The following is a 288,358-nucleotide window of genomic DNA, read 5'->3' on the forward strand; positions in this document are numbered from 1 at the left end:
TCAAGTGTTCCGTTCAGCACAAGCTCTGCTTGGTTGGCAAAGTGCTTCTTTTCTCCTTGTCCATATTTCTGTAAGTGAAGAGAGAGGCACATGGAAAGAGAAACACACCTCTCCTGCTTCCTCAGTGACTGTTTTCTGTACCTATGGCAGTTGCTGTGATACTATCTGGGGTCTCCCCAGCATGCCACAGTCCTGTGTTTGAACCTCAAATCCTTGGAAATCTCACCCCCAGTACGGCAGGAGTTTGCTTGATCAGTCCTGAAATGTTTTGGAAGCAGAGGTCATGATGGCTATTGGCAGTGGTTGATATATATGAAAGAGAATAAAGATGAAACCCATCAAGTTTAATTTTATCCTAGACTTTACATGGAATTCCACTACTGAATTCCAGAGGTTAGAAGGCCAGGGCTAGCTCCCATGCCTGCTGGCCTTTGTGGAAAGAATGTTAATTAGAATAGCAATGTGAAAATAACTGCTGTGTTATTTGCCTAGCTTTAGGTAGAATATAATTGATGATAATAAACAATATTTGAGTACCTTCTCTGTATTAGGTTTTACAAATATTATTTTCTTAAATCTTTACAACAAATCTATGAGGTAGGTAGGTAATCTTTTACCCATTTTTATGTATAAAGAAACTGAGGGCTGGATGAGGTGGCTCATGCCTGTAATCCCAGCCCTTTTGGCAGGTGAGAATTCTACCACTGAACCACCAATTCAATCTCAGCAATTTGGGAGGCCGAGGTGGGTGGATCGCTGGAGGTCAAGAGTTCGAGACCAGCCTGGCCAACATGGTGAAACCCCCATCTCTACTAAAAATACAAAAATTAGCTGGGCCTGGTGGCAGACACCTGTAATCCCAGCTACTTGGGAGGCTGAGGTGAGAGAATCACTTGAACCCAGGAGGTGGAGGTTGCAGTGAGCTGAGATTGCACCACCATTGCACTCCAGCCTGGGTGACAGAATGAGACTCCATCAAAAAACAAACAAAAACAAAACAAAACAAAAAAACAACAACAGAAAAAATCAAACTGAGGCTCAGGGTTTTTGGAATATTTCCCCAAAGACATTGAGCAAGGACTTGGACTCAGAAGCCCAGGAATGCTCTTTCAATTTGATGCACTGTATATATTATATGCATCGAAGTGTTTTCTGTCTTTTAGGAAGGACTGTATCCTGTGGAATGGAATATATGTGGGCAGAAGTAGGAAACAGCCAAGAGCTCAACATTATACTATTTAGATAGTCAGCCCTAGAATCCTAAGAGGAAACTAGAGTAAATAATGCTTTGCAAAAAGCCATTAAAAGTCTCTGAAAGAAAAATTCTTACGGTATTCACAGGTGAGAGTGACTTGGGAGATAGATATTTAAAAGTTACAAGGATGAGAGATTCAGAATTTGTTAAGTGGACTAGAACAAAGAAGTGGGATGCACCTTCAATATCAGTAGCCAAGAGAAGGCTGGCAAGCATCCATTACAATAAAGTTTGGGTGTTTCACGAAAAACATGGCCTAAAAGCCAAAATGGGAAAAGAGAAGACTCCAACCAACATTGCCATCATTGGACACTTAGGTTCAGGCAAGTCCACCACTACTGGCCATCTGACCTACGGATGTGGTGGCATTGGCAAAAGAATAATCAAAAGATTTGAGGAGGAGGCTTCAAATATGGCTGGGTCTTGGATAAACTAAAAGCTGAGCCTGAGCATGATGCCATCATTGATATCTCCCTGTGGAAATTTGAAACCAGCAAGTGCTATGTGACTATCATTGATGCCCCAGTACCCAGAGACTTTATCAAAAACGTGGTTACAGGCGCATCTCAGGCGGGCTGTGCTGTCCTGATTGTTGCTGCTGGCATTGGTGAATTTGAAATCGGCATCTCTAAGAATGGGCAGATCCAGGAGCACGCCCTCCTGGCTTACACACTGGGTGTGAAACAGCAAATCCTTGGTGTTAGCAAAATAGATTCCACTGAGTCATTCTACAGTCAGAAGAGATACAAGGAAATAGTTAAGGAAATCAGTACTTTCCTTAAGAAAACTGGCTACAGCCTTGACACAGTAGCACTTGTGTCCATTTCTGGTTGGAATGGTGACAGCATGCTGAAGTCAAGTGCTCACAGGTCTTGGTTCAAGGGATGGAAAGTCACCCGTAAAGATGGCAATGCCAGTGGGACCACACTGCCTGAAGCTCTGGACTGCATCCTACCACCAACTTGTCCAACTGACAGGCCCTTGCATCTGCCACTCCAGGATGTCTACAGAATTGGTGGTACTGATACTATCTTTGTGGGCCGAGTGAAGCCTGGGTTTCTCAAACCCGGCACCATGGTCACCTTTGCTCCAGTCAACGTTACAACTAAAGATGTGTTGAAATGTACCATGAAGCTTTGAGTGAAGCTCTTCCTGGGGACAGTGTAAGCTTCAATGTCAAAAATGTGCCTGTCAAAGTTGTTCATTGTGGCAACACTGCTGGTAACAGCAAAAATGACCCACCAATGGAAGAAGCTGGCTTCACTGCCCAGGTAACTGTCCTGAACCATCCAGGCCAAATCAGTGTTGGTTATGCCCCTGTAATGGATTAACACACAACTCACATTGCTTGCAAGTTTGTTGAACTGAAGGAAAAGATAGATCACCATTTTGGTAAGAAGCTGGAAGATGACCCTAAATTCTTGAAGTCTGGTGATGCTGCCATTTTTGGTATAGTTCCTGGCAAGCCTATGTGTGTTGAGAGCTTCTCTCACAGTACTCCTCTGGGTTGTTTTGTTGTTTGTGATATAAGATAGACAGTTGCTATGGATGTCATCAAAGCAGGGGACTAGAAGCCTACTGCAGCTGGCAAGGTCACTAAGACTGCCCAGAAAGCTTGGAAGGTTAAATGAATATTACCCCTAACACCTGCCATGCTAGTCTTCACCTTTTATGCCTGAGGTTGCATTTTTTTTGAACTTTTGCATTCAGACCTTGGCAATGACCTTGAGCAGTAGGATATAAATAACTCCCACATGCTTAGCGTTCCAATAATGGAACACTAGGCATAAATGGGTTTTAATCAGTGGTGGAAGAACAGTCTCAGAGTTGTTTATTTCAATGGCCATTTAAGGTTAATAGTTAAAGGCTGGTTAATGATAACACTGCATCATAAAAAAATCACAAAGAAAGAAGAATGTTTTGTGGATTTGTGTGTGTGTATGTGTGTGGCAGTTTTAAGTTACTAGTTTTTAGGCCGGGCGAGGTGGCTCAAGCCTGTAATCCCAGCACTTTGGGAGGCCGAGATGGGCGGATCACAAGGTCAGGAGATCGAGACCATCCTGGCTAACCCGGTGAAACCCTGTCTCTACTAAAAAATACAAAAAACTAGTCGGGCGAGGTGGCGGCACCTGTAGTCCCAGCTACTCGGGAGGCTGAGGCAGGAGAATGGCATAAACCCGGGAGGTGGAGCTTGCAGTGAGCTGAGATCCCGCCACTGCACTCCAGTTTGGGCGACAGAGCGAGACTCCGTCTCAAAAACAAACAAACAAACAAAAAAGTTATTAGTTTTTAAAATCTGTATGTTTTAATGGAAACAACTTGACCAAAAATCTATCACAGAATTTTGGGACCCATTAAAACAAAGCTTAATGAGGAAAAATAAAGTTTGAAAGATAAAGGAATACGAAGAACATTTCAAGAGCCTAAATTGCTTCTGTGGATCAATCCTGGGGTCACACAGTTGAGGATTGAATTTCTGATGGTGATACAAGGATGAGTAATGGCAAGATGGTTGGTTTTCTTAAAATATTAGGAATTCTCACCAGATATATTCCAACTTCTCTCAGTAACTTATCATGGATTCAACTATCCATCAATTTTTCCAAGTTATTCCTTTTAAAAAAATAATAAGTTTAAAAATATTAGAGGCAATATTCATGGTATTGAGAAAAAGTCAAACAATGTAGATGGATATAGGTGAAAAGTAAAAAGTCTCCTTTTTCATTCCCCCTTGTTCCTGGGCCCACCTCTCAGATGTAACCATCTTTAGTAGTTTTCTGTGTTCATGCCAGCATTGTTTCATGAGTATGTTAGCACATTATGTATGATTTTTTCCTTTTATCAGTTTCAGACCAATGAGTTGTTCTGTTAACATTCTCTAACCATGACAGATGTGGGATTTTTTCATATTATAATGAAATTACTTTTCTAAACAGATTCTGTGTATTTCAATGTATCACAGTTTTTATTATTTTTGATGCTTAAATTGAATTTGCTTCTGAGTGCTATTTGTAAAGCTTCAATAATCTTTTATAGCTTTTTTACTTTCTAGTACAGCAAGGCTTTCTAGGCTTTCATGTACATTCTCTGCCCTCTGCCTGAAATAAACTATTTTTTGAAGAGCCCTGTTCCTTTCTTAGGAAATAGAATTTAGAAATTGCTATTAAGGCATTAGAAGTGGTGATTGATTATTATTTTTTTTTTAGATTTTTTTAATGGAAGGAATTAAAAACATATTTTTTAAAAAGAAAAATAAGTAACTACTATATTTCCAACTGAAATGTAATGTTACAGTTTTACCCTTTTGAATATAATATTTTACGATTTATTTTCACTTTTGTTAAAAGTCAGTGTAGTTAGGTTACATCCTACACTGACATAATTATTACATGATTAATCCGGCTGTGTGTGTGTTGTGCACGTGTGAATTTTACACACATAACAGTATCACAGTTATCTAAAGAATATTATTACTATCAATATGATAGTGGAAAAATTTAAGAATTTCTTTGCAGTTGATTATTCTTTACAATATATCACACTAGGCATATAGGCTCAAATTATTGTGCTTTAAAGTCATTTGAAATAATTATTCTTTGCATGGTACACAGTTTCTTTTGTTTCAGTTTTGCTTTTGATTTTAAGGGGCTTTCATTTTTATTTAATTTTGTTTTAAACTTATGATAAATAATTACAGGCTTCAAAGTCAGATCTTCAAAACAAAGTATATTCAGTATATTTTGTCCCTGTCTGCTCACCCTGTTCTTTCTCTTGTATATTCTTATAAGCTTTTGGTTTATGTTTCCATTTAAAATTTATGAACAGGCCGGGTGCAGTGGCTCAGGCCTGTAATCCCAGCACTTTGGGAGGCTGAGGTGGGCAGATCACATGAGGTTGGGAGTTTAAAGTATGTATGACTAGTCACTGTAAAGAAATTACTAATCAGGAGTTGTGAATTTGAAATAAACTTTTCTAAACTATCCATAATGAAAATATAAATTTTGATCTACCAGGTCAAGTGAAAGAACTACTTTTTTTCTCTTTAGGAAGAACTTTTTCTCATTGTCATTGTCAAATCATTGTCATGTTAAAAAAACAAAGCATATGTAACCAAAAATATATAGGAAAAAATATTACAGATATGTGTCAGTCTAAATACTAAATACTATGCATTTTCTGGACTTTGTGATGTTTGAGAACTTTGTCAGCTTCTTAAAATTTGTAACTTTTTAACTTCTTTTTTCATTTTAAATAAGTATTTTCACTTGTAACTTTATAGTCATAATTTTGTGTTCTTTTTTTTTTTTTTAAAATACAGTCCCAAACTCCATTGGTTTCAGGCCACATATGGCTGTGCTATGTCTTTACTTGTTGGAGTGATAGATCCTGTGGCTTTCAATAATGGACCAGGCAATTATAGGCTGAGTTCTAGTGGGAAGTGCACTCTTCTCTTAGGAGGCTCTGCAAGTCATGGCAATGGGTTAGTATATGTAATTCTCTGCAGGAATACCCGTTTCCTGTAGAGGAGTTCACACCAGCGCATCTAGTAGTAAATACGTGAGCAAAATAATACAACCTACATAGCTGCTGTCTTGTTTGCTCCTACATAGAAATTCCCTTGCCCTTTCCCAAAATATATTTCTCCAAAGTCCCATTCCATCTTGATGTTGGTTCAAAATAGTGTTTTGTGATCATATTTTATCAGTTCCAGATGTGATTCTCGAGTGGGAAATGAATGAACAAAAGCACTAAATGGTAAACCAACAAAACTACCCCAAACTAGTACTATCACAAAAAATGATTAATATTTTTAAAATTAAAATAATTTAATTTAAATTTTTTTAATTTTAATTTTTGTAGATTCCCAAGGTATATGTGCAGTTTTGTGCCAGGTCTATTTCGCGGACCCTGGCCAACTGACAGATGAAAGGAGTACTCAGACACAGGTATGCAGTGTAAGAGCAGCTAGGGGACTGGTGGGCTCTCGTGGCCAAACTGCAGCAGCCCTGAGAAGCTGGAGCTTGCCTTTATTCAGTGTAAGCACAATGTCGAAAGCCTGGAGCAAACAAAATCTGTGGGTAATTAACATTTATTGTTCCCCTTTCAGGGAACCTCATGAAGCCTGGGTGATAAAAGGTTAGCTCCTGGTCAACATAAGTAAAAAAACCTGTTTAAGATAAATTCCCCTACACTCCCTTGTACCTACTCCATGCTGTCCGCCTTAGGACTAGAGAACAGCTGTCTTCATCCATTCTCCCCCAAAGCTGTGCAGAGCCTTCTGACCTTTCAGAAGATCTACTCCTTTCCCTATAGTTTCTCCTACCACTCTGACCAATCTCCTATAGTTTTGTTTGATGATATACTGCATAGTGATGAAGTCTGGGCTTTTAGTGCACCCTTCCCTGAAGAGTGAACATTGTATGCAGTAAGTAATTTTTCAACTGTCACTCCCCTCCCACCCTGCCCTCTTGTGGAGTTCCCAGTGTCTATTAGTTCTCTGTGTATGTCCATGTGTACCCACTGTTTAGCTTCCACTTATAAGTGAAAACATGCAGTATTTGATTTTCTGTTTCTGAGTCATGTCACTTAGGATAATGGCCTCCAGCTCTATCCATGTTGCTACAAAATACATGATTTCATTCTTTTTTTAATGGCTGTAATCTGTGATATATGTGCCACATTTTTTTTTTATCCAATCCGCTGTTGATAGGCACTTAGCTTGATTCCACAACTTTGCTATTGTGAATAGTGCTGCAATAAACATACAAGGCGGGTGTCTTTTTGCTAGAATAATTTATATTCCTTTGGGTAGATATCCAGTAGTGTGATTGCTTGGTCAAATGGTAGCTCTAGTTTTAGTTCTTTGAGAAACTTCCATACTGCTTTCCACAGAGGTTGTAAACGTAAATTACATTCCCACCAACAGTGTGTAAGTGTTCCATTTTCTCTGCATTCTTGCCAACATCTGTTGTTTTCTGACTCAAAAAGATGATTTGCCTGTTTACCTCCACCTCTCCCGAGCATATTTTGATGGAAGAGTGACAAGGTAACATCAATAAATACTCCTATTTGGAAAGAGAACAAAATGGGTGGCACATAGTAGTCATCAGTCCTTACCAATTTTTAAATATTGCTGAAGAAACATGTTGAGGATGCTTACCATGGGGTAGGAAACGTCCCTTATGTCTTCTCTCTTTTTCCCTTTGATCAATGTTTCCAGACATTTATCAATTTTACTGAACTTTCAAATAAGCAGCTTTTGAATTTATTATTTTTTTCTACGTTCTTTCCGTTTCTATTGCATTGACTTCTGTTATCTTTATTATTTCCCTACCTTGCATACTTTGGATTTAATTTGCTTTTCTAGTTTCCTGTGGTTACCATTTGGATCATGTTTTAGACCATGTATCTTTTCTAATATAAGTATCTTAGACCATAAGTTTTCCTCTAAGAACTGTTTTAGCTGCATCTTTCAAATTTTGGTGTATTTTAATTTTCATTTGGTTCTAAATAGGTAATGTAATTTCCCTTGTGATTTCTTCTTTCACTCTTGGGTTATTTAGAAGTACGTTGCTTAAGTTCCAAATATTTGGAAATTTTCCAGATATCTTGTTATTGAATTTGGTTCCATTCTATTGGAGCCAGAGAAACTTCTCTGTATGATTTTAATCTTGCAATTTATTTGAGACTTGTTTTATGGCCGAATTAGAGTCTCTTATGATGACTGCCTCATATGAATTTGAAACAAAAGTCTACATTGCTATTTTAGGGTTGTGTTTCTATAAATGGAAACCAGATTAAGTTTTGTCATAGTATTCTATATCTCTGTGTGTGTGTGTGTGTATGTGTTTGTGTGTGTGTGTGTGCTTGTTTGTGTGTGTGTGCCTATGTATGTGTGTGGTTTTTGTTTTTTTTTTTCTTCTTGTTTTATCAATCTCAGAGAGCAGAGCATTGTCCAGTATAATCATTTGTCTCTATCTCTTTTCAATTCTATAAAGCGTTTTTCCATATATTTAAAAACTCTGTTATTTGGTGAATATGCATTTAGGATTCTTATGTTTTCTTTCCATCATCATGACATGTCCTTCTTTAAATCTATATATTGTTTGTTCTAGAGTCTGTTTTGTCTGATATTAATATGGCCATACCAGCTTTTATTGAGTACTTGCGTGGTATATCTTTTCATATGTTTACCTTTAAACTATCTATATCTGTGTATTTAAGGTGAATTTCTTATATATAGTAACAAATTGGATCTTGATTTTCTTAGACTTTTTATCAATGTGGTCTGGCTTAAATCTAATATCTTGCTGTTTGTATTCTATTTGTCCCATTGTTCTCTGTTCCCTTTTACCTCTTTTCTGGTTGTGGGAGCTCAGAAAACAATAGCCCCCAAAAAGCCCAAAGAAGCAGCTTCAGAAGTGAAAGTTTTTCTCTGACCTTCCTTTAATCTCCTGTCTCTGGGCTCTCATTCTCCTTCAAGGCTAACATCAGAGTAACTAGAATCCCTCTTCCCCAAGGCATGTCATAGAAACCAAACCCCTGTTTCCAAAGACAACTGTACAACCTAAAAATATTATCCTGTAACTTTCTCCCTGCCTTTCTATGTAAAAACTGGTCATAAGGGAATTATCTGACCTACCTTGTTTGAGTGTAGGTCATAAGAGCCCCCATTCCAAAGAGGGTCCTACCACATGCCCAGAAGGAAGGAATACTGCACAGAGAGGCCAAGAAGAATCTGAACAGACAGGCCTTGCTGGGTTTCCCTACTCAGTTTGTCAGCATTAAGACATACCCTTATAAGCCGGGCATGGTGACTCACGCCTGTAATCCCAACACTTGGGGAAGCCGAGGTGGACGGATCACCTGAGGTCGGGAGTTTGAGACCAGCCTGACCAATATGGAGAAACCCTGTCTCTACAAAAAAATACAAAAATTAGCTGGGCGTGGTGGTGCATGTCTATAATCCCAGCTACTCGGGAGGCTGAGGCAGGAGTATCGCTTGAACCCAGGAGGCAGAGGTTGTGGTGAGCCAAGATTGTGCCATTGCATTCTAGCCTGGGCAACAAGAGTGAAACTCCATCTCAAAAAAAAAAAAAAAAAAAAGAAAAACCAAAAACCAAAAAAAGACACCATTTTTGTCCACTCTTATTTCTACATGGCTGTCCATGCTTTGTTGAACATAAGCATAAAAATGGACATTTATTTCCCCTGTATCTTTCAGTCTTCATTTTGAAAGCTACCATGTCATGTAAAACTATAATAAAAAAATTTGTATGCCTTTTCTCCTATTAATCTGCCTTTTGTCAGGAATTTTCAGTGAACCTCTAGAGGATCATGGGGAAGTTTCCCCTTACCCCTACGCTGTCTTTGATGGATTGTTTATTTTTTGTGATTCTATTTTATTTCCACTGTTGGCTTTTTTGGCATACCTTCTTGTTTTAGTTTTTAGTAATTGCCCTAGGCTTTACAATACATGTCTTTGACTTACTACAGTCTACCCTCAAACAATATTATGCCACTTCATTCTATTTTTTCCCTTTTGTCCTTCGTGCTATTGTTATTATATATTTTACTTCGACATATATTATAAGCCCCACAATGTACTATCACTACATTTGCTTTAAACACCTATCTTTTTTTTTTTTTTGACACAGAGTCTTGCTCTGTTGCCCAGGCTGGAGTGCAGTGGTGCGATCTCGGCTCACTGTAAGCTCCGCTTCCTGGGTTCATGCCATTCTCTTGCCTCAGCCTCCCGAGTAGCAGGTACACACCACCACGCCTGGCTAATTTTTCTATTTGTTTTTTAGTAGAGACAGGGTTTCACTATGTTGGTCAGGCTGGTCTCGAACTCCTGACCTCGTGATCTGCCCACCTTGGTCTCCCAAAGTGCTGGGATTACAGGTGTGAGCCACTGCTCCCGGCCTAAACACCTATCTTTTAAAGAGTTTAAAAATGAAAGGAAAAAGGGCTTTTAAAAATATTACCTGGGTTTTTTTTTGTTTGTTTGCCATTCTAGTTACACCATCTATATATTTTTTGATTGTTTTGTTTCTCATGTTTGTTTTGGAAAGACTCAAAAGGGTAGGCATGCTGCCATCTTGCCCTTTCTCCCTAGGTAATTTTTTTTTTGTTTTTTTTTTTTTTTTGAGACGGAGTCTCGCTCTGTCGCCCAGGCTGGAGTGCAGTGGCCAGATCTCAGCTCACTGCAAGCTCCGCCTCCTGGGTTTATGCCATTCTCCTGCCTCAGCCTCCCGAGTAGCTGAGACTACAGGCGCCCGCCACCTCACCCAGCTAGTTTTTTGTATTTTTTAGTGGAGATGGGGTTTCACCGTGTTAGCTAGGATGGTCTCGATCTCCTGACCTCGTGATCTGCCCGTCTCGGCCTCCCAAAGTGCTGGGATTACAGGCTTGAGCCACCGCGCCCGGCCTGTCATTTTTAATCTTATTTATATGTGCAGGCTATGCAACCTCTTAGGGGCGATAAGTTATATGACATATTTACTGTTTAAAGTAATATTTCCTCCCTAATTCTAATATTTAAAAAAATGTCTGTGTGATCTGAGATAAATGAGTGCTCTAAAGTTAAATACCAATTTTTAAAATGAGAATTTGAAGGACAGCCTTCATTGCCAAAGCTATTATAGAAATACCACAAATATCACTTAATATTCAGGCTTTATGATACAGACACGTTTGGAAGTGTGGACTAACTGCATAGGCTTTTATTTACTATAATATACCAATTCCTCACTTATCCAGTGGTAATTACTCTGACAACCTCATCTGTTTGGAACACTACAGAAAATAATAAAGTAAAACAAATTGCTTCCAAACAGTTGAACTAGATGCATCAAGGTTATTAAAAATAAATTTCATGCATTTTACTAAAAGGAGAACCTCTGACTCAGAACCCGCTTGCTTCCATTAAAAACATAATTTCAACCAGCTTGGCTAATTAGATTCTTTGCCTTCAGCAGAAGGAAGAAAGACAGAAGTTTGAGTGGTGGTGGGAGAAATGTAAAAGAAACACACATATTATGTAGAGTAAGAGATCATAATCAACATTTGTATATTCTTTTATGTTGCAATCTTCTTTAGGGCAGTTAACGGTGTCCTATTTATCTTTGTGTTCTCTGCACAATCCCTGACACACTATATTCAATAAACACTGCCCAAACAAACAAATAAGCAGATGAAAGTAAGATGCTGGGAAGACATAGAACCACATGTTGAAAGAGGAATTCGAAAAAGATAGCAGTTAGAGGCTGCCCTGTGCAGAGGCAGAGTTCTTTATACTTCACTCCACTGTGCAGTGAGAACATTTCTATTTAGGGAAAATAGGAGCCAGCGTGCAGCAATAGCTCATGTTGATATCAGTGACATGTCATTCAGGAAAGGTTACATTTTAAAACCCAAGTGAGTACTTATTGCCTTAAAAAATGATTTCCATTAATACTCCCCCAATCCCCTCTCTATCCCTCTCTCCTAATCTCTATTTCTATCTCTGGCTCTCTATTGAAAGTTTCACCTTTTCACATTCAGAAAATTCATTTATGCAACAAATAGCTCATCACCTCATGATGTGGCTAAAATGATACGTTTCTGTACTCAAAGTAGATCCGTTAGAAATTCTTTGTTCAATCAATTTATAGAGAAAGAAAAGTTTATACATACCCATGCCTTAAATCTGAAAAATGCTATTCACCTTTAGTAAATGTGTAAACTCTGTATCGCTAGACATATCTGCTCATATGCTGATAATTTGTTTATTCAGTTTGCTCTTGAAATGTTATTCCCATTAAGACTTTTAGACATAGAAGTGCTAATAATGGTAATAATAGCAGCTGGCAGACCCTGAGTGGGGACGTCTGTATTTGCATGTCTGTACACTAGGAACTCTGCAAAGACCTTTCACAGATTGACTTATTATTTAATTGTTACCAGCTTTATGCGGTAGGAACTGTTGTCACCCAATCTTACACGTGGGGAACTCAGGCTTGGAGAGGTGTACTTACCAACCCAGCAAATGGCAGAGCTGACATTTGAGTCTCAGTGATCTGACTTTAAAACCTGTGCTCTTACTGTTTGTGCTATACGCTTCCTCTGTCTACCTGTCATCTCTGGGAACAAAGTGGTCAACAATAGCACAATATCTATTTTTATCACACAGTAAAATATTGCTCTACTTTGCTGTCATATGGTCATGATGATGACAGGGATCAATTAAATAAAGTAACCCTTAGCTGGAGGGGAGAATAGGAAAATACATATATCTCTAGGCATTGCTTATTAATTTAATAATGGCTTTATTTCTGTCTTCCACCTCCCTTGAATTTGATTGATATGTATAACTAAATCAGATAAGTCATGCAACATTACCTTCCACCTTATCCCACTCCAGTTTGCTGGCTGTACTGAATTACTTGGATAATTTCATTATTTGCCTACTTTACTCCTCTTTGGAGCTTCCTGGCTGTAGATTTCTTTTTCTTTTCTCAACCTAGTTGAGTTTTGCTTATATCAAAATATATTTCCGTAGATCTAGATCATATTCTGGCAACACAATTTTGAAACTTTTTTTTTTTTGAAATGGAGTCTCGCTCTGTCACCCAGGCTGGAGTGCAGTGGCATGATCTTGGCTCGCAGCAACCTCTGCCTCCCAGGTTCAAGCAATTCTCCTGTCTCTGCCTCCTGAGTAGCTGAGACTACAGGCGCGTGCCACCACATCTGGCTAATTTTTGTATTTTTAGTAGAGATGGGGTTTCATCATATAGGCCAGACTGGTCTCGAACTCCTGACCTCGTAATCCACCCGACTTGGCCTCCCAAAGTGCTGGGATTACAGGCGTGAGCCACCGTGCCCAGCCTGAAACTCTTTTAATTCACAGAACCCAAAGAATAAAAACCAGCCATGCTGATTGGAATGGCTTTGTGTAAATGCCATCAACTGAGAGGAAGATACCCAGTTTAACTATCTTGATGTCAAATATGGAAGACAATACGACACTGATTTCTTTCCCTAAAAGAAGCAAACCAATATGTACACTTGCTAGAGGGCGAGGGACCCAGGGATGCTTTGTATATGACTTTAATACAAAATATGTTTGTCTTTTAAAATCTTCCATGAGTGAGGTGGGAGTCAGGGATTTGAGGAAAAGCAAAAGATGGCTGCACTGGGGAATAATGAAAAAGGAGGGGAGGGCGAGTGAGAGGAGCTGATAAGATGAAATGTGTTTAGGCTGTCTATCAGATGTCAGAAGCCATGCCCTGCTGTTCTGAAATTGCCTTTTCACGTTGCATTTCTTGAAGGTGAGCTCAGAGTGCAACATTTAGTGTTCTTTTGGGAAAGATAAAAATGAGTAAATACAGTCGTAAGAGAATGCCTATGATTTGTTCACAGTTTATCAAGATTATTGACATGGACTTTTTAGACAAAAATGAGAGCAACTGTTTATTTTTTGATTGTATTGGTTCTCTCTGTTCTTTTCCTTCTATTGCTTCTTGCTAGCCTGGTCCTCTCTACTCCAGGCTACACATTTTGAGTATCATTAAGGATGTTGCTATCTGCTCTCCAACTCTTGCCCTGAGCTGAATAGTTACATCGGAGACATTATTTTCTTGCCTTCTTTCTTTTGCTGAAGTAATCTCAGTCATTCCTTGAGCTTATTAATTTCCCCCCTCATGTTTGATAAGGACATTTTACAGAGCAATCATGACTCAGAGTGAGGGATGGAATATAAAGTTAGAACTCCATTTTTTGAGCCGTTAATCAGAGAGTGAGCAATCCAAAGTTGTTCCCTGACTGAAATCTTCACATCTGATTGCTTTTCCTACTCAGCCCTACTGTCTGATGCTTTTGGGTGCCTCAAACTGCTCGGTAATGGTGGCACCTGGGTTGCTGTAATGGTCATGGTCCTGTTTTGATGGTTTGTTTTATGTTTTTTTCTCAGACTTAAATAGCCTGCATACAGGTGCTGTCTGAGGAAGCTAAATGCTGCCGTATCATGTCTAGAAACATTTGAGATCTAAATGCCTGTGAACTCAGCTCTTAACTCTCTCACCTCCTTATGCTACCCTGTGGTCTTAGTGCTGCCAAAAAGGGCCCTTAAAATCTGAGACCTCCTTTGCTTATTGATCTGCAGAGACAGTGACCTTGATAGAAAACTACGGGCCTCTTGCAAGCAGTGTAGGAACTCAGAAGAAATTGCAGGTGCTGTGCTCTCATTTTATTGTGCGATCAGGCTGGCAGGCAGATCTATTCATTCCCCCGCCCGTGACTTGACATCAAATTCTCCACCAGGAGGATCTCAACTCCCAGTGGAAAGCGGGGATAAGTGATGAACGAATCTTTTACTGCTTGTAAGAATGTGCCTGATACAGGATTTTTCCCTTATGTCCTAAATCCTTCTGCATTTTTCAGTCCACTTCTCTCAGCAAAACCAGGTAAAGGGAAAGATGATTAAGTCTCAGAAGAGGCATGAAATGGCCTGAAGCTAAAAAGAGGAAAAGTTTAGGGTGGACATTTTGAAAGATGAAGAGTAAGAGAGATTAGACAGTGGAATAGAAGTCCCACCACTGCAGAAAGCCCAGGAAAGGTTAGATAAGATATTAACATTAATGAGGTAGAGCAAAACCCTGGAGAGTAAAGGAGGCTTGACTAAAAGGAGGAGGGCTGGAGAGAGTCATAACAGCCAGCTCACAATAGACTCTTTCCTCCCTGTATCCTGTTATGATTTTCACAGGACAATTTTTCAGGGTATCTAGGTTGCAATCCCAGGCAACTAGGATACTTGTTTGTCTCATAAAGATAATTATTTATTCAACAAATATGTTTTTAGCTCCTACTACATGCCAGGCACTGAGGCTCCAAGAATATAACTACGTAAAGACAGAAATGATAGAGAGATCCAAAAATCAGGACTGTGGCCTCATGGCCCACTCTGGAAAAGAGATAAGAAAGATTGTCTCATGAATGACCCCGGAATTCATAGTGCTTGGAAGAGTTTTTTTCTCCCCAGTGGAAGGCACAGCACACAATCACAACTGTTGTGGAATTAGGATCCCCACCCCCTTTTGCCCAAGGTTGCCAGGTGCTGGCAGCTGGCACTCTCAGACAACTCTCTGCAGACCTGGTACTCCTCTCAGACTGCCTGGGATCTATGTCCTGTGTTCTCCTCCTGATAAGGTGGTTCTCAGGCCTGCACTATGGAAAGGTAAAATAGCAGAAGGGCAGTGTCCCTTTCCAAATAGACACCTTTTGAGTCCACAAACACCCTCCTCTGCATGCGTTCTAAGGGATGATGAGATCATAGACCTCTTCTCGATGAGCCTCAGCTTGCAAGTTTCCCCAGCGAAGTCTACCCCTTAACTCTTGCTATACAATTTAGCATTTACCTTCTCCCTCCTTTGCCTGAGCTCCACAACCACTTAGTTGAATTTGGCCAGCAGATGTGTTTATCAACGTGTGGTTAGCTAGCACATGTTTAGAAGAAAGTGAGTTGAATGCCTTTACGTGGGGGTAAGTACTGCTGTGGTCTCAGACCCTCACAGACTCACTCGTTTGTGTGACTGCCTGGCCCCTAGTTGCACTTGAATGTGCCTTACCTGTGAATGCAGGTGTGATGTGCTACAGAGGCGATGCATGGGGAACCATGTGAGCATGTGAGAGGGGCACCCACCTGTGGGATTTCAGAGGAAATGGCATTAAAACTATGACATGAAGGACAAGAGGGAGTTAACTAGGGGAAGAGTTGGAGATGGGAGTGGAGCTAGTGACAAAAGTGTTTTGTGTAGAAGGGGCCAGGTGGGAAATCCTGAAAAGAGGTGACTTGGTGTCTGCTAAGAGTTCAGCATGTCTGAAGTGATGAGCCCAAAGGACCTACAACAGTTTGAAGAGTTTTTGTTGGGTTGGTGACAAATTGCTGCAAAGTCTTTTTACACTCTCTTTCCTGCTTTCCCCTGTGACCAACATTTGGGGGATTTCAGACAGAGTGAGAGGAAGGATCTGTGAATAGCCTGGGAATAGGATAAAATTCATGGAGACAAAACCTTTACTTCTTCAATTTTCTTTTTTTTAAATCAAATCAAATCTCCTTTCCATGACAGAGATCCATGTAATAACTGCTAAATAACTTGAAACAAATCTGTGAACTGCTGTTATTTCCTTTTTATTTTCTTTATATATTTTTCTCTTTTATTTTACCCCTCCTTGTCGCCTTTTTTTTTTTTTTCTTAAGAAGGACTTAGATATAACAATTAACTAAATAGTTCATTGCACTTAATTTTGCCTTCAGTGGTTTGGGAATCTGAGGAAATGCCTAAGTCCCTAGGGAAACCGTAATACAGATCATTGGAAAATAAGACCTGTATTAAAACAAACAAACAAACAGAAAACAAGAATGAAAAACAAAAGGCTTAACATCTCCTATTGAAAACAAGAGATTTCCCACCCCTTCCTTTTGTAAGAACATTTACCTTAAAAAAACTGGTAAATGTAAATACTTTCGCTATCTTTTTGAAATACATCTTTTTAGAAAAAGTCTTTTGTCAGCTTCGGGACCTGGGAATGTTTTTCTCAAGGATCTGGGAGCCATCTCTTTGAAATGTAACATCAAGAGAGATAGTGCCTTTATCTCCCTGTTTCTCTGGGGTTATTGGAGCCTAACTTCATGGTTACTTGCTCCAGATGGTAAAACTACTTCCTGTCATAAAGACCTCCTTATCCACAACTTTTGATTGAAATCAATTAACTAACAGAGTCCCGCACTCCGATTACCACGAAGTTCACCCCAATTACCAAGCACAGTTAGGATGCACTATGTGTGGGAGCAGCGGTGCCGTGCAGTCCTCTTCCTTGAGGACTAGTTATTGTTCATCTTGAAAACATGTATGTAATGAGTCGCGTTGGATTTCTTTCTGTCTTTGCAATTTCTTCGTGGATTGCCTGTGACGCGCATCACATTCTGGTTTAATGCCTATTCCATGATAAAACTGTTTTCTTTCTCTGCTACCTTGGTGGAGATAATTTCTGGGTTGGGACAAGATTTTGTTTACTGCATTTCCCCCAACAGACCTTACAGAGAGTAACATTTTGTTTGTCCTCTCCCAGAGTCTTTTAGGAGAACCCTGTGCTATGAGAAATGGAAACTGTCACCCTCTGCTTCTCAGTTGCTAAGCCTGGTATGAGTTCTATTTGGCAGATGGAATGCCAGCCCTTTCAAATTTTCCCAGGTGGACCAAGCACTGTTTGCTTTCAGAAGTTCTCAGTGAGGCTTTCATTTTAAATTCATAAAAGTTATCATCCAGCTCCCAACAATTGTTTAATAAAAAGCAATTAGCCAGCCAAAAATATAATGGCTTTTATGTCAAAATATGCTGGAGACAGCTGCTAAGCGGGCCACTGGCAGCCTCCGGGCCATATGCTGTGAGTCCCAGGCATATGTACAGCCAGGCACAACAGCACAGAGCATATTGGGAGTAATAAACCCAGCCCCCCACTCTCTTCCCTCTCCTCCAACTCAATCTCTCCACTCCAGAGAAACTGACAGCAGGAAATTCTCTGGAGTAAATTGCCTAAGTCAAGATTCACGAAACTCATTTATTAGGCAAGGATCTAAAATGGCAATAGATGCCGAAAGCCCTAGTTCCCTAGCCTGGTTTGGATAAAATCCATGCAAACCTTATTGCATTGCAGAAAAATGATTAAGAAAAAGCCTCCACAAAACAACGAACTCAACAGCGCTCATCAAGAAAACTGAACTCAGATTATAGACTTAAAAAAAATCTGATTGCTTCTTCTAACTTAATATTTGCATGGAAAAAGTTCCTGGAGTTTTCTATTTCTTGCAAAGATAGTTTTATTCTCTCCAGCATTCTTGAACACAGTCGTTCATTGCCCTGCTTTGCTCCTAAGGAGATACTCCGGTGACTGATACCTTGGTGATGGCCCCGTATGTCTTCTGTTGTCCTTAGAAGCACAAATCCAGATACGTGCTTATTTTAATCATAGGAGGTAGAGAAAAAGGAAACTCTCCTGATTTCTTTTTCTTTTTTTTTTTTGCCAGAAAGATCTATTTTCATCAAAAGCATGTTTATTTTGAGAACAAAACACAGGCAAATCACCTTTTGTTTATAGACAGCTCTTCCATCCCAAAGGATCCTAGGGTTTGTAAACATTCTGAGGCTGTTTTTAGAGCATGCACGTTGCCAGTGTCCTTAAGGACAGGTCCTGGAGGCTGCTCTATAATCATGCTTTCTGGCCATTTTGGAGTGCCAGCAAAGCTATATTCTTTAGCTAAGAAAATATGTCATGCTTTTGAGGATAATATATCTTTTCCTCTAAACAACCTTTAAGAGCATAGTGTGGGCAATAGCATTCCGGAATAGCCCATGGAAAGGGGGCAGCTCATACCTAGGAATCCCCGGACTCCAAATTTCAATTCATTCCTCAGTCCCCTCTTTCCCTAAGAAAGTTTTCAGCAAAGTTGCGATGATGGCGTGTGTTGGGGTCCCCTAAGAACTCTTCCAGTTTCCATAATTTGCTAGGAGGACTCATAGGACTCAGCATGGGGATCATGTCAGTCATGGAGATCAATTATAGTGAAAACATACACAGCAGAGTCAGCAAAGAGAAAAGGCACAGGGAATGAAGTCTGAAGGAAAGCAGGTGCAAGCCTCTCCCAGGGAAGTCACACAACCTGTGCTTAATCCCCCCAGCAGAGACTTGTGACAACACATGTGAAGTAATAGTCTAATGGTGAAGCTTATTAGAAACTCAGTGCTCAAGATTTTTTATGGAAGGTTGGTCACGTAGGCACCCTCTGCCTAGTGTGAAAGGAAAATATCTTGGGCCCCTTCAACCTGGGAACTACTCAGGACAAAATCTGCCTCCTATTCTATTCAAAGTCATCCATTTGCTCACAGAGATAGACGCATATTCTGATTGCTTCCTTTGGAAACACTTACCAGTAACTCAAAATAATGCAACCTTCTTTTTTTCTTTTCTTTTCTTTTGAGACTGAGTTTCGCTCTTTCGCCCAGGCTGGAGTGAAGTGGTATAATCTCAGCTCACTGCAACCTCTGCCTCTCAGGTACAAGTGATTCTCCTGCCTCAACCTCCTGAATAGCTGAGATTATAGGCGCCTGCCATCACGCCTGGCTAATTTTTGTATTTTTAGTAGAGATGGGGTTTCACCATGTTGGCCAGGCTGGTCTCAAACTCCTGACCTCAGGTGATCCGGCCGCCTCGTCCTCTCAAAGTACTGGGATTACAGGCATCAACCACTGCACCTGGCCAAGAATGCAACCATTTGTCTCTCACCTACCTGTGACCTGGAAGCCCCCCAGGGGGTGGGGTGGGGTGGGGCGGGGAGGGGTAGTGGTAGGGGTTGCTTTGAGTTTTCATTGCCTTTCTGGACAGAACTAATGTACTTCTTACATACATTGATTGACGTCTCATGTCTTCCTAAAATGTATAAAACCAATCTGTGCTCAATCACCTTGGGTACAAGTCCTTCCTGAAGCTGTGTCACCGGTGTGTCCTCAACCTTGGCAAAATAAGCTTTCGAAATTAACTGAGACCTGTCTCAGATTTTCTGGATTCACACTAGCATGTACTGGAATGCCAGCCTCCAGAAGAAACACAGGTATTCGGTACAAACCATATTGTATGAACGAATAGTTTAGGCACATTGAACCATTCTTACCAGTTCTGGGAATAGTGGTAACCCTCCCCAAATGCAAGTTCGCAGAGGTTAGTCAAGAGCCAACCTTGCAAAAAATATTTTCTTATGACAGCAGTAGCTACACATACAGTTGGCTACGTTAACTCTTCTGCACAAGTAGCATTATAGACTGATCGTTCTAACTATTTTACATCCCCTCTTCATCTTCCTGCAGAGAAGTATGAGGCACTTTATTGGTGCTCCTAGGAAGGTGGTGGAAATGGAGTAGACAGGTTGATGAAAAGTAAAAGGCATAGCCTGGGCCTTTGATGTAGGTCTAATATAGTGAGGACTCTAAGGGAGGCGTTATGGTGAAGCTTACAAAACAGTACTTTTAGAATTAGGCCGACCTGGGTTTAAATCCTGCTCCATATTTCTATAGGACTTTAAAAATTTCAAACCTTCCATGTTCATGTTCTTGTGGATAATCTATCAACTGTTTAATGCTCTGGACAAGCGAGAGTTAGATAAATTTGGTAGGAAGTAAGAGAATCTTCACTTTAGGAGAAATATTATATTGTAGAAATATTATATTGTAGAAATATTATATATATAATATAATATATTATTATATATTATATTGTAGAAATATCATATTGTGGGCATATAAATTAGTAGGTGAGTCAAAAATAAAATGAGCGTTCCTGTATGTGAAATCCAATGGGGTTTGGATTCTCATTCCATCTTTAAATGAATATGTCTACACACTCAGTGTATATATGAGAGAATACGCTAAGAGGACTACAAGATGTCAGTGATGTAGTCTGTGTCCTCAAGATGTGTATAGTCTAGTACAGGATCTGATGGGGTGACAGAGATTATGAATGAGATAGTGAATGGAGCCATAAAATCCCAGACACTTTTACTTGAGAATTACAAAGGATAGAGCAAGGTGAGCGATAGAAAATATTTTTCATGCACACCAGTTTCTTGTAACTCACCATTAATGTGTCACCTATGAATTTAACTCCTATTGTAAGACTTGTTTTTAAAAAAAATTTGGTTGTATTTTCAGATTATGTCATTCCCTGAGTCAACACACTAAGCAAACTAGCAGTCCTGTGGAAATAGAATCTTGATTTACTTGTTCTAATGTGTTAACCCAAATAGTATTGAGTTTGATTTTCCTGCCTCCACCTCTCTAGGCTGGGGGATCTTCCTTGATTATTATCTTCAGGTATGAGGTCACTAATTCCCTCAACTTCCTTCTAAACTTTATTTAAGCTCATAATTTTCATGAAGCTTGAAAACCAGAACAGCAAACATGTTCTCAGTTTGGTCTTTCTGTGGCTTGATATGATGCTTTGTTAATTTCATCGTGGGAGGGAGGAGTCCTCACACTGGACCTTTGTTTTCAGAACTGTCAGACTTATAGCTCAAGCACCTGGCCAGTGGTCCTGGTTTTCAGGTCTCTGCTTCTGTCCATAGTCTCATATTCAATCATACAACATATACATCTAGAGCCTTATGAACTCAATATATAAAAGGCTTTTGATTGATCTGCTCCGTATTTTACAATGATCTCCGGATAGAAGCTGTGAAATAGATTACCCAACAGTTGATGGTATGAGTTCCTCAGCTTCAGTGTCTGGTTCTAAACCCAGCTCAGACAATTAGCAGCTGTGAGACAGTGGACAATTTACTTGATCTCTTTGTTCTCAGTTTCCTCACTTATTATTTTTTATTTTTATTTTTTTGAGACAGAGTCTCGTCCTGTCGCCCAGGCTGGAGTGCAGTGGTGTGATCTTGGCTCGTTGCAATCTCCGCCTCCCGGGTTTGAGCAATTCTCTGCCTCAGCCTCCGGAGTAGCTGGGATTACATTCGCCCGCTACCATGCCTGACTAATTTTCCTATTTTTAGTAGAGACAGGGTTTCACCATCTTGGCCAGGCTGGTCTTAAACTCCTGACTTCCTGATCCACCCCCTCAGTCTTCCAAAGTGCTGAGATTATGAGTGTGAGCCACCACGCCTGGCCAGTTTCCTCACTTATAACATGGGGAATAAAATATTAGTGTCTATCTCAGGAGTAAACACAAATATTCTTGACAAGCTTAAAGCAATGTCTGACGGTATGTTTTATAAATACAGAAATTAGAAAAAGAATCGTGCCTTATTTTAATATCTCTTAGATATGTTTCTTGGATTATAAATAATTGCTTTGTGTTGTGTCTTACAGTAATTGCAGGAGACTAACTAGTATAGACACCTGATTGTCTCACCAATTTACCCTTCTTAGTCCGCAGTCTAGTTTCCCATGGCAGAACTCTGTCTGATTTATGCTAAATTGAAAACAGAAATGAGAGCTTCTGAAAGATTTCATTATTTTATGATTAACATAAGAAAGAATACTAGAGTACTGTTAGTTCCTTTTTTAATGGTGAAAATGTGGTTACAAATCTTTTATTCTGGAAAATTCTACAATGTTTCTTCACCATTTCTGTCACACTAACATGTTGAACTTATTCTTCCCAACTAATGAGGCAATGAAGTGGAGTGGGTACGTATATCAATGTTGCTCTAAGGGAAAAAAGTGCTGGTGTGTGATCCCAGGCAGACCATCACACACACACACACACACACACACACACACACACACACACCCCCTGTGGAGATTTCTTTGAAATGAGAAAAGAAAAATGTATCCAGCACATAGTAGGTACTAAGCAAGCGCTAACTCCTTTGACTTTGCCTGGCTGCCAGAAGTAATTTTCCCTCTCAATATTTAAATTGACCTTTCTTTTCCGTTAGTAAGGAAAACAGAAGGAATTTTTTTAAAGCTCATACCATAAACTGTATGATGTTTAGTTTCTGCAGAGGTGTGAAGAAGTCCTGCTGTTAAAAGTGGAGTAAGACTTTTTTTTCTTGGGTGGAAGCCCAGAAAATGTTAGATAAGCCAAGGTGAAGACTATTCCTGATAAAGGATAGTGTGGATGTGTGTGTGTGTGTGTATGTGTGTGTGTGTATGTGTTTATGGGTGTGAATGTGCATGTCAAGGCTTTTGGAACCATTTTGACAAGGAGAACTAAGGACTAACAGAGAGGAATTAATCCAAAGTGCTAGATTGCAAAATGGTTTGACTCACCCCACAAGACACAACATGTGATTTCCTTGCTTAGCATTCTATACAGGCTGGAGTTAAACATCTTTAAATTACCTCTCTTAGAAATGCACAATCAAATTAAAATAACATTTTGGGAGCTGGGCAGACCATGAGTTTCTCTGGCCAAACTAGAGACCAAGACTTACTACTCGGGTCTTGCAGGATTTTAAGGACCTAGGTTAAGAATAACAACTCTTATCCTCTGAAATTGAGTGCAATCACGAGTGCCCATAAGGGAACAGATTTGTGGTTAGACAGGTTCCCTACGTTAAAAATGCATCTCAATTTTCTATAAGTTACATACACAGCTTTAGAAAGGAATGCAATAAAATAAAAAGCTTCAGCAGCAAATGTTTAATATATAAATTCCCTTGCTCACCATAGATTGTTGAAGGCAGTGAGATGGACAAAAGTAGAGCCCTGAAGATGACTATAGATAAAAGTAGACATTTTGTTTCATTTTCAACACCTTCCAGAAAAAGCCTATTTTAAATAGAAGAACTACATACTAGACTCTTCTAGTAGAGTTGTTTTTTTTTTTTGAGACAGAGTTTTGCTCTTGTTGCCCAGGCTGGAGTACAATGGAGCCATCTCACCTCACTGCAACCTCCCCTTCCTGGGTTCAAGTGATTCTCCTGCCTCAGCCTCCTGAGTAGCTGGGATTACAGACGCCTGTCACCACACCCAGCTAATTTTTGTATTTTGAGTAGAGATGGCGTTTCACCACGTTGGCCAGGCTGGTCTCAAACTCCTGACCTCAGGTGATCCACCCACCTTGGCCTCTCAAAGTGTTGGGATTATAGGCGTGAGCCATCTCACCTGGTGACAGAGTCTTTTTCAGCCCCTTCTAGAAAAAAACCCATTTCAAAAAGAAAAGCCACATAGTAGACTCTTCTAGTAGGGACACAGATGAGTAGGCTTCTCTTTCCTAATGAGAAAAAGTGGGGTTTTGGTTTTGAAAAGTTGCTGTCAACCCTGGGTCAAGCCCGCACACCTCAAAGCTAAAACCAGGCAGAGAGGGTGGCAGTGGTTGCAGCTGTAACATGGCCTCCAGTTGGCTTGTTATACGATCCTCACCTGGGAGGAGGAAAAACACTTTTTTCTCTAATGGCTCAGATTGTCTTCACTACTTACCAGCAGGAGTTTGTGACAACTTTGTTCTCACAGGTTTTAAGGGTTTAAAGAGAAACAAAATATCACACATTTCTAACTGGCAGGAAGAAGCCAAAATCCACCTCATTAGTGAAGGGAAAACAGTGTCCCCTTTGGGCCAGATCAAGAGGTCAATGGGTATATGACTGAAAGACCCTATTTATTAAGCAAATACCCATTACATGGGTCAAGTCCAAGGCCAGCGTGATGGGTAAGCAACTCCCCATATGGTTTAATTTCAGGGACTGAAATACCACTCCCTTGATCCTCTACATACCAAATACGGCTCCTATGTGCCCACTGATGCCTGAAATGTCTTTTATAGGAAAAATATTTTTCACTTAGCAGTCAGTAACAAGCTTCGTAATGAAAGCACCTTAGGTGTGACTTAAGAACACACTGAGGTGTGAGCGACTAGAGCCTGGACTCTCTTGAGAGTAAGTTTAATGACTGAGGGAAGAAACAGCCTCTGGCTTGGATGGAAAGAAAAAAAAAGAAATGGGGAGAAGGGGCAGAAAGAGAAGAATGGGGAGGAGACCAGCCAACTTTGTTCATTTGCTGTTGGTCACTTCCAAAGTGAGATGGAAAGCGCTTATCATAATGTCTGGCTCATAGCAAGCTCTCAATACAAGTTAATCTTTCTTATTTATAGTTTTGACAGGTTCAGGTCATGTCAGTTTGGAGATAAACCTACAGAAAATCTGCTCTGAAGTTATAGTGCTTATGCATAAAATCTAGGGCCTTGAAAATCATTCTCTTTCCATTTTCTCTATCCTCTTCCCATCCTAATATTTTCTCTGCATTATTCTTTAATCCTTTGCATAGAGAGGAATCTAAAGGAATCTTAACAGGCTATGTATCAAGAAGAGGAGGGTTGCAATTAGGGCATACCTAAACCAACTTTTGGTATTCAGACATATACCACATGTATCTGTCACATTTGTATAGCAAATTTTCCCCAGTACCATTGGAAGATCTCTGATTAATATCTTTCTAGTTATTAGAAAGGCCCCGTGCCTATAATAACCCATCCAAAAGGCTCACCTCCAGGCACATCACCTCCATGCACCCTTCCCTGATGACTCCAGCTCACACTGAGTTCTTTATCTGAACTTCTCAAGTAGAACCAATTGCCATTACCTCTCACTGGGCATTCATATATATTCTAGCTTTATTATTAACCTATACATGGTTATTCAGCATTTAATAGATGTGTCTGTTTTTTTTTTTTTTTTTCTCTCTAACTAGGCTACAAACTTCTGGTTAGGACCCATGTGGTGGGCAACCTCTGAGATAATTCCCAGTGATTCCTGCATCCTGGAATTTATAACCTCATCTAACCCCTTTCCTTATAACTGTGTGACGGACCTGATCACTTGATTCTAGTGACCAGAATAAGGTAAAAGTTTAAGGATGCCACTTTTGAGATTAGGCTATAAAAAGACCCATGATTCCTGTCCTGCTGGCTCTCTCTGGCTCACTGTTACTGCTCAATGAGATGGAAGTCAGTTGCCATGTTTTTTGCTGCCCTCTGGCAAGAAACTGAAGAAAGACCCTGATCAACAGCCTACAAGAAATTGAGACCCTCAGTTTAACAGCTTGTGAGGAACTGAATCTTGCCAGTAATCACACAAGTGAGCTTACAAATGGATTATCCATCTGTTGAGTCTTCAGAGGAGAATGCAGCCCTGGCTGACACCTTGAATGCAGCCTTGTAGGAGATCTTGAGGGAGAAGCACTCAGGTAAGCTGTGCCTGGATTCCTAATACACAGAAACTGTAAGGTAGTAAATGACTGTTGTTTCATGCTGTTGAAATTGGGAGTAATTTGTTATTTAGCAATAGATAATATATTCCATTTCTTATACCTATGCACTGGAGCAAACAAATGCCTGGAACACTGGAGAAATCTGCTTTTAGATACCTAGAAAACATTTGTTTCCTTCCCTCTCAGGTGGGTGAGGGTGAGAGGTGGAATCTATAATTTGGTCTGAAAGGTCTTTATCCTTTAACTGGGGTCATGTTGTATGAAGTCAGAGTCCTATTTTTTTTTTTTTTTTTTGAGATGGAGTCTTGCTCTGTCGCCCAGGCTGGAGTGCAGTGGTGCAATCTTGGCTCACTGCAAGCTCTGCCTCCCAGGTTCACGCCATTCTCCTGCTTCAGCCTCCTGAGTAGTTGGGACTACAGGCGCCCACCACCATGCCTGGCTAAGGTTTTTTTTTTGCATTTTTAGTAGAGACGGGGTTTCACCGTGTTAGCCCAGGATGGTCTGGATCTCCTGACCTCATGATCCGCCCACCTCGGCCTCCCAAAGTGCTGGAATTACAGGTGTAAGTAACTGCGCCGGAGTCAGAGGCCTAATTGACAGATGGAGAAATTTAAGAATAACAAAACCAAATGAAGTTGATCATTTAAGGGGCTAAGTGACATTGAAGGTTGAGGTTTAGCACTAACATAAAAAGGTCAAAGAGTGAGCAACAGTGGGAGAGGCTTGGAACATCCCGTTTCTAAAGATGGAGTGAGTAGAGTTTGTAGAAACGTAGAAATATTTGTACAGGATGAGAAACAGTGGTAGATCCATGTAGAGATGAGGTTGCAAACACTAATACTTATAGTCCCAGGAAATGAGTCCAGTGGGTGGGTTGGGGGCTTGGTGAATTGGAGAGGTCAAACTTGGTTTTAGGGAATATAGTTCACAATGTGGTACCTTCCTCAAATCTCCCTCCACAGGGATAACATACCCAGTCTCCAGCTCCTGGAAATATTGGCTGTTAGAGGTTTACAGGTTCATTCTTCACTGAGCATTGCCTCAAGCCACAGGGAAGTACCTCACCCGAGGTTATGTCTCATCCTGGGGGTGGCTTGTGGCCAAAGACTGACAGATGAAGGATACGGAGAACTGGCCCCTGTGTCTCATTGTGGGACAATCCCCAAAGCTCATCTCCACTCCAGGGCTCCCCATATGATTGCCTGAGGCCTAAAAGGCAAGTGCATTTCAGGCCAGCTTCTTCCTCTGCTAAATTCTTTTCCCCCCACCTTCTCACAATGTATCTCTCGGGAGCAACCACCAATCAACCTTTTGCATACAACTCCCATCTCAATCTAAGTCAATTTAAGACAACGGGATAGCAACTGTTCAGCTCCAACAACCGTTGCCATGCACAGTCATGTAGACCCACTGATGTCAGATCTTGTTTTTCGAGAGAAGCTAGAAATGTGAATATGTAAGTGAAATATTCTAATCCTTCTATATTGGAAAATAACTCTAATTTAAGAGAACATCTCTGAAGTGAAACAAAACACATCTGTGGACCAAATTCAGCTAACGAGCCATGAGTTTGAGTCCTCTAACACTTGCATGTGAGGTTGGATTTTATATTATTTCTTTCCTATCTCTGTTAATATTGGTTCATCACTTCCTTAAGAATTGGACTTTCTTTGTGTGGGTGGGAGAGGGGAAAGTGGAGGAGGTTTAATTTTCTTTGATTTCAGTGCCACATGTAAGTAACTAAGTAAACTTAATTCCTTTTCTTCCCTTCAAAATGGGCTGAAAAAGCAGACTTCTAGATTTTCATGAGTATTGGGGATAGAGAGCCTTCTCAACCATCATTTTTTGGCGCTCCTCCTACAGGCATCAGATACTAAGGATGTCCCTGGTTTATACCTGTTATTCTAGTGTAATTAGTAATCACCTTCACTCCCCAGAATAGTCCAGTTTGAATAATAAGTTCTGTCTCCTTCATGAGAAAACTATATATTCTTACCTCTCTAGGTATATTTTCTTCCATGAATAAAATCTTTGGATTTCCAGAATAGTTAAGATATACTGCCTTCTAAAGAATAAAATTCATTAAAAGTAACATTTTTTCTTCTGTAAGTTGAAATCATCTCCAATGTCCCAGTGCAGCAATTTGACCCAATACCACTTTTCAGGGGAATAGTTTTCACACTCACTTCACAGTTTAAACCAATTTGATTTTTACTACTAATTTGCCTTATTTTAACTTGGACACACTGAAGTAGTTCAGGCTGCTTCCAAACACTTACTGCCTCATTAGCTGATAGCTGTAGTCTAATGACTTTCAGACCAAATGAGAGCTTCCAGGGTGTTGGATACCAGTTGAAACACCTCTTTGCAAATGAAAGGAGAGGAAGCCAGAAGTGGAATTAATTCCATCCTTTGTTAGTTTTGGGTTTATTTAAATAAAATTGTAATTATTTTTAGTGGTGCTGATTGATGGGAAATCCCTGGATAAATAGACTGAAGCCATCACATGGTCCGTCACATAGTTGAGTAAATACATTACAAGGGAAGTCACTTCTATTAGAGGGTTCAGTGTAATTTTCAAAGTTCAACCATGGCAATAGACATTAATGTAAACCTGTGTGTGTGTGTAGATATCGCTCTATACACTTGCATATATAGACACACATATTTCCACATACAAGTATATGTATGTATACATATGCATACATAAAAGTATACTCATTAAATATATGACTGCTTTTTAATTCCCTAGTGTGTAGATTAGGCTCCTTGGTTACATTGAGAGCATAAGACTCACTCAGCCTATCTCAAGGAGAAATGTGAGAATAAGGGAGATGGGAATCTTCCAGGCAGAAGATGAACCAAGGTTCCAGGTCACACAAGGTTCTAAAAGGTAATTCAGGATGTAGAAAGTCACTCTTAGTTGCCTATCTAAACTTGATTCCCACTCCATCTTTTATTATTTTTAAAACCTTACCTTTTGTATTCTCCCATGGAAGATAAGCTACTGCCCAACCTCAGAGGATAAATTATATTTTTTCTAGGACTGGCAGCATAATCCAATTCCCTTTGCTAGTGATTGCTTTAGGAATGCATGTGAGAACTCTTTCTAGGCAATGATGCATATAAGAAAATCTGTTGTGGTAATTTGGGAAGGATTTTGCTCCCTGGTAAGATGAAAAATGGTAATGAGGATGGTCGTATTTTTTTTTTGCCATGAAGTGTTGTACAAGGATTTTATGATTGGAGCTAAGCTTTCATCTTGAAAGCATGAGGCTAAAAACCTAGAGATGAAGAATCAATGTGTGATAGATAGAAAAGACTGTCTTTTATAATGCACTGAAACAGTGTCCCCAAAGCTGGACCACCTACCTCCAGATTTCTTGTCATATGAGAAAAAAAATCCATCGTTTAAGCCAATCTTGGTTTGGTAGTCCGCTGCTTACAGCTCAAAGTATCCTTCACTGACAATGCCCAAAAAAGCTGTAGGGGCCAAGTTTTCTTGCTTCCTATTCAGTATCAGGGTTTTGTGGCTATTAATTTCCATATGTTCAGGGTGACTTTAATCAGAATCAAGGGAGCTTTCTGAGCATTACTAGTTCAGAATTCTAGTGGCCCTGATTAGATTTCTTCCTTATTATGCTTCAGAATTGAGCAACGTTACAGCCCTCTCTTGGACATACTGCAGGTTTATCCCCTAAATAGAGGCCCAAGGGATAACATGGAGACTTTTAGCTTTGGTACATTTTGCCTTCACACTTCCCTTAGTTGATCATTCATAAGTTGGAGACATTTGCTGGGCACCTGATATGTCTAGGTTTGAAAAATTCGTAGGAAAATACAGAACTGCTTCGTGCCTTCTTACAGTTTACATTCTAGTAAAAGTATGCAGTTTCTAGATTCATATTCACCTGACTTGTTAATGCAGAATTCCAGGGACCCTCAAAATGCTGAGCAGCAAGAATGCATTATGGAAACCCCCCAAAATGAATGTGTCTGTCTTAGAATGTGATGATGATGGTAGCAGGGAATTCCTTTTCTATTATTTTTCTCCTTTTTGCTATGATACTGCAAGCAGTTGAGAAATGGTCAAATATTTTGGTATGCGGCTGGTGGTAGATCTTTTTTTTTTTTTTTTTTTGAGACGGAGTCTCACTCTGTCGCCAAGGCTGGAGTGCAGTGGCACGATCTCAGCTCACTGCAAGCTCTGCCTCCCAGGTTTACGCCATTCTCCTGCCTCGGCCTCCCGAGTAGCTGGAACCACAGGTGCCCGCCACCATGCTCAGCTAAATTTTTTTTTTTTGTATTTTTAGTAGAGATGTGGTTTCACTGTGTTAGCCAGGATGGTCTCGATCTCTTGACCTCGTGATCCACCTGCCTCGGCCTCCCAAAGCGCTGGATTACAGGCGTGAGCCACAGCGCCCTGACAGCTGGTGGTAAATCTTAACAAAGGTCTCCCAGCTTTTATGTTGATATTAAACCAGTTGCAAGTCCTAGGATACAAGGACTTCCATTTGGGATGAAACAGGGAAGGAGCTGTGCCTTAACTGGCTTCTCCACGTTCACATCTGGGCAAGAACATTAAATTTGAGAGTTCTTGCCAAAAAAACAACTCAAGACCAAAAATTACATTCAGTTTGTTTCAATTTTGCCTGTAGTTTTTATTGGATGGGGACATCATTGCTTCTTGTCCTAAGTCAACCTCACTTCATCATGGAGTGAGTGCATTGGGCTAATGGGTGGCCAGGCTTGGAGTTGTTATTTCTTGCTTGTTTATCTGCCTTTATATATTTGGTGCCATGGGACTATTCGAGTACCCAGGGAAAATATTTACAGAGAGCCTTGGATCAAGCAAGGATGAATCTCTGCTTGGTGGCTCACTGTGGTTCTTTTGGCATTCCACAGAACAACAACAAAAATAATTCTTTACAAGTATATTTATGGATAGTAGCTTGATAGTGTTGTTTTGATACTTCCTTTGCTTTTTCACATAGTCTTCAATTTTCTGTTTGTTGGGATTCTAATAGAGATTTTCTTCAAACACCCCTTTAGCAAAACTTCCTTTTAAATCAAATTTTATTTTCTAGGCAGTTCTCTGGATTCTTTTTTTTTTTTTTTTTTTTTTTGAGCTGGAGTTTTGCTCTTGTTGCCCATGATGCTGGAGTGCAATGGCTTGATCTCAGCTCACTACACCCTCTGCCTCCTGGGTTCAAGTGATTCTCCTGTCTCAGCCTCCTGAGTAGCTGGGATTACAGGTGTGCGCCACCATGCCTGGCTAATTTTTTTGTCTTTTTTTTAGTAGAGATGGGGTTTCACCATGTTGGTCAGGCTGGTCTCGAACTCCTGACCTCAGATGATCCACCTGCCTCAGCCTCCCAAAGTGCTGGGATTGCAGGTGTGAGCCACCATGCCTGGCCAGTTCTCTGCATTCTTAATACCAACCTAGAGTAGTAATTATCCTAACCATTCCTGTTCCCCTTTACATTCGTAAGTTAAGCTTCTCAATCTTTTTCTCCCATCATTTTTTAATCTGCATTTCACAGGTGGTGCCTGCGGTTGGTTCCTAGGGACCATGACTTTGGCCCAGTAATTATTTTAATATTTAAAATCTTAGAAATGATTTTAAGAATCAAGTTCTGTTCTGCATCTTGGCCTACCACAACGGCTTGGAGGTGTGACTAAGTCAAACTGTATTTGATTTTTCAATTTTCTCAGGGAAACATTTGTATTTATTTTTTATAGTACTGTGTTTCAAATAAATTGGCTTCATTAAAAAAATTCATTTCATCAATTATAGACACTGGGGCAGAAGACAGATCAGTCTTGTGATGAACCGTTAGCTATACATGTAGTTATGAAAAACATTTAAGGTAAATTTGAACAGGAAATCAGTTGATAGGCTGCATTGCTATTAGCTATATCTATGAACTAGGTTCACAGTTGGTGGTTGGTGGAAAATATTTTGCTTCATTAATGTCCACTTTTTTTGTTTTTAAAGTATGTACCCTCAGTATAAGACAAAATTGTATCTATACATAAAGGGTGAACATTTTGCTGAGCTTTTCATGGATTTGCTCAATTAGATATGTACATTCCATTGTGTATTAATTAAAAAATCATTCAGAGTTGGCTTTAGTATTCATTTGGTACTTGAACTTAAAGTAACAAGGACTGGCAGCCTACTTGTGGCTTTAAGAAGTAGAAGACAACTGAAACAAAAGTATAGACTTCCTAATTTTAAAATATGCATATTATAAATGCAAATTTATAATTTTTCAAGCAAAATTAAGAATTGACTTTGAGATGGTCTGATTGCAAGGCTACTAGGCGTCTTCTCCAGTCCCTCAAACCTCTCCCTTCTTAATTATTCTCTACTGCTAATAAGATGCTAGGGTTGAATAAAACTGTCCCTTAGGAAGACCTTAGTCATCAGCTAAGTACAGCCTCTCTCTTTCTCTCTCTCTCTCTCTCTCTGTCTGTCGTTCACACTGAAATCATTTTGGGAGTGAGAAATGCAGTATTACATATTTTGATTTCACAGAACTTTAAGCTTTCTTGCTAGCAAGGGAGTTAGATTAAACAGAAATAATATTGTCTGAAACAAACTTGTTAAATAGAATGCATTAACAAGAAGCTGAAAGACTTGCATAGCACAAGATCAGGTGTGCAAGGAATTGTACTTGTTCATTCTTCTATAATATAACAAGATTTTAAGATTCTCATTTAGCTGGGTTCCTCATCAGGTCTAAGTTTAGGAGGATTTATGTGTTGCTGTGGCTGTGTGTGTGGTGGGGGAGAGGGGGGCTTCTAACCTTCATGGTCATATGCCCACACAGGATCTGCTGACATCCATTGTCTGGTTTGGTCCTTAATCCCTGGCCAATACAAGCAGCTGTAGAGATACTCTTTTTTTTTTTTTTTTTTTGAGATGGAGTCTCACTCTGTTGCCCAGGCTGGAGTGCAGTGGCACGATCTTGGCTCACTGCAACCTCCGCCTCCTGGGTTCAAACAATTCTCCTGCCTCAGCTTCCAGAGTAGCTGGGACTACAGGCACGTGCCACCACGCCGAGCTCATTTTTTGTATTTTTAGTAGAGATGGAGTTTCACCATGTGAACCAGGATGGTCTCGATCTCCTGAACTTGTGATCCGCCCACCTCGTCCTCCCAGAGTTCTGGGATTACAGGCGTGAGCCACCACACACGGTCAGAGATACTATTGATTTGGTAGGCAGGGCCCTTTCACCATCATCTGCTGTCTGCTCTGTGTCGTGCTTGGTGCAGGCCATAGTCTTCCTCTTTCACATCTGCCTCTGGGCTTTAGCTGTCTAGCACAATATGAAGGAGATGGGTGTCGACATGGCAGTGTATGAAAAAATATTATCTTTTATAAATCATTCCTTATTTCTAATTTTGTGTTTATTCTGTCTCATTTATTATTAATTAGACAAGCCAAGGCTTTGTCTATTTTATCATCTATCTTCCCCTTTTCTGAGTCTCCTCATATAAAAAAACCTATATAATTTTCTTACTGCACAAATTTAAGGTGTAAAACATGATGTTTTGATATACAGATATAGTGAAATGGTTACTAAAGGTAAGCAAATGAACATATCCATCACCTTCCATAATAATAACTTTCTTTTAATAAGAAAATCTATTCTCTTAATAAGAAAATCTACTCTTTTAATAAGAAAATCCTTTAATAATAAAATCTACTCTCCTAGCAAATTTCAATTTACAACATACTATTAACTACAGTCCTCATGTCGTACATTAGATCTCTAGACTTAGTCATCCTATGTAACTGCAAGTTTGTGCCCTTTGACCTACATCTCCTAATTTTCTCTCCTTCCTCACCTCTGGTGACCACTATTCAATTGTTTCTATGTACTTAACTTTTTTTTTTTTTGATTCCACATATAAGTGAGATCATGCAATATTTTTCTTTCTGTGTTTGGCTTATTTCACTTAATGTATGCTCGCCAGTTTCATTCATGTTGTTGCAAATGGCAAGATCTCCTTATGTCTTAAGGCTAAATTGTGTTCCATGTATAAGTAAATACGTATATATATACACACACACACAAATATATATACACACATATACAAATATATATAAATAAATCTATACATGCAAACATAATTTATCTTCCTTAGTTCTATGCCTTTATTTTAATTTTTTTGCTTTTTTTCTTATAATAACATTTATCCTATTTTCATTTGTTGTTCTTTAAATTAATTTGTTAGTCTCTTTTTTGTTTTTTTGAAATGGAGTCTTGCTCTGTGGCCCAGGCTGAAAGTGCAGTGGCACGATCTCAGCTCACTGCAACCTCTGCCTCCAGGGTTCAAGTGATTCTCCTGCCTCAGCCTCCCAAGTAGCTGGGATTACAGGCACATGCTACCACACCTGGCTAATTTTGTATTTTTAGTAGAGATGAGGTTTTGCCATGTTGGCTGGGCTGGTCTCAAACTCCTGGCCTCAAGTGCTCTGCCCTCCTTGGCCTCCCAAAGTGCTGGGATTACTGGCATGAGCCGCCACTCCTGGCCAATAGTCCCTCTTTTAATAACAAAATTTAGGTTGTTTACATTTAATTTAAGAATTGAAAACTTAGTTTTATTCCTTTCATTTCACTTTGTTGTTTCCTCTTTTTCTCCTTTATTTTTGTATGTTTGATCAAGTTACTAATCATTTCCTTTTTATTCATGTTAATTTAGTTGTTTCTTGGTATTTTTCGCTTCTGCCATTTGCAATCTTTTAATTCCCAACACACATGATTGAATATATCTCTCTCTACCATTATATGAAATAAAGAAATTAACCATATTCCTCAACCAAGGCTATCTACCATTCCCAATTATTAAGTTGAGACATATAGATACAGGATGATCATATGTCTTGATTTACTTTTGAAAATCCCAGTTCATTTCTGTTACCCTGTGATAATTAGTAATTCTACCCTCTTTTAATCTAAAAGTGTTTCGGTTTATATATGAAATTATATGTGTACAGTTAAATGTGCATGATAAATTAAGCATTTTAGATTGTTTTTGTCTTCCCACCCTCCTCCTACATAGACAGGAATACATATGTAGAGGAATGCATACAAGCAAGAATACATACAAGAATGCCTTTAATTTTCTTCTCTTTACAGCATAGTACAGTAGTTAAAAGCAGACTCTAGAGCTATGTACTAGCTGTATAATATTGAGCAAGCTGCTCTCTGCCTCAATTTACTCATCTTATTTTTTTATTTATTTTTTGTTTTTTGAGATGGAGTCTTGCTCTGTCACCCAGGCTGGTGTGCAGTGGCGCCATCTGGGCTCACTGCAAGCTCCACCTCCTGGGTTCACACCATTCTCCTGCCTCCACACCATTCTCCTGCCTCAGCCTCCCAAGTAGCTGGAACTACAGGTGCCTGCCATCACACCTGGCTAATTTTTTGTATTTTTAGTAGAGACCGGGTTTCACCGTGTTAGCCAGGATGGTCTCCATTTCTTGACCTTGTGATCCGCCCTCCCTGGCCTCCCAAAGTGCTGGGATCACAGGCATGAGCCACCGCACCCGGCCAATTTACTCATCTTTAGAAAGGGGATAATAACATTTGCTTCATAGGATTGTTGTGACAATTTAATTAAATAATGCTACACATATTATGTGCTACAAAAAGATTGGCTATAATTCTCTGTTCCCTCCAAAGTCATAGGTAGATGATTACATTTAGTCTCACACCACTGTTAGTTTCAGCTTTGCTCTGTGACTATTCCGGTTCAAGTGTTCATAATATTACAAATTCCTAATGAGTCTATCATTATCTACTCTGGTTTACTGCTGACCACAGTTTTCTCACTTTCTGTTCCCTTATTTGGTTAGAGTTGTTTCCTAAGTAATTTCGTCAGTTGGGTTCTCTGGGTGACATGCTCTCAGAATCTATATGTCTGTAAATATACTTCGGTCTGGCTAAAAGATGATTTTCTTATAATCTTTTTACATCATTAACCAATAAAAGTTATTTTTCTGTTTTCTAGTATCTAAAGTCATGGATAGAAAATTAGTGTTAGTTTCTGTATTAGTTTTCTAGGGCTGCCATAGTAAAGTACCACAGACTGGGTGGCTTATGGAATGAAAGTTTATCTTCTCACAGTCCTGGAGGCTGTAGAAGTCTGAGATCACGGTGTAGGCAGGGTTGGTTTCTCCTGAGTCCTCTCTCCTTGGTTTGCAGATGGCCCTCTTCTACAAGAGGTCTTCACATGCTTTTCCATCTGTGTGTGTCTGTGTCCTTAGTTATTGATATGGTTAGGCTTTGTGTCCCCACCCAAATCTTATCTTGAATTACAATCCGCACAATCTCCACGTGTCAAGGAAGAGAGATCAGGTGAAGGTAACTAGATCATGGGGGTGGTTTCCCAGATGCTGTTCTCGTGATAGTGAGTTCTCACAAGATGTGATGGTTTTATAAGTGTTTGGTAGTTCTTCCTGCATCATTGTCTCTCCTGCTGCCTCATGAAGAAAGTGCTTGCCTTCCCCTTTGCCTTCTGCCATGATTGTAAGTTTGCTGAGGCCTCCCCAGCCGTACGGAACTGTGAGCCAATTAAACCTCTTTCCTTTATAAACTACTCAGTCTTGGGAAGTTTTTTTATAGCACTGTGAGAATGAACCAATGGTTACACTGAACTAGGGCCTACCCTGATGACTCCTTTTAACAAAATCGTCTCTTTAAGGTCCTGTCTCTAAATACAGTGACAGTCTGAGGTATTGGGAGTTAGGAGTTCAACGTATAAATTTTGAGATAACAAAATTCAGCCCTTAACAATTTTATTCTTTTCTTTTTGTAAATATACCTCTCTTCCCCTCTCTCTCTTGCTTGCTCTCTCCTTCGTCTTCTGCACCACTCTGGAACTTGGTCCTTTTAATCTGCAGCCTCAAGTGTTCAGCCAGAAACATTTCCTTAGTTATTTTTGCCTGTTCTCTAACTTTTTCTTTTTCTCTTTCTGAAACACCTATTACTTGTCCATCTGTTAAGACTTTTTTCTTCCTTATTTCCATCTCTAGGTGTATTTCTTCTAAGTTGTGAGGTATTTCTTATAATTAGTCTTCTAGATCACTAATTTAATTTTCAATAACAATAGTAATCACTTTCAATTAACATATTCACTTTGTAAATTTGAAATGTATGTTTTCTAGTTAAGGAATACTTTTATTGCACTAACACTGGTTTACTTTCATTCTATTTGATTACGTTTTTGTTAAAAATTTAATTTTCTCCTCCGGAAATCTTATCTCTCTTGAAAGTACATAATCACAGATTTCTATGTTTTTGTCCACTCTTAGATTGCTGGGTTGGTTCTCCTGGGTGCATTGTTAACTTCCTTTACCTAGGTTTTACTTATTCTTAGTGCTTGGGTAAAACTAATGAGTACTTAGTGCTTGTGTGCTTGGGTAAAACTAATGGGAAGTCCATGAGTAATGGTCACCACTGCAAAGAGAGAAACAAAATCCGTGCTCACTGTTCTTATTTATTTATTTATTTATTATTATTATTATGCTTTAAGTTCTAGGGTACATGTGCATAACGTGCAGGTTTGTTACATATGTATACTTGTGCCATGTTGGTGTGCTGCACCCATCAACTCGTCAGCACCCATCAACTCGTCATTTACATCAGGTATAACTCCCAATGCAATCCCTCCTCCCTCGCCCCTCCCCATGATAGGCCCTGGTGTGTGATGTTCCCCTTCCCGAGTCCAAGTGATCTCGTTGTTCAATTCCCACCTATGAGTGAGAACATGCGGTGTTTGGTTTTCTGTTCTTGTGATAGTTTGCTAAGAATGATGGTTTCCAGCTGCATCCATGTCCCTACAAAGGACACAAACTCATCCTTTTTTATGGCTGCATAGTATTCCATGGTGTATACGTGCCACATTTTCTTAATCCAGTCTGTCACTGATGGACATTTGGGTTGATTCCAAGTCTTTGCTATTGTGAATAGTGCCGCAATAAACATACGTGTGCATGTGTCTTTATAGCAGCATGATTTATAATCCTTTGGGTATATACCCAGTAATGGGATGGCTGGGTCATATGGTACATCTAGTTCTAGATCCTTGAGGAGTCGCCATACTGTTTTCCATAATGGTTGAACTAGTTTACAATCCCACCAACAGTGTAAAAGTGTTCCTATTTCTCCATATCCTCTCCAGCACCTGTTGTTTCCTGACTTTTTAATGATCGCCATTCTAACTGGTGTGAGATGGTATCTCATTGTGGTTTTGATTTGCATTTCTCTGATGGCCAGTGATGCTGAGCATTTTTTCATGTGTCTGTTGGCTGTATGAATGTCTTCTTTTGAGAAATGTCTGTTCATATCCTTTGCCCACTTTTTGATGGGGTTGTTTGTTTTTTTCTTGTAAATTTGTTTGAGTTCTTTGTAGGTTCTGGATATTAGCCCTTTGTCAGATGAGTAGATTGCAAAAATTTTCTCCCATTTGTAGGTTGCCTGTTCACTCTGATGGTAGTTTCTTTTGCTGTGCAGAAGCTCTTTAGTTTAGTGAGATCCCATTTGTCAATTTTGGCTTTTGCTGCCGTTGCTTTTGGTGTTTTAGACATGAAGTCTTTGCCCATGCCTATGTCCTGAATGGTACTACCTAGGTTTTCCTCTAGGGTTTTTATGGTATTAGGTCTAACATTTAAGTCTCTAATCCTCACTGTTCTATCTCATGCTTTTACCTGCATGGTGTCTCACATTTGAAAAGTGGCATATTGGACTTGGAAAGGGCTGACATATTCTGCATTGAGGATTGAAATACAAAAAAAGTGATAAAGATTTGGAAGTAGGTATAGGTACAGAATTACAGATAGTTACCACGTATCAGTCAAGGAAGCTTTGGAGTCACCTGGTAGCCTCTGAATCTAGTAATGGAGTTAGAAAACAGCAGTTTAGCATTGGTTATGATACCTGATCCAGAAAGTAGCACTCTGTTATGACTTTGTGTGGTTAGTTTCTGGTAACTTTTATGTCCCTCAATGGACAATTCACTACTTCTGTTGAGCAACCTCTAATATTCTGTAGCTTTCTTTCTGGCATTGTGACCTCTACTCATGCACATTGGTTTGAGTGGTTGAGACCCTGAGTGATGACAAGTGTTTCAGTTTCCGCAATGTGCTTTTGTTGTGGAGTCGTGCTTAAGGACATAATCTGCAAATCCGTGATATCATATGTGTGGAAATAGCCATGACGAAAACGCCTAGGGAATTTATCAGAAACATTTAGAGGTATCTCGAGAAAGAGGAAAAAGGAAGGCATACCATTTCCCATTGTTTATTTACTGATCAGTACAGGAAGTTTAGAATTGAAATATGACCTAACTCTGTCTTTTAATTGCCATTACAATAGATTTTGAGATCATGGGCTTCCAGAGAGAATCCTTGGCTTTAATTTCATCTTCATTAGCTTAGGGGAAGTTTAACAAACTCTTTAATGTCAATTTCTATGTTGGTAAAGTGAAAATAATAATACAAATGGGATATGCTAAAATAATGCAGAGGACCTTTTGACTGGCACATAAGGGCACTCAATAGTATCAGCTATTATTGTTTTTTTTTTCAATTTTATTGTTTATCTTACTGTTACATTAATAAATTATGCTTAGAATACTTGTCTGCAAACACTGGAAAGTCAAATTCACTTGGCTTAAGCAAAAAAGGAGACATTTATCAGATCATATAATGGAAAAGTTCAGGAATAGATCAGACTTCAGGAATAACTGATTCACATTGATACAATGTGACAAGGATGTTTTTCTTCCTTCTTTATTTTTTGAGCCATAATAACTTCATTCTCAGTCATGTGGCAAGATTGTTCAACCAGTTCCAAGACCCATATCATAAGAAAGATTGAGTATCTTAGTCCCAGCCGGCATAGATACGTGTTCAGAGTCTGACCAACCAGCTTGGGTCAGTTGCCCACCTCTGAGGCAAACTACATCCTCATGCACTGGATTGGATGTGGGGATGGAGCCCACCCCGACTGTGTTGGCTGAAGGTAGGGCAGAGCTGTTGAGAGAAGATGGAATGGGTGCTGGGGGAGATGAGCAACAAAGATCCAATCAGTTAAGAAACTGAAAGAGTAAGGAGAATTCTTCCCCAACTGAACTTACTAGTTAATCTTTTTGTACGTTTGCAAGTAGAGGATGGAGGAATAACTTAATAATGATCTCTGAATGTAAGCAATATTAAAAGCTGGGGATGAGGGCCTGTCATTTTCCATCTCCACTTAGGATAGCACTAACCAATGTGGTGACAGGAGAGCATTGTGAATTAATGAAGAGCTCAGGGAGGGAGTGGGAGACTTTTCACTTAACGGGGCCATTCTAAGCAATGAAATGGAAAAATGCAGGCATCCCCAGAACACGGGCTGAAAGGATTAGAAGAATTTTGACCAGATTTAATTGTGACCAGATTGTGGGAGTGAAAGTTTCAGTTTGAGTCAAGTTCACTGTTTTATTTCATGTCCCATTTTTTATGTTTCCATAGAGCCCTCTCGCTTTTTCTAAATTACGTGGCTGATTGTATTTGAGTTCCTCCTGCTTTTGACAGCTCCATGGCTTCCAATTTTGCTTCTGCTGCTTTGATTATTATTCCTGATTTTGTTGTTGATGAGACATGTGGTTTTCTTCAATTAACTCTGTCACTCTTACAAATGTGTGTGTCTCGCAAGTGTCCTAATTAAAGTCAGGAGGAGGAGGGGGGAAGATTACAGGCAATTACAACAGTGCCATCCTCCTCTCTCAATGTGCTTTTCTCCTCATCATCGGGGCGCATTCTTCTGTGTCTCCATTTTGCAAGCACATTGAGCAGCCTCTCTCTTTAAAATCCCATTAATTTTTTCAGAACGCGATATGCAGCTGTGTCAGTGTGTCATACATTAGCTCTCAGGAAGCCCCATAGATTTCATTTAGTTTTATTAAGTACAGCCTCCTCCCTACCCGTTTCCACCATGCTTTGAATTCATCCTGAGACAGAAGGCTATCATCACCACCACATGTGCTCCTGTAAAGTCTCCCCAAATCTGTGGCCTCATGAGTTCAGTCTCCCATTGTGTGGGCTCACGGTCAGTTTACTCCAATTCGATACTACAAATATTTATTGAGCATTGGAATCTATGTAATGTGCCATGCATTGTGCTAGGAGCCAGAACTACAAAGACGAGTAAGTGCACGGAGGTTAAGATAGTGTGGGATAGTGAAAGAGGATGGATTTCAGAGGCAGACAAGACGTAGATTCAAATGCCTGCTTTGCCACATGTTAGCTTTTTGGCCTTGGTTAAATCACTTAGTTGGTTTTTTCATCTGTAAAATTATGCTAATAATACTTACCTTGCAGGGTTGTTGTGAAGATTGGAGATAATGTATGCAAAGTAGCTAGTTTAGTGCCTGGTATAGCTCAATAAATGGCAGCTATAATTGTTATCATGAATAAGATATAGTGTACTTAAGGAAGTCTACTCAAAAAGAGAGAAGAGTAAATTAACTTTTAGAATATATTGTTATATGTATAATGATGGAAGTATGTAGGTGGTGATGGGGTAGACTCCCTGGGGGCTCTCCATGCTCTCTTCCACCCACTTCTCTGTCTCCTATTACTCTACCCCCAGCATACTCCAGCCTCCTAACCACCACTCCCCCATCTCGTCTCTTTGCGTTTGCTCTGCTTCTTTACCTGAAAGCCCCCTTTTCAGGTCCTTACCTGGCTGGCTTTTTCTCATTATTTAGATTTCAGTTTAAATGTCACCCTCTAGACAACCTTTCTATCACCATTCAATCTAAAGTAGACCCATCCTTTTACCTTTATTATTTAAAACAATTTTTTTTTTTTTTTTTTTTTTTACATCATAGAAATTATCTGCAATGATTGAATTTGTTGGTCTAGATGTTTATTTTCTCGCTCTCCCCACCAGGATGTAAATGCTATGAAGGCAGGGACCAACCTTGTTTTTGTCCATAGCTGTATCTCCAGTGACTAGAACAGTGGCTGTGGCACAGCACATGCTCAGCATGTATTTGGGGTGAATAGGGGTGAGGAGACGTAAGCCAGATATTACAAACAAAAGGGATTGTGTAGTGGTTTGTCTGCATTTTGCTGTGGCTGCCAATATTGACAGCTACCTACTGCCCTACACGTCCTCCATCACAAGCTCCTACGTCTAACGAAAGAGGTCAAAGTGATGATGAAACAGGAGAATTCCCTGACTTCCTTGTGGGACTTGCAACAGGGGTGTGGCTTATTTGCTCAGGCCCTTATGGGAAACGGAGCATGCAGACTGGCAGGTGTAGGAGCCAGGGTGAGTGCTTTTGGACTCCAGCCCCATGGTAGTATCTAAGTACAATTAATGATCCTTTAGCAGTTGCTGTCTGCAGATGGCTAAATGTTAACTAGCTCAGTGGAGAGTCATGGTGACAGCCTTTTATATCCTGCCCTCTTGGTACCTGGGCCCTTGTCTGGTGTCCAGGAAGAATCAGGTCACATGGACTTGAAGGATGGTGAATGTGGGGATTTTACTGAGTGATGGAGCTGGCTTTCAGTAGGATGGATGGGGAGCTGGAAAGGGGATGGAGTGGGAGGATGATTTTCCTCTGGAGTGCAGCTGTACTGTGACTGATCTCCTCTCTGACTGTCCCCAGTCAAACTACTTTTGATATTCAGATACTCCTTCTCTTCTCTCCTTCTATGCCACACTGCTCTGCTGCTCTTCGAATCATGGAGCCTGGGGTTTGGGGTTTTCATGGGTACAGGATCGGGGTGTGGCAGGCCAGAGTGGTTTTGGTAAAAGCAATATTTGGGTGGGAAAACAGGGATAACTATTCTCATTTAGGGCCACGGATCCAGGCTTGAGGGTGGAACCCTTGCCAGGGACCCCACACTCCTGCCTCCTGTCTGTATCAGTGGGAGGTTTGCAAGGTGGTACCTGACTTTGTATCATCTCTCACCCTAGTTTTGGAAAACTGGATTTAAATAAACATCCTTCTTAAGTCATCTGCAAGGTGATTTTTTACATGACTGAGTCATTGATATTGGATTCAAATCACATTGCCTACAAGGGTCTGATCTAGGAATCAAAAGGTGGCCCAAAATAACTTTTCATGGAAATCCATCTTTTATTGGCACTTTTCTTATGGCTTACCAAGGGGAGTATGAAGATGTTTATAGGAGGATGGTAGGTAGGAATTTGGGACTTTGAGGCTGAGTATTTAGCTTTTTAGCTTTATGAGTGCTAGGCATGGACTTCTTAAAGCAAATGCTAACTTTAACAGCTGATATTTCTCCCCCAGCATTTGAGTTGGGCTTATAATGTCAAGGCATCAAGAAGTCCTAGCCACACATTTGAAAATGTGCATGACCTTGATCAAAAGCAGAGAATGCAAAAGATACAGAAGGCCCAGTAGGAATCTATTCTACTGGTCAGAAAAACAATTAAAAGGTAAGAAGCACACATCGAAGCTTCCAATGTACTGAGAACATCAGTCACACCATTTTCCTATGAAGAGGACAAAGTGTTTTAGTTCTACCAAGGTTTACATCTCTTTCATGCTAAAATATCTGCAAGACATCCACTTAGCTTCCAATGAGTGCTCAACTAAGTCTTTATGGTTACTTCATTGGTGCTTCTGGAGCTTCTCCCCACTCACTCACAATTTTAATATGCATTCAAATATATTTATGCTTTTTCTTAATTGTCTCTCTGTCTCAATCCAAAAAAGAGCCTGAAGACTTAATGCAACTTAAGTTTTATCTTTGCATGATTACATTTAAGTCTAAGTATAGGTTTTATTATGACACAGGGGAAATAGATAGATATGGCTAGAACTTAATCTAATTCATTGCAATTCATCTTTAGGCCTTGGCACTGTCAGAAGCTCAAAAAATTTGTTCCAACCTCTTAGTCTTTCAGACACTTGTGAGTTTGGCTACACAAATTATAGCTCAGAAATAGAAATTTGTTCATTCACATGCACAAAAAGCATTTTAGATGAGCCACATACTTTTCAAAAGTGTATTGTTTTGGGTATGATGAACTCAGATGAGATATAGTATTTGCATTATTAGTAGCTTACCATCACACTGTGGATGCTGAGCATTTAAATAGTTGGATTAATTTTCATTGGAGTATGCTATCAGTGGTAGGATCTTTAACAATGTAATTTAGGTACCCTCTGGTTTTAGCACCCTTTATGTTGGATATAAGTTGGGTTGTTCATGGCAATTTTCCAGATCGTGACAATTTCCCCTGTGGCCGTGTCTAAGTCTCTCCTATTCCTTTTGAAAACTGACCCCTATTCCTTTTGAAAACTTGACAGGCATTGACATATGAGTCCCTCACATTCTCTGGCCATAAGTTGGCAGGATCATAGTCTGGTTGGCTTTATGTGGTCAACTGTAGTCCTGCCATGGGATTTTCTTTCTTTTTCTTTTTAAAATTATATCTAGGGTACATGTGCACAATGTGCAGGTTTGTTGCATACGTATACATGTACCATGTTGGTGTGCTGCACCCATTAACTCGTCATTTACATCAGGTATATCTCCTAATGCTATCCCTCCCCACTTCCCCCACCCCACCACAGGCCCCGGTGTGTGACGTTCCCCACCCCGTGTCAATTCCCACCTATGAGTGGGAAGATGCAGTGTTTGGTTTTCAGTCCTTGTGATAGTTTGCTCAGGATGATGGTTTCTAGCTTCATCTGTGTCCCTACAAAGGACATGAACTCATCCTTTTTTATGGCTGCATAGTATTTCATGGTGTATATGTGCCACATTTTCCTAATCCAGTCTATCATTGATGGACATTTGGGTTGGTTCCAAGTCTTTGCTATTGTGAATAGCGCCACAATAAACATATGTGTGCATGTGTCTTTATAGCAGCATGATTTATAATCCTTTGGGTATATGCCCAGTAATGGGATAGCTGGGTCCAAAGGTATTTCTAGTTCTAGATCCTTGAGGAATCACCACACTGTCTTCCACAATGGTTGAACTAGTTTACAGTTCCACCAACAGTGTAAAAGTGTTCCTATTTCTCCACATCCTCTTCAGCACCTGTTGTTTCCTGACTTTTTAATGATTGCCATTCTAACTGATGTGAGGTGGTACCTCATTGTGGTTTTGATTTGCATTTCTCTGATGGCCAGTGATGCTGAGCATTTTTTCATGTGTCTGTTGGCTGCATAAATGTCTTCTTTTGAGAAGTGTCTGTTCATATCCTTTGCCCACTTTTTGATGGGGTTGATTTTTTCTTGTACATTTGTTTAAGTTCTTTGTAGATTCTGCATATTAGCCCTTTGTCAGATGGGTAGATTGCAAAAATTTTCTCCCATTCTGTAGGTTGCCTGTTCACTCTGATGGTAGTTTCTTTTGCTGTGCAGAAGCTCTTTAGTTTAATTAGATCCCATTTGTCAATTTTGGCTTTTGTTGCCGTTGCTTTTGGTGTTTTAGTCATGAGGTCCTTGCCCATGCCTATGTCCTGAATGGTATTGCCTAGGTTTTCTTCTAGAGTTTTTATGGTTTGAGGTCTAATATTTAAGTCTTTAATCCATCTTGAATTAATTTTTGTATAAGGTGTAAGGAAGGGATCCAGTTTCAGCTTTCTACATATGGCTAGCCAGTTTTCCCAGCACCATGTTTATTAAATAGGGAATCCTTTCCCCATTTCTTGTTTTGGTAGGGTTTGTGAAAGGTCAGATGGTTGTCGATGTGTGGTATTATTTTCAAGGGCTCTATTCTGTTCTGTTGGTCTATATCTCTGTTTTGGTACCAGCACCATGCTGTTTTGGTTCCAGTACCATGCTGTTTTCGTTCCTGTAGACTTGTAGTATAGTTTGAAGTCATGTAGTGTGATGACTCCAGCTTTGTTCTTTTCTGCCATGGGATTTTCTTAAACTCACACTGGGAGAGAGAAACACTTTTGTCTTTAGTCAGGTAACTGTTAGAATGTGAGTCCATTGATCCAGGCAGCCACATTTACCACAATGTGGAGGAAATCTGTTTACAGTAAAAGGAAATCAAAGGTAGTATTCAGAGTGAAGCAGAGACAATAGATGTGGCAGCGCTTGAGTGTCTGGTCTGGTCATCCCAGCCACACCTTTGTCTGTGCAGGACATATGAGCCCATAATTTGTATTTGTTTGAGGTAATTTGTGTAGGGACTTCTGACAAGCAATCAAGGAGTCTTTCGCTAACACAAATGCCAATTCACATCAAAGAGTCAGTAGAAACAAGGGTTGTCATATACTGCCTATGAAATCAGCATAGAGCATTGACACTTTGATTAGGATAGAGAAAGTGAAACACAAACCCAGTTAGAGACAGACAAAAGTATGGGCATTTTACAAAAATAACAAGGGCCTGGAAATAGCAGGAAACACTTCCCCACATACGGTAAGTAGAAACCCGGGACTACTTGCTCAGATACATGGGCTAAGTAAGGTTCCTACCGTCCCACTGAGAAGAGTTGCTGAACATTTACACAACCTTCTGCATACTAGAGCTATTATATATCTGTGAAAAAAATTCTTAATACCTAAATGGCTTTTATCTGTAAAGCCTTTTTATTAACTTTCGATGGTTGCCTAATGTCTAAATTCTTGATATTTTGAATTTATAAACCAATTATTTTTAAATAATAAATATTCTTTTAAATATTTATATATAGGTAGATTATGATAAGTAAAAATATATTGACTTAATGAATTTTCCCAAATTGTTAGACATTGACTGCAAACTTAAATTTGTCCCATAAAACCCTTCTGATGATTTAATTGAAAGTACACATCTCCAGAAGTTTTTCAAAATGCTTTAAACATGCTAGGATGCAGAAGATGCACAAAATACGATGATTAATAAATTAACACACTTAAAATAAAATTCATTACCATAATGCAAATAGCATGAATTGAAATGTCATGTTCCATGTCTTTATTCTCATTTTATTTTTATTTCTATTTTCATTCTAATTCTTATTTCCATTCTTATTCTTACCTTAATTTTGGTTTCTTCTCAGAGTTATCTTTCTAGGATGATAGTAACTTTACCACATACAGTATTCTATTTTCATCCTAGGCTTGTGATAATCTTAGCACCCTCAACTGAAAAATAATAGTCTCCCAGACTAGCCAAGATGAAGAGTCTGGGCTGCTGACCAATCGGTTGCGCAGACCAGGATTAGACGTGAGTTGGGAAAAGGTGAATCTGCTGCTTTTGGATCATTGACAGGGATGGAAAATATATTTCCTGTTTAAAATGATGAGTTCAGATTGATTCTTTCAGTGTAACAATTTCTATTTCTGTCCTCCTCTACTTTAAGTATGGATTTTTATTTTTTACTCAGACTCTCTATCATATTGAAAATTTATGTGCAGTTTCATGTACATTCCAATATATTTAGTTCTTGTTCTGTAAGATAGTAAATCCTGTCATTCTCCAAAATCTTCTGCCATCTTCATGAATCCCAAGTTATATTGTGATAGAGGGGTTCTTTCACCATGCTGGGTTGGGCTTTCTTCACTGCTGGAGAGAAACCTGAATTCAGCAGTCTCCTTCAGCTGCTTTATTTCTGTCCAAGTGTGTGGGACAATGTCCTGGCACTTGGGGCTCCATTGACTTTCTGCAGACAGATACTTATATTAAAATGGGCAGGTTTCTGCTTAAGGGCCTGAAATAAAACTATCGCCTCATTTCCTGGATGTAGGTCAATTGGCATTCCCTGTTTTTATAAGAACTTTGGAATACCTCCATAGGAAAGTTACCATGGAAATGAAAAGTGCAAACAGCTAGTTATTAGTTTTTATTGCCCTGTGGAATGTCTAAGTAGAATGTTTTAAGAAGGAAACCAAAGAGGAGTCAGATCCTTTGTCTCTTCATAAATTCTGGGAGTAAAACTGTTGTCCCTTTGAGAGTGACCACAGAGTCTGAGACTCCTTGGAAAGATGTTCTGCAAGGCCAGACGTACAATTCCTGCAACCAGTTGCTGCTACAGCTTCTTACACCAGTAGACCCAGTTTTCTGTCTCAAGAGTTTCAAAATGCCACACTCCCTCCAATTCTGATAATCAGTCCACAGCTTCATCTACATGTTTTCATTTTATGTCTGGAAGTTAATAGGAGCATGATTTGTTACATGCAAAACACATTTGGACTAATGAAAAATGGATAAGACCACCTAGTGGGCGTTCCCTTAATCTAGACCTGGGGCTCATTTCTGCCCCATTTATTCAAGTTTGGGGCAGAATTCTACTTGCCAAGTATAACAAGTGCAATCATTTCTGTTTATTTTTTTTCCAGCCTGTACGTTTTCTGACTTCAGTCCAGGTGAATACAGATTTAAGAAAAGGCAAAACCAGAGTATGTGACTTGAAGGAAGCTTCAGATTCATTCAGCTCTGCCGTTAGGTGGCAGCAGTACAACATGAAAAACATTTAAGGCACTAATGGAGTAAAAATGGTGACGATGATCGTATCATGATGGTGACGATGGTGATGATGGTGAGGCATATATTCTTGGTTTTTATACACTGTCTTTATTCTAATACAATGTATTGCTGTTTCTCATTGATTCTTACAACACATGGAAGATGGAGAAGTTAATCTTTGTATGTATTTCAGGATGAAATTAAGCTCAAAGTTGTTGAGTGACTTCCCTGATCCAGTCCTTGAATTTAGATCTTGGGATCCACCTCCAGCATTTCTATTCACCTGCACTTCTTTCCACAAGGCATTAATCCTTTTGCATGGATTTAAATTTGTCAATTATATTTCACTGTCTAGATAAAAGAACAAAGTTGAGGAAGGCATGAATGTGTAGGGTTAAAAAAAAGATCTGTTATGCCTAAAAAAGTGGAAGAAAAATGTTGTCTTAGGGTAATAACATCTGTGGACTTTTTGAGGCCAGATTGCCTAGTGTAGTGAATACCAGGCATTTGTAGTTTCAGAGTCTGTTTCTTCCATGTCATTTATGACATGTAGGAGTTCCTGTGTGACCTTCAGTCCACCTGAAATAGCATTTGATGGCCTAATGCAGGGGCTGGGGGTTGTAGGAGTGAACAATGCTTATACTGGCCAATGGATTTGCATAATGGAAGGAAAGAAGCAATGCATATAAGAGGGCAATAAGCCACCCTAAGGATAAGAGCCACACTTCTCCCACATTTACTTTGCAGTCTGTGAGTGGGATGAACTCTGAACTACATCCAGGTATCAGGTGCCTGGGTTGAAGGGAATTGGAAATAGAAAAAGTTATCTTTAGTTTCTGTTTTCATTCCTCACTTTTATTTTGGAGTCTTGAGTCCAAACCAGGAACGTTTTCCTCCTCTTGAGTAAAAGTCCAGTCCAAGATCTCTGTCATGAACTCATAAAGGTAACCTCAGGGTAGCTAGAAGCAGAACCTTTTCCAAGTTTATTGAGAGGTGCTATAGCACACACACAAGTGGGAATGAAACAGTTAAACTACAAAGGCTGAGGCACCACAGGTAGGTTAAGGCCTTTGATTGGGCAACACATCATTTAGTAGTCAATGAAAGAACCTCAACTCAAAAGAACTTAAGCAAGAGGGAGACTTTATGGCCTATACCGATTGCTTTCTTTGAACCACATTTCACATTTCTATTAAAAAAAAAAAAAGCTACCCTAAGTGCCTGAGTGGGGTGGCTTCGTCTTGAAGGCTTTTGTCTTTTTCTCTCTCTCGGTGTTAGACACTGATCAAGTAGAGGGTTGATTGCTCCTAGTCTGCCCAGTCTGCACCCCGTGTGTGTATATAGGCAACGTTCATTTACAAGTCTTGCTTTCCTTGTCATTTTTGGTTTTATCTTCTTAAAAAAATGATTCATCTCATCATTACACTTAAAGAAATCTCTGCTTGTCATCCTCCAAATTCTTCTTCAAAGTCATATTGAGAGGTGAAGCCAGCTGGACCTCTGGGTCAGGTGGGGAGTTGGAGAACTTTTTGGTCTTACAAGAGGATTGTAAAATGCACAAATCAGCACTGGGTAGCTAGGATTGTAAAATGCACCAATCAGTACTCTGTGGCTAGCTAGAGGTTTGTAAAATCCGCCAATCAGTGCTCTGTAAAAACGCACCAATCAGCGCTCTGTGGCTAGCTAGAGGTTTGTAAAATGGACCAATCAACACTCTGTAAAATGGACCAATCAGCACTCTGTAAAATGGACCAATCAGCAGGACATGGGCGGAGACAAATAAGGGAATAAAAGCTGGCCACCCCAGCCAGCAGTGTCAACCTGTTAGAGTCCCTTTCCAGGCTGTGGAAGCTTTGTTCTTTTGCTTTTCACAGTAAATCTTGCCGCTGCTCACTCTTTGGGTCTGTGCCATCTTTAAGAGCTGTAACACTCACCACGAAGGTCTGCGGCTCCATTCTTGAAGGTAGCAAGACCACAAACCCACCGGAAGGACTGGACACAATATGTTTGGAAAAATCCAAGTAACTACTCAATAAAAGAAGGAAAGGTCTTTCAGACCTACTGCTTGGTTCCCATTGTGTAGTTTCCTACCAGACAGACCCTGAAGTAGGGATGCTTTTGTGTCACTGATTTATCAATATAGAACTGAAACTGCACATATTTTGGCCCATTGTCCTGGTGGGATACTTTGTCCATGTAAGTCTATATGTCCTGGTGGTGTCATTATAATCCACAAGGGAAGAGTAAGGAGTTTCTCTCTTTTTTTTTTTTTTTTTTTTTTTTGAGATGGAGTCTTGCTCTGTTGCTCAGGCTGGAGTGCAGTGGCATGATCTTGGTTCACTACAACCTCCTGGGTTCAAGTGATTCTCCTGTCCCAGCATCCTGAGTAGCTGGGATTACAGGTGCACACCACCACACCTGGCTAATTCTTGTATTCTTAGTAGAGATGGGGTTTCACCATGTTGGCCAGGCTAGTCTTGAACTCCTGATCTCAGGTGATCCACCCGCCTTGGCCTCCCAAAATGCTGGGATTACAGGCGTGAGCCACTGTGCCTGGCCAAGAGTGTCCCTTCTTAAAAGCTGAGGGGATGGTCCTGATGCTCTGCTACCTTTGGGGCCAGTGATTTGAAGCAGATACCTCTTGTCTGATCTTTGCTCTTTCTCTGGCATTCACCAATGCCTTAAACGTATACTTGTCTATAATGGAAGCACTGTGTTTATGGGGTGTGCATCCTCTGCAATGGAAAATAGATGATGGGAGTTTTGATTGCTGTGATCTCCATTGACTTTGGGATTTCTAAACTTCTAGATGAATGTCCTAAGGTTAGAGATTTAGAATAGAGTAGAATGCAATATGAATTTGCATAATGTTCTTCATAGAAGCTGTGTCACAAAAATGCTTCAGCTGTAAACAGAGAGCAAATGGAGAATACATTATAGAAGGCAGCTTGATTGAAGCATTTATAAAAAGTGGAAGCTGCAGAGAGCAATGGAGAGACCTGAACAAAGGAGAAAGATGTGCTCCCTGAGACTTTTTCTTTTCCCATTGGGAAAATGAATTATTGACAGCTAACAGCCCCTATGTGAGCAGAGAGGGAGAAAGGGAAGTTCTAATGACTGGGTGGGGTTTGGATGGCTGGTAAATACAGTGAAGGGGTGGGACTCTGATCCAGAACTTAAGGACATCCTGGCTTGGGGCTAAGATCTTCTCAACTACTGTGCTATAGAGAGACCCAGGTATTCACGTCAGGCTCTAGGAAGGGATATGGCAGCTTTGAACAAGAACCCCATTTCCTCTGACCACATTTGTGCCAGGCATTGAAATGAGCATTTTACGTGCATGATCTCATTTAATCCTCAGAACAAATGTATGGGGGTAGATTATTTTAGTCTATTTCTACAGGAGAGAAAACTAAAGGTCTGAGAGATTCATTCATTCATTCAACAAAAAATAATAATTATAATAACAATTAACATTTATTGGATACGTGTTATGTGCCAGATACTGTTGGAAATACTTACATGAATTATTTCATTTCAATCTTCATAACAACCCCAATGAAATAGTCACCATTTGTATAAACACTTTACAGATGAAGAAGCTAAGCAGATAATGTTTAAGTAACTCACCTCAGTTCCCATGGTAAGTGTTAGCCAGAGTTCAAATCCAGACCATTTGACTCCAATTCCAAGACCTTACTATGGCATAGCTTGAGTGCCAATCATGCTCCCAGAACTACGCTGGGCACTGGGGACAGAGCATAAACGAGGCAGACAGGATCCCTACCTTCATGAAATGTGATTCTCAGTGCCAGAGAGGTTAAGTGAGTTGTCCGGGGTCAGGCAGATATTCAGGATTTGAACTGAGATGTTTCAAAAAAGCTGCATCTTACAAGACACCTACCTCTCTGCCTCTAGTATTCCGTGCACTTCTGATGGGGATGCTAGGCCCTCAGAGCTCCCAGAAGACTTCCTTACTTTCCTAGTCTTTGCTCTGCCATTTTGCACTGTGTTTTCGTCTTCCTTCTGCTTGTGTCTCTGACTTTTTCTCATTTTCCCTAACCGAATGCAGCAAACAAAGCTCCTGGAGAGCTGTGTAGGACTTCTTAGGGGGAAGAGATGCATTGCAGTTTTTTTTTTCCCTCTGTAGTCTGAGGCACTTTGGAACACACAAACGTCCTGCACTGGGTCCAGCTCTGACATTATGACTTTAGGTGTGTGAAGCAGGTATAACCTCAGTCTGAGTGAAACAGCCCGCTAGGCTCAAGATAGCTCCTCTCAACAGTAACCTCCTAGGAGTTAGCTGCACTCTTCTAAGGACTTTCACGCTGTCACTCAGTTACTTACTCTTCCAATTGCCATTTATTAAGCTCTTACTACATCCCAACCAAACGCTGAACTGTAATCATGAGGAAGCCATTGATGGTGCCCCCAAGGAGCTCACTTTCTAGAGAGGCTGACACCCTTAATTAATGCCATGTTAGAGACAGAGAGACAGAGACAGACAGAGAGAAAGAGAGAGAGAGAGAACGAGAGAGAGAACACACTGTGGGATGGTAAAATATAGCTATTATTTATTGAGAGGTTCAGGCAAACTTGGAAATGCATTGCTCAGACTTTCCTTCAAAAAAGACCCCAAGGTAAGAAGCACAGTTAGCTGACAGTCTCCAGCTCCACCTTTGGGGTCCACGGCATTGCTCACCTTAAAGTCACATTCTCCCCAGTTTGCTCCCAGCCAGCAACTGAGGACCTTGGGGAGTTAGAGGTGGGATGTTTCTGTGCAATACAGGACTCCCCTGTGGGCAGTCTTTGCTATGGAGTTCCCCACTGCTTGCCTAGACCTTCACAGAGCTGCACCATACGGTCTGAGACTCCTGCTACCCAATCCTCCACCTCCGCCCTCACCTTCTGAGTGTGTCAGACCAGCATCACGGCCTCCAGGCTCTCACTCCTTACTCCTGCTCCCTCTCCTCTTTATCTATTGCAGGGGCTTCCTCCCATAAATCTCTTGTGCTTCTAACTCTGTCTTGGTGTCTGCGTCTTGGAGGACTTGAACTGACCCAGGGAATATTGGTCAGAAAAGGCTTGACTATGTTGCAATAACAAGTTAATTTCAAAATCTCAATAGCTTAACATCAAAAGGTTGATGTCTCCCATGCTCCATGTTTGATGACGGTGCGTGGGTAGGCCTTGCTCCTCATAGATACCTGAACTGACAGAGGCCCAGGCCTATACATGACTTCAAGGCTTGCTGGAGAGATATGGAGGAAGAGAGAACCTTTATAGCAGAGTCTGGAAGTGGCTTAAATTACTTCTGCTCACATCCAGAGCTCAGTGACATGGTCCCAATTGTATGAGTCTGTGACGTGCCATCTTTTTTGTGCCCTGGACGAGGCAATATAGCAGGAAACAAGCATAGTATTTGCCTTAAGTGGTAACCATGTGCTAAGCCCTATCTCTTCACTGAGTGCTAAGTTGTCTTATTTTATAAATGGGACACCTGAGGTGGAGAGAAGCCAAGTATTTTTCCCAAGGTCACAAGATTAGCAAGAGATAGAGCCCGGATTTGGTGTCACATATGTCTGACTACAAATCATGCCTTTATCCACTCTACTATGGGTACAAAAGAAATGACTAAGTGCCAGAGGGTTGTTGGTGGCCGACAGGTCTCTAAATCTAGACTATCCACACCCTAATCTGTCCGGAGTACTTTGAAGCTTCTGTGAAATGTCTGAGACACGGGAAACAGGACTAAGATTTATGCCAACTCCATTATACCAAGTGCCTTCCTTTACTGTTACGAGTTCATTTGTGAGTAGGAAGATAGCTTTTGAGTGACTCTTCTCCTCATAGCTCCCTATTCTGGGGGCAAGATGAGGATATCTCTTTGGCTTTCACTTCTTTAAGTAAAACAGCCTAAGTGGCCAAAAAAAAAAATTGTTGAACAAGTTTGGGGATTTTTTTTTTTTGGGTCTTCTTTGATTGTATTTAATAGTTTTGAAGAGTGCTACAAATAATGTAGCTGTTGAAAGAAATGCTTTTTGCCCAATTTCTTTCTGGCCACAGTTTTGAGAAAAGAAAACTATAAATAGCTGACAATAAAAGAAAATCGCTGCTGTGATCTGAGAAGAAAGAAAGGGAAATACAAAAGAACCGCCCTGAGAGGTTTTCAAATAAAAATTATGGTTCCCCTCCCAGGGCCTAAGATTGCTACTTCTTGGAAGACAGAAAGGGTGAGGATGTGCTGGATGTTTCTTCTCTCTTGTTTGTTTTCAAAGATGTTTTGACTTAGGTGCTTTTATTCTACAAACCTCAGAGCTCTTCACATCTATTAAACATTTTAAATGAGCTGAATTTTCTCTAAACACAGGTAATTTACAAATAGAGGTTTATTATTCATAAGGCAGCCATTCAGTTCTTTTATTTTTCTGTCTAAATTTCCATTTCTCTCCTTTCTCTTCCCGTTCTTACTTGCCTTGTAGAACAGACATGTTGGGTGGAGGATAAGTAAAAACTAAGGTGGAAAGAAAAATTGGCACCACTTTGACTGTTAAACACATAATGCCCTCTTGTTTATTTCTCACCAATAAACCATTTTCGATTTCCTGCCAAAATGTTTGTCATTGATTAAACTTTACATTTTTATTACCCAGAATTAACTATGATGTTTATGAAAATGGAAGGTGGAAAGAGACAATTTCTGTGCGAGTTGTTCTATTTTTCTGTAACCACAGAGCTTCACTAAGCAGAATCGTCTCCCTTCCATTTGAAATGCAGTTCTTATCAACTGGAGGTAATTGGGCCACCGTTCAGATGTGCAGCCACTGTTTTGAATATCACATGGAGCTCTTTTGACTGTGTGTTTCCCATTTGATGTAAAAGTTGGTTTCCAGAGGTTGTCTTAAAATAGAAAGTCTGGGAAACTGTGATCTCCAGATTCAATGAAGACAAACTGCTTTTGGTTTTTATGGACCCATTGATATGCATACACACTTATCCTTTTCTTTCGAATTACATCTATCTTCTGTGCTGGGGACCCTCCCTGCCCCTATGGAAATTGAACAGGGACTGATCTTAGACTTGAAAGAATTAATAGGTTTCAGTAGAACTGTTTCATGGTGGCAGGTGGGAGTCAGGAAGGGAGAAAAATTGTGTCTCTGAGATCAAAGTCATCCTGACAATTTGACATGGAGAAAGGAAAAAAAAAAAGGAAGTTGAAAATGAGACAAAGTAAAGTCAGAGAGGAAACTTGCCCAGGGGCATTTCAGACACAGATCTTGTGATATTAACATTTCCTTTATTTTTTAAAAAATGAAATAAATTGCTTCCCAGTGACCCCGAAGGTCATTAGTACCAGATGTGGCTTCATACTGCTGAGAGCAAATGACAGTGAGGAGAAATGATGTAGGTGAGGACTTGGGAGCAGAATCAGATAAGTGCACCGCTTAGTAAGCCTGAGCATTTGCAGCAAGTTCAGAATGATTCAAACTGAGCTGCCCCTGGAATCCAGTTAGCTGCCACCTCTGGGTCCAATTAGAGGGCATACTGTATTAGGAGGCAGAAGACAGGGATGTAACCTTAATTCTCTCCCTAGTTGTATCATTTGTTGTATAACTTTGCATATTTGTGTCTCAGTGTCTTTATCCATAAAGCTAAAGATTTGGACTAGATAATGGATAATCCCTGAGGTTCTAGCTAACTGTAAGATGGAGAGATCTATATGATTTAGACTTATTATTTGTTTTGGTTAAGAGGCTGATCAGAGAACGCAAATACTTTATGCACTTTCTCTGTGCTAGGCATTGGGGTGGGGGTGTTGTGTAAGGAAATAAAGAAATCTAGTTCTTATATGTGAGACAGAACTGTGACTTTTTAAAACCATGGTGTCCCCAGAGTCTAGCACAGTGCCTGACACACAGATGTCACTCCAGAGATATCTGTTGGTTAATGAAGACATATTATTTTGTATCTAATTAGAGAGATAAGACATAAAGATGCCCAACAGTGCAATACTTACAAAATTGGTACCAAATCAGAAGGCACAGTGTAACTGTTAAAGAACTGCTGAGAAGGTGGCTGTCTTTGGGGAGAAAGGGTATGAACATTTTCTACAGAGAAGGGGAGATTTATCCTAAATGGCTAAAAACTGGGCATCAAATTCCTTGTGGATCCTGGAGGTAGAAATCAGTTTCAAAGTTTAGACAGACAGACAGACAGCACAAGTCTTGTTTGGCTGCTTTCTTACCCCAACAGGTATCATAATTCAGGGCTTTGCAGCCTTACTTTGTTATATAGAATGGATCACCGTGAGACTTTGAAGATGTAAGTCTGAGGACTGTTGGCAGAAAGCAGCAAATGTTTTCTATATCAAGATACGGACAGGTTTATTTCTCAGGGCAGATTATGCGAGAGTGATGGACACATTTAGGTCCAGGAGTTTCTCCACTAAGTATCAATGGAGCTTGGGTCACCTTCTCATGCCCCTTTTCTTCTTCTCCTCTCTCCTTTGCTCTGGGCTTGGACATCCCTATAAGCATTGTGCTAGGTGCCAGGGACATAGAAATGAGAAAAAAATATGGTATCTCTCCTGGAGAGACTAGGTCAGTGGAGGAGGGAGACATGAAATCAGAAAAGCGACAATGCTCTGGATGCCATAATAGATGTAAATAAATAACTGCTGAGAAAGCTGGGAGCTTCGGGGAATGAAGGGCCTCCGCAAATTGGGAAAGGTGTCTGAGTGCCAAACTTGTGCTTAGTGTGGTGAACAAATGCAAAGATGCAGTTGCCCTGAGGTGCGTTTGCTGCCTCCCCGCCTGGAATCTGAGGCACACTGCTTTGAGATGCCTCTGCAGTGTGCAAACAAACACTGTGTGTCATTAGCGTGGGGGAAAAAAAGAGTCCATGCATTTTCTTTGTAAAGGGACCTTATTAGTTTTCTATTTTGCTATTGTAACCAATTACCACAGATGTAGTGGCTTAAAACAACACAGATGTATTCTCGTGTAGTTCTGGAGGTCAGAAGTCCCCAAATCAAGGTTATCAGAGGGCTGTACTCTAAGCGGCTCTAGGGAGAATCCGTTTCCTGCCTTTTCTGACTCCTGAAGGCTGCCTGCTTTCCTTGACTCGTGGTTTCCTTCCTCTTTCTTCAAAGCCAGCGGTGTAGCATCTTCCAGTCTCTCTGTGTCTCTGACCCACCTGCCTTTCTCTTATAAGGACCCTTGGGATTACATTGGGTCCACCTGATAATATAGGAGAATTGCCCCATCTCAGGATTCTTAAGGAAATCATATCTGCAAAGTTTCTTTTGCCACATGATAATATATTCATCGGTTTGGGGCATTAGGGCATGGACATCTTTGGGGGGCCATTTTTCAGCTACCACAGTACCCAAGTGTTCTCCTGAGAGCTGTCTTCTGCTTCTTCTCTCCTCTCCCTGATTTCTCAATTACACTATCTGGATCTATCCACAGAAAATGTGGACTGGAAGCATAGCTATATGGGTTCTGGATTCAACTACTAGTGCAACAATGGACAACTGAAACTTTCAGAGCCTCAGCTTCCTTATCTGCAAGGTAAAAATAATAAAGGTGTTTATTCATAGGACTGTGGTGAGGAGCGAATGAGGTCCCATATATAGTATATATTTTTTGGTATGGGAGTCTTGCATGTAGAATGTGTTCAGTTAATGTTGGCTATTACTTTTGTTATAATTATTAGGAAGCAGGGAAAGGATATAGACAGAGAAGAGGAAGGTCTTCCCAAAACCTGAACTGTACTTAAAACTCAGTTTTATCTTGGTTTGGTTTCATAAACGCCAATTCCCACTAACTCCTTCCCTCATCATCCTAGGTATAGAAGGTCAACTTCTTCAGATTGTCATCACCCTATCCCTGAACTCCCAGTCCAGCTTTGGGGACCTACAAAAGAAAGGGTCACTTTAAGCCTTTCAATACTGTGGCAATTTTAATGCTAGATGCTCTTTGGAAGCATCCCTACATTAATCTTCTGATCTTAGCCTGATATTATGTGGAAAACAGTCTTGTTAATTTATTCACTCCAGTGTGTGCCTATCTGATAGCAACCCTTTCTCTTTTTATAAATGTTGGTCATTAAACTAATAAAGTCTCTGAACTGTGAAATTTCAAGAGGAATAACGAAGAGAGACAAACATAATCTGGAAATGCAGAGGAAAACGTATTTGGGCAATATATCTGCCTGGCTATTAGATATATTTTTGCCTAACGGTGCAGCCCCGGTAGTTGGTTGCTCTGAACTATTCTTGCTTTTCAACTTCTTCATTCCTCCAATTTTGTGAACATACATTTTCTCTATTTCAGTTTTGTCAAAGTGGTTCCAAAGCTGAGTGAAAACTGGGAGGAATGGGTTATTTAGCACCTGGGATTGGAGTGATGGTGGGCGTCTCTTTATAAGAATATTGTAGATGCTGAGTTTTTAAGTAAAGGGCCTGCCTGTTCTGCAGTTTGCTTCCTGTTTATTTGCCTCTGCTTTAGCTGGAGATGTTTTAAATTCTGCTCAGCTATTAAATATCCCATATCTTAGGATCATACAAGCAGCTGTAACTTCAAAAATTTTATTTTTTTTTTGAGCTATCTTTCTGCAAATGAAATGTTACAGTAATCTTCAGGCACCAGGTTTGATAAGCCCAATAAGGCCATGGAATTTGCACCAGAAGCTGTAGCAAATGATTAGGAAGCACATGGGGTTTTAAACTCTAAAGAATCTCTCAGAGGAGAGGAGATGGTACATTTACTGATGGTACAAGGTGTTAGTTGGAAAGCCCTAAGAATCTCAAATCCCATTCAACAGTGAAGAGACCTTGCCAGCTCCCAACAGGTATGACTTGCTTTGGAGTCATAGGGGCTCCTTTCTAAGGGTATAATCAGAGTTTGCATCAGAACTTTCAATGATGCACAGTTTTATCTGTAGCATAGAATTTTGATGCCCTCTTTTACATGGATATCCGAGAATGCCTTAAAATATTAACTGATGGTTCTCCTAGCAGTCTAAGATGATAGTAAAAGTTATCATTGGGCCAGGTATGGTGGCTCATGCCTGTAATGCCAGCACTTTTGGAGGCTGAGGTGGGCAGATTGCTTGAGCCCAGGAGTTCCAGACCAGCCTGGGAAACCTGGTGAAACCCCATCTCTACAAAAAATACAAAAGATTAGCCAAGTATAGTGGCGTGTGCCTGTAGCCTCAGCTACGTGGGAGTCTGAGGCAGAAGGATCACCTGGGCCAGGGATATTAAGGCTGCAGTGAGCCTTGATTGTGCCCCTGCCCTCCAGCTCAGGCGACAAAGTGAGACCTTGTCTCAAAAAACAACAACAAAAAACAAAACAAAACGCACACACACAAAACAAAAAAAATTGGTTGAGCATCTATGGCCAAGTGCCTTTAATGCATTTTCTCCACTCCTCCACCAAGCTCTATAAGAGGTGGATTAGGACTCTTACAGCTAAGGAAAGCAGCACTCAAGATAGTTAAATTTCCAAAGTCACATGATACTAAGCTATAGAACTGAGATTTCTGGAAAATTCGGCTGCACAGTTGTTAGTGGTGGAGAACCGCATTAATGCTCTCTACTTTTGGAAGATAAAGGGTGGATTAAATTTCAGAACAAGTAATTTGAAAAACTACTCATTTAGTTAAAAACAAAGTAAAATAAAACCAAACTCCACTTAATTACATTAATAACGATATGATATATCATATGGTACAGTACTTTTAAAACTGTAGTTTGCAACCAGATGGTGAATCATGAAATTTACTTAGTGTATCACAAACACTTTGATTTTAGGGAAAAAGGATAATATAAAATAGAAGAGCAAATACCAGAGAGTAACATATGGCATAGGATGAGTGGCTTCTGAAAACATATGTGTATATGTCTGTGTATATGTTTATCGGGGCAAAAGGGAAAATATACTATTTTACTATGAGTTGTGGTGAAAACAGTATGAAAAACACATAAGGGATTTCCTTAATAACACTGACCCTCATCTATCCATTTTTTAGAAAAGGAAAGATCCCAGTCTTTGTTTTTTGAAGTTACCATGGCCGATGAAACAACCCTCCCTGCGTGTGATGTGGTGCAGTAGTGTGAAACAAGGTCCGCTTTCACAGGCAACCTGCGGGTCAGAGAATTGCTTGAAAAGGACTAAACAGGTCGGGCACGGTGGCTCACGCCTGTAATCCCAGCACTTTGGGAGGCTGAGGCGGGCAGATCATGAGGTCAGGAGATCGAGACCATCCTGGCTAACACGGTGAAACCCCGTCTCTACTGAAAATACAAAAAAATTAGCCGGGCGTGATGGTGGGTGCCTGTAGTCGCAGCTACTTGGGAGGCTGAGGTAGGAGAATGGCATGAACCTGGGAGGTGGAGCTTGCAGTGAGCCGAGTTCGCAGCACTGCACTCCAGCCTGGGCGACAGAGCAAGACTCTGTCTCCAAAAAAAAAAAAAAAAAAAGAAAGAAAGAAAGAAAAGGACTAAACAGCTGTGAGCAGCTGCCTATTGGGTTAATAGATGTAAACGGTTGGCTTCTAGGATGATTCATTAATGAAACATTTTGATTTTCATTGTCTTTGTCTTGGTTATTTAGTTTAATTTTGGTTATGTTGTACTTATATGAGTGATATAGTTTGGATATTTGTCTCCACCCAAATCTTATGTTGAATTGTAATCTTCAGTGTTGGAGGTGGGGCCTGGCAAAAGGTGTTTGGATCACGGGGGCTGATCCCTCATGGCTTGATGTGGTCTTTGCAACAGTGAGTTCTCAGGAGATCTGGTCATTTAAAAGTGTGTGGCACCCCCCACCCCCCAACTGCCACCCCTTGTTCCCGCTTTCACCATGTGACATGCCAGCTCCCTCTTTGCCTTCCATCATGATTGTGAGCTTCCTGAGACCTTATCAGAAGCAGAGCAGGTGGCTGGTGCCATGCTTCCCGCAGAACTGTAAGCCAATTAAACCTCTTTTGTGTATACATTACCCAGTTTCAGGTATTTCTTTATACCAATGCAACAGCGACCTAATACAATAAGCATACTTATGTAAGACTTCATTTATTTGAAGAAGGTATGATACAAATAAATACATCAAAAACACAAATGTCAATGTATCTCTAATTCATTTGATGTTTACTGAGTACCTGTTTTTGCCTGCCACTATGCTAAATGCGAGAAATGGAAAAGAAGGGTGCCCCATGATTGATGTTTTGGATGAGTTTATATGGTTATAGAAGAGGTACATACATAAAGAAATAATAACACAAAAAATGTGGTGCACACTCTGGTGGATGCAAATTCAGAAGGACACCAACAAACTAGCTGTGTGAGCATGTATGGTATGTGTGTTGTGGGTGGAGGTAGGAGAAGGGGCAAATGTTTAGCTATAGAAGCCTTCTGGTAGGAGGTGATGGCTGGAGCTCGTACAGTGCAGACATTCTCAAACTGTAGAATGCATCAAAATATCTGGAGTGCTTGTTAAAACACATACTGCTGGGCCCTACCTAGAGTGTCTGATTCTGTAGATCTGAGATAAGGCCTGAAAATGTGCTTTTCTAACAAGTTTCCAGGGGGTGCTGTACTGTTGGTCTGGGGACCATACTTTGAGGACCACTTTCAAAACCATTTTAGCTGCAGATACTTCCATTTTTCATGTGAAGTCTTATATGGAATATTCAAGTATAAAATAGAGAAAATGGAGATGGCTGGAAGGAACCCTCAGGCTCTCTCTGGCCTATGCTCTTCCATGGTGCTGGCTCCTAAAACCCCTTTATGGAATTCCATGTCTATGAAAATCACACATCTAGAGAACAATCTAGTTCTACAATTTTGCAGTTTTCTCCTTGTCTCCTCTCCCAGTTCCTCTCCCCCAGCCCCACTGAGTTGAATCAAGTTGTTTGCAAAAGAAGCTGTTTGAGTGATTTTAAAAGAGCCCTGTAGATCAGTAGGCAAAAGTTTTGGCAAAGAATATGTGGATTTCAGTTTTGATTTCTGCTTTTTAAAAAATTAATATGTATGTTCTTGGACATTTTCTTCCAAAACTTTGCTTTTTGATCCTTTATTTAGAAAAGTTGTGGCATTTGTTTACAAAATCTATAGATACTAGCACCCCATCATGATCTTCTGAAGACTGCTTTAACTCTGCGTTAGTAAATACCAGCGTGAGAAAAATGCTTTGGGTAAAAACATAGCACAGCTTGAAAACTCTTTCTTTGAGGACTACTTAAAGTTAGTCCACAGGAAGGCACTGTCTATTTGATGCCTAACGTCTTGATGAAAATGGAAATATTGATTAATTATCCAGATATCCAGAATGTTAGAAAAGGTTTAATAATTAATTGAGGTGTTCATTGTCCAACCAGACATTTTGCATCCCAGAGTAAATGTAGTTCATTTTTTAAAGTGGAGAACTGGCTGTAGTATAAACCTTTGAGTCCATATTAACCATCTGTAACTGTAATCACCAAATAACCTTCCACTGTCTTCATTTTCATCATTGGTTGAACTGAAGACTCTACTGCAGAGAAAAAAGATAGATGCTTTCTACATTGGGGAAAACAAACTCCAACTCTTGATAGCTTGCTTTGGGATACTTTCTAGTTTGGCTTTATTAGAATATTTATGTTGTCTTGGTGTAGACATTGTTATATTTATCAAAAATTAAGTGTTTGCAAAAACTTGGAGTTTTAACTAAGTTTCCACAAATACTTGGAAGCTTGGATGCTTAGCTGAAAGTTGTCAAAACTTCTTGTCTGGTTTCGGACTCTGCAAGACTCATCTATTGAGGTACTTGGCACTTTCGCTTGGCATCAAGAAATTCAAAGGTTTGTAGAAATAAAAATTGATTATTAAATAAAACATGATCAGTATTTTATGAAATGTCTAGGTCTAGCCTACTTCCACACAGTTTGAGATGCTTATTATATCCTATTCACTATGACTATCTCCGATGGCAACATTAATTAATTTTGAGTTAAGCCTGGGGCCTGATCATTTTTAATTTTATAGTTTCACCAAGTTATTCTTTATACAAGATACAAAAATGATGGGACCAGGTTACTACCCTTTGGTAATTTGCATCTGTTTTTCATTTTCTAAAATCAACTGGTTACATTGGTGAGGGAGTGGTGGTTAGCATGTTCTAATGTTTATAGAAGCCACTGTTCAATTTGATTTCTCTAGAAGAGGGGGCACTTCTGCCACAGAGACGTCCATGACCGATCCATCAGTGGTCATTGATTTAGAAAAGCACTCACATACTATCTTGGAGTTGACAGAGATGTGTGGAAACTTAACACATCTGGAAGAACATTAATCCTTACAATTAGTCAACATCTGGGAATGTAACCACCCAGGGTTGACAAAACTGGTGATTAAATGTGATGGAAGTTCACCATCCATAGACAAGTACAGAGTAACTGGCTGTGAATTGTGAGAACGTACATGCGTCTTGCATGCTACAATGAGCCATTAGCACCCAGCTTGCCTGAGTTGGAAAGCCATCAGACCACTGAGGTATGTATGGCGATGTTTTCAAAGCTTTTCCAATTTGTTTTTCTTTCAGAGCACTGTATGAAGCCACACTATGGATTCAGACAGAGCTAAACATAAAGTCCAGTCTCTCTATGCGTCCTCACTCCTTATCCTTCATGTTTCAACTTGCCATTTTCATTTCCTGGTGCCATGCTCATTCTCAATCCATTTTCTTTTGTGTTTGAGTGTCAAATACCAACATTGCTGCTACTTCTGGGTCTTTCCTCAGATGCATTTTATCACCTGTAGGGCAATTGCAGATGCCCCATAACATTAGCCAACATTCATATTTTATTCTGTTTTAAAATAGAAAATAATTCACGTTATTAGATAACCATTTAATTACTTTTTAGCAGAACACAGGCTGAAAAATAATGAAAATGATTTAACAGCTTCTCTCTCTTCTGTAATTTTTAAAACCCCATTATTTTACCTTTTTCTTTCTGTTATTTCTCCTTTAAGTTTCTCTCTAGGATTTTTGTAGCTCAAAAGATCAGCAGCAAACCACATAAGAGACATGCTGTTTTGACTTTTATCTTTTCTCATCTTTTCCTTGCTAGAACAAGAAAATCAGTGCCTTGTGGCTAAATGAGAAAGAAGTCCAACTTTCTTATTGAAGTTGAATTTGCTCCAGTAGAAGAAGCCGTTTTGCTGTCCGCAGTTAATGGCTAAAGACAGGAGGTTCACAAAAGTTATTCCCACCACTTTGTGTTCAACAAAATCTTAGAAATGCTACAAATGTTTCAAAATGAAGGAAGTAAAATCATGAGAAACCTAAACTGTATTCTCAGTAAGCACTTTCTAAAGCGGATCCTTATGGAAAGTTTCCACAGAACAAATTCTCAACTACATTGAAATAATAGAATTCATGGTCCTATCTGTTGTACCTTTAAAATCAGGTGTCCCCACCAGCTGGTAGACAAAGAAGAACCTCACTGAGAATGAAAAATTTCATAAAACTTTCAGAAGTTGCTGACCCCTGATTTAATCACAAATATTAAGCATTTAGGGAGAATAGAGAGAAAAGATCTTTGAACTAGTGCGAGGTATTGAGTTAGAACTCCAGGAAAAAGTGGTGAACACTTTGATTAACAGAACCTGGAGCCTCATTCTCTAATTGAGATGTACCTTTTAGAATGGGAGAAAAGCACTGAACCACAAATGTGATGAATGTAGTAGGCCTAATTCTCTAGTTCTTTCTTTTGCTCTCTTCTCTTCCTTTTTGCCTTTCTGCTTTTTCCTTCTTGTTCCAATTTTCTCCTTATTATTTCCCACAACTTTTTAGACTGGTGTTCTTCTCACATTCACATATATATGAATTCTTTGAGAATGAGATTGGAAGAAGACTGCATCAAAAAGCAAAGTTTTTGTGGGCCAATTTAAATAGTTTGTACGACTAGCAGCAATGAAGAAAGACACATATTCATGTCAACACTCTTTCCTAGTGCCACTTCAATGACTGAAGAGTCTGCAATCAATTATGTGATATAACATTTTCCAATTGATGGGCTATCTGTGTATGTTAGTCTATCATAATAGATTAGCTCCTAACAAGATAAAACCATCATGTGGAACTCTTTGCCTGCCAAAAACAGGCTTCTGCCAAACCATCTGATCGATGTTAGAGAATTTTCAGGCATTTATACTCAGAAAAGTGACTGTAGAAAAACAGAAGCTTTACACTCAGCATATTTGCCCTCTCTTTCCTTTGCTTCGAGTCACATCTGCTGATTTCATGGTTTGACACTTTTTCTTTTTTTTTTTTTTAAATTCTTGTTAGCTCAGTTGAGCTTGTTGGATCCCATCCAGCCTCCCAACCTTACACAATAAATCAACAAAGTTCAGATCAGGCTCTCTGTTAAGCAGGAAGAAAGAAATAAGTAGAGAGGAGCATGGAAACACTGTACTGAACTCTGGTAGACTTGCAGAATAATTGTGCTAAACTGACCCCTCGCACTTTGACCCCAGCAAACTTGTGTGGTATTCATAGTCATATTGTGGCAAGGGCAGTATTGACCTGGACTTGGTTCAGACCATACCCCTAACTACTTCTAGGATCGCAAGTGAGTCACAGAACATCTCTGTTCCTCAGGTTTTTACAAAATATAAAAGATGGATTGTGAAGTTTTTGAGGACACATTTCAGCTTTATATTTTGAAAATCTCAGATGACATCCTTTGAAAACCTGTTTTGATTCTAAACTTGGTAGGGTTGCATTTAATTTCTGAGATTCTGTGCTCTGCTTTTCTATTATGTAACAAACCACCCCAAAATTTTGTGGCTTAAAACATTAACAGCACATACTTTGCCTACAAATCTGCAATTTGGGCAGGAACCTGTGAGGACAGTCGTCCCTACTCCAGTCAGCATTAGTTAAGACAGCTTGAAGCCTGGAGGCTGGAATTATCTGAAGGCTTGTTCACTCGTACACTTGGTGGTTCATGCTTGCTGCTAGCTGAAACCTTAGCTGGGTTTTAGCCAGTGTTCCTACTGGCTGGTATATCTAAATGTCACGTTTTTATGTGTTCTGAGCGTCCTTACAACATGGTGGCTGGGTTCCCAGAAGAAGCATCTAGGTAAAGAAAGTTAAGAGAAAGTTGTATTACTTTTTATGAGGTAGTCTTGAAAGTCATGCAGAGTCCTTCCTACCACATAGCATTTGTCCAGGAAGTCACAGAGGTCTGCCCAGATCAGCAGAAAAGGAAACAGACTTCCCTCTTGATGTGGGTTGGCAAGGTGCTGGAAGAGCAAATGAGACTGGAAATATTGCCATGGCCGTTTTTGGAAAACATAATCTGTTACATTCTGCTTATACCGTCATAAGCCATATAATAATGCTTGGGTCAATGACAGACCGCATATCCAATGGTGGACCTGTGTGATTATAATGGAGCTGAAAAATTCCTATCACCTGGTGGTGTTGTAGCCCATCTTAAGGTTGTAGTGCAACACATCAGTCATGTGTTTGTGGTGACACTGCTGTGCACACGCCTACTGTGCTGCCAGTCACACAAAAGTGTACAGTAATGTCCTAGGCCTTCACATTCACTCACCACTAACTCACTGACTCACACAGAGCAACTTTTAGTTTTATAAACTTCCTTCATGGTAAATGCCCTAGACGGGCATTCCATTTTTAATCTTTTTTACCATATTTTTACTGTACTTTTTCTATGTTTAGATAGATTTAGATACACAAATACTTACCATTTTGTTACAATTTCCTACAGCATTCAGTAAAGCAACATGCTATACAGGTTTGTAGCCTAGGAGAAAAAGGCTAGACCTCACAGCCTAGATGTGTAGTAGGCTATCCAATTTAGGATTGTGTAAGTACACACTATGATGTTTGCACAACGATGAAATCACCTAATGACAGTTCTCAGAATTTATCCCCATCAGTCACTAAGTTATGCATGACTGTATTTGAATAAAACTACTATCGCTACTTTCTCATCAAAAATTTAAAAAGAAAAAAAGAGTGATTCTATATTCTAAAGTCCCTGCTTAATGTCTCAATATGCCTTCTCTCATTTAATCCTCATTTGTAAAAATGAGGAGACTGAGGCAGGAGGTGCTCAAGTAACCTACATAAGCCCTCATAGCAGTCAAGTACATAATGGAAGGGTGGCATTGAGAATCAAGCTCACCTAGTTTCAAAGCCTGTGCTGCTTCTGCTACCCCACACTGCCTTACTCACAAAACTCTTGTTCTCATATCTCAACTTTATTTTTTGCTGAAAGAGTGTAGAATTCAGATGAGATTTTAGGTGGGACTTTTGAAGGAGGAGAGTTGCCAAATATTTCAACAATGGAAGCAACTCTGTATCTAAAATTTGATTTTTGCCCAAGAATTGACTATTAATATCCACTTTTTTTTTCCTTTCACTAGAGAAGACAAATCTGGATGGTGGTCTGACTGCTTACTGATGCAGCAGGGATTGCAGAGAGTGGTGAAATGTGTTTCTGATTCACAGCTGATGGTTTATAGGACCATAGTGTGAGTACAAAATTATGCGTGAGTGTTCCACAAGGGCTAATGATGAATAAGTATATAAAGTGTCTTCAGGTTAGATATAGGATGTGGAAGAGTAAGCCAAAGCTGGCCAGTGGCCTGGACTGGAAAGGAGTCTTCTGTGTACATTGGCCAGGGCCATGTAAGGGAATGGAGTAGGAATTGCTTGTCTCTGGATTAGATTCTTCTACTGAACTCATGTGTGTCAGGCACGTGCCCAAGATTGTCAGCAATTTTAAGCAGAGGACTTTTCAAAGGCCCTCTGCCTACACAGGGTAACACTTTTGACAATCGCTTACCTCGTTCATGTGGGAAAAGCAAAAACCAAAATCAACAACAGTAACAAAACAAAAACCGACTTACTTGATCCAAGAATTTTTTCATCTATTTGCCGTTGAATTGACCCCACCAAAAGTGTTATGGTATCGTATGAACATAGTCTTCTGAAATTGACCCTCCCCTGTTTCTTTTTCCTTGCATATTAGCTAAAGATAAATCTATGGTCTTTAGGAAATTTATTATAAGAATTTTTGGGCCAGGCATGGTGGCTGATGTCTGTAATCCCAGCACTTTGGGAGGCCGAGCTGGGCAGATCACAAGGTCGGGAGTTTGAGACCAGCCTGGCCAATATGGGGAAACCCTGTCTCTACTAAAAAACACAAAAACTAGCCAGGTGTGGCTGTACATGCCAGTAGTCCCAGGTACTCAGGAACCGGAGGCAGGAGAATCACTTGAACCCGGGAGGCGGAGGTTGCAGTGAGCCGAGATCGCGTCACTGCACTCTGGCCTGGGTGACAGAGTGAGACTCCGTCTCAAAAAAAAAAAAAAAAAATTGTTTTGTAACAATAGGTTGTCTGTTAAAAACCCTTATGAGTTCAGTTGACAAAATGTTTTGCTTTGCTAAAAACATCAGCACACTCCTCAAACGCAAATGGTCTCCCGAAGACAATTTGTGAGTCTTAATTGTGGAATTTTCTTTTTTTTTACCATGTACTTGCAGCAATCACAATTGCTTCATAGCTCAACATCTGGAAGCACATTTGGCTTCATTGTTAGAAAATAAATTAGCATCCCTGTTCATGAGTAAGAGACTGACCTTACACTGGACAAAGGGGACTGTGTCTCTGGTTGACAGACCAGTCATCCTTGACAACAAGGAAAAAGCTGACATGCATCTCATTTCTGGCATTCATGGCCATCTCTCAGAACACCCTGAGTCTACTCACTATAAAATAGACTTTTGCCCTAGGACATGGAGCAAAAGATGACACTAATTGGAAACTGGCATCCTGGAAAACATTGTCAGAGTCATCTCCTCCAGGAAGATAACCATTATCTTGTGCCAGCACTGAACTGTGGGCTCCAAGGACCTGCCTGTGTCTGCTCACACCTGTTCCAACATGGTTGCCAATAAATGGGGGGTCAGGAGGAAATTAGACACACAGAAAAGCCACTAGAAGCCAGAAGGCCCTTTGAAAATCTTTTGGAATTGTAATAGATTGGACAAGCACGGGATGGTCTATGTACGTGTATTTGGCTATGGTCATGACCACTGAGAATCCCATATCAATAACTAATCTGAACAAACTGAACTGTAAAAGAAAAAAAGATTTTTATGGAGCCAGAAATAGATGCTGTGAAAGAGACAGAAGATTTAAGTAACCAATATGTTTTTAAAAATATTGCAGGCTTTTCTTTTTAAATTAGGTGTGATATACAAATATGGAGATTGAAATATGCATATGTGTTTGCATTAGTATAAATAGATTTATACCCTCTAGTATCTTGTGCCATCTCCTGAATTTGGACAGATTGTAAGTCAAATCATGTCCCAAGAAACGTAAATTATGCACTCATATAAAATGGAAAACATCACAATTAGCATAAAAGAGGATGTTAATTCTAACTGTTAAGCACCAGTAATATAAAGTGATTACACTTTGTGATCACACTTTTCTTATTTTATCTCCCTACCTTACTCTCATAAAGGGTTCCCAAAACTTTTAATTTTATGACTCCATAAGATGCAGAAGTGAGAAACAGATAGAGATGACTGTTGGGTAGACAGCAGAGATGTTGCTTCTTTTTCACTATGGTATGTTAATTCTTTTTCCTACTATTTAATTAGTTCAACAGATGTTTAGTGTCAGAGACTGTGTGCTGAGCACTTGGGATACAAAGTATATAGGCCACTGTTAGCTGTTTATCAGATTATTGTACCAGTCTCTTCGCCAAGGGTCTTGCTTCTGGTCTCACCTCTTCATTGTTACACCTCCTCCTAACTTGTTCTTTGCATTACAGTTTGTTATATTTCAAAAATGCAAATTCTGTTATATTACTTGCATGAATAAAACTCTTTAGCGGTTATCAATTGGTCTCAGGATACAGTGCCAGATCCTTGGCAGAGTACCTGAGATTCTTGTGAAAGGGCTTTGGCTTGCCCTCCATCCTCACCTTGGGCTGCACTCAGCATCCCTCTGATTTGATGTCACAGTTAAACAGAAATACTTGCAATTACCTGAAGGCATCACGTGGTTTCTTATCTCTAGATTTTAAGATTTGAAAAAGGTGTTACCCCAACCTGGGCTGCCTTCTGCCCCTCTTTGAGCAGTTAATGCTTACTCGTCTTTCCTGTCTAAACCGGGATACCATTTCCTTTGGGAAGTCTTCCATTACTTTCTTCCTACATTGCTTCAGCTCACATTGGCTTAATCAAGTACCATCTCTTGGTAAATAAAATGATTTATTTCACAATTCACTAGAACATGTATCATACCTTTATATCTTTCTCAGTTGGTTAAGTCTTAGATTAAAATATAATAAATCTATGTGCCTCTCCTTATTTGTTTTGTCAGTGTTTGTGCACACAGCACCAGTATATTATTATAGCTTTGTGCAGATTGTCATATTTATTTAGCACTTACTATAGGCAAGAACAACTTTTCATCATCATCATCATGTAATCGTTAAAACGATTCTTTGAAGTAGGTATCATCACTGTCATTGCATTTTCAGCTGCATCTAATTAATTGTCCCAGTGTTATAGAAACGGCAGAACTAACATCAGAGCCTACTCTCTCATGATACAGTATTATAAATTTCTTCTTTTCTCTCTCACAATTTAAGTTTAAACTTTTTGAGGTAAGGAATAATGTCTTAATCATAGTTATGTCTCCCATCAAGCAGCACATTTTGAGAACATAGAGAATGACTGAAAATAAAGTTCTTTGCTCTTGTCCTTAAGTTGCTCATAGGACTAGAGGGCAGACACCTAAAATAATGATTTGATATAATGAGATAAATATATTATTATAAATAGTTGCAGGGCCCTATGATATGAAGAGGAGGGATACATAACCCAGACTTCAACTGCCTGGCCTTGTAGAAGAGACAATGCCTGAATTGAATATGAGTGCACTAACTTATGGACACATTTTCACTAAATTTGTATCTAGTAGCAATTCAGGTAAAATAATCCTCTTTATGAAAAAAATTAAGGATAAACTTCAGTTATTCTTTGGTGAAGGTGACAGATGGAGTATGGAGCCATTGGTCATGTGTTTGAAAAAAAATGTTTCATAAGCTGATATAACGGTGTCAAACTATTGTTAAAAAATGGCAACATGTTATTATCAAGGGCTAGATTTTCTCTAGATTTTTTGTTTTGGCACTTTTTCTTTAAATTTTTTGTTTCGGCATTTTTTATTTCACAAATGATTTCACGAGAATCTCAGGTGCTCTGCCAAGGAGCTTGCACTGTATCTATCTGAGACGAATTGATAACCAATAAAGAGTTTCCTTCATTCAAGTAACATAATAGAATTTGCGTTTTTGAAATATAACAAACTGTAATGCGAAGAACGAATTAGGAGGAGGTGTAATGATGAAGCAGTGAGACCAGAAGCCTTGGCTAAGAGACTGGTACAATAATCTGAGAAACAGCTAAACATAAATTATGTACACATATAAAATGGAAAACATCACAATTAGCATAAAACAAATATTAATTCTAACTGTTAAGCACCAGTAAGATAAAGTGATTACACTTTGTGATCACACTTTTCTTATTTTATCTTCCTATCTTACTCTCATACAGGGTTCCCAAAACTTTTAATTTTATGACTCCATAAGATGCAGAAGTGAGAAACAGATATAGATGACTGTTGGGTAGACAGTGGAGATACTGCTTCTTTTTCACCATGATGTTTTAATTGTCTTTCCTACTATCTAATTAGTTCAACAAATGTTTAGTGTTAGGGACTGTGTGCTGAGCACTTGGGATACAAAGGATTTTTATGCTTTTAGGTCTTATATCTAAATCTTTAATCCATCTCAAGTTAATTTTTGTATAAGGTGTAAGGAAAGGGTCCAGTTTCAATTTTCTGCATGTGGTTAGCCAGTTTTCCCAACACCATTTATTAAATAGGGTGTTATTTTCCCATTGCTTGTGTTTGTCACGTTTGTCAAAGATCAGATGGTTGTAGATGTGTGGTGTTATTTCCGAGGCCTCTGTTCTGTTTCGTTGGTCTATATATCAGTTTGGGTACCAGTACCATGCTGTTTTGGTTCCTGTAGCCTTGTAGTATAGTTTGAAGTCAGGTAGCGTGATGCCTCCAGGTTTATTGTTTTTGCTTAGGATTGTCTTGGCTATATGGGCTCTCATTGGTTCCATATGAAATTTAAAGTAGGTTTTTCTAATTCTATGAAGAAAGTCAATGGTAGCTTGATGGGAATAGCATTGAATCTATACATTACTTTGGGCAGTATGGCTATTTTCACGATATTGATTCTTCCTATCCATGAGCATGGAATGTTTTTCCATTTGTTTGTATCCTCTCTTATTTTGTGGAGCAGTAGTTTGGTGACCAACACCTACGTGAAACTGAGAGCTGCTGTCTTTGGTCCTGATGGCAGTTTTTATGGTGATGCTCATGAGGTGTGTGGAGAAAGATGGGAGAATCTGAACATTTTCTAAGATACAGAAAAAAATTCTCCTCTCTCACTCATTTAACTGGTAAGCCTGACTTTTATTCTGCTAAGCCTATGAACATAACTTGGAAGATTTTTCTGGAATTCTTGTGTTTTTAATATGGAAAAAATTCTTAGATGAGTGGTTCAAAATGCTTTCTCCCTTAGTTTTGCATTTTCCACATTGATTTCTCTGCCTCAATAGTCTTTGTATGTATATCATGTTAGGGAGTTCCATATTACATTATTCCTTCGTGTTCTTGTCTCCACAGACATCAGTTCAGCTTCTGTGAATTTAAAAATAAATCAAGTTGTAATTAACCTATTTATGTAAATGAAAAATTCTCTATCACATCTCCTTTCCTCCCCTACAACAAGGTATCTGCTCCTCCTGTTTGTTCTCAATAACAAACAAAATTCCTTGGGCTGATGATATTATTGGTCAGCCAGTGTGGAAGAATACTGTGAGTCATTGTATTTCATGCTACCTGTTTCTATACTTTTTTTTTTTTTAAATTATATGAAGCTTTTGCTCATCTCTTTGTTTCCTTAACATTTCCCTCATTGTAGGTCAGTAAGCTTCACACCAGGCACTATCTTTCTGGCCTGTTTACTCACTCCTCCTTTAACTTTCTTTAGACAAATCACAGGTTTATTTTTGTTTCCCATTCTTTTCCAGTTATCTTAGAAATATTTTTCTCCCTCTCTTTGTTCCACTTGTGAAATAAAGGGGGCTAATCCAGACTATTCTATATAGAGTGTTGCTGGCAATATCTCTATAATAAAGAGAGTGAAAACTGGAAGCTTTGATGTGGAATTAGGGAGAATAAAGAACCGGTGCCTTGAACTTCTAAATCCAGTGAAAATGCACAGTAAATGCATTCAGGGTCTTTGAAAGTCAACGTTTGCTTCCTTATCTTTCTCTAATTAAATCTACTCTCACAGAAGAACAGAATCTTGATTTTTGTTGTATGTTTCTCTTTGCTGTTTCAAGTATATTGTTTGCTACAATTGTTCTAACACAATTGTATGATATTTCAGTTCCCATTGAGGTTAAAAATGCTTTTGTTACCTGGACCCTTACAGATGATGCATAACATTTCATTTTGTCTTTGAGGTCAAAGCAATCAGCATATGACTTTTTGAAAACATTTATTTCCACCAAGGGGCTACTATATACTAATTTCTTATGCTTGATGACTTTTATTAAATATTTTATTGCCAATCATTTATTTTCAAAACTGAATGCCTCCACTTCCTTTGCATCAAACAAATAACCACCTTAATAGGTAGGTTACTGACACTCTAGTTTTTAATGTCTATTCACTTATTCATATGGCAATTCTTTGTGACAGTTATTCATAGAATGCCTAGTACATACCAGGCATCATGCTAAGTCCTGAGACATAGATATTTAAGAAATCCAAATTTCAGGTGCTCACACTCCAGTGGAGGATGTCAGATGAGTAAAAAGAATTATAAGATAGTGGCAATTATAAGATAGTGACTAAATGATAACAGAGATACAAAGTGCCCTAGGAACACAGAAGAGGGTACTAACTTATGCACTGGGGTCCAGACCTGGAAACTTTACTCTCAGAAGGTTTTACTTGTATGGTAGGCAGTGGAAAGAAACTGACAATTGTGATGTAACCTTGAAGAATTAAATTAACCTTATTGGACTAATAGCTGAGCAGTGATTTCTAGGCCTGATTGTCATACATCTGGTGTAGTAGTATGAGCTTTGGAATTAGACACCTGAAAATAAATTCTGGCTCAGCCACTTACTAAGTAGCGTCCCCTCTAAGATTCAGTTTTCTCATCTGCAAAATGGGAATGATGACACCTGCCTCATATAGTATGGCTTGAATGAGATAATGATGTTTCCATCTTTTCTTTAAGCCCCTCCTGATGGAATTTAGAAAAAACAAGAGTAGTGGGAAAATTGAACTCTGATAATCACATTTGGTAAACTCAAACCCCAGGTTAAGCAATTTACATAACTAATTCTTTAGATCATCATCACAACCTTATTAGGTACATATTATTAGTTCTATTATCTCCAATTAACAAGAATGAAAATGAAGTTTATACAAGTTCAAAGATTTGCCCAAAGGGGTGGTTAGTAAAAGATGTTGCAAGAGCTTGAATTTACACCTGCATGGCACTGAAGTCCAGGTTCTTACCCACTCTTTTACTCTTGTTCCCTGTCTTGGTTTATTTTGATTGATGAGTATGGCTGCACTTGTCTCATAGGTTTTGTTGCCAGACAGAAGACTGTGGTAGACAATAGATTATACTTTCCATGGGGACATGCACCGTGTGTGTTTTGCTAAGCGAATTGTCATCGCATTGCACAGAATCTAGTACCAAGAAGGCACGCCTATTTGTAAAGATGCAGGCTATGCTAATGTAACAAAGGGACTCTAAAACACAGATATTTATTTTCCTCTCACATAATAGTTTATGGCTAGTAGGTAGGCTTGACTTTGCCATTTTCAGTAAGTAGGCAAGAGTGAGCAGAAATCCAGGTCAAGGATTTTCTTTAAGGTAAGTGATGCTGAAATTGCCCCCACTCTTTCCACTCAGTTGCCATTAGTGCATACTTAAGTCACATACCTGTAAGATCAACTGGAAAATGTAGGTCCTAGTTGGACAGCTACCTGCTCAGGAAGAAAGTGTGATAGTTCATTTTAGGTGTCAACTTGACTGAATTCAGGAATACCTAGCAACTTGATAAAGCATGATTGTGGGGTGTGTCTGTGGGGTGTTATCAGAGGAGATTAGATATGAGTCTGAAGCATTAGGTGGAGAAGATCTGCCCTCAATGTGGGCGTGAACCATCCAATCTACTGGGAGCTGGGAGAAAACAAAAACAGAAAAAGTGAATATGTTGATTTTGCTTCTGGGGCTGGGAAAACTTCTTCCTCTCCTATTCTAGGACAATAACTCCAGGATCCCCAGCCTTTGGACTCCACTGCTTAACAAGAGGGCCCCTCCAGGATTCTCAGACCTTTGGCCTTGGACTGAGAAATACACCATTGGCTTTCCTGGTTCTGAGGCTTTTGGACTTGGACTGAGCCATGCCATCAGCATCCCAGGGTTTGCAGCTTGCAGATGGCCTGTCGTGGGACTTCTCAGCCTCCGCAATCACATGAGCCAATTCCCCTAATAAATCCCCTCTCATATATTTGTATTTATCTATATATATCCTATTGGTTCTTTCTCATTCTGGAGACCCCTGAGTAATACAGGAGATGAGAATAGATTTGGGGATACTACCAGCAATTCCCATTACAGTGCTCAATGAATATTTATGGAATGAATGAATGAAGACAATCAAAGCATGTAAGTCAACCTGGGCCCCAATGAGATCAAGGCAAAGATGTTAGTTTGATCCACCAGCTTAACTATGCCAGCATGCCAATGTGTCTTTCCAGCTAATTCTTGCCAAAACGCATCTTTAGTCAGAGCTACCTATTGTAAGTATCTCTTCACTATAGTGTTTTCCTTTAATCTATGACTGTCAACTTTTTTCCTGAATGTCAGAATGGGATTGAAGCCACGGAAGAGTTTATGTGAGCTCCATGGATTATGCTGCCCTCTTAAGGAAGACAAAGTGACAGGTTATACAGTACTTATCTATATCACCTGTCAGTGACTCTGCATCTGGGGGCAGAGAGAAGATCAGGAGTTTTAGCTGGTTATTTGTGATTCTCTTTTACAACTACCATGGCATTAGAAGAGTGTGTCTCTGACATTGGCAAAATGTAGTTTTAGTTCTCCTAAAGAAAGTGCTGGAAGTTTATTCCCTATGAACTTCTAGACTCTTTCAGATCAATATTCCGACTGGGAAGTCTATCCTAGCAACTTTCTCTTTTCTGCAATGTAACATTTTCTTTGTCTTATTAGATTTTTTTTTAACAGCCAGTGTAGGAGCCTGTATAGTGTGATGTCCAACTGGTGGCAGATAATTTGTCCCACATAGAGTGTGATCACTCTTCTTTGTTGTCAAAGGATATGGCAGAGTTTTTAAAATTTCACTGAGTCAGTAATCAGAATTACAATAGACTTTGTAAATGTAGAAGAGGCAAAGCCACAGATCTCGGGGGGCTTGTCAGGGAGGCGGTATTCTTCAAAACTTACCAAGGTGGAAACTTTCTCACTTGTAAGGCTGAAAAAATAAAGAATAACTACGGAAACCTTATATCTCTTTAAGCTCTTTCATTCCTAAGAGCTTGAAGTGACTCTCTAGATCCACACCTCATTTATTTTCACAACGTCCCTGTGGAGTCAGAGGCTAGTTTTTCTTCACTGTTCATGCTGTTCAGAGGGAAGCCATGCCCTGAGAACTCAAGTGACTTGCATTCAAGGTCAGAAAGTGAGAAGTTGTAAAGCCAACGCTTGAATTCAGGTGTTCTGACTCTTCACCTAGTAGCTGCTTTAAGATGATCACAATTGGGAAAGAAATTCAGCTGGGAGAGCTAAAAATATATCATAAATACACATGATGTCATGATACATCAAAGTTCAGATCTGAAAATGTTTCTTAGTCTGCAGATTAAAAAATGTTTTTGATAAGTCAACAACATTCAGTGCTGTGAACTGTTCTTACTCCCTCAAGCCATAGGTACAGAGATCATCATTCTGTATTTAGTTTGGAATGATGCCCCAGAATCAGAGTTCCTAAATAGCACTAATGATTTCACAGATTTCAGGAAGAATAGGGGACATTGACCATGACACATAACGATACTCATTAAGTTGCAGAATAGAATACTTGTAATTACCAATTAAAAAGTGGGGTGAACAAAATCTAAATCCATGGACATGTAGGATTGGAGCAGAGTCTCTTCAGCCTTAATGGTAGCTTTGTGTGAATCAGAAACTGTGCTTTTCTTCCAGGTGGACACAACCCTAACCCAGGGTACACAGGTTAGTGAGAAAAGCTCTGGCTGGATTCAGCTTTGTTTATTCATCTCCTCACATGGATGTTCTTTGTGGCCATCTAACATAGAACAACAGCCTTCAAAGTTGCCTAACTCACTTTCCCACATTCAGGTAATATAATATCATGTCTATCTCACAATAGAAGTTAGTTCACTTTTTAAAAACTCTTGGCAAAAATATTTTCACAACTTCATCATATTGCTTCTCATAATACTTTGAAGTCCTTGATGTTAGGATATGTTGAGGAGGAGGAGAAATAGATGCAACCGTAAAATAAAAAATGGTTTGAATATTTTGACTAGCTTTTTACCAGAAAAAAAAAAAAGACTTAGAAGATACTTGAGGTGACCTTGCCCAAGTTGTCTGGAAAATTCCTTCTCTTAAATAAAAAAAAATGGATATAGTTCATCTTTATATGAAGGAAAATATCATGAGTGTCCAATATTGAGAGGAAGCTGACATTTACACATAATTCCTTGGGAAGTCAACCTTAGGGAGGACACAACTTTCAGCATAGAAAGGCCAGAGAGAGGGAAAACCTACATTGTAGTAGGTCCATCTGATACATTCATCCTGTAAGTAGAGGGATATTTTGTCCCTGTTTTCTGAAAATCTAAAATTACCAACTTTCACTTGGGACCTGAGTTAGTGTAATCAATCATAAAACAGATGGGACATAAAGGAGATTAAAAGAAACAAACTACATTAAAAGTAGACTCTTAGCCAATCTCTTTGATCCCACTTACCTCAAATCAAAGCACTATATGATGGACAGTGACTTCCTCTCTGAAAAGACAGCAACAATCAGGTTTATACAGATTATGAACTTGCAGCATATTTAAGAAGCTTCACAAGAGGTGCATTTATAATGTGCTCCCCATTGAAAGTGAAGAACAGCAGAGGGAAGTGCTGGGATATAGATATGTAACCTGGTCAAACTTCAGACAGCCCAGTAAAAGAAGAGGGCCTAAATTTTCCATGAATCAGGATTTTAGATAAATGTAGGCCTGAAGATCAGGAACGACTAGAGCCTACAAAATATAAGTAGTTGTGATAAAACAAAACAAAACAAAAAAACCTAGTTCCTACAAAAGTTGTTCTCTTTTTTACACTCTACTATTTTTGTAAGAATATTATTATAAACATGTGATCACGCAAATGTTTGATGATGGGTATATCATAATTCGCAGCTTAAGAAAAGGAGGTGGACAGAAATTAATTGATTCGTTCAAATGACTTTAGCAAACAAAATGTCCAATTTCTGATTTCCATATATTTATACTAAACTTGACAATTTCTAGAGTTTGCCACATAAATCCATGAAATACCAACAGGTACTATTTGTTAAGTGGATACTATATACTAAGGTTTGTGTCCCTTCCAAATTCATATGTTAAAACCTCATCATGAATGTGTTGGAACTAATAGGTGGAGCCTTTGGAAGCAATTAGGTCATTAAGGTGGAGTGCTGATGAATGGAATTAGTGCCCTTATAAAAGAGATTCCAGAGACCTAACTAGTTCTTTTCACCATGTGAGGACACAGCAAGAAGGCACCATTCATGAACCAGAAATAAGTCTCACCAGACATCTTAATCTGCTAGTACTTTGACCTTGGACTTCCCAGCCTCCACGACTGTGAGATTTTTCTGTTGTTTGTAAGCCACTCAGTTTATGGTATTTTGTCATAGCATACTGAACATTCTAAGATATGTGAATAATTATTATGTGTATCAATTACTATGCTAAATTTTTTACATAGTATGATGGACTGAATTATGTCCCCAGTAAAATATATGTGTTGAAGCCCTAGCCTCCAATGTGACTGTTTTCGGAGATAGGGACTTTAGACAGGTAACTAAGATTAAATGAGGGGCAGGATGCAGTGGCTCATACCTGTAATCCCAGCACTTTGGGAGGCCAAAGAGGGTGGATCATCTGAGGTCAGGAGTTCAAGACCAGCCTGGTCAACATGGTGAAACCTCTACTAAAAATACAAAAATTAGCCGGCTGTGGTGGTGAGTGCCTGTAATCCCAGCTACCAGGGAGGCTGAGGCAGGAGAATTGCTTGAACTCGGGAGACAGAGGTTGCAGGGAGCTGAGATTGCGCCACTGCACTCCACCGTGGGCGACAGAGCAAAACTTTGTCTCCAAAAAAATAAAAGATTGAATGACGTCATAGGGCTAGGGCCCTAATCTGATAAGGCTGGTGTCCTAGTAAGAAAGAAAGAGACTCCAGAGATCTCTCTCTCTCTCTCTCTATACATGAGCACAGAAGAAAAACCACACAAAGACCTTGCAAGACAGAGGTGCTCTATAAGCCAGGACAAGAGGCCCCACTAGAAACCAACCCTGATGACACCTTGGTCTTAGACTTTTGCCTTCCAGAACGGTGCGAGTATATATTTTTGTTGCTTAAGTCACGCAGTCTCTGGTGTTTTGTTATGGCAGTCCCAGTAGACAAATACATATAATTAGCTCAACTTAGCTTCTTAATGGAAATGCGGTATTATTTTAGAAATTCAATATAGTGACTAGAAGTAAAGCTGTAGATCCTAGCTGCCTGACCTCCAGTTCCAGCCCTACCACTTCCTACCCACGTGACCTGGGAAAGTTCTTTTTTTTTTTTTTTTTTGAAACGGAGTCTCGCTGTGTCTCCCAGGCTGGAGTGCAGTGGCGTGATCTCGGCTCACTGCAAGCTCCGCCTCCCGGGTTCACGCCATTCTCCCGCCTCAGCCTCCCAAGTAGCTGAGACTACAGGCACCCGCCACCACGCCAGGCTAGTTTTTTGTATTTTTAGTAGAGACGGGGTTTCACCATGTTAGCCAGGATAGTCTCGATCTCCTGACCTCGTGATCCACCCGCCTCGGCCTCCCAAAGTGCTGGGATTACAGGCTTGAGCCACCGCGCCTGGCCGGGAAAGTTCTTAATCTCTCTATTAATATGATTTTTTTCATCTGCAAAATGAAAGTAATAATAAGTATCTTTCTCATTGGGTATGGAGAGGGTTAAATGCATTAATGTTTAGTATGATAGTGACAGGCATAGAGAAAACACTCAATATGAATAAGCTATTTTTATTAGCCCAATTTTCAGATGGTGAAGCTGAGGCTTAGGGAGATTCAAGATCAAGATCAAGATCAATATTACTCAGCCATTAAGCTATTAATCTTGGAAGTACTATTGTTAGAGCCAGATTCCTTATTTTTAGAAACCAAGGCCTTCATCTTTGTATTGTATGGACCTTCAGGCAAAGCACGCTCAAATGAGATATGCAGTTAAATATTTTTCTAAGTAGACTAACAATCTAAACATTTTGCAATTTGCCTGCTTGCATTACAGAGCCAGGACTCTGGTGGGGCATTTTGAACCACTTTACCTTGCTAAAATCACGAGGGCTTTGAATGTCAGGCAGAGAAGAAATCTATTATTCCTCCTCAACATAATCCCAACTTGCTTTCTCTTGTTTCAGCAGTTCTAGGAAATGTCCAAAATATAGGTAAGCACTCTGGTAAGTGCTTAAACTATACGAGAAAATTTAGCTATAGAAAATGCTACATAAAAAACATTCAGTGGGCACTGATAATTCCAAGGTAACCTTAGTCTACTAAGTTTATTTTACTTCGTTCCATTGGGTAGTGAGACCTAGATGGGTTTGTAAGACATTGAGAGATGTTGGTCTTTTGGCAGCTTATTCATCTCTATGGTAAATACTGCATACTGGGAACAATTAGGAAATTCCTCCCATCTTTGTCTCAGGTAAACCATTATCTCTTCCCTCTTGGTTGGATTTCTGTTGGCTCTGGCCCTGGTTCTCTGATTGCTTATGGTATGATATGTAAGACATGCCTCACCTTCTGGAAAGCTAGAGGCCACATAACTGTCAACTATTTAGTATACTCTTGACCTGAGACCATCATGGCATGTTAAGTGCTCTTTGGTGTAGCCAGAGGGAGAGGAATGTAATTGCTTTGGCTTATGATGGGCCATCTTCTTTTTGCTCTTGATGTTTTGCCAGAGGCACTCAGTTGATCCTCCATGATCTCGTCTCTGTGCCCACTTGGTCCTCCAACTCCTACTTCTCTTCATAGTATATCTTTGTGTTTCCATCTTTTAGCACATAATAATTATTTGCTGTACTTCAAGGTCATTGAAGGTAGGAAGTATATATATTCATATATATGTACACACACACATATATATAGTCTAGATGCTATGGGCTATGCTGGGCATTGGAGATAGTTTCAAGGCACTCAAAATATACATTCTTAATGAATGCATCAGTGAAGAGATTAATGGGTTCTACTCAGTTGCTGTTGAATAAAGAGGACCTAGCAATATACATTTCCATGTTATAGGATATTGGAACATAAAGGATTGAATAGGTATTTATATATGTGCATTTCTTTGAGACATGGCCAGAAGTCAATATCTTCTCAGGCTAAATGGCAATACTTAAGAGCTGGATAACTTTCAAATTTGTAGGTGCTGGAAGATACTAAGTATGTTGGCTTAGTTGAAATTCTTCAGCTTCTTCAATTGTCAGAACTAAATGCTATTCTGAGAAGGAGCTCTGATGTCCCCATGGTAACCAGGGCTCCATTAAAGGCATGGCGTCACAAAGCTGTCCTTGTTTGAAGACACTTGGGAATTTCAGGTATAAACGGAAATACTGTTAAAGGCAAATTATACATACTTATTCTGTGTAATTATGTGCACATGTATAGATATGTCTAATTTAGCCACACCTCTCATTTAGTTTTGTTTATCATTAGGCTTTTTAGTGACTTAAATCTCAGACACGGATATAGCTCCAGGTGCTTAAACAAGAACTCATTTAAATTTTGGAGTAAATATCAATTCCTTTGCTTATTTACTTATTATTACTCTTAACACAATGAAGAGAATTTTGATTCTTAACATAACCTCTGAAATGGACACATATACTGTCTGTATTGCAAAATCACCCAGCACCTTTGCTGGCCATTCATAGCCTGGGCCAGTACTAGCAGCATGCCTGAAGGAGGGTATTTTAGAGTTAAGAGAAAGAATTGTCCAGACAGCTTAGGCAAGGTCACCTCAAGTACCATTGTTTTTTTGAGATGGAGTCTCACTCTGTCACCCAGGCTGCAGTGCAGGGGCACAGTCTTGGCTTATTGCAATCTCTGCCTCCCGGGCTCAAGCGATTCTCATGCCTCAGCCTCCTGAGTAGCTGGGATTACAGGCGTGCACCACCACGCCCAGCTAATTTTTTATATTTTTAGTAGAGATGGGGTTTCGCCATGTTGGCCAGGCTGGCCTCGGACTCCTGACCTCAAGAGGCCCACCTCGGCCTCCCAAAGTGCTGGGATTACAGGCATGCACCTCAAGTATCTTTTAAGTCATTTTTTTTTTTTTGTTCTGATAAAAGCTCGTCAAAATATTTAAAAAAATTGTTTTGTAGTTACATCTAAATATTTTGCAGTGGCAGAAAAAGAACACGATTTTTTTTTAAATGAAGGAAATCATAAGGTCAATGGATTTGGGAAGGATCTTGATTCCCTCATCAATAGCATTATCCCTTTGCCTAGTTATGGACTCCCCTCCTATCAGAGACAATGCCTTTAATGGCTCCATTTTTATGTTATACAATGCAGCCAGGAAAGATGTTAGGCAGACTGGATTAGCTCTGAAAATGCAGAAAAATATGACAAGGTGAAAGGCTAGCCATGAAGCTGGTTAGCTCATAAATAATAAAAACTTGACAGAACTTGTAAGAAGAAAATGGGAACAATTTGCATAGCTGTGTTGCAGGAACAAGTGCATCTAAGTGTTTATGCTGGCTACAGAGATGCTCTGAGCTGGAATATTTGCCAAGGTGACTCTTCTCGCCATGGTGCTTTTTTAAAAGGTTCTTGCTGTACTTCCCCCCCACCAGCCCCACTCTCACCCTCCCACCCGCCCAGCAAATTCTTTGGAATTGTTATGAATGCTGAATGTTTTTGGCTTTGTTTGTGACATTGAGCCACACTAAATTTTTCTGAATGAAAGTCTAATGCTGTTTTTCTAAATAATATCTATGTATTGTCCCTTCATTGACATTCATATAAGGAAAAATGTGTTACATTTTCTATATTTCTAATGACTCCCGAGTAGTGGGCTCCGTGAAGATTTTCCTGAGGGCTAGCCTGAACAAAATACCTGAGGATCAAAAATCACTTTCTCTATATCTCTCAAATCCTGTGCAAGTATAAGTAAATTTCTGTTTCTTCCCAGTGGGAAAAAGTCCAAATAGGAAGCTAAAGCTGGGAGGAAACTTAGAAAACATATTGTTCAATGCCCTCATTTTCTAAAATGAAGAAATGAAGCCAGAAGAAACTAAACCATGATATAGATTTGTGGCAGAACCAGAGCAGGAAAATAGGAATCCCAGCTGCAAATTTATTGCTAGCATGCGGGAATATCTATATTTACATATGTATACCTGTAATATATGCCTATGTATGCATACAATATATGATACATATATCCCCGCATGTTCACGATAAACTAATTACACACACACACTCACACACACACATATATATATATATAAAATGTGAATATAGCTGAAATTCTAATTTAATCTAACCTCCCTCCCAGGAGCTTGTTAGAGATGCAGAATCTCAGGCTGAACCCCATACCTACTACGTCAGACCCTGCATCCTAATAGGATCCCCAGGAAATCCACATGTATTAAATTTCAAAAGCACTGTTCTAACAATTCCTGATTTTTTTATGTTAATCAAGTATAGTTTTGCAGAGTCACTAAATAATCCAAACTTTCATTTTATGTGTTGATTTTGCATCTGTCTTTTCTCTCCTTCACTAAATTTTACAGGCACTTTCAACTACTACAAAATGAAATGATATTGAAATTTATCACTTCCATTCCGTCCTTGCCTTTTAGTAGAAAGGGTTATCTTCCGTTCAGATTTTGCCTCCTCCTATTTAACTAATTGTTAATGGTATTGCATGTTTGTTCTTCTCTCAAAACTGTGCTAAGTACGTTGTACTCATTATCTCATTTAATCCGTGCAACAGTGGTGAGAGGTAATAATGATCATAATCTCCATTTTACATAAAATATGACTGAGGTTGGAAGAGGTAAACTGACAGCTGCAATATGTCAGAGCCTGGACTCGAACCTTGATTTAACTTAGTCCAGAGTATGAACAATAACTACAATATATATTGCTTTTGTAGTCCAAAATTCTAATTTTTTATTTTTCGCAACAGTTATGCCTGTAAAAAATTTAGTTATCTTCCCAACTAAAAATTAGTTGTCAAATTTGGCACAATTCCAAGTGCCTAGTGGCCTCTTGAGCAATATTTGCGGATAAATGTGTGAATAAATGAAAAGACCCAAGTATCTCTGATAAGAAAGCACATGGTCTCTCCATAACACCAGAAGAAAGAAATGTCCATCAAAACAGACATTTCCCATTTGGAGGTTGTGTTCACTTATTATCTCTAATCCTTCCACCCACTTTCTGCTTTTCCTTACCTCTGACCTATATGTTACTGCAATACCCTAAATTTCTACTAAATTTTCAGTTTTTACACTCCTATTGTAGAAAGTAGCCTGCCTGGAGGACTAAACTCAAATCTAGTGACAACCTTCATTGGAAGCCCTGAGCTGCTATTTTAAGGGATTCTTGGAAAGCCCTGTGAAGTCTGAATCCTCTTTCATTTCCTGGGAATTTCAGAGCTAGAGCATCAGGCTTTAAGGCTTTGAGACCTTTGTACTCTAATGTCAGTAAAAAAATCAAGAACCAATCTCGAGAAGGAGGAAAAATATAGGGACGCTGAATGCGTAGGGCCTGAGAGGGATGGGGGATGAGGAGAAACCAGGGCTGAACCATTTCAGAGTCATTCCATGAGGACTGATGATAAGTGCAGGGCTGGCTTTGACAGGGTATAAGGTGGCAGGAGTCAAGGCAGTGCCGCAGAACCCTTGAGTACCCAACTCTAGAGCTGCCAGTTTCCAAGGATATGGTACAGGAAGACAAGGATCACACCTCTTTGAGCATTACTTCTTAACCTAAAAAGCAATGGGCTAGGGTGTTTTCAGTTCCTTTTGTTTGGGAAGTTTTTTTTTTTTTTTTTTTTTTTTTTTTTTTTTTTTTTTTTGAGGTTGCAAGAGTCATTATTGATTTATTTATTTATTTTTTTTTATGAATATTTCTTTTTTTTTTTTTTTATTATACTTTAAGTTGTAGGGTACATGTGCATAACGTGCAGGTTTGTTACATATGTATACTTGTGCCATGTTGGTGTGCTGCACCCATCAACTCATCGTTTACATCAGGTATAACTCCCAATGCAATCCCTCCCCCCTCCCCCCTCCCCATGATAGGCCCCGGTGTGTGATGTTCCCCTTCCTGAGTCCATGTGATCTCATTGTTCAGTTCCCACCTATGAGTGAGAACATGCGGTGTTTGGTTTTCTGTTCTTGTGATAGTTTGCTAAGAATGATGGTTTCCAGCTGCATCCATGTCCCTACAAAGGATGCAAACTCATCCTTTTTGATGGCTGCATAGTATTCCATGGTGTATATGTGCCACATTTTCTTAATCCAATCTGTCACTGATGGACATTTGGGTTGATTCCAAGTCTTTGCTATTGTGAAGAGTGCTGCAATAAACATACGTGTGCATGTGTCTTTATAGCAGCATAATTTATAATCCTTTGGGTATATACCCAGTAATGGGATGGCTGGGTCATATGGTACATCTAGTTCTAGATCCTTGAGGAATCGCCATACTGTTTTCCATAATGGTTGAACTAGTTTACAATCCCACCAACAGTGTAAAAGTGTTCCTATTTCTCCACATCCTCTCCAGCACCTGTTGTCTCCTGACTTTTTAATGATCGCCATTCTAACTGGTGTGAGATGGTATCTCATTGTGGTTTTGATTTGCATTTCTCTGATGGCCAGTGATGATGAGCATTTTTTCATGTGTCTGTTGGCTGTATGAATGTCTTCTTTTGAGAAATGTCTGTTCATATCCTTTGCCCACTTTTTGATGGGGTTGTTTGTTTTTTTCTTGTAAATTTGTTTGAGTTCCTTGTAGGTTCTGGATATTAGCCCTTTGTCAGATGAGTAGATTGCAAAAATTTTCTCCCATTCTGTAGGTTGCCTGTTCACTCTGGTGGTAGTTTCTTTTGCTGTGCAGAAGCTCTTTAATTTAATGAGATCCCATTTGTCAATTTTGGCTTTTGCTGCCGTTGCTTTTGGTGTTTTAGACATGAAGTCTTTGCCCATGCCTATGTCCTGAATGGTACTACCTAGGTTTTCCTCTAGGATTTTTATGGTATTAGGTCTAACATTTAAGTCTCTAATCCATCTTGAATTAATTTTTGTATAAGGAGTAAGGAAAGGATCCAGTTTCAGCTTTCTACTTATGGCTAGCCAATTTTCCCAGCACCATTTATTAAATAGGGAATCCTTTCCCCATTTCTTGTTTCTCTCAGGTTTGTCAAAGATCAGATGGCTGTAGATGTGTGGTATTATTTCTGAGGGCTCTGTTCTGTTCCATTGGTCTATATCTCTGTTTTGGTACCAGTACCATGCTGTTTTGGTTACTGTAGCCTTGTAGTATAGTTTGAAGTCAGGTAGCGTGATGCCTCCAGCTTTGTTCTTTTGACTTAGGATTGTCTTGGAGATGCGGGCTCTTTTTTGGTTCCATATGAACTTTAAAGCAGTTTTTTCCAATTCTGTGAAGAAACTCATTGGTAGCTTGATGGGGATGGCATTGAATCTATAAATTACCTTGGGCAATATGGCCATTTTCACGATATTGATTCTTCCTATCCATGAGCATGGTATGTTCTTCCATTTGTTTGTGTCCTCTTTGATTTCACTGAGCAGTGGTTTGTAGTTCTCCTTGAAGAGGTCCTTTACATCCCTTGTAAGTTGGATTCCTAGGTATTTGATTCTCTTTGAAGCAATTGTGAATGGAAGTTCATTCCTGATTTGGCTCTCTGTTTGTCTGTTACTGGTGTATAAGAATGCTTGTGATTTTTGCACATTAATTTTGTATCCTGAGACTTTGCTGAAGTTGCTTATCAGCTTAAGGAGATTTTGGGCTGAGACAATGGGGTTTTCTAAATATACAATCATGTCATCTGCAAACAGGGACAGTTTGACTTCTTCTTTTCCTAACTGAATACCCTTGATTTCTGTCTCTTGCCTAATTGCCCTAGCCAGAACTTCCAAAACTATGTTGAATAGGAGTGGTGAGAGAGGGCATCCCTGTCTTGTGCCAGTTTTCAAAGGGAATTTTTCCAGTTTTTGCCCATTCAGTATGATATTGGCTGTGGGTTTGTCATAAATAGCTGTTATTATTTTGAGGTACGTTCCATCAATACCGAATTTATTGAGCGTTTTTAGCATGAAGGGCTGTTGAATTTTGTCAAAAGCCTTTTCTGCATCAATTGAGATAATCATGTGGTTCTTGTCTTTGGTTCTGTTTATATGCTGGATTATGTTTATTGATTTGCGAATGTTGAACCAGCCTTGCATCCCAGGGATGAAGCCCACTTGATCATGGTGGATAAGCTTTTTGATGTGTTGCTGAATCCGGTTTGCCAGTATTTTATTGAGGATTTTTGCATCGATGTTCATCAGGGATATTGGTCTAAAATTCTCTTTTTTAGTTGTGTCTCTGCCAGGCTTTGGTATCAGGATGATGTTGGCCTCATAAAATGAGTTAGGGAGGATTCCCTCTTTTTCTATTGATTGGAATAGTTTCAGAAGGAATGGTACCAACTCCTCCTTGTACCTCTGGTAGAATTCAGCTGTGAATCCATCTGGTCCTGGACTTTTTTTGGTTGGTAGGCTATTAATTATTGCCTCAATTTCAGAGCCTGCTATTGGTCTATTCAGGGATTCAACTTCTTCCTGGTTTAGTCTTGGAAGAGTGTAAGTGTCCAGGAAATTATCCATTTCTTCTAGATTTTCCAGTTTATTTGCGTAGAGGTGTTTATAGTATTCTCTGATGGTAGTTTGTATTTCTGTGGGGTCGGTGGTGATATCCCCTTTATCATTTTTAATTGCGTCGATTTGATTCCTCTCTCTTTTCTTCTTTATTAGTCTTGCTAGTGGTCTGTCAATTTTGTTGATCTTTTCAAAAAACCAACTCCTGGATTCATTGATTTTTTGGAGAGTTTTTTGTGTCTCTATCTCCTTCAGTTCTGCTCTGATCTTAGTTATTTCTAGCCTTCTGCTAGCTTTCGAATGTGTTTGCTCTTGCTTCTCTAGTTCTTTTAATTGTGATGTTAGAGTGTCAATTTTAGATCTTTCCTGCTTTCTCTTGTGGGCATTTAGTGCTATAAATTTCCCTCTACACACTGCTTTAAATGTGTCCCAGAGATTCTGGTATGTTGTATCTTTGTTCTCATTGGTTTCAAAGAACATCTTTATTTCTGCCTTCATTTCGTTATGTACCCAGTAGTCATTCAGGAGCAGGTTGTTCAGTTTCCATGTAGTTGAGCGGTTTTGATTGAGTTTCTTAGTCCTGAGTTCTAGTTTGATTGCACTGTGGTCTGAGAGACAGTTTGTTATAATTTCTGTTCTTGTACATTTGCTGAGGAGTGCTTTACTTCCAATTACGTGGTCGATTTTGGAGTAAGTACGATGTGGTGCTGAGAAGAATGTATATTCTGTTGATTTGGGGTGGAGAGTTCTATAGATGTCTATTAGGTCTGCTTGCTGCAGAGATGAGTTCAATTCCTGGATATCCTTGTTAACTTTCTGTCTCGTTGATCTGTCTAATGTTGACAGTGGAGTGTTGAAGTCTCCCATTATTATTGTATGGGAGTCTAAGTCTCTTTGTAAGTCTCTAAGGACTTGCTTTATGAATCTGGGTGCTCCTGTATTGGGTGCATATATATTTAGGATAGTTAGCTCTTCCTGTTGAATTGATCCCTTTACCATTATGTAATGGCCTTCTTTGTCTCTTTTGATCTTTGATGGTTTAAAGTCTGTTTTATCAGAGACTAGTATTGCAACCCCCGCTTTTTTTTGTTCTCCATTTGCTTGGTAAATCTTCCTCCATCCCTTTATTTTGAGCCTATGTATGTCTCTGCGTGTGAGATGGGTCTCCTGAATACAGCAGACTGATGGGTCTTGACTCTTTATCCAGTTTGCCAGTCTGTGTCTTTTAATTGGAGCATTTAGTCCATTTACATTTAAGGTTAAGATTGTTATGTGTGAACTTGATCCTGCCATTATGATATTAACTGGTTATTTTGCTCGTTAGTTGATGCAGTTTCTTCCTAGGCTCGATGGTCTTTACATTTTGGCATGTTTTTGCAATGGCTGGTACCAGTTGTTCCTTTCCATGTTTAGTGCTTCCTTCAGGGTCTCTTGTAAGGCAGGCCTAGTGGTGACAAAATCTCTAAGCATTTGCTTATCTGTAAAGGATTTTATTTCTCCTTCACTTATGAAACTTAGTTTGGCTGGATATGAAATTCTGGGTTTAAAATTCTTTTCTTTAAGAATGTTGAATATTGGCCCCCACTCTCTTCTGGCTTGGAGAGTTTCTGCTGAGAGATCTGCTGTTAGTCTTATGGGCTTCCCTTTGTGGGTAACCCGACCTTTCTCTCTGGCTGCCCTTAAGATTTTTTCCTTCATTTCAACTTTGGTGAATCTGGCAATTATGTGTCTTGGAGTTGCTCTTCTCGAGGAGTATCTTTGTGGCGTTCTCTGTATTTCCTGGATTTGAATGTTGGCCTGCCCTACTAGGTTGGGGAAGTTCTCCTGGATGATATCCTGAAGAGTGTTTTCCAACTTGGTTCCATTTTCCCCCTCACTTTCAGGCACCCCAATCAGACGTAGATTTGGTCTTTTTACATAATCCCATACTTCTTGCAGGCTTTGTTCATTTCTTTTTCTTCTTTTTTCTTTTGGTTTCTCTTCTCGCTTCATTTCATTCATTTGATCCTCAATCGCAGATACTCTTTCTTCCAGTTGATCGAGTCGGTTACTGAAGCTTGTGCATTTGTCACGTATTTCTCGTGTCATGGTTTTCATCTCTTTCATTTCGTTTATGACCTTCTCTGCATTAATTACTCTAGCCATCAATTCTTCCACTTTTTTTTCAAGATTTTTAGTTTCTTTGCGCTGGGTACGTAATTCCTCCTTTAGCTCTGAGAAATTTGATGGACTGAAGCCTTCTTCTCTCATCTCGTCAAAGTCATTCTCCGTCCAGCTTTGATCCGTTGCTGGCGATGAGCTGCGCTCCTTTGCCGGGAGAGATGCACTCTTATTTTTGGAATTTCCAGCTTTTCTGCCCTGCTTTTTCCCCATCTTTGTGGTTTTATCTGCCTCTGGTCTTTGATGATGGTGATGTACTGATGGGGTTTTGGTGTAGGTGTCCTTCCTGTTTGATAGTTTTCCTTCTAACAGTCAGGACCCTCAGCTGTAGGTCTGTTGGAGATTACTTGAGGTCCACTCCAGACCCTGTTTGCCTGGGTATCAGCAGCAGAGGCTGCAGAAGATAGAATATTTCTGAACAGCGAGTGTACCTGTCTGATTCTTGCTTTGGAAGCTTCCTCTCAGGGGTGTACTCCACCCTGTGAGGTGTGGGGTGTCAGACTGCCCCTAGTGGGGGATGTCTCCCAGTTAGGCTACTCAGGGGTCAGGGACCCACTTGAGCAGGAAGTCTGTCCCTTCTCAGATCTCAACCTCCGTGTTGGGAGATCCACTGCTCTCTTCAAAGCTGTCAGACAGAGTCGTTTGCGTCTGCAGAGGTTTCGGCTATGTTTGTTATTGCCCTGTCCCCAGAGGTGGAGTCTACAGAGACAGGCAGGTTTCCTTGAGCTGCTGTGAGCTCCACCCACTTCGAGCTTCTCAGCAGCTTTGTTTACCTACTTAAGCCTCAGCAATGGCGGGCGCCCCTCCCCCAGCCTCGCTGCTGCCTTGCCGGTAGATCACAGACTGCTGTGCTAGCAATGAGGGAGGCTCCGTGGGTGTGGGACCCTCCCGGCCAGGTGTGGGATATGATCTCCTGGTGTGCCTGTTGGCTTAAAGCGCAGTATTGGGGTGGGAGTTACCCGATTTTCCAGGTGTTGTGTGTCTCAGTTCCCCTGGCTAGGAAAAGGGATTCCTTTCCCCCTTGAGCTTCCCAGGTGAGGCAATGCCTCGCCCTGCTTCAGCTCTCGCTGGTCGGGCTGCAGCAGCTGACCAGCACCGATCGTCCGGCACTCCCCAGTGAGATGAACCCAGTACCTCAGTTGAAAATGCAGAAATCACCGGTCTTCTGTGTCGCTCGCGCTGGGGGTTGGAGACTGGAGCTGTTCCTATTCGGCCATCCTTTTTTTTTTTTTTTTTGGGTAAAGGAGCAAGCTGCATTCTGGAGACAACTTCCCTGGGGCCAAGTGAGCCGGGTACAGCTCGATTTGGTCTGTGGTCTCTCCTCTGGCCTGGACTTTTACCCTGATTAGTGGTTCTCTTGATTATGAAGAACAGTCTTAGCACCCTATGATGCCCGTTGCACCAGCTGATTTTCAGACCTTCAAAGGCATTGCAGTTTGTATGTGTCCACCTCCTGGGGAAACAAGAGAACAGGTACCCCTAGCCTAAAGGGATGTTTCAAGATTTGCTAGAGGAATTTTTTTGTTAAACTTCTGAGCTGACAATGCTGATCTGAATGTCAACCATTATTTTACTCTTTTATTTTGTAAATGATTAATATATTAAAAAGTCCTTGCCACATATGCATTGATTGATTCTGTGTGTGTGTGTGTGCGTGTGTGTGTGTGTGTGTGTGTTTGATTTGATTTAGTTTCCAGAGTGGAAAAAACATCTTTGCTTACAAATTTATGGTCCTTCAGCAAGGAATATATGAGAAATTGATTTAGGTATCCTCATTCATTCAACCCAGATATGTAGAGAGCATCAGCCATGTGTAGATATTATTGCAGGAGTTGGAGATAAAGATAAACAAAAAATACAGCCTCTGATTTTAAGGAACTCCCTACTACAGTGGAGAAGAGATAGATATGCAAACAGGTAATTGTAATACAAAGTCAGAAATCATATAAAGGAGATGGCAATAGAGTGTTGTGGGAACACACGGGAGGGTGGAGCAGGCTCTGTTTGGGAAATTAGCCGAAGTTTCATGGAGGACATGCTGTCTGCAGATGGTGAAGCTGCAAAAGTGGAATTGTACATTATTTCTCTAACCTTGAGATGACATATGATTGCATAAGGGTTTAGCAATGAATCTTCCCCCTTCTCTGTGCTCTCTCTATTCAGCAAACAATTACAATTAGCTGAAATGAATCAAAGTAAATTGTGTAGGGTTAAAAGTAAAAGTTGCCCTTTGCCAACATAGGTTGGCTTCTGGAAGCTGCAGAGTTTTTTAGTTTTTGTGATTAAAGTTTTCTCCAGCAGTCCCTTTACTGGAAATAGGTAAGCAAAGCAAGTAGGCTAGCATGCAACATCACAGATCCTAGTATTTCATTCTTCCCTGCTTCTGGCGGACTTGGCAGGATGTCATTTGCCCGGCACACAAGGAAAATAAAATTGCTTGTATGAGGCCTGGTTACAGTGAAGAAAGGGGGAAGAAGGAGGAATTCAATCTTTGGCTTAGAAAAATCTAATTCTCTCAAGGTATATTGAAGTCTGCAAGGCAGTTATCTTTCTGAGCAGCCAGATGCAACCTGAAAATGTTGCTTCTAATAGCCTTGGTGAGATTAAGTGAAGTTTCTGCGACTTTGGTCATCGCACACAGGTCACGAAGGTTTTGTGCCTTTCTCCCCCTCCCCGCAACCCGAGTCAGCTGTACTTGTGGTCTCTTCCAGGCTCCTCTACCCCATGACTTCCACCTCTTCCCCGCTGCCCGCAATCCACTGACACTCTCCATAGCAGGAAGGAGAAATAAGTGGCTTGACAGCTTTGAAGCGTAAGTTTAATAGAAATTGATGGAAGTGGTTCAAGAGGGCCACCATTCTATTATTCTTGCTGCAAGAAAGGTTATCAGGGCTTGATAGAGCCATACTCTCTTTCTGAAGTATTTTGTGACTGAGGAGTCTTGATGTTTACTGGACTTGCAAGGGGATTGGGACAGAAGGGAATTGAAAGGGAAATTGAACTGTAATTGATATAAGGTCAGTCACAAGATGGTGGGAAGGAATAGAGGTATGGGATGGTTTTTGGATGGGGTGGGAAATTACTGCTCCAAAGTTGGCATGAAGACCCTCTGTTGTAAAAAGTGTAATTTGAGAAGTCAATTTGTGGGTCTAGTTTCATGATAGAGGATGTAGTCTTTCAAACTGAAATATATATTGGTAAATATGCAAACAGACTTGGTGGCACTATCTTATGTCTAATATTCTTTGCATGTAACAGTTAATCTCTGAAGAAATTTAGGCTTCTTAGACAAAAGGCACTTTAGCAGCCGCTGCCTGGAATTACATATAACTGTATTTGGATTTTGATTTAAATTTAGTGTTTCTTCTTTTGTTTTACTTCTTTCCTTGCTTTCTTCCTCTCTTCCTCACTTTCTCCCTCTTTCTCTCCTATGTCTATGTTTCTTTCTTATTTACTTCTAACTTCAGTTGCCCCTTCAAACCATACAGAAGGGAATAACGTTTTATAAGTATACCCCCAAAGTCCTTGCCTATGTCACAATTCAGGCTGAGAAGTGACTTTTCTGAAAAAACGAGATACCCACAGACTCACAAGTAGCATAGCTTTTCTTTTTTGATCATTTGCAAAACAGGCACAAACTTATTATTACCTAATGATTCTTGTAATTCTCAATGAAAGAAACCAATTTAAATTGCATAAGAAAGACAAAGGGAGAACTATTGGCTTACAAAAATGGGAAGTTCAAAGATAGCTCTGAGGTTTCTTCTGCTAGAGGGAAGGTCTCCAAGTAAACTATTGGGGCTGTCTCTGCCATTGTCTCTAGACTCTGTTTCTGTTTGTGTTCTTCATGATGATCAGCTGATGGCAGCGTTCAGCTCATATCCCATAGTAAGGAGTCAAAAAGAAGGGTTCTTTTCTGAGTTTTAGGTAGTATTCTCTTGGAAGGAAACTGACATGCTCTGACTGGCTGATGTGCCCACTGTGGCTTAGGGAGTGGAGGACAGTGATAGGTCAGGTCTTTTCTCCACTCGTACAGCCAGTGAACAGGTGGGCACTGTGATGAACAGTCTTGCTGGAATCAAATGGAATAGGAAAGAGACAGTACCCAAAAGGAAAGAGCAGGGCTAAAAAGACAAATGTAACAGATGTCTGCTATTTTACTCTCCTGGTAGTTTCTCTTTTACATGGCTTTCACTCTGGGAAAGGATAACATTCTCTTGGTAGGGATATACTTTGGTTCTTCTCTTTAGACATCCCAAGTCCTATATAGAATCTGACCTCAACTTACCCTTTTGATTTTGTTTTTTTATATTCCTAGAGTCATATCTAGGCTCCAGCCAAACATGATCCGTCATTATTCTCTCAATATTTCCTTCTCCACGGCTTTGTTTGGAGGGCTCTAGGTTGTCAGAACTAGGGTGCTTTCCTAAATTAAATAATAGAATTTTTAAAAACTTCTATTTCTTTATTTCTGAAATTGCACCAAGGGATTGATTTTTTTTCAAGATGCATTAACCCTGACTAGCATTTGAATACTGTCATTTTTTTTTCTGGTTCTTTTGTTGCTCTTCCAGCAAATTAAAGACTAGTGTGTTATATATTGCATTGTCCTAATTTATTTTGTTATATGGCCCTCTAATTAATTTTTTCATATTTCTTTTTAGAAATATTTTTATATCTGTTTTTCTTTCATTCTGAGTATTCTGGACAATAGCAAAAGACATAAAAGGCTTACATTATTATATTGTCAGAGGATATTGAAATAGAGATAGTGTCCATGGATGTCTAAGAACAACATCAGGCCCTAGATAAGAAAATCCCCCAAATCTTCTGTAGCATTTTGGCTAATAGTGCCTGTTTTTCATTTTTGAGTGTGGATTGCCGTTGTGACAGATTCAATAAAAGAGGTAGGAGATTCAATAAATATATTGCAAAATTAGGATCTGGGGTAACTCCTTGGAAAGTTTGCTTTTTTTTTTTTTTTTGAGTTTTTCAAGCAATGTGAAAATGGGAATATCTTCACTTCCTGTATTGTATACTTAGATCTTTAATAACCACAGTAGTATGGGGGCAGGGAAAATATTTTGCAGTTTTAGCTTATTAACTAGTGCCTTCCTTTAGTTTCTAATACCCTCTTTCTCCTATTTTCCATGCTGCAGTCTTCAGTCCTTCAAGATTCAATTTGTGCTTAATGGTCTCATTGAAGCTATCTCTGATAGCTTGGGCTGAAAATGCTGTTTCTGTCTGTCATCTTCTAAAACAGTTCTCAAACTGTGGTCACTGGGTCAGCAGCATCAGTAACACCTGGGTACTTGTTAGAGCTGCAAATTCTTGGGCCTTGCTCCAGACCTACTGATTCAGAAACTCTGGAGGTGGGGCTTGGCAATCTGTGGTTTAACAAGTCCTCCAGGTGATTCTGATGCAAACTCTAAAATCCGAGTACCCCAACTCTAAAACTTAGCATTCTGCCTCATATTTACATGGGGAATGTATTATATCTGCCCTAGTAGATAGCATGCTACTGGGAGGAGCTTTATTTCCTATCGCTTTTTTAGGCCTATATAAAAGGTAAAGGACATTGCAGACTGAAAGTCTGTAGATGAGTGGGCATAATAGGGTGTAGGGCTTACATAAGAAAGAGGTAAGAGATCAGGATCCTAATCCAGTTTCTCAATTTTCCAAATTGCCTTCTTCTTTGACTGAATGGACTGGATAATTGTTAAATTCCTATTAAACTTTATGGCCAAATCCCTATTTTGCTTTATGTGGTGTCTGCCTGAACATAGAATAGACGTGTTCTCACACTGTAGGCACTAGATATACATTCGTTGATGACAATCTGCTCCATTTTTGTATTCTAGCAATTGCAGTACTATTGTTTAGAGCTTTTGTGGAGTCTGCTAGTCAAGTTTAAGTAAAGGGCAAATCCCCTTTAATTTAAATATATAGAACAGTCTATTAAACATTTTCGTTCTTCAGAAGATACTGTTCCGTTCCATCAAAACAAACTTTCATTCATTACAGGTGTTGCCGTAAGGCTGCCGAGCTCTCTGGGTGTCTAACCTTCCCTTCTTGTCATCAGCTATTAAAACTACTAAAACAGAAGAATGCTTAACCACTCCAGCTGTTAAAACATTAGTACATGCTTTGGTGAGTGCAAATTTAAATACTTTGAATGGCCCTTTAGGGGAGCTTCCTTCTCTTTTGTAACTTACAGTTCCATCAAAATTCAGCCATAGTGTTACCTTTTTCAGTCCCTGGATGTACTCATATTTCTCTATTATTCCCAGAAAAGGTTCAGTTAGCCATTGGTCTAAGGAATAATGTTTAAGCTGTTAGTTTCTTATTTAAAATTCATCAGCCCAAACTCCAGTGACTTATTGGCATTGCCTTCTGTCTTTGACTCCAAGCTTTTATTACCCTGAAATTTCAAATGGTGCTTATAGAATGGGTTAGGATAAGATTAGTAAAAAGGGAATCAAAGGGGATTGTTTTTCATCTTACCTGCCTTGTAGAACTATAGTGCAATATCCAGCTCACAACCTATTTCTGATTCTTGAATTCTACATTTATCCCTGTTTCTCTCTTCTTATTTTAAATTCACATTCTGTCTTATACAAATGTTGGTTTCTTATACATTGTGCACTAAATTTTATAGGATTTTTCTCTAAACTCTCTGGTTTGCTAATTCTTCTATATTTTCTCAATTAATTTGGGCTTTACGGAATATATCAAATGTTACCAAATTTTATAATTCAGTTTCTTACCTTTCTATACAGCTCTATATCACTATTTTAACTATAATCCACTTGGTTAACTAAGAACTTGCTACTGAAAACGTGGTCTGTGTAGCGATATCACTGACATCATCCCAGAAATGTTGTTTGAAATGTTGACCCCTGGGCCCATTCAAGACTTAACTGCATCAGAACTTGAATTTTAAAATTTGAGAGAAACAGTTCTAATGGGTGCCTTCCAATTAATGAATCTTAGACAGAATTTTTGACTTTGTTCTCCATCCAATTCTCACTGGGTGTCCTGCCTTCCTGTTCCCCACCTCCCGCTGTCCCAGCCTCATTTCTTTCCTTCACTCCTCTCATACAATCTGTTGAAAAGTCCCACAATATCTACTTGCAATGTAGATTGCAAATGCATCAATTTGTATCATTCTTCATGATAACCACTTTCTATCACTGTATAATGTTCACTATACATGGTCACTCATCCCGAATTAAAGTTATATTTCTACACTTGTCTTTCGTCTTCAGTCCCTCCCTTCCTCTCGTCCCAACTAAAAGGTAAAATCTTTCAGAGCAGGATCTTGTCTGCCTTGTTCACCTCTTTCTCTAGCAAACAGAATGATAAATGGTGTGGAGAAGATGGCCAAAAAACATCAGTTGAATTACTAAATGAATTGTGAGGGTTTTCACTTTCTCAAACAACATTGATCACAAGGTAGATGCTCCATGATAGTAGGAATAGTTGAATTGGGACTCAACACAGCGGCTTCTCTCTGGGTCTTATATTCTGATATGGAGAAATGATTCCACATTGAAAAGGGCATTTCCATTATGAGAAAACAAACAAGTAAATTAATAATCAATACAGAGGATAGAAAGATTTTGGTCATATCCATATTTAGTAATGCACCAACCGTGTGACTCGGGATGTTATTTAAGTTTGGGTTTCAGTTTCCTAATCTATAAAAGGAAGACATTGCACTACATGCAGGCTGTTTACCATGTGTCATCCTGACTGAAGGTGTTCTATGAGAAATGTTTTACCTACCCATCTCCCCCATTTTTCAAAACTTTTCTGACATACGTCCATGAATAGGTCATTTGTACTCATGTGTTCTTGCTAACAAGGGTCATGTTAGCAGCTTTGAAGCAATTATAATTTTTAATTGAAGCTGAATGTATTTAATTATATAATTTTAAGCTGTCCAGTTTTAATTCCACCAAAATTACCTCAAGAAACCGGGACATTATGAAAGATGACTGACAAAGAGAAAAAATAGCATGACTAAAGCTTTCATATGCACGAACTCATTTGTTATATCCTATTTTTGTTACGTGTGCTAGGGGTGAGATTTCTCTGTTTATTAATCTTATCGACAAAATAAGCTTAGTGTAACCCACATACACAAAGATTATTGATCAGATAGCCTACAGTTTAAAAAACAATAAATTTTGAAGCCTTTGGACTGACGATTCTCTAGGATCTCTCTTTTGAAACACATAAGCATGCACATACATAAACATATGTATTGCTTTCAATGGTTTATTGACTATCTTATAGCAAATTAGAGTCTGTTTGTCATTCAATTATGAAAGATGTTGATATAAATAAATTTGTTCATATATTTCAAAAAGTATGTAGGGCTTCCAGCCAAGGTAAAGAAACAGAGACCACATTTACCCTCTTCCCTATAATAATAATAATAATAATAATGATAAACCCAGAAAATGTATGAAATGACTGTTTTTTAGACATTGGGCAACAAAGAACAGTGACCTCTGAGACATGGGATACAAGATGAGCCCTAAAAGTCCCCAAGATTACTGCCTGTTGAAAGCTTCAGACTATAGTTCTGGGAAGGGGAGACCAAGTAAGCACAATAACCTCCCAGAGTTGAGATGAAGCTGGGAGTCTGGGGAGGCTAAGGGAGCTGGAACAATGGAAAGGGGAGAGTTGCAGAGAAAGGAGCTTTGGAGATGCAAAGAAGACCCTATCGAGTCTTCATCTGAATATTGAGCAGTGTGTGTATGAAGAAAGTAGTCAAGACTGGGAAAATAACCATCCAGAACGATTAGCGGGAAGCATGCTGAGAACTGACACAGGACCAGAAATAGTTCCTGCTCCATTAGCCAAAGCAGAAAACTTTGTAATTCATGGTACATTGGACAGAATACTCAGAAGAGTTTTGCTTCAATGGTGGGTTAAAATCAGACCTAGCCCTACATGCTGCAATGTTATTGCATAACAAAGCTTAAACATGGGCCAGAAAGTTGATTCTCTATAACCTAACTTTGTCCCAGAACAAAGTTCAAGAATATGTACAGGAATACCAGAGGCTCCAGGACTCAATGAAATAAAATTCACAATGTCTGGCATTCAATAGAAAATAATTAAGCATGTGAAGGAGTAAGAATATACAATCCATAACCCAAAATGTCACAGAAGACTGAATTAGTGGATAAGAATATTAAAACATGTATTTATTTTATTTCTCAAAATAAATTTTATTGTATATATTTGAGGCTTAAAACATGATGTTATAGGATACATATAGATAGTAAAAACTTATTAAAGTGAAGCTAACTAATATATCTATCATCTCACATAATTACTTTCTTCTTGTGACAAGTGCAGCTAAATTCTACTTAACAGAAATCCCTAATGCAATATAATTTTATTAACTTTATTCCTCATGTTGTACACTTGATCTCTAAACTTGTTCATCCTACATACTTGCCATTTTGTTTCCTTTAACATACAGTATTTAATATTTTCAAGAACTTGGAGATAAGATTGTAGATATTAAGTAGAAATATAGAAGATATAAAAAGATCCAAGTTAGAGTTCTGGTCACGCACACTATAATGTCTGAGATTAAAAAAAAAAAAAAAAAAAAGAAAACTGCCCTGGATGTGACTAACATCAGATTAGACATTGTAGAAGAAAAGATAAGTAAATAAAGATTTAGCAGTAAACACTATCCAAAATGAAATACATAAAAGGCAAAAAAAAAAAAAAGAATGAAAAATTCAAGACAACTTGAAGTGGTTTAATATATGTGTAACTGAAATCCTCAAAAGAGAAGAGAGAAAGAATTGAGACAGATAATTTTTAAATAAATAATTGTGGGGGAATTGCATGTGGAGGAATTGAACAAACAATGGTTACCAAGTCCTAGAACAGGTAGCCACTTGAGGCATTCATCTGGCACTGTTTGGGAGAAATCTCTATTTCAATCTATTCCTGTACATTAGTTACTGAAAAACAACAGACAGTCACAAAAACAAGTTGATGTTTTTGTGTTCTTTGAGCCCGGTCACAAAGGGCCCTAGTGACTGGGCCTCACACCAAACAAATTGTTACAAATGAGCTAGGGTCCCAGACCACACCAAAGCTTCATGAGACCTCTCCTCATCTGTGCACGGACAGGCAGCTGACTCTGGAGCCCAAGCTGTTGCCTCCTGGTCTGGTGATGCTTCCTTCAAAGTCTGATGAGTGTAAATATATATATATATATATATATATATATATATATATATATATATATATATGTTTTTCTTTTCTTCTCCCTTTCGCATAGTGATTTGCTTATTATATCTGTATTGACATATACTTGGGATAAAGGGTGTTTACCCTCATACATTTCCCGCACAGAACAATGATGTCTGTTAATTTTTAGAATTTGAGGAAAACTTTAAATCAACAGATACAGGAAGTTCAAAGCATAAGAAACCCTAAATACATCATAATTAATTATTTAATGATTTTCTAGAGAAGAAAAATCAGACACTGGAGTCCTAGAATATTATTGAACCTCCTATGAGTGATTTGGAGACTCCCGACACAATAAATCTCAAAAATACTATGCTGAGTGACAAAAGCTAGACCACCCCTCCCCACTAAAAGAGTACATACTATATGTTTCCATAAGTATACCATTCTAAAGCATAAAAACTCTAATGACAGAAATAAAATAATTTGTTTCTCAAGATGCAACGTGGTGGAGTGATGGTAAGAACAGAAGGAAAGAAGTAGAGAAAATGACACAAGGTGACTTTTTTGGGGTGATGAGTGTGTTCATTTTCCTAATTGTGGAGATTATTTAATGAGCCTATACATATGTTAAAAATCATAAAATTGTCCAACTTAAATATGTGTGGTTTATTATAGGTCAGTTATACCTGAATGAAACACTGGCTTTAAACGAAAGTATATGGTACTTTCTATGTGTTGGTTAATATGTTAAGTGCTTTATGTGGAATGTGGAATGTGTCATTTTGTCTTTATAAAAACTTGTGAGATAAACACTATTATTATTCTCAGGAGACTGAATGATGTTGTTTGGCTTTGTGTCCCCACTCAAATCTCATCTTGGATTATAATGCCCGGGTGTTGAGGGAGAAACCTGGTGGGAGGTGATTGAATCAAGGGGGCAGTTTCCTCCATGCTGTTCTCATGATAGTGAGTGAGTTCTCACAAGATCTGATGGTTTTATAAGTGTTTGGCAAGTTCCTCCTTCACTTGCTTTTTTTTTTCCTGCTGACTTGTGAAGATGTGCCTACTTTCCCTTTGCCTTCCACTATGATTGTAAGTTTCCTGAGGCTTCCCCAGCCATGTGGAACTGTGAGCCAATTAAACCTATTTCCTTTATAAATTACCCAATCTTGGGTATTTTTTTATGGCAATGTGTAAACAGACTGATAAACTGAGTCTTGGCTAAGCAAAGTTACTAACCAAAGCACACAAAGTCAGAGAAAATGTCTAGATCTCAACTCAAGTCTTGTAGAATTCCAAAACATCTTCCCCATCCACTATTTTACATTCTAGGATTAAATAACTGAGAAATTATTTTTTGTAATTATTTAAAATTTTCTCTTCTATGAAAGATCTTCCATTAGCATTTCAGTTCGGGGATTATAGGACATTATTAGTTTCCATTTGTATCCTCTAGCTTTTTGGCTTTTCCAACATAACTGCCCTGCCATGATGGCCTTGGGCCTTTGGGATGGCAGAGGCCAGTGGGTTCTGTTTCACAATTTGCTTACATTGACTCCTGCCTCCACTTTATTCAAGGTTTCTACTCTCCTCTCCTGTTCCTTCTATCCTTGATTCTGTGCTTCAAGCCCCAATTTTTGGTTCAGATTTTCTATTGAATTATTGCCTCATTATGTCTCATTTTCCCAGAAAACTATCTTTGGCCCTCTCCACCTTATATTTTGACTATTGATTCCACAGGATTCTTGACAGTGGTGGCACACAATGCTCTGGGCAGGAGACTCTGTTTCCACCAACCTAGGCCATGCACAAATCTCATGCCTCAAACGTCTCCAGAGGTCAAAAATCAGATACTAGAGTCAGTGAACCAGGTAAACTTTCAGAGATTAAACAAATTTGTTTTAAAAAAGAATGTCTGCTATTGTGTTTTGATGTCTGTGACATCACTGTTTGGCGCTGTGCTGTACATCCTCTGCTATTGTTACATCTGTCATATCAATCAATCAGAGGCAATTATGAAACTGCCATCTCTATCCTTTTCATTTAGCAAGGCTGTCTAATTCTGCAACTATTAATAATCTTTTTATTCCTCTTAGTGTATCATCCTTCTTTACTCTGCTTCTTTTCTGCAAATTTATTGCTGGTACTGACCTGGCTTGTGAGACAGTTACATGTAGAGGATGTTAAGAAATTAAACAAGGCTGGGCACAGTGGCTCACGCGTGTAATCCCAGCACTTTGGGAGGCTGAGGCGGGCAGATCACAAGGTCAAGAGATTGAGACCATCCGGCCAACATGGTGAAACCCCGTCTCTACTAAAATTACAAAAAGGAGCTGGGTGTGGTGGCGTGTGCCTGTAGTCCCAGCTACTCCGGAGGCTGAGGCAGGAGAATCGCTTGAACCGAGGAGGCAGAGGTTTCAGTGAGCTGAGATTGCGCCATTGCACTCCAGCTTGGCGACAGAGGGAGACTTCGTCTCCAAAAACAAAAACAAAAGCAAAAAAAAAAAAAAAAAAAGAAATTAAACAATATTGATTGTACCAGCTTGAAGTAATAGAGAATTATTTTCATAGTGGTGCCTAGTATGTACATGACACCGTCAATTATGGAAAGTATTTTTAGATGGAGAAAAAAAGATAATTTTCTTAAGGTGTGGATCTGAATATGATCATTGGATTGTGTAAGAAATCATTTCACTGGTACAGGAGAGTTGGGTGATTTCACCAAAAATTTCATGTCATGTCATAAACTTGCAGTCTGGCCAAGAAGCAGAGAGTTCACATTTATCTTTCTCACATCTAGTATACTAAGGAATAATAATGAAAATAAATGTTTGCTTCAGTAGCATTTGGAATTTTGAATTGGCACCTAAAATTCTGCTTCAAAAAATTTCATTTCTGTGGAGTCAGAGATTTTAGCGATGAAAGCCAAATGCTAAGTGTGTGCTTACACCTGGGCTGTAAGTCTCTCTGCCCAGTGATCTGCTTTCTATGTAGGAAGAGAGGGATGCAACTTCATGGCAGCTTATAGGAAAGAGGAAAAATTGAATATCTAGAATTATAACTATCAATCTTGATTCTTTTGCTTATAAGCCATTAGACATTAGATGAGGTCCTTAACCTTTATAATTTTGTTTCTTTATCTATAAAATAGTGGTATTATAATATGAGTGGTCTTCAAAAAGATCATGGGAATGTGTATTATGAATGGATTTCAAAAATTTTTTGCACTCAGATAAACTCATGCTAGCATCTTATAACACGTCTGAACAGAATCTAGTTTGAAACACTAGGCAGAAGTATTTCAGAAGGATAAGGCATCAGTTTGAAAAGAGTCCCTCTAAGTGTAATGTGAATTCTGCTAAATATTTTTATTTATTTATTTTTTAAGATAGGTTCTTGCTCTGTCATCCAGGCTGGAGTGCAACGGCGTAACCATGGCTCACTGCAGCCTCAAACTCCCAGGCTTAAGTAATCCTCCCACCTCGGTCTCCTGAGTAGCTGGGGCTACAGATGCATGCTACCACGCCTGGCTAATTTTTTTGATTTTTTTTTTTTTTAGAGAAGAGGTCTCACTCTTTTGCCCAGGCTGGTCTCAAACTCCTGAGTTCCAGTGACCCTCCTGCCTCGGCCTCCCAAAGTGCTGGAATTACAGGCATGAGCTACCACAGCTGGCCAAATTCTGCTAAAATTGAAACAAGAATGAATATCAAATTTATGGTCAAGCTTGGGTGGAACAGTGGCAAAATCATTGATGCTATATGAAAAGTTTATGTGGACAATGCCCTAAAGGAATCAGAAGTTTACAATGGATGATTTGTAAGATGTCCACAGCGGCATACCATCCGTATCAATTTTTGAGGAAAAAATTTATCTTGTTCATGTCCTAATTGAGGAGGACCAATGACCAATGATTAACAACATTAACAATAGTCAACACCATAGATGTCTCTATTGGTTCAGGTTACACAATCCTGCCTGAAAAATTAAAGTTGGGCAAACTTTTCACTCAGTGGTTGCCAAAACTGTTGTGCCCAGATCAACTGCAGACAAGAGCAGAGCTTTCAATTGACATTTTAAAAAAGTCGGGTTAAGATTCTGATGCCTCTCTTCAAAGAATTGTTATAGGAGATGAAACATGGCTTTACTAGCATAATTCTGAAGACAAAGCACAATCAAAGCAATACCAAGAGGTGGAAGTGGTCCAATTAAAGCAAAAGCAGAGGATCTATGAGGAAAGGTCATGGCAACAGTTTGTTTAGGATGCTCAAAGCACTTTGCTTGCTGAATTTCTGTAGGACCAAAGAATGATAACATCTGCTTGTTATGAGATTGTTTTGAGAAAGTTAGCCAAATCTTTAGCAGAAGAATGCCCGGAAAAACTTCACCAGAGACTTCTTCATTATGACAATAGTCATGTTAATTCTTCTCATCAAACAAGGGCAATTTTGCAAGAGTTTTGATGGGAAGTCATTAGGCATGCACCTTGCAATCCTGATTTGACTGCTTCTGACTTCTTTTCATTTCCTAATCTTACAAAATCTGTGGAAAACATCCACGTTTTTTCAGTTAATAGTGTAAAGGAGACCGCATTGGTCAAATTCCCAGTACCCTCAGTTCTTTAGAGATGGACTAAATGGCTGGTATGATCATTTATGAAAGTGTCTTGAACTTGATGGGGCTTATGTTGAGAAAGTTTATATTTATATCTTTCAATTCAATTTTTCTTGAAGTGTTTGAAGTTCCCTTGTATTATCTGAAAGATTAAATAAGTGAATATATTGCTGGCAGATAATGGACACTTGATGATTGGTAATGAAAATGACAATCATATTGACCTATCCTGGTACTCAAAAAAAAAAACAACCATCGTTTGAATTCCAAAAACACATCTACCATGGAACATATTTTCTTCCCTACTCACAAAGAAAATGGTTAAAAAGTAGATCTTAGGTTTTTATTCTCTTCTGCCTGATTTACATTTTAGTGATTGCCTCATCACTGGTTTTACACTAAATTTAGAGGTGTGACTAAATAATTCTGTTTTGCAGCATAAATTAAAAAATAATATACTTAGAATTGTACTTCTCCTTATTTTTCTCTTACTTCTCCTTATCAACATAAAACATCATTTACTGAACATCACGCACAGTGCATGGCATACCATTCCTTGCTCTTTCTTAATTTTATTGGCTTTTTCTAAAATGTCTTCTATTTGAGAAAGGAAATAAAATCATTGAAATGTATGACATTTATTTTCTTTAAATAAATAGGGATTTATATAACTCTTAAAAAGAGATAGTATAAATATGTATTTTAGTATCATTTTTTCACAAACATTGGTGACAGTAGTTTCCTAAATAGTAACCATATATTCCAAATAATGAGACAAAACTGTTAGATGTTGGAAGAAAGAGGCAACTATTGTTTGTTTTCTAGTTTTTTTGGGTACTCATCAAAATATGCTTTTTTTCTCCTTAGTGTATCATCTTGCTTTTCTCCTAAAAGAGAGAATTCTACCAACTTCCTTAAGAAGTAAAAGCAACAATATAAAAATATTATGGCGTGCTTCAAAGTTTGACTGAAGAGGTAACTAAAGTAGTTTCTAATAAAATACTGCGGTATCAGAAAATGGAGTTTCCTTCTTGTTTGATCAAAAGGATGTTTGGGAGATAATATTTAGCTGAAGATATGGAGAACGCTAAATGGAAGCTTTATCCTTTAACACAAAATGTGTAAACAACCCATAACATATTGCTTAATTGTTCTGATTATGTAGTCAAAACCAAAAATTTCACTTAACCTGGCACTGGGTAATCTATGGTCATGTACAACTTGCTCAAGTAGACTAACCATGGCGGACTTTTCATTTGAGTTTCTTTGGCCTATGTTCTCTAAAATCGTGCACCCAAAGGAGAACTATGTCTCAAGGAGATTTTGGCTCTAAAATTGGCTGCCAGTATAACTGTGGGAAAATTATCTAGGAAGCAGATCAATTCTCCTGATGATCTGTTAACCAAATAACCAGTTCTGATAGTTTCTAACAACAATGTTAGTCAGCTTAGCAAGAATATGAATTATACTAAGTCTAATATGGTAGCTGAGAAAAATGGTCAAGAATTAAAAAAATCATTATAAGTTCAATTAAAAATGCTATTTTCCAGCCAACATTTTGACTCTTATACATGTTAGAATTGTTTCAGTTACTTCTTTTGGATGTGAATTTGGATGCTTTTGAATGTCATTTTATATTTTTTCAAACTTCACGCACTTTTAATATTCCGTTGCCAATATCTCAAATGGCATATCAAGTTTCAGTTTGTATCTGTAACAATTTAAAATTTAAATTTAATTCAAAAGCATGTGAAATAATCACAATTTTAAATTAAATTAAATTTTAATTTTAAATTAAATTGAGCTTCCATTTTAAGTGGAATTAAATCTTTATTTTAATTTAAGTTCGATTTTCAGTTATTTTAATTAAGGAAAGATTGAATTACATTAACTATTTAAATTAAATTAAGAATTTAAAATTAAATCCAAAAGTATCTTAAATAAAAATAAATTGGAGAAAAATCTCATCAGATGGGAAATGCAGAAATTCTATTTGCTAATAAGAAACAATTGGGATAGTCATAAGTTAATTGACATACTGGACATAAAAGGGTTAAAAATTTCAAAGTATGTAAAGAAAGGGGAGCTGTTCAGAATATTTTATTACAGTAGATTATATTAGTACTTCTAATATTCCTTGACTATAAATTAATAAATGCAAAGAATTTTAAAAATTGACTGAAAAATTCCTAAAACGGCTAAAATCTGACAAAACAGAAATAATGTTAAAGTGGATCTAGATATCAATAGAAACTGAGAAATTCCCATAACAAATGTTGACATTTCTGTTTTGCTAGATCGTTTATCATGAGACACCAAAATTCAACCATCCCTTTAAGTTCTTAAAACATTCCTGTTTGATTTTTAGTTTTCTCATCACTTAAAGGTATAAAAAGCATTTTCATCAAACCAGTGAACTTAGTAAATAAAGCAAATTAGATGTTTAGAAAGTTGGGTTTTGTGGAGTTAATTTTCAGGAAAACATGCTGCCAGTTGCTAACATCTCTAGCCATTGGTTTCTGTATCTGTAAAATGAGAATGATGATAATGTTGCCATCTTCTTTCATATTAGACATCTCGCTTAATCCTGACCACCAGCCAGTGAGAAAGGTATAAATGAGGAAATAGATACTCAGAAAAGTGATTTATGAAAAAAGAGGCACAGGTAGCAAATGATGGAGCTGAGCTTCAAACCCAAATGGTATCACTCCAGAGATCAAGTCTTTAGGTGTTGGGCTAAGGTCAAGCCATATTTTTTTTTTTTTTTTTTTTTTTTTTTTTGAGACAGAGTCTTGCTCTGTCGCCCAGGCTGGAGTGCAGTGGTGCAATCTCGGCTCACTGCAAGCTCTGCCTCCCGGGTTCACGCCATTCTCCTGCCTCTGCCTCCCATGTAGCTGTGACTACAGGCGTGTGCCACCACGCCTGGCTAATTTTTTGCCCATTTTTAGTAGAGACGGGGTTTCACCATGTTAGCCAGGATGATTTCGATCTCCCACCCTCGTGATTCGCCTGCCTCAGCCTCCCAAAGTGTTGGGATTACAGGCGTGAGCCACTGCGCCTGGCCTCTAGGTCAGTCCATGAGTTTTGTATTGAATTCCTAATGATACCAATAAGCTAACTCTTTTTTTAGTTGGATATATATATGTATATGTGCATATATGTAAATGTGCATATATATACACATATAAAATAGTACTGTTATATTTTCTGGTCATTTTTTTTTCTCTCGAAACTAAAAATGTCAAATGCAAGCCCTCTCAAGAGGCTAATATGGTACATGAACACAGACATTTCCTCTGGTGTGTTTGTGGACCCTGTGAAGATGAGGGAGAGGGAATGGTGGGATGGACGATGCAAGCAAATCGTTAATTACAAGGGAAAATGAAACTCCTACCAGTGGACAACTACCCAAAAGCATGTATGTCTTGAACAAAGTAAGATTGGCATGGATTATTCTGAAATCAAGAGCACTTCTGGACCATGAGTCCTCATGGCTTCTCATTAGCTTCTGTGGAGTTACATAAACTAGATTTGTCAAAGATGTGTGATGAGCTAGGGCCACTGACATCTCTTTTCTCTCTGTTTGTGGGGAGTTTTCCTTTGCCATCTGCAATTTACTGCTACATATGTGGTGAACTTACCACGTTCTGAAAATTAACAGAGAACACCTGGCTATTTTTTTCTAGCTGAAAATCTGATGTAAAATGTTAGCTTGCCCAGTGAAAAAACTCTTTCATCCATCTATCCCTTAAAAATATAATGTATTAGTAGTATGTTTCAGATACTGATAGGCTTCAGGGCTACAAAGATGAAAATGATGTAGTCTCTGCCTTTTGGGATTAATAGTTAAATAGGAAAATCAGACAAACAGAAAATTATAGTATAATCTGATAAGTACAATGTAAAAGATACAAGGTAATAATAATATCTAACATTTATTGAGTGCTTACTTTGGGTTAGACTGTCCTAGCATTTTGTGGTGCTACGTGGTAGTTACTCTTATTATACTGAATTAAGATGAAAAAACCAAGACATACGGATTTTAAATTACTTGTCAACACAGATAGCAAAGAGATGGATTTACATTTGAATCCAGATAATCTATTACCAAAATCAGGGTCCAAGAGACACTTTACAATATTACCTCTTGTATGGGAGTATAAAGAAAGGCCCTAATAGAAAACACATTATCATTATGTTCAAGTTAAAACGAAGGTTGGAGACTTGAAATAAATTTCTGCCTTTGGGAAAAGAAATACAAAATTAAAGAAGCATGCCTCAATTCAGACAGTAATGTATAGGGCTTATGAGTCAGACTGGTCAAATGAATCTGGTTCAGCCACTTACTACTAGCTGTGCAACCAAGACAAGTTATTTAACCCCTCTAAGCCTTAGTTTGCTCATCTGTAAAGTCAGACAATATATAGTATATAGTATATGATTATATATATATACTACATATACTATATGCAAGATTATGTGAGATCATATTTGCAAAGTACTTAGAGGACTCGAGATTAGAGGGAGTGACCAATAAATATTAATTTTTACTAAATGCAACCAATGAATTTACAAATTATTTCTTTATATCACAGAAACTAGTACTGTATCCATTCTGTCTGATTTTTGAGGGCAAGTAAAGTATGTCAGCGTTGATGTAACTTATAAGGTGGCTAGTGGAGCAAAACGTCAAAGAAAAAATACTGCAACCTAAGAAGGAAAATGATTCTAAGATATATTCTAAGCTAAATATTAATAAGCTAAACTTCACACTTAATGAAACTTTATACGTTTGTGTTGGCAAACATTACTTAAAAGACAGGGGCTCAGCCAATTATTTCCAAAATGTCAGAATAAGTTCGGAGAACCCCAAGAATGATAAACACAAAAGATCTGAATCATACATATCATAGTCAAACTGTTGAAGGCCAAAAACAAAAAGAGAATCTTGAAAGCAGCAAGAGAAAAATGACTCAACATATAGAAGTGAACAATAACATGAAAAATGCCTTATAGCTCATCAGAAACAACAGAGTCCAGAAAGCAATGGCATAACATACTCAAAGTGCTAAAAGAAAAAGATCTGTCAATCATGGTTTGTATAATCAACAAAATCATCCATCAAAAGTGAAGCCAAAATTAAGACATTCTTCCATAAACAAGGACTGAGCCAATTCCTTGCTAGGCACTTTACATACACCATCTGATTTAATCTTGACCACAAGCTTGTAAATTTTCTTTTCTTATTTCTCTTTTACAATGGGGGGAACTGTGAAACCAAAGAGAAGCTGAGTAAATTGCTTGAGGTCATAGAGCTAGTAAATGGAATTTGAAGCCATATCAGTCTGCTGATTCTGCCTTCCCATGAAGTTTCATTCTGTTAGATTCTATGCCTCCAAGCAACTTTTCTTTCAATGAGTCTACCTAATGCGGATAGATGGATCCTCCTAAATATTACATTCTTGATGTTACTTTACTAAGAATCCTTGAATGGCTTTCTCTTATTTGTAGCACGAAGGCCAAATTCTTCACTCTGATTTATAATGACTTTTAAATTTCAGCACTGAAGTGTCATTTAAACATGATTTCTTAATATTTCTCAAGTTGACTGGGTTATCTCATATCTGCCAACCTCTTCTCCATCAGTTGAAATCCTCCCTGTCATGGGTTGTCACTGACTGGGGCTGGCATTGTCAGTGGCAAAAGAATTTACCAAGACAGTAATGAGTTAAAGAAAGCAGGTATATTAGAGAGAAAGTATGTTGCAAGGAAGCAATGGGCAGCACAGCAGAGAGGGGGTTGTTTGAGAAGAGTCAGGGTCTGGAGGGAAGTTTTATAGGGTCATGCTCTAGGGGCTATATGTGGTTAGGGTCATGCTGCTTTGCTAAAAATACATTGGGGTGATTCTTAACTGGCAGGTCTTTCCACCCCAGGCATCCTGTGTCAGGGTGTTTGTGCAAGAAAATGATGGTTAGTCAGCATTTTTGCTAGAGCTGGTTTTCCTCTCCCCCTTTCCTTCTTTCTTCTATCTCGACAGCTAGACTCTATCCTTGTTGCTTATCAGGAGTCCACACTCCCCATTAAAAAAGTGTCTATTTTGTGTGTGTGTGTGTGTGGAGTTGGGGCTCATATCTTTTTATTCTCTGATATTTCCACTCTTCCTTTTTACATATTGTCATTCCTCTATTAGAGCCTATATGTTGTCTTATATTGTGAATTATTGTATCTATCTATCTATCTATCTATCTATCTATCTATCTATCTATCTGTCTCTATCTATCCATCCATCATCTATCTATTTATCTGTCTATGTCTATCTTCTACCTATCTATCATCTGTCTATCTATATATTTATCTATCCATAGAGTGAGAAATAAAAATGAAATTCTGATCTCTCCAACCAACTGAACTGATCCCCTCTTGGCCAAGGGGACCCTAGGGAAACCTTGAAAACGGAGTTCTTAGCCATGAAGTGATAAGAGGGCAGATTCACCTCATTATACACCCTTCTTTGTTAACTGCCGTTAGACTTTTTTCCTTGAGGGTTAGACAGAAACCAGCCCTTTTGAAAGATTCACTCTACTGCTGATTTCAACCAACCCCTGACACTGCTCCTCCATTTTTGCAGTTTTAATACAACAGCTGAATGGCATTCGTTGCTGTTAAGAGACCAGGGACCATGGAGTGATTCTGGCCAGTCTATAGAGGGTGTACAATGAGGACTTTTGTGTCCTCTGCTTTATCTTTTGACCTCAGAGGGCTGAAAACTCCACCCTCAGATCATGCTGATGCCATCACTTTTTGTACATGTGACTCATGAAGGGATGTAAAGCTCCATTGCACATGTGCATCTTTCTCCATTCATAAATATTAATGACTCCTCCTATAGCTTATTAAATATGTATACTTGACCACTCCACTCAGCATAAATTTTGGGTCCCTTTAAGTCTCCCTCAAAGTTCCTGTATTTGGTTGGTAACTGGATGCTACACTTTCCAGCCTGTCAGAAGGGCCACCTGCAGGCTGCAACCATTTAGGAGAAATAAAGCTCTTCTTTCCAAATTTATGAACCTTATTATTCTTCAGTTGACAATAGATATAGACAATAGATATAGATACATATATATGGACACAAAAATTCATTTGTGTGTGTGTATATATATATGAATAAAAGTGGCATATTTAAATATTAAATAATGGGATAAGTGGGACATATATATATACATATATATATATACAAATAGAAAGAGAGAGAGTTTGCTTCTAGTTCATTTATGCTATTACATATATTTAACTGTATTGCATGTATATGAACTGGCATAACTGGATTGGAAACAAGTCATGTTTTATTTTCCTTTACATCTTCAGCAAGACTTAGCAGGGTGCTTTCTATATTATAACAGCGTATTAAATATTTATTGAATGATGCCTTATGGTTCCTGGTTAAAAAGTGAAATGCTAAAATCAAATAGTAAGAAAAAATCACTATATCCTGGTATTTAAATTGGTCCCACTTGGTTGGGAAATTATGTCAGTCTGGAATCTTGTTAAAATGAAATCTGAGAGAAACAGAAACTTCCTCTCTTTTCTTACTCCAGTCTCATGAGGCCAACACAGTACTTCAAAACCAAACACTTATGAATTTCTTCTCAACCATCGTTGCTGCAGCCCCAGGGAAAATCAAGACAGATGTGAGAGGCCATGGAAGCTCACAGATCATAAATTTGGTAAGCTAAGATGGTAACCAACTGATGGGGCAGGTATGGAAGGTTCTTTCAAATTTAGAGTATAAAATACTGTGTAATTCTCATGCTTATCATGAAGAGTGAGCTGATCCAATTAACTGATCCAATGATAGACTCTATCTTAGACAATTTGGAAGAGTACGGGAGACAGTAAGTTTACTATTCATAAAAAAGTAATTGATTTCATAGTGGAAGCCAAGGAATTAAAAAATTGCTGTTTGGGAGAGTTTTGTCTGTGGGTCTGCCTGCTTCTCAAAATGTGATCTATCTTTAAAGACACAACTGGATCATTTCTTAGTACAAATGTCTCTGTTTCTCTTTTTCCTTAAGCCTCTCCTTTGATCTCTTTCTCATCTCTTTTTCTCTGAAAAAAAAAATTCAAATCATTTTGGGAATATCCTTTATCTCAATATATACCAGTTTCATTTATTCCATTAAATATTAATTATGCTACTTTTATTCATCTAAGTCATTCTTTTAACTCTATACTCATTTAATTTACCAGTGGTAAAACACGGTGAGTATTGGTAATAAATATTGGTTCTGTGCCCAGTCCCTGATTGGATTTCTTGTCCTCTCAGGGAAAGAGAGGGAACTGGTTAGAAAAGGGAGGGTGAGATCAGGTGAAGAAATGGCAGGGAATGCAGGCTCTTTTCTTGGTTCCAGATGAATTTTAGGATTGTCTTTTCTAGTTCTATGAAGAATGATGGTGGTATTTTGATTGGAATTGCATTGAATTTACAGATTGCTTTTGGCAGCATGGTCATTTTCACATTGCCGAACTTCAAACTATACTCTAAGTCCATAGTCACCAAAACAGCATGATACTGCAATAAAAATAGGCACATACACCAATGGAACAGAATACAGAACCCAGAAATAAAGTCAAATACTGACAGCCAACTGATCTTTGACAAGACAAACAAAAACATAAAGTGGGGAAAGGACACCCGACTCAACAAATTGTGCTGGGATAATTGCCTAGCCACATGTAGAAGAATGAAACTGGATCCTCATCTCTCACCTTATATGAAAATCTACTCAAGATGGATCAAGAACTTAAATCTAAGACCTGAAACCATAAACATTCTGGAAGATAACATGAGAAAACCCTTCTAGACATTGCCTCAGGCAAAGATTTCATGACCAAGAATCCAAAAGCAAATGCAACAAAACAATGATAGATAGGACTTAATTAAACTAAAGTTTCTACACAGCAAAAGAAACAATCAGCAGAGTGAACAAAAAATCCACAGAGTGGGAGAAAATCTTCACAGTCTATACATCTGACAAAGGACTGATATCCAGAAGCTACAGGGAACTCAAACAAATTAGCAAGACAAAACCAAACAAACCCATCAAAAAATGGTCTAAGGACATGAACTGACAATTCTCAAAAGAAGATATATGAATGGCCAACAAACATATAATGAAATGCTCAACATTACTAATGGTCAGGGAAATGCAAATCAAAACCACAATGCAATACCACCTTACTCTTGTAAGAATGGCCATAATCAAAAAATTAAAAAAAATAGATGTTGGTGGGGGTACAGTAAAAAGGGAACATTTTTACACTGCTGGTGGGAATGTAAACTAGTACAACCACAATGGAAAACTGTGTGGAGATTTCTTAAAGAACTAGAAGTAGAACTACCATTTGATCCAGCAATTCCACTACTGGGTATCCACCCAGAGGAAAAGAAGTCATTATACAAAAAAGATACTTGTACATGCATGTTTATAGCAGCACAATTTCCAATTGCAAAAGTATGGAACCAGCCCAAATAGCCATCAATCAATGAGTGGATAAAGAAATTGTGGTATATATATATACCATGGAATTCTATTCAGCCATAAAAAGGAACAAAATAATGACATTTACAGCAACGGATGGAAATGAATACCATTATTCTAAGTGAAGTGACTCAAAAATGGAGAACCAAACATCATATGTTCTCACTCATAAGTGGGAGCTAAGCTATGAGAATGCAAAGGCGTAAGAATGATATAATGGACTTTGGGGACTTGGGTGAAAGGGTGGGGGGATATGAGGGATAAAAGACTATCCTTTGGGTACAGTGTATACTGCTTGGGTGATGGGTGCATCAAAATCTCACAAATCACCACTAAAGAACTTACTCATGTAACCAAACACCATTTGTTCTGCAAAAACCTATGGAAAAAAAAAAGAAACAGTAGAGAAAGTTTTTCTTGGGAAGTGTAGAGCCAGAGAATGGGTCCTCATATTTCCAAAGTTCTTTATTCCTACCCAGATAAGGAGGGGAAAAGGTGCAAAGATATGTCTATAATTGTATTTCCCATCCTGGAAATCTCAGCCAGCCAGAAGACCTGGAATCAATATTTAAGCCAGAGAAGATGACAATGAAGTGGGACCAAATCACAGCCATGGGACTAGATGAATTTAGATTGCATACCCAACAGCCTTGAGCTGGCAAACTGCATGGCCTTTTCCTTAATCTTGCAATAATGCAATCAGGCATTTTATGGAAATCATAAAACGGAATCACATCCATCATTGGAAGAATTTTTCTAACTCCTTCTAAATTCCAGGTTCTTTACTACGTGCTAGAGATGCCCGTTGGTGTACAAGATAGACATAGGCCATTCCTGCCATGCTTGAAGTTTAGTGGAAAGAGGAAGTGCTACTCTCCTCTTGAATTTTTTTCTGTATATCTCAAATTAAGGAGAACAAACATGTCTATTTATAATCAAAGTTTATATTATTGTTTGCATTACTGTAATCATGTAGGCATAAAAGCTTAATATTTGGTTGGGGTAATCTAACAGTAACAACTGCAACAAAATGCATGTAGAACTCTGGGATTTACAAGGTACTTTGACTTGTACCACCTCTTTTAATCTCACTGAATTTCTTCTCTCACACTTGGAAGATAAGGAATAGCAATGTCTTTCTTGCACGGATGACATAGCTAGACAGGCAGGCAAAGGTTGTGCCTTCAATTGTGAGGATACGCGTTTTATAGATGCTGAACCTGAGCCTCAGAGAAGAAATGTAAATTGTTTGTAGTGGAATATAAAGCTGAAAGAAAAAGTGGGACTTAAAGTATAGTCTTTGGACTCTGAAGTCTATGATTTTTTCATTATATGTCAGCTGTTGCTCAATTGACCCATCAATCAAATGGGAGCCAGGAGTATCCCCTCAGAATTTCTCTAGACTTAATGTTCCAGAAAAGCTGATCATACTTTACTCCTTTTGGCAGCCCATATAATAATAGTGCAACCAAACAGGAAAAGAATAAAGAGGAGAGACAGAGAACATTAAGGTAGTAATAAAATTCATCCACAAGCTGACCACCCAGAAATAATCAATTTTGTGCATATCCTTTTTGTCATTATTTTAGAATCCATTATATTTCCTGGCTGATATTATTTCCTTAAGTCTTAATCATGGGAAACTATTTTTGTCTTTGTTCCACAGAACATTTAGAACAGAAAGTGACCTCTGAGACTATTTAGTCAAACTTCCTTAATATTCACATGAGGAAGTCACAACTAGAAAAATGTATCTATAGACCAAAGCAAAGTACTAATAAGAAAAACAATTAGGAATTTAATGAATTATTTTCTATAAGTAATTGCTTACAAAATGAATGCTCTATGGCTTGACTATAAGATAATAACTAAGATTTTGCCTGAATGTAAATTTAGATGAGATTTTGATGTTTTGGGCCCAAAAGAAACTTTTCGGGGCTTAATATGTGGTAGGCTTACAGGTGCGTGAATAAATGAATAAAGCATGTATGATTTACCTGTATACTTTGAAAATAATAAATACAATTTATTAATCTAAGACCGTTATGTTCATATTTAGTCATATTAGCATCGTCATCATCAAGGAAACTTTATTGAATGCATCTCATGTGTGATTGTTATAGGAATGGAAAAGAGAGGATGTGGTGTCGAAATATTGGGTAGTTGAAGTTAAAAAGATTTGTGTAATGACTGAGGTTTGAGCACTTGTGTGTATGTATATGTGTGTGTGTTCATTGGGCAAGAAGATGGGGGTGGGACTAATTCAGGGGAAGAAAGAGTTTAAAATGTTACCATTTGTGGATATGTTAGTGACATAAACTGATAAAGAAAATAGAAGCATAATGATTAATATTATGCAGTTCTGTTCCTATTGTTTGTTGATAACAATTTGTCCACATGTAGGAGTCCATTTACAGGTGATGGTGAGATAGTAAAAAAATGTTAATTGTTCTACTATGTAACAGCTCACATACTGGACTGGTCACCATTACTTGAATACCATGCACATAGAATCCTAGTATAATAATTGCAAACACTTACTGAAAACTCAGTATCTTCTGTCCTTGATTAGAAGCACTCTGCATATATTAAATTATTTAATGCTCACCACAGCCCTATGTGTTGAGTGCTTTGATTATCAACCCCATTTCACAGATAAGAAAAATGGAACACAGAGAGATTAAAGAAATTTCTCAAGGTCCTTGTGTATCATGTGAAGGATATAGGTTTTGAACTCAGGCAGCCTGGTTCCAGAGTCTGTAATCTTTAACACATTGTTGTATTACCTACCAGAAGCTTTGCAATGGAAGGAAATTTGAGTTCATTACATCTGAGAAACCCAAGGCTCAGAGGCTAGTTACTTGCTCGGGGTCACATAGTTATTTTGTGACAGATCTTAAACTATGACAGTTTGTGCTCTTGTGTGCAAGGCTGAATTAATTGGAGAGAGGGTATGCTGACATTAGCCTGCAGGTACCAAACACTTTTATCATCACTATCATTCATAGTCTTGAAAAGATGGGAAATGGGGTGGTCTACAGAAGTTTTCAAGCTTTCTTTTCTTATATGAAGCACATATGTAATTCTGTGTATGGAAACATCATTTTGGCTTGCTCTGGATAAAATGTCAGTTTCCTTGGAGAAATATGTAGCATCAGTTTATTGGCTACTCAGGCCTCTTGTATAGGGAAAGACAACTTCCTCCAAAACGAATTGGTGGCTCCATGTCAGGGGAATTAACAAAAGATGCAGGAGATTGAACCAATCATCTATTTCCTTCTTCTCCTCCCAGGTAATGCCCTCCAACTCCTGTCACTCCAGAGGGAAATCTGTCCAGAATCTTCCTAGGAAAGAGATTCTTCCCCTTTCTTTTTCATTGCTGACAAAATAGTAAGGAAGATGAGAAGGTCATACCTGGTACCATTTCATTCTCCTAACTAGAAAAGCTCCTCTGGTAAATGTCTGGAGGCTAAATGGAACATGCACATCAAAGAGAATTTGGCTAATCTGAAACATCATATTTCATGAGGAGTTCAACAGGGCGATTTATCACAATTGACCCCATTAGAGAAGGACCAACCATCCTTAGTAGACCCAGGGTTGCAAAATGCCACCACATTTGGCCATAAAATTTATCATGTCAGGAGATCTATAGTCAACACTACGCACTGTGAAATATGGCAGTACTGCTGGGATATTTATCTTGGTTGGACCTGACAGATTAGCCCTGCATTTCCACTTAGTCCGCATTCCTACCCCAGTGCAATCTATTATGGCCCATCATGGCAATCTGCTTGGAAACATGACTTGCAGCATCAATAAGCTGGATGCGTACAGGAAGAGCCCACATAAATGCACATATTTGTGGAATGCTCCTCTTAAAATGCTGAAAAATTATTCAGTGACTTTCTTCTTTTCTGATAATTATTTTAAGAAAAGTAATTATTTTAAGAAAAGTAACACATTAAAAGGGGATTTGGACTCTTGACAGATTAATGCCGTTGGAGACATGTTTAACTTTTGTTTTCTTTTTTTCATTTCACAGAAAAGATGCAAAAGTGACAGACATGGTAAAATTCCTCTTTCACTCCTGAGTCCCTCCTTTGGCAGAATTGAGAAGGAGGCAAAACTGATTATCAATGCTTCTGTCTTACAGCTTTCTACTCATGCTGCTGGGGTGCCCTGCCGTCCTTGTGTTTTTGGCATCTCTGCACTATCACCTTTTCCTAAGCTCTGCTCAATGGACACTTACTCTACTACATTGTAAGGGATGACTATAGCTTCATAATCCCCTATTTGTTTTTATTTTAATAAATACAGTAGATATATAATTATTTAAATAGAAGAATTTTGGAATTCCAGTCCTTCTTACCTTCTTCCTGGTAGTACTAGTGATCAGATAGGAGGTCTATCAATTTATCCCCAGAGCATGGCAGCCTGCATGCAAGGAATATTTCAGGGGAAACTACAGACTTGGGTGTTATGAATTTTGGGTTTGAGTCCTATCTTTATGATTTGTTCTGATTGATCTTGGGCAAGTTCTGAAACCTCTTAGAGTCTCAAATTTGTGAAACATTTGGATAAATAAAAGCAACTCTTTCTTGGGATTGATGTGAAGATTAAATAGAATTTTATATATCTCTGTGTAAATAGACACAGATATATATGTTTTCATAAATTGAAGAGCATACTATAAATACTTCTTTTGTAGAGGCAGCAGAGAAAGCTGGATTTGCAGTCAGAAGTTGTGTGTAAAACTCATTTTTCAATTGACTAGTTGGACTGTAGGATTCACATCCTTTAAATGACTCTCGCAATGACTATAGCACTAAGGAAAGAATACCATCTCCTCCAGCAGAAGATCCTGGTCAAAGATGATCACTCCTTGAGCATGTGTTTTTTTTTTTGTTGTTTGTTTTTTTTTGAGACGGAGTCTTGCTCTGTCGCCCAGGCTGGAGTGCAGTGGCCGGATCTCGGCTCACTGCAAGCTCTGCCTCCCGTGTTCATGCCATTCTCCTGCCTCAGCCTCCCGAGTAGCTGGGACTACAGGCGCCCGCCACCTCGCCCGGCTAGTTTTTTGTATTTTTTTTTAGTAGAGACGGGGTTTCACCGTGTTAGCCAGGATGGTCTCGATCTGACCTCGTGATCTGCCCGTCTCAGCCTCCCAAAGTGCTGGGATTACAGGCTTGAGCCACCGCGCCCGGCTGAGCATGTGGTTTTTATCTCCATCCATGACATTTATTTTATTCTGCCTTTTCTTCGAGATGTATACCTCTGTTTCTTCTTTGAGTGAAATCTTTTGAGTATAGAGATTTAGTTTCATTTATTTCTGTATTTCCCATAAGATGAACTATATGTAATTGAATAGTAGGTATTTAATAAACATTTGCAAACTGAATAATAGCAAGTTGGCTGTTGCGCATTTGAGGAATGTTATATATGTAAAAAAGCCAAAACAGACTATGCAATTCTCTTTGTTTTGATTCATATTTTCGGCCAGGCAGTAACATCTGGATTGAGACCCATTTTTATGAAAATTTATAGCTAAATAAAGCAGTGTTGGAACTGCAGCCTTGTAGGAAAATGGTTACTCTTTGAACATAGTTCAAAATTCTTGAACATAGTTGCATTTAGCACTGGCTCTGAAAGGGTTTTAACTTCTCTGTTCCTTTCCTTTCAGCCCATTTAATGTTAACATTGGCAAACAGAGAAGTTATGATGGGAAAGGAATTTAGTAAGCGTGCACATCAGCTCCTTTATTTCACAGAAGTAGAAACTGAGGCTCACAGCCTTTAAGTGATTGCCCAAACTTGTACTATCATTTTATGGTGATCCAGGAGTAGAACCTGAGTTCTACTTTGGTCCAGCATCTGTTCTCCAGGTCAACATTGCCTTCTTGCCTTCTTGGACAACTTCCCCTTCTTTGTGTCTTCCTTCCTTCCTTCCTTCCTTCCTTCCTTCCTTCCTTCCTTCCTTCCTTCCTTCCTTCCTTCTTGTTATTTATTTATTTTTTTTGAGATGGAGTGTTGCTCTGTCACCAGTCTGGAGTGCAGTGGCGTGATCTCCATTCACTGCAACCTCCACCTCCCGAGTTCAAGACATTCTCCTGCCTCAGCCTCCCGAGTAGCTGGGACTACAGGCACGTGCCACCATGCCCAGCTAAATTTTTTTTGGATTTTTAGTAGAGATGGGGTTTCACTGTGTTGGCCAGGATGGTCTTGATCTCTTGACCTCGTGATCCGCCCGCCTTGGCCTCCTGAAGTGCTGGGATTACAGGTGTGAACCACCACGCCTGGGGTAAACTGTGACACAATCTCTGTGAAGTAATCAAAATAAAGGTACATTTTCCTACACAAAACTTGAAGTGAGTCCTTGTTTCTCAAACTAGTGTTTATATGTACCCTGCAGAACTCCCTGAGGCCACCATTTAAATATCTTACATTTTCCTGGGAGTATGGTTTTTTTCCAAAAGATTTTTTTGGGGCTGAAAACTACTATTTTCATACTATAACAAATAGAAATTTAGAAGAATTACTAGGATAAAGCTAGAGAAATTTTGTAGTTGTAGGATCCTATACCCCTAGACATGCATAGATTCACACCCCATTTTGCTAAAAGCAATATTTTGGTGGAAGAGTCTCAGAAGCACTGGGCTAGGTCATATCTTTGTTACATGGTTTGACCTTGCTAGGCAGAAAACATAAGCCAAAGCTAAAAATAGTCTATCTTTGCTATTTTTAACTCTTCTACAATCTGACCTTTTCCCCAGCCATTCTTCAGAAATGGCTCTGTAGGTGGCTGCTAAGGAGAGAGCCTTACTACTAAATCTAGTCCTTCTTTCTTTCCTTCCTTCCTTCCTTCCTTCCTTCCTTCCTTCCTTCCTTCCTTCCTTCCTTCCTTCCTTCCTTCCTTCCTCCCTTTCTCCTTTCCTCCATCCCTTGCTTCCATTTTTTTTCTATCAATAGAGGGCTTTTATTGCATGTTTAAAATATCACAAATAGGTCTTAGGAATCATCCAGCATCTTCTTGTTTCATAGCTGGATAACTCTGACACTTTATTCATCAGATGGCAGAACTGTTCCTTTCTCAGAGACATAGATACCATCCAACAATTATCTGGTATCCTTGTTTTTGACTACTGTAACTTGCTAAATCAAAGAAGCTGAATTTGGTACAAGTTTACTGTCATTACCTTCAAAAATGAACTCTTCTTTCTGGGCTTGAGATACTGATGGAACAAGCCACACTTGGCCTCATCTGAACCCTGTGGATGCATTTTTCACTTAAGAAATTTCTGATGTGGGAGTTATACCTGATGTAAATGACGAGTTGATGGCTGCTGACGAGTTGATGGGTGCAGCACAGCAACATGGCACAAGTATACATATGTAACAAACCTGCACGTTATGCACATGTACCCTAGAACTTAAAGTATAATAATAATAAATAAATTAAAAAAAAAGAAATTTCTGATGTCAACAAGAGACCCATTCTTCTGAATGACGATGCTGAGAAGGAAGTGAGCATACATAGACTTCATCTTGTAGGATACACAGACTTCATCTTGTAATGGAAGCCTAGTGTAATGTTCTGGATCCTGTTCTGTACATGACTATTAATAGTGTGAACCAGAGCAAATTCTTGTCTATTTCTCCACTGTGTCAACTTGAAGCCTGTGTTTTCTTTCCAAGTAACGCAAGTTCTACATTAATACGAATGAAGTCTCTCTGCAGAGTTCCTCTGGGGCCCTTCGTAACTGTGAGTCCCTTCGGAGTGATATTGACATTTTCTGGAATGTTTAGTCTGATTCCTGAGAATGGTCTTCATTCTCATGTAGAAGCAGCAAGGACAGAATATCTTAACTCTTTTTTGACCTCTCTATGGTATTTGACACTGCCGACTTGCTCTTCTTCTTTGAAGACGTGCTTGCGTCTTTTGGCTCCAAAAGGCTTCATTCTCTTTCTTTGTGTCCAGATGCTGGAAGAAGACTTTTCATGCCTTTTCTTAGAGACAGGGTCTCACTCTGTCACCCAGGCTGGAGAGCAGTGGCTCAATCAGAGCTCACTGCAGCCTCCAACTCCCGGGCTCAAGCAATCCTCCTTACCTCCACCTCCTGAATAACTGGAACTACAGGTACACAATACTACATTTGGTTATTAATTTTTTTTCTTTTTTTGTAGAGATTGGGTCTTGCTATGTTTCCTGGGCTGGTCTTGGACTTCTGGCCTCAAGTGATTCTGTTGCCTCAACCTCCCAAAGTGCTGGGATTACAGGCATGAGCCACTGTACCTGGTCATGCCTTGTTTTTTAAGGTGCTTTTTCTTTCCTCTTTCCTTGAGCTCCATATTCACATACACAACTGAGTTCTGCACGATTTCCCTTAGAACTTGCAAAGACATTTTAAACTCAATAATTGAACAAACACATTCTTTTACCCCCTTTCACCACCATACCCCCTGTTTTCTGGACTATATTATTCTGACACTAAATTACTATTTCTCTATTGGTTCCTATTTTGTGGTGTAAGTAACCAATGCCCAGCCAGATATCTGAGCATTTTTCTTCACTTTTCCTTGCCTCTCACTCTCCTCATTCATGCCATCATCATGAACTACCTCCTAAATATTTTTCAAAGCCATTTGCCACAACCACAACAACTACTACTCATGTTCAGACTGTTATCTTTTACCTTGTTCCCTTCAGCAACCTTTTCATTTATTTCACAGTCTCAGGTCTTGCTCTCTTAATAAATGTAGGATTGGGAAGAAGAAAATTTTCTAGGAACTGTTAGAAATGTAATAAAACTGTCAAAAGTGTTAAGTCTCAGTCTACTGTTTTGTGACAGTTTGTTAAGAAAGTAACTTTAAAAGAATCCAGGTAGGAAACACAAAAAAATACAAACATTTTGATATATTAACTGATAAAGGCACTTTAATTATACCACCCTGTGGAGACAAAGATAATTATCAAATCCAAGTCATCTATATATCCATAAAATCTTAAGCACACCCTGTCTATTCTCAATTATACTATGCTCTTCAAATCCAGAGGGAATCTTTCTAACGTGCAAACCACCTCTGATGCCTTGCTCTATACCCTTCAGTGGCTCCCCATTGCCCTCAGAAAAAAATTCTAAATATCTTAGTTTGGTTTACAAAGGGCTACATGATTTGGTTCCCACTTGTTCTTTATCCTTATAATCCCTTCCTGCTCTAGCTCAGACAAACACCTCTCAGTTTCTCAAATCCACCATGCTCCTTGCTTCCCTCCACATTCGTCCTTCAGAATTTGATTGGTTAATGCAGTGTTTTGCTGGTAAACATTTAACAACTGCCTTTGGGAGAGGAGAAGAAGAGGATCCCAGATTTGCGGCATTTGATGGTTTTCATGGTACAAACATTCTCACCATGACTTTGATCATGCTACCCACGTGATGTCTTTGGACACAAAATTGGGAAGAAATCTGCACAACGGGTCCTAGAGAGTGGATGTGTGCTGGATTCAGAACACCACTGGGTTAAATCCTACAAAATCCTTTAGATTTTGGCTCATCTGTCCACTTCCCTGAGGAGGCTTTCTTGATCATGATCATGCCATATGCTTCCATTGCTTCCTGGAATCAGGATGTCTATTTACATGCTCATCACATGAGATTGTGATTTCTTGTGCATGTCTGGGACTTTACTGCAAGACCGTTAGCTCCTTAGAGGCAAGGATTGTGTCTTGTTGACCACTGTCTCTCCAGGACCTTCCAGAGTGCTTAACACATAGTGGTTCTTCAATAAATATTTGTTGAATAAATGAGTGAACAAGGAAAAACCAATAACAATAACTGAGAGCAAGTACTTACTTTGTGCCAGCCATGGTACTAATTAGGTGGTATGCATTACCTTATTTAATTGTCCTCAAAACCATATAGTAGAGTTATTTGGTTATTGTCATCTTACAGGTAGGAACAACTGAGGATTAAGGCAGCTACATAACCTGCCCAAAGTCACAGTAAGAAAATAGTGGAGCCATATACAAATTCATGCAGCATCATTCAACCCTGAGCACTTATCTTCTAGGTTATACTGACTTATTTCACTTCAGGTTGAATAAAACTATCCGTTTTTGGCTAGTTGGCTTCTGTGAGGAAGATTCAACATCTAAGTCACTTTTAATCAGGGCTCTTACAGAGGGACAGACTCTCTCAAATATTGTCACTGACATATTAAATTAGTGCAAAAGTAATGGTAAGTAATTGGCAATAGGGCCCCTTAAAATATTAATTTACTTCTAATCAGTAATTCCAGTTCTCAGAAAATAATCAGAACTATGAACAACTCTTTGGGGCCAAAATATTATTCTTAATTATTTAAAACATAACGTTTTACTTTAGAATAGTTTTAGACTTACAGAAAAATTACAAAAATAGTATAGAAAGTGTCCATACGTACTACATCCATTTTCCCCTAATATAAATATTGGTAAGATCCGTTTGTCCCGATGAATGAACCAATATTGATAGTAACTAAAATGCACACTGTATTCAGATTTCCTTAGTTATAATCTAATGACCTTTTATTGCTCCAGGATCCTATCTAGGTTATCATTACAGATAGTCATCATGTCTTTTTAGGTTCTTCTAAGCTGTGAGTTTTTCAAACTTCTCTTGTTTTTGATGACCTTGACAGTTTTGGGGAGTATTGCTCACATTTTTTTTTTTTTTTTTTTTTGGTGAGATGGAGTCTCACTCTGTTGCCCAGGCTGGAGTGCAGTGGCATGATCTCGGCTCATTGTAAGCTCCGCCTCCCAGGTTCACGCCATTCTCCTGCCTCAGCCTCCTGGGTAGCTGGGACTACAGGTGCCCACCACCACACCCAGCTAATTTTTTGCGTTTTTAGTAGACACAGGGTTTCACTGTGTTAGACAGGAAGGTCTCGATCTCTTGACCTCGTGATCCACCTGCATCGGCCTCCCAAAGTGCTGGGATTACAGCATGAGCCATCGCGCCTGGCCTACTGCTCACATATTTTATAGGATGTCCCTTTATTGAAATTTTTCTGATTTTTAAAAATGTGATTAGATGGAACTTGTGGGTTTTGGAAAGAAGACCACAGAGATAAAGTGCCATTATCATCACATCTTTTCAAGGGTGCTTACTGTTAACATGGCATCACTGTTGAGTTTGACCTCGGTCACCTGGTTAAGGTAGTGTTTATCATGTTTCTCTACTGTCAAGTTACTGTTTTCTTTCCCCTTCTCCCAGTGTACTCTTTGGAAGAAAGTCACTGAAAGTAGTTCCCATTTAAGAATAAGAAAATTAATTGTCAAATGTAAGGGCAGGATATTTACATAAATTACTTGGTATATTTCCTTATGGAAGACATATCTATTTTTCTCCTATTAACAAGTTTATTTAACATTTATTTATAAGGGTATAGATGCATAGATAGTTATTTTATGTTTTGAGCTAAAAATCCAATATTACTTTATTTTGTTAGTTAAATTGTTTCAACTTTGACTGCTGAAAGCTCTTTTAGTTGATGTCTGTGTCATTTTGACATGTCTTATCGTTGTATTTTTAAAAGCTCTTTCTTACTTTGTGGTATGACTATATGCTACAGGGTCATCTTGTGTATTTCTTGCCCCAGTCCCAGATTCAGCAATTCATCCAAGGAGCCCTTGTCCTTTTATTGAAGAATAGTATTAGAAACAAAGATTCAGGCACTAAGTGGGCTTGTTGCTACTAAATGTCAGTGTGTCTAGGTTCTTTCAGTTGACGGAGCAAGGAAATATATGTGTATATACTAACCCCTGATCATATACATAGCTATAAATAATAAATATGTAACCATCCATATCTATATTAAGCTAAATTTGAGTTCATGCTGATGTCTTTAATCTGTTGTTACATGGATCATTTAGTTTCTACCTCTGGTTTATTTGTAACCTTATACTTTAACAGTGAGAAACCTGATTCTCATCATTCACTATGTATTTATTTAATTTCTTCAATTCCAATATATATATGCCAGGTCCGATCTGCAGACCCTGACCCAGCGATGGATGAAAGATGTACACTGACACAGATATTTTGCCTATCGGTGTGGCTAAGGGGCTCTGCTGCCTGAGTCTGCAACATTTGCATTTATTTAGTACAGATTAAATGACAAAGGTCTCGAGTAAACACCACGAGAGGGTAATTAAGATTGCCAACCTCCTGAGTAGAGAGCAGTCATGGGCCCACAGATGATCAAGGGTCATTCTTAGGACCACATGAGTAAACAAGCTATTTAGATAAACTCCCCCACATTCCCTTGTTATTTGCTCTTCTGATATCAACTCAAGGTAAACAGAATTAGGCTGCCTTCAGCCAAATCTTTTGCTGAAGCCATGCAAACCTCCTGGCCTTCCAAGAAAGTTTGTGTCTATTTCCTATAACTTTATCCTTATAATTTCTCTCACCACCCTGACCGATCCCCTACATATATATAATGGTTTTAGAACTGTCGATTCATAACCCCCTGGAGACAATTTTATCAGTGAGAGTAGAATGCTTATGTGTATTTTCTTTAGCCTTCAGTCTTACAAGGCATATATGTCATTTCTAGTTATTTAGGTCAGAACCTTTTCCCCAACCTATTAGCAAATATACATTATGAATTTAAGATTCATTCATGTCTTTGCAATGAACTTGATATCTGATTCCTTTCATTGCTGGGTAGTGTTACATTCTATAGATGTACCATAGTTTATCCACTCACTTATTGAAGGACATCTTAGTTGCTTCCAGATTTGGTGATCATAAATTCCCAGTGGTTTTTAAAAAATCATTGTGAATCTTTGGAAAGAACAAAAATATTTAACATTGAGCTATTTAACACAATATTACATCCATAACATGATGTATTAAGAGAGTTTTTAATGGTAATGGAAAAACAAATGTAGGACATAAAAATTGTATATTTAATATGTTCTCAATTACATAAAACACGAATATGTATCTATGTCTGGAAGGATATACAACACAATTTTCATGGAAGTTATCTTTGGGGATTTAAATAATGGGTAATAGTTACTCCTTAAATTGTTTTTCACAGTTTTCACACAGGGGAATTATTACTTTCACAATGAGGAAAAAACAAGCCCAAATTATTTCTAAATCATGAATCATGCTCTAGGTTTGGTAGGGAATTGCAGTTACACATATTCAGGGAAATCTTTGGAATTTTCCTGTACTTCTCTCCATGGCTTTCAGGTTGTTTTTCTGCGTCAGTTCTTCTGCGCTCCAGGTTAATTTTTATTCTTCTGGCTCTCCGAAAACTCCAAGGGTTTTTATGCAACTTTGTTTTCCCTTCACACCTTCCTCTCCAACTCTCATTACAGCCATGATGACTATTACGTCGGACTCTCTCCGTTTCCCAGTAGCAGCAATACATTTGACCTATGTGGTAGTTAGAACCCTCATTTCCTAGAATAACTTGCATACCATATTTGTAAATAAGATTCTTCACATTCTTGTGGTACTGGGTGTCATAGAACTTCTGACCCATTATGTTTTGAGATATTTTTGATGACTATTTCTGTAGTGATGGGTGGAGAACACAATTTCTACTATCACATGGGAAGAAAAAGAGCATAAAAATGAATTAAAGTGAATACATGTAAACTTAGCATACTACTTTTGAAAGGGTAAATGCTTCGGCCACTTCAGCCAGCTATATTTTCCTGTCAAGGCAAAACTAATGAAGAAAATTCATCATGGGTATGTAGCTGGATGATCACAAGAATAATAGAAAGTGCAGGCTCTCAATTCTTGCACTTCGTAAGGAACTTTTAAATTTCTGTTTGAAATAAGTTTGGTATAGCATTCATTTCCATGGAACATGGCAAAACTATTTAGACAAACCTTATTTCTTATTGTAGTATTTAGACAAACCTTATTTCTTATGTAATATTAAAATTTCATGTCTTCACCAGATATTAAAACTTTAATTTTAGATTTCTTCTGTCTTTGTGCTAGAGAACTGGGAAAATTTTTTTACCTTAATTTTAACTTGCCAGCCTAACCACCTTGGAACTTCTATAATTGATGAAAATAGATACATCCAGCTGCCATCAACACCTGGGTTCTGCTCTCAGCAGATTCATTTTGAAAGAACCACCTTGAAATGGAGAGAGAGGCCAGGTGTAGTGGCTCATGCCTGTAATCCCACCACTTTGGGAGGCCGAGGTGGGTGGATTGTCTGAGGTCAGGAGTTTGAGAACAGCCTGGCCAACACAGTGAAACACAGTGAAACCCCATCTCTACTAAAAATAATAATAATAATAAATAATAAAAAAATCAGCCAGGCATGGTGGCACATATCTGTAATCTCAGCTACTTGGGAGGCTGAGGCATGAGAATCACTTGAATGCTGGAGGCGGAGGTTGCTGTGAGCTGAGATCAGGCCACTGCACTCCAGCCTGGGCAACAGAGTGAGACTCCTCAAAAAAAAAAAAAAAAAAAAAAAAAAGGAAGAAAGAAATGGAGAGAGAACCACATGCCAATAGGGTATAAAATGATACTTGCCAATTTCTGACTCAGCAATGATTTTCCACAAAGCCTAATTATTCTGGAAACGATGATTTCAAGCCAATTTTGGTTGGTTAGCATTTTCTGAGCTTCTGCTTTGTTACAGGCAGTGTGTTAATTGCTGGATTTCACCTGTTGGAAGGTGAAAAAACCTTAGTGAATTCTTCCATTCAAGGAGTGTATTGTTTAGTTAGAGAAGTAGAAACACAAATAGCTCTCTATAAAAGTAGGCAATAAATGATATTCTAGAGATGGGAAACTTGGCTTTATAGTATGCAAAGGAGACAGACATCCCACCATGCCTCTAAGTCTTTCTTCTATATATATATTTTGAAGTTTCATGGAAGAAGAAAACTATTCTGTTGTTTACAGTTCAAAGCAGAACTTTTGGGCATAGGTCATTGCCAATATTTTACCACGTCTCAGAAGTCAAGTTGTCAATGTCATGGCCACCATTTTTGAGGAATTAAAGGCACTGGAAAGGATTCCATAGAGCCATTACTAACTTAGCCATTACCAAATAATTACTATGGTTGTCCATAATAATTCTTTAATTTTATATCATTTCTGGTTGATAGAGATGATCTTGGAATGACACGGATGATTTGAGGACTGCTAAGCATTTGAGTAATTTGATAACTAAATGCTGAGAAGTCCTTAACAAACATTTTAAATTGTTTTTGAAGAATGACATCTAATCTTCAGAATCTGGAGCAGAGACTTAAATTTGTTAGAAGGAAAGGGAGAGAACTACCTTAAGTAGTGAGGCTGGTTCATGCTTCACAGGACAAACTCCCCCTCCCTAGGCATACACCTTTCTTTGTTTGGGCATCTGGGTTATGCTTAGAAGTTCAAAAGCAAAGCACAATGGGAAAACGCTGGCTATACATTACTACACATACATGTTCAGAAATACTTGAAGTGAAAGACTGATGCACAGTAATTTTAGACGTCTTCCATTGGCCACAGAAGGCCAGGACTTAGGTTAGCAGGTAGAAATGATTCAGCAATATCAATAAGTAGAGGCTTATGTAAGAAAGATGCTTAATAGGCATAAATGCACCTCTGGGTATATTATGGGCATATCCAATTTCCTGCCTACAATTTTCATATAACATGTTTCCATTGATATACATTGATAGACATTATGAATTGCTGTAAGCAGGAAATCCTACCATTATTTCAACTGTGTTTTGACAAGCACTCTCAAACATATAATGCCTCTGCTTTCTAAGAGTTAAAATGAGGACCACTGTTTGGACTTTATACAAAATTTCCTTCCATTAATAATACTGGAGATATGAAAGTGGAAAGTGGAGGTCCTTATTTATTGGATTGATCTATGCATTAGTCTGTACCTCTCTTAAGTTGTGTTATGCAAATTTAAACATAGCATAAAAGTATAAAGAATATTATTTACAAAGCTGTTCTCTTTAAGTAAATCATAACATTTTGCCATATTTGCTTCAGGTTTAAAACGGCTCATTAAACATCATAAGAAAGAGTAGTCTTGGCAATAAACAAGCTTCCTTACTGCTCATGACATATTCAAAAGCAACTCTTTATTGCTAAGTTCCTCCAAACTTTGAAATTGGCTTAAGTGAGTTTTCATGATTTGGTTCTGCATTACTTCTCTACTTTCATCATTTTCCACCTCTGCTCCTCATCAACCCCAAATATACTACACTCCAGCCATATGGCATTTCTTTGTTTCTGGAAGACACATCTTTCTCACTTCCTGACTTTCTCTCTCTGCCTGGACATTCTCTCTGCCTGGAATGTCTTCTCATTTGCCTGCCCTCTTGAGGAATTTCTATTGAGATCTTAGTCTATATATCTTCTGAAAGTTTCATCTGACATCTAAGTCAGGTGCCTTCCTAAGGTTCTTCCTTCAACGGATTGTTTTTCTCTTTTCCAAGTCAAATACTGGCTAAAACAGCGAGGACAGTAAATATGGTAGATAACAGTTAGTAAATAAACAAAAATACATGTTTTGGTATTTATAAGCATTTTTGAAAATTTGCTTTTAGTAAGTTTATTTAATAAGCTGAAGACTACCGATACATTGAAAGTTACGTGTAATATCAACTTATTTTACAATATTCATGTAACCCTTACTGTGCACTACCTTGTATTAGTCTTTCACATACCTGTCTCATATATGCATATACATACATACACACATAAATGTAGGTGAAACCACCTTTGCAAAAATTGTAACTGAGAAAATTATGACAGTAAAAGAGATCAGACCTAATTGACTCCAACTTGCTTCTAACCTTTAAGCTGTCCTTGTTCTTTCTAAGGCACAGGCCGAACTAACTTTGGGAAGGAATTCAGCTCATAGTTTGAAATAAAATTGATAATAGCCCTTTACTGAAAAGACCCCCTTCCTGCCTGGGAACCGGTCTGCCTTTGCAGGACTAACAAATTAGCTATAAGATTAGAAAGTACGGATTAGGGGTCATGTAGCCTCTGGTTCCAAGGGTCTGAACCTCCCCAAATTGCTCCTGGGGATAACATCACTATTGTAAAACCTAATTTCAGTGCTTGAGATATTTTGCAGACCCTGCACTGGATGGATCAGCTAACCCTACCCAGATGGGTAACCTGGCTCAACCAGTTCTGCCATCCCACCCAGGAACAGAAGACAGCAAGAAAACTTCACTTTGACCCCTTATGATTCCATCTCCAACCTGACCAATCAGCACTTCCCACTTCCCAAGCCCCTACCTGCCAAATTATCTTTAAAAACTTAAATCACTGAATGCTCGGAAAGACTGATTTCAGTAATAATAAAACTCCGGTCTCCTGCACAGGTGGCTCTGCGTGAATTGCTCTTTCTCCACTGCAATTCCCCTGTCTTGATAAATTGGCTCTGTTTAGGCAGCGGGCAAAGTGAATCCATTGGGCAGTTATATATGTATGTTTATATTGTGAGGGGTAAGGCTGTTGGCCCCCTGGAGGTTTGCTGAAAATCACTTACATGAGAGATTGATTAATAGGGGAAAAAGCATACAAATTTATTTAATGTGTATACATGGGAGGCTTCTGAATGAAAAACCAATTTGTTAATGGGGTACGAAAGCTCATATACTACTTTGAGGTTACAGAAAAAATTCAGGCTTAGAGCATGGCCAAAACCAGGTTACAGTGGCAAGACAGGTAATGGGAGGGAGAAAGGATGGCTATTGGCTAGCGAAGGTGGTCTTGTTAGGTAGATGAAGCCTCATAGGCAATAGCCCTCAGAGAGAATAAATGGTAAATGTTTCTTTTCAGACCTTTAAAGGGGTCAGACTCTATTAAACTCTCCTAGATCTTGGAAAGGCCTAGAAAGGGAAGGTCTGGCTGCATTAATGGAAATTCTATGCAGATGCAAATTTATCCTACAAAAGATAGCTTTGCAGGCTTACTTCATTCTGCTGACTCTGTGGCAGGCATTTCAAAATATGTCACATACATTTATTTTGCAGTAAGATTATCTGTCTATCTATCTATCTAATCTATCTACCACAAAGTTTAAAAAAATTGGAGACTTAGAAATATATTGGGTATTTCTCATCCTTCTCCTATGGTACCACATTATGCCATGTTTTCTATGTCTAGAATATCATTTAATGCCTTATTTTAGAAAGCATTGTCTGAGTATATATTATAAATATAAATAGAATGTAAGATTTTGAGTACATGATATCATGTGCATTTACTAATATTCCACATACCTGTGTGATATCAGCACATAATAGTTATTCAATTAATTATTAATTTATAATTAAATTAAGAAAATGAAAACAAAGGTAACTAATGTAAAAAAAATTTGAAAATAAATGATTATATATATATTTTTTGAGACAGCATTTCACTATTGTTGCCCAGGCTGAAGTACAATGGCATGATCTCGGCTCACTGCAACCTCCGCCTTCCAGGTTCAAGCAATTCTCTTGCTTTAGACTCCCAGGTAGCTGGGATTGCGGGTATGCGCCACCACACCTGGCTAATTTTTTATTTTTAGTAGAGATGGGGTTTCACCATGTTGGTCAGGCTGGCTGGTCTTGAACTCCTGACCTCAGGTGATCCACTTGCCTCGGCCTCCCAGAGTACTGGGATTACAGGTGTGAGCCACTGTACCTGGAGGATTGTACATTTTGAAAAGCTTAATAAGAGACATTTTAAAAATCAACCTCAGGAAATGTTCTCCTTATGTTTTTGAACTTGTTTATTCTCTCTCCAAATATTTATTGAGAATTCTGTGGTTTTGGTCTTGAATTTACAATGGCAAAGAAAACGAATAAAGAACTTTTAATTTAGCACAGACTCAAAGATTAAGAAAATAAATCAATTATTTAGGTCAAAAACAAGATAAGAACAAATAAATATAAATGAAAAGAAGTACTTCTTTAGATTGAATGGTTGGGAAAGGCCTCTCTGAGGAAGAAATATGTGACTTGGGAACTGAGGTAGAAAGGTGTCTTTAGAGAAGGAAATTTTTTGTTGTTGTTGATTTTTACAAAGGGAGGGGAAAGGGAGCCTTATTGAAATCAAACACTATGGAAGTCATACTGAGCTTTTCAGACAAAGTTAAAGAGTGTGTAGGGGAAAAACCAGAAAAACAATCATGAGGTTCTATGATTTAATGCTATTTTTCTTTCTGTGGGTGTTTGTGTGTGTGTCCCATAGTACTCAAGTTATGCCTTCAGTAGAATAACAATCTAATGTATATATTTATGTTTTTTAAAAGTGACATATATGATTACTATTTGATATAGTCTGGCTTTGTGTCCCCACACAAATCTCTTCTTGAATTGTAATCCCCATGTGTCAAGGAATCACCTGGTGGAGGTGATTGGATCATGGGGGTGGTTCCCCCCATGCTGTTCTCATGATAGTGAGTGACTTCTCAAGAGATCTGATGGCTTCAAAGTATTTGGCAGTTCCCTGCCCTCTCCTACTCCCAAGTAAGATGTGTCTTGCTTCCCCTTCACCTTCCACCATGATTGTAAGTTTCCTGAGGCCTCCCCAGCCATGCAGAATTAAACCTTTCTTCTTCATAAGTTACAAAGACTCAGGTAGTTCTTTATAGCAGTGTAAAAATGGACAAGACAAAAAATGGGTACTGGGAGTTTGGGGCATTGCTATAAAGATACTTAAAAAAGTGGAGGCAACTTTGAAACTGGGTAATGATCAGAGGTTGAAACAGTTTGGAGGACTCAGAAGAACACAGGAAGATGTGAGAAAGTTTGGAACTTTCTAGAGACTTGTTGAACAGTTTTGACCAAAATTCTGATAGTGATATGAGACTGCTGGCATTTTGCCCATGTCCTAAAGATCTGTGGTACTTTGAACTTATGAAAGATGATTTAGGGTATCTGGCAGAATAAATTTCTAAGCAGCAAAACATTCAAGACGTGACCTGGCTTTTTCTGAAAGTGTACAGTCATATACATTCACAAAGAGATGATTTGAAATTGGAACTTATGTTCAAAAGGGAAGTGGAACATAGAAGTTTGGAAAATTTGTAGCTTGACCATGTAGCAGAAAAGAAAAACTCATTTTCTAGCAATAAATTCAAGCCTCCTGCAGAAATTTGCTTAAGTAATGAAGAGCTGAAGGGTAATAGCCAAGATAATGGGGAAAATGTCACTAGGCATTTCAGAGATCTTCATAGCATCCCCTTCCATCACTGGCCTAGAGGCCTAGGAGGCAAAAACGTTTTCCTAGGACCCAGGTGCTCTGTGCACCCTTGGGACATGGTACCCTATGTCTCAGCCATTGCAGCATTAGCCATGGCTTATAGGGGCCAAGATACCACTCAGGCCATTGCTTCAGAGGGTGCAAGCCCCAAGCCTTGGCACCTTCCATGTGGTATTGGGCCTGTGGGTGTGCAGAAGACAAGAGTTCAGTTTTGGAACCCCTCCCTCAATTTCAGAGGGTGTATGAAAATGCCTGGATGCAGAAGTCTGCTGCAGGGGCAGAGCCCTCATGGAGAACCTCCAACAGGGCAATGCAGAGGGGAAATATGAGGTTGAAGCTCCCATACAGAGTCCCCACTTGGGCATTGCTTTGTGGAGCTGTGAAAAGTGGGCCACCATCCTCCAGACCCCAGAATGGTAAATCCACTGACAGCCTGCACCATGCGCCTGGAAAAGCCACAGGCACTCAATACCTGCCTGTGAAAATGGCTGAGGGAACTGTACCTGGCAAAGCCACAGGGGTGGAGCTGCCTAAGGCCTGGTAGCTCACCCCTTGCATCAGCATGTCCCAGATGTGAGACATGGAGTCAAAGGAGATTATTTTGGAATTTAAAGATTTAATGAGTGCCCTGCCAGGTTTCAGACTTGCATGGGGCCTTGGCCCCTTTGTTTTGGCCAATTTCTCCCATTTGGAACAAGAACATTTTCCCAATGCCTGTTCCTCCATTGTATATTGGAAGTAACCAACTTGCTTTTGATTTTACAGGCCCATAAGTGGAAGGGACTTGCCTTGTCTTAGACGAGAATTTGGACTTGGATTTTTAAGTTCATGCTGGAATAAGTTAAGACTTTGGGGGACTGTTGGGAAGGCATGATTAGTTTTGAAATGTGAAAAGGATATGAGATTTGAGAGGGACTGGGGTGGAATGATATGGTTTGGCTCTGTGTCAACTCATCTCTAATTGTAATCCTCAACATGTTGAGGGAGGGACCTGATAGGAGGTGATGGGATCATGGGGGCAGTTTCCCTCATGCTGCTCTCATGATGGTGAGTTCTCATGACAACTGATGGTTTAAGAAGTGTTTGGCAGTACTCCTCAACTACCGCCATATAAGATGTGCCTTGCTTCCCCTACAACTTCTGCCATGATTGTAAGTTTCCTGAGGCTTCCCCAGGCATGCAGAACTGTGAGTCAATTAAACCTTTTTTTCTTTATAAATTACCCAGTCTTATGTAGTTCCTTATAGCAGTGTGAAAACAGACTAATACACTAGTTTTATGTCTAAATGAACTGTGACCAGATATTAAAGCCAATCTCACAGGGTTAGCAAGAATTCTTGACAGAAATTTAATTATGATTAAGCATTAATGAGGCTGTACTTTGACCCACTTCTTTGGAACTGAAAGTCAGGTAACATTAGATACTAGCCATTTGCATCCCCATTGTTCCCATAGATAGGATTTCTGATGTTAGATAGATAGATCTCTGGTGTTAGAATCTTAAAGCTTTTGTTTAAGAATTGCTTAAATGGATCTTGAATTTCAGCAGAACAGCTGATGGATGTTTAAAGACCCTCACAGAAAAACAGAATCAGCATGAGAATGCAGTTTCTTCTTCTCCTTGTCCTATAACTTTACTCTGCACTCCTCAACCAATCAACAATCTCCACACTTTGGCCTTTTCCCAAACTCTTAAAAACCCTAGCCCAAACTCCTGAGGGAGATGGATTTGAGGTTTCCTCCCATCCCCTTGTTCAGTGGCCCTACAATTAAAACCTCTTTCTCTGCTGCAACTCTGTCTTGGCATATTGACTTGCCCTGCACATCAGGCAATGTACTTCTATTACGGTTACAATAGGAGGAGTTTAAATGTTGAGGAGAAAAACTCATTTACAACCATTTGGAAAGTCACATCAGAGTTCTCAAAGATGCTCCCAATTTTTGTCTTTGTTATGTTATACGTGGATTCTGCCACATTCATCAAATTGATGAAGGCTTAGAGCACTCTTGGTAATATAAGAATGTTTTAATGACTTTTGATAGAATATATTTTGACTTCTGCTAGTAATTAATGCAATCAAATTAGAATACTTGTATTGAGTATTGGTAAGGACTTTTAAGGTCTTGTAAACCCAGCAACACATCTGTTTAAGAATCCCCATCAGGTCTATCAGTTTCTACTTTTATCCTTATAGTATTAAAAACATTACTTCTCAAGTTTGTCTATCACCTGGCAACTGTAGTTTGAAAGGTTTTTTTTATGTTAGTGTAAAATCTGGCCTTTTGTAAACTCCACTCACTTTCCTCTTGGGGCAACACAAAACAAGGATACTTCTTCTCTTACTTAATGGAATTTCAAATATATAAATGCAATTCAATTTCTATATTATTTCTTTGCTAGCTAAACATTATCTTAGCTCCTTTGAATTTCATATGAATTGGTCTATCTCTTGCCGAGTAAATCATCTTCCTGTATCTTACTCTACACTTGAGTTTATAGAATTACCCTTTTCAGTCACTGTAAAACCTCCGGTTAGCTCCAATTATCATTCACAAATCTCAGGCACTTGCTAATTTCCTTCCTAACGAAATGTATTTTATTTCCAAAGAAAATGTGAATATTTTCACCTGTAGAGAGCTATGACTTTTTAAAGAGTTTTGTGGGTTTCACAGCAATAAGTACTTCCTTGATGTTTTTACTTTTCTTCAATGTTATAATCTTCCAATGTGTTCACAGGTTCTCCCAACTTGAGATTCCTGGTGGAGATGTTTTATCAATGGGTACGTCTAAAGACATAAAGGCAATATTTCCCAGAAAAGTGTATTTCAACTGTCATCCAGTGAGTGAAATCTTACTAGATGGAGATGATTTTCTGTAGAATGGTTTTAAAAGGAAAGTTAATGGGCCTATTGTCAGTAAGCATAAATCCTTCATCTAGAAGACAACAATATATTGTGTACGGTTTAAACCATTGATTTCCAAACTGAGCTTGGCAGGTACACTGAGAGTTCCTTGAAGTTGTTGACACAATCACCATGGGGGATGGATGTGTGTACAGTGGGTAGCGTCTGTCTCAACTGGGCTGCTCCACTTTTGTCTCTCTCTGTCTCTCCTTTTTTTTCAGAGATACTGTCTCACACTGTCTCCCAGGCTGGTATGCAGTGGAATGATCACAGCTCACTGCAGCCTTAACCTCCCAGGCTCAGGTGAGCCTCCCACCTCAGCCTCTGAAGTAGCTTGGACTACAGAGGCCTACAACCATGCCTGGCTACTTTTTTGTTATTTCTTTGGAAATGGAATTTTGCCATTTTTCCCAGGCTAGTTTCAATCTTCTGGGCTCAAGTGATCTGCCACCCTTGCTTCCCAAAGTGCTGGGATTACAGGCTTGAGCCACTGTACCTGGCCTGTTTTGTTGTTGTTGTTCGTGGTGGTTTTATTTTGAGATGGAATCTCACTCTGTCGCCTACGCTGGAGTGCAGTGGTGCGATCTAGGCTCACTGCAAACTCCGCCTCCTGGGTTCAAGCAATTCTTTGCCTCAGTCTCCTGATTACCTGGGATTACAGGTGTGCGCCATCACGCCTGTCTAATTTTTGTATTTTTAGTAGAGACGGGGTATCATCATGTTTGTCAGGCTGGTCTTGAACTCCTGACTTTGTGATCCACTCGCCTTGGCCTCTCAAAATGCTGGGATTACAGGCATACACAACTGTGCCTGACCATTGTTTGTTTTTTTAATTGGGCTTTGTCATGAGATTTAGTTGAAGAGATGCTAAAATATTTTGAAAACTACTGGAATCTTTTGAATATTTTAGATACTGTCTTGGGATTTTTTTCCCTATAAATAGTGGAATATTTTCATTAAGTATCTTGCTAAACCTGGGATCCTTTGTGACATTGAAGCTTTATGTGTGGCAATTAATAAAGATGTCACCTACAAGGGCTAATGATGCTAAAGGAAGAAATAAGGATTAGGAATAGGTAAACTCAGGAACTGTTAGGGCCCTGCTGTCATGCAAATGTCCTTGATAACGAAGAAAGGGAATGAAATTGCAGTTCATAGGCTGTTTGAAACAGAATTGTTCCTATACAGAATGCTTCCTAAAGGCTCCCCAAGGCTGTGCAACTCTTTAAATCAGCAAGTCCTTTTTATTTTCAACCACAAAGTGGAAAAAAGCACCTTCTTTTTTCTTTTTCTCTTTCAAGAAATCCAAACTATAAGTATTGTTGAGTCACCTTATCTCTTTTTGAGGAAGGAAATGCCAGTCCTTTGTAGGTGAATGTAGAAGATTTATGAGGAACAACCACCAAGAAAAGAGTAGAGAAATGGATAATAACAGTCTTGGATTTAATATTTTCTTCATTTTACAATGTTCTGTTTTGCTTGACATGTTTACTTTACAAACACTTGTATTCCTGGCTCGGAGTTGCTCTCTAAACACCATGGTGCATAATTAATGTCAAGGTGGAAGGTGATTATGCCGCAAATGCAGCTCCCTCAGCTCTAAAAAGCATTTTGAAAGCCAATTTAGGTCACACATGGTTCAGTTTCTTAGAAATTTTTCTTAATTGCTCAGCTAAAGAGAATGCCTCAGGGCGTTTATTAACAGACATCCCAATGGGGTGTGGATACTGGGGTGTGTGAATGTGTTGGAAGGAGAGGACGGTATCTCATGGGGTGCAGTGGGGTGGACTGTGGCAGGAGAGAGGGACCCCAAGAAAGTTGTTTTTTTAAGTCTTATAGAAATCTAAGCAAAAGAACAGAGTGAAGAACATAATTTAGCTAAAAAGTATATGAGAACTTGTGCACTGATTTAAAGAAGAAAAAACTGTACTTATTTTCTTCACCCCAGTAAGTTTCTGAGGTCGACATGGCAAGACGCACGTCAGGCTGGGAAGCAGATACAAAATACATTTTTAAGTGGACCATTTCTTTTATGTTCAGTTGTCATTTTCCTCTCTTTCTGAGCCTGCTGCTGACTGGGGGTAGCCTGACAAAGCTTGCAGCATCCATCAATGTAGTCAACCTGATGAAAGCTTCTTTTGGCGTCTATGGTCATCAAGCCTGGAGCCAGAAAATGTGCTGTCCTAGGGGTGACAGTTAATGTTCCTGGTGGGGAAAGGAAAGAAATAGAGGATTGCACCAACTTATAGTAGAATAGCACTAGGCCACATCTCCTTCCTTCCATCTCTTTCTTTCCAACTCCATTGCATAATACATACCATGTTGCCATGCATTTCTCTTAAATTATGTATAGACATAATAAATGCTTCTCCTACACATGGACACAGGAAGGGGAACATCACTGCCTGTCGGGGGGTGGGATGGCATTAGGAGGAATACTTAATGTAGATGACTGGTTGACGGGTGCAGCAAACCACTGTGGCACATGTATGCCTATGTAACAAACCTCCACGTTCTGCACATATACCCCAGAACTTAAAGTATAATAAATAAATAACTAAATACGTCTCCCATGTATACACCATGTGTATTAAGCAGGTGATTAAGAAGTGGAACCTACAACTGGGATTCTTCAGCAAGGGACTTGGTGAGGAAGGGCTCCCAGGTGAAACCCATGAAGAAATGAAGGAAGCAGGAGAGCAGGAGACCGTGGGGAAAAAGCTCTGCCTCATTCCCCAGGAACCTCTGGATTTTGGCACCACAGGCTTGTCCTACTTTGAGGCAAGGAAGAGCTAGCATTTTATATTCTATTATTCTAATATCCATTCATCACTGGTGATGGGCTGCCCCTGGAAGGACAGCAAAACCTCTCAAGCATTTTCGGGGGGTGACTCCACTCAGGTTGCTAAGGGGGGTTCTCGTGAGAAGAATGCATCTGTGAGCTGCTATTAGTCAGACTCAGAACAGCCGGAGGATGAAGACACTACTATCAGGTAAAGCAAATCTTGCCAAGGGCATCAACAGCATCAACTACACCATGCAAAATATCCATTTTGTTTAGCCATTTGTTTATGGCAGGGATACCCCAGGACACAGGAAAGCTAAATCTTCATGTGAAGGGAATTACTGGAGATGTGGGGCAGGGGTTTTCTGTCCCACACAGTTTTCTGTTGGTATCTTTAATTTTAGTTTTATGAAATCCTACAGCAAATATTTACTGTACGGGGCAAGACAATAATTATTTTATACTTTGTATGCCAGATGTTCTCTACTAAGCTCTGCTGTTGTAGCATGAAAACAGCTATAGAAACAGCTATATAGAACACATATAAACTAATGGGTAAGGCCGTGTTCTAATAAAGCTTTATTTACAAAATCAGGTTGTGGGCAGGATTTGGCCAGCAGGCTATAGTTTTCTGATCCCAATATAGGAGATAACGCAGAGAAGAACAATCACTTTTTAATTCACCTAACATAGCATTAACTTTTCACTTCCAACAAAAAGTTTATAACTAACATATCTTCCAATTTGGGTTAAGAGTGTATGCTTTGCAGTCATAAAGACCAGAATTACACTTCTGTCCCTTTGTAGGTCACCCATTTCAGTGGGTCATATTGAGGAATATATAAAAGAATATATTTAGTGCATTTATAATATGGTGGCTGGCATTAAATAAGTGTCTAAATAAATGGTACTTTGTTATTATTATTGTTCTTTTCCATGGAACATTGTTTTATAATTAATGTTCTCTAGAATGATCATTATTTTTGTTCAGTGTCTGATTTACTTCTGAGACCTTATGAGTTTGATAATTAAGTTTTGCAGAATGAATACGGCTACAAAGGAAAGGCCTGTTTTCTCACATTGAGATCAAGACCAAGACCTGTGCTTTGTAATTTTCTAATTTCTCTCTTCCTTTTGCTTGGCAGAGATAGATGGGATAAAGATTTATAAAATAGATCCTCATCTAGAGATGGAATTGATGTTGTGGAGGAATTAATCTAGGTGAGCGGCTAGTAGAAAACTCCACATATAAATGGGTCCTATTTGCTATAACGAATAATTACCAGAGGGGTAAAATGAAAATGACCTGTGATAGCATTTTATTTTGGCCATTCCTATGATCACCACTTGCCTCGATGACTCACTGAATGCCTGAATGAGTTTCGAACTCCATTGGGTGTTAAATCAAAACAATTTTCACTTGTTTCATTTACCTTCCAATATAGCATGCAGGCAAGCCTTGGATTGGGGGCTTGATTTAGAACAGAGCCGTCTCTCTGTGTTTCTCAGGGAGGAAAAAAAAATGTGAGAAAATATGTTTCTTGCCTCTAAGGAGGCTGTGAAGTTGGCCCCTGGTCCAGGGAAGAAGCTGGAAGGCCCAGCGCTGCTGGTACAGATTCATTGAGGAAGTATGCTCCTCAGAGGCAAGCCATCCATCATTACTCACTGGCTGGGCTTTCCCTTCCCAGACGACTACATAATGTCCAAATTGGACATACAACTTTGCATTAGCTCAGGGGAAACAAATGGCACACCTTCCGTAGGTTAAATGGATTGGGCCATCCAAGAAAATCTGTTTTATGGAACCATTTGGCTTACTGAACAGCATCATGTTACAGATAAATGAAACCCTACAGCAAAGGAGTCAAACCTGCATTTTAGTTATTTTTGCAGAAGTGGAGCCATTTGTTGCCAGAAAAAGTTCAGCTTCATGATAAGGGACTTTGAGAACATTAGACTGGGAATATCTTTTGCTTTTCAAATAAAATCCCAATTTCTCATTATGGCTATAAACACCTCAGTCTTATGCCACTTTTCCTCTCATGCATACTCTCCAGCCACACTGGTTTCTCTTTGTCCCTCAATTCTATCAGGTGTGTGCCATTCCAGGGACTTTGCACCTGCTGTTTCTTTGCCTGGAACATATTTCCCTCAAGTATGCATCATAAGACTGGTTCTTTGTGATCATTGATTCAGCTAAATGTTGCTTTCTTGGAGAGGTTTTGGCTGAAAACTCCCTCTAAAGAGGCACCCACATCACCCTCTGGCACTTTTTTTTTTTTTTTTTTTTGAGGCAGGGTCTCACTCTCTTGCCCGGACTGGAGTGCGGTGGCCTGATGTTGGCTTACCACAACCTTCGCCTCTCAGGCTGAAGGGATTCTCCCACCTCAGCCTCCTGAGTAGCTGGGATTACAGGCGCACAACACTACCACCTAGCTAATTTTTGTATTTTTTAGTAGAGATGGGGTTTCGCCATGTTGGCCAAACTCCTGGCCATGTGGTCTCAAACTCCTGATCTCAAATGATCCACCTGCCTTGACCTCCCAAAGTGCTGGGATTACAGACGTGAGCCACCGTCCCTGGTCAGATTGTTATCTTTATAGCACTCTTTATTATCTAGGACTCTCTTATTTATTTATTTACTTACTTATGGTAACATAAGTTTTATGAGAGCACTGTCCTTTTCTGTCTGCATCTTTAGCATTTAGAATAATGTCTGGTACCAGATGATACTTAAGTGGTATTTGGTGAAAGAATGATCAGATAATCTGAATCATCTTCAAAACCAGTCCTGTAAAAATGGGAAATTTTTGTATTCTTTATGAGTCTCAGTTTTCCCAAAATGATGGGATTGGAATATTAAGGAATTTATATACTTATACTTTTTATTCCATGGGGCTTTTTCTTTTAACTGATTTCAAATTTTGCTAGACATTAGAAAATGTAATATTTGCATCAGGAGTTAGTACTCTGTATCTTTCTCTGTGGCTGTGTCCTCACAATGTCAACATAACCAATTCATTCTATTAATTCTGTTATTTGTCATCAAAAAAACCTGTTTATTTTCAGGTTGTGTAAACACAATTCAAAGGAATAGTTAGGATTACACTAGAATAGTTGATTCTTAAAATCTTGGGGTTTGAGACACAAATATTAACTTTCTCAATTGTTAGTAGATTATTTTTCATTGAGAAATGACATTTAGTGGAGATTGTAAAATATGGTATGCTCAGTAGAGCTTGTGTCAATAACATTTAAGAAATCACCAGCTTTAACTTCAATTTTGATTATTTGAAGACGATAGAAAATCTCTCGTATCACACATCCCCGCACATACTTTCAGCCCTGTCATTTATCTTGAAGATCACACTTTTTTCAGCAGGGTGTTGAATTTCTCTTTCTAGAAGACTGTAGTTGTCTTGTCCAATTGCTCACGTCTGTGTTGCAATCACATGCTGTGTGGTAGTGGCTGATATTATTTGGTTGACTCCATTCATTCACACTTTTTATTCCATGCACATAGGAGTGTGTATAATAAAGCATTCTATCAGTATATTTCATTGTTACTCACTGATATGGTTTGGCTGTGTCCCCACCCAAATCTCATCTTGAATTGTAGCTCCCATAATCACTACATGTCATGAGGAGGGACCTGGTGGGAGGCAATTGAATCATGAGGGTGGGTTTTTCCCATGCTGCTCTTGTGATAGTAAGTCTCACGAGATCTGATGGTTTTATAAAGGGGAGTTCCTCTGCATAAGCTCTCTTGCCTGCCCCCATGTAAGATGTCTCTTTGCTCTTCCTTCATTTCTGCCATGATTGTGAGGCCTCACCAGCCATGTGGAACTATGAGTCCATTAAACCGCTTTTTCATTATAAATTACCCAGTCTCGGGTATGTCTTTATTAGCAGGATGAGAACAGGCTAATACACTCACAAGTATTTATTAAGTGTCTACTATGCTCAGCATTTTGGGGAGTATAGACAAGAAAGTAGTTTACATGGACCCTGCCCTGATGTATACAGTATATTAGATGTAATAAACATTAATTAAATACCTACTGTTTACTAGGTGTCAGCTGGATACTTCTCCATTAGTTTTGTCATTTACTCCTCAAAACCATTATGCTTTAAAGGTGTTATTGTCCAAATCTCGCAGATGAGAAAACTGAAGGTTAAAAGTTTTTCCAATTTTCCCAAGACTAAATTATGTCAAAGCTAGAACTTCAAATTAGTTTTCCAATTATAAGTCCTGGGCCTGCTTCATTAGACTACAAGAAGACAAATGATGTACAGTATTAGTGAAATAACTATAGAACAAGGCTACTTTAAGTACAGCAGGGGAGGAAAAACATGTACTTTAATATCCTTAACTTTGGAGAGGTGAGTGTATTAGTCAGGGTTTTCCAGAAGAACCAATAGATCTATCTATCTATCTATCTATCTATCTATCTATCTATCTATCTACCTACCTACCTACCTAGAGGGAGAAAGGGGGAGAGAGAGAGGAAAGTATATATTATAAGGAATTGGCTCATACAATTATGAAGCCTGAGATAGCCCAAGATCTGCTGCTGGTAAGCTGGTGACCCAGGAAAGTTAATGGTGTAGTTCTACTCTGAATTCTATCCTGCTTGAGATCCAGAAAGAGCCAATGTTTCAGTTCAAATCCACAAATCCAAAGGCAGGGAGGAACTGATGTCCCAGCCCAAGGCAGTCGGGCAGGAGGAGTTCTGTCTAACTTATGGGAAGACCAGCGTTGTTTTTTGTTTTGTTTTGTTTTGTTTTTCAGGCCCTCAGTGACTAGGGGAGGCCCACCCATGCTGGGGAGGGTAATCTACTTTACTCAGTCTGTGGATTCAAATGTTAATCTCATCCAGAACCACCCTCACAGACCCAACCAGAATAATTCTCCCCCAGTGTCTGGGTATGCTACAGTCTAGTCAAGTGGATACATAAAATCACAGTGGGTTTGCCTTACTCTCTCTTTATATGTATCCGTCACAATAGCTCATAGTTGTTTTTGCATTAAAATTATTACATCAAGATTAAAAAAAATGAGTCAGGTGTTTGCTTTTGTTTGTTTCACTCCCAACATCCGTCATCCTTTTATAACAATTTCTGATATCCTTCTATGAAATTATCTCTCTTTAATGGACTGTTCTTAGAAAGATTGTAAGTCAAGGTGGCTCCACTTTTCTCTATCAGAGGGCAGACATGTGACCCAAGCTAACCTCAGTAGACTCTCTCTGGGACTGGAAATCTTGAGTAAAGCAACACAAGGTTGCATACAATCATTTGTATCATACATGATACATGATTGTATGTATCATACATGATACATGATTGTATGCAACTATTTCAGTGGCAGAGGCTCTTTGAGAACTTTCTGCTGCTTAGATACCTGGAACTGCCAAATTTTAAGCCTGGCTTCTGCCTTCTCATCAAGATCCTTCTGATAAATTTCCTTTTTGCTTAAGCTAGCCGTATTTGTTTCCGTTGCTTGCAATGAAAGTATCCTATCACGTACAAAAGCATTATGTGATTTCCCCAGCCTTTTCTATCTAGTCTCAATGGGGATGAACATCAACTGTTTTAGATTTACCACTGGGATGAATTTCCCAAAAGATTAAGTATTTATCTGAAGCCTGGACTGCCACTGAGAATTTTGTAGCAAAGCTATTTTCTGAAGTGCTTTCATTTTTACATTATCAAATTTGGCTTCCTTTGACTTGCATGGTGTCTACATCCTGAGACCAGGACTAACGCCATTATTTTTGCTTAATCTTAAAATCTTCTTATAACGCTCACTTTTCAAGTGGGATTCCTGGGGTTATTTAACCTTTTATATTGTCTGCTTTAACAAGGATTAAAATGGCTGATTATACACACTTTTTCAATACCTTGGTAGAGTTTGGGTATAGTAAGAACCCATTACCAAACCTCTCCCTCCATGATGAAGAAGCAAACACCACAAGAGCCCGAGGGACTAGGTGAGAACTTAACAGTGCGGAAGAGGATCCAAGAACTTGACTTCATTGGCATTAACAACCTGACCGCGTAGTGTTGATCTCTCTTCCTTTCTCTTTCTCATTGAGCTATACAGCTCCTAGAAAGCTCTGGGGTGTCCCCTATCCAGCACTGGCAAATTGCATGATGTATTTAGAACTGGCTTAGTCAGGAACATGGGCCAGAAACCAGAAGCAGCATCTGTTTTATAAAACCATAGCATGCCTGCCATTTTTCCCATTGTTCTGCTTTGGTTGGCAGATGAAAACATTCCCTTCTGGCAGTTTCATTTTGTTCTTTTCTAGCCTTACAAATCCTCAAATTCTGTCTGGGTTCTCTCCGATTGTTGTCAAGTGGATCTCAACATTGCTGCTTTTTTTGTATGTGTGTTCAGCATATTACACCTCTGTCTCTCCATTCTCTTTGGTTCCTGTTTTGGCAGTGTTGATACTCAGTACCCAGTCTCATCCTTACTTTTCTCTTATGCATATAGAGTGTGTCATGGATAAAACTTCAGCTCTTATGATCACATCAGCAAACATTTAATGCTGCCTTTTATAACCTGAACATGCCTTGTTATTCCTCTCACATTTCATGCCTCAGTGGTGGTTGTAAGTTCCCTGCTGTATACTAACGGCCTGTTCAGACACTTAATCCTCATATCCACTGGGACATCACATATTGCTAAGGTCAGAATTTTCCCTTCTGTGAAATTGTGCAGTTTTACTCCTTAAGATATACCATGAGCTTAGGGTAAATGCTTTAAACAAATTCAAGTGACTTGCCTCTCTTACACGAAAATATTCACAGGTCTGCAGGGCCAATTCACAGATTTTCTGACCCATCCAGAAAATGAATGAGTAGAGTGCTTACAAGTGGCTTCTTCATTGTCTCTTTCCCACCCTTGTCTCGTATCAAATAGCATCTACAACGTATTTATCTTTTTTTGAGCGTATGTTTATGCTTTCATTTTCAGGAACTACATTTGGCATTTCTTTTTTTTTTTTTTTTTTTTTTTAATTTATTTATTATTATTATACTTTAAGTTGTAGGGTACATGTGCATAACGTGCAGGTTTGTTACATATGTATACTTGTGCCATGTTGCTGTGCTGCACCCATCAACTCGTCATTTACATCAGGTATAACTCCCAATGCAATCCCTCCCCCCTCCCCCCTCCCCATGATAGGCCCCGGTGTGTGATGTTCCCCTTCCTGAGTCCGAGTGATCTCATTGTTCAGTTCCCACCTATGAGTGAGAACATGCGGTGTTTGGTTTTCTGTTCTTGTGATAGTTTGCTAAGAATGATGGATTCCAGCTGCATCCAAGTCCCTACAAAGGACTCAAACTCATCCTTTTTTATGGCTGCATAGTATTCCATGGTGTATATGTGCCACATTTTCTTAATCCAATCTGTCACTGATGGACATTTGGGTTGATTCCAAGTCTTTGCTATTGTGAATAGTGCTGCAATAAACATACGTGTGCATGTGTCTTTATAGCAGCATAATTTGTAATCCTTTGGGTATATACCCAGTAATGGGATGGCTGGGTCATATGGTACATCTAGTTCTAGATCCTTGAGGAATCGCCATACTGTTTTCCATAATGGTTGAACTAGTTTACAATCCCACCAACAGTGTAAAAGTGTTCCTATTTCTCCACATCCTCTCCAGCACCTGTTGTTTCCTGACTTTTTAATGATTGTACATTTGGCATTTCAAATCAAGCATAGGAAGCATTTTATATGAGCATTTTCAACAACTTGATTTAATTTGGCATAATTTTCATCTTTATACCTCTGAGGAAGGAATGAGTGTTTTCTTCTCAACCTCACATTTCTATTCCCATAAGGAAGGTGAGAAAATGTCTTTTTCTTGGAGGTGGCTGTGGGAGGTCAATGGGTATCCAAATTTCTCCAGGTTGTTTAATCCCTTGTAGATCTTCACCCCAAGATTATAATAATCTCATCTTCCCCTTTCCAAGACTAACTCTTTCTTCTTCTTTTGTGACTTGAATTACAGACAACTTCAACCTTGCTTGCTTTTTAAATCTGCTTCTCTCTTTTAACATGTGGAACCCAGCTTCCCTCTGCCTACAAATGTGCTCAGGGTTTTTCTTATTTAAAAAACCCACTTCTCAAGACCCCTGGTCTCATTTTCTGTTTACCACCCACTGATTGATATTTGAGCTTGGACTCAATGTGGGGAAGGGCACCTTAGAGAGATGGAAAGTCAAGGACAGAACATGGAGGCAAGATTTAAAAGATCCCTTTTATCAGAATTGAGTGCAATGGTAGGACTTTCTATTTCAAAGAAAATTGAAAGCAAAGCAAAAGTCTGACTTGCTATGCAGAGAAAACTGAGCAGACAGGATGGCCCTGTGCTTTCTCTGACATCTCCCTTCCCAAGATTGCTTCATTGTCCAAGTAATGATTAGAAAACTCACCTTTAGACTCCATGAATGTGCGCACTGGTTCCAACAACCCTTGGGTGGACCCTTGGTTTATCTAGAAACACCAGTTACCAACTGCAAATCCCTCTGGTTTATTGATTTTACTGTATACTTCTTGTTAATAGCTTTACTTTGCCTAACAGATATGGTTGCCTTTATTTCAGCAATATATAGTCTGGAAAAATGTTTCTTGTCTGTTGGACATGTATAAATGGAATCCAGCTTTATTTTGGAACCACAAAAGTGGGAATGTGCATAAAAAATAAAATTTGACAGATAAAATTTAGAATGGCCATGTTCAAATGTGGCTCTGTTCAAGTCAGATGTTTGTTTAACAATCATTTATCTTTGATGACTTAGGGTGTCTCCAGTTGGAATTCTGACCTCTCCAGTTAAGCATAGCGGGGTCAGGTTATAGCCTCTCCAGATATTTTTATCCACGTTGTCATATATTACTTTTTTTCTAATACTCAATGTGTAGAATCCATGTGAGAAAAGACCCTCAAATCCGATGATCAATGAGCCTGGCTCAAGGGAAATAATAGTGTGATTACTAAGAACATGGACTCTTGTGCCAGATTTCCAAAGTGGAAACCTAGCCCTTCACTTACTAGTTTTTTAACCTTGATCAAGTTACCTTACCCTTTATGCCTCATTTTCTTCATTTGTAAAACAATAACAACAGTGATTTTTCATCATATTGTTGTGTGAAGGTAAAGTGAATTAACACGTGCGCTGTGTTTAGCACAGCATTGTGAAGTAGTAATTTCAAGGTGTTATGTTATTATTTATATTATTATTATGCATGAGTGCCAAACGATATCAAGAGCACCTAATGGGCTTGAAAGTAACTTTCTAGGTCAAAGAGCAGAGTTCATAGTGGCAAACCACCAATTGATCCCATTATTCTCTATGATACTCTCCACTCCCCTACATGTCATAAGATATGGGTAATTATATTGCTTTCTTGGAAGACAGTGGGAATGGAAAGATAATTAAAAGATTCTGTGCTGGGAAAGAGATTTCTTGTAGTATCTATATATCATGAGAAAAATGTTGCAGACCTTTGAGGTAGGCATGGAATGACCCAATGCCTATTTCTCAAATGCCTTGTTGCCCTTCACTCACCTCACTGTAGGTTAATAACTGTGAGTCAGTAAACAAGAGCTACTTTGGTCTTTTAAATTATCCCAGGGCCTAAAGGGATATAACTATTGTGAATGAAGCCCTGGTACAAATAACACGGCATTCACAGGTTAAATTAGTATCAAATTCTGAGCCCTTGGGGCCAACAAGCATAGTTAAGCTTCAAAGATATTTCTTGTTTATCTTGGAAACAGCTAAGAGGACAGGTGACTAGATAATTCTGGGGAAAATTTGGGAATGTCAGTTTCATGGAGTTTTGAATCTTTCTTTCCTCTTTCTCCTTCCATGGACAGTTTTTCATCCTTAGAACAAACTCTTGATTTAGAATTTCTTATACGTAGGCTTCAGGATTGTTTATATTACACATTCTATAAAAAGTATTTGATACCTCTCTTGCCTTTCCTGTCTTCTGCCCCTAGCTTAATTTCATTTTTCCCTTATTGTGGGAAAATCTGAGTGACCGCCAGCACTCACTATTGCTCTGAATGGCCATGGGTAATGATGGCCCTGATAGGAAGTTCTGCTCAGCTGAGTCTTTGAAGCACAAATGTTCCTCTAAGATGTTGCTGAAGCTGGCAAACCTCTCCAATGTTGTAGGCAGAGAGAGAGTCTTCCAGCATTTCTGGCTTTCCTGCTATTAGAAAGAGTTGGAAATACTGTAGAGGCAGCCTCTCCATTGAAATTTCTGCATTTTGCTTTCCCACTAGTGGCTTAGATATGCAGCCTGACGCTTTGATACCAGCAAGAAGGTCAGTCAGTACTCCATGCTGCACTGTAATTGGGAGGTTGATTCCTTCTATCCATCCAGCTCTAACTTTACTTTTACTTCTTCCTCTCAGTTATTACAGTTGTGCTGTATTGTCACTGTAGTCTACAATAATATATAGAGAGAATTAAGTGCTGTAGATATTCTTTGTCCTGCTGCTCATATCCAAAAGTACATGATACTGAAGCACTCTTGAGACTTTGCTGTTCAAAGCTGAAGACTGTGATCTCGTATCTCTGCCATCTAAGCATGGGAAACAGGTTTAGTGACAGTGAAAGAGAATTGTGTGACCTTCTCTCAAAACCTTGAACTGAATCAAATATGCTTTTGTTGGGAGAAAGATAATGGCTGGAACTTAGTCATCTGAAAATGTGTTACAGACTGTGTTGTCAGTACAACACAATGCCCCATTCTTGGGAGAGATTATAAATTCTCCCCCTTTGATGACAATTTTTCCATGATGATTTTTAAAAGTAATTTCCATGATAACTTTTCTATGAAATGATGTTTTTTTCTAATTGCATCACTCATTCTGATTTGTATTCAGAGGAAGGAAGGTGATATTATAAAATAAGAATTTGGAGATTTCTGAGAACTAAAAGTGAACTAAATATGTAAAAAGTGTACGATGAAACCCCTTGGGAAGAAGAATTCCAAGGAATTTATGTAAATGCCCTTTCCTTAAGGAGGGGAAGCATAACTCTCTATTCTTCAAGTGTGAACTTCACATTGTGACTTCCCTTCCAAAGAGTACTATATAGAAAGGAGAAGAAAAAATGACTACACAGTAGAGAAACCTGAAAATCATTTCAGCTAGAAAATCAAGGTCAATATCAACAGTCATAAGTCATATTGATAGCATGAACACTTGATATGATGTGATGAGAATGACATTTTACCTCTGTGATCTTCCTCTCCCAAATATATAAAATCCAGTCTAATCATGAGAAAAACATCACACAAATTCCAATAGAGAGGCTTCCTACAAAACCTGACCAGCCCTCCTCAAAACTGTCAAAGTCTTCAAAAATAAGACAAGTTGGACAAATTGTCACCGACAAAAGGAGTTTAAAAAGTCATGACAACTAAATGTAATGTGGCAATCTGGATGGAATCCTGCAACAGAAAAAAGAACATTCAGTAAAAACTAAGGAAATCTGAATAAACTATGGATATTTCTTAATTAAAAAAATTATGATGCACCAGTCATTTCCTCATATCACAACTGATTTAATTCTCATAGTGAAATTATGTCTTCTTTAAGGACTAGAATATATGGCTGGGAGCTTAATATCCTAAACCTATGCTTAGAGAGAGGTAAAGTGACTTGTCCAAAGTCACACATTTCCTGAATAAGCCTAAGACTACATAACAACAGAGAATTGTAGGATTTGCCACAACCCTATGATGATTTATGTATTAATTTTCTATTGCCACTGTAATGAATTGCTATAACTTTAGCAGCTTAAAACACCATCCATCTGTTATATCACTGTCCGTATGTCACTATTTTGGGTATAGCATGGCTCAGCTGGGTCCTTTCCTCAGAATCTCTTAAGGCTGAACTCAAAGAAATCAGCAGGGCTACCTTCCTACCCATTGGTTCTGGGATAATCTGCCTTTAAAGTCATTCAGGTTTTTATCGAAATTCAGTTCCATGTGGTCATAGAACTGAGATTCCCATTTCCTTGCTGGTTGTACAATAGGAATATTTCTCAAGTCCCAAAGGCCTCCTGTATGCCTCCTCACAATGCCTTCTCCATCATAAAACAAGCAACAGCATAATGAGCCTTTCTCATGCTTTGAATTTCTTCTGCTTCCTCTCTGGTCACATCTCTCTGTCCTCAGCAAGGAGTAAACATTGATTTTTGGCCAGGTGCAGTGGCTCATGCCTGTAATCCCAGCACTTTGGGAGGCCGAGGTGGGCGGATCATGACGTCAGGAGAGATTGAGATCATCCTGGCCAACATGGTGAAACCCCGTCTCTACTCAAAATAAAAAAAAAAAAAATAGCTGGGCAAGGTGGCGGGTGCCTGTGTTATGCCCAGACTGTTTGTTCCCCAAAGAAGACCACCAGAGTCCAGAGTCAAAGCCAAGCGGCAAGGATCTTTACTACAAGTTCGAACCTGGTCCCTCCTTTACACAGTATACAAGAGGGCCCCGAACAATGCGAGCGTTTGCTTTTTATAGCCCGAAAGTTGTAGGGGAACAAAGAAATTCTTTTGGCTCCTGCGCTTTCAGTAACCTTGAACGGCTGTCTCCTTATCAGAGACTTTCCAGGTGGTGTTTGTACTGGGCTCAGGGAGTTTGAGAGATATATGGTGGTGGGATGGGAGGATGGGATGTGTTTGTGCTAGGCTCAGGGAGTTTTGAGCCCGGGGCTGAGGAATGTGCCCAGCTCCTTTCACCTGTAGTCCCAGCTACTCGGGAGGCTGAGGCAGGAGAATGGAGTGAACCTGGGAGGCGGAGCTAGCAGTGAGCCGAGATGGCACCACTGCCCTTCAGCCTGGGTGATAGAGCAAGACTGCATCTCAAAAACGAAAAACAGAAAACACTGATTTTTAAGAGCTCATGTAATTATATTAGGCTAACTGGATAATCCAGTATAGTGTTCCTATCTTAAACTCAACTGATTAGTAATCCTATATCTACAAAGTCCCTTTTTCCATATAGCGTAACATATTCACAGGATTCAGGGAGTAGGGCAGGACATCTTGTAGGGGTGGCATTCTGCCTACCCCAGTTTATTAAGAGCACTTTTGGCTGTTTGATGTTGATTACTATCTTACCATCACCATCTACTACCTCTGACACTCTCTGAGATATACCCATACATTTATATTCAAGGACTGGTCTCAAGTACATCTTAAGGTAGTCAGTTACCTTTGCAATGACTATATTTCAGAATCCTGCCATTTCTTCTCCCTGATATTCCAGTTATCACTATTTTAAATAAAAACAAAACAACACTCCCTTTTTTATGTATGCCAACTAACCAGTGAACCATCCACCTGGCAAATAATTTCTTTTGAAACTCTGCAATATAATTAAAAAACACTTAAATGCCTGATAAGGGTCCCTCTCTCTTTTGCTCTGTCTTTCTCTTAAAGTTAATATGTGTATGATGGAGTTTGGATATATGTCCCCTCCAAATCTTGTGTTGAAATGTGATCCTCAGTGTTGGAGGTGGTGCTTGGTGGGAGATATTTGGATCACGAGGGCAGATCCTTCCTGAATGGCTTGGTGCCCTTCCTGTGGTAATGCATTCATTTTAGCTCTGGTTGCTAAAAACAGCCTTCTACCTCCTCCTTTCTCTCTCTTACTTCCTCTCTCACCAAGTGACATGCCAGCTCCCTCTTTGCCTTCTGTCATAACTGCAAGCTTCCTGAGGCTTCTCCTTTCTCTCTCTTGCTTCCTCTCTCTTACTCCCCCTCTCACCATGTGACACACCAGCTCCCTCTTTGCCTTCTGACATAACTGTAGGCTTCCTGAGGGCTCACCAGAAGCAGATACTATCACCATGCCTGTGCAGCCTGCAGAACTGTGAGCCAAATAAACCTCTTTTCTTTCTAAGTTACTCAGCCTTGGGCATGTCTTTGTAGCAATGAAAAATGGACCAATACGTTGCATATCTGTGTCCAACTCAGTACCTGATGCACTGTAGTATTTAGGAAATATTAACTTAAGGAACTTGCAAATCCTTGCTCTAATTTGTCCCTGATAGCTGGCTAGGAGTGAAGATCTCAATCTTACCTTATAGAAGAGCAAACTGATGTGAGAAGTCAAGCAGCTTCCCCACTCCCACTTGGCAAATCCAGCCCTCTGGGGAGCTTGACACAGGTTTAGAAGAACCAGGTCTGCATCCCAGTTCTTTCTACTACAAGACATCTTTCTTGAGGGCTAGGATAAATGCACAGGGAGGTCACACAGGGCAATGCATTTACAGGCCATTTATTCCATTCAGATTCTACCCCTGGATATTTTGGAAATGTTAAGTCCATAATTTCTCTTCTTTAAAATAAAGTTTTTCAGCTTAAAGTTGCTGAACTTAGAAGTTGTTTTCCAATTCTTGTGTAGGTGGTAATATTCCCTGCCTCAAGAAGCCGTAAATATATTCCTTACAATTTCTCTCCTTTTTTTCAGCCCCTTCATCAGATTATTACTTCCTCGCCTTTCTCTTCCTGAGGCTCAGGACTTTCTTCCCCTTTCTCATGGAAGAAGTCGTAAACTGACATAGCAAAACACTCCTGTAACCAACTCTCCAGCACTCTTTCTTAGGGTTTCTTCCATGTAGCAGGGCTGAGAGGGGTAAACTTTAGTTTTGAGCTTAAGGAGAGATAAGGAGTTTTTAAAGGAGGATCAGTTTTAATAATCAAACTACCTAGGTCCATACCCCAATTCTGTCCCTTAATAGCTATGTGAGCTTGGGAAAACCGGTTATCCCCCGATTTTTTGGTGAATTTCCTAATCTGTAGAGGGATCGGTAATTGTTGCTAGATTTTCAAATGTTTTATAGGGGTAAAAATGAGATCATGCCTAGAAAGCATTCAGCACAGTGTCTGGCATCTAGAAAGTGCTTTTCCCTTATACCTACTTGGCTCACACCTTCACCAAATAATTATTTTTTTAGATCTTCCCTTCTCAATGAAGATTTCCCTGAGTATTCTACTTAATACCTCAAACTCTTCCCACCTCGTGATCCAATTGGCACTTTGATCTATCTTGCTTTTGGTTTTTCCCTTCTAATATTAGCCATCTTATAATATTCTGATATATTACATTTTTTTTTTTAATGTAGGTTACATTTTGGAGATAGAAGAGGGGCTGAGCTGGGGAGAAGGCTACTCTTCATGAAAATTTTATTTTTCCCTTTTAGAGATTAAAAACATAAATTCTCTAAGTTAAGTACATCCCTATGGCATCATACTTGAAGCTTCTTCTGAGCTTTAATTTAAACATCAAATCACGCCCACATGGTAAATAAACAGGAGACAAATATCTGGCGACTTTGTAATGTCTTTTATGTTTTCCACAAGTTCAACTCCTCCATTCCTAACTATGGTTGCCACTAAGCACAGATTGTACCCACGTTATAAATGAGTCATTCTGTGGATTTACTTGAATTAGAGATGTCAGCAAATATTCCCCTTGCTCCTAGCCTGTCATTTGGGGAGGCCCGTTTGGAACCACAGAGACTCTACTTGTCCTACACATTTTTCCAGGGTTGAAACTCTGCTTACTTGGTATTTTTCCTGCAGCACTGTCAACTTCTTTCTTCTATAATTCCTCTTATTGATGGTTAAACCACAGGCACCAACACTTCCCCCTCCATTTCTCTCCATACACATCTTTTTCTGTACTCTCATCCTACTGATGCAATAGCATCTGCCACCCTTTTTCACTCTACCATTGTGTCATTTAGGAACTCACTTCAGCAACTCTGCCAACTGGTCATCACGAATGAAATGAAATTTTCCTCTCACAATTTCCTGTTCCTGGTAATTATCTCCAGGGTTAAATCTTATTTAACCTCTACGCATTGTTAATTGTCTACCGAGGTTTAATTAATTAATTAATGAATTAATTTTTGAGATGGAGTCTCACTCTGTTGCCCAGGCTGGAGTGCAATTACGTGGTCTTGGCTCACTGTAACTTCTGCCTCCCAAGTTCAAGTGATTCTCCTGTCTCATCCTCCTGAGTAGTTGCAATTACAGGCACATGTCACCACGCCCAGCTAATTTTTGTATTTTTAGTAGAGACAGGGTTTTGCCATGTTGGCCAGGCTGGTCTTGAACTCCTGACTTCAAGTGATCCACCCACCTCAGCTTCCCAAGGTGCCGGGATTACAGGTGTGAGCCATTGCGCCTGGCCCCAGGTTTAGTTTAAATTTCAAATTACCCCCATGGCAAATAAATACCAGAAAAATATCTGGTAACTGCTTCTTCTTACAATCCCTTGGTGTTTCCCAGAACTTTAGGGATCAAGTCAGGATTTGGTATATTCCTTGCAACATTCAGTTCAACCCTCCTTGCACTTCTCAAGAGACAAATCCTTTATAAAAAATGGCTTTCCCAAAATTCCTGAAAAGCTGTGGTATCTGCGTTTAGTTGAATGTCTTCATTCAGAATTATGCCCCTTTTTGACATCCTTGCTAGCCACTTCTCTCTTTTCTCATTTTAGTCATCTCTAGTGTTTTAAAATGTAGGTTTGGTTATTACTCAGACCACTGAAAAGACAGTTTGTTATTTGTAATTCTCAAGAGGATAGGGAGGTCATGTCATGTAGTGCCACACAGGGAGGCACTGCGGTCGGGAGACAGAAGGAGTGAGGGGAGAACACAGGCATGTGCCATTATTGGGGTTTCTGTGGAAAGAAACGAGTAAGGCAGAGTTAACAGTTTGGAATTGGCTGGTTTGAATACTTTCAAAAGACTCTGGGGTATGGGGTTGTCCCTAGTTGCCTGGTCCCTGGCCCTGGGGTGATTAGAGCCAGTGGCTCATGGCCCAGAGTATAAGAGCCCAGTAAAGAAAATAGCTTACAATCCTTTCTAGGGACATGGATGCAGCTGGAAACCATCGTTCTCAGCAAACTATCGCAAGAACAGAAAACCAAACACCGCATGTTCTCACTCATAGGTGGGAACTGAACAATGAGATCACTTGGACTCGGCAAGGGGAACATCACACACTGGGGCCTATCATGGGGAAGGGGGAGGGGGGAGGGATGGCATTGGGAGTTATACCTGATGTAAAGGACGAGTTGATGGGTGCTGACGAGTTGATGGGTGCAGCACACCAACATGGCACAAGTATACATATGTAACAAACCTGCACGTTATGCACATGTACCCTAGAACTTAAAGTATAATAATAATAATAATAATAAAGAAAATAGCTGAGGGGTTTGGGCTCCTGATTTGTGGGTTCGCTTGTGAAAGACAGTTGCAGGAGAGTCATTTACTATTTTTAGAAACTGGCTCACCCCGGGAGGAGCAGACTCTTAAAGATCAGTAAGACCTGAATGTGAAAGAAAATATAATAATAATAAATAATTAAAAAATGCAGTTAACACATCTAGTCTCATACATTCTCTCCAACTTTACTAATGATTGGATTTCTGTCTGCTTCCCCACGTAACTATCTCCTTTCCATTTCCCACCCAGTTAACTTGATATTCTGTTTTTATACTTGGCAATTTAGCTTTCAACCAAGTCCCTAACCCCTCAGTTCTAATGATTGCCATCTTTACTAAAGCTACCTAGATGAAGCACTATATTAGATTAATATGCTCCACAATAGTTTGGATCTTGGTTTCCAAAACTGCCTTTTCCATCTGCATACCTCTTTTATTTTCCATTTGTTTACCCTGCTCAAAAAGTTCTTCCTGTTTATTCAAGCCTGTGACACCTGGGATTTCTCTCAATCCACCCCCTCCATCTTGAGTTCACAGACTTCTCCACCACTTCCTATTAATTTCCAGATGCTACGGACTGATCTGCATGACATCTTCAGTTTAGCTACTCCCTTACACTCTTACTTCTATTATGTAGTGTGTAGGCCTGGTTGCTTCCCTTTATCTAGGACCAACAAGTCTATCCCTCCAACTCTCTAAATAGTTTACCCATGGCTGCTAGATTCATATTCCTTAAATAAAATTTCTATTATGAGACTCTCCTGTACAAATTCCTTCACTGACTTCCCTACATCCACTGAGGAAAAAACAAAAACAAACAAACAAACAACAACAAAAAACACGAAACAAAACAACAAATAGATTATTCTCGGATCAGGATGAATGGCCCTTCATGGTGTGGATTTTTATCCTCTTCTTTGATGAAGTTGGCTTTGATTTTTCCCTGGCCAGATACAGATTTTCTCTCCAAAGAACTATGTAACTTTATGGAGGCACTCGTATTCTGTCTTGTTTCAATTACTTTGTATACCATTAGACAGTAAGCTTTTTTATGACAGGGGCTTTATCTTATTCATCTTTGTGTTTTCTATAGTGATTAGCAATAAGCCTTATAAACAGTAGGTGTTAATGATTATTTTTAATGAAATAGCATCTCAAAACACTATGGTAAGAATCCTGAGCACTCAGCTAAATCCTTAATTAGGTATCATTTAAAAAAAATAAAGATAATTTACAAGTAATTGAACATACCCAAGCAATTACTCTACAAATGTTTGTTTGAATCAGTTAAACTCCCAAATTGCCACACGCACCTTAGTTCGCTCTATATTTTGTATTATATGTGCTCCTTGTGCTTTTAACAGAACGTTTAATATTTAGAAAAGGGTTAAACAAATGTGATGTGTTATATCCAAGGAAGGAGGGAAAGTTAGACAAATTAAGTCATTTATATAAAACCAAATAATTCTAAGACACAGAAATAACCAAATACATCATGAACTCACATACACTGCAGCTTTTGTGGGGGCAGCCACATTATCTTGCTTAGAGACAGTGAGGGGGCAGAGAACAGTGGAAAGTCTGATTTATGTTCCTGTATTGGGTACACTCACCACTCCCTGGTTATCCATCAGGTGGCATCAGTGCAGGTGAGAGCGAGTAAGAAACAGAGTCACAGAATTTCAGAAGTCGAAAGGCTCTTAGAGGTCATCTGGTTCAATCTCCTGCCAGTAGCAGGAATCTTTTCTAAGTGCCAGGGACATATGGCATCTTTTGAACACCCCACTGAGAGAGATGATTGCCCTATTGAGGGATCTCGTTTCACTTTAGGACAGAGCTAATTATTAGGAAATCCTTCTTTCTATTGAGTTGAAATATGCTTCCTATAACTTTTACCCAGTGGCCCTCATTCTATCCTCTTGAGTAACGCAGAATAGATTAAATTTATCTTTCTTATAATTGCCCTCAAAATAGCTGAAGCTCACTATCATGTCCTCTATCAGTCTTTTCTAGAGGCTGAATAAAAATCTCCATTTCTTACATAAACAACAATTCCAAAGCACTTTATTTGCTTCTTGCATTTAGAATTTATATCATGCTAATTAGCGTATTAATTTGTGTGTATTTCTTTTCTCTTTCTTCCTTTGCCTTGTGCTGAATTGAATTGAGGAAAAAAGATTTTTTTTCTGAATCTTTTATTCTTTCTCAAGATCTACCCTAGGTCTGCTATGTTTCCTTTAAATATAACTTCCAGAAGAGAAAGGGAACCAGGGAGAACAATATTCTCTTAAACGAATGACTTTCCAATGATTTTAAAGGAAAATGTGGTGATATCAAGGGAGTTAAGACTATGATGAAATTATTTTAGAGGAAATAATGTGGAGAGACCAGGAGACACTTAGCACAGGACGCAAAGCCTGGAGCCCTCGAAGAGGGCTTGCCCAGGCATCTTTCCCCCTAGGGTGCTGCCTTTCCCTCCTGTCTAGGCTATAAGACTCTGACTGTCCCTCTGTCTGAATTCTAGGTAATTTGGGGTGACTGTAATTTCTCCTGATTATGCTGCTGCAGTTTCCTCTAGTTACAACTTAATGAATAGGATGAAGCTGGTATTCATGGCCTACAGAGAGGGCAAGGTCAACTAGGGCCTTTAGGATTTGACCTCCTGAAACTCACTTGACATGGTGATACAAATTAAAGAAGTATCCAGTATCCCAAAATACTAAATGGAGTGCTTGACTTTTATTTCTGCTAAATTTTATCATGTTAATTTTTGTCTTTTTTGTTTTTCAATCCCTTAAGACTCAATTATGGCTTGATTCTCTTCTCTAGTGAAAATTTCTGTCATCTTTCATCTGATAAGAATGACATGTATGTCTTAATCTAAGTGTTAAATAAAGTCATTGAATAGGGTGGAACCAAGAACTAGATCCATGAATCTGCCATTTGGGACCTCCTTCCAGACAGACATGGATACTTTAATCAATATTATTTAGGTTTCATTGTCCTGTTCTTTGTGTAAAGTTGTAACAGTGTTATTAGTCATGAAATATTTCCTCATTTTGCCAACAAGGATGTCCTAGAAGCTTTTGTAAAAGGCTTGTTGAAGTCTGGATATGGTGTGACTACAGCATTGTTTTAAAAATTTTCTTATGAAAAGGAAAAATGTGTGTATTTTTTTTGAATAAGCCCATTCTTGTACCTAAGAATCATCACATTTTCTTCTTTATGTGTACTAATGCCACATGTGCATCATTTACTCTATTGGAGTACAAGCAAAACATATTAATTTCATTATGGCCTGGTACGGTGGCTCACACCTGTAATCCCAGCACTTTGAGAGGCTGAGGCAGGCAGATCACCTGAGGTCAGGAGCTCAAGAACAGCCTGGCCAATATGGCAAAACCCTGTCTCTACTAAAAATACAAAAATTAGCTGAGTATGGTGACATGTGCCTGTAATCCCAGCTACTCGGGAGGCTGAGGCGGGAGAATCACTTGAACCTGGGAGGTGGAGGTTGCAGTGAGCAGCGATTGTACCACTGCACTCCAGCCTGGGGGACAGAGACGCCATCTCAAAAAAAAAAAAAAAAAATTCATTAGTCTGTCATTTCTAGAATCTTTTCTAATTTTGAATTTTTATTTTCATGTAGTGATTTTTGCCTTCTGAACATCTTTAGGCAGTAACTTCATAATCATAACTCAAGGTTCATTTAATATCATGATTTAACTTACTGTGGACTGGAAATTTATTTAACTTTTTATGATGCACTCAGATTTCTAAGTAGTTCTAGAAAATCCCCATTGGCTAGAACTGTACAAATAGAACTTTTCACGATGTTGAAAATGTTCTATTACTGCGTCGTCCGATGCAGCAGCCACTGGTCACACACAGCTATTAAGCACTTGAAATGTAGCTAGAGCAACTGAGAGAGTGAATTTTAAATTTGATTAATTTTAATTAAACTTTAAATAGCTATGCGTGGCTATTAAAACTGAAAAGCTTCTGAATAAATGTGTTGTTCAACACAATTCTAGAATGCTGGTCCTTTTATGAACAGCACATTTATTCAGAAGCTTCTCAGTCTGATTCATTACTGAAATTCTTTGTGATTGTCTAGTCAGATTTTTAAAATTTTTTAGCAAGCCTCTCTCATCATGACATTGCTCTATCCCTGAAGATGTTTAAAATCTGCTTTCCTTGGTATATACAGATATTTCTACTTTCTGCTCCTCTTCAGGCTTCCTAGAACAAAAATGTTAACATTAGGCATGGTACTCAGGAAGAAAACCATTTCAGCCACAGACTGAATTCTACCAAAAGGAATCGGCCCCTACTCTTCATCCTTTCAATTTGTAAAGATAAATTCTTAAGATTTCAGGGGCTGGATACGGTCTTGAGAGTTAGAGAAATATCTTCAATTAGAAGAGTACAAGATGTTAACAAGAAATTTATGCTTATGACAGGTACACGTTTCTTAAATAAACTATTTAAAGATTGGAGCCACAGGGTGTTATAAAGAGAAATTATTGCTTTACCAGGGCCCTGATACAGTAAGAACTGGAAAAATTTTACACAGGGCTATACTGGAAAATATGTGGAAAATACATCCACATCTTTGACTTTGTAACCTAGGTTGCTAGATAGGCATGTCTTATAAGATGCATGTGTATGTATGTAAGAACACATAGAATCATTTAAGCATGTGTAGGCATGTGTAGGCAACTCCATGTCTATAATGACATAAGTTTATTCCTACATCTGAGTTTGTATTCCACATTGTTTTTTATGAATAATTAATTCTTATGACAAGAAAACCAGGAGTCATCCCACCATTTGTTAACTGTGAAATGGTTGTGGGAACTGAATGTTTTGTCCTCAAAAATTCACAGATTACCAACAAGGGGCAATGATCATACCCTGCTTGGCAGTTTTGACTGTAAAGAATGTCATGCCACCCTGGACTCCCTCCGAGGTGACTTTCCTATGTGAAGTAGAGGTTAGGTCAATCTTTAACTGCCTCGTTGTGACAAATCTCAGATGCCACATGCCCTTAACCTGTTTTCCTGCTTAATAGACTTGAGGGATTAGCAAAGTGACCAGACCAATCTCCTCAGGATGTTTGTGGGAAAATGTATTGGTAAGTGGTCCAGCGTTCTGAAAAAATAATGCCTAAGTAAAGTGCTAAGTCTTGTTTTATGCCTCCTGATACAACCCACTTACAGTCTCAATCCCCTTGTTTTTTGATACAGTTGGAGGAGAAACAATTAACTCTGGCAACTGTGTTCTAAGTAATTACTGATTACCCCATACCTTCTCAAAAAATTATGCAGAGTGGAAAATAAAACCAGTGACCCATAGGTGTTTTCTAGTGTTTGTGGCGAACACACAGCTGCACCCCAGCTCTCTTTATACCTTTGTTGCTTTACTCTCTCTAACCAGGGAGGATCGACCGTGGTACTTGAGTTCAGAGAAAGCAGCCCGAGGCCCATAACATTGCATCACAACACTAATGGATCCTGAACTTGAGGAGAGAACAATTCATTCTTAGGCCAGCTCAGCAGCAGAAGCTTCCAGAGCTGACTTTTCTTTGTGTCCTAGAACCAACCATCAAATATCTATCCTTGGCTCCTTCTTGAAAGGGAAAACATATATAGAGCAGGAGGAAAATAGAGAATGTGAGTGAGCTCCCCTCCCACCCAATGTCTTCATGTCCTATTGTTTGGCATATACTCAACCTCTGTGGTAAATATCCCCCAAGAAGGTGGGCAAGCCTACCCTCTTAATAAGGAGTACTATCGCTTTTCTTCTCCCTTCCTTCCCCTCCTCCTCCCTCCCTCCCTCCCTCCCTCCCTTCCTTCCTTCCTTCCTTCCTTCCTTCCTTCCTTCCTTCCTTCCTTCCTTCCTTCCTTCCTTCCTTCCTTCTTTCCTTCCTTCCTTCCCTCCCTCCTTTTTTCCTTCTTCCTTCCTTCCTTCTCCATCCTGCCATCCTGCCATCCTGCCTTCCTTCTACTTCCTAAATATTGACTGAGTACCTACCATGGGTCAGGCACCATGTTAGATGGCGATGGCTGTATAGAGGACATAGAGATTAAGAAGGCATACTCATGAAGCCAATATTCTCTGAACTGTTGCTGTTCCTTCTCCATATTTCTCCTCTCACCCCAACCCAGGACCTTGAAAATAAGAGGTGCTGATTTTAGCAGAGCGAGGAAGATTTACTAGAATCACGACTGAATTTCGGATAGGAGGAGAAACCTAAATGAATAAAAGGAAGTAAGGCATTAAGAGTCTTTAAGTAGCACATTTAAAGGTTGGCTGCTTTTGTGTTAAAGCCATTAGACATGATTAGCACTCTGGCAACTCAGTAAATAAGAGCTTTAGTTCTTTTCAAAGAATTCTGGGTGGTGGGTGGAGACAGAAGGAGAAACATAATTGGGGGTAGGTGAAGAGGCAGGAGGGCCCTTCCAAAGCCTTTACTTGGGGGGCTTGCTTTCTTAACGTGCAACCCAGCCAGTTCACCCTTCCATTGTTACATGCTAAATGACGCTTTATTCTTGTTCCATAATTGAGGGAGATTATAGTTTAGAAGTAATATTTAAAAATGGATTATCTAAATGTATACTGCTTATTATGTTGGCTCAGTACATTATGTGTATAGGTTGCAAAGAATTTTAGGGATTAAGTTGTAATTAATTTTTTATCACTTGAAATTTGTATATTATTCCCCATACCCCTGTGGCTGTAGTATTCTCTAACAGGATTTTTTGGAAGATAACAGAATATTTTTATCCAACAGCTAAGAAATATCGCTTGGTACAACTCATATAGAGCCAACCTAGATAAAGATAGAGTTGGAATGGGAAAAAGGAACAATTTTTCTTGACAAAATTCCTTTCTAAGTTTATTGTAGGATGACTTGCACTAGCTCTTTAAACTATTTTTTTAATTGAAAATGTGGGCCTGAAAAATGAGGAGTGGTGGAATTTGTCCTCATAAAAATGTAAGTAATAAGCTGGATACACATCATAGGCTCTTAATATTTACCAAATTGGTCATAAATGAGAGTTTTCTTTACCATGACAATTACCTTTTACACTATAATATATTCAAATTGAGGGCTTTGTTGGATTAACGCAGTATTCTTTCTAACGGCATCCTGGCAAGGGTCTATGTTGTGGACTTCTATTTTTATAAAAGAAATGTCCAATTACTGAAGAGTCACAACACTATGTCCAAACACTAAAAGAAATTGCATTCAAACCGGATTTTTCTGTGATGATCTGATTTTAAACAAACAGCCCTATTATCTCTATAATTACTCTATCGACAATGTTAAATTTGACCTGAGCCCTGCGCTCTTAGAAAAGAGCAAAGTGTGACAAATCCTCTCATTCTTTGTGTTCCTAGAAAGGGCTTAGTGCAAAGAATCACCCTTTCCCATATGACTTCAATAAGACTCACGAAAACATGCCTTGTTTACCTATGACAAGGCCAGACATAAAACCTCTAAATTCCCGTTCTTCACCACGTAAATGATTAGCTACAATCTGTTGGTTAAACCAACTTTAGGTTAAGTTTCCCTCCTTCTACCAGATTACTAAACTATGGCCCATCCTCAGCCTGAGGTTGCACAGAACCCCTCCTTGATAGCGCCTACCCAACTGAGGATAGGGGATACTGAGGCCTCATGATAAAATGTTCTCTGGCCCAGTGTCCCATCACACCACCTTTTATTCAACTTCCCCACACTTGGATTTTTGTAGCTATGCGCCTTAGTCTGTTTTGTGCTGCATACCTGAGACTGGGTAATTTATAAAAGACAAGTGTATTGGCTTACCGTTCTGGAGACTGGGAAGTCTAAGATCAAGGCTCTGGCAGATTTGGGTCTGGTGAAGCCATTCTTTTCCTCCAAGATGGTGCCTTACATGCTGCATCCTCTGGAGAGAAGGAGTGCTGGATCCTCCTGTGGCAAAAAGCAGAGGAGCCAAAGGCAAAAAGGGACTGAATTTGCCCTTTTATATTGGCATTAACCCCAGCCTCCATCCTCATGAACTAACCATCTTTTAAAGGTCCTCCTCTTAATACTGTTACAATGATAGTTAAATATCGACATGAGTTTTAGAGAGAACAACCATTCAAACAGTTCCACTGTGTTCACCCCTCTCTATAAAAGACAAATCCTTTTTGCCTAACTCTTGAGGTGCTTACAGATCTTACAGTCAGAATGTTCTTCCTGTTGCAATAGTACCCCTCTCTCTATTGCAATTGTTGCCCCACAGGGATTCCTTGCAACAGTTGTTTTGAATAAAGTTTCTCCTTACCAAGTCCAGATTTATTTTTTATTTGACATTGCTTATACTTATCAGATACTATATCCTCCAAAACTCAGAGAAACTAAAATACTTCCAGAGGGCTTTCAGGAAAATAAATCAAATAAATTTTTTTTTGCTGTATTTAATGTTTTAGAATAAATTAAGATGATATAGGAACCAAAACCCTGGTTTCTCATACAGGCTACACTCAGAAATTCCCCATACTACCTCCATATGGCCATATTTTGTTTACTACTCTTAACTAATGGGCTCTGTGTACCCATTTTCTTCTTGAAAATAGGGTATAGAGTAGGCCTTAGGCACTGAGGATTTGTTTCTAGTTTTATTATTAAAACCATGAAAACCTATAGAATAAAGTAAACTTTGATTTTGCTAAGGCACCAATTTGAAGCCTACCTTTTATGAAACTGGTGTGAGTGTAGTGAGAAATGTAGCCACCTGAACTTCATTGTGTCTTTATTATTGAGAAACAATGTTAATGTAGAAATAATATTTTAGTTGTGTTCACATACTTTGGTATTACATTGGAATGTTGATTTTCTGCTGTAGTGGAGAAAAACGTTTGTATTCTACCCTCCTAGGTTCTATTGTTGGAGCCCAGTGGTTCATGCCTGTAATCCCAGCACATTGGGAGGCTGAGACGGGCAGATCACCTGAGGTCAGGAGTTCGAGAACAGCCTGGCCAAAATGGTGAAACCTCAAATATACTAAAAATACAAAAAAATTAGCCCAGCGTAGTGGTGCATGCCTGTAATCCCAATTACTTGGGGGGCTGAGGCACGAGAATCATCTGAACCTGGGAGGTGGAGTTTGCGGTGAGTTGAGATTGCACCACTGCACTCCAGCCTGGGTGACAGAGCGAGACTCCATCTGCAAAAATAAATAAATAAATAAATAAACAAACTGACAAAAGGCAAATTAATAGGAGAAAAAGGCATATACATCTTATTTTTAACTTTATGTGCACAGGAGCCCCCACAGAAAAGGAGTGGAAACCTAAAGATGTGGTTAGACCTGGGGCTTATGTACCACTTTAACAAAGGGTGATAAACTTTTCTTTTAATTTTTAATTTTAATTTTAAGTTCTGGGGTACATGTGCAGGATGTGCAGGTTTTTAACATAGGTAAACGTGTGCCATGGTGGTTTGCTGCACCTATCAACCCACCACCCCTTCACCTAGGTATTAAGCCCAGCATGCATTAGCTATTTTTCCTAATAACAAAGGGTGATAAATTTATGGAGAAGTGGCTAGACAAAGGAAAAGAAGTTTGGGTTCCTAGGAGCAGTGAATTGTGGAGAATGACCAAAAATATATATGAGATAAGGGTTGTTTAGTTAAGTTTGTTTTACACGTAAGAGTCATTGCTCTTTTCCTGGTACAAGAAAGGGAAACACTTTTACAGATAGAAATTTATGTCACTTTTACAAAGGGTAATTTATGTCTTGCTTTTGGGCAGAAAACAGGGAGGGCAGAGGGCAGAGGGCAGAGAGCTCTTCCATGTCTGCTATTTCTTAATTACCTTTAACTCAAAATATTCCTTATGCCAAAGTGGCATATTTTGGAGTGGTATGTTTTAATCCCCTTCAGTGCTATTTTCACTACCTCCCTCATCACTCAGGACAGTTCTTTACGTGCCAATATACATTTCCTTCAATGTATCAGTAAAAACAGCAGACATTTCCTTCAATATATTAGTAAAAACAATTTTATTGCAGGGCCTCTCACTGCAGATCTAGAGGAAAAACCATTTTGTGGCTCTTATTACTGGGTTGATAGCACAGCAGACAATAGGTAAATAAGGATGGCCATATTTTCCTCCTGATTCCTTCCCCAAGGTCAGAGCAGGAAAAGAGTGCTTTGACTTTGCAGAACATTCTTCATGTGGCTCTTACCTATCCCGTTGGGCTTAATTCTTTTCTTAATGAGCTGCACACCTGTGTCCCTGGCTGGCTGCCCTCCACACAGTGGGAAGAGGTGAGGGAGCGTGACTTCCTCCTTCATCCTGAGCTCTAGGATTCAGAGCTGTGTCTGCCTGTATTTTGTTGAACATCCCAAGTGTGGGTGGTATTCTGAATATCTTCCCATTATGCTAAGCAGCTAACATCGACTTTGTTATGCAGATTGAAGTTAAAGACAGTAAAATTTCTCAGTCATATCCAGGTTCACCACAACCAAGCAAACTTCCCAATTGCACAACATATTGAAGAAAACTACGCCTGAGTTGTTTCTGTTTTTGTTTTCTAAATTTCCTGGCTAGTGGATACTGAGCTCGAGTCAAAGAAGATGATGTTAAATATTACCCATGCCTTGGGGTTTGGGGAAATGGCCTCACCATAAAAAGTGCAAAATGAGTCCTGAGAGCTGTCATAGACTTACCCCAGCCCCTCATTCATTACGGGGTATTCAAATCAGGATCTGGGGTGAGGATGGAGAGGAATAGTAGCAACTCAGATTTCTATTTGACCATTATCATATCTCAAGAAAATGCCTGGATGGATTTTTACCCAATTTAGATGGTATATTTGGGATAGTAGAACTCAAAATGTACCCTATGTGAGATATGCATAGTTTACTTCAAGGAGCCATGAGAGAACCTTAAAAAGATAAACAGTCTTTCTCTGGAGAACCTGAAACTGGGTATATTAGTCCGTTTTCATGCTGCTGATAAAGACATACCCGAGACTGGGCAATTTACAAAAGAAAGAAGTTTAATGGAGAACTCACAGTTAGTAGTTCCACGTGGCTGGGGAGGCCTCACAATCGTGGCAGAAGGCAAGGAGGAGCAAGTCACATCTTACATGGATGGAGGCAGGCAAAAAGAGGGAGAACTTGTGCAGGGGAATGCCTCTTTTGAAACCATCAGGTCTTGTGGGAGTTATTCACTATTATGAGAACAGCATGGGAAAGAATTTCCCCCATGATTCAATTACCTCCCACCCGGTCCCTCCTACAACATGTGGGAATTCAAGATGAGATTTGGGTGGGGATGAAGTCAAACCATATCACTAGAGCAAAATTAAAAGTCTGGTGGTGGGACATATCTGTAGAGACTTGCCAGACATGTTAAAATGTGGAGGGAAAAGAAAGCAGCTGTCTGCAGTATGACCCCAAAATCTGAAGTCGTAGAAGGACACTGATTGTGGCTGCTGGTTTGTGATTGAGTTTCTCCCCATGGGAGCAATGCTATGCAGCATCATCTGCAGCAAGGGACACCCTGGGTATAAAATAAACCAGCCTATGCTACCTCAATATACATCTCTTTGGCATAGGACTATTTTGCCCTCTTCCTATCTACCTAAAAGCAGGATATACAGTTCCTTTTGTGAAGGTATTGCTTCTGCCCTCCATTATACCAGGATCAGAACAATCCTTATCACTGGAGACAGAATATCAGCATCAAAATGAGTCTGCAGAGACAAACTTTACAAAAATCACTCTTTTATTTTATTATTTTCTCTTACATGTTTCTTCCTGCCATTTATTGCCCTTAAATGTTCAACCTCTTCTCTTTTGACTTGCCATTTCTCCATAAATTTATCATCCTTGGCCGGGCGCGGTGGCTCAAGCCTGTAATCCCAGCACTTTGGGAGGCCGAGGCGGGCGGATCACAAGGTCAGGAGATCGAGACCACAGTGAAACCCCGTCTCTACTAAAAATACAAAAAAAAAAAAAAAAAAAAAAAAAATTAGCCGGGCGCGGTGGCGGGCGCCTGTAGTCCCAGCTACTCAGGAGGCTGAGGCAGGAGAATGGCGGGAACCCGGGAGGCGGAGCTTGCAGTGAGCCGAGATCGCGCCACTGCACTCCAGCCTGGGCAACAGCGTGAGACTCCGTCTCAAAAAAAAAAAAAAAAAAAAAAAAAAAAAATATATATATATATATATATATATATATCATCCTTTGCTAAAATGGCATAGATGCCCCTGTGTCTAGCCATTCTTTGGGTCTCTACTTCGTTTCTATGAAGGCTTCCATGCATGTAAAAATTAGAATGTTATTATCAAATAAAATTTTTATACCTTTCTCTTGTTAATTTTTTTGTCAGTCTAATTCTCAGACTCTAGCCCTAGAACTTAAAAGGGTAGAGGAAAGGTTTTTCTTTTCCCTCTCTTACATATAACCGTCTCAAATTCCCCCCTCTCTCTCATTTTCTCCATGGGCTTCTAACTTGCTTGAGCTATTGGTTACCTTGTATTTTTTGATCCTGTGTTGTTATCCTTTTATCAATGAGGACACACTTCCAATACATGTTTGTTTATATGTTAATATTATACTTGTAGTACTGCACTAGTATTTCATGTGCATTATAAATATGCATAAAAATAGAAATTCTGATTAAAAAATACCAGTATTCTGATATTTCCTTTCTCACTTACCAATGGATGGTTGAGTCTTCATCCCACTCTGGAGTATCTCCTCCAAGCTAGTTTTATTTCAAGAGTCAGAGAGAACATTTTGAAATGCAATTTTAATCCTATTGCTCACCAGCTTAAGGCTAGTTAGGTGTCTGCACTGAGAAGAAAATGTTATTCCTGGTGGCCAAGAAGCCCTCCCCTGCCCTGCTGCTACCTAATTTGTGTCCTGCTTCAGTCCCTCTCTGCCACTCTGTCCCTGGCTTATTAGGTTTCTGCCATATTGATCTCCATTTGGTTTCTCAAATGCTACAAGCTTGTTCCTGTCACTGAACCTTCATGTAGGATTAATTTTGTAGAGAAAAAAGTACCTTTTCCTTTTAGTCTTCTAAGTTCTCCCCTGGGGTCCTTGAAATAAAAGGCAGATCAACAAGAGAAAAAACCATATACATTTATTTAATATATGTTTTATGTGACACAGGAGCCTCCATAAGAAATGAAGATTCAAAGAAATGTTTAAATATGAGCATATTTATGCTAGGTTCCATGAAGAGTAGAAAGGCGTGGAAAATGTGATAGGACAAAGGGTTTGAGCGAAAGGTAGTAAACTAGGGGTAACTTGCTAAGGCCTGTTCATGCAGGTTCCTATCGGAATGTCTCCATCTTTGGAGCAGAGGATGGTTTTTACTTATGGCACTTCTCATATGAGGGTCTTATGACCTGCTTCAGGGGAGAAGTGCTAGGGAAGATCACAGAGTCCTTTCTGTCATTTCTCAAATTTCTTCACCTTAATTTAAAACATTCAGTATGCCAAGGTGCCATGTTTTGGGGTAGCATGTCCTGAAACTCATTGGTTTGAAGACCCGGACTTTTAGTCCTCTTCTGAATAATCTTAACTCATTCGTTGAATCTCATCTTTCAAGTTATTTCCTCAGAGAAATGTTCTCTGACACCAGCCATCTCCTTTCTCCCTATTCCAAATCAGTTTTTCCTATATTAACCTCTTATCTCATCGTAAAAGTTTTGCTTTATAGCACTTGCTACAATGGATAATTTTACTATACTCATGGCATCGTTTGATTAATAACTATTTCTGTCAATAACTTCTGTGTACCCTGAGATTGTGTCTTTTAAAAAAAATATCTTATCCCTGGTTCTTAGACTGTATTTAACACATAGTAGCTACTTTAAAAAAAAAATCTTATCCCTGGTTCTTAGACTATGTTTAACACATAGTAGTTTTGATAATTGAACAAACAAACAATGACCTTATGTCCCATATCATGGCATGTGGTTTTGGGGAATGAGGGCTCAGCGTATATGGAGCAGAAACTTTTCCATAAAATTCAGAGTGTAGGACTGGTAGTTTTCTCTTTGTTCTTGTTAACCATATATCGAGTTGTTATTTGTAGCTTTAGTGATATAAATATCAGAAAGAGATTATATTCAAAGAATAAGCATATTGCAGAATTCTGTGGGATAGTGCTTTTTCTTCTAAATGTGCCTATCACTTTCCTTATTTTAATGCTGTCATTTTTGGCAGGGAGCTGCTGATACTACAAGTCCAGCTCTTAACCGTCATTCAGTTGTCTTGATTAGGGAACAAGTCAGCATTCCTAAATTATTCACAAGTCTCAGGCATTGCTGAGGACTAGCAAATGTCAAATATAGTAATTGTCATCCAGGCAGAAAGAAGAACTTGATTTGAATGTATGCATTTAAATTAACAGGAAAGCAGAACTGGGAAAGTGACCCTACCTCTTCCTTAAGTGCCCAGACAATTAAATGCAAATGGATTCCCAGAGGAGTCTCATGCCAGCTGCTCCTCATTCCTCTCAAACAGAGAGGAAAATGGCATTCACAGTGTCCTTCTAGGGCAGAGGGTCTGACATTGGCTGAAACCCCTACAGTGCTTGACCGGTGTTAATCTGCATAAATACATCTAATGGGAGCATATTTTGAAGCATCGATTGGGGCTCTTTTTTTTTTAAAGTGCTGTCTGTGATAATCAAATTCCTAGTGACTTCCCTACAGCCCAGGCAGCTGTATACTGCTTTAAGGAGAAAAAGGGAGGTGCCATATAAATGAGGACATAAAGGTCAAATAAACTTAGTCATTTATTCATTTATTTTTTTAAACAAATCCTATTCAGTCTTACAGGGAGTTGTGGTTCTAGAGCTACTGTGTGAATAAAATAAGTTCTCTAACTCATAGAGCTTACATCTACTCAGGTAGATATATAACAAACATAAACTAATATGCAATTAACGTAAGTGCGATAATAATATTAATAATAGCATCAGATTAAAAAGATAGAAAGTGAAGGAGGTGAGGGTGTTTAGATACCTCATTGAATAAATATCATTTAAATAATGGCCAGAATTAGCAAATAAATATACAGGATGCCCAGTATGTATACGCATGGTGTTATTAGAAAAGAGTCCCGGTCCAGACCCCAAGAGAGAGTTCTTGGATCTTGCACAAGAAAGAATTCAGGGCGAGTCCAAACAGTAAAGTGAAAGCAAGTTTATCAGGAAAGTAAAGGAATAAAAGAATGGCTACTCCGTAGGCAGCGCAGCCCCAAGGGCCTCTGGTTGCCCATTTTTATGGTTATTTTTTGATTACGTGCTTAACAAGGGGTGGATTATTCATGCTTCCCTTTTTTAGACCACCTAGTGTAACTTCCTTATGTTGCCATGGCATTTGTAAACTGTCATAGTGCTGGTGGGAGTGAAGCAGTGAGGACAGCCAGAGGTCACTCTTATCACCATCTTGAGTTGGTGGGTTTTAGCTGACTTCTTTACTGCAACCTGTTTTTTATCAGCAAGGTCTTTATGACCTGTATCTTGTGCCAACCTCCTATCTCATCCTGTGAGTAAGAATGCCTTAACTTACTGGGAATACAGCACGGCAGGTCTTAGCCTTATTTTACCTTCCCCCTATTCAAGATGGAGTTGTTCTAGTTAAAATGCCTCTGACAATGGGATATACTTATAGTAAAAAAATTATTCATTGTTAATATGAAATTAAAATTTTACAAATGTATTCAACTTTATCTTGCTACCCTACATTCAAATCACATCTTGAATAATATGAAGAAGCTGACCATGGAAAGACCTGGAGAAAATGCTGTATGGGCAGGAGATTGGTGCATGTAAAATGCCCTAAGTCGGAAACAAGGAGGAAAAGATGTTTGTAGATAGGGTTGGGAGTTTGTCCAGATCACACTGCATAGGGGCCTTGCAAACCATGATGTGGATTGTGAATATTATTTTAAGTGTGTGGAAAGCCACTGAAGAAGCATTTGGGGAAAAAAGTGTCATGATCTGCTTTCTGTTTTAAAAATAACTCTTCGGCTTTCAGGATGGAGAACATCCTGGAGGTAAGAGAGGAAGCAGAAAAGCCAGCAGAGCAGGCTGAGACCTGGCGTGAGATGGTGAGTGCTGAAGGGGGATGGGAGTTGCAGATGTGATGAGAAGTACTTCAATTTGGTATATATTTTTAAAATAAAGCCAAGAAGAATTACTGAAGGATTGCATATGGGGTACTGGGAAAAGGAGAATCAATAATGATTCCAAAGTTCCTGGTCTGAGTAATCATTTCAAAAGTTGCTAATGTTGGTAGGAAGAACATCTTTTCATTCAAATTTCTAGAGGTTTCCCAGTTCTGAATCAGATACAAGATAGGCTGGAGAAAAAATGGGGAGAGACAGGGAGAAATGGTTATTTGAAATGAAAATATGTTAAATCTCATGGATTATTCAGCATCAAGAACTACCTCCGGGGATATGCATGAAATCTGAGTCACACTTGTCCGCCTTGTAGCCTTCTGATGATATCAAACTATCAATTGACAAGGGGTTTGCTATGTTCTGAGACTTAAGTTTTAAGACTTAGTTCTGCATCCAACCTATTGCACTATCTACATCCAATTGTTTGAGACACTCAGAAATATTTCCTCTCCTTCACTCTGAATATTTAGGATATGGTAATAATGGCATGAAAGCAAAGCTTTCATCCCTGTGGTAGGCAGAACAATTTTCCCCCCAAAATGTCTACATCCTAATACTCAGAACTTTTAAATATGTTATGTAGCAAAGGAGAATTGAGGTTGCTGATCTTAATACCAGACTGATCTTAATACCAGGAGGTTTTCCTGGATTACCTAGGCAGGTCAAGTGTAATCACAAGGGGCCTGTAAGTGTGGGAGGGGGAGGGAGGAGAGTTAGTACCAGAATGATGTGACATGGCAAGGACTTAACCTGCCATTGCTCTGGCTTTGAAAGTGGAAGCTGGCAAAGAGTCAAGGAATTTGGATAGCCTCTAGAAGCTGGAAAAGGCAGTAAGGCAGACTGTCTCGTAGAGGCTCCAGAAAGGAAGACAGTCATACTGACATCTTAATTTCAGCCTAGTGAGACTCATTTCAGACTTCTGGCCTCCATAATGGTCAGATATAAAACTTGTGTTATTTTAAGCCACTGAGTTTATAGTAATTTGCTATAGCAGCAATAGAAAATTAATACACTGACCGAGGTAGAAGTAGATAAAACCAGCTGAACATCTTCACTGAGGACATCAGTGATAGAACATGTTCCTTATTTTGTACACAAAGGAGTCTTCAAATTTGCCCTGGCAGAGAGAACTGAAAATGAGAGAATTACCTGGATGATTGAGGAAAACATATCGAATGCCACATTTCTTCCAAATATTTTTCCTAGTCCTTGCTTTAGTTACCAGCTAAGCTTTCCAGAATGAGTCTGAAGTTTTTGAGTTTAGATTATTCTACGTAGAACATTGACTTTTCTGTGATCCTTACCACTATACTCTAAGCTCTTTCAAAGTGCAAACTATATCTCATTCAACAGTGAGAGCTTAGCACTCAGCAAATAATTGTTGAACAAACGAATGAATGAATGAATGCTTCCATTTCCTTTCAATTTTGACAATGAGTATGGCAGATCAATGTCTTAGTTCATTCTCCCACTGCTATAAAGAACTGCCTGAAACTGGGTCATTTATAAAGGTTAAATTGACTCACAGTTCCACATGGTTGGGGAGGTCTCAGGAAACTTACAATCCTGGTGGAAGGTGAAGGGGAGGCAAAGACCTTCCTTACGTGGCAGCAGGAATGAGACAGCTAGCAAGAGCAGGGAAAACTGCTTTATAAAACCATCAGATCTCGTGAGAACTCAGTAACTGTCATGAGAAAAGCATGGTCCAATCACCTCCCACTGGGTCACTCCTTCAACATGTGGGGACTATAGGGATTACAATTAAAGATGAGATTTGGGTGAGGACACAGCCAAACCATGTCAATCAGTGTGTGTATAGCAACTGTTGAGTTGGAAGATCACAAGTTAAGCTTGAATTCATCCAAGTCATTTTGCAAGACCTGGTCTGACAGACCAATTTGTTATGCAAGGTCATATTGTTGTAATTATTGTCCCTCAGCATATACATGGGCCAGGAACCAAGCATTAAAATGCAGTAAGTCCTTGGCATCTAATCTCTTTTTTTTTGTTGCTTGACCTGATCTGTGACAGACTGGAGAGTGAGCCTGAAAAGTCATTTGCAGCCCTGCCAGACTGCTGTAAGAATAACAGCTTTGGCTCGCCACTGGGAGGAGGATAACATGAGAGGTGATGCAGTCAGTCTGCAGGGGAAATTGGAACTCAGTTGTCCAGGAAGACTGGGTCTGAGGACAAGGCAGGGAAGAATGAGAGAGCATTAAGAGAACCGTGGGAAACCTTAGGTTGTTTAAGGTTAAATTTGAGATGCATTCGTTCAGTGATTGTTTGCTCTATAGGATGTTTTATGTAAGGCATCATGCAAAATACCAAAAGGGAGGCAATGATGAATAATCACAGCTGACATTTATTTCCTGTTTATTATATGTCAGGCACTGTGCTAAGCATTTTAAAAGCAGTATCTCATTTAATCTTCAAACCAATTTTATGGGGGAAGAACAACTATTATACTCATTAAGTTGATGAGAACAATTAAGCTTAGTGACAATAACTTGCCCAAGGGTACCCAGTAAGTGGCAAAACTGAATATTCAGACTGAGGTTGGTTTAAAAGTCTATTCTTTTAACCACTACACATAATGGCCTGGTCTTTAATCATTGAACCTAATAATCTAATTGCTCCCCTTTTATTCTTGGAGAGGAAATAAGATACACAAATGGAGAAGTTATAATATGAGAAAAATGCGATGAGTGCTGTACAGAAGGACTGAGCTCAGCAATATGGAACACAGTACTTCTGAGAATGTAATCCAACAGGATTTAAGCAGCAGGAGTTAGCAAATAATAGTAGAAGCCATTGAGTATTTATTGTAAGTCAGGTGCTTTGCCTCCATTTATTCATTCATTCAAAAAATATTTACCAAGTAGGCCGGGAGCGGTGGCTCACGCCTATAATCCCAGCACTTTGGGAGGCCGAGGCGGGCAGATCATGAGGTCAGGAGATCGAGACCATTCTGGTTAGCATGATGAAACCCCGTCTCTACTAAAAAATACAAAAAATTAGCCAGGCATGGTGGCAGGCACCTGTAGTCCCAGCTACTCAGAAGGCTGAGGCAGGAGAATGGCGTGAACCCGGGAGGTGCAGCTTGCAGTGAGCCAAGACTGCACCACTGCACTCCAGCCTGGGTGACAGAGTGAGACTCCGTCTCAAAAAAAAAAAAAAATTTACCAAGTGCTTGCTAGTCACCTGGTACCCTTCTAAGTACTTGGGACCCATTAAAAAATAAGAATAAGTATACCTGTTCTCTTGAATCTTGTATTCCAATAGAGGGAGAGAAACAGTAAAGAATAAACTACACACGTATAGTTTATACACACAAACACACATGTGTGTATACATGTTCACACAAACTCACACCCACACTCACGGTTTTAAATGTTCAAGGGCATTATATGCAATGGAGGAAGAAAAAGTGGAAGAGTGCAATAGATACTTTAAATGGGGTAATCATGCGTTAGGGCATAACCAAAATATCTCATTGAATCCCCAAACTCTTTTGAGGCACATATTATTTTTGTGCCCCCTTTTCAGATAGTGAAACAGGCTTACCGAGGTTAACTAGTTTGTTCAAGAAAGTAATGGAATTGGGATACCAATCAGGTATATGGACTCCAGAAGCTGTGTCCTCAAGCCTGCTGCTATTCTCACTCCCTAAAATGTTGTCTCCTCTTCCTCCCCACTCTCCTTCTCCTCCTTTTTCTCCTTTCTTCCCTCCCTTCCTCTTTCTTCTTGAAACTGCGTTTGTGGCTATCAGGATTAACGTTCTAACTACTTAACATTTTCCAGAACTTGCTGAACTTCGAGAACTGACAGCCCCTCCTCTACTGGCCCAGCTCATCCTTAGTTATGGAGACCCCAGCAAAAATCACAAGAACTTCAGTCACTTCACCCCTGCCTCCCACCATCTGCCCACCAGAAGCCACCTCCAGCACAGCAGAACCACATCATGTGTTAGCCTAGTGGATTTAGCATTTGTTTCTCCATTTTTTCCTGCTCTTTTTTTTCCCTTTTGTCAGATCTCCTGATTACTGAACCATATCTATACTTACCATGTCCTTGGAAAACTGGGTCTCGGGTCAGTAGAGGTCAGTGTAAGAACCAACTTTTGAAGCTGGGCTATTGCTTTCCAGCCTAGGGATTAAAGAGTCTTTCCTGTCCTCTCTTTCACAATGACCTAAGTCCAATAGACAACTTGGGGCCATGTCAAATCTGCTCCTATTATGAGGTGGATATACGTGAAAGAGAATTGGATTGGAGATCTCCAATTAGCACCATGACGTGTTCTCCTAAAAAGCTTGTTATTTGAGACCTCTGCCTAGTCTGGTTCCCAAGGTCTCTACTAGTATTGTAATTAATGTTTAGTGTGCAAGTGAATATTTTTGTTGGTATTAATAAGTCCACCAGGGCTAGCCATGGGCAAGATCATCAAGAAGTAGGTATTTTTATTTGTTAATCAAACAGTATATTTTCTCATTCAATTCTTAGTACTCAATGAGATAGGCACCATACTATTCTCCCTATTTTATAGATGACAAAACTGAGGTACAGGGAGGTTAAGTTGCCTGAGGCTACATCGCTAGAGAATAGCAGGGCTAGACTAGAAACTGAAACCTGTCATAACTCATTTGCGATATTTTCTCTAGATGCTGAGGATCTAGGCAAGGGATCCCTGATTTCAGGAAACTTTCAGCCCAGTGGGGAGATAATCAAGTAAATTCAAAATATTAATAACAGGCCATTTATTAACAGTTGGAGAGTGTGCAGGTAGAATTCTGGGATAGAGCAACCAGGGAAAACCAGTGGGATTTCTTTCTTCTTCCTCACCCAAACCATTTTTATCTTACCAGTAGCAGCATATGCTTCTATGACTTATGCTTTCCATGAAGTGGGTCTGGCTGTCTCTCACCTCCTCATGATTCTGTTAGAGGACCGTCCTGAAACATGTCCGGTGAGGATGGTAGCCTGTCATACCAGCTAATTTGTTGCCCTAAGCTCTGGTTATCTATTATTGCCTAATAAACTACTTTAAAACTTAATAGCTTAAACAAATTTATTTTATTATCTGTTATGATTTTCTGGGACAGGAATTTGGTAAAATGTGCCTTTGCTATTCTGCTCCACATGGCAGAGACTCTGGTCACTGGGTGGTATATAACTGGTGGCTGGATTCATCCAGAGGGTCCAAAATGAGTTCACCTTACATCCTGGCACCTTGATGGACACCTGGAAAGCTGAGCTCCCTCTCCATGTACCCTCAGGTGGTCTCTCTATGTACTTCTCAGGTGGTCTCTCCAGCAGGTTGTCAGAATTCTTATGGGGTGACTCAGCTACCAAGAGACCCCAAAGTTGAAGCTGCCTGCTCTCTTAAAGTCTAAGCCTGGAACTGGCATTACATGACTTCCATCAGCCTTCATTGGTTAAAGCAGTTCTAGTCAGCCCTATCCAAGGGAAAGAGAAGTACACACCACTTCTGGATGGAGGCATGTCAAAGAATTGGCGGCTGTCTTTTATCTATTACTGTTTCTAGTACACTTTGCATGAAAGTTTCTATGTGTGTATGTGTGTGTGTGTATATATACATATAAAATAGGTATATACATATATAAAATATGCATGTGTATATATATAATATGTATTTTTTTGAGACAGATTCTTACTCTGTCACCCAGGCTGGAGTGCGATTGTGGCTCACTGCAGCCTCAACCTCCCAAGCTCAAGTGATCCTCCCATCTCACTTTCCCAAGTAGCTGGGACCACAGGTGCATACCACCATGCCCAGCTAATTTTCTTTTTTTTTTTTTGTAGAGATGGGGTCTCACTATGTTGCCAGGGCTGATCTCTAACTCCTAGGATGAAGTGATCCTTCCACTTGAGCCTCCCAAAGTGCTAGGATTACAGGTGTAAGCCACTGAACTTGGCCAGATTCAAAATATTTCTAATAAAATAGTACTTATTTCTGAAGACTCATTGAAGCTGAGGTGCCACAGCCTTCAATATTAAAAATATTGAATTCAATATTGAAATATATTTAATTCAGTATTCAATATCGATATGGTTTGGCTCTGTGTCCCTACTCAAATTTCATGTTGAATTGTCATCCTGAGTTTTGGAGGCGGGATCTGTTGGGAGGTGTTGAATCATGAGGGTGGTTTCTAACGGTTTAGCACCATCCCCCTAGTGCTGTTTCATGGTAGAGTTCTCATGAGATCCGGTTGCTCGAAAGTGTGTAGCACTTCCCCCTTAATTCTCTCTCTCTCTCTCCTGCCTTACCATGTGAGTATGGTGCTTGCTTTCCCCTCTCCTCCCACCATGATTGTTAAGTTTCCTAAGGCCTCCCCAGTCATGCTTCCTGTACAGCCTGTGGAACTAGGAGTCAATTAAACCTCTTTTATTCATAAATTACCCAGTCTCAGGTATGTCTTTATAACAGTGTGAGAATGGTCTTATACAGAAATTTGGTACCAGAGAAATTGGGCATTGCTATAATGATACCTAAAATGGGCAGAGGTTGGAACAGTTTGGAGGGCTCAGAAGATAGGAAGATAAGGCAAAGTTTGGGGCTTTCTAGAGATTTGTTGAGTGGTTGTGACCAAAATGCTGATACTGATATTGACAGTGAAGTCCAGGTTGAGGAGGTCTCAGATGGAGATGAGGAATTTATTGGGAACTGGAGTAAAGGTCACTCGTGCTATGCTTTAGCAAAAAGACTGGTGGCATTTTGCCCCTGCCCTAGAGATTGACTTAAGTTTTAACTTGAGAGACATGACTTAGGGCATCTGGTGGACAAAATTTCTAATCAGCAAAGCATTCAAGATGTGGCCTGGCTGCTTCTAATAGCATACGCTCGTGTGCATTCACAAAGAGATGGTCTGAAATTGGAACTTATATTTAAAAGGGAAGCAGGGCATAAAAGTTTGGAAAATTTGCAGCTTGACCACGTAGTAGAAAAGAAAAACCCATTTTCTGGGAAAGAATTTAAGCTGGCTGCAGAAATTTAAATAAAGAGGAGCCAAATGTTAATAGCCAAGACAATGGGAAAAATGCCTCAAGACATTTTGGAGATCTTTGTGGAAGCCCCTCCCATCACAGGCCTGAAGGCCTAGGAAGGAAAAATGGCTTCATGGGCCAGGCCAGGGGCCCTGCTGCTCTGTGCAGCCTTGGGACATGGTGCCCTCCATTGTGGCTGCTCCAGCTCCAGCTATGGTTAATATAGGCCAAGATACAGCTTGAGCCATTACTTAGAGAGTGCAAGCCTCAAGCCTCAGTGGCTTCCACAAGGTGTTGGGTCTGCAGGTGCATAGAGAGTGAGAATTGAGGCTTGGGAGCTTCCACCTAGATTTCAGAGGATTTTCAGAAATGCCTGGATTCCCAGGCAGAAGTCTGCTGCAGGGGTGGAATCCTCATGGAGAACATCTATTAGGGTAGTATGTAAGGGAAATGTGGGGTTGGAGCCCCCAGATAGAGTCCCCACTGGGGTACTGCCTAGTGGAGCTGTGAGAAGAGGGTCACTGTCCTCCAGACCCCAGAATGACTGATCCACCAACAGCTTGTACTGCATGCCTGAAAAAGCTGCAGGTACCCAATGTCAGCCTGTGAAAGCAGCCACAGGGGCTGCACCCTGTGAAACCAGGGAGTGGAGCTACCCATCCCTTGCATCAGTGTGCCCTGGATCTGAGACATGGAGTCAAAGGAGATTATTTTTGAGGTTTAAGATTTAATGACCACGCTGCTGGGTTTCAGACTTGCGTGGGGCCTGTATCCCCTTTGTTTTGGCCACTTTCTCCCTTTTAGAATGAAAGCATTTACCCAATGCCTATAACCCCATTGTGTCTTGAAAGTAACTAACTTGTTTTTGATTTTACAGGCTCATAGGCAGAAGAGACTTGCCTTAGATGAGACTTTGGAGTTGGACTTTTGAGTTAATGCTGGAATGAGTTAAGACTTTGGAGAATGTTGGCAAGGCATAGTTGTGTTTTGAAATGTGAGAAGCACATGAGATTTGGGAGGTGCCAGGGGTGGAATGATATGATTTGGCTCTGTGTCTGTGTGCAAATCTCATGTTGAATTGTGATCCTGAGTGTAGGAAGAGGGCCAGTGGGAGGTGATTGGATCATGAGGGCAGTTTCTAATGGTTTAGCACCATCAGCCTAGTGCTGTCTCGTGATAAAGTTCTCATGAGATCTGGTTGCTTGAAAGTGTATAGCACTTCCACCTTAACTCTGTCTCTCTTGCTCCACCATGTGAGGATGGTGCTTGCTTCCCCTTTGCCTTCCACCATTATTGTAAGTTTCCTAAGGCTTCCCCAGCCATGCTTCCTGTACAGCTTGTGGAACTGGGAGTCAATTAAACCTCTTTTATTCATAAAGTACCCAGTCTTATGTATGTCTTTATAGCAGTGTGAGAATGGATTAATACAAATATATATTGAATATATATTCAATATTTAAATAAGACTTTCTTAGACCAGTGAATGTACAGTTATTGTCTTTTAATATTCATATGTAAATTTTGAATTTCAAGTGGTATTATGAAAACTAGTGGGGGATATTTAGATCTCCCTTGCAATTTTGGCAGCAGGAGTGACTGTTTTCACAAGCCATGGGCTGAGGATTAAGATGGACAGCAGGCAGGTTTGGGAATCACTATGAGTTGTTAAAGAAAAACTGTGGGAAGATACTCAGTGAGAAAGTGGGCTACACTCATTCCAAGAGGAGGAGTTGTGGAAATTTCTGAGAAAGGCAAAGAGAATAAAACTTGAGAAAATAGGATTCTTAGGACCAGTGCCAGGGAAAAGCAACTTCTAGAACTATTCCAGAAACACTATAGGTGTCAGTAGGTGTTGGTTTAATAAGAAAAATAATTTGTAAAGAGATAACTGTGGACATGTTCTAGGCCAGGGGCCTCAGAGAGAGTGGACCTGGAAATAAAGAAACTCTTAGACTACTTTGAGAGAACTAAATGAAATTATTTGTGTGAACTAAGGGCCCATGCCTCGCACGTGACAGACACTCAAAACATATTAGTTTCCTTCTAGTCCTTAGTTTTTTTTTTTTTCAAAGGTAGAAAAAAAGATGAAAGCTTTGCATTGAATTGTGAGAACAGGTAGATAAAAAGAGTGAGCTTAAAAGATAATTTTACTTTTGTGGGTTAAGGTGTAGAGCAGAACTGTCTCATAGAACTTTCTGCAGTGATGAAAATATTCTCTATCTGCACTGTTCAATATGTTATCCACAGACCACATATGAATATTGAGTCCTTGGGATATGCTAGTATGGCTGAAGAAGTAAATCTAAAACTTTAATGTTAATTAATTTAAATAGTTTCATATGACTGGTGGTTGTTATATTGGACAGAAGGATTTATTTAATATTTATTTGAAGCAAAGTCCATGATATAACATAGTACTTATTAACCTCAGATATATAATATCTGCATCTTGAAAGCAAATTTAATTGTTTATTGAGGAACATTAAGCAGGTAGGAGGAAAAGTTAGGCTTATGGCTAATAGGCAGCAAATGTAGAGGCCTAAATACAAGCATTTAAGACAAAGACTGAAGGAGGGGTAATAATTTAGGGACCAGTTGGTTGCCCTGCACAAACAAGACCCTGGTGCATATCGGTAACTAGGTATCAGAATACTATGGTTTGGATTTGCAAAGAAGTTCAGAGTGTGTTCTAGTCCTATTGCAGGTAGCAAATTGAACAAAATGAGTATTATTTATATTCACCTGGCATAATTTGTTATTTGACTTTTTCTGATGGCAGTAATGGAACTGGAGCAGTTAAACCACGTTCTCCAGGGTACTGGTACTACTGCCAAGAGCGGAAAACTTTCATCTTCCAAAGCCTCAATCAGCCAGTTTCTCATCTGCATCCCATAAATCATCAAGAAGGAACAAGCTCATTATCTTAGCACCAGGGACAAAAGTCATTTACATGACACTGAACTTCTGACTACTGCAAAACATGGCAACTTGCCATTATATCTTTAACAGGTGTATTGGTTGCTTTAACAGCCTGGGCCAGAAGTTTGAGGGTATGGTCTGAAATTTCAATTTGTTATGTGTTGTGGCTTGCACTGGGCCCAAGTCCAGAGGTAATTGGGCCTAGTGTTCTGAAGAGTTACTTGGATGTTCTGTAATTTTAGTAGATTTCGGGAAAGAGAGGTGGGGACATCTGTCCCTGAAGATATTTTGTCATAGAAGCAAGGAATTACAGGAACTTCTCTGTTCTGTTTTGGAAAAGTGTTTCCATGCTGCTACTCTGAATAACAGGGTAGATATTTCCAGGTACAGGCTGTTAAAATTTCCTATATTACCTCCATTCTGTATGTAGTTCCTTCTCTACATAACAGCGCTGGTTAGGTTCTGGAACTTTCTAAATGACCCACTATATGATTCCTGTGTCATATAGAATGTTCTATGGTTCTTAGCCAGATAATCATATTCCCAGAAAAGGTCTCTCCACTTTCACCTGCCTTTCTAAGGACAGAAATACTCTGAGTGTTCCATAAAGGGTGTTCCAAATGTGGACATTCACCTGTTTCCTGATGAAAAAAAGATAATTTGGTATGAATAAAAAAAAAGGGATGCTTTATAACGAGTTTGGCAAACCTTTCCTATAACAGGTTAGATAATAAATATTTTAGGCTTTTGAGATATGTAATCTCTGTTGTAACTACTCAAATGGTTAGCAAAGCAAAAGCAATATGTAAATGAATGAGCATTGCTGTGTTCCAGTAAACTTTATGGACTCTGAAATTTGAATTTCATGTAATTTTCACTTGTGATGAAATAGTCTTTCTCTTTTGTGGTTTTTCAACTATTTAAAAATGTAAAAACAATTGTAACCTTTCAGACTGTTAAAAAGAAAAGAAAAACAAAACAAAACGAAAGCAAAAACCAACCAAAATGGCAGACCAGGTTTGATCTGCAGGGAGTAGTTTAGTGACTACCAATTCTAAGATATACACGTAACTAACTAGAGTGTAAATGTTTCATACAAATGATTATAGATATTACTAGGTTGTAGCCCTTTAGAGTGAAAGGAAGACTTTATATTTCCACCTTTATTTATAGAATTCAAAACCACAATTTGTTTATAATGAGTACATTTGTGCGTATTTTTTTTTAAATGAAAGAAGAATAAAGCATAGTTTTATGGCCCAGTCGAAAAGATAACTGAAAAGATAACTGTCTTAGGAGTCCAGGATTTTTTGCTCAGCTTTGACTCTAAGTGAGGGCTTATTATACTGAATTTTCTTATCTCTAAAATGAGAATGATGCTGGCTCTCCCACTCTTACAGGGCTGTTATAAAAACCGAAGGAGACTGTGCTTTGGAAAATGCTTGCAAAAGATGAAGTGCTACATGTGTGTAAAATAATTTTCCAGGAATATCCCCAAAGTTTTTGGGCTGGTGTATCATATAATTTCTCTCAGTAATTGTGTGGAAGAAATACTTTATAAATGCATAGATATAGATAGATATTTTTATATAATACATGCAGTGATGGTCTGATGAGAAAAATGATCTACCCTGAAAGTTTTATCTTTTAGTAGCACTAGCAATCTTTCTATGCATGAATCTTTTAAAACCATGCTACAAACCTCTGTTTCATTTAGAATATTGTGTCTTTTTTGACTTATCCCAAACTCTAAAATGGCCAAATGGGGATGAAATATGCCAGCATACACCTCCTGTCTGGGAAGATACATAAACCAATGGGTTGAGGATTGGATTAAAGAAAGACAAAGGCCTCCACACAAGTGATTCTTCCTAATACTGAAAGGTTACCAGCTAACAAGATACGAAGGTGGTCTCTTAGACCTTCTGCTATTCAGAGAGATATTGGCAATAAACAATTTGTGTGTGTGTGTGTGTGTGTGTGTAATGTAAGTGTAAATGAAAGTGAAAGGACATACACAATATACTACAATGAGGGAATAATTTCAAGTGTAAAAAATGTTCATCTTAAAAATCATTCAGTTTGTTTCATTTTAATTTAATCAATTTTGTCAATGGCTTTTTTTTAACTGCAAGGAATAATTTACTGAAGACCAGAAAACATTGTGTAAAGGGTAAATTTTTGTTTATGTTTCTTAGGTTATGAAATCACTTGTCCCCTAAATGGAGAGTTTTAATTAAAATAAACGAGAAACAGGGAAGTGAGGGAGAAAGACATTTAAACATATTTTTCTTGTGTAAGGTTTTTCATGTTTCCTTCATAAAAGTTGAATTTCCCTTCTGGGCTTTGCAGTAGAGTTTGTATAATTATTCTGGAGAAATGAGAAATGTGAGAAGGAGAATGGTGTATTTGAGAACTAACCCCAAATATTCGCTACATGCAGCTGATTTCAGTTGACTCTCCAAGCACCACAATAATGGTGTAGAAGTCATGAATGATGATGGTTTAAAGTTTTATATTTCCCACTTCTGATGCTCATTTTCACAGTGTTGGTTTCTGTAGCCACTTGTTTTTACTCATTCTGCTGGAGATGTATATATATATATATATTCACATAATGCTTATCCTTTTTCGTTCTTCTGTATTTTTAATCTTAACGTATTTTTAACAAGGATGATACATAACATAAGGTAATATAGGGTAATAGGTAATTTAATGTACTATAAGGCAATATAATAACATGCCTAACATTTTCTGATTTGGATGCATGTCTGTAATATTGGCAGCCACACTCAGGAAATTTGATTTCGGGTGAGAAAGACCTAATGCTTGTCTGCAAGGCACAGTGTGATGAAAGAGCCTTTAGTGATGGGTCAATGCTAACAAAAGTTTTTCTCATTAGGTATACACTGCAGAGCCTTGGCATTGCTGTTGCTAGCTTTAGCTTTAATGAGAGGAGACCATAGCACACATTAATCTCAGATTCAAAATTTCATAGTGTAGAACTTGTAGAGACTATAAAACCTAATGATGCCAAATATGAATTCAGAAACCTCCAACCACTCCACCATCTTGTTATATCAGAAACCCACTGAAGTATCAGTGAGACAGTTCAAAAGGGGGGCACAATATATTAAATTTCAAATCCTTAGGCATAGTTTGAAAATTTGAACCCAATTTAAACTAAAAGAGTTTCATAAATGTTTCTGTTTACCCTGGGTTTGTAGTGTATTAAGGTTAATGTAAAGTGCCTATACCAGGAAGAGAGACACACCACTACCTAGTGGATGAGAAATAACTATGGCATCAGACTTACCTGATTTAAGCCTCAGTTTTGTGCCCTGCAAGCTGAGCAACCTTGAACAAGCTACTTCGTTGTCTTAAACTTTGGCTTCTCCCCCTTTAAAATAGGAATAAAAATGGTACCTTCTGGGGAAAATCCAATGAAGTAGAGCATATATAATACTTAGCACATTTAATGTGCTTAGTACAGACAGTGCCTGGCTCATAATAAACACTCAGTAAATGCTATTAGATATTCAACGAATAGTGTAAGATCCTTCTGGGGAAGTCCAAAAAAAAAAAAAAAGGTTCTGCCTGCTTTCAAGGAATTCATGTTTTGTGTGGTGTGTGTGGAGACAGAAGCCCCAATCTCAGGAATGATCACAGGAACAGCATCAGAATGTGTATCACTGAGGGTCCCCAGAATGGATATGGCCAACTGGGAGTAAATTAAGGATTCTAAGGAGGGAAACATCACAAGGGGATAGAGTCACCTGGAAGACTTTCTTAAGGGTGGTAATTGAGCTGGATCTTGCAAAACTTAATATACAGGGAGAAGGCAAGTGAGTTGAGGGTATTTTAGGCTGGGGAAGTGGAAACCATGTCCTAATAATGTCTGGCTGATATAGGTCTGAACTTTATGTGAGAGGCAACTGTCTTTAAACCATACTCTTCTTTTTCTTTCTTCTTCTTTTTTTTTTTTTTGAGATGGGGTCTCACTCTTATTGCCCAGGGTAGAGTGAGGTGGCATGATCTTGGCTCACTACAACCTCTGCCTCCCAGGTTCAAGAGATTCTCCTGCCTCAGCCTCCCAAGTAGCTGGGATTATAGGCATGTGCCACCATGTCTGGCTAATTTTGTATTTTTAGCAGAGATGGGGTTTCACCATGTTGGTCAGGCTGGTCTTGAACTCCTGACCTCAGGCGATCCACCCACCTTGGTCTTCCAAAGTGCTGGGATTACAGGCATGAGCCACTGCACCTGGCCCACATTCTTTTAAACAACCAGATCTTATGTGAACTCAGAGTAAGAATTCACTCATGACGAAGCCATTCATGAGAAATCCACCCCTGTGACCAAAACACCTCCCACTAGGCCCCCCCTCCAACACTGAAGCTCACATTTTAGCTTGAGATTTGGAAGGGACAAACATCCTCACATGTCATTCCACCCCCGACTCCCCAAATCTCATGTCCTTCTTACTTTACAAAATACAATCATGCCTTTTCAATAGTCCTCCAAATTCTTAACTGGTTCCAGCATCACTCAAAAGTCCTAAGTCCCAAGTCCAAAATCTCATCTGAGACTCAAGGCAAAGTTCCTTTCACCTATGAGCCTCTAAAATGAAAACAAGTTATTTACTTCCAAGATACAAAGGTGGTACAGGCATTAGGTAAACCTTCCCATACCAAAAGGGAGAAATCAGCCAAAGGACAGGGGCTATAGGCCCCCAGCAAGTCCAAAACCTTGTAGGGCAGACATTAAACCTTAAAGGTCCAAAACAATCTCTCTCGACTTCACATCCTGCATTGCGTGTATGTTGGTGTAGGGGGTGAACTCCCAAGGCTTTGGGCAGCTCTGCCCTTCTGGCTTTGCAGGGTGCAGCCCCCATTGCTGCTTTCTTGGGTTTAGGTTGAGTGCCTGTGGCTTTTCCAGGCTCAGAGTGCAAGCTGCCAGTGGCTCTATTATTCAAGAATCTAGAGGATGGTGGCTCCTTCCTTCTTATAGCTCCACTAGGCAATGCCCTGGTGGAGACTCCCTATGGGGTCTCCAACTCCACATTTCCCCACTGAACTTCCCTAGTAGAATCTTTCTGTGGGGGCCCCATCTGTGTGGTAGGCTTCTGCCTAGGCACCTAGGCTTTCCGATAAATCCCCTGAAATCTCGGAGGAAGCTACCAAGCTTTCTTTTCTCTTGCATTCTACGTATCTGCAGGCTTAACACCATATGGAAATCCTCAAGGCTTATGGGTTACATCCACTGGGGCAGTGGTCCAAGCTGTACCTGAAGCCCTTTGATATTTGGCTAGAGCCAGAGCAACAGCCTCCCAAGGTGGCACAAGATAGTACAGCACTGGGCTAGGCCCATGAAACCATACCATCCTCCTAGGCCTCTGGGCCTGTGATGGTGTATTAGTCGGGGTTCTCTAGAGGGACAGAACTAAACGGGTAGATGAAGGAGAGTTTTTAAAGAGTATTGACTCAGAGGATTACAAGATGAAGTCCCACAGTAGGGCATCTGCAAGCTGAGGAGCAAGGAAGCCGGTTAGAGTTCCAAAACCTCAAAAGTAGGGAAGCCGACAGTACAGCCTTCAGTCTGAGCCTGAGAGACCCTAGAAAACCACTGGTGTAAGTCCAAGAGTCTAAAAGCTGAAGAACTTGGAGTTCAATGTTTGAGGGCAGGAAGCAGCCAGCACGGGAGAAAGATGAAGGCCAGAAAACTCAGCAAGTCTGCCCTTTCCACCTTCTTCTGCCGACTTTTTCTAGCCATGCTGGCAACCGATTCCATAATGCACACCCAGACTGAGGGTGGGTCTGTCTCTCTCAGTCCACTGACTCAAATGTCAATTAATTTTGGTAACACCCTCACAGACATACCCAGGAACAATACTTTGCATCTTTCAATCCAATCAAATTGACAATATCAACAATCACAAGTTCACCCCTTGTCAACTCGAACCCATACACATCTCTTGAAATCATACATAATCTTCAAATAAACACAAATAATAAGGTCATAATTATACCTAACATAATACAGCTATTCTTTGTACAACCAGAAGTGCACTAATTCTTAACATAATGCTATTATATAAAGTCAACAACACTTCAATGCTGATATAAAGTCAATAGATCTTATGTCACATGATTAAAAAAATGAAGATATTTTCTTTTTTTTTTTTTTTTCCTTTTTTATTATACTTTAAGTTCTAGGGTACATTCGCACAATGTGCAGGTTTGTTACATATGTATACATGTGCCTTGTTGGTGTGCTGCACCCATTAACTCGTCATTTACATTAGGTATATTGCCCAATGCTATCCCTCCCCCCTCCCCCCACCCCACAACAGGTCCCGGTGTGTGATGTTTCCCTTCATGTGTCCAAGTGTTCTCATTGTTCAATTCCCACCTATGAGTGAGAACATGCGGTGTTTGGTTTTCTGTTCTTGTGATAGTTTGCTGAGAATGGTGGTTTCTAGCTGCATCCATGTCCCTACAAAGGACATGAACTCATCCCTTTTTATGGCTGCATAGTACTCCATGGTGTATATGTGCCACATATTCTTAGTCCAGTCTGTCATTGATGGACATTTGGTTTGGTTGCAAGTCTTTGCTATTGTGAATAGTGCCACAATAAACATATGTGTGCATGGGTCTTTACAGCAGAATGATTTATAATCCTTTGGGTGTATACCCAGTAATGGGATGTCTGGGTCAAATGGTATTTCTAGTTTTAGATCCTCAAGGAATCGCCACACTGTCTTCCACAATGGTTGAACTAGTTTACAGTCCCACCAGCAGTGTAAAAGTGTTCCTATTTCTCCACATCCTCTCTAGCACCTGTTGTTTCCTGACTTTTTAATGATTGCCATTCTAACTGGTGTGAGATGGCATCTCATTGTGGTTTTGATTTGCATTTCTCTGATGGCTAGTGATGAGGAGCATTTTTTCATGTGTCTGTTGGCTGCATAAATGTCTTCTTCTTTTGACAAATGTCTGTTCATATCCTTTGCCCACTTTTTGATGGGGTCGTTTGTTTTTTTCTTGTAAATTTATTTGAGTTCCTTGTAGGTTCTGGATATTAGCCCTTTGTCAGATGAGTAGATTGCAAAAATTGTTGCCCATTCTCTAGGTTGCCTGTTCACTCTGATGGTAGTTTTTTTTTTTTTTTTTTTTTTTTTTTTTTTTTTTTTTTTGGTGTGCAGAAGCTCTTTAGTTTAATTAGATCCCATTTGTCAATTGTGGCTTTTGTTGCCATTGCTTTTGGTGTTTTAGACATGAAGTCCTTGCCAATGCCTATGTCCTGAATGATATTGCCTAGGTTTCCTTCTAGGGTTTTTATGGTTTTAGTTCTAACATTTAAGTCTCTAATCCATCTTGAATTCATTTTTGTATAAGGTGTAAGGAAGGGATCCAGTTTCAGCTTTCTACTTATGGCTAGCCAATTTTCCCAGCACCGTTTATTAAACAGGGAATCCTTTCCCTATTTCCTGTTTTTGTCAGGTTTCTGAAGGATCAAATGGTTGTAGATGTGAGGTATTATTTCTGAGGGCTCTGTTCTGTTCCATTGGTCTATATCTCTGTTTTGGTACCAGTACCATGCTGTTTTGGTTACTGTAACCTTGTAGTATAGTTTGAAGTCAGGTAGCGTGATGCCTCCAGTTTTGTTCTTTTGGCTTAGGACTGTCTTGGCAATGCGGGCTCTTTTTTGGTTCCATATGAACTTTAAAGTAGTTTTTTCCAATTCTGTGAAGAAAGTCATTGGTAGCTTAATGGGGATGGCATTGAATCTATAAATTACCTTGGGCAGTATGGCCATTTTCATGATGTTGATTCTTACTATCCATGAGCATGGAATGTTCTTCCATTTGTTTGTGTCCTCTTCTGTTTCATTGAGCAGTGGTTTGTAGTTCTCCTTGAAGAGGTCCTTCATATACCTTGTAAGTTGGATTCCTAGGTATTTTATTGTCTTTGAAGCAATTGTGAATGGGAGTTCACTCATAATTTGGCTCTTTGTTTGTCTTTTATTGGTGTATAAGAATGCTAGTGACTTTTGCACATTGATTTTGCATCCCGAGACTTTGCTGAAGTCGCTTATCAGCTTAAGGAGATTTTGGGCTGAGACGATGGGTTTTTTTAAATATACAATCATGTCATCTGCAAACAGGGATAATTTGACTTCCTCTTTTGCTAATCAAATGCCCTTTATTTCTTTCTCCTGCTTGATTGCCCTGGCCAGAACTTCCAGGAGCTGTTTTTTTGAAAAGATCAACAAAATTGATAGACCGCTAGCCAGACTAATAAAGAAGAAAAGAGAGAAGAATCAAATAGATGCAATAAAAAGTGATAAAGGGGATATTACCACCAACCCCACAGAAATACAAACTACCATCAGATAATACTATAAACACCTCTATGCAAATAAACTAGAAAACCTAGAAGAAATGGATAAATTCCTGGACACATACACTCTCCCAAGACTAAATCAGGAAGAAGTTGAATACCTGAATAGACCAATAACAGGCTCCGAAATTGAGGCAATAATTAATAGCCTACCAACCAAAAAAAAAAAAAACTCCAGGACCAGACAGATTCACAGCTGAATTCTACCAGAGGTACAAGGAGGAGCTGGTACCATTCCTTCTGAAACTATTCCAATCAATAGAAAAAGAGGGAATTATCCCTAACTCATTTTATGAAGCCAACATCATCCTGATACCAAAGCCTGGCAGAGACACAACAAAAAAAGAGAATTTTAGACCAATATCCCCGATGAACATCAATGCAAAAATCCTAAGTAAAATACAGGCAAATCAAATCCAGCAGCACATCAAAAAGCGTATCCACCATGATCAAGTGGGCTTCATCCCTGGGGTGCAAGGCTGGTTCAACATATGCAAATCAATAAATGTAATCCAGCATATAAACAGAACCAAAGACCAAAACCACATGATTATCTCAATAGATGCAGAAAAGGCCTTTGACAAAATTCAGCAGCCCTTCATGATAAAAACTCTCAATAAATTTGGTATTGATGGAACATATCTCAAAATAATAAGAACTATTTACGACAAACCCACAGCCAATATCATACTGAATGGGCAAAAACTGGAAGCACTCCCCTTGAAAACTGACACAAGACAGGGATGCCCTCTCTCACCACTCCTATTCAACATAGTGTTGGAAAATAAAGATATTTTCTTAGTACAAGTGTATACCTGCATAAACATGTTCTTAAGAAAATAAGGAGGAAATGCTCATGACAATTAAGTCCTCATTTCTGCAACTGGTCACATGGTCATAGTTGTTATTGATGACTACCTTCTACTATCCATTCTGTATTTCCTTTGCATTCAGAAAGTACCTCAGCAGGTCATGAATTTTTATCTGGTAGAGTGATCCAAACCTTCATTCCTAAAGGGTCTGGACCATTTATGGTCCTGCCTGGATTGGGCTGCTGTAGTTTCCCATTGACCTTAATCACAGGGCATGATAACACTAAAAGACGCCCTAAGGGATGTCCTGTATTCCACTCATACTCTTCCTTACCTCCATTGTGGAATAGTAGACTAATTTCATCTTGATAGTCTGGGTCAGTCGCCCCAGCCAACACTGTAACTCCCTTCTTAACCTGTTGATTTAGAAGTAGGACCCCAAAGTGGCCAGGTGGCAATCTTAACTTCCAGTTTAATGGAATCATTGTTGTGTCTCCTAGCAGCAGCATTCCTTCCTCTAGAACTAAGGCCTGTAGGCCAGAAAATCATAATGTGGTGGGAAGCAAGAATTTTGCTAGTGGGTCACTAGGGGTGATGGTGAGTGGTTCCACTTCCACTTCCACACCTTGATTCCTGGATCTGTGAATACAGGCTATGGGAGAAATAGTGCCATATATTGGATGCTGATTCAAAGAATACACAACCTTCTGGAGAACTTTGCCCCAGCCCTGCAAAATATTATTACCTAGTTAGCGGAACACTATGTTGCTGAGCCCATGCATAACCTCCATGCCTGCCACCATGATTACTTTGTTCATGGACCTATTGGGTGATGACAGGGGTGGCTAGGGAAAGAGGTTGAGTGGTGTCCACAGAAAAAGTCATCCTATCCACTTAATTATTAAAATCTTCCTCTACTGAGGTCACCCTTTGATGAGCACTCACATGGGATACAACCATCTTCGAAGTTTTTGATCACTCACAAAGGTTTATCCACATACCTCTTTCCCAAATTTCCTTGTCACCAATTTTCCAATTATGCTTCTTCCGAGTCCCTGAACATTCAGGCAAACCACTGACTACAGTCCAGGAATCAGTATATAATCACATATCTGGTCATTTCTCCTTCCAAGTAAAGTGCACAACTGGGTGCACTGCTCAAAGTTCTGTCCACTGAGAAGATTTCCCTTCACTTCATCACTGTCCTTCAGGGATGTCCTAGAAAGTGGCTGTAGTGCTACAGCTGTCCACTTTCAGGTGATGCCTGCATATTATGCAGAACCATCTGTAAACGAGGTACTAGTCTTCTCTTCCTCTGTCAACTAATCATGGAGAACTCCCTATGAGGCCATCGGTGCAGGTAGGGGAGAGAAAGTAGGGTGGCAAGAGTGGAGACCGTGGGCATTTGAGCCACTTCCTTATGTAACTTGCTTATGCTTTCAGGACTTGCTTGAGCCTGATCACTTATATTCCGCTTCCATTTGATGATGGAATTCTACTGTGCACATCCCACTTTGTGGCTAGATGAGTCAGAAAACACCCAGTTCATGATAGGCAGTTCAGGTTGCGTGGTGATTTGATGTCCTGTAGTCAAACATTTAGTTTCTGCCACAGCCCAGTAAGAGGCCAAGAACTGTCTCTCAGAAGGAGAGTAGTTATCTGCAGAAGATAGCAAGGCCTTGCTCCAAAATCCTAGAGCCTTCCATTGTGATTCACCTATGGGGCCTGCCAAAGGCTCCAAATAGCATCCCTATCTCAAGAACCATTGGATCTACTGGGTCATATGGCCAAGTGGCAGAGCAGCTTTCACAGCAGCCTGGACTTGTTGTAGAACCTTCTGTTCTGGACTTCACTCAAAACTGGCAGCCTTTTGGGTCACTTGATAAATGGGCTAAAGTAACACACCCAGATTAGGAATGTGTTGCCTCCAAAATCCAAATATGCCCACTAGGCATTATGCCTCTTTCTTGGTTGTAGGAGGGGCCAAATGCAGCAACTTATCCTTCACATTTAAAGGAATATCTCAACACGCCCCAAACCACTAGAGCCCTGGAAATTTCACTGAGGTAGAAGGTCCCTGAATTTTAGTCAGATTTATTTCCCATCCCCTGGCATGCAAATGTCTCACCAATAAGTCCAGTAAGTTTGCAACTTCTTGCTCACTGGATCTAATCAGCATAATATCACAATGTAATGAACCAGTGGGATATCTTGTGGAAGGGAAAACAATCAAGTTTTCTGCAAGCAAAAGTATGACACAAAGTCAGAGAGTTGATATACCCATGAGGTAGAACAGTGAAGGTATATTGCTGGCCTTTCCAGCTGAAGGCAAATTGCTTGTGGTGGGCCTTATGGATAGGAATGGAGAAAAAAAGCTTTTGCCAAATCAACGGCTGCATACCAGTTACCAGGAGATGTGTTAATTTGTTCAAGCAATAAAACCACATCTGGTATAGCAGCTGCAATTGGAGTCACCATTTGGTTAAGCTTATAATCCACTGTCATTCTCCAAGATTCACCTGTCTTCTGCACAGTCCAAATAGGAGAGTTGAATGGGGATGTGGTGGGAATCATGACCCCTGTGTCTTTCAAGTCCTTGATGGTGGCACTAATCTCTGCAGTCCCTCCAGGGATGTGATATTATTTTTGACCTACTATTTTTCTAGGTAGAGGCAATTCTAATGGCTTCCATTTGGCCTTTCCAACAATAATAGCCCTCACCCTACCAGTTAGGGAGCCAACGTGGGAATTGTTCTAGCTGCTACGTATATCCGTGCCAACTATGCATTCTGGCACTGGGGAAATGACCACAGGATGACTCCAGGGACACACTGGACTCACTGTAAGTCAGACCTAAGCTAAAACTCCATTAATTACCTGACCTCCACAAACCCCTACTTTAACTGGAAAACCACAATGATGTTTTATGTTCCCTGACATCAATACCAGCTCAGAGTCAGTGTTCAGTACTCCCTAAAAGGTCTGATCATTCCCCTTTCCCCAATGCACAGTTACCCTGGTAAAAGGCCTGAGAACTCCTTGAGGAAAGATGGGAAAAAGATTAACAGAATAAATTGTTGGTAGTGTACTGTTGCCTCAGGCAGTGCATGGTTAATCTCCTCAGACAGAGGGTGAAAAGGCTGATGGCAGAGTGGGTGGGGGAGGGGATGTTGCTACCACTGGGTTTGGGGAGGCTGTTTCCTCTGGGAAAAAAGGCTTATCAGAATGTAGGAGCTCAGTGCTCTCAGCCTCATCTGGATCCTCCCACACATTTCCATTCCAAGTTATAGGGTCCCATTCTTTTCCAATCAATGCCCTCACCTTAACAAATTGTAGACACCTGGCAAGACTGAGCATGTACCTTTCATTGCAGGTCAGCCACTTTCATGATAAGAACTTGTGTCTGATCTTCCACAATTGCAGCTCTTTGTCTGCAGGAGATAAGACTCTCTCACTCAGGGCAGTCTTAGAAGATTTGAGGCTCGGTACTTGCTTCTGGAGCAGGGAGTGAGAATCCCTAAGCTCATCATTTTCTTTCAGCACTGTGTAAACTTAGGAGCAACCCACCAATTTCATAATATTCCTTGGTGCTCCACATATGGTCAAAGATATGTATAGAGTCACTAAATTTCTTGCCTCTCAAGAGCAGTGAATCAGGAGTATCAAATGCACTTATTTTGCATAACTCTCTGAACAGTTCATGCCAAGGACTATCAGTGCTCTCCATACTATTCGAAGTAGAGTCCTTAACATTTTTGGGTCTAATCAGATTAAGCAGTCAACTCCAGAAACCCCAAAACCGATTTAAAATATCCATCCTTAAAATTCTGTTCCTCTAGAACCATTTCTGCTACCAAAATCTGTATTAGTCAGGGTTCTCTAGAGGGACAGAACAAATATCATAGATGAATATATGAAAGGGCATTTATTAAGGAGTACTGATTCACATGATGACATGGTGAAGTCCCATAATAGGCCAACTGCAAGCTGAGGAGCAAGGAAGCCAGTCCAAGTCCCAAAACCTCAAAAGTAGAGAAGCTGATGGTGTAGCCTTCAGTCTGTGGCCAAAGGTCCGAGAGTCCCTGGCAAACCACTGATGTAGGTCCAAGAGTTCAAAAGCTGAAGAACTTGGAGTCCAATGTTTGAGGGCAGGAAGCATCCAGCATGGGAGAAAAATGAAGACCAGAAGACTCAGTAAGTCTGCTCTTTCTACCTTCTTCTGCCTGCTTTTTCTAGCCATGCTGGCAGCTGATTAATGGTACCCATTTAGATTGAGGGTGGGTCTGCCTCTCCCAGTACATTGACTCAAATGTTAATCTATTTTGGCAACACCCACACAGTCACACCCGGAAACAATACTTTGCATCCTTCAATCCAATCAAGTTGACACTTAATATTAACAATCACAGAGGGCAAGGACTTCCAGAAGACTTCTGAAATGTCTTTAGGGCCTTTTCCCCATTGTTTTGGATATTAGCACCTGGCTCCCTTTTAGTCATCTAATCTCCATAGCAAGTGGTTGCTCTGGAGCCTGCTTGGATTCCTCTCCTGAAAATGCTCTTTCCTTCTACCACATGGCCATGCTGCAAATTTTTTAAACTTCTATGCTCTGCTTCCCTTTTAAATATAAATTCCAACTTTATGTCATTCCTTTCTCCTGCATCTGACGATATGATATTAGAAGCAGCCAGGCCACTTCTTGAATACTTTTCTGCTTAGAAATTTCTTCCACCAGATACCCTAGGGCATCACTCTTAATTTAAACCTTCCACAAATCCCTAGGACATGGACACAATGCAGCCAAATTCTTTGCTAGGGTGTAACAAGGATGACCTTTGCTCCAGTTCCCAGTAATTTTTTTGTTTTCATCTGAGACCTCATCAGCCTGGCTTTCATTATTCGTATTTCTATCAGCATTTTGGTCACAACCACGTAACAAGCCTTGAAGAACTTCTAAACTTTTTCTTGTTTTCCTATCTTCTTCTGAGCCCTCTAAACACTTCCAACCTCTGCCCATTACCCAATCTCAAAGCCACTTCTGCATTTTTAGATCTCTTTGTAGCAATGCCCCACTCCTCAGTTCCAATTTTCTATTATTTGTCTGCTTCTGTATTACCATAAAGAAGTACCTGAGGCTGAGTAATTAAAGAGGTTCATTTTGGCTCATGAGTCTGCAGTCTGTACAGGAAGCATTATGCAAATATCTGCTCCCAAATAGGGTCTCCTTTGCTCCCACTCATAGCAGAAGGCAATGTGGATCCAGTGTATCACATGGTAAGAGAGGAAGTGAGAGAGACAGAAGGGGGTAATTGCCATACTCAAAAACAGTCAGATCTCATGTTGTTAACAGTGGAGGGTGTCCAGGTTCTTGGTGTCTTCAATAAAGAATTGAACAAAATGCACAAACAAAGCAAGGAAGGAATGAAGGGTTTTACTAAAAATGAAAGTATGCTCCACAGTGTGGGAGTGGGCCTGAGTACTCAAAGGCCCTGCTGCAGAATTTTTTTGGAGTTTAAATACCCCCTAGAGGATTCCATTGGTTACTTGGGGTATGCCTTATATAATTGGAGAGGATGAAGTAAAGTTACAAAGTTACTCATGGCATATGCCCTATACAGAGAATATTTCCTGTTATAGCTGAAATGTGAATTGGCATATGTTCCCTGCCTCCAGACCCTATTTTTCTGCCTCATCTCCCCACTGAGAGATGTGATCCCCGTAAATCTTTATGGGAGGCAGAGGGACCAATAGTCTTTTTTCTGTAACCACTTTATGCTGGCTTAGAGTGTAGACCCTGCCTGTTGGGGATTATGGAACTCTCACCTTGCTCTATCTAGTGGAGGCAGGGTAGCTTCCTGATGGCCAGGGGTGGTATCTTCACCTGGAGGTGGCTGAAACCTTTGTTTCATGATCATCTGAAACTTGATAGTTTCTAGGTGAGAGGAAATGAATTTGGTTAAAAGATTTAATGGGGACTTCAGGCGGTGGATACCTATGCTGTTAGAAATGTTTGTTACAGAGATTTGCAGGAGAAAAAATGTGATTTGTTCTAGAATCTATGTGTTTCTTAGCACAAGCAACTCCATTTTGGTTTGGTTTGATTTGGTTTGTTGGGGCTTAGTGCATGAGCTTAGTCAAAAATTATGGCCTCTCTGAATTTTGTTTAAAAAATTCTCCTTTTTCGGTCGGGTTTTGTCAGGTAAGAGTGGGACTAAAACTTAGGGTCCTAGTGTTACTCTCAGTTACCGTCATTTTGGGTTTCCGGTCTGAGCACGTCATTTGCAGGTTCTGGTGTCCTTATGGTTGCACATTTCTTTCAGCTCCTGTTATTCCAGTTGAAGAGAGACCATCTGACGTTTTAGAGATGGCTGCAGGCAAGCATTTAAAACCTTTGAGAAAATTCAGCACACCAGAGAGATCATTGTTATGACTATTGGGAAGATAATACCGAGAGTTTAGAGTATGCTCCTTACCCAAGGTCCTCCTAAACCAAACCTCCTAAAATCAAATAGGTCAAAGAATGAGCTAGATAAAGAGTTTGCTCACTTTACTAAGCAGTCTCTTTGTTAATCTCCTACCAATGAATTTCTATAATCTTCATTTGATGTATTTCTCCATAGGCCACAAGTGCCAGCAGCTACACAGATATTTCTCTGTTTAGCCAATTCTATCATAACTTTCACAAGAGAATTTAAAGTCTACTGTATAACTGTAGTCTTTACAGTAGAATTTGCTATAGAACCTATCATGAGGGATACATTTCTAGTCATTGCTTCTTTTATTTTAAACCATGGAAATAGGACCTAACAAATGATGTCCCTTTAGAATAGTGAAGACCTTCTAGCAATGTTTTCTTTAACCCATGATGTGGGTTAAGAGGGGTGAACCAATGTTTTGTTTTTTGACTGATTATGAGGCCACATATATACTATTAAAGTTTCTTTTTTATTTATTTATTTTATTTATTAATTTTTTTATTATACTTTTTCTAGGGTACATGTGCACAACGTGCAGGTTTGTTACATATGTATACTTGTGCCATGTTGGTGTGCTGCACCCATCAACTCGTCAACACCCATCAACTTGTCATTTACATCAGGTGTAACTCCCAATGCCATCCCTCCCACCTCCCCCCTCCCCATAATAGGTCCCGGTGTGTGATGTTCCCCTTCCAGAGTCCAAGTATTCTCATTGTTCAATTCCCACCTATGAGTGAGAACATGTGGTGTTTGGTTTTCTGTTCTTGCGATAATTTGCTGAGAATGATGGTTTCCAGCTGCATCCATGTCCCTACAAAGGACACAAACTCATCCTTTTTTATGGCTGCACAGTATTCCATGGTGTATATGTGCCACATTTTCTTAATCCGGTCTGTCACTGATGGACATTTGGCATTGGGCCTTCATCTTTTATCTATCAAAGTATAAGGTTATCCATGTATAAAGCTGGCTGCAAACCCCTTCACAAATAAAAGTACACTCCATTAGTGTACATAACAGGTCCCCTTTCCACATCTATTATTGGTAGAGGCATAAGCAAGAGAAAAATATTCAAAGATAAGAGTTTCATGACAGTATAAGTCTTAACCTGTGAACTTGGAAAAAGCTGTTCACATCAAGGATGCTATCCTTTTCTTGGGAGACATTTTCCTGCTTAACTTTATCTCAAGGGTTCCAATGGGAGCACAGTTCTGAAAGTGTGGAGGGACCAAAGAGGGGGTGAGATTATGAACCCAAAGTTCAAGGTCTTGAAGTTTTGTTGTAGTGTGGATGGCAAGGACAGTCTTTTCCTGATGTTTCCAGAAGATTCAAACCATAATAAGCTTTCTTTACCCGGTGAAAATACACTGTAGCATAATAATCTACTGTTATAACATCCATCTTTTTCCATGGGATAGCTTTTATACAACCAGAAAACACGCATTGAAAATAACAATAGAATGAAATCCCTTTATAAAATATTTAATTGGCTCATCAGGTGACCAAATGTACCTGAAGCTTTAATTGTTTTCCCAGGAATATGGGATCAAGAATTGGATATAAACCATTTTAAACAATTTGTACATCACTATACCAATGTATTCAATTTGGATAATTTTATCTTTTCCATGATGAGTCATGGAATGCAGAACTCTTAATAATAAAAGCTTTAAGGACTCAGGAAGAACAAGGTGGCCATCCTGGTTCTCCATGAATCCATGCTTAATCAATATTAGACTTATATCCTCTTGGATACTAGTTGTTTTTCCAAATTAGGTGCATAGCACTGACAAGAAAATTTGGTTATTTTTATGGTTTACAATAACTTAACATAATAACCATAATTATAACTAATAACATATACTTAGACATTAGAATTTTAGAAATCCCATATAATCTTGGAACATATATTAGTATTACTCACAAAAATATAACCTACAGAAAATTGAGCATCATTTTGGCAATCCAATCTGCCTAAGCTGGTTAAATAATCCTGTTTACCTCTCTTTTCTAGACACTTCAGGGGCCCTCTGAAGTGTTTGAAAAGTCAGGTGCCAGTGAGAGTAATTTTGAAACTGAAGTTTGATTTTGGAATTCCAGATTACCATAGTTATTTATTTTGCCAAAATGATGACTTAGAAGTTTTAAAGAAGCAAAAACCTTTTATAACCCCTTTGAATGTAGTCACCATGTTCACATGGAGAACCTCTTCTACAAAATTAATTTCCACTATTTTTCCACCACTTCTTCAAGCCTTTAGCTTTCCCCATCTAACTTAAAACAATCCTTTAACCCTAGGCAAAAGTTTACATTTCCATACCTTCTTATAACCTTTTACTAAAAAAACACATTTTACTGTTCTTACACACTTTGCATGTAAATCTGTTTCCAGTAGTCTTAATTGCATGTTACAATGGTGACTCTTAGCAATTTTAACTTTAATGTAAAACCTGGTAAATTACGTTCTGATAAGGTTTGACTGTGTCCAGCATAGCTAGGATGTGGCCAACTCCACATGTCCCCAGGGCATACCTGGAAAAGCAGGCAAGTTAAACAATTTTCAAAAGCCAAAGAAGTAGCTTATGACCTTAAAGCATTGAGCAAACCTAATATTTGAACATAATTTAGACCACGTGTTTACTTTTTGAAGACAACTGTGTTTCACCAATAATCTTTAAAACCATCTTTATTTCCCAAAGATTACTCAAGTCACACAAACTAAATAAAAGGCATTACATTTTTTACTTCTCAGACAAAATATATGATTTAAGATCTTATTATCATTAAACCAATTAATTTAAAACTTTACAGAGGAGCTATATAGTGACTTTTACTTTATATTTAACTAGTTGACAAGAAGAGAGATAGGCCAGAGACTGACTGGTAAGAAATTCTTAACCTTTTGCTGGCATGCCAGATTTCTGGGTTCTCTCTTCCTTAGTGCCCTGGCGACCCTGCTTGACTGTATGCAAACAAACACATTGCCATGAATTAAGAATATTCACATATACTTCACAAATTTTGGAGAAATTAGGCAGAGAGAGAAATATTACTCAAATTCTATTTGTCTTCTTGTCTTCTTTTACTTTAATCAAGACTAAGAGCTTTTACTATGAAAATGTTAATTAGCCAAATGTTTCCAATTCTTTATTAGGTTTTTTTTTTTTTTTTTTTTTTTTTGAGACGGAGTTTCGCTCTGTCCCCGGGCTGGAGTGCAGTGGCCGGATCTCAGCTCACTGCAAGCTCCGCCTCCCGGGTTTACGCCATTCTCCTGCCTCAGCCTCCCGAGTAGCTGGGACTACAGGCGCCTGCCACCTCGCCAGGCTAGTTTTTTTTTGTATTTTTTAGTAGAGACGGGGTTTCACCGTGTTAGCCAGGATGGTCTCGATCTCCTGACCTCGTGATCCACCCATCTCGGCCTCCCAAAGTGCTGGGATTACAGGCTTGAGCCACCGCGCCCGGCCATCTTTATTAGATTTTAAAGAATATTTTATTATTTAAACTTTTTCCACATATTTCTCCCCTACTTGATGGTACCTTACTACATTGTTTTATAAATAACCTTTTAAAATCTGAAATTTGAACTAACTTTTACATAACTTCTAAATTAGACAAAGTTATTCGTTTTTTTTCTAATAATATAACCCTTTCTGGCATATTTTGTATACAGAATTATGTGTTAACTAAAATTTTTATCTTTAGTAAGCTAAAACTTCAGTGAAACCCTAAAAGGCAAGAAATCCTGAGCTATTAGATGTGGGCATTTATAGATAAGAACAATTCTATAATTTTAGAAACATATTTCCCCATATTACAACCCTTCTTAATTGCAAATGACCAAGATATTACATGAGCATTAAAAATAACTTTAAAATTTTAATTTACACAAAAAGTCTACCTAAAACATTTATCTCATTCACTGTACTTAATTTTTACTTTTCACACGGGAGTCATTAATCAACATATGTAAAATGAACATTGGTTTGGTCCAGAAAAGTGGGACAATTCGAGGCAGTGAGGGCGCTTGGGGTCTTTCAGATCACAGGTGGGAGACAAACTGTTGCATTCTTCTGAGTTTCTGATTAGCCTTTCCAAAGGAAGCAATCAGATATGCATTTATCTCAGTAAGACTTTGAATAGAATGGGAAGCAGACTCCCCCTAAGCAGCTCCCAGCCTGAATTAACACTGTCATTTTAAAATATCTAGCAAAGACAAACATAAAATTCAGACAAAATGTATGCTGACAATTCTGAGGCCATTTCTATTTTAATTTCACCAGTAATTTTAAAGCTAGCTTGTTTAGTAAAGTTATACTTAGGTTACGTGAACTTGAAAATTGCTTAGACTTACTAATTTATGAGCTTTTTTTTACTTATAAGCCAGTTTGGTAGACACAATGTATAACAATAAGTGTACATACAAATAAACACATCTAGACATGTATACACATACATAAATGAAGACCCAATAACTTGGAACCTTAGCCATGAGATAGCAATATAAGCTTGCTAGTTTTATTTTGCCCCAGTGGATAATCCAAGTATTGGAAATAAATACTCAGTGCCGCCAAGTGAAAATAGCACTCAGGCAAAAGTTTTCTCAGCAAGGCAATTCACTTCTATAGAAGGATGAGTCTCATGGATGGAGCAATGGCGAGAGCACACTGGACAAGGGAGGGGTAGGGGGTTTTTATTCCTGACACAGCTAGTCTCTACTGCTGTGTCTTTCCCCTATTGGCTAGGGTTGGACCACACGGCCTAAGCTAGTTCCAACTGGCTATTATAAAGAGAGCAGGGGTATAAGCCGGAGTGGCGGGGTGAGTAGTTTCGGCAGGAAGGACAGTTACAGAGCAGGTGAATAAGGATGACTAAGGATAGAACAGTTGACAGAGGCTAGGAGGAGGTTGTAGACTGAAACTAGGGGCAAGGAGACATAAAGAACAAGGAAGTTAAACTTTAAAGTGGAGAACAAAGAACAGGGAAGCTGAACATACTGACATATTGGTTCTTTGAAGAGGAACTCAGAACTCATTGTATTTAACAATTGTCCCCCTCTTGAATTTTAAAGGAAGTTAACAGGCTAAAACTTTTGAATAGGAATGTACTGTATGCTACACAAGGAAGGCTGTGAACCAAAATTTTGGGTAAAGCAGTCTCCATGGCTTTGATTTTCAGAGGCTAACCTTCCCCAGACTCCAAAGAGCACTGGGGCCAAACAGTACCAAAGGAAGGTATCACACGTTAACCAGGCCCCCTGCTTACAACAGCAGCACAAAAGCCTGGATACCTGCAACGCCACTCCACTTTCCCATTAGACAGTAAACTTCAGATTCTAAACAATTCTAGGGCCAAGCCAGCATTGCAACTGCGAGAGAAGATTCTAACGAGGGTTTAATACGAGACCTCAGAATCTCTGCCAAGGGCAGCCCTTTGGAGAGTTTAAGGTTCACAGAACCCCTGGAGCATCCTCCTGTGGGGTCCAACCTTAGAGTTCCAGATGTCTCTGGCCTTAAGTGCACACTCCACATGCAGGTTTCTCCTCCAAAACATACTATGAGATTTATAAGAGTAGCCATGTAACAAGAACTGGATGCCGGGTGGGCCTTTTTGTTCCTTAGCCAGTCGAGTAGAATAAGGGAAGAATTTAGCATAAGAAAAGAAGTTTTAAGTCCCCTGAAACCTGTGAGAATTTGCTCCCAGCTGTGAGCTCCACTGCCACAGGGATTAGGGACCTTGCCTAGAAAAGATAAAAAGTCCTTCCCCTTCCAGCCAGGGTAATTATTCCTATTCATTCATAGACCTTCAGGCAGTACTGGGAAGTGACCCCACCCAGTTGCCCTTAATTTCCAAGGAACAACTGGGAAACAGCTGCTCAAAGACTGAAAAAGAAAGAGAGGAAAATAAAATGAGAAAAGACCCAGATTCCTGAAGTGAACTGGTGGTGGTGGTCAGGCTTCTCCACATGGAAACCCCTTAGTTTCACTGGCCATGGCCAGAAACCTGCAGTTGCTTCCATATTTAGGTGCTGCCCCAAAGGGTTTGGAAAGGAAAAGTAGAGAGAGAGAGAGAAAGAAAGAGAGATAGATAGATAGAGAGAGAGAGCCAGAGAGAGAGAGAACAGCCTTGTGTGGAGCAGAAAGGAAAGGGAGAAAAATGAATTCCAAACTTTGGGCTTACCTTTTTCTCCTGGCTGGCTCGCCAAAATATGTTAACGGTGGAGGATGTCTAGGTTCTTGGCATCTTGAACAAAGAATTGAACAAAATGCACAAACAAAGCAAGGAAGGAATGAAGAGGTTTATTGAAAATGAAAGTACACTCCACAGTGTGGGAGCGGGCCTGAGCATAGGGGCTCAAAGGCCCTGTTACGGAATTTTTTGGAGTTTAAATACCCCATAGAGGATTCCATTGGTTACTTGGGGGTACTCCCTATGTAAATGGAGAGGATGCAGTAAAGTTACAAAGTCATTTACTGGCATATGCCCTAATGGAGAAGATATTTGCTGTTACAGCTGAAGTGTGAATTGGCCTTATGTTCCCTGCCTCCAGACCCTATTTTCCTGCCTCAAGGTGAACTCAGAGTAAGAACTCACCTATCATCCTGAAGAGAGCACTAAGCCATTCCTGAGGGATCCACTCCCATGACGCAGACACCTCCAACTATGTCCCACCTCCAATATTGGAGGTCACACTTCAACCTGAAATTCAGATAGACAAACATCCAAGTGAAGTTTGGTCATGGGTAAGTTGTGTGACCCTGAGCAAGATACTCTCTTGGTGCTTCAAAGTGCTCATCTCTAAAGTGGGGGCAATCATTTCTCTTTTAGAGGAAGGTTTTAAGAGTAAAATTAAGTGTGACAAAAGGAGATGCCCAGCATGGCACTCTAAATAACTAGACACTGTACTTGCCTAATGATTCTCCAGAATCTTTCAAATCTTCACTTCCCTGTTTAGACACTGGTTACTTGGGGAAACATATGCAGGAAAAATTGGAATTCACCAATTCTTCAAAGATGATAGCCGCATTTTTAGAAAATTGTGGCAATTAGAGCCCTACAACATCATCTCACTTGATCTTCACAGCACTGTAACGTGGACAGGGAATTCCACAAAGGGAGATCCAACAGAGGGGACAGGAGTTGGCTTCTTGAGGGACAGTGGGGTTATCAAGAGAGACACAGGCCTTGCTCACCTTAGCCCCAAGGGGATTTGGCTAACAGCTTGTCTTATTTACTCTGTGAATGCTACGTATCTAAGAACTACACTATCATCAAAGCAACACAAGGGCTGGCGTTTTAGCTTTTCATATGCTGAAGAGCTCCAAAGACTGGGACACAAAGGATAATTGTTTTGGTAGATACATATTTTATTCCATAGACAGCCTTTTAAAACTCCTGTGAGGCTGGGCACGGTGACTCACGCCTGTAAATCTCAGCACTTTGGGAGGCTAAGGCAGGCAGATCACCTGAGGTTGGGAGTTCAAGATCAGCCTGACCAACATGGAGAAACCTCATCTCTACTAAAATTGCAAAATTAGCCAGGTGTGGTGGTGCATGCCTGTAATCCCAGCTACTCAGGAGGCTGAGGCAGGAGAATTGCTTGAATCCAGGAGGCAGAGGTTGTGGTGAGCCAAGATCGCGCCATTGCCCTCTATCCCGGGTGACAAGAGTGAAACTCCTTCTCAAAAAAATCAAAACAAAACAAAACAAAACAAAAACTCCTGTGATTATGTGAAGTTTTACTTGGAAGGCATTGCACAACTTCAAAAAATACATTGTATAGCTTAGATAGACCATATTAGGAAAATGGCTCCCAGAAAAACAGCATGTATATAACTGGGCTCATATCATTCCCTTTGGGCTGGGGGTGTTGAATGGGAGTGAAGGGGGAAGTACACATATGAATAGGTGTTTTCACTGGTGTGAAGACCAGAAGGCAATTTGACAAAACAAAGAGAGCAGCATATACACGCTAGGATGTGACTTCAGGCCTGGCATTGTCCTTGGAGATTTTCTTGTTTTGCCACACTGTTTAGTCCATTTTCTTCCCAGGGCACACCTTGACAAGCCATTCGTTCATAGAAAACATCTCCAGAGCTAACCTTCAACATTTACAATGGAGATCCATTCTCTAGAGGAAATACATGCAGAATATTGCTATGCTCATTAAAGAGCAAATGTTCCATTCTGAGAGGGCAAGAATCAGTTTCTCCTTTTGCTCTCGGCACACAAACTCATCGCCATCCGCTACCCCCATGCTGCCTGTTGCTTCTAGGGGGTCATGCAGAGTTATTTACTTTATTACATTATTTACATTTTCAGATTATTCCTGGGATTAATTGTTGTGGAAGCCTAGATTTAATTAGTGTAAACTTCACTAACAGCTTAATATAAATTGAATTACAAGCCATTTCTCTTTGAGAAATATTAGGATTTATTAGCAGTCCCCCCTAAAACTAATTAGTTTGAACGAATACATTTCAGCATTAATGGATGAGAGAAGCTTTGTTTGCTATTGTTTGTAATTATATTAGCATATTCCATCCCTCTCCTCTCCCCTCTGTGTGTCTCCTTTGGTGATTAACCTGGGTGGGAGAAGCCTTGTCTGTTCGCCCAAGGCCTTTGGAAACCAATAATGGTCACCGAGAGAGAAACTGGCTCCACTGAGATAAAATAGAGGAGAGAGAGAAAAAGCCCTAGTATAAGAAAATGGTCAGATCACAGTTCATGATTTAAATTAAAAAAAAAAAAAAAAGCTGAAGCCAAAAGATGTGTGAAATGAGCATTTTAAATCCAAGAAGTATGAAATGACTCTCTCATAAATCTCTAAATGGGTAAAAGAAACTGTAGTTAAGCATTCCTGCTTGTGGACCAGGAAAAAGACAGTGCATGCTTCGTGCTGTTGCCAAATTAATCTTCCAAAAGAAGAGCTTGATTATGTAATTCTCCTGCTCAGGAACAAACAGTTAAGGGAATGGGCCTTGGAGTCAAACAAGTTTGAGTCTATATTCTTCTATTTGTCCGTTTGACCTTGGGCAACTCACTAACCTCTTGTTACTTTGGTTCCTTCATGTATAAAAAAAATGATAGAACCTACCTCACAGGGTTATTATGAAGATTACATAGGCTGGGCACAGTGGCTTATGCCTGAAATCCCAGCACTTTGGGAGGCCGAGGGAGGCAGATCACCCGAGGTCAGGAGTTCAAGACCAGCCCGGTCAGTGTGGTAAAACCCTGCCTCTACTAAAAATTGAGAAATTAGCCAGGCATGGTGGCAGGTGCCTGTAATCCCAGCTACTTGGGAAGCTGAGGCAGGAGAATCGGTTGGACCCAGGAGGCGGAGGCTGCAGTGAGTTGAGACAGTACCACTGCATTCCAGCCTGGGCAACAGAGCCAGACTCCGTCTCAAAAAAAAAAAAAAAAAAAAAAAAAAAGATTATGTGAAATGATGTAGCACATTAGGCACAGAGATATATGATAAACTCAGTTTGTTGTTGGTAATAGATAAGGTCCAGTTCCCTTGGCATAGTATTTGAGGTCTTTCATCATCTCTCTTCCACCTATCTTTAAGTATAATGCCTTGTCGGTCCATTCTAGGATGCTTACCCTCAAATTAAACTAGTGCCTTGTGTTACAATTTGCTGTGTCTTACTTCTTCTGTTATATGGTAGATGCTGTGTGAGTTGGAGACTAGGTCTTTCTCAGCTTCTGAAACCCCAATGGCCAGGAGAGTCCTTAGAAAATGCAGATGTATCACTACTTACAAAAAGATTAGGTTTGCAAAGTCTGTAAATTTACATCTATATGTTTGTAAATCCACAGTGTTTTAGGAAGGGTTTAAGTTTGCAAGTAGTCCTTGAGTTTTCCTGTATTTAAAATGAAAGAGTTAGATGATATGGTTAATCAGTAGGGTTCTCTCCAACTTAAAAATGTGATTTTACTTAATTTGTTTTAACTTCATTGTTGTCATGTTTTCATGATACCAAATATCACCAACAAGAAGCTTAAAAGATTAGAGAAAAACGTGATATTTCTGAATACCCAAATGTTTCACATTAGATGGATAATGTATCTTTTTTTTTTCCAACATATTTTTCTGATTTCAGTAGGATGCCTGAAACGATTCTTTATTGTGAATTTGGTAGGAGAAATCCAGCCAAAGTGAAGCAGATGGTTGGAAGATTTAGAAGATGTAGGTAATTTTTTTTTTGAGGTGGAGTTTCGCTCTTGTTGCCCAGGGTGGAGTGCAGTGGTGCAATCTCAGCTCATTATAGCCTCTGACCCCCAGGTTCAAGCTATTCTCCTGCCTCAGTCTCCCGAATAGCTGGGATTACAGGCATGTGCTATCATACCTGGCTAATTTTTGTATTTTTAGTAGAGACAGGATTTCCTCATGTTGGCTAGGCTGGTCTCAAACTCCTGACCTCAGGTGATCCACCTGCCTCGGCCTCCCAAAGTGCAGGGATTACAGGCATGAGGCACTGCGCCTGGCCAGATATAGGTAATTCTTACAGATTTTTTTTTTCCTGTTTCTTGCCTTCTTGACTATAACCTACAAGAAAATCGTAAAGGCCAAGATTTCCAGTCATTATCAATTTTCCTTGACTTTAATTAACAAAGCTAACCTTTATTTGTGGAAAAACTTCACAGAGAATGTTGATATCAGGATGACACTCCCTCTTAAATAGGAGATGGGTCGTTGGTCACACAGGTAATCGCTCCGCAAAGTTGCAGAAGGTATGAGTTTCCCAATCTGCAACTGATCTCATCTTTAGAGGTGTGCTGATGAATCAGGTGAGACGAGTGTTTCCTGCAAACTGGAGTAAATACCTAATGTTTAGTAAATTACTTAAATTACTAAATGGAACACTGACCTCCTTGAAGAATTAAATTCACCTCATGTGTAAATGAGTGAGCAATATTTTTTTTTTTCAGTATAGGTAATTGACTCCAGAGCAATCTCAGCCAGTATATGGTAATACAGGTCAAATCCTATTGAGGGAAATGAATTTGCATTTTAAAAGTCTTTCCAATTTCTCAGCCAGTGGTTTGATTCTTTCACACAATATCTGAATGCATAAAACCAGTAAACAAGTGCTTTGGTCAGTTGCTTGCAGGTGGATGAAATGATGTTTGACAGCTATCAAAATTAGTCCCAATATAATTATGGTATTCTTATGGTAAGAGTACTGAATGATTTATTTCAGACAACCTTTTTTGTGTGGGTCCATGCAATCTTTAATATGGAGTTAAAAAAAGTGAGAAGGCCAACTAACACAAAATGAGAATTATATAATAAATTTAAAGAAATTGAAAGAGGCTGTTTTAGTTCCTTCACATTTTGTGGGTTGGTGTATTTGAAATAGTAACTAATGTCTCTTTCGCTGACATCTCCTGTCAACCAACCCCTCCCACAATTTAAGATTCAGTCAGAAGATATAATAATAAAAGTAGTACCTATTTTTAGTTCTTATTATATGCCAGGTTCTATGCTAAGTACTTTATATGTATTAACCCATGTACTCATAACAAAAGGCTCAATCTGAGGCAAATACAAATATCACCTTTATTTCATAGATGTGGTAACCTAGGCACAGAGATGTTAAGCCTCTTGTCCTGAGTCACACAGCTTATAAGACCGAAGAAGTCTGACTCTAGAAGCTAAGCTTGCACTATGTTTCTCAATCTTGAGCTTGCATTAGAATCACCTGGGGGGCTCCTTAAATCACAGATTTCTGAGTGTCACTCCCAGAGCTTTGGAGTCAGTAGGTCTGAGGTGAGGACTAAAATTGTGCATTCTAACAAGTTCCCCGATAATGCTGATGCTGTTGTGCTGGGAGCGCTACTTGAAGGTGACTGCACTATGCCTCGGTGTACCCAATACCCATGACCCAGAAAAGGGTTGATATGGCAGAAAAAGTCAAGGCTTTTGCATTTTGAAAATTCAGGCAGGGTGCGGTGGCTCACACCTGTAATCCCAGCACTTTGGGAGGCTGAGGCAGACAAAACACTTGAAGTCAGGAGTTCAAAACCAGCCTGGCCAACATGGTGAAATCCCGTCTCTACTAAAAATTAAAAAATTAGCTGGGCATAATGGCAGGTGCCTGTAATCCCACCTATTAGGGAGGCTGAGGCAGGAAAATCACTTAAAGCCAGGAGGTGGTGGTTGCCGTGAACAGAGATTGTGCCACTGCACTCCAGCCTGGGAGACAGAGTGAGACTCTGTCTCAAAAAAAAAAAAAAAAAAAAGAAAAAACGAAAAAGAAAATTCAAACCATGAAACCACTGAGGATATAGAGATATGTAACCACTCGTATCTGGCACCTTTGGATCCTGAGACTAGAAAAGTTTCCCAGAACAGAGGGAATGAAGGAAAGTGTAGATACTGGTGGGTTTCTGAAGAAGGGACTTGGAACCTGTCTTCTCATGGGAGGATGAGAGGATATGGTGAAAAAAACAGAAGTCTTATATAGGGTTGGTAGAACTGAGCAGAGAAAGCCTGTGTCCTCTGCTAGACAGAGGCCTTGGAAGCTGTGAGGCCTTGGAGTTCCCATTGCTTGGCATGCTGGAGAAGCAGCTATATGAAATGCCTCAGTAGACAGGTGTGGCCTATCAGTACAGAGTTCCTGGAATCTCCACAAGGGGCGGAAGCAGGAAAATTGTCTCCGCGAGTGTTTAGGAAGACTTCGATGTGGTTGCTAGAGGGCAGCGGATTTGATGAGACTGTGGAGTTGAGATTAGGCTCACCAGCATTGATCTGCACTTGGTCGATAACAAAAACTGTAGGGGGATGAGGATGTCTCATAGATGCAGTGTGGAGAGACAACTACAGGAAGGACTAGAAGCACACCCTCTGCCACCTCTTCCACCTCATAGGAACCATATAACCCCCGCCTCCTGCAAAAACAAATAAACAACAAACAAACAAATAAAGAAACAAACAGAAAACCTCAGAGCCATCGCTGGGAAAAGGAGATGGGTGGGTTATTGTCAGCATTTTGAGATAAATAAATTTAATAAAATCAATTTAGTTCTATAAAGAAAGCTACATTCTTGTGTACGAGTTTATCAGATGAAATCTATACCTACTACAAATTGGTTGCAATGTGGAAATTTAAAGAATTCTAGTGCAGGGGACATATATGCCATAGACTGATTAAGAGACTCAGGGGGCAGATTTAAAGCCAATTCATTGTGAATCAATAGAGGTGACCCTGTGGAAGAATGGGCGTCCAGAGAAGTCAGGGTAGAATTTAGAAATATCACTCCTGGACCATAAAGAAATGTAGCTTGAAAAAGAACAACTGCATGCCTTAAATTTACAAGGCAGATATAAAATACATGTCTGAAAGGAGACAGAAGGAGCAAAAGTAGCCTTGTAACAGTTTATTGACACAATTCATCTAGGACACAGTCTTTCTTTCCTTGGGAAGCAAAAGGTGCTTCCAGTGCTATTAGAGCAGACCAACAAGGTAGTGAGAGGCTGTTATCCAGTTAAAATAGCATCCATCTTGACCTTCAGTAAAGCAGTGAATTGGAGTCTATGTGGAAAGCCTATAATTTGAAAAGAACACTAGACCCCGAATCTATCAAGTTCTGGAGGGTTAGACATTGGCATCCCTGAGCTACAGTTTTCTTGCCTATAAAATGAAAAGAATACTCCCCCGATACAGTATTAACTTTTATATGACTCCAAACACATCACACTTGACATGTAGTTGCTACCCTATTGCTTCTGTTTTTTTGCAAATATCGAGACTATTGTAGTCTTCCCTTATCCATGGAGGATTCATTCCAAGACCCCCAGTGGATGCCTGAAACCACAGGTAGAATCAAACTCTGTATACATGTTTTTCCTATATACATACCCTTGATAAGTTTTAATAGATAGGCACAATAGGAGATTGATAATAACTAATAAGGAAATGTAATAATTATAACCATATATTATAATAAAAGTTATATGAATGTGGTCTCTCTCTGTCTCAAAATATCTTACTGTTCTGTATCCACCTATTTTTGGACCACAGTTGACCACGAGAAACTAAAGCCATGGAAAATGCAATTTTATAAGAAGAAACTACTGTAATATGTTTAGCATGTAAAAGGTCAAGTTATCATGCTTGGAAGCAACAAAAAATTTTATATGGCAAAAAGTGATATTTGACACTAAAGCTTTCTGTTAAATAAAAATTATTTGCTTCAAAACATCATGATTTCTAATTTTGCTTATCATATATATATGTGAATGAAGAATTTTTATTACTATAGATATTTTGCAGTGTTTTTATAGAAGGTAGATTTATCGCAGTGTCTGAGTCCATTATTTGTCTCTTTCTAAGTAACAGAACCTGATTTGTTAAGAGTAGAAACATACCCAGACAAAAGACTACATTTCCCAGTCTCCTTTGCAGATAGGTGTGTCCATATGACTAGGTTCTGGCCAATGAGAAGTGAGTAGATGAGTTATATGGTACCTCTGGAATGTCCATTTAAAAAAGGAGAATGTAATAGTTTTAGCTAATTATGCAGTTTAGAGGGAGCACAGATAACATGACTTTCCTCACATTTGACACCAATTTTAAATTTGGAGGTTCCCAAATCATCCTCAGGTTTAATAATTCACTATAAGCAGTCACAGAACTCACGGAGTAAAGTAGCTCTAGTTCCAGGTATGGTTTATTACAGGAAAAGGATACAGATTAAAATTATTCAGTGTAAAAAATGTGTAAGACAGGGTTCAGGACAGGTCCAAATACAGAACTTCTAATTGCTCTCTCCCCGTAAAGTTATGGACAGTGTTTCCTCCTTCTGGCTATGATGTGTGACAATACACTTGAAGTATTGCCATCCAGAGAAGCTCACTCAAGCCCCGGCATCCAGAGTTTGTTTTTTGTTTGTTTGTTTGTTTTGAGACCCAGTCTTGCTCTGTTGCCCAGGCTGGAGTGCAGTGGTGTGATCTTGGCTCATTGCAACCTCTGCCTCCCAGGTTCAAGTGATTCTCCTGCCTCAGCCTCCCGAGTGTCTGGGACTACGGGTGCATGCCACCATGCCTGGCTATTTTTTTGTATTTTTAGTAGAGATGGGGTTTCACCATGTTAGCCAGGATGGTCTCGATCTGCTGACCTTGTGATTCGCCCGCCTCGGCCTCCTAAAGTGCTGGGATTGCAGGCTTGAGCCAGTGCACCCGACTGGCATCCAGAGTTTTTATTTGGGCTCTATCACATATTGCCTGTGTGACTGATCTGTAGTCTCCATCCGCTGGTAGAGGTTGTTGGTTAACAACTCCAGCAATCAGAATGGATATCAGGTGGCCTCCATCATACATCACATTGTTAGACTGTCCAGTGGCCAAAATGCCCAGGCAAACAAACACAGTCCTATCACACAGAAGATTTCAGGGACTAAGAGATTACCTCCCAGTAACTGAGGGCAAAAGCCAGACTGCTCTTTGGATAAGGTTAATTCTTTACTACACAGAAGGTCAGGACTTTCTTCTTCTCTTCATCTTGTTGCCTAGAACTCCAATTTGGTGGCTGAAGCTCCTGTAGTCATCTTTATGAGGGAAAAACCACATCCTGGAGATACTGGAATGGTGTCTGAGAAGAAACCTGGACCTTTGATGACTTTATGTGGCTGAACTCATCCATCAGCATGGACTTTTTAATACAAGTCAAAAAAAAAAAATCTGTCTTAAGCAAGCGGTTTATTTTGACTATTTTTTCCTCAGAATCATTAAATATAATCCTAACTGAAACTGCGTGTTCTTGACTTTCCAATTTAGAAAGATAGTGCCTACTCCTCTTTAAAAATGTCCTCATTAAAAAAATCTCAATAATTGTCAGGGACACAGGATTTCAATTTTCAACCTCAAAATACACATTTTTGAGATGTATTTTTATTGCATTTGGAAAGACTTCTTTGTGAAGGCAAAAATTCTCCCCATGCTCAGTGTGTGGGTGGCTTCAAGCTTTCATCAGAGTATTCAATGTCCATTTTACTGAGGACACTTATGAGTGCATTAGGCAGGCTTAGTTTTGGGAATTTTTACTTTTCTACCCAGACTAACATTTCCTGTGTTCTGATTCACTATATACTTATATCATGTGGCTCCCCTTCCCTTCTTATTCCTTGTAAGGGGAATCTTTTAGTGACAGGTTGCAATTATTTTCTCTATAGTCACCTTTTGGCGCACTTGTGTACTCTGTCCCCATCCAACTGTGTCTTTCCCCACTACCACTCATAAAACAGAGTTATGATAGCCATAATTCTTTTGTAATCAGTCACTTGCTGCAGTTAACAAATGGTTTATTGGAGTGTTAACCTCCATTAGCTAAGAGGCTAGGTCATTAGCTGCCTCTGATAACCATTTCTCAAGGTTTATGACTTAAATAATCACTTAAATGATGACTTTTATTCTTCTATCTGTATTAAAACAAAGTTTCATAAGAACTTAGAATTCAGGGATCAAATAAGTAATATTTGTTGAAAATATTTATAGACTTGGGTCCTCATTTTGCTTTAGGGTCCTGGTGTTTGTTTCAGAGCCTCTAAGCAAAGATGAGATACAGATTCTGTTACTACCATGTACCAAGGAAGCATTCTCAGTGACAACATGCTTTTGTTTTCTGTGGATTAGGGTGTGTGGGTAAATAACTGTTTTCTTTTAACCTTCTAAATTCTCGTCCTGGCAATTCTAGTAGTTTTAACTCAATGTTTTGTGACTTATTCATTGCTAAAAGCAATTGTACTTGACCTGTATTTAGTTTTCTGTTGGTAAGATGAATATTCTCATAGGAGTGAAGACAGCTGTTATTGCTAATCTCTATTTGGCATCTCTAGTGATTCAGGATAAGCCATAAAAAGGAGAGTGAAATCACAGGTTTGATCATGCCACACCACTGCTCACAGACCTTACCAGTTTTAAATTGCCTACAGAATGAAGATTTTATACATAGAGAAGGTGGTAGGTTTAGGCTGCTAACTCGTGGAGTACCAGTTTTCCTATTTCTGAGGTGAGTATGATGGTATTAGTACTTTTATTCCTAGTTATTTTGAGAAAATAAAATGAGATAGCACCTGTGAATTTATGAATGAGATTAGAGATAAAAATACCACATCTATTTCCACAGTGCTAATATGCCTAGAAATTAATACTTTAGAAAAGGGAAATGCATATTTTTTTCATTACATTTTCACATTAAATTGTTTAGATACTTTTAACTATACAAATCATATACAAATTTGCCATGCGACTACTAAAGCTATTTTCACAATTATTAAGAGTACAGACAGTCTGTTTCTCTTCGTATCCCTGATAATCCTAACATAGTGTAGTATTTCCCAGAGGGTATGTCATTCAAAACTAACACAATGAGATGTTGTATTTGTTTCTTATTACTGTTGGAATAAATTACTACAAATTTAGTGGCTTAAAGCAATATAAATTAATTATCTTACAGTTGTACGAGTCAGAAGTTCCAAATCAATCTTACTGTGCTAAAAAAAAAACAGAAAACAAAACAAAACAAAACAAAACCCCAAGGTGTCAGAATGGCTGGTTCTTTCAGAGGCACAAGCAGAGAATCTATTTCATGCTTTTTTCAGTTTCGAAAGACTCCCCTCATTCCTTGCCTTGTGGCCTCTTCCTCCATCTTCAAAGCTAGCAGTATAATGTTCAAATCTTTCTTCCTTTCCTTCATGTTTTTGCCTTTTCTCTACCTCTGACCCCTCAAGGACCCTTGTGATCATATATTTTAGCTACCTAGTTAATTCACGATAATCACTACATGTCAAAATCCTTAATGTAATCACATCTGCAAAGTCCCTTTAGCCAGTAAGGTAATATATTAATAAATTCTGGGAATTAGGATATGGACATCTTTGGGTGTCATTATTTTGTCTATCAAGATGTTGCTAGGAAATAAGAAGGGAATAAAAGGATTCCATAGTCAGATAAGTCTGGGAAACACTTGGTATAAATAACATGAACATGTGCCTTTTAATGCAGGATTTTTTTGAGACTTTATTATAACAAGCATACATTTTGATTTCTGTTAAAGCGATATAGAGCCTAATATTTCCTAAAATTTTTGGTATGGGACATTTTCTCCCACCCAAAGAGTATTAAATGGATTAGCATTTGTGGTAACATTATGGGAAGTAGAGTGGAAAGGAAATCTGGAAACTTTTGTTACTTTCCATTAACTACAGATGGAACTTAAATACCAGAAATAAAAAATAAAATTTCCAAAAGGACTTCATAGACTTTGACTATGTCTTGTTAATCAAATTTTAATTTATTGTTTATTCATTTTCTTACCAAAGTGCCTTTATCTAAAAAGGATGATTCCTTTCAGTTTTAGCTCTCACATGTAAAGAGCTTAGAAGCTGTCACTCTCATCCTTACAACAACAACAAAAAAAACCCTGGACAAACTCATCACGTTTCTTGGACTCATTGGAGAACTGAGTCTTTAGATTTACCCTGAATTCTCAAGAGGCAAGAAGATACAGAACGATGCAGTCACTGAGTTTGCTTACCTGGAGCGGAAGGCACTGGAGCTGTAAACTCACAGGAACACTTAGATGAGATTTTGACAATTTGCTGTAGGATGAGTGTGGACTTTCTTGAGAGTAGGACTTAGTCTGGTGTATGTTTGTTGGGGTGGGGTTAGGCCATACTTTTCTGGGTTTTTCTTTCTGGAACCCCACCAGGTTTACATAGTAAAGTTCCAAGAAAGATCCTCTGGTGACCCTGGCAGGGAGAGGGAAAAAGTAATCATTTTGAAATATGCCCTGAGACTTTATGATACAGGCACATTCTGCAGAGGAAAGGACTTTGCCAGAGCACAATTCTGAAATCTTATCCCAGCAGGAGGAAGGAAAATTCTTCCTATTCTCTTAAACTTCCTTCATTTTCTTGTTTTAACTAAGTGAAGAACTAAAAAGATAGTCAACAGGAGACAAGGTTTGGAGAAAATAGATTGGGAAGGGAGTAGGGAACAGGGGAGAAAAGATAAACCACTGTAGGAGGGAAAGAAAAACTTGTGAAGGCCAGAGTCCTGAGATACAAGCCTGCTTACAGATAGAGAGAGAATCTAAGCATTACAGAAGCCCCTCGCCCCCATACCCTAACACTGCACCAAAAGGTTTCAGTGAAATAACAGTGATAATAGCTGAAAGCACATAGAGAAGCCCCACAGCCAAGAGGGTAGATAAAAAGAAGGATACTTAAGGAATTTGAAGCCTCTGGTGCTTATAGTTATAGCAAATATTAAACACACCCAATTCCTGACCAGATGATATAGTTTGGCTCTGTGTCCCCACCCAAATCTCATCTTGAATTGTAATCCCCATAATCCCACATGTCGAGGGAGGGGCCAGGTGGGAGGTGATTGGATCATGGGGGCGCTTTCCCCCATGCTGTTCTCATGATAATGAGTGAATTCTCATGAGATCTGATGGTTTTAAAGTGTGGCACTTCCTTGATCATGCTCACACTCTCTCGCCGCCTTGTGAAGAAGGTGCCTGCTTCCCCTCCTGCCATGATTGTAAGTTTCCTGAGGCCTCCCCACCCGTATGGAACTGTGAATCTATTAAACCTCCTTTGTTTATAAATTACCCAGTCTTGGGTAGCATCTTTACAGCAGTGTGAGACTGAACTAACACAGTATTTTGGTTACTGCAGAGAGTGGGGTACTGCAATAAAAATACTTGAAAATATGGAAGGGACTTTGGAACTGGGTAATGGTCGGAGGTTGCAGGCGCTCAGAAAAAAGACAGGAAGATATGGGAAAGTTTGGGGCTTCCTAGATACTTGAATGGTTTTGACCAAAATGTTGATAGTGATGTGAACAATGATGTCCAGGCTGACGTGGTCTCAGATAGAGATGTGGAACTTACTGGGAACTGGAGTAAAGGTCACTCATGCTACGCTTTAGCAAAGAGACTGGTGACATTTTCCCCCTGCCCTAGAGATCTGTGGAACTTTGAACTTGAGAGAGATGATTTAAGGCATCTGGCAGAAAAAAAATTTTCTAAGCAGCACAGCATTCTATATGTGATTTGGATTATTCTGACAGCATTCAATTTTATGTGTTCACAAAGAGATAGTTTGTAATTGGAACTTATGTTTAAAAGGGAAGCAGAGCATAAAAGTTTGGAAAATTTGCAGCCTGACCATGTGGTAGAAAAGAAAAATCCATTTCCTGGGGAGAAGCTCAAGCCTGCTGCAGAAATTTGCATAAGTAACGAAGAGCCAAATGTTAACTGCCAACACAATGGAGAAAATGTTTCCAGGACATGTCAGAGGGCTTCCTGGCAGCCCCTCCCATCACAGATCTGAAAGCTTAGAAGGAAAAATGGTTTTGTGGGCTGGGCCCAGGGCCTCTGCTCTGCATAGCCTCAGGACATGGTGCCCTGCATCCTAGCTGCTTCAGCTCCAGTCATGGCTAAAAGGGGATAAGGTACAGCTCAGGCTCTTGCTTCAGAGGGTGCAAGCCCCAAGCCTTGGTGGCTTCCATGTGATGTTGGTCATGCAGGTGCACAGAAGTCAAGAATTGAAGTTTGGGAACCTCCGCCTAGGTTTTAGAGGCTGTATGGAAATGCCTGGATGTCCAGGAAGAAGTCTGCTGCAGGGGCAGAGCCCTTGTGGAGAACCTCTGCTAGGACAGTGAGGATGGGAAATGTGGGGTTGGAGACCTTACACAGAGTCCCCACTGGGGCACAGCCTAGTGGAGTTTTGAGAAGAGGGCCACTGTCTTCTAGACCCCAGAATGGTAGGTCCATCAACAGCTTGTACCATGTACCTTGAAAAGCCACAGGCACTCAATGCTAGACTGTGAAAGAGCTACCCAAAGTGAGGGAAGCCCATCCCTTGCATCAATATGACCTGGATGTGAGACATGGAGTCAAAGGAGATTATTTTGGAGCTTTAAGATTTAATGACTACCCTGCTGGATTTTGGACTTGCAAGAGGCCTGAAGCCCCTTTGTTTTGACCAATTTCTCCCATTGTGAATGGGAGCATTTATCCAATGCCTGTATCCCCATTGTATCTTGGAAGTAACTAATTCGCTTTTATTTTACAGGCTCCTAGGCAGAAGGGACTTGCCTTGTCTGAGATGAGACTTTGGACTTGGATTTTTGGGTTAATGCTGGAATGAGTTAAGACTTTGGGGAACTGTTAGGAAGGCATGATTAGTTTTAAAATGTGTAAAGACATCAGATTTGGGAGCGGAGGGGAGGTGGAATGATATGCTTTGGCTCTGTGTTCCCACTCAAATATCACCCGAATTGTAACCCCTATAATCCCCATGTGTTGAGGCAGGGGCCAGGTGGGAGGTGATTGGATCATGGGGTCAGTTTCTCCAAGCTGCTCTCATGATAGTGAGTGAGTTCTCATGAAAGCTGATGGTTTTAAAGTGTGGCACTTCCTCAATCATGCACATACTCTCTCCTGCCACCTTGAGAAGAAAGTGCCTTCTTCCCCTTCTGCTATGATTACAAGTTTCCTGAGGCCTCCAAGCTATGCAGAAATGTGAGTCAACTGAACCTCTTTTGTTTATAAATTACCCAGTTTCGGGTAGTATCTTTATAGCGCTATAAGAATGAAATAATTCACCAGATTAACATAAATTGTCACACTAATGACCTATCTGAATCTTCAGTTTCTATTACATGATAATATATCTCCAGCCTTCAACAAAAACGTACAATGCATGCCAAAAGGCAAGAAAAAGTCTATAGAAAAAATAATCTTCTGAAACAAACTTAGATATGGCACAGATACTGGAATTATCAGGCAGTGTATTTAAAATAACTATGACTAACATGTCAAGGGCTATAATGGAAAAGCTAGACAATATGCAAAAACAGGTGCAATGTGAGCAGAGGGATAGAAACTATAAGCAAGAATCATAAGGGAAAAAATACAGTAACATAAATGAAGAATGCCCCTTGGGGACTCATCAATTGATTTGACACAGCTGAGGGAAAAAAAGTGAAGTTGAAGATAGGTCAATAGAAACTTCCTAAGCTATAACGCAAAATTGATTAAAAAAATTGTGACACATTATCAAAAGATGCAACATACACATAGTTGAAATACTAAAAGGAGAAGGAACAGAGAATAGAGCAGAAGTATTTGATGTAAAAATTGCTAATAATCTTCCAAAATTAATGACAGACACCAACCTACAAATCCAGGAAGCTTAGAGAACCACCAAGCAGAATAAATTTCAAAAAACCCCTTCCAAACCTAGGTGTGTCATATCAAACTGCAAAAAGTCAAAATTCTGAAAAAAGCAAGATGAAAAAATTCACCTCGTCTGCAGAGTGATAAAGCTAAAAATTATAGCACAGTTCTTATCAGAAAACATGCCAGAAAGAAGAGAGTGCAGTTAAACATTTAAAATGTTGAAAGGAAGACAGCACCAACCTAGAATTCTATATTCAACAATATTATATTTCAAAAAGGGAAGAGAATAAAGACATTCTCAGACCAACAAAAATTGAGGGAATTCATTACCAGGAGATCTGCCCTGTAAGAAACATGTTAAAAACTTCAGGCAAAATAAAAAATAAAAAAGATACAGTTGAATAACTTGGATATAAATTAAATGTAGAGGAGGAAAAGTTTTTCCTCTCTCCTTTTAGGTTCTGTAAATTGGGCCTATGAATTAAAGTGACAAAAAGCAGATCAACAGGAGGAGACAGCAACTTATCTACATGTGCAATGTGCATACACATGGTAGAGCTCAGTGATGTGTAACTCAAAAGGGTGATTAGAATTTGGGGCTTATGCCATCTTAATAGGTGAAGGGGAGTAGGAGAAAAGCCCTTATGGTAAAGCAAATGACTATTTAGAAAGATTATCAAATTTTCAGCAGAACAAAAAGGAGATTAAAAAAATCTGTGATAATATTTGTCTATACAAGTTTAAGCGGTCTGTCTCCTTTAGGGCCATGAATCCAAACTGCTGGAGGTAGGTTTTGGTTTAGGTTCTCTTGTCTGGGAGTAAATCTGTCCTGAAGAAGAATTTAGGGCAGACATGTTTCCAAGAAGTTGCTCCTTTTGTTCATATAAGGGAGGCTCCAAGAAGGCTTCTTTTCTGCACCTGTTGAATCTCAAATGTCTTTAGCGTAAAGTAATCATTATGCCAAAGTGCCATATTTTAGGGTGGAAAATACTGATTTGCTTCAAAAGTAAGGGTGTCAGAGCAATAAGAAATGAAGATCATAAAACCTTTTATTTTTCTTATTCTTAATTAATCTAAAAGATAAAACTGTATAATAATAGTAACAACGTATTCATTGATTATAGCACATGGATAAGTAAAATGAAAGACAGCAACGTCACAAAGGATGGGAAAGTGGAACCAGAAATACTTTCTTATATGGTACTTATACTACATGTGAAGAAGCATAGTGTTATTTGACAGTTGCTTTAGGTTATTTAAAAAATACATTGTAAATTCTAGGGTAACCACAAATTTTTTTTTTTAATAAATGATATGTTAAGAGAGGGGACATAATGAAATTTTAGAAAATGCTTGGTTAAAACCAAATAAGGCAGTAAAAGAGGGAAAAATGAATCATAGAACAAACATAACAAATCGATAACAGTTACAAAGATGGTAGGTATTAATACAACTATATTAATAATCACTTCAAGTGTAGATGGATTAAATGCGCCAATTAAAATATTGAGATTCTCAGAGTGAATAAGAAGATAATGTCAACTATATGTTGTCTCTGAGAAATTCACATTGATCATAAAGATTCGGGTAAGTTAAAAGTAAGGAGATGGAGAAAAATATACCACTAATAAAAATGATATATCATAGTTGCATAGAATAGCGTTTATTTTTCCTCTGGCTTTTCATAAAATGGTAACTCACTTCTTACTCTCCTTCCTTGGTCTTCATCTTTCTATGTTGTAGAAATTCTGTGACTCTTCCCTGCCATTTTCTTCTAGTGTTTTTATTTTCACATATTATATCTTCTCACGCTGTGGATGACACTTTAATATAGAGTAGTTATTAGATAGAGTCTTAACAGTTTGGCCACAGATTTAGCAGTATTTAGTAAATGACTGTGGCAGTCAATACTGGGAAATTTAACAAATTGTTCAGACGCGTTCAAGCAATTCTCTGGAGTTAACTTTCTCTTGCTCCAGATGAAAAACAACAACAAAAGAAAACAGCTGTTTGGAGAATATGAGTACCTTCTAGGCTTTGCATTGAGTCTTATGATTGGCACACGCCAGGAAGAGTGTTTGTCAGGGAAGCTTCAGAAAACAGACAGGCTAACTATCCCTTAAAAATTATTGACAAGAATAAAGAGAAACAATGTAGTCTTCCAATGCAGTCTAAAGAAATTGGTGAAAATTAATTTCCAGTGATCAGCAATGAATTAAGCAAATTGTTTTTCTCACACTTATGGCTTGGAAAATAAAATTCAAATCCCTAAACTCCTAGTTGCCAAAATGAATAACAATAATTATAGGAGGCCTGATATATAACGGTCACTTTAATTACCATGTTTTTGCTTCTGTGATATAATTAGTTTTTTTTCTTAAAAAATTTGAAGGAGAGACTTTTCCAGCTGGTTTTAGGTCTTCTATATTATAATCAGTGTAATTATATCTTTCAAGCAATAATGTCCAGAACCCAAGGAAGTAAGGAGGACTAGACACTGAACATCTTGTATCACAAAAGAGAATCCGATGACAAGTTTGCTAAAGCCACGTGTTCTAAAAGCTTTCTTCAGCTACTGAGCCAGTGGATGAAAAAAGAATTGGGCATGCTATAAATTGTGCCTTCCCATGTGAGTACTACACTTTCTCAACTTTGGTCCAGGTTAAACTCTAATGTTGAATGCAATAATACCCTAAGCAGTTATTGAACAGAAGTCTATAGAATCCTCCACCATGATTACCCATCCTTCATTGGCAGATAGAGTTTATAGTTGGTCTTCAGTATTGTCCTAAACTATATACCTAAAGAGCCACAACTGTCTCAGTCAGATAACTGACAAGACCACAGACAGGTAATGAAGCGGCTTGCTGTAGCATAGCTCTAGACATAAAGGAACAGCTATAGTCCACTTTATTAAGTAAGAAGTTGATTGAACAGTATTCCACCATGGAGCATCCTTTCTGATCACAAGCAATTAGAATGGGCTGCAAACTCTGGGAGATGGGAATACTTGATTTTTGTACTATGCACCATGACTGCAGTTGGTCTTTGGGAAATGCGTATAGAGTCCCAACGTAAAGCCCCATAGTAGCAGTTTCTGGAGGCTAAGTAAGTATCACATAGAAAATTATATTTCAATATCTGCTTTAAATTTGATGCCCATTAATTTGGAGCATTCTCTGGTTCTGATGTGAGGGGATAGTGTAATTAGAAGTAATTTATTGCTTGTTTCTTGATGTTTCTGATGTACAGAAAGCATCTCCTTGTGTAGAAAACAAAGCATAAAGTGAGCCGTTATTGCTTTATGGCTATGGCAGGCTATAGCTTCCAGTTTTTAATGAGGACTCCTCCTGAAATGAGGGGTAACAAGATGATAATGCTTCCCATTTGTACCATGCCTTAATCTCTGACAAAGGCCCTCACTCAGATCTTCTCATTATCTTCATTGTGTACTGGCTTTACAGGGGGCAGAGGGTAGTAGGTGCAACTTACTACTCATTCTTCTATAGCAGAGATGGCTGGCCAAGCTAGAACACTTGGAATTCAGCTCCATAGGTTGCTCTTATGCCTTCTCTTATTCTCAAGCCTTGGCCCCTTCTTTGCATTCATGTCCCTCATATTTTCCCTTTTACAATGGAAAATGTGAAAAGCACAAAGCGAAAGACAGAAAGCATCTCCTTGTTGGTTTCTTTCTTATTGGAAAAGATGAAAATTCTCAGAATCTTCTAGGCTTTCTTTGGGCCAGAACTAGGTCTCACATCCATCTCGAGAACAGTCACTTTCAAAGGGCTGTAAAATTGCTAAGACAGATTTAAACAAATTGTGATTCTTCTCCTGGGACTGAGTGTATTGCCTCTGGACAAAATTGGGGTTCTCATGGCCAGGAAAAGTGAGAAAAATGGCTGATGACTGGGCACCCAAACTTGATGGCCACCACTACTTAGTCACTGTGGTTTCTTCAGAAAGTCTTGAAGCTTCCTTGCACTCGAGGATATCATGGCTTCCTGCTGGGGGTGCTGGGGCATCAAGGCCTTCAAGATGCCTGATGGTGACCACGTGTGGTGGCTCACGCCTGTAATTCCAGCATTTTGGGAGGCTGCGGTGGGCAGATCACGAAGTTGGGAGATCGAGACCATCCTAGCCAACATGGTGAAACCCCGTCTTTACTAAAATACAATAAATTAACGGAATGTGGTGGTGGGCGCCGGTGGTTCCAGCTACTCGGGAGGCTGAGGCAGGGGAATCGCTTGAACTCGGGAGGCAGAGATTGCAGTGAGCTGAGATAATGCCACTGCACTCCAGCCTGGCCACAGAGTGAGACTCTGTCTCAAAAAAAAAAAAAAAAGAAAGAAAAAACCTGATGGCTTTCTCTCAGTTCCTTTCTACTGGAGCAAGATTGTGTCCACCACAAAAATCCAGAAAGTGGTCTCTTTTCCAATGTAGTTGTGATATCTATAAGGCACTCAAAGAGCCCCTTCCACAATGTTGATTCTGATGATTTCAGTACGGCAAAAGTATGCCCACAGCCACTGACCATTGTATTCATCTATGAATAAATAGATATATATTGTTTTTGACTGAAAAATCTGAAACTCCTTTTCTATGGAGATCAGGGCCAGGCCCTGCAGTTAGGGCTGGGAGCTGGCATCTGTGCCTCCCCAACCCAGAATCTCTGGCAGAAGATGGTCACCTACCCAGACTTCATTTTAGATGCAGTTGTGCAGTATGCTACTTGGATAATAAATATTAACAAACCAAAACTAAAGTTAAAGCTATGTTTTTTAAGAGACTGAACTTTAAGGATAACAAGCTAGAGAAATACCCCCAGAATACCCAGAATATTTGACTTGAAGAAACAAATCATAAGTTGTATGAATTTGAAAACAATCAAAAAGCTTGCACTAGACAAGCAGATTAGCGTGTAATTGAGACAGGTCACATCAGAAAAACCTGGGTCTGGAAACTGGTCAGGGTTATGAGGATGGGGTACTCCTATGATTCAGGCCGTGTTTTATATAACGAGAGGAAAATTAGGCAGGGAAAATACAATAGTCAGTGACTGTGCACATACTTTTACCACACAGACACACAGAAATAATCAGAATCAGCACGTGCCAGTCAGTATGTTGTGAAGATACCCGAAGGCAGGTAGGAACCAAACACACGGGAAGCAAGAAGTGGTTCATTGCTCATAATTACCACCAATATGTTTGCTGATAACACACATATGTGGATTTAGCCATTACTATCAGATAATCCCAATTGCAGTAAGCAGAGCCTAGACATCCCCCCGCCACCCCAATCCCCCAGGCCCCTGCATCATAGATTCTCCCAGTACCATGTGCCCCTCTGTCACAGTCTTGTCTCTGGGGGTACGTGATGTTTGTTTGTGAGAATGTTTGACTGGTGTATTCCTCCCTCTGTAGACTATAGCTCCATGAGGGTAATGACTATGGTTGTCATTTTTTTTTTTTTTTTTTTTTTGAGACAGTGTCTCTCTCTGTCTCTCAGGCTGGAGTGCAATGGCCTGATATTGGCTCAATGCAGCTTCTGCCTCCTGGGTTCAAATGATTCTCGTGCCTCAGACTCCTGAGTAGGTGGGATTACAGGCGTGCACCACCACACCTGGCTAATTATTTTGTATTTTTAGTAGAGACAGGGCTTTACCATCTTGCCCAGGCTGGTATTGAGCTCCTGACCTCAGGTGATCCACCTGCCTCTTCCTCCCAAAGTGCTGGGATTACAGGCATGACCCACTGTGCCCAGCCAGTTGCTTTTGTTTATTACAGCATCTCCACACTTGTCACAGGGCCTGGCTTAACAAAAATATTTTCAATTAATAAATGCATAATACATAAATGAACGGATACATTTTAGAGTTAGTCTTTGGTCGTTAGAGAGTGATGGTGAGAGATGAAGAGAGTAGGGATAGAACTGAAGCTGAAGCTTTTATTACGACTTGGACACAAAGTCAGAATAGAACCAGGTTCAACAGAGATTTGAAGTTGATAACCCCAACATGAAGGAGTTTCTGTGTTATGAAGTGAAGAAGTCAGGAAACCTCTCCTTTATGGGTGAAGATGTGGAGCCAGAGAAGTTGCTTATGCCCTAATAATTACTTGACAGCTTTTCTTACCTTTCCTATTTGATCAAAAGGTCATTGAAGGTGGGTGCCTTGTCTGGTTGATACCAGTATTACCTTGTGTTTCTTGCACAGGTAGGCATGCAGGGATTGTTGAGTGAATTAATGAATGTACCAATAAAAATTTTCCAGGTTAAAAATTATCAAGACACATGAATGCAAAGTAGGGAAGTTCAGTTTTACAACCACGCAATACATAATATATTGATGAGTATATGCTTTGATTCTGCAACGATTAACAGTTAAGTGACAGGAATTCTGTAACAATTAACAATTAACTGAAGTGACAGAAATTTCTCCCTTAAGTTAATAAATTTTAGGCTCAGCTGGTTTCAATATCCAACTCCAATTTGACAGTTGCAGTTGTGCCAAACATTCAATGACAACCTCTAGATATAAGAGACATTTACATTTTATCATAAATGGAAAATTCCAAATTGCAAATGGCTTGCCCTGATTTTTTTATAATCTGTAAGTGATTTTTATCATAGCTAAGTATTGTGAAATATTCTTCCTTTCACAGTATATGTCAAGTGCTCTCAGTGTGCAAGTATCAGAGATAATAGACAATGGGTCAGACACAGCCTTTCCCTTCAGGAACACATCTTCTTTGGTGGATAGAGTTACATTTGTGTCCGAGCTATACGACCTTTTGTGAGTCACTTAACCTCTAACAGCCCCAGTATTTGAACCTGTAATATATTTGTTTTAAAAATCAAGAGGGGCCATATTTGCAGTCTCAGAGAAAGAAATCTGATTAGGCAGGACTTGCCTAGTATGCTGGGGCACAGGTTAAACTACCTGCCTTCTCCGTCATCAAGATTCACTCTGATGGATCCTTTCACTCCATCTATCTTTGTTCATTCTGCTGCCAGACACAATTATTCCTTTTAAAGAGACCCAGGCTGTTCTTGTTTTCTCGTCATGTCCTATCACAACAAAAGCGGTACAGGTATTTAGTTCTTAAAAACAATGGATGGATGAATTTGGGACACGTTCTTTTCTGGAAGAGATTACATCACCCTCTCACCCAATATGAGAGACAAGAGGAGTTAAGTATGACTGAAGATTGGTACTTAGAGGTGCAGGATTGAGACAGAGTATTAAGATCACCTTTAGTGTCCATGTCCCTTTGAGCCTTTTAAACATTTTCTGCACACAGGAATGGGTCTTAGTTATGATGACACTGTGCTCATTGTATATGCCTTTTATTTAAGCAAGGAAGAACAAAACGTTTTCACAAGGTATGCTAATGCCTATTGTTTAATAGTTGCCCCTTGCAGCACTGGATTGAGAAGAATTCTGAGAAGGCAGCAGCTCAGGAGGGTGAGTATCATGATTGACTGGCCACGTGTGCCCTGTGTGCAGCATCGGGGAGTGGCAGCAGATGTGCAAGATAGCTTATGTTTGCCAGTTAAGGAATGTGGTTAGCATGAAGCGACACTGACTACTCCCATGCTTCTTTCATTTTGGTAAACTCTGGTCTATTTCATTCTGCAAGACAAAGACTAGATTTCCATCTGGAACTGAAAGGCAATGTTAAGTCATGACTGTGACCTAGAAAAAAGCCTACCAGTCCTTATTGGCATGCTGAGCACAGAAAAAGCTGTAGGCCAATGATGGGCCCCAATCTCCTGAAGCTCTGGGAGCCCAATTTCTGTTGCTATGAATTAGGAGCAAAAAACAAAGGCAGAAATGAGGTAGGGAAAGGCAGAGTGACAAATAGAGACCAAAGGTAAGGATACAAGCCAAGCAACTATAGCAAAGAGATAAAAAAATCGTTGTTTTGACATGATACAAGTTTATTTGTTCCATTTACATCACATTGATTAAAATTTAGTAATATGGCCACAAAGTTGTAAGGCATGCAAGAAAATGTGACTTCTAGTGGGATGACTATCTGCCTAATTAAGATTCAAAGTAATGGATTATGTTGTGTAATTAGTGATTACTACCACACCAAGAAAGTTTTGGATGCATAAGAGCAAAGAAAAAGAAAAAAAAGAACTCAAAAATGTTAGTTGCTACTGGTTTTCTATCCTGCTATGGTTTGACTGTCCTCTCCCAAACTCATGTTGAAATTTAATTGCCATTGCAATGGTCTTAAGAGCTAGGGCCTTTAAGAGGAGATTAGTTTATGAGAACTCTGCTCTCATGAGTGGATTAATGCTGTTGTCTCAAGAGTAGGTCAGTTATCCCAAAAGCAGATTCCCGATAAAACGAAACAGCTCAGCCTTCATCCTCTCTCTGTCTCATGTGCTCACTTGCCCTTCCACTTTCTGTCATGAGATGATGCCGCACAAAGGCCCTGGCTGTATACCCATGCCATGTTCTTGAATTTCCCAGATTCTAGAATTGTGAGCCAGATAAACGTAATTGTTTACAAGTTACCCAGTCTTAGATATTCTTTTATAGGAGCAGAAAATCTCCTAAGATATCTGATATGCACTTTCTGCTTCTCCCCTGCTAATTCATCCCAAGTTTTTGGTGTGTAATGTACTGAAATAAAAATGATTCTTAGCATCCTTTACAGCTGGCTGACCATGTGATAGTTCTGAGCCAATGATATATGAGAAGGAGTTGCTAGCTACAAAGGAGCAGACTGACAATATGCTTGACTTTAAAAAAATTATTTTATTGTAGAGAGATATATATATTATCATTTTAATCATTTTTGAGTGTTATAACATTAATTACACTCACCATGTTGTGTAACCATCACCACTATCTATTTCTACAACTTTTCCATCACCCCAAACAGAGAATTTGTACTCTAATTAAACAATAATTTCTCATTCCACCCTCTCCCTAGCCCCTGGTAACCTATAATCTATTTTAAATTTAATTGCCATTGTAATGGTATTAAGAGCTGGGACTTTTAGGAGGGGATTAAGTTATGAGAACTCTGCCCTCGTGAATGGATTAATGCTGTTGTCTCAAGAGTAAGTTAGTTATCTCAAAAGTGGGTTCCTGATAAAAGGATAAAATTCAGCCCCCATCCTCTCTCTGTCTCATATGCTCATGAAAAAATGAATTTGCCTATTGAGGATATTTTATATAAGTGAAATCATACAATATTAGTTTTCTTGTGTGTCTGGCTTATTTGATATCCCATAATGTTTTCAGTGTTCCTCCATGTTTGTAGCATGTATCACAGCTTTATTCATTTTTATGACTGAATAATATTTCATTGTATGTGTATACCACATTTTGTTTTTTCTTTTTGTTGACAGACACATAAGTTTTGTCTGTTGTAAATAATGCTGCAATAAACGCTGGTGTTCACGTATCTAATTCAGTCCCTGTTTTTAATTCTTTTAGGTATATGCCTAGGAGTAGAATTGCTGGGTTATATAGTAATCTTATGCTAAACTTTTGGAAAAATCACCTAACTATTTTTCCACAGTGGCTGCATCAGTTTACTTTCCCATCAGCAATGTCTTACTAACACTTATTTTCTGTTTTTAACAATTATTATTATATGAATAGCTATTGTAATAGGTGTGGGTTGTATCTCATGGTTTTGATTTGCATTGTCCTAATGACTAATAATAAAGTTGAGCATTTTTCATGTGCTTATTCGACATTTGTATGTCTTCTTTGGAGACGTGTCAGTTCAATTATTTTGCCCATTTTTAAGTTAGGTTGTTTGCCTTTTTGTTGTTGAGGTGTAGGAATTCTTTATATATTCTAGATATTAAACCCTTATCAGATATGGGACTTGTAAATATTTTCTCCCATCATGCGGGTTGTCTTTTGAGACTGTTGATAGTGTCCTTTAATGCACGGAAGTTTTTAATTGTGATGAAGTCCAGCTTATCTATTTTGTATTGCTGTGCATGCTCTTGATATAATATCTAAGAATACATTGCTAAATCCAATGTCATGAAAATGACAATATGCTTGACTTTTAGAATACGTTAGTGCTGTGTGAGTATTCTTTTTTCCTGGATTACCACTAAATATTGATTTTCATTTAAATCCTAAGAATTTCCCTGACATTAACCTTCCCATAAGCGATTAACATCACAGCCACACGCAGAATGAAAAGCAGTGGTTTGAGGTAGAAACCAGAATCCTGAAGACTTGTGATCTATTTCAGGCTCTTTCAACATGGCAGACACTGTTGACCTTCCTGTCATCCATTTTCCTCCCTGGTAACAGCCTCTGCTATTTGAGACTCTATGCCTCCTCTGTTCTCAGTCCATATGCTACCTGTGGGATGTCACCCCTATCTTAGAGCTGGGCACATGGTTCAGTCACAGGCTAGTCCTGGCTACAAGCAGGGCATTTTGGTTCAAGTAGAACATTTTATTTTTAAGGACACATCAATATATAATTATTTTTTCTTTTTTCCTTTTTTGCTGGTAACTTGTGGTGCACAGGCACATGCTCCTTCCTACTATACTTCATCCCAAGAGAATAAGGTCTGGAACTACTGTCCGGGATCTTGCACTATAAGAAGAGAACCAGCTGAGCACAGTGGCTCACACCTGTAATCGCAGCATTTTGCTAGAGCAGGCAGATGGCTTGAGGTCAGGAGTTCATGACCAGACTGGGCAACACAGCAAAACCCTGTCTCTACAAAAAATACAAAAATTAGTTGGGCGTGGTAGCATGCACCTGTAGTTCAAGCTACTTGTGAGGCTGAGGTGGGCCACTGTGCAGGATGGAAAATCAAGAACTCTGGAGAGAAGAATTTAGTCCTGGTAAAATTCTTTGAGACTACAAATCAATTTAAACCTGAACTCTTGAACAAATAACTAACCCTTTTTTGTTTAAATCATTTTGGGTTGGGTTTGCAGTCGTTTGCCACTGGAAGAGTTCTCCTGGACACAATTACTAGCTGTGGGACCCTGGACGGGTCACTTCACAACTCTGGGCCTCTGACTTTGAATCTGAGATGCATGAGTTTTGTTTTGGAAACAGGGAAAACATATTGCAAGGTGAAGTAACTATCTCCAAGGTCACACAATATATCCTCAAAATCACTGAAATCTATAAGCTCAAGTTTTGAATGTTTAGTTCTAGTGCGGAAAGAACATTGTTTTTCATTTATCAGGCAATTGACTGATGATATCTTCTGAAGACTTGCTCGGACATGAAAATTCCAATATTATAGAAAGGAATCTGAGCCATTAGGTAAATTACTTCATGTTTTCACCCTGCTGAGCCGTGATGGACAGTATAGTACAAAATGTACTAGGAGCAGTGCATGCACCCACAGCTGATGTCCTATGGGATCTGCAAATTATGCTTGACAAAGGAAATTAAACTTGACTAAAAGAAAGCTTTAGGCAGTTCTGAGATATTGAATGAGCTCTCTCTCTCTTTCTTTTTAACATCTCAAGTTCATGAACTCATTTTCTTTGGTTCATATTTCATCATCTCCCTAACAGATGGGGTTATTGCCTACATCTTGGCTAGGATAAAAATGTAAGACTGCCACTTTCTCTTGGACAGTTCCCTTTTTCTTCAGGCTATATTCAACTGGCACACACCTGCTTCATTGAAAAGAACTATTCTCACACTGGAAATGCTTAGGAGATCTTCCTTTCCTCGTCTCTCTCTCCTCCCTCCCTTTCTTCCTTCTTTTATCTTTTCTTAGAAAAAACTCACCTTTAGAATCCCCCAACTCCCACTTCCCTCTGGCTGGAAAGAATTTTGTTTTTCACTGTCTTCTGGATAGCTTACAGTGTCAATAGTGGCCCTTCCTCCCAGGGTAACTGAAATCAGTTATTTTGATTGTTACAAAATAGATTTTGTTTTTGCTTGAAACTCGAGGAGAGGAAAAAAATAAACTTGGATTCCTACAGGGGCAAAATTTGCAGACAGCAGTTGTAATCATAAAAAATACTGAAAATCTACCTCCTTCTCTTCACTGTACAAATGTTTGCATGAAAACCAGAGTGACAAAAGGGGCTGCACAGTATTGTACAACTAATTCCTGGCAGGATTAGCCCAAACCAAACCAAATCTTTTATTGATACAGTGCCTTGAACGTAGCCAAGATCCTTCTTTATAAAGAACTCCTGAGGATTCTAGGTTTTAAATTAGAAAAGATCTAATTAGAAAAGGCAGGGACTGAATCCCACCACTTTGGGCAGCTGAGGTGGGTGGATCACCCAAGGTCAGGAGTTCCAGACCAGCGTGGCCAACATGGTGAAATCCTGTCTCTACTAAAAATTACAAAAATTAGCTGGATGTGGTGGCATGTGCCTGTAGTCCCAGCTACTCGGGAGGCTGAGGCAGGAGAATCCCTTGAACCTGGGAGGCGGAGCTTGCAGTGAGCCAAGATGGTGCCACTGCATTCCAAGTTGGATGACAGAGTGAGACTTTGTCTCAAAAAAAAAAAAAAAAAAAAAAAAAATTAGAGCCTTAGTACTGAGGGGGACCGAACAGATGGTCAATTTTATGTGATATATTTGAAACACATATGACTGTAGGGTTATTTGCGTAACCTCTGGCTTATTTATGTTTTCAACATTTAAATTTATTCTATTTTTAAAATGTATTTATACATACATACATAAATTACAATTTAACATAAATGCATAACTATTATATCAAACCCACTCTCTGTTTCTCGTCTCTTCCTTCCTTTTCCTTTTCTTTCCATCCAAATTATCTCTCGCCCTCAGCCTTTCAATGAAAATAATTACTTTTCCTTATTCCCATGCTTATGTAACAAAATCATCAATGTCCACATAGACATTGTACACATGTACATATCTCTAAATATCATCTTTATATTGTTACCAAAAGTGGATCATAATATAAACACACTTTAATAATCTTGTTTTTAGCTAATGGAACTCTAATATTTTACATAGAAATGGTCCCTTTGATTATAAATTGAAGGAGGTCTTGGATATATTAATCTTAATCATTTTCTAGTCTCTTACTAGTTGCCTATACGCTCTTCCATAAACTCACCCAACTGTTTTGCACAAACTCATTTCAGTTAGGATAGAGATGAAGAGGCCATTGAATATTGTAGGTACAGAAATTAATAGTTGAAAAATTAAAGGCAGAGCTCAAGTTTTCCATGGAGACTGAGATGCACTATCAAAGGGAAATGATGAAGTGTGTTGGGAGTGGGATTTGTCAAGATTGGTATTTCAGTTTGTGTATGTATTCCAAAGCAAAGATTATTGCTGGAAGGCCTTAATGCTAATCAACTCCAGTACACTCATACTTAGTGAGCAGAAAAATAATTTGAAAAACTTACCAAGAAAAATCACGGCCTTGGAGTCTCATTCAATACGATTGGATGTGACTGAGGAATCTGCATTCTTTTTTTTTTTTTTTTTGAGAAGGAGTCTGGCTCTGTCCCCCAGGCTGGAGTGCAGTGGCGTGATCTCGGCTCACTGCAAGCTCCGCCTCCCGGGTTCACGCCATTCTCCTGCCTCAGCCTCCTGAGTAGCTGGGACTACAGGCACCCACCACCACGCCTGGCTAATTTATCTATTTTTAGTAGAGACGGAGTTTCACCATGTTAGCCAGGATGATCTCGATCTCCTGACCTCGTGATCCACCTGCTTCGGCCTCCCAAAGTGCTGGGGGAATCTGCATTCTTAAGAAGCACTCCAGGTGAGGCTGTATATGGGTGATCCTCAACTGAAGTTTGAAAAGCTTCTCTTTCAACAGACAAAGAAAGAGAGGTCCAGGGAACTGTTGACTTGCTCAAGGTCAAATAATCATATTCAGTGATAGAAATGGTACTAGAAACTAATTCTTCCTAGAAATTGAGTACTAGGGATTCCGAACATGCCTCAAGGTGTTTTATTTTCGTAATCTTTGATAAATCCTCTGGTAAATGTTCCAACTGGCTTCCTTTCTCCGAGGATTCATTTGCAAAAACCATTTTAACAAATGAGAGACAGTACTTTTAAAGTTATTATAGAATGGTGTTTTGGCGATAGAGACTGAATCTTATTAAATAGGCAATCTCAAAATAATGATACTTTTCAGATAATCAAAGAAAAGAGATTTCAGTAAATGACTTGCCTGTCCATCCAAAATATTCTGTCAAAAGAACGTTAAATAATCTTATTCCACTTGCTGCTTGGTTATTTTCACTTAGAATTTCAGGAAAAGAACTCTGTTGATATCTGTGAAACAAAATTAGAATCTTCTGATTCGAATGTGGCTTCGTGCAGGTAGAATAAAAAATCATTTGGAGAAATGGAATATGGGTTAGCATTATTAAACTTCTGGAGTTATGTTATGTATTCATGTCTCATTATAAACTATTTTTTATATCCCCTTGTGCTTAGGAGATGAATAGTATCACCCATATAAGTTAACAAAGTTTTATGTTTAACATAAAATGGTTTAAGACCTCATGGGGAATCTGGTTTACAATTTAAATATCTTGGGCAGTCAGTCCCTCATTAAAAACACAAAGTAAAACTTAACTCACACCATTAAAATACCTCCATTCATTACTACAAACATGCACCATCTGGGGTTGTTTTGTGCCTCCCAATTTCTTATTAGCAGGGGAGAAATAGGAGTTGACTTCCTCCAGAAATTAGTATGTCTTATATAATGCAAATGCTCATTGCTGATTGCAAGCACTCCTTAATTACTAATGGGAGCCTCTGACCAAGTGCTAATGCTGGAACATGTCCTTCACCAGTGCTTTAAAAGTGACTCAAATTGCAAATTCCTACTGAGGTTTACTTTCCTTCTTTAATGATGTTGCATTTTATGACTAGAAAAGATAAAGTTTAATTATTAAAAGTTAAAAAGAAATATCCATCTTCCTTAACTTATAGTAATGGTAAAAAGAATTCCTCCTTACTGTGTGCCAACGTTTATGTGCTAGGTACTATATCGGCATGATCTGTCTCAATCTCGTGTGGCAGAGTTGCAGATGTGGACATGATGCTTCTCAAGGGGACCATTAAATCGTAAAGATATTATGAGACTGCTCTTTTGGGGTCATGGATATTGGATATATAAAGGATTAATGCACAGTGACCCCAGCTGCATTGAAATACCTTGGTAATTTAAAGCAAGAATTATAGTCTACCATCTCTGCTACTTGAAGTGTGGTCTGTGAACCAGCAGCATCTGCATTATCTGGATACTTGTTAGAAATATAGAATCTCAGATGACATTCCTTGCATGTTTATAGCAGCACAATTTGCAATTGCAAAAATAAGGAACCAGCCCAAATGCCCAACAATCAACTAGTGAATAAACAAAAAGAAAATGTGATATATATACACACCATGGAATACACACATACACACACACACACACACACTCTCACACCGTGGAATACTACTCAGACATAAAAAGGAACAAAATAATGGCATTTGCAGCACCCGGGATGGAATTGGATACCATTATTCTAAGTGAAGTAACTCAGGAACGGAAAACCAAACATTGTATGTTCTCACTCCAAAGTGGGAGCTAAGCAATGAGGATGCAAAGGCATAAGAATGATACAATGAACTTTGGGGACTCAGGGGAAAAGGTTGGACTAGGGTGAGGGATAAAGGACTACACGTTAGGTACAGTATACACTGCTAGGGTGATGGGTGCACCAATGTCAGAAATCATCACTAAGAACTTATTCATGTAACCAAATACCACCTCTCCCCCAAAACCTATTGGAAAAAAAAAAAAAAAGAATCTCTGGTGCCATCCAAGAACTGTTGAATCTGAATCTGCATTTTAAATAGATCCCCAGGGCCGGGCGCGGTGGCTCAAGCCTGTAATCCCAGCACTTTGGGAGGCCGAGACGGGCGGATCACGAGGTCAGGAGATCGAGACCATCCTGGCTAATACGGTGAAACCCCGTCTTTACTAAAAAATACAAAAAAACTAGCCGGGCGAGGTGGCAGGCTCCTGCAGTCCCAGCTACTCGGGAGGCTGAGGCAGGAGAATGGCGTAAACCCGGGGGGCGGAGCTTACGGGTCTGGCCACTGCACTCCAGCCTGGGTGACAGAGCGAGACTCCGTCTCAAAAAAATAAATAAATAAATAAATAGATCCCTAGGTGATATGTGTGCATTTAAACGTTTGAGAAGCATTGGATTAGATGATTTTTAATTTACATTTCACTAGTAGTCCTGTGGTTCATTCAAAGAGGGTAATTCTAAGTCTCCCTATAGAGTATATATCTCTTGAGAATAACAGCCCAGTTCCCACAGCATTTAGACCTATGATTTTTTTTTTCATAGTTGCTTAACACATTCTTTTTTTTTTTTTTTTTTTTTTTGAGATGCAGTCTTGCTGTCTCATCGAGGTTGGAGTGCAATGGCGTGATCTTGGCTCACTGTGACCTCCGCCTCCTGGGTTCAAGTGATTCCCCTGCCTCAGTCTCCCTAGTAGCTGAGATTACAGGTGCATACCACCACACCTGGCTAATTTTTGTATTTTTAGGAGAGACGGGGTTTCACCATGTTGGCCAAGCTGGTCTTGAACTCCTGACCTCAGGTAATCCACTCGCCTCGGCCTCCAAAAGTGTTAGGATTACATGCATGAGCCACCGTGCCCAACCCCACACATTCTTTTTAAAAGTGATTTTATTTTAAAAATAGTTTTAAATATTTATTTTTTTCTTAACTGACAAAAAATTGTATATATTTATTGTGTACAACATGTAGTTTTGAAATACGTATACATTGTGGAATGGCTAAATTGAGTTACTTAGCATATGCATTACATCACATACTTATCATTTTTTATAGTGAGAATACTAAAAATCTACTCTTAGCAATTGTCAATACAATACTTTGCTATATACTGTAGTCATTACTTTTTATAATAGATTTATTGAATTTATTTCTCCTGTCTAACTGAAATTTTGTATCCTTATACCAACGTCTCCTACCTCTCTGCACCCCTCCCCCTGTAACCACCATTCTACTCTATGCTTCTGTGAGTTCCACTGTTTTGGATTTCATATATAAATGAGATCTCGCAGTATCTGTCTTTCTGTGCATGGCTTATTTCGCTTAGCATAATATCTTGCAGGGTCATCTATGTTGCAAATGCTGGGATTTTCTTCTTTTTGAAGGATGAAGAGTGTTCTATTGTGTGTGTATGTGTATGTAGAATATCACATTTTCTTCGTTCATTAGTTGATGGGCAGACACTTAGGTTTATTTCAAATCCTGGCTATTGTGAATAATGCTGCAATAAACATGGGAGTACAGATAACTCTTTGACACACTGATTTCATGTCCTTTGGATATCTACTCATTAGTGGGATTGCTGGGTCATATGGTAGTTCTATTTTTAATTTTTTGAGAAACCTTAATACTGTTTTCTATCATAGCTGTACTCATTTACGTTCCCACAATTAATGTATAAGGATTTTTTTCTTTATATCCTCGCCAACTCTTGTTATTTTTTAAAAAATGTTTTTGATAGTAGTCATTCTAACAGGTGTGAGATGATATTTCATGGTGGTTTTAATTTGCATTTCTCTGATGGTTAGTGATTTTGAGCATTTTTGCATATACCTATTGGCAATTTGTATGTTGTCTTTTGAGAAATGTCTATTTAAATTCTTTGCATATTTTTAATTGAGTTATTTATTTTCTATTGAGTTGTTTGAGTTCTTTATATATTTTGGATATTAACCCTCTATCACAGCGGTCCCCAACCATTTTGGCACCAGGGACTGATTTCATGGAAGACAATTATTCTGTGAACCAAGGGGTGGGATGGTTTGGGATGATTCAACTGCATTACATTTATTGTGCACTTTATTTCTATTATCATAACATTGTAATATATAATGAAATAATTTTTACAACTCACAACAATGTAGAATCAGTGAGAGCCCTGAGCTTGTTTTTCTGCAACTACATGGTCCCATCTGGGGGTGATGAGAGACAGTGACAGATCATCAAGTCTTAGATTCTCATAAGGAGCATGCAACCTAGATCCCTTGCATGTGCAGTTAACAGTAGGGTTCATGCTCCTGTGAGAATCTAATGTGGCAGCTAATCTGAGAGGTGGTAGAGCTCGGGCAGTAATGTGGGTGATGGGAAGTGGCTGTAAATACAAATGTAGCTTCCCTGGCTCACCTGGGCTGCTCACTTCCTGCTGTGCAGCCTGGTTCCTAACAGGCCACAGTACCCTTGCCCTGTCAGATGTATAGTGCTAGTATTTGAATGTTTGTCTCTTCCAAAACTCATGTTGAAACTTATTTACCATTGTAACAATATTAAAAGGTGGGACCTATAAAAGATGATTAGGCCATGAGAGCTCCACCCTTATGGGTGAAATTGGTACCATTACAAAAAGACAACTGTGGCTCCCTCTTGGTCTCTTTTGCCTATGTGGCCCTTCTGTCGTCTGCTATGTAATGATGGAATAAGAAGGCCCTGGGTAGATGTCAGTCCCTTGATCTTGGACTCCCTAGACTCCAGAATTGTGAGCTAATAAATTTCTGCTCATTGTAAATTACTCAGTCTTAGGTATTCTGTTGTAGAGGCAAAAACAGACTAAAACATATGGTTTGCAAATATTTTCTCCCATTGTGTAGGCTCTTATTCTTGATTGTTTCCTTAGCTGTGCAGAAGCCTTTTTAGTCTGATTTAATATCACTTGTCTATTTTTGCTTTTGTTGCCTGTGCTTTTGGGTTCATATACAAAAAATAATTGCCCAGACCAATGTCATGGAGTTTTCCCCTGTGTTTTCTTATGGTAAGTTTATAGTTGCAGGTCTTACATTTAAGTCTTTAATTCATTTTGAGTCGATTTTTATTTGTAGTGTGAGTTAATGTGGTAATTTCATTAGTTTCCATATGGATATCCAGTTGTCCCAACACCATTTACTGAAGGGACTTTCTTTTCCCCATTAGATATTCCTGGCAACTTTGTCAAAAATGAATTGACTATAAATGTGTGGATTTGTTTCTAGGCTCTCTATTATGTAACATTGATCTATGAGTTTATTTTTATGCCAGTACCATGCTATTTTAATTACTATAGCTTTGTAGTATATTTTAAAATCAGGCAGCATAATGTCTCTGTCTTTGTTCTTTTTGCTCACGGTTGCTTTAGCATTTATGTTTTTTTGTGGTTCTATGTAAATTTTAGAATTGCTTTCTCTATTTCTATAAAAAATGTCATTGGAATTTTCATAGGGATTGCACTGAATATATACATTGCTTTGGGCAATACATACATTTTAACCCTATAAATTCTTATGATCCATGAACACAAGATATCTTTCCGTTTATTTGTCAATTTCTTAAAAAATCAGTATTTAATAGTTTTCAGTGTGCAGGTCTTTTGCCTCCATGGTTAAATATACTCCCAAGTATCTTGTTGTTTTGTAACTATTATAAATTCTTTTTTTCTTTTTTTTTTTTTTCCAGATAGTTTATTGTTAGTGTATAGAGATTCTACTAATTTTTTTCTTCTTTTCTTTTTATTTATTTATTTATTTTTAGATGGGGTCTCGCTTTGTTGCCCAGGCTGGAGTGCAATGGCATGATCTTGGCTCACGGTAACCTCTGCCTCCCGGGTTCAAGTGATTCTCCTGCCTCAGCCTCCCAAGTAGCTGAGATTACAGGTGCATGCCACCATGCCTGGCTAATTTTGTATTTTTAGTAGAGATGGAGTTTCACCATGTTGACCAGACTGGTCTTGAGCTCCTGACCTCAAGCAAACTCCCCATCTCAGCTTCCCAAATTGCTGGGATTACAGGCATGAGCCACTGTGCCTGGCCAAGATTCTATAAATTTTTGTATGTTAATTTTATATCCCTCAACTTTACCAAATTCATTTATTCAAACAGTCTTTTAATGGAGTCTTTAGGGTTTTCCATATAAAATATTATGTTATCCAAAAGCAGGAACAACTTAACTTTTTGCTTTCCAATTTGTATGCCTTTCTTTCTTTCTCTTGTGTAAGTGTTCTGGCTAGGACTTCCAGGACTATGTTGAATAGAAGTGGTGAGATTGGATATTCCTATTTTGTTCCTAATATTAGACAAAAAACTTTCAAATTTTCACCTTTGAGTATGATGTTCACTGCTGGTTTGTCATATATGGCCTTTATTGTGTTGAGGTATGTTCTTTCCATGCTTAGTTTGTTGAGAATTTTTTAAAAATAATTTTCGTATTTTTAATTTTTGTGGATACATAGTAGGTGTATGTACATATGGGGTACATCAGATGTTTTGATTTAGGCATGCAATGCATAATAGTCATATCATAGAAAATGGGGTATCCATCCCATCAAGCATTTATCCCTTGTGTGACAAACCATCCAATTATACTTTATTCATTCTTTTAAAATGTACCTTTAAATTCTTTTAGCAATAGTTACCCTATTGTGCTATCAAATAGTATTATTGATTCTTTCGAACTGTTTTTTTGTATATCTATTAACCATCCCCACCTTCTGCCCAATTCTGTCTACCTTTGCCAGCCTCTCGTAACCATCTTCTACTCTCAATCTCTATGTGTTCAATTGTTTTGATTTTTACAACCCAGAAATAAATGAGAACATGCAATGTTTATCTTTCTGTGCTTGCCTTATTTCACATAACATAATGGCCTCCAGTTTCATCCATGTTGGAACAAATGACAGGATCTTATTATTTCTTTTTATAGTTGAATAGTACTCTGTTGAGTATATGTACCACATTTTCTTTGTCCATTCATTTGTTGATAGACACTTAGGTTGCTTCTAAATTTTGGCCATTGTGAACAGTGCTGCAACAAATATGAGAGTGAAGATATCTCTTTGATATACTGATTTCCCTTCTTTTGGGTGTACACCCAGCAGTGGAATTGCTAGATGATATGGTAGCTCTATTTTGAACTTTTCGAGAAACCTCCAAACTGTTCTCTGTAATAAGTGTACTGATTTACAGTCCCACCTACATTTTGCAAGGGTTTCCTTTTGTTGAGATAAGTATTTTTTTTTATCATAAAAGAATGTTGAATTTGGCAAATGCTTTTTATTCATCTATTGAGATGAAAATATGGTTTTTGTCTTCATTCTGTTAATGTGGTTTATCACATTTATAGATTTGCATATTTTGAACCATCCTTGCATTCCTAGGATGAATCTCACTTGATAATACTGAATAACCCTTTTAATATTATGTTGAATTCAGTTTGCTAATATTTTCTTGAGTGTTTTTGCATCTATGTTCATCAGGGATATTGGCCTGATGTTTTCTTATCCTGTAGTGTTCTTGTCTGACTTTGGTTTTAAGGTAATGCTGCCTAGTAAAATGAGTTTGGAAGTATTTTCTTCTTCAAATTTTTTGGAAGAATTCAAAAAGGATTGGCATTAGTTCTTCTTTAAATGTTTGGTAGAATTCAACAGAGAAGACATCAGGTACTGGGCTTTTCTTTGATGGAAGACTTTCTATTAGTGATTCAATGCCCTTACTCAAAATTTCGATTTCTTCTTGATTTAGTCTAAGTAGGTTTTGTGTCATTTCTTCTAGGTTATCCAGTTTGTTGGTATTTTCTATAATGCTTTGTATTATACTTCTGTGGTGTCAGTTTTAATGTCTCCTGTTTCATTTTTTCTTTTTAAAATTTGAGCCTTCTCTCTTTTTTCTTGGTCTAGCTAGAGGTTTGTTGATATTGTTTATCTTCAAACAATCTCAGTTTCATTGATTTTTTTAATATTTTTAAATCTTTATTTCACTTATTTTTGCTTCCATTTAATGTTTTTATTCTATATCTTTGGGCTTAGTTTGTTCTTGTTTCTTGAGTTGTAACATTAGATAGTTTATTTACAATCTTCTTTTTGATATAGGCATTATGGCTGTAGACTTCTGTGTTAGAACTGCCTTTGTTATATCTCATACATTATAATATGTTGTGTTTCCATTTTCATTTGTCTCAAAACATTTTAAAATATCTTTTTAAATTTCTTCATTGACCTACTGATTGTTTGGGAGTATGTTGTTTAATTTCCATGTATTTGTGAATTTTTTGAAATTCCTCCTGTTACTGATTTTTGGTTTCATATTAGTGATTAAAAAGATACCTAATATGATTTTAATCTTACTAAATTTGTTAATAGTAGTTTTGTGGCCTAACATACATTCTATTCTGGAAAATGTTCTGTGTACACTTGAGATGAATGTGTATTCTTCTGCTGTTATATAGAAGGTTCTACATGTACCTGATAGGTTCATTTGGTCTAAAATGTAGTTTAATTTCAATGTTTGCTTGTTGATTTTCTGACTAGATGATTTGTTGCTCAAAGTGGGGTATTTAAATACTCTATCATTGCTGTATTACAGTCTATCTCTCCAGATCCATTAATATTTGCTTTATACATTTAGATGCTCCAATGTTGGATGTATACTTATAATTGCTATATCTCCTTGCTGAATTGAGTACTTTATGATTATGGAATGGCCTTCTTTGTCTTTACAGTTTTTGAGTTAAAGTCTATTCTATCTGATATAAGTATAGTTTCCCCTGCTTTTTTTGTTTCCATTTCCATGAAATGTCCTTTTTCATACCTTCACTTTCAATCTATGTGTATCTTTACAGGTGAAGTGAATCTCTTTGTAGGCAGCATATAGTTAGATCATATTTCTTTTTATCCATTCAGCCACTCTATGTCTTTTGATTGGAGCATTTGATTCATTTACATCAAAGATTATTATTGGTAGGTAAAGAATAACTACTGCCATTTAAACTGTTTCCTTGTTGTTTTGTAGAACCTTAGTTTTTTCTTGTTGCTGTCTGCCTTTGTGATTTTGTGATTTTTTTTCTGGTGATGGTCCTTTAATTCTTTACATTTTATCTGTTGTGTATTTACTATAGGTTTTTGCTTTGTGGTTACCCTGAGGGTTATGAAAAACAGCTATAACAGGCTATTTTAAGCTGATAACAACTTAACTTTGATTGCATAAAAATCTCTTCACTTTTACTCCACTCCCTTTTCCAGGCATTTAAAATTTTTGATGTTACAATGTACATTTTTTTTCTATTGTGTATCCCTTAACAAAGTATTCTAGCTATTATTTTTAATAATTTTATCTTTTAATATTCATACTAAAGATATAAGTGATTTACACATGACCATTATAGTATTAGAGTGTTCTGAATTTGAGTTTGTACTTACTTTTACCAGTGAGTTTTATACTTTTATATAGTTTTGTTTAACTAATTAATATCATTTTCATTCAGCTTAGAGAACTCCCTTTAGCATTTCTTGTAAGACAGGTCTGGTGGTGAAGAACTCCCTCAGCTTTTGTGTATCTGAGAAAGTCTTTATTTTCCTTCATTTCAGAAGGACAGCTTCTCTGGGTAAAGTATTCTTGGTTGATAGCTTTTTTTCCTTCAACATTTTGAATATAGAATCCCACTGTCTTCTTGTCTGTAAGGCCTCTGCTGAGGAATTCTCTACTAGCCTTGCTAGAACTACTTTTAAGTCATTTGCTTCTTTTCTCTTGCTGCTTTCAGGGTCCTCTCTTTGTCCTTGATTTTTAACCATTTGGTAATGTGCTGATATAGTCTCATTTGGGTTGAATTTGATTAGAGACTTTGACCTTCCTTTATATGTATATTTAAATATTACTCCAAATTTGGTATATTTTCTGGTAGTATTTCTTTAAGTAAGCTTTATGCCACTGTGTCTCTTTCTTTTTCACAGACTTCTATAACTTAAACACTTATAGCTCAAATGTCTGCTGTTTTAATGCTGTCCCACAAGTCACTGTAAGCTTTCTTTTTTTCATTCTTCTTTTCTCAGTTGATTGTGTATTTTCAAGCAATGTGTCTTCAGGTTCACAGATACATCATTCTGCTTGATCAATTCTACTGTCAAGCCTATTACATTTTAAAATTTATTCATTGTGTATTTCAGCTCCAAAGCTTCTGTTTGATTTTCTAAAATAATTTCAATTTCTCCTTTGAATTTCTCATTTTGGTCATTTATTGTTTTCTTGTTATCACTTAATTGTTTGTATTTTCTTGAAGTTTGTTAATTTTCCTTAAAACAATATTTTGAATTATTTGTCACTCATTTTATATATCTCCATTTTTTTAGGGTGAGCTAATGGGAGATTACTGTGATTTTTTTATGGCATTACATTTCATTCATTTTTCATATTTCTTATTGCCTTATGTTGACATCTTCACATTTGAAAAAGTAAGGACTTATTTCAATTTTTTGCAGACTTGTCATTCAGAAATTCTAGGGAGGCTGTCTTTCATAGTCCAAGAGTGGGCTTGTTTGGTATCTGGGTCTTCAGGGATATGTATGAACCTGGATCCACCGGGGTCAACCTGTTGATTGGATCTGCATGATAAGCCTGGAACCTGGTTCCACTAGGATGATCCTGGAGCTTGAATCCATGGAAGCTAGACTGACATGAGGTCAGGCCTAGTGCCTGGGACCACTGGGACAGGCCTACAGCCTGAGTTCACCAGGGCTAGTCAGGACACTGGGTTTGCGGGGGTGGTCTTATAGGGCTCAGTCCATGGAGCCAAGCCTTGCACCAAAGTCTGCTGGAGTGGACTTGGATCCTGGGTCTTCCTGAGCAGGCCTAGACTCAGGGTCATTTGGTGTCTGAGACCAAAGGAACCATCCTGGATCCTGGAGTTGGCCTTTTACTGTTGCTAGTGTAGAGACTGGATTCTCAGAAGCTGGTTGGGAACCTAGGATCATAGGTGCTTGCTTGATGCCTGGAACCACTGCGGCTGGGCCTTGAGCCTGTGTTTACTGGTGCCAGACTAGAAACTGGATGTGCAGATGCTGAAATAGGGGCTAGGTACGCAACAGTGGGCCTGAATCTTGAGATCTCTGAGAGCAGCCTGGAACCTGGGTACATAGGTCAGTCCTGGGTCTGTGCAGACTGGTTCAGCACTGGGGTCTACTAGCGCAGGCCTGGGCTCCGAATCTGCTAAAGCTTAGGTCCACATGGGCTGGCCTGGCACTAGGAAGACTTGGAGCCTGCTTACGTGGGGACAGACCTGACACTGGGGCTTGCCCAGTGTCTGGGACTGTAGGATCCTGTTTGGCATTCAAGTGGGCATGGAGGCTTAGTCCACAGTTGCTGGCCTGGAGCCTGGGGCCTCAGGTCCCTGGAGTCAGTATCTGAAGAGGCTGGGACCACAGGTGCTGGCCTGATGACTAGGGTTGTGGGGGTTTGCCTCGTGCTGGGGCAGGTCTGAAGCCTGTGGCCATAGTGTGTAAACTAGTGTTGGAGGTGATTTGAAGCCTGAGGCTGCTGTCAGCCTGGTGTTGGGGCAGGCCTGATGGCTCAATTTAGGTACTTGCCACCTGGAGTATAAGGGTATGGGGGCCTTCACAGTGTTTGGTTTTACTGGAGAAGGCCTGGTTTTGAGATCCAAAACAAAGTTTAGTGTTTATTTTTCTTTTTTTTTCCTCCTAAGTGGAGGGTATCTTTCCATGCTGTGCTGTTTGAGGTTCAAGGAGGGGTGACACAAGTGATGTAAAACTATCCTTGCTACCATCTTCAATGTGTCTTTTCTTATCTGTGCTATACCCAGGTGCCATAATCTCTCATTTGGCTTCCTCAGCTTTTGTGAAATTATTTTTGTACATCATAGCTGTTCAAATTGATGTTTCTGTGGGGAGATGAGGGCTGGAGAGTCCTATTCTGCCATCTGGCTGACATCCCCTTAATACATTCTTAAATCAATTAATTAATGACTGTCTTCCTTATGGAAATGTAATGAATACAAAAGTTTGAATACTAAAGAAATCAACAATGGATGCCATTTAATTAAGCCTCTAGGTACAGTGCCATTTCATTTTTTTCTTTTCTCCATTTTCCAGCTTTTTCAAGGCATGACAAATAATTTTTGTTTAGTATGTAAGACTAAGCATTAAGCATTTCAGGCTAAGGGTCCCTGTCAAGACAAGCCTTTTCTGCTATGCATATAGCTGCCTCTCCCCAGCTCAAGTTACAATTCCACCTTTCTCATTGTCTTGTCTACATTATCGATTATAAAGCCCCTCTCATTTGTGTCAGCCTCATAACCCTACCTTTTGACTAATTTCTAACAACATGAGTAAATAATTCGGATTTCCTGGTGAATTCCTCACCCCTATATTTACTGCAGAAGGAATCAACTAATAAAATTGGCAAAGATAGAATTGATCGAGTCTCCCAGTTGAACACATATTACCTTCAGAGTATAATTGGGACTTTTAATGAAAACAAACAAAATATTTCTTAAAACCATAAAAAATAGAGTGCCCCAGTATCTGGTCCACAGGAATAGGTCTGGGAATTTCTTCTGTCTGGACTTGACTGACCATTGCACCCCGAAAGCATCCCAAAGTGCACTGCAGAAAGACAGCACAAGCAAGGAGGTAGTGGGAGTGAGGTATCCTGCAAAAAGCCCGTGCATGCATTTCTGTGCACTGGAGTGGATGACTGTTCAGAGGTAGCAATCAGCCTCTAGAAAAATACCACTCTGTCTGAGGTTCAGAACTCTTGTAGTTTGAATTTACAGCCAGGAATGTGGTTATAGAAGTGTTTTCGTCCAGTTTCTATTGCTATAACAGAATACCGAAGATGAATAATTTATACAAAGAAGAGATTTATTAAGCTCATGGTTCTGGAGACTGGGAAGTCCAAGATAGAGTGGCCACAATTAGTCAGCTTCTAGTGAGGGCCTCATGCTCATGCACAGCATGGTGGAGTAGTAGAAGGGTAAGTTGATACATACACAAAGAGACCTAACATAAGAAGCAGGCCTACTTTAAAACAACTTACTTTCACAGTAATGAATCTAGTTCTGTACAAGGAAGAACTCAGTCCCTTGAGAAAGGCATGAATCCCTCACTAAAGGTGGTCTGATATATTTTAACTGTATTTTATTATCATAAAGTTAGGATTCTTGAAATTGATATGATAATTTATGCATAGTAGATAGAAATTCTTGTTTGGTGTTAATTAGTGCTATTTTTAATAGGCCTAAAAAGCAAAATGCATAAAAGTAGAAGGGACACTGGAGATATGTATTTTTACTGCTCATTTATGGTGTGTGACTGGAGGGAAGAGGTTGGGAAGAATGAGAGTAACATTTTACATCATTTTTAGGTAGTTTCAGTTCTTGCATTATATGCCTTGGAAAATCACCGTTTCCCAATTCAAGTCTTTCCTCCCTAATTTTTTCCTCCCTACTTTATTCTTAAACTCATAGAGAATATAAAGAAAAGTTAGAAATGAACCCTTTATTAATTCACATGAAAAAAATTCTGGTTCTTGTTTTCTCTCTCTCTTTTCATTTTAAAGATCATCAAAAATCAGATCATGGCAGCTCATATTCCAAAAGCTGGGCTGATAGTACATTGAACTTATAAGACCTCTAAGCTTGCCTCAGTAATTCTCTAAATAATATCCTGGTTGGCAGATTAGAGTAGTGGCTAAGAGGGTGGATTTTGCAGGTTAGCAGCATAGTTTCATATCTCATCTCTGTACTTTCTTAGGAGTGAACTTCAGAAAAGCAGTAAACCTCTCCATGCCTGTTTCCCCACTAATAAAATAGAAATATTGGTAGCACCTCCCTTCTTGTGTTCTTAAAGATGATTAAATAAAAGCACTTAGCACAATGCTTGGCACACAGCAAACAAACATTAGCCATTATTATAATGTTAACCATGTCAATTGCCATCTGGACACATTCACAGGGCCAAGGATATTAGAGCAAGGAGGTTCTTATAAATCAACTCATCTATCAGCTGTTGTTTGTGGGAACTCTATGGAAGTGTACAATGTTATATACATAAAGGATGCTGAATACAGGAGGGTAAAGAACTGAATCCATGTGAAAGAAGATTAACGACATCTAAATCTTGTCTAGTTTCCTACTCAAGGTGATTCAGTGACTATTGTTTTTTGGCTCCAATCATGTAGGTTCAGGCTTACTACCTGGCAACATTTAATCTTTGTCTGTTTTCTATCCAGAGCCCAGAATGAACCAGCTCTGAAACATTGTTTTCCAGAGTGAGCCTATTCAAGCTCTAGTGGAGGAAGTAGAACCATCTTTCCATATTGTATTGTTAGCCACATCAAATGTGATTACTAATTGTGTAACAGACGACCATAGGTTATACTCTTCCGTGGCTTTTTTTTTTTTTTTTTTTAAATCTGAGCTTTGGATACATGGGAAGGTGATGTTTACCTTATTTGTTAACCACCAATGGCTATAATAAGTTTCAGCAGATGTAGAGGGAGTTATAGTTACAGAGCTGTAAATTATCCATGGAAATGACCCTCCACCTAGTTCTCAGCTGTTAGAATTTATTAAAATTACTCTGGGATAAGTGATAAATCGATTGGCAAGCATCATAGAGGAGAGATAAAATTTCAGAATCTGATTTAAATATTCTACAAATATTGTGTGCATATTTTGTGTTAGAGATTTATAATCTATCTTTTCTTTCAAACATTACAAGTATTTAAAAGATGATATTCCTCAGAAAAAAATGAAGCAAGAGATGCAACTGGAATAGGAACTTAGGTGTGTTAGTTGTCACATCCTCTATTTTTTCTGATTAATTTTTGCTGCCACAGCACATGGATATGGGAACTTGGCTTTAGTTAGCTGAAGGAAGCTTCTTTCAATAAGTGATAACATTATATTTGTCAGCATTGCTAGTAAGTGTTCACCCTATCGGTTGATTGAACAGAAAGAATGAGAGTGGGGGCTCCAAAGTTAGTTTTTGGCTCAGTAATGTTGCCTCGAGACAACATCAAATGACATGTGAGTTTCTAAGAGAGTTTTGCTGGCAATAAGGGAAAATAATTTCCTGGAATTCATTTAACATGTATCTAGTGAGTTCCTACTGTGTGCTGTGCATTGTTCTAAGCAAAGGCAATAGAATGTAAAATTTATAACGATTCCTGCCTTTAGAATGCTTTTCATGCATTTTTTTACATCGTCAAATACTTTTTCTTATAGACTACTATTTGAAAACCATTTAAACTCATTACTGCTTTTTTATGCTTTTAGTGCCTGCTATAAGGAAATTTTTATTAGGCAACTTTAAATCTAGCTTGTTTACCACTTACTAATTATTGAATCAGGAACTACCAGACAGCAAGAGCTTTAGGCATTAAAGCAAGAGTAAACAGAATTTTATCTCATTAGATTGTTAGGGGAAATAGATCTTTTCTTCCTCTTCTTTTAAAAAAAATACCATTATAAAATGAGTATCTCAAATCTTATCTGTGGTGATTTCCAGAGGCTGTTTGCTTTTGCAGTTTAATGTGTTGCAGCAGCCATTTTGCTAACTTTTCTTCATGTCACTGTTCTCCAGTTTAATCTTCAGAGGAGTTTTCTTTGTATAAGCTAAAATACTGTCTCATTAAAATTATCTTAACATGGTCAAGTACGCAGGGTGGAGAGACTTAGGTTTTAGTCCCAGAATCACAATTTAACAGAAAAGTAACATGAAACAAGCTGTTTAAGCATTCTGGGGCGCGTTTCCTCAATTTTTAGTTTTTTTCTTTTAAAATTAAAAAGAAAATAATTAATAAAAGTTGTTTTTCAGATGCCCCAAAACTAGTATGTTAACACTAGTTTAACTACTTTTATTTACACTTTCTTTGGAAATATGTATTTTCTCTTCCAAACTAGATGATCAGGTCTTTTATGTCATAAATATTGTCACCCACCTTTTAAAATCTCTTAATGCATTAGTATGCTATAATACATGTTTGGTGAAATTTTGAGTGACTTAAGACAGGGATGAGTGGAAATAATGTAAGGAATTAATTCACTCATTTTAGCTGTTTGCATCCATGAGGCATTTTTCTATCTAAAAGAGGAAGGAGGAGTTTTGATTGAGGGCAAGGCTAGGAAGAAAATGCATATAAAGAATAAAATGGAGGCCGAGCATAGTGGATCATGCCTGTAATCCCAGCACTTTGGGAGGCCAAGACGGGCAGATCACCTGCGCTTAAAACCAGCCTGGGCAACATGGTGAAACCACGTCTCTACCAAAAAATACAAAAATTAGCCGGGCATAGTGGCACATGTGTGTAATCCCAGCTTCTTGGGAGGCTGAGATTTGACAATTGCTTGAACCTGGGATGTGGAGGTTGCAGCAAGCCAAGATCGTGCCACTGCACTCCACTCTGGGCAACAGAGAGAGACTCTGTCCCAAAAAAAAAAAAAAAAAAAAGCAATGGGAAACAGCTATCACTTGGTACCTTGATTTCCAGCTTCTGTGGAGAGAAAGAGTGGGAGGTTGGTCTTTAGGAGTATACTAGTTCGTTCTTGTACCAAATATATTACACCCAATATTATAATTATACCTAATATTTTAATTCTTATACCCAATATTATAATTCTTATACCTAGTATTACAATTATTTAATTATAAAGAAATACCCAGTATTTGTTTCTAGAAATGCAAGAATGTACTAATACACTCTTCAAGAGTGTATTAGTTCACTCTGGGTAACTCATAAAGAAAAGAGATTTATTTGATACAGTTCCACAGGCTGTAAAGGAGCATGATGCCGGCATCTGCTCAGCTTCTAGGGAGGTCTCAGGAAGCTTACAATCATGGCGGAAGGTGAACAGGGAGCAGGCACATCTTACATGGGAGGAGCAGCAGCAAGATGGGAGGTGGTGCCATACATGTTTAAAGTATAAGATTTTATGAGATCTTACTCAGCGATCATAAGGACAGTACCAAGAGGGATGTTGCTAAACCATTTATGAGAACCACCCCCATGATCCAAACACCTCCCACCAGGCCCCGCCTCCAACACTGGTGATTACAATTAACATGAGATTTGTGCAGGGACACAGATCCAAGCCATATCAAGGAGTAAGTGGAATTGTGTTGGGGATCATATGAAAAAGCAAGGCATATTTAGAAAGATGATGTTGTCCTCACCTTTGTAAGGAGCTCAACAGTACTGAGAAAATGTAACAATTCAAAATTTTGGAATATCCTGAGATAAAACCCCAATAATGAACGTTGATTCTTTCATAATAGGTTGTAGAAGTGGTGAAGAGTCTGAGAGTAGCTTCTAGGGGCAATGTACAAGGACAAGTGTGAGAGTATGGGGTATTTTGGGGGCACAATAACACATGTTTTTGGTCATACCTTGAAGGCATAAGCTAATTTTTAGTATTCAAATATTGGTGGTATTCTGCTTTCAAAACAGGAAGCCACAAAATCAAGTGAAACTGAACTTCTGCTCAGGGAACATGGAGCAGACATACTTCTTTCTATTCCTCTTGTTAAGTACAAAAAAAAAAATCTAGAAAAAGCATTAGAGAACTCTTTAAAATGGAGAGAAGATGACGACTAGGGGCCTGAAGACCCAAGGAACAACATGGTATTGATTTGCTTGGGTTTTTTTAAGCTCATATGTTCAAAACTTGGAGCTAAAGAAGCTAGCAATCTAAACATGCCAAAAAGTACAGGATACAGTAACAACAACAAAATCCTGCTCTCTTTACCCACAGGATCAGAAAAATAGAAGCCTAGGAAGGCAGAAAACTTATGTATTTCATTCCAGCCAAACACCACAGAAAAATCTGCACCCCCATTTCTATCACCAGCAGCAAGACCCATGTGCTGAGTTTACACCTCAACATCTCACCAAGCACATATAAGAAACCTCCAAACCCACCCCTAGTGTGGTACTAAAAGGGCAAGTAGAGAGCCGAGACTTAAAAAAAAAATTGTAGGTACGTAGTAGTTGTATATATTAATGGGGCACATGAGATATTTTAATGTAGGCATACAATGCATAACAATCACATCAGGGTAAATGGGATATCAATCAACCCGATCATTTATTCTTTGTGTTACAAACAATACAATTATAGTCTTTTAGTAATTTTAAGATGTACAATAAATTATTATTGATTATAGTCACCCTGTTGTGTTATCAAATTCTAGATCTTATTCATTCTATCTAGTGATATTTTTGTACCATTAACCATTCTCTCTACCCCTTCCCCACTACCCTTCCCACCTCTGGTAACCATGATTCTACTCCATGAATTCAGTTGTTTAAATTTTTAGCTCCCACGAATAAGTGAGAACATGCACAGTGTGTCTTTCCATGACTGGTTTATTTCAGTTAACATGATGACCTCCAGTTTCATCTATGTTGTTGCAAATGATAAGATCTCACTCTTTTCTATTGGCTGAAGAATACTCCATTGTGTATATGCACCACATTTTCTTTATCCATTAGTCTGTTGAGGGAAACTTAGGTTGCTTCAAAATCTTGGCTATTGTGAATAATGCTGCAACAAACAAGGAAGTGCAGATATATCTTTGATAGGCTAGTCTCCTTTTTCGGGTGTATATTCCTAGCAATGGGATTGCTAGATCATTTGGTAGCTCTATTTTTATTTTTTTGGGGGAACCTCCAAACTGCTCTCCATAGTAGTTGAACTAATTTCCATTCACACCACCAGTGTATGGTGGTTCCCTTTTCTCCATATCCTCATTAGTATTTGCTCTTGCCTGTCTGTTTGATAAAAGGCATCTTAACTGGGGTGAGTTGATATGTCATGGCAGTTTCAATTTGTATTTCTCTGATGATCAATGGTGTTGGGCACCTTTTCATATCCCTGTTTGCCATTTCTATTGCTCTGAGAAATGTTTATTCATATATTTTGACCATTTTAAAATTATATTATCAGATTGTTTCATATAGGGTTGTTTAAGCTACTTATGTATTCTGGTTATTAATCCCTTGCCAGATGGGTAGTTTGCAAATATTTTCTCCCATTCTGTGAGTTATCTCTTCACTTTGTTGATTGCTTTCTTTGCTGTACAGAAGCTTTTTAACTTGATGTGATCTCATTTGTCCACCTTTGCTTTGGTTGCCTGGGCTTGTGGGGTATTACTCAAGAAATCTGTACCAATTCCTATGTCCTGAAGATTTCCCTCAGTGTTTTCATGTAGTAGTTTCATAGTTTGAGGACTTATGTTTAAGTTTTTAATTCATTGTGATTTGATATTTGTATACGGTGAGAGGTAGACATCTAGTTTCATTCTTCTGCATATGGATTTCCAATTTTCTCAGCACCATTTATTAAAGGGACTGTTCTTTTCTGATGTATGTTCTTGCCACCTTCGTTGAAAATGAATTTACTGTTTGATATGGTTAGGCTTTATCTCCACCTGAATCTCATCTTGAATTGTAATCCTCATAATCTCCATGGCTCAAGGGAGAGACCAGGTAGAGGTAATTGAATCATGGGAGCAGTTTCCCCCCAGCTGTTCTCATGATAGTGAGTGAATTCTCGTGAGATCTGATAGTTTTATAAGGGGCTCTTCGTTTTTTGCTCAGCACTTCTCCTTCCTGCTACCTTGCAAAGATCGTGCCTTGCTTCCCCTTCACCTTCCACCATGATTGTAAGTTTCCTGAGGCTTCCCAGCCATGCAGAACTATGAGTCAAGTAAACCTCTTTCATTTATAAATTACCCAGTCTTGGGCAGTTCTTTATAGCAGTATGAAAGTGAACTAACTAATACACTGTAGATGTATACATTTGCTTTTGGTTTCTCTATTCTGTTCCATTGGTCTATGTGTCTGTTTTTGTGCCAATACCATGCTGTTTTGGTAACTACAACTTTGGAGTATGTTGAACTCAGGTAATGTGATTCTTCCAGTTTTGATCTTTTTGCTCAGGACAGCTTTGGCTATTCTGGGTCTTTGTGGTTCCATATAAAATTTAGGATTTATTTTTTGTTTATGTGATGAATGTCATTGTTATTTTGATAGGAATTTCATTGAATCTATACATTGTTTTGCATAGTATGGATATTTTAACAATATCAATCCATTCAATGCATAAAAATGTAGTATCTTTCCATTTTTTTTGTGTCCCTTTCAACTTCTTTCATTGGTGGTTAATGGTTTTTAATATAGAGATCTTTGACTTCTTTTGTTAAGTTAATTCCTAGGTATTTTATTTTATTTTATTTTATTTTATTTTATTGTGTTTGTAGCTATTGTAAATGGGGTTATTTCCTGATTTGTTTTTCAGATTGTTCACTTTTGGCATATAGAAATGTTAGTGGTGGCCAGGTGTGGTGGCTCATGCCTGTAATCCAAGCACTTTGGGAGGATGAGGCAGCTGGATACCTGAGGTCAGGTGTTTGAGACCAGCCTGGCTAACATGACAAAACCCCGTCTCTGTTAAAAATACAAAATTTAGCTGGGCATGTTGGCTCATGACTGTAATCTCAGCTACTTGGGAGGCTGAGGCAGGAGAATTGCTTGAACCCAGGTGGCAGAGGTTGCAGTGAGGCAAGATTGTGCCACTGCACTCCAGGCTGGGCAACAAAGTGAGATTCCATCTCGCCCCCAAAAATCTTACTGACTTTTCTGTTGATGTTGTATCTTGCAGCTTTACTGAACTTGTTTGTCAGTTCTAATAGTTTTTTTGGTGGAATCTTTAGGTTTTTCCAAATACAAGACCATGTCATCTGTGAATAAGGATAATTTGAGTTCTTCCTTTCTAATCTGGATGTGCTTTGTTTCTTTCTTTTGTCTGATTGCTCTAGGTAGGAATTCCAGTACTATGTTGAATAACAGAGGTGAAAGTGGGCATCCTTGGGGTATTACATATCATAGAGGAAAGCCTTTTAGTTTTTTCTCTTCAGGATGATACTAGCTGTGGGTCTGTCATATATGGCTTCCATCGTGTTGTGGTATGTTCCTTAGGTACCCAGATTTTTTAGGATTTTTAAAAATTATGAAGTTATATTGAATTTTATCAAATGGTTTTTCACATCAATTGAAGTGATAATATGGCTTTTGCTTTTCATTCTTTTAATATAATGTAACCTATTTATTGAATTGTGCATGTCAAACTATTCTTGTACCCTGGGATAAATCCCACTTGGTCATGATGAATAATCTTTTTAATGTATTCTTGAATTCAGTTTGCTAGTGTTTTGCTGAGGATTTTTGCCTCAAAGTTCATCATGGGTATTGGTCTGTACTTTTCTTATTTTGATGCATCTCTGTCTGGTTTTGGTATCAGGCTTCGTAGAATGAATTTGGAAGTCTTCCCTCCTCCTCTATTTTTCAGAATAGTTTGAGTAGGATTGGTATTAGTTCTTTTTTAAATGTTTGGTAGAATTCATCAGTGCAGCCATCAACTCCTGGGCTTTTTCTTGCTGGGAGACGTTTTATTATGGCTTTGATACTGTTACTTGTTATTGGTTTATTCACATTTTAGATTTCCTCATGGTTCAATTTGCTAGGTTTATGTATCTAGGAATTTATCCATTTTTTCTAAGTTTTCCAGTGTATTGGCATATAATTGTTCATGGGTCTCTAATGATCCTTTGAATTTTTGCAGTATCAGTTGTAATATCTACCTTTTAGCCTCTGATTTTATTTATTTGGGTCTTCTCTCTTTGTTTCTTAGCCTGGTCCATTTGGTCTATGGTGCAGATTAAGTCCTGTTTTTTTTTTTTGTTGATTTTCTGTCTGGATAATCTATCTAATGCTGAAAGTGGGGTGTTAGTCTCCAGCTATTATCATATTTGAAAATATGTCTTTCTTTAGCTCTCATAATATTTGCTTTATATACCTGGCTTCTCCAGTGTTGGGTGAATATGTATTTGCAATTGTTGTATCTTCTTGCTGGATTGATCCAGTTATCATTATATAATGACCTTCTTTGTCTCTTACAGTTTTTGTCCTATGATATATTTTGTCTGTTATAAGTATAGCTACTCTTGTCTTTTTTGGCTTCTGTTGGCATGGAATGTATTTTTCTATCCCTTTATTTTCGGTCTATATGTGTCTTTACATGTAAAGTGTGTTTCTTGTAGGCAACAGATCATTGGGTCTTATTTTTTTAATCCATTCAGCCACTCCTCTATTTTTTAAATCCATTCAGCCACTCTATTTTTTAAATCTATACAGCCTTTCAAATGGAGAATTTAGTCCATTTACCTTCAATGTTATTTTTGATAAGTAAGGACTTAATCCTGCTATTTTGTTATTTGTTTTTTGGTGGTTTTGTGGTCTTATCTTCCTTCTTTATTTCCTTCCTGTCTTCCTGTTAGTAAACATGATTTTCTGTGGCAGTATATTTTAATTTCTTGCTTTTTATTTTTTGTGTATTCATTGATTTTTTTATTTGAAGTTTTCATGATACTTGTAAATACTATCTTATAACCATTATTTTAAAGTGATAATGACAACACAAATTTTATAAACAAACAAACAAGCAAAGAGAGAACTAATAAAACTCTATACTTGTCATTTTTTACATAAATAGAAAAAATCCTAAAATTTCTATGGAAAAAAAGAGCCAGAATATACAATGCAATCCCGAGCAAAATGAACAAAGCTGGATGCATCACACTGCAGATTTCAAAATATATTATAAGGCTATAGTAAACAAAACAGCATGGTATTGTTATAGTAATAGACATATAGACCAATGGGACAAAATAGAGAAACTAGAAATAAAGCCACATATTTACAACCATTTTGTTTTTAACAAAGGCCCCAAGAAAATACACTGGGGAAAGAACATCATCTTCAATAAACAGTGCTGGGAAAATTGTATAGCCATATGCACGAGAATGAAACTGAATCCTTTCTCTCATCATATACAAAAATCAACAAAGATGGATCGAAGGTTTAAACATAAGGCCTGAAACTATAAAACTACTAGAAGAAACAGTGAAAAATACTTTAGAACATTGGTCTAGACAAAGATCTTAAAAGCACAGGCAACTAAAAGAAAAATGGACAAATGGGACTATATTAAACTATAAAACTTCTGCAAAGCAAAGGAAACAATTGAGTGAAAAGACAACCTGCTGAATGAGAGAAAATATTTGAAAACTATTTATCTGACAAGAGACTAATATGCAGAATATATAAGGAACTCAAGCAACTCAATAATAATAATAAAAACAGCCAGGCTGGGCGTGGTGGCTCATGCCTGTAATCCCAGCACTTTGGGAGGCCAAGGTGGGTGGATCATGAGGTCAGGAGTTCAAGACCAGTCTGGCCAAGATGGTGAAACCCCATCTCTACTAAAAACTACAAAAATTAGCTGGGCACACTGGCAGGTGCTAATATTCCCAGCTATTTGGGAGGCTGAGGCAGGAGAATTGCTTGAACCTGGGCGGCAGAGGTTGCAGTGAGCCGAGATTGTGCCACTGCACTACAGCCTGGGTGACAGAGTGAGACTCCATCTCAAACAACAACAACAACAAATAATAATAATAATAATATTAATAATAATTTCATTAAAAAGTGGGCAAAGGACATGAATAGACTATTCTCGAAAGTAGACATTGAAATGGCCAACAGGTATATAAAAAATGCTCAATATGACTTTCTGGCAGTGTTTGTGAGCCTGGCAGCCATGTCTTATCTCACTGATGATTAGGAGTCTGAGGAGGCTTATGACTCCTATACTTATCTGGGCGACTATGGAGATCCAAAAGCAGGACCTTGCTTATGAACATCAGTATGAATAGCAAACCTATCAGGTGATGCCTGAAGTGATCAAAAACTCCATCCAGTATTTTCACAAAACTGTCTCGGGTTTGACTGACCAGAAAGTGTATGAGCTACAGGCCAGTTGTGTCTCCAGTGATGTCATTGACCAGGTGTATAGGATCCAGGACATCTATGATAACAGCTGGACCAAGCTGACTGAAAGATTCTTCAAAAATACACCTTGGCCAGAGGCTGCAGCCATTGCTCCACAGTTTGGCAACAATGCTGTCTTCTTGGTTTTATACAAAATATTATATACTACAGGTACATATACACCAAAGTCAGTGGGGGACCTTCCTTGGAACAGAGATTTGAATCCTATTACAACAATTCCAGTCTCTTCAACTGTATTCTTAATGTTGATGGTCCTCTTCCCCTTGAACTACCCAACCAGGGGCTCTAGGATATCATTGATGAGTTCATCTACCAGTTTCAGTCATTCAGTCAGTACTGCTGTAAGACTGCCAAGAAGTCAGAGGAGGAGATTGACTGACTTCGTTTGTTCCAATCCCAAAATCTGGAATGTTCACAGTGTCCTCAATGTCCTTCATTGCCTGGTAGACAAATCCAACATCAACTGACAGTTGGAGGTATACACAAGCAGAGGTGACCCTGAGAGTGTGGCTGGGGGGATGCTTGGTTACTTCAGCCTGGTGGGGCTTCTCCGCCTGCACTCCCTGTTAGGAGATTACTACCAGGCCATCAAGGTGCTAGAGAACATCGAGCTGAACCAGAAGATCATGTATTCCTGTGTGTTAGAGTGCCAGGTCACCACATACTATTATGTTGGGTTTGCATATTTGATGATGCATTGCTACCAGGATGCCATCCAGGTCTTTGCCAATATCCTCCTCTACATCCAGAGGACCAAGAGCATGTTCCAGAGGACCACAAATAAGGATGAGATGATTAACAAGCAGAATGATCAGATGCATGCACTGCTGGCCATTGCCCTTATGATGTACCCCATGCATATCGATGAGGGCATTCACCTCCAGCTGCAGGAGAAATATGGGGACAAGTTGCTGCGCATGCAGAAAGGTGACCCACAAGTCTATGAAGAACTTTTCAGTTACTCCTGCCCCAAGTTCCTGTCCCCTGTAGTGCCCAACTATGATAATGTGCACCCCAACTACCACAAAGAGCCCTTCCTGCAGCAGCTGAAGGTGTTTTCCAGTGAAGTACAGCAGCAGGCCCAGCTTCAACCATCTACAACTTCCTCAATCTCTACACCACCATGCCTGTGGCCAAGCTTGCTGGCTTCCTGGACCTTACAGAGCAGGAGTTATGGATCCAGCTTTTGGTTTTCAAACACAAGATGCAGAACCTGGTGTGGACTAGCAGCATCTCAGCCCTGGATGGTGAATTTTAGTTGGCCTCAGCGGTTGACTTCTACATCGTTAAGGACATGATCCACATCATAGACACCAAGGTCGCCAAGCACTATGGGGATATCTTCATCCATCAGATCCACAAATTTGGGGAGTTTAATGAAATCCTGAAGTAGATGGGACAGAGACCCTGACGACATTCACACATGTTATTCAGGAACCTGTCTACATATATATATATATATATATATATATATATAAAATTTTTTTTTGAGACAGAGTCTCGCTTTGTTGCCCAGGCTGGAGTGCAGTGGTGCCATCTTGGCTCACTGCAAGCTCCGCCTCCCAGGTTCATACCATTCTCCTGCCTCAGCCTCCCAGGTAGCTGGGACTACAGGTGCCCACCACCACGCTCAGCTAATTTTTTTTTTTTTTTGTATTTTTAGTAGAGAGGGGGTTTCACTGTATTAGCTAAGATGGTCCCCATCTCCTGACCTCGCAGTCCACCCACCTCGGCCTCCCAAAGTGCTGGGATTACAGGCGTGAGCCACCACGCTCGACCTGTTTTGATATATTATAGACAGGAAGTGTTTTTGCTACCGTGAAAGCTTTACGTAGATCAGCCATCAGCCTGTCAACTAAGTTGACAAATTAAGGACCGAAGTGTTTCAAGTGGATCTTAGTAAAAGATCTTTGGAGCCAGAAAAAAAAAAAAAAAAAAAAAAAAGGTCAACATCACTAATCATCAGGGAAATGCAAATCAAAACCATGAGGTATCATCTTACCTTAGTTAGAATGGGTATTACTAAAAAGACAAAAAATAACAAATGCTGGCATAATGTGGAGCAAAGGGATTCTTATAACTATCGTTGGGAAAGTAAATTAGTACAGTCACTATGGAAAACAGTATGGAGATTTCCCTAAAAACTAAAAATAAAAGTACCATACCATCCAATAATACCACGGTTGGGGATCCATCTAAAGGTAAAGAAATTAGTATATAAAAGGCATACCTGTACTTACATTATTATTGCAGCACTATTCACAATAGCAAAGATCTGTAATCAACCTAAGTGTACATCAGTAGATTAAAAGATAAAGAGAACGTGGTATACATACACAATGAAATACTATTCAGCCATTAAAAAGAATAAAATGATGTCCTTTGCAGCAGCAGCTGATGGAACTGGAGGTCATAATATTAAGTAAAATTACCCAGGCCCAGGCAGACAAATAGCACATGTTCTCACTCATATGTGGAAGCTAAAAAAGTTGATGTCATTAAAGATAGAGAATGTAATGATAGATACTAGAGGCTGGGAAGGGTGGTTGGTTAAAGGGTGATGAAGAGGGGTAGTTGATGGGTACAAATATACAATTAGATGAAAGGTATAAGTTCTCCCATTTGGTAGCAGAGGAGAGTGACTATAGTTAGCAAGAATGTATTGTATACTTCAAAGTAGCTAGAAGAGAGGACTTGAATTGTTCCCAACACATAGAAGTGATAGATACTACAAAGTGATGACCACCTGAACTACTCTGATTTGATCATTACACATTCTATGCCTGTAACAAAATATCACATATATCTCATAATTATGTAAAATATTATGTATCAATAAAAAAGAAATTAAAAGAAAAGGGAAACAAATAGAATAAAACACTTAAAAATTGAATTAAAAAGAAACCTGAATGTATTAGTTTCCTAGGGCTGTCGTAAAAAGTACCACAAACTTGGTAGCTTAAAACAACAGAAATTCATTACTTCATAGTTCTGGAGGCCAGAAGTCCAACATCAAGATGTTTATAGGGACATGCTCCCTCTGAAACCTGTAGGGTAGAAGACTTCCTTGCCTCCTTCAGTTTCTGCTAGTGGCCTGTAATTCTTGGAGTGCCTTGGCTTGAAGCTGCATTAGTCTAGTCTCTGCCTCTGTCATCACGTCTGCCTTCCCTCATGTGTCTGTATCTCTTCTCTTCTTCTCATAAGGACACTAGTCTTATTGAATTAGGGGCACACATTACTCCAGTGTGATTTCTTCTTCACTAATTACATCTGTAATTATCCTATTTCCAAATAAAATACCATTCTGTGGTACTTCAATGGATCTTTTTGGGGGACACAATTCAACTTATAACATTGAGAGAGTGGAAGATGTAGATTTAAGAGAACTGGGTTATTTTCCATTATAAAGCACAAAAGCTAAATCAATAAGCAAAATTAAGTGACATATGATGGTCAATTCTTAGTACTTTACTTTGTATTTTCAACTTATTTTCTAAAATTCAGAAAATATTTTTATGTGTTTTTATTTCATTAGCTGCCATAGTAATGATCTAGTTCCCCCGTCTCTATATATTTTACTTGAATTTATATAGATTTGTAATAATAAATATTGCCAGTAATGAGAAAGATTATGAGAAGTTTCCTTCACAATACTTTTATGATTATCTCACCATAGGATAAGAAGAAATAACAGTTCAAATGCAAAAAAAGTAACTGAAATGATATAGGGTGTGCTTTTTGTCCACAATGGAATCAATCTAGAAATTAATAATATGAATATAATAGGAAAATTTCTTAACACTTGGAAATGAAATACCATATGCATAAATAGTTCATCAGTCAAAGATGAAGTATCATGTGGATTTTTTAAAAAAGCATTACATGATAAGGAAAATATCGTATATCAAAATTGGTAGAATGCAGTGAAAGCAGTGCTGAGAGGAAAATACAAAGCACTAGATACATGTATTAGAAAAGAGGAAAAGCCTCAAATTAATAATTTAAGATTCTACCTCAAGAACATAGGAAAAAAGAACAAAATAAACCCAAAGCAAGCAGAAGGAAGGAAATAAAGAGCAGAAATCAGTTAAATTGAAAACAGTAACACAACAGAGACCATCAATGAATCAAAGACCTGGGTTTTCAAAAAGATCAATAAAATTGACAAACATATAGCAAGATTGACAAAGACGAAAAAAGTAAATTACCAATATAAGAATAAACTCACTACAGATCCTGCAGACAAGAAATAGGTTATTAGGAAATACTGCCAACAACTCCACACATATTTGATGACCCAGTTTAAATGGACGAATTCTTCAAAAATCACAAACTACTCAGATTTATGTCTTAATTGTAAGAATTTTTTTTTTTTAAAAGAGAACAAATGGAAGAAAAAAATCTCCACAATCTAATACAAATCATTCAATATAAAATAGATAATTTGAAAGCACTATAGCTATTAAGAAAATTGAATTTGTATTTTAAAAGCTTCTCAGAAAAAGGCACAGGTGGTTTTGCTGTAGAATTCTACAAATGTTTAAAAATAACTAAGATGATTCTACACAATCTTTTCCAGAAAATAAAGGAGGAAACACTTCTTAATTCGTTTTGTGAAACTCACCAAAATCAGAAAAAAAAAAAAATAAAAAACGAGAATAAAATCCACAGAACAACATGCCTCATAAATATAGATGCAAACATTAAAAAAAATAGCAAACATAATTCAGCAACATATAAGAATTACACATCATTACCATTTTGGTTTTATTTGAGAGGTTTAAGCCTGGTTCAACATGTGAAAATCAATAAATGTAATCCATCATATGAATGAGTTAAAGAAGAAAAACCATGTGATTGTATCAATTGATGCAGAAAAAAGCATTTGACAAAATTCAATACACATTTATAATAAAATCACTGTGAAAAAGAAATAAATGGGAACTTCTTCAACTTGATTTAAAAAAATTCTACAGCTAACATTATATAAAATGTGTATAAAAAAAGAAATGCTAATGTATTATCTCAGATTGAAAGCGATGCAAGGATATATGCTCTCACCACTCTTTTTAAACATAGTTCTGGAAATTTTGGCAGGTTCAAGAAGGCAAAAAAAAAAAAAAAAAAAAAAAAAAAAAAAAAAAAAAAAAGCCATACATATTGGACATCAAGAAACAAAACAATATTGTGTTTATTTACAAATGACATTATTGTCTACATAGAATGACCCTAGGAATCTACAGAAAAACTCCCAGAAGTATAAGTGGATTCAGCAAAGTCAAATAATACAAGCTGAACATAAAAAAGCAATTACATGTCTACATTACTAGCAATGAATCTATGAGACCCCAAAATAAAAATGCAAATTCTAATCACTCAAACAAAATACTTAGGTGCAATTCTAAAAAAGACACGTACAGGACTTTTGTATTAAACTACAAAATGCTGATTTAATAATGAAGATCTAAATAAATGCAAAGATGAACCATGTTAAATGAGAGGAAGACTCAACATAGTAAAGATGTCAGTTATCCCCAATTGCTATACAGATTTGACACAATTTTCTTATAAAAATTCGGACAATAGTTTTTGTAGATATAGACAAGATTGATCTGAAAAATTTTATAAAAGCACAAACACACTAGAATTGCTAAAACAATTTTGAAAGAGAAAAGTGGGAGGACTGAGCCTATCCAACTTCAAAATTTATTAGATAACCAGAGTAATCAAGATTGTGTGGTACTGGTGAAGAGATAAACACACACATGCCTTAGTGGAATAGTATAGGAAGGCCAGAAACAGACTACACAAATATGCCTAACTGATTTTTTTAAAGATATTAGACAATTCAATAGAGAAATAATAGCTTTTATAACAGAAAGTTCCAGAGCAATTGAATATCCACAGGTAACAGCAACAGCAACAGCAACAAAATCCCTTGACATCAACCTCACATCTTACACAAAAAATTAACTCAAAATTTATCACAAACTGAGTTGTAAAATGTAGAATTGCAATTTTTAGGGAAAAAAACAGAAAAAAAAACCTTTGGGAACTAGGGCTAAAGAATTCTTATACTTAACAGCAAAAGGTGATCCATAAAGGAAAAAGTTATAAAGCGATCAATTGAATTTCATCAAAATTAATAATGGTTTCTCTGCAAAGGCACTTTTAATTTTAATCCTGTTAACAGAGGATTAAAAAATAAATCACAGACTGGGTGAAAATATTTTCAAACCACTTATCTCGCAAAGGACTAGTATATAGAATAAATAAAGAACACAAAAAACCCCAACAGTTTAAAACAAAAACATACCAAAACTCATCCAATCAGAAAAATCCAATTATGTTTTATAGTAAAAGACATAAACAGAGAACTTATCCAAGATGATATACAAATGATATATTAACACATCAAAAGATATTTAATTAACATCATTAGCCATTAAGGAATTCCTAATTAAAACCACAATGGACTGTTACTACATATGTATCAGAATATTGACAACACCAAATATTGACAAAGATTTGGAGAAACTAGGTCACTTATATGTTGCTGGTGGAAATATAAGATGGTACAGCCACTTTGAAAACAGTTTAGTGGTTTCTTTAAAAAGTAAACATGCAACTATCATACAACCCAGTGATTATAATCCTGAGCATTTATTTCAGAGAAATGAAAACTTTTACTCACATAAAAACCTACACATGAATGTTTATAGCAGCAGTATTTGTAATAGCCGAGAACTGGAAACAACCTAGATGTCCTACAATGAGTGAACGTTTAAACAAACTGTGGCATCTATGCCATGGCATGCTATTCAGCCATAGTAAGGGGGAAAAAATGGATACATTCAGCCAGCTGGATGAATCTCCAGAGAGTTATGCTAAAAAAATCCCAAAAGATTATATACTATATGATTCCATTTATATGACATTCTTGAAATGTCAAAATTATAATTACAGACAGCAGATTATTAGTTTCCTGGAATTAATGAGGAGATGGGGCAGAAGGAAGTGGTTGTGGCTAAAGAGAATCATTGTAATGATCTCAATACAAAGAATAGATAAGGGTTTGAGGTGATGGGTATTCCAATTACCCTAATTTGATCATTACACATTGTATACATGTATTAAAATATGATGTGTATCCCCAAAATATGTGCAACTGCTATATATCAATAAAATTTTTGGGAAAAAATGTACAATAGGAGAGATCCTGTGACATGGAAATGTTTTGTCTCTTGACTATCAGTGCCAATATTTTGGTTGTGATTTGTGCTATAGTTTTGTAAGATGTTACCTTTAGGGGAATCTGATAAAGACTACGTAGGATTTCTATGTATTATTTCTTACAAATGCATGTGAACCTATATTTATATCAAAATACAGTAGTCTTCCCTTATCTGCGGTTTTGCTTTCCATTTTTAGTTACTCATGGTCAACTGTGGTCCAAAAATATTACATCATTACTTTTGTGCTTTGGGGGCCATTATTAAGTAAAATAAGGGTTACTTAAATTCCAGCACTGGGATACTGTGACAGTCAGTAGTCTGATAACCAAGACAGATACTTAGTGACTAAAGACAATCTGGGCGAGACAACATGGGGCAGCTCAAGATTTCATCAGGCTACTGAGCACACAATTTAAAATTTAAAACTTGCTTATTTCCAAAATTTTCCATTTACTTTGCAATGCCTATGTCTTTCAGTCACTCCATCTCATCACGTCGACATTTTACTCACATCGTCACAAGAAGGAAAAGGGTAAGTACAGAACAATAAGGTATTTCGAACGGGAGAGATGGAGAATGAAAGAGAGACAGAGAGAATGATGACATATTCATCTAATTTTACTACAATAAATTATTATAATTGTTTATTTTATTAATAGTTATTGCTGTTAATCTCTTGTTGTGCCTAATTTATTAACCAAACTTCATCATAGATATATACATATGGGAAAACAGTGTATATAGGGCTTGATACTACCAATGTTTTCAGGCATCCACTGTGGGTCTTGGAATGCATCCTGAATGGATAAGGAGGGACTACAGTAAAAAGCTTAAAAACAAACAAAAAGCAAGTAGAGCTTAATTTTATAAGACCAAGGTGGAAGTCTGGATCATTTGACACAGGACTAATAGGACATCTGGATTCTATAGTCAGACTTGTTTCTTCCTTACTGAATGACTTTATTCAAATAATTTCATTCATTCATTTGCTTAATAAATGTTTCATATGTTCCTCCTATGGGCTAGGTTCTAGGCAAAGTCTTGGGAATCATTCATTCCCCTGGCTACAGTTCCTTCTTTTTTTTTTCTTTTTTTTTAGACAGAGTCTTGCTATGTTGCCCAGGCTGGAGTGTGGTGGCACGGTCTTGGCTCACTGCAACCTCCGCCTCCCAGGTTCAAGCAATTCTTCTGTCTCAGCCTCCCAAGTCACTGGGACTACAGGCACCCACCATCATGTCTGCTAATTTTTGTATTTTTAGTAGAGATGGGGTTTCACCATATTGGTCAGGCTGGTCTCAAACTCCTGACTTCAAGTTCCTTCATTCTTAAACGAGGTGTTAGACTCTAAGGTCTCTTCTAACTTTATAAGTCAAAAATTCAAAGGTTTTCAAGATGATCTAGTAGCCAGCAATCATTATTAAGCATTGAGCTTGGTTTGTATTTGATTTACAACTTGCTCTATAAACCCTTTGATTCAGAGATTGCCTCTATAGCTCTTCATTTACCCAATGCTACCAAAATAGCTTTTAACATAATAGACACTCACTTAAGTTTTTATTGATGTTTTATATAATTACCTTATCACAAGGTCAATAATTCAGAACCAGCACTTCCTAAAGCAATTATCCATTCTCAGATGCACACCAAACTTAAATGCCAGTCTAAAAAAATCTTTTTCTACGCTACATAGTCCACCAGCTGTTTTAAGGCAATTACATAATGTTTAAAAGTTCCATATTAAAAACTAATATAATTCAGCTTAAATGCATTTTAAAATTGTAACCATTTATAACTAATCTTATACAATTACATGACAAATATGATAAGCATCCATATTATAGAAGATAGGACTTTGTAGAGACCATCGGGCTGTAGATAATGGCTTATTGGTCTGAAAATCAAATCTCTAATGCTTAAAGAGGCCAGGAAATGCTTAAAGAGCTCTAATTTTCTCAGAAAATTTTTCTCTGATTTTCAAAGTAGAAAGTTCTTCATAGTCCTAGGTAGTTTTAATGGATATTTTTGATGACCCTCAGATACCTGGTAAAGTTGTAAAACTGGTGTCTGTTTAGGAGTTACAGACACTTTGGCTTAGTTTTGCCTAGTTTATATCTGCCCTTGTCTTCGAATTATGGATTTGTTATTTAATACAGTGGTCTTGAGCAATTAAATACAGATGCCACATGGTCTACGAGTTTAGGTTGTGGGCTTATACTCAAAAAAGTACCCCCTGCAATGCTCCTTATGCAGTGTCAACAGACTCATTCTCTATAATGCTATATAGCTTATTTACTTGTTTTTAGAGTTCATTGGCAGTCAGAGACATAAATCACTAGAAGACATTACTCTGATAGCAGCAAGAGTGTCCAGAAAATTTCCTAGCAGTATGGGAAAAAAAGCACAAAAACTTGCAGGTGCTACCTCAGTCTCACGCAAATCTTACTTTTTGATGAAAATATTGAATCAATAGCTCCTTCTGTCAAATGACAGAGCCCCAGTCTCCACCCCCATTCTTCTCTGCTTTTCCCTGGGATGCCCTGGAGATATGAGTGAGGGTGGGGTGGACTAGTCATATTTGAAATCAGCTAACTGAACCTCTTCAGATTCTCTGCTCCAAGTGCTTCCCCTGAGACTCTATTCTTAGCCAATGTCTGCTATTACTTTATTGGCCCCATTGACACTGCCTGCTATCACCCTCTGGCCTACTAACTACTCTCTGTTCACAGCTTGCAGGCCATATTATACCCCACAGTATTCCACAGTTATGACATTCTATAGGTCAAGAGATATTCTATAGGTCAAATCCATTGTAATGAGAATTCCCAGGGCTGAGAAAAAGGAGTTACAAACTTTGATTCTCTTTGTTGATTGCAGGCAGCCTTCACTTCAAATATCACAGCTCCAAATTATTTTTCAAACAAAATATCTATTAACCTTATGAAAATAGGAGAACCAATAATATAACTGGAGAGTGTTGAAGTAGATCATTTAATTCTGCTTGCTATAATGTATAAGCCAGAGGTCTGAACTAGCCAGAACCACTAAACATATAACAGAGAAAGTATAAGACCTCAAAAATTATAAAAGCCTTAGACTCTTTAATGAAGAAGGAAATGGTCTGCCCACCTCAAATTTCCTTTCAGGTATTACGGTAATAACTGCATTAATGTTGTAAATATCATGATAAAAAAGCAATACATAGTTAAATCATATTTGTCATTTAGTTTTGTAAATTCACAGCAGTATATAATCTTTTCAGGAATAAATTTCAATTAAAATAGTTAAAACACAAACGATTTGATCCTAAAGTGTAAGCCTCAAGTAACTTGGAAATTTGCATGGAAGTTCTTCATTCTTTGTTACTAATGTATAAATAAGATCTCATTGAAATTGGTGCTGTTAAAAGAACTATAAATGCTCAAAATTATATTAATTTTTATAATATTCTTTGATAGCCTAAATATCTGGTGCTCAGTGCTAGGTTTGGTACATACATTATCTCAAATACAACAATTCTGTAGTGTGATGAGTCAACTGAGGTTCACAATGGTGGAGTGATTTACCAAAGGTCATACTGGAGAGAGAAAATTTGAACCCTGTTTTTTGTATGTGTTCAAAACCTTATTCTTTTTCATTTTCACCACACTGTAATACTAGATTCCTCTTGCCTAGCCAAACTGATGAAATTTGAGGTTTATGAAAGGTTATTAGAATGATTACAACAAACTGTATTCTTTCATCATTTCCTACCGGTGGGAGGGGGAAGTATGACAAAGAGGTGAGAAAAATATGGGGACATATTTTCTCAATAAAGCCTTGGAGATACTCGGATACTTCTGTAGAACTTTGTTTCCTGCCTCAAAGTGTAGTTTCTTTTTGCTACAAAATTTGTCTTTAAAAAGAGTCATTGTAGGCTGGGTGTGGTGGCTCATGCCTGTAATCCCAGCACTTTGGGAGGCCAAGGCGGGCGGATCACAAGGTGAGGAGTTCAAGACCAGCCTGACCAATATGGTGAAACCCCGTCTCTACTAAAAATACAACAATTAGCCCAGCATGTGGCATGCACCTGTAGTCCCAGCTACTCAGGAGGCTGAGGCAGGAGAATTGCTTGAACCCTGGAGGTGGAGGTTGCAGTGAGCCAAGGTCACGCCACTGCACTCTAGCCTGGGCGACAGAGCAAGACTCCATCTCAAAAAAAAAAAGAAAAAAAGAAAAAAGAAAAAAGAAAGAGTCATTGTAGTATGCCATTGCCAGACTATGTACTAGCTAGACCATGAACAAAGTGAACAGCTTAAAATATAATGAGTGATATTGCCCTTCTATTTTCTTTGTCTTAAGAAAAATGAAAGAGCCAAAAAGGTTTGATAGTCTATTCATCCTTCTTACACCGTTCATAAAAGAACACACAGTGGGACTCAACACCCTGCAGTATGTTCAGAAAAGAATGATTTGGTTGATGGAATGATCTAAAACCCTACCAAGCATCAAAGAACTAGAAATCTCCAGCAGAAGTAGTGATGTCCTTTCAATCACCTTCCAATAGTGAGAAATTCTTATGCTAAAAAGCCTTAGCCTTCCTCTCTGTGATCTGAGAGGCCAGAAATAGAATGGAAGTTAGAAGGTAGACCTCTTCTCTCCACAAGAATGAGTTTCCTTACAATTTAGCCATATAAAATGTATATCATTGTCTCATAAGGTGGTAGATTTCTTACCACTGAGGAACTCAGGTGTTTGTACTCATGTACTGGGTGAGTATTATTAACACTTGGGGAATAGTAGACCATTGGTTTCAGTGTAGATTTTTATTGAGTTTTCTGCTCCCTCTTCTCATCTCCCTTCTCCTCAGAATAAAATCTTACCTGGAATGCTAATCCTGTATATAAATCAGGTAAATGTGATATTTCGGAAGCTGGATTAGGGCTGAAGCATCATTGAGGAACCACAGAGGTCCATGAAACATAGCTTGAAAACCACTAAAAATTCCTGTAATCCCAACACTTTGGGAGGCCGAAGTGGGCAGATGGCTTGAGTCCAAAATTTCAAGACCATGGCAACCTGTCTCTACATAAAATATAAAAATTAGCCAGGCATGGTGGTATGTGCCTGTAGTCCCAGCTACTTGGGAGGCTGAGGTAGGACGATCACTTAAGGCTAGGAGGTGGGGACTGCAGTGAGCCACTACACTACAGTGTGGGAAATAGAGAAAGACATTGTCTAAAAACAAAGAAACAAACAAACAAAAAACACAAAAAATTAAGTTTTGGATGGGAACTAGATATTTATGAGCCACCTTACTCTTCTGAGAATCTGAGTGAATGGAAACTTTAGATGTAGTGATGTTGACTTTCTAAACCTCAAACCTGAATTTAAACAAGGCAAACAATCTAAAATGCTCAGTCTGTTTCTTCTCTCTCTTTCCTCTGTGTCTTAAGGGAGCTGAAGGAGGCCAACAAGAAGATAATCATGAAGATTTTATTTAACATTACCTGTCTCCCTATTTTCACCCCCATCCCCATTTTACCAAAAGAAACAAGTGCGACAAACAGGTGAAAAACAAGGAGACTTGCTTGACTATTGCAATGCTAAAGTCTGACTGCCAGGCTTCTTCAGAACTTTATTCCATGCTCCAAAGTGTTTGCTATTGCTACAAATGCTATCTTGAGAAACAATCATTTTGTATTGCCTTTATAATGGAATTTTGAAAGGTTTTCAACTGTCTTTTGAAAATTGAAGCCGGGTAAGGATTTTTGTTTGGGGTGGAGGAAACTAAGTCTTTTAAAACTTCTTTTACCTAAATAAAAGTTTCATGACTACTACGTTTCATTTAATCATCCTCCCAAAGGTCTTTATTTACTTCCAAATGTCATCTCTAAATTACATATCTTCAAGGATTCTCATCAATTGTGTTCCCTGAAGCTCCACGGTGCCTGTTAAGTTGAATTATAATTTTAAAAAATGACAGGTTGGAATTGAACTTTTTTATTTTTAGCATGGGTCAACACAGAGTTCTTTCTGAAACCACCAGAGTAGGTAGAATTGAAATTTTGGCACCTACCACAACTTAAGTTGCTTTGTTAAGTCAGGTCTGGTTCCAGAGTATGATCTGCTTCCTCCTTTTCTCAAAAGTAAGGCCAGTCTACAAGTTAAGTTTTTCAGAGCCTGGATGGCCAAGGATCAGATCCTGGATCCTCCCTCTATGAGTCCTTAAGAGTTTCTAGGTACATTTGGCCATACTGTATGTTATTTTACTAAGAGAAACCTTACTCTGTTTCTTGACAAGTAATGAGCCATTGACCTGTATTTATTGTTGCTATTGATCTGTATTTATTGTTTAGCAAATATTTGTTGAATGCATTGATATCATACTGGCATTAGGGCATATCCCCTGGCCTAATGGAGATACATTTCAAAAATATATGTTTTATTAAAATTAGAAATATATATATGTGTATGTGTGTGTGTGTGTGTGTATTAGGTTGATAATGATAATGATGATGTTTACGTGTACCTTAGACTTCTCTTTCAGTCAACCAAAAAAAAAAAAAAAATGGACTCTTTCACTAATGAGATAGAAACTGGAAATGAGATTTCCAGGCCCAATACTGTAGAAAGAGAATTTTATCTTCCCTATATAGCAGGTGTGATAAATTGTATTCATCCAAATTTATGATGATCTAGCTGATTATCATCTAGTGGAGATTGTTCCCATAACTTGGGCACTAATGTGATAATAACTGTTACCATTTATGGAATATTCATATTTTATTATCTGTATGCATTATCTAATTTAATTACAGCAATTATAGTAAATGATTTTATTATCCCTATTTTATAGATGAATAAATAGAAATCCAAGGGTCATAGGATTTGCCCCAAATCACAAAACCACCAGTGTCAAGAGTTAGTTCTGCTTGGTTCCAGAACAAAAGTTCTTTTTGTGGTATTGCCTGGCTCCCACTGCCCTTCTCATGCCTTTGGAATCAATCATGACCTCATAACTGAGCAGGTGTGAATATTGTTCAACTAGTGGCTATGCTGCTGGAGGGAAATTTTTTATTTTAATTTTTAAATTTTTAAAAGTTTTTAAATTTTTGTGGGTTGAGGGGAAAAATTTATGAGACATTATACTACTACTCTATTGGATCAGGAATCAACCCAGGTTCAGAGTCTCCCAGAGTACAATTCTGTGTTGCCTCATGACCTGCAGAATAATCTGTGCTTAATGTTTACTCATGGTGATGAAAAAGCCTCCAATCACTCTATTCCTATAGGGTTATTGTGAGAAGTTTCTTGACATGCTTTGCTAGAGTTTGTTGAGAACCAAGGGAGATCCCGGACTGTAGGAAATAACATTTTCCTCCAATCAAAAGACAGAAATACTTCTAGATCATTTATAGAAGATGTCTGGTAAATTCCAAGCAGCACATCTTACCTCAAGGGCTGAGATATAACCTGTTGGAGGGAATATCCCAAAGTAAAGTTGTCAGCACCTGCTAGTTAAACCCTACATTTTGAAATGGTGGAAAACATCCATACTGACACAAGAATTTTGTCTCTGACCTGTAGAATTTATAAACTTAATTTAGTACAATTAATGCAAATCATCCCTCATGGATAGGCCTTAGTTCATGAATTATTTGGTTTGTAATGAGCTTTCTTCAAATGATGAGAGACTGCTTTGTGTTGAGCTTGTATCTTTGCCATCAATACAGCAAATTGCCTGTGATTCATTAGGGCCCCATGCAACTTCCAAGTCAACAGGGAATAGAACAGAGGAAACACAGGACTGAAGTGGAAAAATATATTGAGGAGTAGGGTTTTCAAGGTTCTGATTTTGCAAGTTAACCTTTCACAAGGATTGAAGCCAACTAAAATTACGTGTAACAAAATCCAATTCTCCTCTCCCTCTATCCTCGAATTAGAGGTATAATTAAAATTTCATCAGAAAAAGAAAAACAAAATAAAAAACTTCACTTGAGATTTTAGAATACTGTTGCTGTTATTTTTATCTCCTAATGAGTTTCCCCTTTGGATGATATTTATCCCTTGATATTCTTCTTAGTACTCTGAAAAACCACAGAGATGCCTACCCAGTCTAAAAGACAACAGCTTTACCTGAACAATCCAGGCAATGAAGAAAAAACACAACAAATAATGACAGAAACATCTACCTTGGTCTAGTTTTGAATTTTGCATCAGTCTGGATATTTGTTGTTAGGTGTTTGTTCATATTTAATAGACACCATTTGTATCCCATAGATAGATTTGCTAGATTTGGACTCAGCATATAGGTTCATTTATTTGTTTTTTCATAGACTCAATCTATGAGGTAGCTATGATGATTATTAGCCCCATTATACAGATGAAGAAGCTGTAATTTAGTAGTAAATGATTTCCTTAAAGTGTTGTATTAGTCTTTTCTCACACTGTTACAAAAAAAACTGCCTGAGACTGGGTAATTTATTTTAAAAAAAGAGGTTTAATTGACTCACAGTTCTGGATGCCTTGGGAGACATCAGGAAACTTACAATCATGACAGAAGGGGAAGCAGGCACATCTTACATGGCAGCAAGTGAGAGAGCATGTGAAGGAAGTGAAGGGGGAAGAATCCCTTACAAAACTCTCTCACTGCCATGAGAACAGCATGGGGAAAAAGACCACCATGATCCAATCACCTCCCTCTCTGGGCACCTGGGGCTTACAGGTCCCTACCTCAACATGTGAGGATTACAATTTGAGATGAGATTTGGGTAGTGACACAGAACCAAACCATATCAAGCATCTTCCCCCAAAGTTTTACAGCTGGGATTTTTAATCTACTATTTAAATTACCTAGAATTGGTTACATTTGAAAGAAGATATAGTGGCAGTATAGTCAGAAAAGGGATAATTGAAGTGTAGTCTACCACCATCGACTTGACTAGCTGTTACTGAGTGGAGGATAACTTTGTTCAAAATTAGTTAACTCTTTCAGGACATATATCCTGAAATATATATATATATAGAGAGAGAGATAGATATATCCTGAAAGATATAAATTCTGCATATGTGTGTGTATATATATATGTGCAAACTTCTCATGAAAAATTTTAAACTGTCAAGTATTTGACCTCTGAAGATTTTTCCAGAATTAACTTTTTCCAGAATTAACTTTTTGAAAATATTCCCATATGTATTCCCACTTCAGCTTAATTGCAATGGAATTCTTATTATTATGCCATTTGTGTCACCCCTTGTGCCTTTGTTCATGGTGCCCTTATGTAAATTCTTCATATCCTTAAGTTCTAAAGTGCCACTTTCTCTGTGAATCCTTCCTTGATACTCAGTCAAAATTAAATACTCTCATTTAGGTGCTTTCATCGAGTTATGTATATTATTATGTCACCTCCCTGTATTTGAGTTAGTTATTATGAACTCCTTGAAGGCCAGTCCTTTTTCTCATCCAACTATAGGCTTCCAAACATTCTTACTAGTTTTAAATAAGAAAGAAAAACAGGGACAAAATGTGAAATAATTGAATAGAAAAAGAGATTTTTTTTTCTTTTTAACTTAGGCATCAAAGGAATAAAAAACTTCATGGAAGAGAACAAATGTAGCACACTTTTCTCTATTTTCATCATTCTTAAAAATAAAGATTTCTTCTTTTCCATTTACCTTTTGAAAATACATGTTGAGAAGTTTTTTGCTTGGTGAATGAGATCTAATTATGTGCTACTAATTTATTGGAAGAGGCAAGAGTTTACTGGGTCTCCTGATATTGACTAGCATTTTGGTCTCTTGTGCAATCACACTCAGGACCCCAGTGTGAACACCACTGTGCTCCTAGATAATTGGATCTGTGTTCAGAGTTTGATATAGCTGCCCAGAGAGGACTGGCTTAAACTCAGAGGCAAAGTTTAAAATAGTAAAAGTGGAAGGAGTAAAGTAAGAGGGCAGGTTTTTTTTTTTTTTTTTTTTTGAGTTGTTAATTGAATCATTAAAAATGCCATTTCGAAACAGGGAAGGTAGTGTGTATTAATTGCAAGCATTAAAAAGAGCAATAAATGTTACAGCACATCTTTTAGCCATGAGTATTGAGAGCTGTTAACAGAATTTCACAAGTGGAAGATTCACCCAAATGTATTTGATGAACATTTGCATTCTTGCCTTGTGCCTGGCACTGTCTTGAGTCTGAAGAAATCTTACCTATGAAAGGTTGGGATCTGTTGTGGGAGGACAGATCATGCAGAAATTGGAGGGGTTGACATGGATGTCTGGAAGCACCAAGGAGGGAACAAATAACTCTCTCCAAAGAAATCTGATAAGGCTTCACCTCGAGGTGACATCTGCCTGGCCAAGAAAAAGAAAAGTGAAGCAGAGCATGTTGTGCAGAGGATACAGGCTATGCTCAGCTTTGGAGGTGTTAAAAGGTGGGGTGTGTTCAGGAATAGTGAATAATCCAGTGTAGTAAGATGCAGTGTTGACGGCGGCCGTGTTTCCTGAAGTGAGGCTGGAAATGTAAGGTAGGGAGGGATGATGAAGTGTCGTCTATCCTGTGACAAGAGGTTTGAACATTATCCCAGGTAATAGAGCCTTTAAAAGGGAATTTAGTGCAGGAGGGGAGGGTAGTACAACCATATACCATCATACCTTATAAGGACTTTTTATTATTTCAGTCCCTTAGGACTAAATTTACAAGCATGAAAACAACGATCTAAATTAAAAGGAAGTGTCAATGCTTTAAGGCCAGAGGAACCATCAACCGAATAACTAGCAGCATTGTTTAGGGTGAAATAAATCAGGTCCTGTCCCTGAGTGGGTTTGCCATTCTCTTCCAGTTTTTCCCATGAGTACAGATTGTAAGCTTTCTGGAGAATTATCTCTACAATTAAAATGCTAGAGTCAGTGCTAAATTATTTAAACCTCAATAATTGCTTGATGACTAGTAATTGTGGACTTTGGGAACTTTTGCAGAGTTAAATGCAAGGACTCTGAAAGGTCATTAAAATTCCCTAATGTTTTTCCCCATGCGTGCAAGACTTCTGGGTCTTTACAACCTCAAGTCTTAAGCAGGAAAGGAGCAATGAGTACTTTTTGGAGGCTGACTAGGATGATCAAATCTATCTAAGATGTTATAATGAAAACTGTGTGAAGCTCTTTCTTATTCTGGAAAGGGGCCACATCTCTTACCACAATGGACTGACGAATGCACAGCTCAATTAGCAACTCCGCCTCCAGCGGGAGATCAGCAACTTTTCAAAATATCTTTGTTCAATGTCATTTTTTCCCCAGCCCTTTGACTAAACAGATAAATATTAAAATTCATTTTCCTCTCCCTCTGTGTCTTTCTTCAAGAGTCTTTTCTTTTTTGTGTTATCTCCCTCTCATAATATGGACTGTTTATCTTGAGATTCTACTTGGAAGAACAGAAGGATTCTGGCAGGGTTAGAAGTCGTCTCTTCTGACTTCTCTATTTCAACTTCACTGAAAATGTCAAAGGTGTAAATGCAGATTTAAGGAATAGAATTAAGTGTTTGAAACATGGGTTTTATCAGGCTTTTCTCTTTGCTTCTCCTTCTGGTCTCTAAGGAGGTAAGAAAGTGTGAATTTTGAGATTTTTTTCAACCCAATCATGTGTCCAATTGATACAGAAATAAAATTAGGTTAAAAAACCAGGCAAACAAACTGATCACAAAATTCTATCTATATCTCTTGAATGTAAAATATTTAATAAACCAAAAGGATTAAACTCATTAAATGGAAAAATGAATGGAGGAAGCATTCATAAAAGGGCATTATACAAACTGCGGGGATAGACCAGAGAAGTAACTAATCCCAAAACGTTTCTTTCTTTCTTTCTTTCTTTCTTTTAACTCTGATAAGGGATATAAATAAGGAGAAAAATTCAAGCTTTTTCTATGTATCAAACTATTCCTTTAAAGAAGCCAGAAGAACATTTCTTCCTTCTCTACAGGCTGAGTTGAAGTGGGGAAGAGGCAATAGCTTGACTCTGGGAGTGGGCTCTTCATTTTTCTACAACCTGGGTAGGGTGAGGGGGGTTGTACTATTAGTGTTATTTTTGTTTCCTCCAGTTCCTACTTTTTGCACCTGGTGAATAGGGCTTAAGTTGTACTTCAATGCTATTATTTGAACACTAAATATTATTTTTGTAGTAATTACATCTTTTAGTGCATTCATAAATGGTCTAAAATGGTTACTATGGAACTCATTTTACTGCCAAGATTAAATTTATAAGCAATATGCTAAGCAACTCAATTCAACCAATATTTATTGAGTACCTCCTCTTTATTAGTGCTGGAGTTAGATCAATGAACAAGGAAATGGTCCTATCTGCAAAGAGGTCACAACCTGGTAAGATCACGGAAGAATTGTCGAAAAGAGCCAAACTAAATGCAATGAACTCTAAGTATGTGGTGGAATGTAGATCCTAGAAACCATTTTTAGTTTTCTTTTGAGGTTAATAATGAATGCTTTTTGGTGCAAACTTAATTATCAGATGGTATGTGGCAGCTACAAGCTAATTTTATTTTATTATTATTGTTTGGGACAGTCTCTCACTCCTGTCACCCAGGCTGGAGTGCAATAGTGTGATCATGACTCACTGCAGCCCCAACCTCTTGGGCCCAAGTGATCCTCCCAACTCAGCCTCCTGAGTGGCTAGGACTACAGGCACACACCACCATGCCTGGCTAATTTTTAAATTTTTTGTAGAGATGAGGTCTCACTGTCTTACTCAGGCTGGTCTCAAACTCCTGGGCTCAAAGGCTCCTCCTGCCTTGGCCTCCCAAAGTGTTGGGATTACAGGTGTGAGCCACTGCACCTGACCTAATTTTGATATTAGGTTAATATTAGGTTTAAAAGAAAATCTTATATTGTAAATATAGAACTTGAGATTTTCCCCCAGAAGGAAAATGAAGAGTTCAACACAAAGGTGTTGGAGGCCCAACACAAAGAGTTCAACACAAAGGTGTTGGAGGTCCCAAAACATGGCAGAAGCTGAGGCTCACTTAGAAAATATGACTAGGAAAATCATTCTGGAAGCACAAATAGTTGAGGCACCTTGAGAAGAGGGACATCAGCTATTGATTTCTATTGTTTAATTTTATACTGTTTGCTGAGCTACACGTGGGAAGAAGTGGCATAAGTTCCTCACCCCAACTTTCTCAATTGACTTAAACCTTTGGAGTTATGTACTATATATGACATTGACTTAGTGTATTACCTAATATGGACATTTTGGCACATTGAGAAAGCATGTGAGAAAGAGAGAGAGAGAGAAGTTGAATTTGGCAATATTAAAATTTAATAAGAAGCCTTTTTATTTCAGCAAGTATGTAAATTGTGACATTTCAAAAATAAATTTTATTTTTATTTTTTGATTTAAATGTAGGGAGATTGTGGGTACCATTCATTTTTCAAAACTTATGTCCTTTAAATGACTTAATACAGCCTGCTCAGTGTTATGTTATAGAGTGACAGGTCTGAGGTAGTGCCCATCGGGTCACACTAAGAGAGAAGGGAGAATACACCAGAAGGTAACGTGAAGGACAGATTATAAACTCAGCAGATGCAGGTACTTGGAACCTGAGATACTAAAGAGAAAAGTAAGTCCTCTAAGAATCTCAAAGGGTAGTGCTGAGATAGAAATGTAAGCCAATTCTTAGCTTCCATCTCAAGGGACAAGGAAATTCAGCAAGCTGAATGACTTGAGAGAATTCAAGGCTGACAGCCAGGTTACATATGCCACTGAAGTGTAATGCATATTTAGTCATGGTGCTTTCCCTAAGCAGTCCTGGAAGGGAAGGGTAATGTTTGCAAATGGGATTCTGAAAATAGCTTTGTGAGATCTTTATTAATTGCTTCTCTTTACTGAGCATTTTAAAAAAGATAACTCTGACTTCTGAGTAGAGAATAGACTGTATGAAGTGCGAGTAAGTCAGGGACCTGTTAGGAGACAATCACAAGTTGTATCAGACTGTAGCACATTAGAAGTTTGTAGAAAACCTTCCTTGCATAGCATACCTGAAAACACTGGATAAAAAAAGAAAGCTCATTATCTTTAATGTATAATGGAATTTAAGGAAAAGTAATGGAACTCCTCCAAAATCAGAAAGTAAATATTGAATGCACAGGGTTAAACATGCTCTGGTGCAGGAGTTGGCCCTGGTGTTCTGTTATCTACCATCCTTGACAGCCAACAATTTCAATTTTAATGGGGCCAAAGCATGGTAGGAGGTCATATCTGCAAGTCCTGTAAAAAGCTGGGTGTCCCATGGAATAGTGACATCATTGGGTAAACTAGGAAAAATCTGTCCCTCCTCCCAAAGGAGCATGGCTGTAGGGATACTTATCTATATTGACTTTGGCTCTGAACATTGCAGAAAATAAAAAAGTCCCCTCTGAGAACTGCTGACCATAGCCCACACTTGTGCAGATTTAGTTTCTGAATTAACAATCTCTGGAAGCCCTGAAACTCTAAAGCCTAAAATTTAGTGTTAATTAGACTCTCAAGATACTGAAAAATGCATATATATACCTTCCCTGGAGGGATGAAGTCAAAAATTCCACAACATTCTACTATGAGCCCACAATCCTAAAGATATGAGAAATCAGCAAAACTAACAAACTGCAGTCATACTACAAAATTACAGCTATTGAAATGATCAAATACAGATTATAAAATAAATATATTTAATTAAATTAAAAAAAATAAAAGACTAGAAAGAAACAATCAACATTGACCTGGTAGATCTGAAAAAGAACCAACTATAACTTACAAGGTGAAGAAGGTAATTGACATTAGAACCAATGTACAGTATGAACAAGTTAGACACAACTGAAAGAAAGATTACTGAACTGAAAGATGGAGCTAGAAAAGTTGCATGGAATGCAGCAAGGAGGTGGACAATATGTACACGATTTTAAGAGACACGAAGGATAATATGAGGATACCCAACATGAATTCAGTCATTGTTCTAGGAGATCATAGAAAAACATGGAATAAAGCACACGTTGAAAATTTGATTGAGATTTGATTGAAGAAATGCTTGAGATTTTCCAAGAAATGATGAAACACTCCAATTCTCTCATTCCAGAACGTCAATGAGTCTCAAGCATAATAAATAAAAATAACTCCCTGTGTAGACATATAGGGAAACTGGAAGACTGCCAAGGCAAAATGAGGTTATATTAAACTTCAGGGGAGGTAGGTTACAGGAGTAATTATCAAAGTGAAAAGATATGGGCAGATTCAGGCAATGTTTCAGTGCTTAAATTAGTACAATTTGCTGATGGGATAGGTTTAGGGGATGAGGAGAAGTGGGTATCAAGGATGACTGCTACAGCTGGGCTGATGACTGGTGGTGTATGCACCAGGAAAGGAAAGCTGTGTTTTTCCCCTTCATCTGTGGGCATGGCACCCGCACTGAATACACGGGAGGGAGGAAAATGTAGCCAGCATTCCACACTTACCCAGGTCCGGCTTACCCGTTTCTGCCCACAGAGCTCCCTGAGCCAGTCTGTTGATGGACGGACGTGAAAGGCTATAAAATAACCTGGGGGCTCAGCCTCCAGAGGGTCGTCTGGAGCTGTGGGGCTTCAAAGAGGAAAAATGGGTGGTTGTCAGGAAACTCAGTCAATGTGACTTGGAGAGAGCCTGAAGCCAATGCCTTGAGTGAAAAGGTGACATTTCTGCCCAGGCTCTTTTCTGAGACAGCAAGCAATTTTAGTTCAATTCCCACCAGGGTTTTCCTGTCACCTTATCCGCAGGCGCAATCTTAATCTTGCATTGTTCAAGCCAGTCAGTCACTGTCACTTCTCCTTGTTTCAGCAAGATATTTTTTCAGAGCTTTCTGGTTTTCCTCAAAATGTTTTCAAGGGCAATGTGTGCTATTATAAGCATGGCTAAAAGAAGAAAGGCTTGGTTCTGAAGCTACAGCTTGTCCTGGGCTTCTGAATGGGAAATAGAGTTTTCTGGACATTTGGATTGCTTTCTGCATGACACTTTCGATAAAAAAGAATGAATCATTTTGCAAAACCCTGTAATAATGTTTTATACTTTTAAAAAAAAATTTAAATCACATTTTGAAATAGGCTCAAAGGATATGTTTTCTATTTTCTAGTGACTGACTCTCCAGCTTCCTCCTTATCCCCGAGTAGATCCTCTGTCCCCTTCGAAGTGTCTGGGAATTGCATTCCCTGACTTCTCCAAACCCATCTTCTGTTTTCCCTCTGAAGTTTCTTTGCTTACTTTCAAATTCAGAACACCTCCTGGGCTCAAGTGATCCTCCTGCCTCAGCCTCCTGAGTAGCTGAGGCCACAGGTGTGTACCACCATGCCTGGATAATTTTTATTTCTATTTTTTGTAGATATGGGGCCTGGCTCTGTTGCCTAGACTGGTCTCAAATTCCTGGACTCAAATGATCCTCCTGACTCAGCATCTCCAACTGTTGGGATTATAGGCATGATTCACTGTGCCGGGCTCATTTTGATTTGTAAGGCTGTTTTGCTTTGGGTGCTGACTGTTTCAGTTGTGAATTCTCCAGAGCTTGCCTTTCTCTTTGAGTAGAAAGAGAACAACGGATGGAACAGAGTAGATAAACAAGAAATGGAAGTGTGGGGTAAACAGATGTAGAGGGAAGAGAGTATGACTGGATTTAAGGTAAGCGAGGAATGAAAAAATGGAGCAGCTGGAGGTCATTAGAGCAAGAGGTGACTGAAAACATGTTCCCAGGGAACCTCCAGAAAACATGGAGAGAGCACTGGGATTTCTACATTTTAAGGTAAGGAGTGATTCTGGAAAGATTCTGTGGGCATCTGGGTGGCAGATGTCCAGGTTACACTTAAAGATAAGGAGGTGGGATCATTGAGGCCTTAGTGATAAACCCATAAACTTCCTAAAGATGAGGAATTTGGGAACTTAAGGGTTTTTGTGGATTGCCTAGGGTCCAAGTTGTTACTAGCAGAGCCAGAATTAGAAGTGAGGTTTCCCGATTCCCCAACTAATTCTCATTCTAGGATGCTGCAGCTTGTAAGCTGATTCTGGTACTAATAGACTGGGGTTTTCCATTCCCCTGGGAAGTCCGAGGCTATTATTAGATAGCCTCAATGGGATAGAAACAACTCAGAGGGGCCCAGTTCCCTTCGTGGTGATTCAAATGTTAATACCTTGGCACTTCTCCAGGCAAGTAGGAGATCAGAAGGCAGCTGAGGAACTGGGCCTATTCTAGGAAGCCCCAGTCTGTGTTGCTGGTTAAGTCATGCTTTGTTGTCCTTGAAGACAGGATTAGAGGCTTGCAAGAGGTTCCTAACAGAACCCAACCATCCTTTCATCTTGTGTCAATGGTAATATTTCTCCCTTTCTCTCTAGACTAGTGGAGGCATCCAGGAAGCTACTGAATCAGACATGCTTATATTACAAATCTGGACCTTTCTTTGCGAGCAATTGGTTGCTCTAGCACAGATGTAGTGCAGACAGGTGCTTGGTAAACTTGTATCTGTGTGTTTCTCTGCCAGGGCAACCTGCTCCATTTTCTCAGACATTTTAGCTGACTTTGTTGTTTCAACATCCAGCTACTTGGAAGCAAAACATCCAAGTGGAAAATAAAACTAGGCACTTAAAGATGTGGTGACTTAGTTTACTCTCCAACAAACATGTGGAAATTTGGAACATCTGGGTTGTTTGCTTTGAAACTTTCAGTTTTCATCTAGTTTATTTTTCTGTATATTAATTATACCTTATTTATCCTGGTCCAGTTTTAGGCAATGACTGACAGAAAGCCACCAATCAACAAGTGTGACAGTGACCTTGGGTTTAGGAGCTCATAAACTTTTGTAAAAGAACAGTTGGAAAGTACTGAAAAATATCAAGAAGAAAGAAAAAAATGGTCCATTTTTCTACTACCAAATATGGTCACTGTTTTGACATTTTAGCAATATTTTTATCTTGTCATTTTTTTCTATATGTGGTTTTGTCAAAGTATAATTCTTACAAGCACATTATACATCTCTTGTCCATATTTTATTTCCTTATATAACAAATTAGCATTTTCCATGCTAACAAAATATTAGAATACTATTTTAATTACTATATTAATTATATGGCCACACCATAATCTACTTAAGAGATTATCTCTCATTGTTTATTATTTAGATGATTTCCAATATTTGGTGGTACAAATAGATTTTCAGGTTAAGCCTTTTCTGGATTTGGAATTTTTTTATTTGGACAGCTACCTAAAGTTGGAATTAAAGGTTATTTTTTAAAAGGTTTGGGTTGACCAGGTCTTAAAGGGACTCACATCTTCTAGATTTTTTCCCTTGAGGCCAAAATCAATACCTAAATTATAATAGTGATTCTCACATTCTTTATCAATGAGAATCTTTAAAAAATGCTTATGTATTTTTATCTTTTAAACTACTTTTGTCTGCCACAACTAATTGTGCAACATGTGATTTCTATTTTCATTTATTTGCTATCAAAGGCATACATAATGAAGTATATCCTTATCTTCTGTCTTCTCTCAAATGACTAAGATGGGCCAGTTGACTCAAAGTAAGAGTTTGTGTCCATCAGCTTGAGCTGTGTGTTTTCTTGGTATTATTAGATCGGAAGGGAGTCCAGAAGGAGTGAGAGGTAAGGATGGTGAGTTGGAGCTAAATTATTTAGGGAGAACCAAAGTTTAAGGTAAGGAAATAGGAATGTTGTCAGATTAAAAGGGCAGGAAGACAATGGTGATTCTATACTTTCCATATAAAGGATGATTAAACTAGAAGGAAATTTTTTATTTTAATTTAAAAAAGTTCAGAGACAGAGCAGTTCCAAGGTTACACAATGGATCAGTGATGTCACCTAGAATCTAGGCTCTTTCTTACTTCTTATTCTTCCACACCCAGATGCTAGCTTTGTCCTGATGCTTGTTTACTTAGGGTCACACTATGGCATCACATTCTTGATCAAAGGAATCCAAAGGCATCCCAAAACTTTCAAAGATGTTCAGAGGCAGAAATAAAGAATAGTTTTTTTATCAGATATCTGTCTCTTTATCATAAGGAAAATATTTTCCAGGAGCCCCTCACTGACTTGCTCTCAGATGTCATTGGACAGAATTAGATCTTCCATCCATATCTGAGTCAACCACTGGCATGGTAGTCTTAAATTAATCAGAGTTCAATCTTCGGGAAAAAATTGGCCCATCTTCTCTGAGCGTTTTGCTGCCCATGTCTGAAAAAAGAATGTTATCACTATAATTTTTTTTTGAAAGAGTGGAGAAATGGGTTTGTTAGGGATATTGCATACAGCATCTGCTATAGCCAGCATCCTTATTTGAGGAGGATGCTAGGTGATTTCTTTATGCTCTTTTTGTGTAAAAAACATTTAAAATTTTTTGAAGGTGGTTTTTTCTTGGAGAAATTTGTGTGTATGGTGGGGGAAAGGGGTGATTAAAATTATGGGGCTAAAGCTTCCAAAGCCACCTGATGTTTCCTCCATAGAAGAATGGGTAATCAAGCCCAACATTCAGAAGTAGTTTAAGTGAAGCAAGAGAGAGATAGACTTTGAAGCAAGATAGAGAGGTTTGGGTAATTTTTATGAACAATGTTGGAGATTACATGAATTGTCAGAAGGACTATCTTTTCTGATGCATTCTGGGTCACACTAGTATAAAAGTTCTGAGTCAGGGCAGCCAGTAAGTAACAGACAAAAATAAAGAATGGTAATTTGATTTCTACTAGGTTGTTTGAAATATTGGAACTTGTTTATGGAACTATAGTTGTTTGGGACCCCAGGACAGAAATCATAAAACCGGAGGTCTCCAAAGTTTTGTGCTTGTTTCACACTGTCCTTAATTCACTGGGAAGGCTTTGAAGTTCACAAAACAGCTAGAGAAATTGGATTTTCTGTAAGCATGTGTTATGATATGAATGTTTTTGTCCCATCAAAAAATGGGAAATGTAATCCCAAGGCAACAGTATTGGGAGTTAGGGCCTAATGGGAGGTATTTAGGCCATGAATGGATTCATGCCACCAAAAAAGTGCTTGTGGGAGTGGATTCTCATTCTTCCTCATTTCTGCCATGTGAAGAACAGCATCCTTCCCCTAAAGAGGATGCAGCCTTCATTGTGGGAGTGGAGACTGGGCCCTTTCCAGACAACAAACCTGCTGACAACCTTGATTTTGGACTTCCGAACCTTTAGAACTATAAGAAACACAGTTCTGTTCTTTGTTAATTACCCAGTCTCGGGTATTCTGTTATGGCAGCACAAAATGGACTAAGACAGGGTGTTCTTATTGTTTTCCCAGGATTAGATATCACCTCTTTTGGCAAGCTTGCCTTGACTTTCAAGGTGGTGATTAGTTCTTGTTTTGTGGGACCTCTGTGCTCACTCCTGAGGTTATACTTCCCACCCCTACTACTATAGCCTACAGTCTGATACAAGAAATACAAGAAACACATGGTAGTTACTGTATGAATAGTGGAGAATGAATCCACAAGTGAATGGAATTAAATAAGCTATAGCATGCAAAAAAGGAATTAATTCCCTTTGTTCTTTTAGAAGAGTCACGATAACCAGAGTAGAACATTTAAAAACCTACTTACACATATACAGTAAAATTTCTTAAACATTCTTCTTTCATTTCTTATGATCCTATTTAAACAAATACTTGAAAGCAGTGGAATTTCACCCAGCCTTGAAATTAACAGCGAAGTAT

General features: G+C 38.8%; 2 long non-coding RNA genes and 3 pseudogenes across 2 annotated transcripts; 3 read left to right on the top strand and 2 right to left on the bottom strand.

Moving 5' to 3' along the window:
- Window positions 1-1,523: 1,523 nt before the first annotated feature.
- LOC710185 (elongation factor 1-alpha 1 pseudogene) lies at window positions 1,524-2,886 on the top strand (annotated as a pseudogene).
- A 45,586-nt stretch (window positions 2,887-48,472) lies between these two features.
- On the top strand, window positions 48,473-225,163 carry LOC144329673 (uncharacterized). Its single transcript, XR_013395288.1, has 3 exons — window positions 48,473-48,526; window positions 174,724-174,796; window positions 225,141-225,163. It is a non-coding gene; the product is annotated as an uncharacterized LOC144329673 (long non-coding RNA).
- On the bottom strand, window positions 73,030-81,895 carry LOC114679289 (uncharacterized). Its single transcript, XR_003731003.2, has 3 exons — window positions 81,795-81,895; window positions 78,688-78,727; window positions 73,030-73,278 (listed from the first exon to the last, which is right to left on the bottom strand). It is a non-coding gene; the product is annotated as an uncharacterized LOC114679289 (long non-coding RNA).
- On the bottom strand, window positions 122,505-123,276 carry LOC144329672 (large ribosomal subunit protein uL6-like; annotated as a pseudogene).
- A 34,999-nt stretch (window positions 225,164-260,162) lies between the features above and the next one.
- Window positions 260,163-261,824, top strand: LOC708958 (eukaryotic translation initiation factor 3 subunit L pseudogene; annotated as a pseudogene).
- The last annotated feature ends 26,534 nt before the right edge of the window (window positions 261,825-288,358 follow it).

The sequence above is a fragment of the Macaca mulatta genome, chromosome 7, assembly GCF_049350105.2.
Source record: "Macaca mulatta isolate MMU2019108-1 chromosome 7, T2T-MMU8v2.0, whole genome shotgun sequence".
NCBI classification, from domain to species: Eukaryota; Metazoa; Chordata; class Mammalia; order Primates; family Cercopithecidae; genus Macaca; species Macaca mulatta.